Consider the following 282,387-nt stretch of genomic DNA (forward strand, 5'->3'; position numbering starts at 1 on the left):
GTCTGGTGTGGGGGCACCCCCTCCGCCAGCCAGCCCCCATGTGTGCACACATGCTGGTCTTTAGACATTTCCTCACGGGGGTCTCAACACATAGAGCATCTCCCTCCTCCCCCTGCAGCCAAGCCCCCTGGCTCCTTGCAGCCTCCCGGAGGACTGTTCCTTCTGCCTGCTCCCCACTCCGTGCCCGGGTCCCCATGAGCCACTTCTCACCTCAAAGGTGCCTTACATGAGAGGCCTTCCCTGACCAAATGTCGCGTCAGCTTAGTTTCGTTTTCTGCACAAAGACATTTTGGACTTATTCATCCACTTTCCACTTCGCCCATTAGACTGTAAGCCCCATGACACGACCAGTATCAACTCGCCTTGGTCCCCACAGTTCCCAAGAAGCCACCCAATGAAATCGAAATCTTAGAAAATACAGATGAATATGAAAACAGAAGACAAAACTTGCCCTCACTTGCAGCATTTGCAGACCCAATGTAAAGGCCTCGGTACAACTCCTTTTATCCTTTTTAAAGAAATGTATACATGTATTAAAAATGTGGGACTGGGGGCCTCCCTGGTGGCACAAGGGGTTAAGACACAGCCTATGAGGCTATCCGCAGCTGCTGAAGCATGAGTTCGATCCCCAGCCAGGGAGGAGACCCACATGGCGCGCAGACCTCCCCTGCTGCGCCCGCTGCTCCCCTCAGCAGTGCGTTTCAGTCAGTCTGCCTGTTCTGTTCCCCGCTCTGTCTCTGGTGAATCCTCTCACCACCCCCTACCCGCAACACTCCTGGCCTACAGCCCAGTTCTTATATGCATAAACAAATAAATTTTTTTTTAAATTGTGGGACTGTAGTGTTTACAGTGTTGTGTTCTGCTTTTACTTCCCGGGAAGGGAGTTACTGTTAACTGTTTTTAGACTTAGAGAAAAGTTGGAAATAGTACCGAGAATTGCTCTCCTGCCGCCCTTGAAATCGACATACCGTAGCACGTTCATGGACGACAGGAAATGAATATAACACCCGACTGTCGGCTCAACTACGCGCCTGACTTACGTTCCCCATTCATCTGTGCCCTTCATCTGCTTTCTCTGCTCCAGGTCCTGCTCAGGCCCCGCCCTGCCTTGTGATTCCCCTTCACCTCCAGGCTTTGCCCCCCTTGGTGATCCTCGGGCTTTTGAGCAGAATGAATATTTACCAGTTATTCTGGTAAATGTCCCTTGCGGACATGTGGTGTTTTCTTATGAACTTTCAATGTGGTTTTTTGGGTTTTTTCTTTTTCTTTTTTTTTTTTTTTTTGCCTGTTTCGTAGGTGAGAAATGGCTCCTCGGTGTTCTTTCCATTGGCTATGTAGTCTGTCTGGGCTGCTCTCACAAAAGACCACAGACGGGGTGGCTTCTGGACAACAGAAACGTAATGCTCACAGTTCTGGGGCCGCGCGATCCCAGCTGGGTGCCGGGAAGGTCCTCTCCTGTGGAGACAGGGAGTGGGTCCTCCTGGGCTGGTGGGTGGGGCTTGGGAGCTCTGTGGGGTGTCTGATCAGGCACCACCTCCCCTTCATGCAGGCTCCACCGTCATGACCTAATCACCTCCCCAAAACCCACCTCCTAACGCCATCCCCTGGATCCTCAGGTTTCCCACCTAGGAATGAGGGAAGCAGCATTTATGTTTCTGGGATTGAGTGGATCTGAGTATTTATCACGTATAAGGATCACGTATCTACCTTGTTGGTAAATTTGTCTTCCTAATTTTTCCATTGGCTTTTCAGCCCTTTCTCCTTCATTGTTGGAGAATTCTTCATGGATTTTAGGGCTCTCGGCCCTTTGTCTGTGGTGTGCGCTGATATTTCCTCCCTCTCACTGACTGTCTCTTGACTTTGCCGGTGGTTTTCGTCACACACATTTTTTTGGTTTTTATGTAGCCACGTTTATTCATCTTTTACTGCCCCTGGATTTTGAATCATAGTTAGAAAGCCTTCCCCAGCCAGGTTTTAAAGAATTCGTTCATTCTTCTAGTACTTGTGTGGTTTCCACGTTTACATCTGGGTCCCTAACCATTAGGGGTTTACTCTCAGGCATGGCGTGAGCTACGGATCTGTTTTCATCTTTTCCCAGTGGTCACCCAGTCATCTCAACACCATTTATCACCAAGTCTGTCTCCCCCCCAGTGATTGATGTCTGTAATGGGGTCCTCCCCAAGAAAGAGGTGTCTTCACATTTGTTCAGCGTCGTTCAGGGGTGTCTGCACGTCTCTCTTGTGTGGTTTTGTACATTTCCTATTAAATGAAGTCGCGTAAGGAGTCTTCTTGTCATCGTCAGGGAGGGTCTCGCTTACCATTAGACCTGTTTGTTGCTGTGTGAGCTGACTGTCATCCTGGCACTTCCCCAAAATCCTGTTCCCGTGCTGCTTTTCTCATTGATTCTGTGGGGAATATAATTGTCTTGGAGTTAATTCTCACCCTTGTAGAAGGCGGGTTCTCAGGGATATTTCAGGGTAGAGCGGAGGTGAGGTGCTAATCTCGCAGCGGAGGGCACAGCGTCTGGCCTGCTCCCCAGTGCGGGCCTGGCACAGGGATGAAGCATGCAAAGGGAGAGGGCAGAGGCCTGCTTGCTGACCACCTGGGGACTCCAGAGTGAGCCAGTGGCTGGTGAGGTTGCTGAGATAATAATTCCCCTATAGCCCTGATAGAGAAGCATGTTTTAAAGATTAAAATGCAGGATCCACACGGCCTGGGGGAGCCCTCCGACAGCTCCTTCCCCAGGAACTCCTCCAGTGAAGTTGCAGGGACTCTGGTCACCACCCAGCCAAGTACAGGGGTGGGGTGGGGGGGTCTGAAAGAGCAGGAAATAGGCCCTGCTGTACTCTCTCTGCCTGTGATTCATTTAACGCACCCCTTCCCAGCCGTGAGTCACATAACACAGCCCCTCTCCATGTGAGGGGGTGAAGATGGAACCCCGTGGCCCAAGGGAGGAAGGAACAAGACGAGAGAAGTTAGGTGATCTGCATAAGCCTCCCACTCAATAACCCCAAACCTAAGTCCCATCCACAATATCAAGTGGACCCCAAAAGGAAAGATTCATTTGGCACGTGGTCACAGGACACCGCTCTGGAACCTGGGCACTTCCTCCGAGGAGCCGGGGACTGCCACCATCTCCCCACCCCTGGCGACAGAGCAACCTGCTCCATGCACGAGGGACGCTGGGCCCGTGGGGAGGGCGGCCCGCCAAGAAATGAGACCACAGATCAGAAAACCATCCACTGATTGTGTAAGGAAACCCAGGGCCTTGGTACAAGAGCTGTCAGTTCCCACAGCCTGAGAGGCATCTCCCAGCGCTCGCTCGCATGCCGCACACTGTCTGGGCAGACCCAGAGGCCTTGGAAAAGAAAGGAAAAAGAAAGGAAAAGAAGGGAAAGGCCAGGAGGCACTTCCCAGCAGTGCCATTCTGACGACCAGCCTCCACCAGGCCTGTGCCTGCTCCCTACTCAACAGGGCAGTGAGACAGTCCCCTGATTAGCTGGGGAGCGTGTCCGCAGCACTCTGATGGAAAGCGAGGGTTACCATGGTTACCACAGTTCTCAAGCTCTTGACAGCTCACAGCCAGTTTTCTCGGTGCTTCTGCTAAACCAACGTTTATAGGCACTGGCTGATGCCAGGCTCTGGTTTGGTCCTTTCTATACACCACGTCAGTTACCCTCACGGCCCTTCCTGACATGCCAGAGCCATCCCTCACGAAGGGATACACAACACACCAAGTTTCTTTGACCTCCTGCATGTGCAATTCTAGAAAACATACATCTAGAGAGGTGGTTCTCAAAGGTGGTCCCTGGAAAGTTGGCAGAAAACAAATTCTCAGATGCCTCCCAGACCTGCTGAGGTAGAAACGCTGAGAGTGAGCCCAGAAATCGGTGTCTTAACACATCCCTTGGGGTGTTTAGAGGCTCTGAAGTTGGAGAACCCTGAGTTAGAGAATCCCAAAGACCACACGAGCCGCTGCAGGACACCTGAAACATGCTTCCCTATGTTCGTTCCAAGGAACACTCGTACTTCTAGGGACTGCTAATGACAGCCCCACTGTCCCCGTCAGAGTCCCTAGCCGAAACCGTTTTCCCTGCAGGACTTCCCGAGTGTGCACTAAGTTAATGTACCCTGTGCTTCTCAGAGAGAGCACCCAGGTGTGGTCCCCAAACTTCCTGAACTACAGCACCCTCTTTTCTCAGAACACCTGTGTTCCACGGGCTCCCGTCGGGGGAGCACTAGTCTCGGAGCAGAAAAAGCCAAGAAATGCAGATAAGCAGATGCCGACAACCACCTTGGTGTCTACACATCGGGCTTCCTCCTCGAGTTTGTTTAATGACAGCTTTTGCTGTCACAACTCACAGAAGCTAGAGGAACACGGAGTTCAGTGTGGCCTCAGGGGAGCGGCAGGGCTGGGGTTATTAGGGAAAGAAAAGTGTGTGCCAGTGACCCGGGGGCTTTCACGAGTAATCCACAGCCAGAGCCCAGAGGCCCCGAGCATTACTGTTCCCGAAGCTGAGGGCTGACATTTGCAAGAGCTCTCAATTATTTTAATAACTGTAACTCTTCAGGGTGGAGAGGCCAAGAGGATACACTTGCTCTCCCACAGACATGTGAGCATGGAGAGGGGGCGCCCCCCTCTGGCCACGGGCTCCAGGAAAGCAGAATTGGTACAGATCCTACAGCCCCTGGGGGCAGCGCCGCCTGCTGAGTTGTGACTACCTGCATCCTTCCCCAGGCCCAGGTAGGGGGCGCCTGAGGATGCAGCCTTGGGTGGGGATGGGGGTACTTCTCAGCTGGGTGAGGGGCTCAGGTGGAAATGGAAGGGGCAGGAAGAGGAGAGGCAAAGTGAGAACGAGCAGGGTGATGTGTTACACACTCGAGAGTGGTCACTCACGGTTAGCGAGCGCCTCCTGAGAGCCAGCCCTGGGAGTCAGTCGGGTGGGCTCAGCGCTCCCGGGGCTGGCCTGGCGGGTGGCCCCGGGGGGTGGGAGTCAGAGGAAGGGCAGAGCAAGCAGGAGGGCCTGAGGGCACAGCACTGAGCTCAGGAGAGTGGCCAAATCTCTTGCCTCTCCCCCCCAAACCTCCACTTTCACAGCCTCTGGCGAAGCCCTGTCGGAACTTTCCAGACTGTCTTAGTTGTGCCTTGCAAAAGTCATCAGCCACGTCTGAATGAAAGTGTGAGGGCAGGGGCAGTGTGCCTCGTTAGAGCCAGTTGGAGCTCGGGCGCCCTCTTGGACAGTGTGGCCCGGGAGGCAGCCAGGAGGCGGGGTGGGGGGTCCCGCAGGGCAGGAAAGGCAGACGCAGGGCGCCCACCACCGCAATTCATTAACACTTCTGAGAAATGACCCTTCTCTCTTGTTTAAAAACAAACAAAAAAATCACCAGGCACACAGAATATTCTGAATGGCTCTAATCACGTATCTAACATGTAAAATTAATAAGTTCAACTGTAACTTGGAATTAGTGCGCTAAAAATGCTGACTGGAAGGAAATGTATATAGGCTGTTTGAGGTTCTTGTTTTTCTTAATTAGCAAGAGTCGAAGCAGTGGAGGCGGCTCTGGGCCTCTGACAAAGCAGCCTGTGGAGCAGCCTCACGGCAAGACACCCACAGACCTGGCACCGCACAGGCCTGGCCGCCCTGCTGGCTCTTCGGGGATGCCAGCCCCTGCCCACTGCTCCTGGCTCGTCCTGGAGTCCCTGAGGCGTGCCCTCCTGTGCTCTGAGCGCTGGGGCCTGTGCCTGCCACGTGCCATCTGCCCTTGCCCTGCCCTGGCTCGCGGCAGCCCTGCCAGCACTAGCCCCGCCTGCCACATAGAAAAGCAAGCCGGGGCCAGAGGTCATTTCTGGTGACACCTCTGAACAGGGAGATTTTGCCACCAACCCCGGACACGGGGGCCACACCGGCATCCCCAGGGTGCCAGGGTGGGAGGGCACTGACCTCTTTTGGACCCACCCACTCCAGGTTAGGACACATGGTGCCCAACAAATAGGAACACATCCCCCCAGCAAGGGGCACAGGGAGCAACACGTCACTGACATCCACCCCGAATTAAACATCAGGCTTCAGGCGGGGTTAGGCTTTCTTAGGATTTATTGGCTACCGCAGAGCAAACTTGAAAAGAGAAAGCGCATTTCCTGCACAGCAGATACTCAGACTGCGCTACGGAGAGAAGAGGCGTATTCCAGCTTCCTGGAGAATGCCGGCCAGGAGGCCTGGCAGCAGAGGCTCTGGCCTCTCCAGCTTTCTGGTCACCACTGATATTTGGACACCAAATGTCCACTCTGGACGCTGCCCCTTGTCCTGCCCACAAGGCCCAGGAATGGGTCCAGACGGGAAGGATGAGGGGCCAGGGAGTGTGTCCGCTGGGACGGGCCGCAGGGGCCGAGTCGGCTGCTGGGGGGGGAGGGGAGAGTGCTGTGTTCAGAGGTGGGGGCAGAGCGCTCAAATCTCATTTTGCAGCCAGGTGCTGCTGGGGAGAGGCTGAGGCCTAACTGCCCAGAGTTCACCGCGGGCCCTTTCCATGTGTGCCGTCTTCCTGAGGGTCTCTCTGCCCGCTTCCACGATGTCAGAAGCTCTGGTGCTTCAAGAAGAGTCGTTGCAGGCCAGTCCTGGCTTTCTCATGCGGGCTGTCCCTGAGGAGACTGGTCTTCCTTCCTCTGGCTTCCGACCTGATGCGCCAGGCAGCTGTGCCTCCATGCCCTGATGCCACTGAGCAGGAGCGGGTCACTCGGAGCCAATAAAGGTGCTCCGTGGCACAGTGTCGACTTGGACGGGAAGACATTGCGAAAGGACGTAAGGCTACTTGTGCCCGGGCCCCAGGCTACAAATCTCAGTAATTCCAAGGATGAAAGTCCTCATACAAGGCCATTAGGGAACAAGGGAGCCCCAGAAGCTGGGGCTGGAGGCCCCCTGTTCCAGCTCAACATCAGGCCAACTGGCCAGGCGCCAAAAGCCATTTCTCTGATATGGAATTGGCAGAAGCTCAAGCAGGACATTCATCACCAAGGAGACCGAGCGCTACTCGGGAGCCAAGGCCTGGTTCTCCTGAGGACATGGAAGTCCGCATGTGAGATGGTAAACGGCTCAGGGGCCTTGTGCCGGGAAACCACCGAACCTGGGCTCAAGCCAACGCAGCACAATTCTGGGACCGCCTAGAAACGCTGACGGTCCCCCAGGACGGCCCATATAATGAGATGCTATTAGCTCTGTGCTCTGCTGGTTCTCCCCCAAAATGTGAGGGTCTCCAGCAGGGGGAGGCCAGCCTGAGGGGGAGCAGCTCTCAGGTGAGGGAGCCTGGGGCAGGAGGACATTGGGCAGTTGGCCAAAAAGCCAGCAAAAGTCAAAGGCGCTGGATCCACTTCACAGCTCATCCTGAGGAGTCTCCGCCCTCTTTGCGCTCCCTCCCTGGGAGGTAAGACCCTGCCCTGCCCCCCTGGGGGGCCCAGAGGGTTAGCCATCATGAGCCCAGCAGATCTCGGGAGGCTCTTCCCTTAGTCAGAGGAACCCAGCGCGGGAAACCACCAGGAGAGGTGCCAAGGGGCACCGCAAACCGATTGGTCCCGCTTGTCCCATCTGTCATTTACCTACGAGCCAAAGACCCAGGACAGCGAGGACAGTGGCGAAGGCGCAGAGGCCCTTAAGAAAACACATCTGGCCAGATGGAAAGCCCTCCCAAGGGTGGATTTTCCCAAATAGCTAACTTGGCAGCAGTGGGCATTTTCCTGGCACGATCTTTCCTGTCCTATGAGCCATGCTTCTGACGCCCTGCAGTTAATATTCGGTCCCGGTTTTGTTCAAAGAGTTCTAACATTTTCTGCACGTCGTGGTCAGCCTCAATCACCTGGAAATTAAACACACGGGTCACAGGGCTGCCCCTGACCTCGCCGTCACCCTCCCTTCACAGAGGGAGAGCGGGGAGAGGAGGCAGGCAGGACGGAGAGAAGCTCCAGGTCACAGGCAGAGACACAGGCAAGGCAGAGCCAAACAGCCCCCAGCTGTGAGCCAGTCTCCACGCCCAGCTGCATCTCACGTAAGACGCTGTTGTCCCTGCGGTGAGCTCATGGTGACCTTTTTCTCATCATTTGATACCACGGAATTTTCTACAGCGAGGGAAGAAATCGACTTGACTTCTTTTAAAACCCACTGCAGACGTATCTCACTTTCCAGCAACCTCCCTGGCTAAAGAGCCGTGAATAAAAGTTTCAGCAGTGCAAACAGACGTCCCCAAGGCCATGACCAAAGAGGCACCCTCAGGGACATGTGTGTCTGCATAGAGATCTGGCGGCAGCAGAGCAGAAAACAAAGGGATGGGGGAGACAAGAAATGCTGACGGGGCAGACACACGAAAACAAAAGCAACTAGCGTCGGCAGGAAAAGGAGGTTATTGTGACAGGCAAACACGGGAACTCAACTACATTAGTGGTCTGGGGCAAACAGTCCTACACACCTCAGCACCTTCTAAGGGCTGCACTGTGTGAGCAGCAGCAGACGTTCCTTCGATGCCCTGGGTCACCAAGAAAAGGTGCAATGAGGCTCCGGGCCTGCCTCCCACTCAAGAAGGGAGGGCCTCGTCAGAAGACCACATCCCAAACAAAGCCAAAGCCGGCGTCTAGAGGCCTTAGCTGCCAGGGATGCATGTTGGTGACCATGCTGGAGAAGTGTGAGGTGCTGCTGTGGTCACTGGCGTAGGACACAGGGACAGGTCACCTCTCGGGTGTGTCCAACTCACTCTGAGGTTCAGTCCAGAGATGGGGACAGTGAAACCAAGAGCTCCCCCTGACCTCCCCTGCTCCGCTTTCCAAATCCTCAAGCTCCGAGGCACCGGCCGACACCGCCAGGCCGCTCGTCCTTCTACCAGAGTCTCCTGCCCTGTCCGGGGGACTTACCAGAACAGGGGCCACCGGGCGGAAGAGGCCTCCTTTAACAAGCCAGTCCTCATAGAGGTGGTGAATAGCCTCCAGGTATTCCTTCGGGGAAACACACACAGTAGTGGGCTGTGAGGAGGTCAGAGGGGAGCAGACCTCGCCAACCAAGGGCCTTGGGCAGGCGGGGCGAGTGCCGGTGACCACGGGCAGTGCCTTGGACAAAGGCCACGGCCAACGTGGCTCAGGTGGCCAGCAATAAGCTTGGCCAGTGCAGGAACTGCAGCAGCCAGAAGTCAGTCCTCATCCTCCCTGTCCCCTCGCCGCCCCACCACCCTCAGTACACTTTGCTCCACGGGGGCTTCATACACTCGGCCTCCTGGCACCGTCATTTACTGCCACTGCTCCAGCAGCAGGGCCGCCAGTCCTTCATGAGGGGACAGCGGGGGCAGGGGGGTGTCTGTGGGCAGACACCCCAGCCCCGGGCAGCCTCTGAAACATCCCCTCCGCCCCTCCCTCCCGCCAGGAGGACTTCAATCCTCGCTGGTCCAGGGGCCCCATTCCTGCTGCTCCCACACCACCTGCTGACCTATGACCTATGCATCCTCTAGACAGAGACAACTTCAGAGAGCCTGACGCAGTAGAACCCGGGAAATAGGCGTGGACGAGCCCCTCAGCCATCTGTGCCTCCACACCATGCGAGACGGGGCGGCACACGCTCTCCTGTGCCAGCCCAAGCCACAGTTTTTATTGCCTGACCCAGACGGTCTCAGGCAAATCTCACTTCCTTTCCATCCACACTGAGTTCAGCCTTGAAGACGAGAGGTGAGTCCTGCAGGCTGTGTGAACCATGAAGCCAAAGGGTGGGTAATGGCTTGGAGGGACTCTGACTGGGCATTTCTCTGGGACATCTGTGTCACTGCACAGAAATGCCCTGGCCCAGCTCAGCCTGGACCGGCCCGAGCCACTGCCCTCTACTCCTGGACTGCCCACCCCTCTCTCCTGGACTCCGAAGGTGCTGCCCAGAGCGGAGTCTGGGCCTTCGTGGCTGGAATCTACCTCGCTGGCAGTAGAGGGAAATAAGGCTGGGGAGGCCTCAGGAGCGGACGAGAACTTCCAGGACCCCCAGTCCAGCCCAACTTGAGCTCAACCACATGGCATCCCAGGAAAAGCTTGCCCAGCCTCTGTCTGTGTGCTTCCAGTGGCAGCTTCTCATAAGGGACATTCAGCTTAACATTAACTGAGCAGCTCCTAGATGCCAGGATCTGGGACATGTGCTGGAGGCAGGGCCAATGGGAGCCAACCTTTAAAAGCTCAGTTTAATAAAGGATGAGGCACAAACCTATAAGCAGCATCAGGACGCTAGTCCTAAGAGATATAATCATAATAAGCCCTGGGGCTAAGGGACGCCAAGAAGAGAAGGTCAGGGAAGGCTTCCTGGAGGAAGTGACATCTGAGCTGAAGGTGGAAAGCAAAAGAAACCACCATGCAAAAGCACATTTGTGTAACTCCATGGTGTGTGTGTGTGTGTGTGTGTGCCTACAACTAGTTCTTTGTGGCTAGAGCATAAAAGGCAGGCAGTAAAGGCCCATAAAGCCAACCACACAGGGTCTCATAGGACAGTCTACAAAGCAGGGGCTTTGTCCTAGATAGCAGTAAGGCACTGGGATTTGGGCTGGGACACTGCACGAGTGGCGTTCTGCAAAGGAAGCATCAGCCAGGCAGCCTCTGAGGCTGGGTTTCTGAAGGGGCTGTGGGTCGTGAAGGCGAGGGCAAGGAGAGCCATCCAAGCCTGTTGCCACAGTGCTGGCTTGAGTTCACATGGCCCGGAGCCAAGCCCAGAAGGGTGAGGCTTTGGGCAAATACCAGCGAGTACCAGCCATCGCCAGCCAGGCCGCACTGAGCACTGGGGACGCAGCCCAAGCCAGAGGGCACTGGCCAGCGAGCATGCAGAGGACACAGGGGCCGGCAGTCCTCAGTCTGGGCGGGGAGCCGGAGGTCACCAGCGTGCACCCAGCCGCAGAGGAAGTCAGAGTTTGCTCTTGGAAGCGCTCGGTGCCGTGTCCCGCCCCGGGGCAGGTGATGGTGTCACCCTTTCACCGGGTGAAGGAGGCGCTTACCAGTGGGATCACCTTCTCTTCCTCCCTGCATCTCGTCCGCAACCTCTGGTGGCAGGTCTCGGGAGTGGTCCGGAGATACACTAAGGTTAAAAATACATATTCGTGGCTCAATTTTTTCTGTCCGTGGCTCGGAAGAGAAAGCAAGACCTGGGGCGGGGGCCGGGGTGGGGGACGGAAGAAGGTGCTGGCGGGAGGGAGACCCCCGCCAGCAGCTCAGAGCCGGAGACTCGGACCAGGGCTGGAGACCGTGAGGGCACCTGGACCTCCGCCGCCTGCGCCCCGCCCCTGCCCACGCCGCCAGCCCCGCGGGGTCGTCGTGAGTCCGAACGGGCCTACTCAGAGACGAGCTAACCCAGGGCCTGGACACTGCACCGGCCCGTGCCCCTGCCCCCTTACGAACTGGAAAAGCCCGTCCAGCCACAGTGGGCCCAGGGGAAAGCAGCTGGACAAGCCAAAGCCAGGCTCGTCTCGAGAAGGGACCAGAGCCCCCGACTCTGTCCGCCCCTGGGAAGAGGGCCGAGCTCAGATGGGGACACAACCCCCATGGCGAGAAGCCCACTCCTGCCCCCGGCCGTCCCACCTATCAAGTCAACAGACACGTCGATGTTCCTCGTGATCCAGTCGAACCACTCGGACAGGACCACGTAGTCCACTTCGGGCATCTTCCCGCTGCAATGAGAGTTGCAAGGTTCTGTTCACCCCCGAGAAAGCTCCGGGCTGCACTGCAAGAGGAAGGCTTTCACTGAAAGGGCACCGCCCAGGGCACAGCATAGCCACTGCCCCGGGGACAAGGGGCAATGAGTAGGCCCCTGAACACCTCTGACCTCCCGCCGCCTGGGGACAGTTGCTGGCATGATGCCGCAAGTGCCAATGGGGGAATCCACATGGGGCTGGAACTCCAAGCAGAGAAAGGGCTTTGCAGCCTGTCCCCCAAAACAGACACAGCGCTCAGGTCAGGGGTGGAGCAGCAAAGTAATATGCTTGGAATGTATTCAGTGGACATAATCACAGATGCCCACCCTAGTGCTGTTTAGATTCAAGAAAAACAAAACCCTGTCCATCCACGTAACAGAAAACCATGCTGAGTCCGAAAGATGCTGCTACAGAGCAGCACCTACTGTCGTGGGACGTGCTCGCGGCCGAGGGGCCAGCGACACAAGCAGGATGTGAGACTGTGTGTATATATAAGGCCTAACCCAGTTTCGAGAGCGTCTGTCCATACACTTTGAAAAAAGAATGGAAAGCAAAATACCAAAATGTTAACAGTGCTTTGCTCTGGGCTGTAGCAATATGGGGGATGGCGTTTTTTTCCTTTATAGTTTTCTACAGTTTCCAAAACTTAAAACATATATGAGTTTTCAAATCAAGAGTGAAGTGACTGGGGCCTCCCTGGTGGTGCAATGGGTTAAGACACAGCACTGTGAAGCTGTCCGCAGCCACTGCAGCATGAGTTCGATCCCCAGCCAGGGAGCTACCCACATGGCGCAGCAGACCCCTCCTGTCTCACCCGCTGCTCCCCTCAGCAGTGGATTTCAGTGGATCTGCCTGTTCTGCTCCCCACTCTGTCTCTGGTGAATCCTCTCACCCCCCACACCTCTGGCCTGTACCCCAGTTCTTGTATGCATAAATAAATAAATCTTTAAAAAAAATACCCATTTAATAAATGAGCAGTACCTTCTATACAGGTTTTCTACAAAAACGTATCTTGCACTGTGAATCGACCTCTCCATCAACCGCACAGGTAATGTCTAAAGGAAAAGAAAAAGTGATTCACTAACTCGGAAACCTTGAACACGGTCTTACTCCCCTGCCGGTGGTGTCGCTGAGCACAGAGAAGCAGCGGGGAGACTGAGGCAGCCCCCAGAGAACCGTGTGCCTGGCGTTGCCTCTGCTGTGCCCCTTCCTTGTCCTCCCCCGCCCCCCCGCCCTGCCCCGCAGCTCGGGAGCTAGTGCAGCAGCCTCTTTCATAGAGGTTCTTAGCTGCAACGTGGGTTTGGGAAAGTGCTAGAAAAACTGCCAAGTGCTGTCCAGCAAAGCGTGCCCAAGCGCCAATGTGGGGGTCACCATGCAGCTAAACAGGAAGCACCTGCTCACGCATGTCTGAGCTCCCAGAGGGCTGCGCTGTGCCTGATAATCTGGGGATTCTGCCATCAGTGCCCAAGAGTCTGGTCTTCTGAAACCCACGGAATGCCAGGCCTGCAAACCTTGCTGCCTCCTCACAGGGCTGGTTGGAGGCTACGGCAGCCCTTTGGAAATTTCAAAGGACAGTGCCCAGGGAGGGCAGTGACACTGACCTTGGCCCTGTCTGCTGGGGAGCTCGTGCCTTTCCCTTTGTGCGGTGTCCCGCTGGGAAGCCGGGGCCTTTCCCTTGACGCCAAGTGGACAAATGCTGCGGCCACTCAGTCCAGCCCAGCACCCAGAGGACCTGGACCAGCGAATCAGCTGATTCAAAGCCATAACCCAGGCCTTTCCTGACCCTCCCGTCAGCCTTCGTTTCTCTCATCTCCCTTCCCCTTTTCCGGCCTCTCCTTACTCACCACTCCTCTGTCCACCCGCCACTGCTCCCCTCGCGCCCTGCATGTCTCCTCAGCTCTACGGCTTTCTGTCCTCTGTCCTAGTCTGTCCATCTCTGTAGTAGCTTTTCTTAACTAGACCATCCAAGAACCTCCAGGAGACACATGCGCAGACTCACGGCACCAGGCACAAGCCGGGTTTGCAAGGGAGCGGCCGCACCGGAAAGTAGGGTGGCGGGAAGAGGACCAACCAGGCCCTCTGTCTGTGTCATTTACACAGGTATGTGGAGAGGCAGAAGTTCCTAGGGTTCTGCTCATATCTTTCCATGTTTAAAGACACAGCTTGCAGGAAAATGATAGCTGCAGCTGCAAGTGCCCAGCCCAGGACCAAACTGCTGCGTCAAGTGGCGGTGTCAGTGGCCTGGCCATAGGGGCCTCCTGTGCCCTCCCGGAGAGCCTGCAGTGCCCATCCGGGTCGTGCGTGCAACTGTGAGCCACCTGTGCCCAGCGGGAGTCCCCTGCCGGCCTTTCCTCTAACAGGCTCCTCCCTATTCGCTCACCCACGGAGGGAGAGGGACTGGGCAGCCGTGCCCGGCACCAGCACCTGACTGGCCCAAGGCTAGACACGTGACCCTAGCCAAGCCCATCAGATTCTTTCTCTCACAGATAAGCGCTAAACACTAGGACCTTGGTCAGCGGGCCTCAAACTTGTGCACAAAGTTGCATGACAGTCACCTGAAGGGAACGAACTACAAATGGCTGGGCCTCCTCTCCAGATTTACCAACTCAGCTGGTGGAGGAGGCCAGGAAATGGTTTCTAACAAGCTGCCAGGTGCTGCTGTTTCTCCTGGTCCAGGGGCCTGACTTTGAGCAGAAGTAAGTTAAGTGGTGTTGAGCCTGGCCCAGCCAGCCCAGCCAGGCCCCAAGTGTCACGACAGCCACTTCCTGGCTAACGAGAATGGCGGGTGGGCGCGCTGGCGGGGGGCCTCACAGAGGCGCAGGAGTAGAGGGGGCTGAGCAGTGCTGAGGCCCAGAGAGGCCGCCTTGGGAGCTTTCCCTTCCTGGCGATCAGAGCCCCCTAATGTGAGGACACGCTGAAGGCTGAGACAGAACATCGCACCATACCTGAGGGCGGGTGTGCTGCTGCAGCATGGTGAGCTGCACGTACGTCTGCAGCGTGAGTGCCCATCGACAGGCATCCCTGTACATCAGGCCCTGCAAGAGGACAAGGCAGCACGTCACCTCCAAGCGCCCTACCCGCCCCTGGGCTCTTCGGCCACCCAAGGTCATCTCCTAAAACTTACATGGGGCTGAGCTGGGGCCAGAGAGGAAGCTGACACAGTCACAGGGCCCTCAGAATAGGGCAGACAAACACTAGAGCAAGGATAGGACAGCCCCTTAGCAGCCCCAACAGGACTAGAGTCCCCAGGGAACCTTCACTCAGCGGTTCCATAAAGGTTCATTGTTCTCCGTCCAGCAGCCAAGGTGAGCTGTTCAACCTAAACCTGTTCAGGACCCTGCATGCAACCCACAGCACTCGGCGTGAAATCCAGAGCTCTTCACAACTCCCACAGGGCCCAGAGAATCACTTCCATCTTCTCTACAGTTGTCTGCTATTGTCTCACGGCTCAGAGAGCTTCCAACCACATCAGGCTCCTTGTGTTCCCCAGACACTCAAGCACAAACCCACCTCAGGGCCTTTGCATGTGCTGTGCCTTCTCTCTGAACGCCCTTCCTTCTGATATCCACACTGCTCGCCCCCTTGCTCAAAGAGCTCACAGGCGCCGTCACAGCCAGGCTATCTAAAAGAGGAGCCCAGCCCCTCCCCATGCCTGTGAGGTGAAACACTTCATGCTCCATATTCTACTTGTGAATCGTTTTTTCCAGATTTTTGCTCCCTCCCCCCACCGCCCTTGGTGCTGACTAATGAATGCCCAGTGCTCTACACTGGAAACTGCAGACTCTGAAGGGTGGCCAGGCCAGGAGGAACCTCTCGCCGGGGAGCTGCAAAAACAAACACCTTTTGCAACAGAAACCTGACTCAGAAGAAGAGACGAATTCAGACTTTTCACCAAAATATCACCTCTGCTTTTCGTTGCGGAGTGGAAACCTGTGTAAACATCTTGAAGTCTACAATCCCGTACTCCTGAAACTTACGTTATAAAATATTACTGCAATAAAAATGTATTTTTGGAACTAACAAGAAGAGGATAAAAAGTAGGTAGCTCTAATTCTGCTTTAATTTTACTATAAAACTGTTCCTGGAAGTGCACTTGGTGCCGAGGGTACCCAGACTTCTGAGACCGGGAACTGTCCTGGGACACGTCACCTCTGCCTGCTGACGCCGCCAACTCCGGCTGCCGCCTTAACAAGCCTCCTGGGCCCCAGAGAGAAAGAATGTTTCTGAGCTGCTCTGTCATGTCCAAAGAGAATGACTGGTATTGACGCCGTCTCCTCCCACGTGTGAAGGCAAACACCTCGTCACGTCTCCGGGACTCTGTAGTTAAGGACTCCGAGAGTTCCGGCCTTAGTCCAGGAACTTCCTTTCACCTGCTCTGACCCTCCTCACCCCCAGTGTTTCAGACATTTGTCTTCTGCCTTCCCACTTTGGGATGTTGCCCAGGAGAGCGGGGACTTTGAGGTGCTCACTGGGCCAGCGCCCAGGATGGTGCGGGGTGGGTCTGCAAAAAACATGGGGGAGGAAGGAGGAACAAGCGCCTCCTGAGGGCTCGGCAGTGCGCTGCAAATGAGGCGCAGCCCCCGTCCCGGTGGAACTCAGAGTCCAAAGAACTACACGGGACATGCCAACTGTGCCGCGGGAAATGAGGGGCCACACGGCCTCCCAAGTCAGTTGCCAGCTATGTGGTCTTGCTTCAGCTGTGATTTCATCACCCGAACAATGAAACTTGCCATCCCTGCATCACAGGGCAGAAGCCCAGACGAGGGGTCATTTTCTTAAGGCTCCACCCGTCTCTTTCAAGCAGCGGAACAAGACTTCTGAAGAGGGAAGGAAGGGGAAGGGGCCTATGACCTGCTTGCCAGGTCAACCACCACGAGAGGTGGCTTCAGGATGAGCCAGAAGCTGCCCCTGGACATTGCCAAGTGCAAACGCAAACCAGAGGTTTGTCAAGGAACCTGGTCACTCAGATAGGTCCTGGGGGCTGGGCCTGAGGAGACCTACATGACAATGGCTAGGAAAGGCTCAAGGTAGAGTGAGCAGCAAGACACACACAGGGTGGACAAGACTGACTACTTGGGATAGTCTGGGGCAGCTCACAGGAAACCCCTGAGCTCTGCATACAGAGCCAGGCCTCGCAGATCCTTGACCTCAGGATACCAATGAGCTGCCTTTTCCACCGCCCCTCTCTTTCCTCCTCTGGTGGGGCTAAGGGCAAGGAAGGCTAAGGACAATGTGGTGGGGCAGAGGGGCAGGCTCAGGCCTCAGCGAGCACCACCATTCCCAGGCATGTAAGTGGAAGCTGCTGGTTCTCAGAGCCAACGCCCCACTCACCAGAGGATTGTGGCCACGGACATTTCTCCACTTGGACACAGGTTCCGTTAACACCTGGAAAGAGAATACCAGAGAGCTGTGTTCCTCGGTTCTGAGTTCTGTGCGGTGGGGGCATCCACATTTAGGTACCTGGGTGGGCCACACAGGTGAGCCACCCTCTCTCCAGGCTACAACTCCATCCAGACATGGTTCCAGAAACGGCCCCAGGACAGCTCCACCCATCCCCACTTCAGCACAAGCACACCCCACCTCTCCCGCTGCCCTGGGAGCCCCCAGGGAGCAAGGCGGGTTTCTCTCCTTCCTCTGCGTGCTCCATCCTGGTCCTGACAGCCCACACAGTGAACAGGGCAGGGGTTGGGAGAAGCTAAGAGGGCAGCCTGACAGCCAGCTCCCCCTCGGGTCTCCATGACCCCGGCAGCTTGCTCTGCCTCCGTCTCCTCGCCGAGATCTCGGGTCCAGCGCACCAAGAGCTAAGAGTCCCACTTCCTCTGCACACTCCCTACTCCCGCTGGCCCTCAGTTTGCACCCTCTACACGGCGGCCAGCTTCTCTGACATTCTGCATGTCCCGAGACAGATCAGTTCTAGATTCTCCATGGGTGGTACAGACACTCAGTTCTGGACAATCCCACCCTCTAAAAGAACCTTTCTGAGTGGGCAAGCGGATACTAGAAAAGATTTAAACTAGAAAAGATTTAAAAGATGGTCACGCTTTTGCGAGTAGCTGTGACCATCTGGGGCTCTCCCAGTGCATGTGCGCAGGCGCCACAGGTCACGAGACCAAAGGAAAGCAATGCTCGGGACCCCGGAAGACAGACTTCCTCCCACCCTTTACACCCTGTGCATTCGCTCTCGTTGTCTTGCTTCCGGTATGCCCACCTCACTTCATTTTTTATTAACGTTCATTACAGAGAAAACACCTATGCGTCCTTCAAATTCCAGTTCAAATATCTACTTCCATGAATCATTACCTGCTCCCCCCAGGCCCCTTCTGGGTCTTCAGCACTCTGTTCCAATTCCCTGAGTAGATAAGCTGCGTTGCCGAAGCCCACCAGAGGCTGGGCACAGACAGCATCACCTGTGCTCCATCTGTGTCATGTCCCTCAACAATGAGCACCCACTGGGCCAGGCGCCATTCCGGGCACCAAGGATACAGCACGAGCCACCCCAGCCCCTACCTTCACGGCACTTCAGACATACCAGGGGAAGAGCCACTAACCAGATCACCACAGAAACCAACATACATTCTCAAATCCTGAGTAGTACAAAACAGAGGTCCACAGGGGCCAGGAGAACTGCCCCGGAAGGGTAGAGAGCTAGGGGAGGTCAGGGAGCTGAGCTCTGAGCGGCCTTCCTAAGGCCAGGGAGCTCTTCATCCCAGCCTCGCTCAGTAGTCTGGGTCCCTCACACAGAAGCCCTTCCTAGCCAGGGCTCGAGGACCTCTCTACCTGCTCTGCCCAGGACGGCAGCCATGGGCCGCACGTGGGCATTATGAACTTGAAATGTGACTAGTCCAAACTGAGATCTGCTGTCAGCATAAAATACACTCCAGATTTCAGAGATTTTCCTGTGAGACACGGAATGCAGCAGAGGTCACCGATGATTTTTACACTGATTACATGCGGACATGCTAATGTACTATGGGATACACTGAGCCCACATATCACATGCATATATTATGGAATACAGATTGTAATTACTTGGAATATATTATGTGAACCAGAAAGTTCTTTTTGGTGTTTTAGGGAGGCTAGTAAAAATTTTACCTTACCTATGGGACTTGCACTTGTGGTTCACATTACATTTCTATCGGACAGAGCCGGTCTAGACCCTCAATAAACTCCTCCGTCAAGCTTCTGCAGGTGCCTTTGAACCTGGCGTGGAGGCCTTACCTCGATGTCTGCTGAGCTGGAGAAGAACTCCAAGCATGTCGTCTTCCCACTGGCAATATTGCCCTCAACACAGATCTGGCGGAAAACAAATGCATGTTAGAACCAGACACCAAGAACCAGACACCCAGTGCCTGGGGGACAATCAGGGAGCCCCTGCAGGAATTGCTCACACAGGCAGCCTGGCTGGTTCAGTCCAGGATCTCAATGTGTGGACCAAAGTTCCCCTCTCGAAGTCCCCAAGGTCGAGTTGCTGTAATAATAAGCAAACAGAGCCTCCCCTCATGGCCAGGGCACCAACTTCCAGGACAGACCTTCCTTCCCTTCCACGGAGCCCTAGACCACACACAGCTCGCCCTCATCCACCTTAGCTCTGCCCGGCATGAGAAACGGCCAGAACCCCTGAATCAGGCTTTAGGTAGGGTCCTCAGAACTGCTGCCTGGTGATTCTCACATGGCTCTGCCCAGCCAGGCACTGCTGGTGACGCCGGCCAAGGGACTCTGGCTCACAAGAGGAAGGAGGAGCTCTGCACATGTAAGAAGACAAACCAGCCCTGGACAACACAAACTAGATGGCCCCTGGGGCACTCAGAGAGGGGCCTGTCCTGCTGCTCAGTGACCTTCACGTCCAGGCTGGAGGCCCCCCGAGAAAAGAGGGCACCTCAGTGACTGGTCAGGCACCAGCCTAGCAGCGGAAAGAGCTGGAATTCACACCTCAGTCTGGCAGATCCCCTCTGATGGCCCCACTGGAGCCTCAGCCACACCCTACACAGAATGGGGGGTTACAGTGAGCGACGCACCGAGTCCCACCCACTACAGACTCTCTCCAGCAAATAGGCTGTTGGTGGGCTGCGAAGGTTTCCTCCTGCCTGATGCTAAAGGGTATCCAGGAGATCTGGACAATCTCACTTCCAGCGTTTGCCAGGGCACCCTCCAACCCCAACTAGTTTCCTGTCTGCTCACTCCTTTAGATCTCAAAACCCCACAAATGAACCCAAGGGACATCCCAGAAGGGCACAAACAGATTTGATATTTTATGTTGTTTTTGTAAGGAAACAACTTTGCCTCTAGAAGATATTTAAAAGGAGCTCAACCTCCACATTATTCTACACAGAATTTCTTTCTTTCCTGTTCAGATTGAGACCTTCTTCCAAACAGGTTTCCCTATCCCACCACTGGATCCTGAAGAGTTGGTAAATCTAAGACTTTGGATGAGCTCGCGAACCCACTCTTGCCTGGCAAGGCAGGAAGAATCTCACAAAATTCCCCCATCACAGAGGGAAGAAAGAGGAGTAAGCAAAGGAAGTCTTTGTTTTCAAGGTGAAGTCCACAAATATTTAAGAAGGGCGTGTGCCCGTGGAAGAAAACAGAAAATCATAAACTAGAAAAGAATGCCCATCACCTCACTACGGATAAACATCACTACATCTCAGCACACTGCTGGGGTATTTCTCTATCCGTGCCTCACCTTAGAGAGTCTTCTGACCACTCACTGAAGGCCTACTATGTGCAGGGCACTGCATACTGGGGTGCCAGTCCCAGCAGCATGGATGGACCTCACAATGAGGGAGTGGGCGGGGAGGAAAGTAACTGGAAATCAGGAGGAAGGACGGTCAGCGGGCCGCGGCCGCACATGGCCACCAGGCCCCACAACATGGCCACCAGGCCCCACTCTGGATGCGCCCAAGCTTCCCTGCCCTCCTCTGCTCTTAGGCCAAGATTCCAATTTCCCATGACTATGAAGCCACTGGCATGCCCCGCTCAGCCTTATTTTCAAATAACATTTCATCCTTATTGAAAATAGAACTTCAGCATTTTCACAGCAGGAAATACAAAGTACTAAAAGAGGAAATTAAAAATCCCTCAGAATCCCAGCGATAACTACCATTTGGATGTTTAATCAAAAACAAGTTTCCCAGAGGCAAACAGGCTTGGGTTCCAAAGGCCCGACTGGAAGGATCAAAATATACGCTGTTCTGTTAAAGCCCTAAGAACCCAGCACCCACAGGAGACCTGCCCCAATGTCCACCGCTGGGGAGTAAACCTGTACAGTTACTGAATTCACTGACTTGTACACTCAAAAGGGAGCGCATTTTTAGGTGTGCAAAGCTATTTCTTTTTTTTTTTTTTTTACAAAAAAGGAACCCAGTTTCATTTCATTTAACATGCAAAGAACTAAAAGAAGACTTCCCATACTCACCCCCCAAATTCTCTCTCTCATACACACAGTTATTGCTCCCCAACTTTCCCTGTTCAATAAGACAGGGAATTTCCGCATCAGTAACAGTTTGTAATACATACTTCTTCTCCCCCAACCCCATGAACAGTTTATATAATTTATCATTTATCTTCTTTGCTTTTTACTTTTAGCTCTTCTATAGTAAGTACCTTCACGGATCATTAAATATTGTTCAAAAGTGGGATCGTGAATGGCTGAATAATATTCCATCCTGGAAGGCATACCGTAACTCATTGAAAACGCTACTCTTGGATGTTATGTTCCCTTCGGCTGTTGTTTGTTTTTTTTTAATAAAATTGTGCTGTGATGCCCATTTTTGGGATATTATAAATAGTGCTGTTGGGCAACCCTATACATAAATGCTTGTCACTGGCTCTAATTAGTCCCTGCAATCGATTTCTAAGACTATAATCACTGCATCAAAGGAGCGATGAGTTTCTGAGGCCACTGAGGCACACTGCCGAATGCTGTTCCCCTGCCAGCAATGCTGTTCCAGCTCCACCCCCTTCAGCAGGTGAGAGCGAGCCCTTCACCACACCCTGCTAGTACTGGGCATATAGTCCCTTCTAAGTCTTCTTCTGTTTTATTGCCTGTCATTTACTAAGCATCGAGCATTAGCTCCTGCGATTGATCCTCACAACAATCATAGGAGCTGACATCATTCACCCCTCTCTACAGATGGGGAAAATGAGGTTCTAACGGTTAAGGCCTTGCCTACTTATAGCCAACAGCAGAGAGCTGGGCTTGGTGCCCAGGTTCAGTTTCTACCACTTCCCACTTCAAAACATTCTTTCATTGTGACAAAGCTGAATACTTTGTTTGTTACCCATTAATAAGTTCCCTCAAGAAATGCCCGTCCTATAGAAGGTTGGTTACTAGAGAAGTGGGTGGGCAGAGCAAGCTGGCAGAGGGGGGCAAACGGGTCAGTGATAGGGGTAGGGTGACACAGACAGGTGCTAACGTTAGAAACATACACCTGAGGGGGCCTCCCCGGTGGCACAAGGGATTAAGTCTCAGCACTATAAGGCGACTGGCGGCCACTGCAGCACAAGTTCAATCCTCAGCCAAGAAACTAACCCACATGGCGCAGCAGACCTCTCCTGTCTTGCCCGCTGCTCCCCTCAGCAGTGGATTTCAGTAGATCTGCCTATTCTGCTCCCCACTCTGTCTCTGGTGAATCCTCTCACCACCATCCCCCACACCTCTAACCTACACCCCAGCTCTTGTATGCATAAATAAAATAAATCTTTTTTTAAAAAAAAGAAACTGTATGCTTGCAACCCAGACAGTATTATAAACTAAACTTCCTTCAAAATGAAAGTAATGAATTATTCAGACATATCCTTTGAAAATATTTAGATATATGCTCACATGTAATTTCTCCTCATCAGGGTAGAAGCATTAATATCCAGTGTCTAGATTTTGACTTGGATATTTTTTTTTTTTGGCTTGGATATTTTTAAAATGATCTTCATGTAAGTAATACTTACAAGCATGCTGTTGTGTAGAAGATGATCTAGCAGAATAGATAACAAAAAGCTAACAGTGGCTATCCAGGAAGTGGAACTGGGGAGTGCTTTCAAAAATGTTTTTACAGGGCCTCCCTGGTGGTGCAGGCGGTTGAGTGCAGCTCTGTGAAGCTGTCCGCAGCCTCTGCAATGCCGGTTCACAGAGCAACCCACATGGCACAGCAGACCTCTCCTGTCTCGCCCACTGCTCCCCTCAACAGTGTATTTCAGCCAGTGTATTTCAGCCAGTTCTGCTCCCCACTCTGTCTCTGGTGAATCCTCTCACCCTCCAGTGCCTGTGGCCTGTACCCCAGCTATTGTATAAATAAATTTTTTTAAAAAGTGAAAATGTTTTTGCAGCCTGTGCATGTTATGTTTACAGTCAGAATATGTGTTGTGTGTATGTGCATATGAAGATACAAGATAAAATGTAAAAGGGAAAAAAGAAAAATGTCCTTTGTTTATCTGAAAATATTTAGTCACCAGCCCTTCTTTTCAGTCCATCTTTGGCACTTGTTAGTTCTGCAGTGGTGAGCCACTTCCCAGCTGCAGTCAACCCAGATATTCCCCAACAGTCCTGACCCATGGGGCCTTCAGTACACTACCTCCTAACATCCACGAAAGGCTTCGATTCCTATGGATGACCTCCTGTGTATCTGGGGCGTATCAAACCACACCCAGAAAGCATCTAAGACAGGCCTAACTTATCAATACTAGCTCAATTAATAAATAGTATGACAATGCACAAGTTCCCATCCAGATCAACTTAGCATCCCCTTCCCTTTCAGTGGTGCTACTGTCATACCTGACACACCTCCACAGACCAAGTTTCAACAAACTCCCATGAACCGCAAGCATTTCAGTGATTAGTCTGACTTAGTGATTTCACTCCCTCCTGTCACCAGAATACCCATATGGCCTGCCCCAACCTTCTGCCATCTGCAGATCCCAGCCAAGGTACTACTCCTGCCACCACCTGCCAAGCTACTCCCTTTCCAGCTGCAAATGCTTCCTGAAGGAACTGGACCTATGAATAGAGGGGGGCTGAAATATTGCCCCCCCCAATCACATGTCCAATTTGATCCTCCTTGGGCCTTCAACCCCACACCAGGCACAGCCCCACCCAGAGGTGGCATCTTGCAAAACCCATGTCTGAAGACCCTATGGGTTCTCTCTGATCCCCCATCCACCCACCAGACTCAGCACTGGGACTCAGGGGCCCATGATCAGACCTTCCCACACATCCAGGCTGCCACCCCCTATCCCAAGGTGAAGCCAACCTTCTCTACAAAGAACAAGTATTTTTCAAATCTTTTTATAATCAAGCTAAGAGCACAAATCTATCTGAAGGCTACGAATAAGTGTCGGCTCCCACCTGTGTAGACACACAAGGCACTGGTGAGAGGTGCCCCCAGAGAAGGGTAGGGGGCAGACCTCCACCCTGAAGAGGTTCCAGCATGTGTTTTCCTACCACCAGCACATCACTCTCCCCCTGGAGAATTAAAATGTCATCCCAGACAAGACCGTGCACAAAAGGGGGACTTACCACTGATTTTTTCTCTTTTCCATTTTCTCTATCTTCATCTAGAAAAGAAAGAAAATCATGTTAGACTCAGTTTTAAATTAAATGACTCTCTTCTTTGCCCTCACTTGAGCAGCACCACACACACACTCATTTCTCTGCTCCTTCCAGCGACACCTGGGACACCTGGGGCCGCGTCTACCTGCGTGCGACCAGGTGCGAGTGCTGCCACTTGGGATCAGGCTTCTGCACCTTCTAGAACACACGCCCCGTGTCATCCGCACGACCCTCTAGAAGGTGTCCGGCGAGTTAAAAGGCGGGGTGGCCGCCACTCAGGGCGCCAGGGCCCAGGTTACCACCGCTCCCCACCCTCACCGGGGGGCCCCTCAGCCGACCGCCACCCGAGCCCCAAGGGCCGCAGCAGCGCGCAGGGGGGGGGGGGGCGAGTTAACTGCAGCTCGCGGCCCGGCCTTCCCCAGCACCCACAGACTCCGAACAGGAGTGGGGGGGGCTGGAGCAGCCCCCCCCCACAGGGAAGGGGGTTCTTTCTGCTCTCTGGAGGCCCGCTCCCGGCTCCGAGCAAAGGATGAGCCGGGAACCCCGAGCCCCACCCTCTCGCGGCCGACTCGCGCCCGGGGTGCCGGCCAAGGCCGCCCCCTCGGGAGTCCCGGGGAGGAGTCGGGGTTCGCGGGCGGCAGGCCGAGGGCGGGGCGCGCGGCGCGCGGCGGCCGCCGAGACGCTTTACCCCGAGGCCAGGCCCGGCGCTGCGCCCCCCGCGGCCCCTGGTCCGCCGCGGGGCTCCCCGAGCGCCCCCGGCGCAGCGCGCGGGCGGCCGCGCTCCAGAGCGGCCGCAGCAGCATGGCCGGCCCCGGCCCCTTCCTGCCCGGCGCGCGCGCGCGGCCCCGCGGCCCGAGGCCCGCGCCGGAGCGAGGCTCTTAAAGGGCCCGGCCGCCTTTCCGCGCCGCGCGGGCCGCACCCCAGGGGCGCGCGGCCAGCGGGTCTCCCCGCAGCGGGACGCGGGCAGGACGAGCCCAGGACGTGATGCTGGCCAGGGAGAGGCCAGCCGGGCGCCGCAGGACTCACTGGTCTGATTGCCCGAGATCACCGAGGACCGTCCAGGCCCCGCGCGCCCTGGCGGGAGGTTCATCCTTCCCCGCACCTGCCCTGCGAGCCGCCGGCCCTTCTCCAGCCGCGCCTCGAACCATTTGTTTAAAAGGACCAGAAGTGGGTCTCCCCGGTGGCGCAGCGGTTGAGCGCTGGGCTGCGAAGCTGCCCGCAGCCTCTGCAGCGCCGGTTCGATCCCCGGCTGCTCCCCAGCCACCGGAGTAGGGTCCACATGGCGCACAGACCTCTCCTGGCGCACAGACCTCTCCTGCCGCCCGCTGCTCCCCTCAGCAGTGTGCTTCGGTCCTTCTGCCTGCTCTGCTCCCCGCTCTGGCTCTTGGTGAATTCTCCCACCCTTCCGCGCTTCTGACTGTACCCAGTGCTTGTATAAATAAATAAATAAATCTTAAAAATAAAATAAAATGACCAGAATTGTCCACGAAGGGGTGGAGCTGGAATTCAAGCCTATGCCTTTCCTCTTTCCTCTGGACTTTGACCTTTCCAGGGTCTGGACTCTAACTGTGCTGGTTCCCCAGGGGGCACAGGCCACATTCCAACTGCAGAGAAAATCAGATGCTGAGGAGGATGCGCGATACCCAGACACAGCCAGAGAGCAGAGATTCAGCCCTGGCGGGTTGTGAGCTGGAGGGAGGAGGTGAGACCTGGTCCCCCTAGCAGTAGCCTTAAGGAGTAGGAGAGAGAGGGAGCGTGTGTGTGTGTACGCATGTGTGTGCGTGGAGAGCTTTTCCACCTTGCTCAAGAACACATCACTCAACCGCCTTTTGGGCTGGGGTAAGTCTTCTGCAAGAGGGTTCCACCAGCCTCTAGATCTGGTTACTGGAAAGCCCGCCCCGTCTTGTATTCCTGTGTATCTGCACAGACCGCGCACCGGGCAGCGCGCCCCCCATAAACAAACTTCAGGCGTGAATTCAACATTTTGGTGACTGACCTGGGGGGAGGCTGCTGAAGGTCCCTGCTGATCTGATTTGACTGAAGCTGACACGGGCAGGCTCCAAAGAGGTCTGAATGGACTGGGTTGCTGGCCAGGTTATCCACGACGGAATTTAAATCACATAAATGGGGGCGCCAATACTTCACATCCCCAAAAAGAAAGGCTCCAAATGGTGGGGCGATGGCTTCGTGGGAGGACTTGTGAACACCACCAAGTGTATTCGAGGATCTGAAGGGCCGTGGGCTGTTCTAGAGAAGATCAAACACTAGGAGGAGGCAAGAATAAAACTATGTTAGCTGGTGGTGAATGCTATGCGCAGAGGGCGATGGTGGCTCCTGGAGACGGAGTGAGTGCCCCGAGGGAAATCCTAAGGAGGCGGCCTTTGAATGCCCATGGTCTGGGGGAGCGGGGCAGCCTTTCCTGGACCCTCCTCCTGCGCCTCCCCCTCTCCCACTTGGGGGCCGTCTGATGCAGAGCTGGGGAGCCACAGTCACTGGCTGCAGAGGGCACGTGCGCGCCCCACCTAGGTGACAGGCGCGTGCGCGCTGGAGGGCGGGAAGCCGGGCCGGTCCATGCGCCCCGCAGTAGTGGCGGTTGCAGCCCCCGCTCGAGGCTCGAGGCTCGGCCTAGTGGTGCGCTCAGGGCCGAAGGGAAGGAGCTGCTGCTGGCTCTGCCGGGGCGATGCCGGTGACGAAAGTAAAGGGTCGCCCTTTCTGTTTCAGCGTGAAAGGCCAAGTGAAGATAATACGGCTGGTGAGGACCCGGCCGTGGGATGGGGGTCGTGTCCAAATGCGCTGCGGGGCCGGGAGCTGTGGCTGTAAAGCATGAAGCGGAATGCTGGTCTTCTCTTTCGGTTTGGTTTTTCCCATCAGTGCCTCCCTAGAAGACTGGCATTTTGCTGTGCACCTGGTGGGGGATGGGGGGCGAGGGGGGGCAGGGTGGGGTCGGGCGGGTGGAGGTGGAGAAAGAGGTACTGTCCTCCCCTTCGGGGGGTTACCCTCACATTCCTGAAGCAGAACCAGCATCTCTACATGAATGACCTACACTTGAAGGACCCACGAGCCAGGAACTCAGGTTACCAAGGGAGGCCGCTGCAGGTGGCCCACTCAGATGCCAAGAAGATAAAAGACCAAGGTGTCCGTGCATGCTGGTCTCCTCCTGTGAGCCAGAAGTCTGATGTGCTGGAAGGCGGCTGATACCGTTCAGAGCCAGGACGATGGACCTGCGGCTTTCTGGGGCACCAGCATCGACTTCAGTCAGATGCTCAGAGGCTTGGAGAGAATGAATCATCACTTGAGGACAGTGACCGGGCCAGTGAGAGATGTAGAAACTGTCCTAGGAGGAGATATTGGAGAATTCGAGAAGAGAAAAAGGGGCAGGAAATTTTTTTGAAAGAGATGATATGTCAGAGAGCCAGGGTGGAAACAGGACAACAGTTCCACTTCATATGAACTAGTTTATATTGGGAAAGTTCTGAAATTAAGTGGCCACTTGGAAAGGCAGTAGGTACCCAGAGGGCAAAGGTCACAGGCACAGATGAGCACTCAGTGACCTGTTGGAAGAGCTTCGAATGTCAGTGATTGGGTAGAACAAATTGCACAGAAGGTCCTTCCCACACCAGAATCTACGAACCTGAGAAATAACTGTAAGTCAGAATACATAAGAAAATGACTCTTTAGTTCCAAGAATGGAGAGATTGCTTTGGGTTGGGAGTCAGTAATCCAGGAGACGTGATCTGAGGGGCTGTTGTTTTAGGCCAGGAACTGAAAGTTCTGGAATACTGAAGAAGGGACAAAGTTTTGTAAGAAAGGTTTGGCTTTTGACATAGTATTACCCTCAAAAACAACTTGAGTATTTAATGTACCACAAGATCTGAGCTAGGACCTGGAACAAAGACAACCAAGACAAAAATCTCTGGCTCATGGGATGATTCATTTTAGTCATGAAACAGAACCCTGCCTTGTGGCAGGAGCCGTGGCAACAGAGACAGACTCTCAGGCTGAGGCTCCAATGCAGGCAGGCTTTGGCTGCGGCTCTTCAGAGCCCAACAGCCTATGGGCCTGACTTGAGATCAGGGCAGGTTGGGGCTGTACCAAGTTCCCTTTTATACTTGGCGGCTGGATGGTGGAGTGGTCCCATCAGGTACAAACTATGAGCTGATAGGTGCTAAATGGTCCAATCAGTCATAGGATTGAAAATGGTCCAATCAGACCTGTAGGTGGGGTTTCCTGAAAGAAGATAAAAGGCAGCGCTGTTGGGAGCTGAGGAGACTGTTCCTGGCCTCCGAAGAACGAAGCAGCATCCAGCAGCTGACCCTCCAAGTAAGGAAGAGAAGCCAAAGGCCTGGCAGAGATTGGGCTGCCATACCTGCCTCTGGTCCTATCTCTGATATTGCCTGAAAGGCACAGCAAAGGCCCCAGGCTTGGTATCTCAAACAGCTGTTTGTTGTTGTTGTAGCCCAACAACTCACAAAGAGCTGTTAACACCTGGTGTCTCTGGCACCCCCTGGTGGCTGGTGGTGACCATCAGGACATTCCCTACTGAATCAAACGGACCAATTTCAATGAGGAAAAGGTTATTTTCACATTACTAAAGTAACCGGAAGAATTATGACTAAGTGCCCTGTGTAGCTTTAAGAGTATGTAGATGCCATCAGCTGGCAGGCTGATCGTAGAACTCTGGCAACGGAAGACATGACAAAACTAGATTTCAAGAACACAGAGACTTTGGGTGGGGCTCTGTCTCCTCCGAGCATCATGCCATTGACACACTTCCTGGGCCTCACCAGCTCATTTTTGCCTTTAAGTCACTTAGCGTTTCTACAGTCCATATCTTCATTTGAAAATCAGGAAGTTGGGTTAATGATTTTCTGATCTTTTTAGTATTACTATTTAATTAAATTGTCAATTCTGATTGCATTGTATTTAGGTAAGAGGAAGTATGTAAAAAGTGAAGCCTCAGAATTGGTGGTGGTTGTTTTTTTTCCATACAGGAGGGTCTTTCTGAGAATTGTTTTTCTCTGACAGTTTTATTTTTTTTTTTTTTTTTTTTTTTTTTTTTTTTTTTTAGAGGCATGTTTTATTTATTTATTTATTTATTTGTTTGTTTGTTTTGTTTACACATGCACTGGGTACAGCCAGAAGCACGGGAGGGTGAGAGAATTCACCAGAGCCAGAGCGGGGAGCAGAGCAGGCAGAAGGACCGAAGTACACTGCTGAGGGGAGCAGCGGGCGGCAGGAGAGGTCTGCGCGCCATGTGGGACCCTCCTCTGGTGGCCGGGGAGCAGCCGGGGATCAAACCAGCGCCGTAGAGGCCGCGGGCAGGTTCGCAACCCAGCGCTCAACCGCTGTGCCACCAGGGAGGCCCTCTCTGACAGTTTTAAATGTTTGCTACCCAGTATTTTTCATGGCAACACTCTTCAGTTTAAATTGGACAGCAGGCTCCAGATTGTTAAAGAGTTAAGGCGTGGGGGCTTCCCTGGTGGTACAAGGGGTTAAGCACAGAACTGTGAAACTGTCTGCAGCCGCTGCAGCACAAGTTCGATCCCCGGCCAGGGAGCTACCCCGCAGCAGACCTCTCCTGTCTCCCCGCTGTTGCCCTCAGCAGTGTATTTCAGTCAGTCTGCCTGTTCTGCTCCTCACTCTGTCTCTGGTGAATCCTCTCACTCCCCACCCCTCTGCCCTGTACCCCAGCTCTTGTATGCATGAATAAATAAAATAATAAATTAAATCCTAAAAAGAGAGAGTTAAGGAGTGGTGAGTAGACAAAAAGGGTTTATAGCAGAGTATGTACATACTTGTTTGAAGATCGCTGCAGGAAGAAATAGAAAATAGAAATAGAAAACAGTTTCTGCGGGGAACAGAGAGAAAGGAAGGTGTGTGTATGTGTTTCAGTTTTAAGAGAAGACACCTTAGATATGTTTCTAGGAAGGAAGGAGAGAGTGGAGGAGGTGAAATTGATAGTATAAAAGGACAAAGAAAACATTTAATGGAAAAAGAGCAAGGCAACAGATGTGAGAAGTAACAGTATTAGGTGTACAGGTAGAGTAGTGAGATTAAAAGAGGGACACCAGGGCCTCCCCTAGTGGCACAAGCAGTTGAGTGCCGCGCTGTGAAGCTGCCCATAGCCTCTGCAGCACCAGTTCAATCCAGACCGGTGAGGGTCCCAAATGGCGCGGCAGACCTCTCCTGTCTCGCCTGCTGCTCCCCTCAGCAGTGTATTTCGTCAGTCTGCCTGTTCTGTTCCCCACTCTGTCTCTGGTGAATCCTCTCACCCTCCCGCAAATCTGTCCTGTACCCTGGTTCTTGTATAAATAAATAAATAAATCTTTTTTAAAAATTAAAGAAAAGAGGGACACCAAGGCTCCCAGACACAAAGATACTCAGCACCCACACACTTTGGCCATGCCTCTTTTACGTGTGTGTGTGTGTGTGTGTGTTTGTGTGGCCGAAGCCCATATATTTATTTTAGAAACAATCGTTTTTACAGCTTAAACTTACGTTCGGTGATTGAATAATCATTTCTTTTTCTTACAGGCACTAACTGTGACATCTATGACCCTTTTTATTATCGCGCAAGCACCTGAACCATACATTGTTGTCACCGGATTTGAAGTTGTCGTTGTTTTATTTTTCATAATTTTATATATGCTCAGACTTGATCGCTACATGACCTTCTTATTTTGGCCTTTGCTTGTAAGTGTTCCGTTTCCTCATTTAAATTCACAGCTTTTTCCTGACATAGTAAGACATTTTAATAAATCCTCCTAATTTTGTGTTAAGCCTTTAAGGTAATTTTCAACAGGCTTAGGAAGAAGGGACTCTGCTCTCTGCTAATGTGCTAATTGTCCCGGGGGAGATTTTCAGGAAATGTGGCTGCCTCAGAGCATAAATTCTCCGAGTTCCATCTCTCAGTGACGTGACTGTCCCATCTGTTAGGAGGATTCACTTAAGCGTAGTCTAAAAAATGTTTAAGATCATGGTTAATAAAATAATGGAGCATTCTTAATCTTTATTTCCCTTTTGTTTTCTTTTTGCATTTTGTTATTTGTTTTGCTGGACCTTTTTTTTTTTTTTTTAACTCTCCCTTTTATTTTTTTATAGAGGCATGTTTTTTATTTATTTATTCGTTTATTTGTTTTTGTTTGTTTTTTTGTTTACACATGCACTGGGTACAGTCAGAAGTGCGGGAGGGTGAGAGAATTCACCAGAGCCAGAGCAGGGAGCAGAGCAGGCAGAAGGACCGAAGTACACTGCTGAGGGGAGCAGCGGGCGGCAGGAGAGGTCTGCGCGCCATGTGGGACCCTCCTCTGGTGGCCGGGGAGCAGCTGGGGATCGAACCGGCGCCGCAGAGGCCGCGGGCAGCTTCGCAACCCAGCGCTCAACCGCTGCGCCACCGGGGAGGCCCTAACTCTCCCTTTTAAATGCATGTTGAGCTGGCCTAAAAACTGAGGTAGAGATGGGGCGGATACACAAGTATCTACAACTTGCAGGTCCCTGATCACTAAGCAGAAAATCAAAATAATTTGGGACACTGAATAAAGTACAATGTTGTCTTACTTTAAAATGTTAGTGCTAAATAATTTTAACTCATCTTGTAGAAGCTTATTTAATAGCATGTGGAAGCTTATTTAATAGCATCTGTCATACTCACAGTATTAGAAATAATTGCCCAACAGAGTGTCCAGATGGTTCTAGAAATGATCAAAATAGGCCAGTTGAAGCTATTAATTAAAGTGCATATGACCCCCGTTAGCCTGGACAATAAGCTGGTTCTAAGAGAAACTGAGGTGTCTCCCTTCTAAGACATCCTCCACCACTCCCCGCCCCTCTCAGCCCTGCCCCTCTCTGACTGGACTGGTCAGTCTTCCTCGTCTGTATTTCTGATCATCCTCTAGGATTCCAGAGTCCTGATACTCTAAGCTGATAGCCCTTATTCAGGAGCTAGAGCTTCAAAACTATTCTCAGAGTATAAACCTGTCTTAAAGCAGTATCTTCCGGAACGGCTTTTGAGGGCCAACGATGAATATTTCAGGCTAATCACAATCAGTCCAAACATGGGAAAGTTGGGAAATAGATAGTCTCTCTCCAAACTCCTCCTTGACCTACACTTTCGACCTGAACCTTATTGGAGGGAGGTCTAGGAAAAAAGAACAAAGTCTTCCTCAGAGCTGAAATACCAGTAAGTGGCAGAAAGGGCTCAGTGAAATGGTTCCAAGAATTTCTTCAAGGAGATGTTGAGTGTGGCCCACATCTTCTTACTCTTATACTCAAAAAGTTGTATAGTGACTATTCCAGGGTTCATAAAACGTATACATTATAGATTTATTTTTCTCCAAACTATAATAATCCTCTGGAACATCTTACATGTCACAGTAATAAACTTGGAACCCCAAGTTCAACGAAACATACCGAGAGGGAGAGTGGCCTATGTGTCGTCACCATTTCCCTAAGGAGCAGGACTGACAGTCAGATTGTTGACAAACAGCGCTACGCCAACCGAGCCTCCGCTCCATTAGGAAAACTAGATTCTCTCTGCTCTTGATCTGATGAAGTCACTTATTCAAATGTTCAGTATCCACGAATTGCAGGTTCTGGAAAGGGTTCTTTGGTGAGACAAAACACAAATTTGCAGATGAGAAACTTTCAATGTAGCCAAGAAGCAAGACAGACGAGCACGCTAGTGTCACTGCAGCTGCCATGGCTGTTGACCCAGGCCGGTGCGGAGGCAGCAAGAGTAGGGAGCAAATCCCAACGGGCTCGCATGCGGAGCCCAGGCCGGAGGACGAAAGCATTGAGCAGCAGACGGACAGGGGGGCAGGTCTTTCTCAGCAGAAGGAGCAGTGTACGTGTTCGTGAGGGTCTAGGGGCAGGCAGTGTGATCCCCTGGCCCAGGTAGTTAAGACTGTTTGGGCTACTGAGTTGTGAAGATAGGAGCCAGAGGGGAGGCTTGAGGGGCAGTATAAGGTCAGAGCATGCAAGGCTTTGGGTTTTAACCCAAAGGCCATGGGAAGCTATGGAATCTTTCAGTAGGAGAGTGTCACGTGACCGGGGGGTGGGCACTGTCAATAATGATTGAAGGGGAACAAAATTAGAGGGGAGACTCAGACCACTTCAAAGTCTGTTACTATAAATCAGGCATGAAAATGATAAAGGCCTGAGTGAAGGTTCATAGCAGCAGCTGGAGAGAAAGGAGGTGTTATTAAGGTAGAATTGACAGGACTGGGTAACTCAGGAAGTAACGTGATAAGGCTGTTTGATCTACAGTGTAGACAACTCCACATTGTATATTACTAAAACGGGCTGCTCTGACCTGGCAGTGTGCCGTTCTAGTGTAAACCTCCTCCATAACACATCACCCACTTTCCCAACCAGGTAAGTTCCCTCCGACTGCATTTAAATTTAAAAAGGAGCCTGTTCAGTAAACGACAGGTGCATCACAGGCTAAAAGCATCCCTGTCGATGAAATACAACACAGGTGTCATTTTACTATTGTTTGGTTTCCTACAAGATAATCACTAAATAAATGTGTTTAATGAAGTAGAACTGTCAAAATCTTTAAGGGACTTTTATTTGTTTGTTTGTGGTGGTGTCGTTTTTTGGTGATCTTCATGTAAAGCTCATCTCTCTTCTGTGTTTTCAGGATGTCGTCAACTCACTGGTTACAGTGACATTTCTGATCATCATAGCCGTGCTGGCGCTGCTGCCAGAAACCACACTGTCCACAGTCCTGGGAGGGGTAAGTGGGGGGGTCTTTCCAATTTTTCCTTTAGGTTTGATCAGAATTCAGATTTACTTGGAAAATATATACAAGAAACGATATCATTGTCCTCCCGGGGGCTTCTCTGCCAGTTTTTGTGTGTGAAGACTTATCCTGGTTAAGGTGAAGAAATTAAGGTGATTTCACAGTAAAGCTGAAGGTAGCCAAGTGAAGATGATCCTACATGTGTCCCAGAGGTATGTAGGTTACCCTAGAGGGGGAAAGGCATTACTGGTTGCGGCAGTAATTACTGGATGAGTTTCTCAGATGCCAGAACCTGGATGTGGAGGAAACTTGGATGAGGTTCATAGCTCTCCCTTTTAAAGAAAAGGACACACACTACCTGTTAAGGTGAGATGGGCTGCTCTATGCTTTCTCACTTACTGTCCAGATCCTTCTTCAGAGGGAATAGAATAGATGCCACATGAGAAGGGAACAGAATGTACTCAAGGGTTGTCCTGAACACTGCTTGATGAGGAGCCAATTAGTTCCATCCGACTCTATCCTAGAAAGCAAGCCAAAAATGAGAGTCAGGTCAGTTGTAGTTCTAGCCAATACTCTTCTGAGATTTCTTATGGGAGATTCAAAATCATTTGGCTTTTCTAGGTTCTGATCTAGGGAAGTGGATTAGAAAGTTCTCCGTAAGCCCCCTCCTACTTCCCTGTTCTGTTCATGGCATGGGCTACCTCAGAACTGACACACTCAGCCAGCCACGCATGTCAGCACCCACGGACTTTCACCTCCCATATTAGGCCCCGAGCAACTTCATGAGGGATGGGAATTATTCTAGAAATTAGATATTACCAGAACAGCAATTTCCCCAGCTGTCTTTAAAGAGAATCATGTGCCTCTGAGAAAGAGGGACCAGGCAGAGGACTGACTCATGCCTTAAGTGCCCCCGGCGGGTGCTGTCGAGGAACGGAGCTGAGCTGTCCACGTGGCGGCCAAGCCCTGGAAGTGCAGTGGGTCTGGATAGAGGTGGGCTGTATGTGTGAAATCCACACTGAATTTCTAAGACTTGCTGTCAAAAAAAAAAAGCATATAGAATATTTAATAACTTTATTATAGCCGGGATATGTTAAAACAGCAACATTTTGGATCTATCACACTAAATAAAATCTATTATTAAAATTTTACTTTTTTAAGCTTTGGAGTACGGCTAGTGGAAAATCTGGAATGATGTGGCCTACACGGCCGATGCGCAGGGCCCTGGGAGGGCACTGGGCTGGACGCGTGCCCTATCGTCGAGTCACTTAGAGCTTCACAAAGGAGGCCAGAGCTCAGACAGCTGTTGACAGAGTTACTGCAGGACATGGGAAAGAGGAAGCAACCACCTCTCTCGGGCAGCAGAATGGCAGTTCTCCAGGAATAAAGGGAGAGGACGCAGGGTCAGGAAAGGCTAGGCAGGAGGGACTCAGTGTGGTCAGAGCCAGGGAGAAGCCACGATGGCTGGAGCCAGCAGAGGCTTCCTGGCCCCTGGATGTTGGGGACTGGACAGCATGTGAGGAAGGACACCCCCACCTTCTTCTGCCCAGGGCACCAGTTCTCAGACAGCCGTCGGATGCCAGAAGTCCGTGTTCTCTCTAGTTTATTGCCTCCACCTCGATGTTATTATCCAGAGGCCTATTTAGAATCTCACCAGTTTCGTGGATGCAGCCAGAGTACAGAGCCCAGCCTCTCAGCATTCACTTTGGAGCATCATGTCACCCTAGTTCTCCACAGCTTCTATCACAGTTACTAATGCCTTGGTTCCATCTTGAGGCGGTGTTAATGTTAACCCTTTCTCCAAATGAATGTGCAGTGGGAAAGCCAAATTCTCGAACTTTCCTACTGGGGCCTGAAATGCTGGCGGAGAACTGAATACCAACAACAGAGCTTCCCACGGCTTGTCCAGGAGCAAGCCAAGAGAGCCACTTGAATATCATTCCTTCTCACTTAGATGGTCTTTTTCCTTTCTCCAGGGGGTGACTGGGAAACATGGGGATGAGAATAAAATGAGCCCTGGGGTCCCAGCCCCGGAGGGGAGGAAGCGGCGGGCAGGCCTGGTAAGCTGCGGGAACCGCAGCCCCAGACCAGCCGCCCAGTGACGCCGTGTCTTTGTTCCCAGGTGTTTGGATTCCTGGCAGCCGTGTCCTGTCTCGTGGATGCAGCACTTATTTACCGGAAACTTCTATTTAATCCCGGTGGTCCTTATAAGAAGACGTCTGCGCATAACCGAATATAAATTTTGTATTTTTATGTTCCTTTTTAGTTGAGGCTAAGTATTAAACGTATGTCTTTATTCTTACACCTATTTTTCTGTAGAATTTCTCATTTAATTCACTCAGCGTGGGAGCCGGAGGGAGAGATTTAGGAACTCTGCGCCCAGCTAGCACCCTCCCTGTCACGTCCACGGGAGGTGGGGTGCATGGGATCAAACCCACTCTACCCCTCCTGGACCCGGGTGCCAGAAAAGAATGCACTGAAATGGCCTCCAGATGGCCTTGGGGGCCCCCTGGGGTGGGGGTGGGGGCGCTGGCAGCTTGGAGGTAGGGGGAGACACTGAGCTCCAGGCCAGGCAGCAGCGCCTCAGCAGGTGGAGACAGGTGGCGGGAGGGCAGGGTTTGCCCCGGGGGCGCGCGAGGGCTGGAGGCCACGGCCGTTGGGGCGGAGGCGGCCGTTGGGGCGCTGGGTTACCCCGGGAGCGCGGCCGCCACGGTGCAGGCGCAGAGCCCAGGGCCAGCCCGACACCGCTAGGCCCGCGCCACCGACCCCGAAGACCCGGAGGTCCGCTGGGGACACCTGCGCCCCGGCCGCCCCGCGCCTCTGCTGCAGCCTGAGCGGCCACCGCGCTCTTGACGATGTCCACCGTGAAGCCAAGGCCGTCCGTGCCGTCGTCCAAGGCACCCGTGCCCCCAAAGCCGTCCGCGCCGCCGTCCAAGGCGTCCGCGCCGTCAAGGGCATCCGCGCCACGGCCAAGGACATCCGCGCCGCCGCCCAAGGCAGGCCCCGCACCCCCTGCTAAAGCCACCGAGCAGCAGCAGCCGGTGCCCCCCAGCACGGAGAACAAGGATGCCATGCAAAAGCGTGCGCAGGAACGGGCCAGAGTCCCGGGCAAATTCCGGGACAGCATCAAGCATTATTTCTTCACGCCCACCGGATTGTTGAAGCTCCTGAGACTGGTGAGGAGCAGGGTGGACATGGGCGATGTGGGCCTGCCTCGGCCTCTGGGAGTGAGTCTTAGGGCGAGGCACCTCTGCAAAGCTCCCCTAGCGGCCCTCGGCCCGCCTTTCCTCCCCTCCCGGCTGCTCCTCCCACACAAGCAAACCCTCACTGCTAAATTTGACTTTTCCCCCTTTGAAATGTCTGCAGTTTTTCCTTCCCTAAGGGAATTAGGAAGCAGTGATGATAACAGCAGAGATGTGTAAATTAGCAAATAAAAATAAGAGAATTGACCAATAAAACAGATAAACCACTGCTAGCCACTATGCTCAGGATAAAGGGGGTGTGGTGTGGGAAGGAGAGGGTATAAACTGCAGAGCCCAGGCGGGAGACACGCAAACACCCAAAGGAGTGCTTTGCAGAACAAACAAATTTGAATAACTGAATGAAATGGTTGCTTTTTCTCGGAAATTACAGATTACCAAAAAACAGACACCTGTATAAACACCAAGGAAAATGAGAAGTTATCAAATAAGTATCTTTCAAAAATGTAGCAGGCTCAGACTTTTTCACAGGTTAACTCTTTCAAGCCTTCTTGGGATATAATCTGATACTATTTTAACTTTTTCAAAGAACTGAGAGAAAGAAGATATGCTTCCTGACTATTTTTACAAAGTCAGCATAACCCTGATAGCAAAAACTGAGGAATGCAGGAAAACAATAGAGATCTTGCAATCAAAGCAACAAATAGGGATATATTAGTAGGAAATATTCATCAGTTTTTGGGTTTTTTTTTTGCATAGAAGAACTGGGGTGTAGGCCAGAGGTGGGGGAGGGAGGTGAGAGGATTCACCAGAGACAGAGTGGGGAGCAGAACATTCAGATCTACCGAAATCCACTGCTGAGGGGAGCAGTGGGCAAGACAGGAGAGGTCTGCTGTGCCATGTGGGTAGCTCCAGGGATCGAACTCAGGCAGTAGTAGTGCTAGCACTGAGCCTTAACCCCTAGACCACCAGCGAGGCCCCACCGGTATTTTTTTTAAATATACCATGAGGAAGAAACATGATGGTGATTCAATATCAGGATTTTGTTAAGCTAATTCACCATATAATAAGTAAAAGGAGAAAAATTGGAGATCACATTGCTGAGGAACAAGCTAGTATTTACTCTTCTAGGTCAATAAGATTGGAAAATAAACTCACACAAGACAGATAACAAGAGAAAAAGACTAATTGTGTACCCAGAGAGGCCCAACTGTAGAATAATGGAGACTGATCTAGTCATTTCAGTGAGTTGAAATACTTTTTTAGACAGAGGATAATAAATTTAGGAGGGAAAGACAGAACAAAGACCTTTAAAATATTTAAGGGCCTCCCCGGTGGCACAGCAGGTTGAGCACCACGCTGTGAAGCTGTCCGCAGCCTCTGCAGCATGGGTTCGATTCCCGGCCGCCCAGGGAGATTCCCACATGGCGTGGCAGACCTCTCCTGTCTCACCCGCTGCTCCCCTCAGCAGTGTCTTTGGTCCTTCTGCCTGCTCTGCTCCCTGCTCTGTCTCTGGTAAATTCTCTCACCCTCCCACGCCTCTGACTATACCCCAGTTCTTGTATATATAAAAATAAATCTTAAAATATATATATATTTAAAAGAAAGGTTTTTGCAGTTATCTATATACGCATCAAAAACAGACCTTGCAAGGCCTAGCCAGATGTGATAAGCTGCCTCTCACCTCCAGGGCCACCACAAGATTTATTTCCTGATATTAGAAAGATAATTAGGGAAATCAGCATTTCTGAATCTGCTGTTCTTTCAGTTGTCTTCAACTCAAAATAATCAGCATTCCACTTTGACACATCCTGGAGCAGTCAGCCGTAAGTCCCCACAATATCAAGCAGGGTATAGAATACATTTGGCAAAATTAAATATTCATCCCTGACTGCAAAGAGAGGGAGGTGGAGAGAAAGTGAGACATGGGGGGAGGGGAGAGTGGAGAAGAGAGAAGGGACAGGAAGGGGAAGGAGGAACAGGAGGATGAGGAAAATAGGAGTACATATGTATTCCACTGACATCATGAAAATGAACCCAAAAGTCAGCATCATATATAATGAAACAACAGAATTCCCATAAAATGAGGGACAAAGTAGATGCCCACTAGCACTGTCGTTATCCAGGATTTCTCTTGAACTACTCGTCATCACAATTAGGAAAAAGAAATAAGAACATTTGAAAAGAAGAGGGAAATATTTCTTTCCGCTGACTTGATCGCATATCTAAACAACTCAGAGATTACTGGGAAGTAATTTAGAACCAGGTGATTTATTTAGGTGACTCATTATTGAGTTAATAAAGGAAAAGTTTTTCAATAAGGACTTAAACAGAAGAAATTTTTCTTCACAACAGCAATCAAAATGATAAAATAGCTTCAGTTAAACAAAATATATTTGAAAGACCTATACGAAGAAAACTTTAAAACGCTACTGAGATACTTACGAAACCCTGAAATAACTGGAAAGACAGACTTTGCCCCCGAACAGCAAGATCAAGCTTTGTAATCTTTTCAAACTATAAATTAAACACAATTCCAATTAAAATACCAGCAGGCTTAGTTTGGGGGCACTTAACCAAGACAAACCTGGGAGACCTGAGAATGAGCAGCGAAAGGGACAGTAGGCCAGGCAATGATATAATACAAAATTGCCTGTAATTTCAGAAGAAATGAGCAAATCAGTGAAAAGGAAAAAGTCTGAAAGGGCACCTGCAATACACCTGAGAATTTAGTATATGATAAAGGCTGGGTTTCAGATGAGTAGTATTTCCCAATAAAATGATGTTGGGATCATCAGCAGCAGTTTGGAAGGGCTGTCGGGACTCTTAGCTCACTCTATCAGAGTCAATCTATCTCTGCTCTGTGGGTATACCATCCTTTCTGGCATGAAATCTACACTGCTGCAGTGGTGACTTTTAAGGAGAAAGACCAGGGTTAGGTTGGGGGAAGAGAAAAACTGATGTTATACTGTGTGCATTTCTATTATTTTCATGTATTATTTCATTTCTCTAAAAGACATTTTGAATAATAAAAATGTTCAAAACAATACAGAAATTGCAATAGAATCAGATTTATGTTCTAACAATGTATGGATTGAAAAAAATCATCTGTGTCCATTAAAACAAATCCTGTTTCTTTTATCACAGGGTCTTCTCATAGGAGCTTTAGTTTGTTTCATTACTGCCGAAGCCCACGAATCGTATATAGCAATCACCATTCTGGAAATCTGCATAGTCCTTTTTTTTATTCTAGTATATATGCTAACCCTTCACCACTTGCTGATTTGCTTAGACTGGTCCTTACTTGTAAGTATTCATTTTCATAATTCCAATATAAGCTTTGCCCTCAGCCCCCAGAGTCAAGGCTCTCCTCAAGTGAAAACAACAAAGCCCTGTCTCTCTGGACAAGGCCAGAGCTGACTGTAACAGGCTGTTGCCCTGGAGCTAGGGAGGTCACTCGCCTAACGCCCAGAAAGATTCCTTGGAACTCTCTGTCCACAGAACAGCCAACACACATACTGGTCTGTAGCTCATGACACTGAAAAAATGGAGGTTTTCAGCTAAGGAAATTTTTAATGAGTATATTCAGTAGGTAAACACAGTTCTCACCTTACAAAACAGCAGATGCTTCTACTTTTCAAACTATATCCTTCCCAAAAGATTATAAACAACCCCTCCCCCTTCAAAAAAAAAAAAAAGCACAAGAGTTGACATGGCAGAGTTTAAAAAAATTGTCACACGTACTGTAAAAGACAGCAGGAGTCTGCCTTTCTGTGTGTTAACAGCTAAGGGCCCATCTTCCCCGAGGGTGCCATATGGTGGCTGTTCAGGAAACAGCACTGCATCCCTGTTTTTGATGCATTTTCCAGAATTTCATATTCTTTACCAACTGAAAACTTCCCAAAGTTAACCCCTCAGGGTTTAGACAAACCTTGCTTATTTGTGGAGCCTAAGGCATTGCATCCTCACAGGCTGGCAGAGGAACACCAGTTTTGTCCAGATGCAGCCTGGGGCCTAGTCCCTGGCCCTGGCACCTCTCTGAGTGGGTGAACTTGAACCTCAGTTTCCAGAGGTTCAAAGCCTGATAAGAAGTAACTGAATTCTTGTAACACTTCCCTGTGTTTAAAGCAAACAGCACAATGTTGGGCACAGAACAAATATTTACTACAAAGTGGTCAAAGAGAAAAAACAGCCCGTCAGATCCCATGGGGAACTGGGTGCCATTTGCCATTTAAACTGGTGCTGTGGACAATCCTAACTCCTAACTCAGGCCTCTTCCACATTCTGCTCCCTTAGAGTCACTTTTTCTAACCTGGATGTAGGCCTCGTTGCTATTGAGCTAAATCTCAAGATATTTTCTTCGAGTGCGTGAAGGATTTTCTGGGCAAGCATCAGGAAGCAGACAGAGCAAAAGAGGAGCGACTTTGACTGGAGATAGGGACCCTCTTAGTTACGGAGAGCTGCAGCCGGGGGGGAGATTTCTGAAGGGAAACTAAAAGCTCTGTCCACGGAAATTTTCACGAAGGGCAGGCAACGTGAGTGGGTTTTGAGCCTGTACCATGTGTCCCATGCTTTCTCGTAGATTCCTGTTACCTTGTTAAACCTCAACACCCTGGTGAGCTTGGAGTCACCCCCCATTTCCTGGTTAACAGATGAGAAAATGGGACTAAGGAGATGAAGCGTCGGGGGTGGGTATGGGCTGGCTGCCTCGAAAGCCCCCTCTTTTCGTGAGGCCCCAGTGGCCTGAGATGCTTTCTCTCTTGTCACCCTCCCCACATCTTTGTCCTCCTTAGCGTCTCTACATTTGATGTTCTTGTACCTTCTCCTGTTTCCTCCTGATTTCCACGCGAGCCAACAGTGAATGGATACCCCTGGGGGACCCTGACTGAGGGCTCCCCAGCACCAAAGTCAGCAGCTGAGTGAGGTCCAGGCCCTTGCGTCACAGCGCTGGCAAGAGGCTCAGGCCTGCGCCATGCTTTGCTGTAGGGTCCAGGCGGGGTGGCCAGGAAGTGCCCCAACAGGGGAAAGGGCTGGGGCCCCCCAAGTAGGAACATCAGGGCCTGAGAGAGGAGCTGACCCCACAACTTGACAGGCTGCTCAGGCCAGCTCTCGTCAACTCTGGCAGAGCGGGCCGCCCACTCTCTTTGCCCTTGGCCGGAGCACCTTCCCCTGCCTTTGTCTTGGGGCCGTCTCTGGGCTGTGGGATGGCACCACACATGCCTGGCGAGCTCCTGGGAGCTTTGCAGTTTAGGGAGATGGGGGGCTCTGTCTTACCAAGAAGGTTGCCCCATTATTCTGGTGCTCGGTGACCAGCAGCACACGGCGCAGCAGCCACAAGCTAGCCTCAGGAGCTGGTCCGTGGCGAGCCATGCTTGGAAAGTTTTCTAAAAGAGCCACCCAAACAGGATCCGAGACCATATTCTCTTCTCTCCCGTCTGTACCCTTCAGATCCCGTAAGGTGCAGGGTGTGTACAGGGGCCTAGAGGACATTTTGACACATCAGAGCCTCGGAGGACTGGGGGCGTGTGGGCACCCAGCGACAGGAGGCCCGCGGGGCCTCAGGGACGGATCAGCGAGGGAGGTGGGGTACCAAGGGCCTCATTCTGTCCCTGCCTGGGGCTCTGCACCCGGGTCGGGGCCGGCCCATGCTCTCCAGGTGCCCTGCCTGCGCAAGATGGTTGGGGGTGTAGGCTTAGGGTCAGGGGGACTGATTTTAAGTGGCAATTTCCTTAGAGGCTCGCATCAGGCTTAAGTTTCCGATTCCCCTGTTTCCATTCCGGGCTGACAAACAGGTGAAAATCCCCAACTGGGAGACACAAAGTCTGAGGAATGAGGGCTTCGCCCCCTCCACAGGGCAGCGTCAGGAGTGCTGGCCTCGGTACAGATGTCTTGCTGAGGTCTGTGGGCTCAAGGGCCCTCCTTTGGCTTAGCCCCCACCTCTGGAGAGAGGATGGAGTCCAGGCTTGGGGACCCACACCCCAGTCTCTGAGTGGCAGCTTCTTACTTCCGCGCTGGGCACTGTGCCACCCATGGGGAGGGTGCGGGTCCAGCTCCCACCAGCCCAGGCTTGGGGTGTGGCTGAGTGCTCCAAGCCAGCGAGTGGACCCTTTGCTTCATCCCCCCAGGGTGGGGCCCCTGCCTTCTCTTCTTCGTCTTCACTGTCCATTTGACCCGCCCTGGTCTAGTGTCCCCTGTCAACATCCCCAAGAAAAGTAAGCGTTGTAGTGATGCTGAAGAGTCCACATTTTTACCACGATGACACCAGTTTCCCTGGATGACAGAGAAACTAAGTTCCGGTCAAGCCAAGGGCTTTGCCAATGGAAAGCAATTTTTTAAAAAATAGCATCTTAGCCATGTTTTAAACTAAAATGCTATGGAAGGGATGATTCCAAAAGTACCAACAACAGCTTTACCTTTCTGAGTCATCAGCTTGAGAATGTCCCCTTCAAGTGAGGCAGATGTGAGAGCTCAGCCCTGCTGACGTGAGGCCTGGCTCCACAGTATGTTTGGAAACCACCAGACTCAAAGGAAACTGAGGAAGCGCAGGCAGCCTCACACCCTCTGTCCATTCCACAGAGCCTTGCCACAAACACTGCATTTTGTGAAACAAGATTATTTATCTTTTTTTCTAATGGTCAGTGATTAAAAAATAAGCGGTCACCTTTTCTCTCCCACTTGTAGTTCTACAGTTTTGATGATCTCAGAAAACAGTTTGGGAGCTTTATGGAAAAATAATAGGTAACGAAATGTCTCTCGTGTTAGTCAGAGGGGGCTATGTGTGGTCGTGGGGGTGTTCTGTCAAGGGGGGATGAACAAAGGTGATGAATAAGGATGACATGCATGAGGACGCCAGAAATCCCACCACAGGTGGCAAGGCTCAGCTGTGCTCTCTCCCCCTTAGGAAGCAAGATCTCTGTCTCTGTTTCTGGCTGTCTGTCTGTCTCTCTCATGAGGCCAGCAAGAAGGTCTAGAGCTATTTCTTATTATTTTAATTTTTAAAATTTATTTATGCATTCAAGAACTGGGGTATAAGCCAGAAGTGCAGGGGGGTGAGAGGATTCACCAGAGACAGAGCGGGGAGCAGCACAGGAGGAAGCACTGAAATCCACTGCTGAAGGGAGCAGCAGGGAGACAGGAGAGGTCAGCTACACCATGTGGGTCAGCTCTCTGGCCGGGGATCAAACTCGCGCTGCAGTAGCTGGCAATAGCTTGATAGTGCTGAGACCTCAACCCCTGCGCCACCAGGGAAGCCCAAGAAAGTCTACAACCCAAGCACAAGGGAGGGGGCTGGCCAGGAAGAAGCCCCTGGGCACTGAGTCTGACACCAGCAGTCATAGCCACTCACTGACTGAGCAGCCCTGGGCAAGCTGCTTCCTCATCTGTAACTTTCCCATCTGTAAACTGGGAATAATGACAGTTTGTTGTGAGACTCAAATGCATTGACGGATCAGCACAGTACCTGACACATAGCAAGTGCTCAAGAAACATGAGCTGCAACAGAATGTTAGGATGAGGTGAACAGCAGCTCCAGGAGAGCACGTCCTGTGGGGAAGACCAGACAGTGGGCACCAAGGGGCTGGTGAGCCGGGGAGTCAGCAGGGGGGAGGGAGGCCTAGTCATGTGTGCTCCTGTCACTGTTACCATTACCGTGGCTTTCCTCCAAATTCACAATGATCTGTGAGCACAGCTTTTTGGAAAAGTTTTCACTCCTCACTCACACCTTTGAATACATTGGCTCACACAAGCCTCAGGTGTTAGGCTGGCTGCAAAGCTGCACAACGCTACACCTGCCCCATGGCGAGCAGACCTCTCACTTAGCCTGGGCACCTGCCAGAATGTCCCTCGCCCTCCCCGGAGCCCCCTACCCCTGCGGCATATCACCTGCCAGTGTCACCCACCAGGCGCCCAATAGCAAACATTAGCACCCACCCAACAGGTGAGCCACATTCCGCCCTGGGGATGCTTGCTCACGGTCTCACCTGGAGTTGGCAGGACGCTGACTACCTGCACACATTTTGAGGAGACATGCCAGAGGTACCCACATTTTCATGCACTCCCAGGGCTCCCGTTACCAGATGCTTCCAGCTTCATCAGGCCATTTAATCCTCAGGTCAGCCCAGTGAATCCCACTCATGCCCTTATTTATTTATTTATTTATTTATTTTAATAGTAAGTGGCAATTTTTTTTAAAGATTTTTTTTTTATTTAGTTATTTATACAAGCACTGGGTACAGTGAGAAGTACGGGAGGGTGAGAGAATTCACCAGAGCCAGAGCGGGGAGCAGAGCAGGCAGAAGGACCGAAGTACACTGCTGAGGGGAGCAGCGGGCGGCAGGAGAGGTCTGCGGGCCATGTGGGACCCTCCTCCGGTGGCCGGGGAGCAGCTGGGGATCGAACCGGCGCTGCAGAGGCTGCGGGCAGCTTTGCAACCCAGCGCTCAACCACTGAGCCACCGGGGAGGCCCTCATGCCCTTATTTTAAACGAGCATGTTGGCACAGAGGGGTAATAAAACATACCTGGGGCCAGACATCTCGGAGCCGGCAGCCCGAAGAACTCCTCGACCCAAAAAAGCGATATTCTCACCTTATTTATTCCATGCCATTTTGACCCTCCGTGACCTACTCCACAGAAAATGCAGAAGACAGATGCAGCAGCCCCAACCCAGGGAGAGAGTTCACTTCCTCCTCTGGAGGTCCCTGTGGGAGGGAATAACATAAGTCAGCTGAGTTCTGGCTCCGCCCTTGGCAGATAGTCAAGTGTAGGAAGTTTATTTTATTTTTTTTAAGATTTATTTATTTATGCATACAAGAACCGGGGTCCAGGCCAGAGGTACGGGAGAATGAGAGGATTCACCAGAGACAGAGTGGGGAACAGAACAGGCAGACTGACGAAATCCACTGCTGAGGGGAGCAGCGGGCGAGACAGGAGAGGTCTGCTGCCCCATGTGGGTATCATGCCTGCCAGCAGGGATCGAACCCGCACTGCAGAGGCTGCAGACAACTTCACAGCGCTGCGCTCAACCGCCTGCACCACCAGGAGAGACCTAATCGTAGGAAATTTGAGAAACCTCTCTGAGTCTTGGTCACGTCCTCTTAAAATGGGAACCTCAAGCATGTTGATTCTGGAGGCACCTGGAGCGGCGGCGTCCAGCCCCCCAAGGCAAGCTGCCCAGGCTTGAAGACTTCAGATGCTGCATTTAGACATCCAGGCATGCTGGGGTGACAACTCCCTGGGCTTTTGCCTGCTTCCCCCCCCCAACCGCCACACACACACACACACACTGGTGCCACTGACACTGCTCCCACCCACTCAGCCTCATCCTTTATTTCCCAGACAACGGAGCAGGCCAGGCTAGCAGCTAAAGAATCCAGGGCTGAACCCGAGAACAAAGGACACAAGTAGCCCCTAGTTGCCAGGGCAGACTCATGCCAGCCACGTCCTAGGAAAAAGCAGAAGTCAAGAGCACAGACATCCGTTCCAGAATTTCTTGTCTCTCCTCCACAGCCCCCGCACCGTGGGATGTGTGGACCCAGAGAACAAATATGACCCAACTTCTACCTACAGATTTGGGAGCAGAATTAAAACCAGTGTAGTAGTAATCTAGACTTTTATTTAGATTTTGAGCCCAATGTATCATGGACTAGAAGGCCAGACTTCAATGAGTCATCTTCGTGGTGGGCCAGTTTGGGGCCTACGTTTTTTGATCTACACTTTCCTGTGCCCTTTAAGAAAAGACGACGGAAAAGTTGTCAACCTTCCTCAACGCCCAGCCCCCAAGTACATTTCTGCTGACAAAGTCCAATCCAAAGACACAAACGTGGGTCTCTGGAAGATGTCAGGATTATGCTGCTGACAGTCCCGCTAAATATTCATTAAAGGGAAAGCTTTAAGAAGGCGTCCAGCTTAGACAGATAATTAACCAATTTAAATTTTTTTTTTCCAAGAACAAACCCACTTTCATTGGCTTTTCAGTAAATTTAAATCCTGGAGGGGTACAGCACCATGCGGATTCTGGGTCCTGTGGCCTTAGCTGGAAGGTTGCTTCGGAATCTTGCGCGAACCATGTCACTGCTTCCCCGGGCATGTGTTACTTTACCCCAGGTTACTCTCGTTTTTTTCGGTTTGCCACCAGGAGTCAATGGTGCTTTGTACACATAAGCACATCTCTTGCCTGGATAGAATTCTGTCTCATCTCAAGCATAAACACCTTCAATTTTAAGAAGAGCTGTATGCCCCCTCTCGTTCCAGAGACCCCGCTGGTAGCCAGCAAAAATGGCCTGGACCATAGCCTTCCAGCCATATTTTAGAAGTCCTGTTCCCAGCAGGCCCGACAGGGACCAGGATGGTGGAAAGAGCCAATTTAAATATTTGTAAGAAATTCCATTTCATGTAAAGGTGACGGTTTCAATTCTGTGTTACAGGATCTAATAAACAGCTTCATCACAGCTGTGTTCCTTATCCTAGTTGCTATCGTGGCCATGCAGGAGCTCTACAGAAGGCAGATGTACTCGATTGGAGGGGTAAGCAGAGGCCTTCGTGGCCCCACTTAAGATCAGCCTTTCAAGGTTTTGAAAGAGAAATTGGCGCACCATCATTATTTCATTTCTAGAACAACTTCCCCACCATGCCCTTCTCTCTCCCTCTTTTTGTTAAAGATTTATTTATGCATACAAGAGCTGGGGTACAGGTCAGAGGTGCGGGGGGTGAGAGGACTCACCAGAGACAGAGTGGGGAGCAGAACAGGCAGATCTACTGAATTACACTGCTAAGGGAGTAGCGGGGAGACAGGAGAGGTCTGCTGTGCCATGTGGGTAGCTCCCTGGCTGGGGACCGAATTCATGCTGCAGTGACTGCGGACAGCTTCATAGGTTGCATCTTAACCCCTTGCACCACCAGGGAGGCCCCCGTGCCCTTCTCTTTTGCACTGGCTTCCTCAGCAGATGTCACAATGCACAAACTCTAAGCTCACAAAAACTTTGCTTCTAATACTCACTCTCCAAAGGGGTTCAAAGGCAAACCTGTGGAACCCCTTTTGAGAATCTCCACACCTATTCTTTAAAATGTCACAACAAGATGATTTTGGCTGTCCGTAGACTTCTCGGGACTAGAGAATTATATTTAAACTCACATGAAAAGAACGAGAGTGGATTTTTACTTTATTGCAATTAGTTTGGAAAAATAAAAGCCGTGCGTTGTGAGAAGCAGTGACTCAGCCTGTGCAGGCGGGAAGAGGACGGTGCCAGCACGGGGGCCCCCACCAGGCCGGCACCCTGTGACTTCATCCTCACGACTCTCATTTTCACAGCTCTGGGGACTGAGGTGCCCGGGTCACACGGCTGGAGCAAACTAGGACTCAAATCCTCATCATTTGAAGAACATTTTAAAAATGGCAGATACAATGCTTGGAGATTGGGATGCGGGGGGTAAAAAGTGAGGCTTGGTTTTTAAGCAGTTAAATAATAGAAACAGGAATTAATCCAGAAAAAAAAAAGTTGTTTGTTTGAGGTCATTTCATAATCAGTACATATTTGTCCAGCCCATTGGGCTGTGCCAGGCCTAGCTCAGTGTTGGGGGTGGAGTTCCCGCTCCCCAAGGGAGCTCATAGAGTACCTAGAAAAATCTCATTAAAGTAGACAGATTAAGGGCATCCCTGGTGGCCTCGGGGTTAAGTCTCAGCACTATCACTGCTAGGGCCTGAGTTCGATCCCTGGCCAAGGAGCTACCCACATGGCACAGCAGACCTCTCCTGTCCCCCTGCTGCTCCCCTCAGCAGTGGATTTCAGTAGATCCGCCTGTTCTGCTCCCCACTCTGTCTCTGGTGAATCCTCTCACTCTCTGCACCTCTGGCCTGTACCCCAGTTCTTCTACTCAAAAAAAAAAAAAAAGAAAACAGACAGATGCAGTGACCATCAGGAGGAGCATCCAGGGCAGGCAGAACAGAGAGCGCCTATAAGCTCGGCCACTTGAGGCTGCCGGCTACCAGCTGCTAATTCAGCCACCAGGCCTTCTCCCAGCTGCCAGGGACTCCCCCCAGCACACAATGGTCTTCATCAACTCTTACCTGAACAGCGGGGCCTCCACCATCCCCAGGGTCCCTGCCTCCCTCTGGGTCATTTTCCATCACCTCGTGGTTACTGCCAGTGGCCTTGGGCGTCTGCCTCTGGGCCTCTTCTCTTGATAAAGTCCCAGGCCCTGCACCCGCCCTGCTGCAGCTCTGCCAGGGGCCCCAGCCACGCCACATTCCTTGGAGACCCAGTTGGGTACCTGGAGTTCTCACCTCCTGGTTGGTCCCCTTGGGAGCCCCTTCCTGCCCTTCCAAACATGGCCCTGGAGTCCTTTCCACTGACCCCACCCCCACCTGGAGCCCCCTAGGAGGAGCGTCCGCCTCAGGCATCAGGCAAGGTCATTCCTGGCTGCGAAACCCACCGCTTCCAAAATCCCTTTCTCTGGAGGAGGCAGAAGGGGCAGCAGAGTCAGCGGGGCAGCTGGGGACGGCCGCCCCCGGCCACAGCCGTCAGTCAGGAGGTCGCCCCGGCCCGCCCTGGGTGGGCACAGGGAAGACAACTCGTTGAGCTGCCAGATAACCCCACTCCCCTCCCGACACGTCTTTCCCCGCGCAGATCCTGTGTCTCCTAGCCGCAATCCTGTGCATCGTCGACGCCATTCTGGTCACCAGGAATTTGAGGAGAAAAGTGAAAAGAGTCCTGGGATTCAGAATCGAAGGCAAGAGCATGCCCTCCGCGGAACCGGACACGGCCGACAAGCCGGCAGAGCTCACCCCGGCCACGTCCCGGGCCAGCACCCCCGCGGAGTCGGTGCCGTCCAAGGCCAGCTCGGCGCCCGCGTCCCAGGCCAGCAGCGCGGCGAGCCTCCCGGGCGCGTCCAGGGCCACCAGCCTCGAGGCCGCCTCGGCGGCAGCCTCGCGGACATCCTCGCGGGCACCCTCGCGGGCACCCTCGCAGGCACCCTCGCGGGCGGCGTCGCGGGGCTCCCGGGCCCGGCCCGGCCAGGTGTAGGAGCCCGGGCTGGGGTCCCCACGCACCCCTCGCCTGTTGTCGCCAGTCCCGGCCCACGCGTGCTCATAAAATCGGGAACGCGTCTGCTTCGGGTGCCGCGTGTGACTGCGGGGTCCGGGCGCCGGCCGGGGGGCGGTCGGGGCGAGGCCCTCCATCTCTCAGGGGTTCCAGCCAACTGGCACCCCGGGCGGGGGCAGGGGCTGCAGGCCCGGGGCAAATGCGCTGGGCTTTGCTGGGACCTGGAGGGGGTTCTGCGCAAGGGGGGGGGGGGAGCGCTGCTGCGTACCTGGGGCCACGCGGGTCCTCGCGGGGAGACCAGGCGGCCCCAAGACAACCCAGAAACCACCCAGCCGCGGGGGAGCTGGGGCGTGCGCCAGGGGGGCGCGGGGGAGCCTGGGCGGGGAGCCGGGGCGCGCGCCAGGGGGGCGCGGGGGAGCCGGGGCGCGCGCCAGGGGGGCCCCGGGGGGCGCGCGCCAGGGGGGCGCGAGGGAGCGGGGCGCGCGTGCCAGGGGGGCGCGGGGGAGCGGGGCGCGCGCCAGGGGGGCGCGGGGGAGCCGGGGCGCGCGCCAGGGGGGCGAGAGGGAGGGGGGGCGCGCCAGGGGGGCACGGGGGAGCCGGGGCGCGCGCCAGGGGGGCGCGGGCGTTGGTGTTCGCAGGTCCTCGGCCGTTGGCAGAGCTCGGCCCGGAGACGGTCGGTGGACACCAGGCTCCCTCAGAGGCCAGGTCTGTCCAGGGCCAGCGGGAGTGATCGGGCAGCCCGTGGAGAACATCAGCCCCGCGCGTGAAGATGGCGGACAAAGGCAAGAAGGACAAAGCCAAAGAGGCGAAGGACGAGAAGAAGGACGAGAAGAAGGACGAGAAGAAGGAGGAGAAGAAAGACGAGAAGAAGGGCGAGAAGAAGGGCGAGAAGAAAGAGAAGAAGGACGAGAAGAAGGACGAGCAGAAGGACGAGCAGGGCGAGCAGAAGGACGAGCAGAAGGACGAGCAGAAGGACGAGCAGGGCGAGCAGGGCGAGAAGCCGAAGAAGGAGCGGTCGGTGCAGCCCAGGGACGAGGTGGGCACGAGGAAGGGCTGCCGCCGCTACCGGTGGGAGTTCAAAGACAGCAACAAGGAGTTCTGGGTGATGGGACACGCGGAGGTCAAGATCCTGAGCGTAGTGAGTTGGGGGGCTCCCTCGGCCGGGGGGGGGGTTCGGGGTGGGAGGGGGGCGGGCCAGGGGCAGCAGCTCCCGGGCCCCAGCGCCGGGAACACCCTTTGTGCCTCAGACACGCGTGTCCCCGCAGGGCTGCCTGGTGGGCGCGATGACCATGTTCACGGGGACCCCCATACACCCCCTCATCCCGCTCATCCTCACCATGGAGCTGTCCATCTTCTGTTTCTTCTTCATTATCTACACCTTGGCCATCAACAGATACCTGCCTTTCATCCTGTGGCCCATTTCTGTAAGTACAGGGTGGGGGTGCCCAAGCCAGGGGCGCATTCCCAGGGGCGTACTGGCACCCCGAGGGGGACCCAACCGAGACACTGTTTCCCAATTTGTGCCCAAGGCTGGGGCTCAGCGCTTTCAGGGGAAGCCAAGACAGGGGCAGCACAGTCAGGCAGATACAACTCCTCAAGTCCATTTTGGGGGTGCGGACTCTTACCTACCTGACGGTCAAAGAAGGTTCCTGCTCTCCTTGGGGTGAGGGGTGTTGCAGCAAGCAACCAGCTGCTCCTCCCAGCCCCCGTGCCAGCTCCCACCTGACTGGGGAGAGCACCCCAGAAGGTACCCCATCTCCAGAATTCAGAGAAAACAATCATCCTAGAAAGCAGAAAAATAAAAAATGAGAATTTTTAAAAATCGCGTCTTAAGCAGCCTGAGCTGTGCGGTGAACAGCCCTGCGCAGGGTGTGAAGCCCAGAAGGACGGGCAAGCCTGAGGCCAGGGCCCGTTGGAATGGGATGGAGCTGGGCGAGCTACTCCGCCACCCCCACCCGCTGCTTCTTCCTCTTTAACATGAGGACGGTCCATTTCTGGCACATTGTTCCTGAGAATTAAATGTAAAGGGCCTGGCGTGATGCCGCCTGAGAACTTGGGGACTTGAAACCCTGCCCCGTCACCCACACAGTCCAGAGCACACCCACCTCGCTCCCGCCGAACCCCAGCCCCCTAGTCCACTGCACCTTTGCAGCGCACCTTGAATTGCTTACTTTACACGTGAAATGGGCTCAGGATGGCCAAGTAACTTGCCCCCTGTAAATCAGAAAAGGGATTCAAATCTAGCTGGCCCTAGAACCTGAGTCCCCGACTATACTCTGTCCTGCCTCCTTGTTAAGAGTTACTAGGGTTGGGCCTCCCCGGTGGCGCAGCGGATGAGCGCTGGGTTGTGAAGCTGCCCGCGGCCTCTGCGGCGCCGGTTCGATCCCCGGCTGCTCCCCGGCCACCGGAGGAGGGTCCCACATGGCGCGCAGACCTCTCCTGCCGCCCGCTGCTCCCCTCAGCAGTGTACTTCGGTCCTTCTGCCTGCTCTGCTCCCCGCTCTGGCTCTGGTGAATTCTCTCACCCTCCCACGCTTCTGACTGTACCCAGTGCTTGTATAAACAAAACAAACAAACAAACAAACAAATAAATAAATAAAACATGCCTTTATAAAAAAAAAAAGAGTTACTAGGGTTCAGGGACCATAGGTCTGGGGCGGGGGGTAGGTGAGGACCCCTGAATGGGAAGTAAGAAGAAAACCACATAAGACTTCTGGGACAGAGACAGGCAGAGGATAATTTCCCAGCCAAGGAGACAGAAGATTCTTACAGTCCCAGCAAGATGAGAAGCCAGTGAACTCTGAACACCCTCCTGCCGGCAGGGAAAGCTGACCATACTGTGTTCACAAAGTGACCAAGCTGGCAAAAAGACAGGGAAGCACACGGGTGCCAGGCCCAGAAACCAGGAGCAGCAATGAACTAAGTGGCCTAAGTGTGGGCAGGGAAGGTCCTTCATGTGCTACTGCAGGAAGCTGGAGCTCAGGTGTTCACATGCTCTCAACTTAGGAGGTGAGGCCTTGGCCTCAAGCAGATTGGACGGTTAGACCTGAGACCTCTCTTTAAGGCAGCACCCTGCAGGGGCCTCCCTGGTGGCGCAAGGGTTAAGACACAACCTATGAAGCTGTCCGAAGCCTCTGCAGCACGAGTTCGATCCCAGCCAGGGAGCTACCCACATGGCACAGCAGACCTCTCCTGCCTTGCCCGATGCTCCCCTCGGCAGCGTATTTCAGCAGATCCACCTGTTCTGCTCCCCACTCTATCTCTGTGAATCCTCTCCCCCCCACACCTCTGGCCTGTGCCCCAGCTCTTGTGTGAATAAATAAATAAATATTTTTTAAAAAAATACAGCACCCTGCAGAGACTGTTCAAGAGAACAGTCAGAGAAGACACGTTTCCCTTACAAAGAGGAACAAGAGAGTGTGATCATCTCTGCTGAGATGTGAGAGGAAAAAGCAAGAGAAGGAAAAACGTCGAGCCTGCACTTTGCACGGATTTGGGGTGCATCTCCACTGTTTTCACTCCAAGCGAGACAACTCAGAAATAAACCCACAGAGGTGGCATTATTACACAGCTGAGTGACATATTGAATAAATGCTCTTCGAACTTTAAGAAAGTATCATGTTAAAATTTAAACTTTACAACAGAAGACGTCATAAACAAAAATTTTAAAACAAGCCAATAGAAAGATGGGACGAGGCATACAAAGAGACAGGAATCCCAAATGCCTAAAACATGTTGGGTTTTTTTTTTTTTTTTTGGTTTTTTTTAATGCTTCATTAGTAACCGCTGACCTGAAAATTAAAACAACACCAAGGCACCGTCTTGACACATCAGATTGGCAAAAATGTATAAGCCAGGGTGGTGGCAGTGACATGGGGAGCGAGCATGTGGCTACATTTCTGGCGTGAGAGGGTGAATGTGGGGGCACTGTGCCAAGGAGAGGAGTTGGGGGAAGCATGGAGAAGAGCTCATCCATTGCAGCAGAGCTCGTGAGGACAGTCCTCTTCAGGGGAGACACAACCTAATGTGTCCAGTCTGGCTTATTCATAGTAGACACATGGGTTAAAACTAACCAATTCAGGGCCTCCCTGGTGGCGCAAGGGGTTAAGCACCGCACTATGAAGCAATTCACAGCCTCTGCAACACGAGTTCGATCCCTGGCCCTCCAGGGAGCAACCTACATGTAGCTATCTCGCCTGCTGCTCCCCTCAGCAGTGTATTTCATCAGTCTGCCTGTTCTGTTCCCCACTCTGTCTCCGGTGGATCCTCTCACCCTCCCACGCCTCTGGCCTGTACCCCAGCTCTTGTATGCATAAATAAATAAATCTTTAAAAAAAAAACAACAACAAAAACTAACCCATTCAATCTCTGGCCCTCCAAATGGCTAGGTCTCAAAAAGTTTTAAAAAGCAAGTGCGACAAGATCTCTCACTGGTTTAAAAAAATGGGCCTGTAACGTCGGGGGGAAACACTAATGCGCACATGGGGAAACCAGCCGTCACCTCCACACACGGCCGCCCAGGACGGGGCGGGAAGGGACCGGGCAGGGAGGCTGCAGCTCACCCTGCTGCCGCTTCGCTGCTGTCGTTTCAAGAGCCCTAAAGCAGCTATTGGAAGACGCCAACTTCTGTTTGATCTTGGAGTCTCGGGGCCGGTGGAGGTGGGAGCAGGGACAGGACATAGTTTCTGTACGTTTGAAATGTATTACAATTCAAAACATTCGAAAGGGAAAGAAAAGGCCTCAGACAAAGGGGTCCGGGAATGAGGAGCAGAGAGAATGGCACCCCAGAAACCCTGGGGGGGAAGTGGGTAGTCCAAGGTGAGCTGCTGCCCTCAGGATTGAGAGAGGGCGCAAGCTCTGGGCTAGCTTCTCCCCTGGAGAGGCGGCCTTCGGGAAGCAAGCACAGCCAGGTTAGAGAGAAACTGTGGTTTGGCCAACTGGGAAAAGCCTGGCTGTGCCAGGGAGCGACCGTGGGGGGTTCTTGAGGAGACAGCAGAGTGGAAGGCAGTCCTCCGGCCAGCCTGGGAACTTCTGGACCGTGGAGTAAGGGATCAGGTATGGGGCAGGGGCAAGATGGAGGCCACTAGGGGTGAAAACGGGAGGACTGATGCCGGAGCAGGTGGTACAGCCTAACAAAGGAGATAGGGGGTGCTGGGAAGGGATCTGAGAGAAAGTGGAGGGCGGGGGGAGGGTGCAGGGGGGATAAGGAGGTGGGGGGAAGAGAAGAGGCAGCCGCCAGAGTCCCATGGGGGGTGGGAGGGTCGGTGGGTGTTACCCCAGAGTCCACTAGAACCTCTTACCAGCAACACAGGCCTCCCCCAGACCCAGAGGGGGCGCTGGCCCTGAGAACAGAAAGACGATGTAGGTTGGCACACAGAGAGGACGTCGCTCAGCTGGACATCTAGGCACTTAGGTCCAGGCGCACTGGAGGAGGAAAATCACAAGTGCCGCCATCTTGGGAGTTCCCAGACCACAGGGCAGCAGAGGGCGCCCGCAAGGCAGTTAAGTATCCAGGGCTTGGGGTCTCAAAGCACCCAGCTGGGGGACCCCAGATATGTCCACATAACTCAGTTTGTATTATCTTCATGTGTGTGTGTGTGTGTGTGTGTGTGTTTATATATATGCAGATGTTCTAAACTCATGCCTGTTGGATTGGGGTTGGCTCTGGCTCCGGCCTCCACCCTCCTCAAGGCTGACTCATCTCTCCCGGCTCCAGGACATTCTCAACGACCTGTTCTCCTTTGTCTTCCTTGTGGGGACCCTGGTCTTTGCAGTGAGAATGCGACAGACCATGCCACTGCACTACTTCATCGCCTTGGTGAGTCTTTTTCATGCCGAGCTGTTTATTGGCTCAGAAATCACCTCCTCTGGATTACAGGTATCTCAGAAAAGGGCGTCTTTTCTTTTCATGTCATCTTGGGATTCCAGCACAATTGAAAAGTAAAATTGGGGCCTCCCTGGTGGTCTAGGGGTTAAGTCTTAGTGCTGTCACCTCTGTGGCCTGAGTTCCATCCCTGGCCAGGGAGCTACGCACACAGCGCAGGAAATCTCTCCTGTCCTGCCCGCTGCTCCCCTCAGCAGTGTATTTCAGTCAATCCGCCTGTTCTGCTCCCCACTCTGTCTCTGGAGAATCCTTTCACCCTCCCGCGCCTCTGGCCTGCACCCCAGTTCTACAGCAAAATAAATTTAAAATCTTTTAAAAAAAAAAGTAAAATTGGCAAATGTTCCCTATGGCAGGGCCATTTGCACCAAGATGATGTCCAGGGATCCTGTCCAGGTAGCAGCTGCCTTCTGGTAGCTTCAGGGAGCTACAGGTCAGCCGCCCAGGGAGGCTGAGGCATCTGGGGGTCTGCTTGTTTGAGGGGACAGAGGGTGGCGCTGAACAGCATCTTCTGACAATGAGAAAACGTAACACAAGGATCCTTGTGTTTTTCCAGATCCTTATTGGCCTGGCTGGATTTTTTGCTTTAATCGATATTTGTCTCCAGAGAAAACACTTCAGGGGCAAGAGGATGAAAAAGAACGTGATTGTTCCTCCTCCAGGAAAGGAGGCAGAAGAGGCTGAGAAGCCAGACGCAGAGAAGTCAGAGACGGGGAAGCCCGAGGCGGGGAAGCCCAAGGCCGCGAAGCCTGAGGCTGGGAAGCCCGAGGCAGCCAAGCCGGCCGCTGTGGCCGCGGAAGGGGCGCCAAAGAAGGGCAAGAAATGACAGGAGGGGACGCACGCGGCCAGCGGCAGAGCCCCTTACACGCCATCTTCCACTGTCTCCCTTCTTTCTAGAATGGTTTCCTTTTCCATTTTAATCACCACCTTTGACTGGAAAAGAAATTTCTCGTATAAATGGATTTTAAAGTGTAATATGGACCTACACACTGTTTTGCTCATTCAATGAAAGTTGCTGGAGGTTTCTGGCAACGCTGGACGCAGGCCGGGCGAGGCAGGCTGGCAGGCTGTGGGGCACAGAGGGTTTGGGGGGCCAGGGGTGTGGGTGACGCGGGCTGTCAACACTGACCAGCCTGAGGGGCCGAGGAAAACGAGGCTGGAAACGAAAAGTTGCATTTTATTCATCCAGGTATTTTAAGTTTGCCTTTTTAAAAAACGACGTCTGCCTTGTGACTATGAGAAAAATAAGGCTCTGGGCCTTCCCTAGCTTGCTTTGCGGCTGAGCATGGGCCCTCACTTGGGGTTTTCACTCAGGAGGAGGGCGAGGGGGTGTTATCTCCTCAGGGATTGCCCCCCCCCAGAACCAGTCAGGCTGGCATCTGGGCCAAGAGGAGGAACTTGGGGACCTTCGGGGCAGCAGTGGCCAACCAACTCGCCGGACCTGCAAGTGCCGGTGCCACCTCCAACTTCCCAGGGGCGCATGTGCATACGCTCCAAGCTGGGGGTCAGGGGGCGCCAGAGCCCCCTCAAGCAGGGATTCCCGCAAGCAGTCCTGACAGGAAGGTCCTCCTCAGGAGAGCCACACGGCGTTGGGATCAACCCCTCTGGCTGCAAGGGGTTGGTTTCAGTCCCTAGACCAAGACGGTAAACTCCCGAGGTTTGGGGGGGCTGAGGCAAACGAGGTCACTGTGACAGATGATTTAAGCATCCCTCTGGCCGCCGAGGAAGGCCTCTTACAGATGCCCTCCCAACAGCGCAGGGAGGAGTCGGGGTGGTCTGGGATCTGGGGGGCAGAGGTGGTGACGGCAGCAGCGAAAAACAGGAAGAGATTTTAAAACCCCACAAAGTCTGAAGCGATGCAGGGCGCAGCCGGGGCGGGTGCCAGGAAGGGCGGGGAGCAGCACCGGCACCCCGGGGTGGAAGGGTCGAGGGCAGCGCCCTTCGCCGGGGCCCAGGCCTGCGAGAGCGTCACGCGTCTGGGTCGCGACTCCAAAGGCCCCGGGGGCCCGCGGGGGGCGGGGGCTCTTGGGGGGTGCGCTGGACCCTCCTCCCGGCCGGCGGGGGCCGAGCCCGGCTGGGGCGGCCTGCGGAGCGCGCCCGCGGCGGGGCGGGGGGCGGCGGGGGGGTCGCGCGCCGGCGCGGGGGGCGCCCGGGACAGGGGAGCCGCCTCGAGGCCGTGGTTCCCGCGCCCCACAAGCTGCGGGCGGGCGGGGGGGGGCGACCCGTCGGGGCTGGAGACTCTCGCGGGACCCCGGGGAGTTGAGGGGCCGCCACCAGAGGGCCCCCGAGCCGCGGGGCCGAGGGGTCGGGGAGGACGAGGGGTCTGAGGAGGCCCCAGCCCAGCCCTGCGGCGGGTCGTGCCCAGCGGGCGCCCGTAGCCGCGCCGCCGGGGTTCGAGCCGGGCGGGGAAGCAGGACCCGGGAAGGGGGGGGCGGGGCGGGACCGGAGGGGGCGTGGCGGGGGCGTGAGGGGCGGGGGGCGGGGAGTGGGGGCGGGGCGGGCGGTGGGATGGCGGGGGCGGGGGACGGTGGGGGCGGGGCGGGGCTGGGGGCGGGGCTGGGGGAGGTGGGGGGCCGGTGGGGGGGTCGGGGGGGGACAAGGCGGGGGGCGGGGCTGGGGGCGGTGGGGGGCCGGTGGGGGGCCAGGGGGGCGGGGTGGGGGCGGGGCGGGGGGCTGCGCCCCGCGGAGCGGGTCTGGCCTCTCTCCTTCCGCACAGTCCGGGTTTCCGCTTCCCTCCCGGCGCGAGGGCGAGGGAGGGCGGCTGAGCCTCGGCCCCGGCCGCCGCCATGTGGCCCCCCGACCCGGACCCCGAGTCGGGGCCCGAGCCCGCCGAGCGCCCCCGGCCCGGCGCGGGCGTGCCCGGGCTCCGCGCCCTGCTGCCGGCGCGCGCCTTCCTGTGCTCGCGCAAGGGCCGCCTCCTGCTGGCGGAGTCGGTGAGTGCGGGGCGCGCGGGGCCGCGGGGCGCGCGGGGCCGCGGGGCGCGCGGGGCCGCGGGGCGCGCGGGGCCGCGGGGCGCGCGGGGCCGCGGGGCGCGCGGGGCCGCGGGGCGCGCGGGGCCGCGGGGCGCGCGGGGCCGCGGGGCGCGCGGGGCCGGGCGCGGGGACGCGAGGCCGCCTTCTGGTCCCGGCCGGCGCCCCGGCCGCCCCCTCGCGGAGCCCCGCAAAGTTGGGCGAACTCGGGGCGCGGCCCGGACGGGCTCCCGGCACGACGCGGGGCGAGGCGGGACCCGAACCCAGCCCGCCCGCTCTGGAGCCCCCGCCGGGGGAGCCCCGGCCCGCGCCGTGTGACCCCGGGCGCCGCGCGCTCTCCGGGCTCGGGCTCGGGCTGCGCCCCGCACCCCTGGCCCCGTCGCGGGCGCTCCCGCACCCCGGCCGGACCCCGCGGGGACTCCGCCCGCCCGGCCCGGCCCCGCCCGGCTCGAGGAGCTGGGGCGCCCTCGCGGGCTTTCCCGGGCGCGCGGGGAGGGCCGGCCGGGCCGCGAGCTGCGGGGTGGAGGCCACCGTGGCCCCCGGCCAGCCGCGGGGGGCGGAGGGCAGCCGGGGTGGGAAGGGGACCCCCGGGACCGGGTGAGGCCCGGGCCGCCGAGGGGCCGCGCGGAGGGCGGGGGCCGGCGGGGTGACCTCACCGCCCCCCGCCCCCCTCCCCGCCGCGCGCCGGGCCTTTGTCCTCCGGACACTCCTAAAACTCGGCGGGGGTGGGGGGCCGGGGCTGCGCCTCCTGGCGCGCGGAGGAAAGGGAGGCGGGGGCCGGGCGGAGGGGAGGCCGGATGAGGGAGGAGCCCGGCGCTGGACAACCCCCGTCCTGCCCGCGACTCCCACTCTGCAGACGAGAAGGCTGAGGCCCAGGGCCAGGGCATGGGGGGGGGGGTGTCAGCTGAGGGGTCAGGTGGGAGCACAGGGGTGGGGACAGGAGGAAGGGTTCGCCCAAGCACCCCCCCCAGGTCCCCAGGTGGCAGGAAGTGGCCCCGTCACCCCTTCCACTCTGGGAGTCATCCCAGAGCCACCTGCCCAGCACCCCCCCTCTCCGTGAGGCCCCAGGGCCCCCACTCCAGAGACACCTTCTGATTGGCCGCCCAGCCCCACCCTGAGGCTGTCGGAGGTGAACCTCGACTCTGCCCTCCGCTGAGGGGACCCCACCCCCACCGCCCATCCGGCACGAGGGTGCTGGTGAGAGCTCAGGCAGCTGTGGTGAGGCTGGCGCGAGGAATGTAGGTCTGGGAGAGGAGGCGCGGGAGGGGCGCCAGGGCGAGGTGTGGGTACCGAAGACGCCAAGGGGATCCTTCAGGTCACTCCTGCCTCCCCGAGGCCGCCCCAGGCCCGCCCCAGGCCCACACAAATCAGGGGGCTGGCATAGACAGGAAGAGGGGAGGAAGTGGCCACCACAAATCAGGGAATGAGGAAACAACCAAGAGGAGGATCCCCAGAATGGGCTCTGGAGGGGGTGGGGGGCAGGAAGGGGAGGGACACTGTACAGGAAGTGCAGCAGGAGCTGTGGCCGCCCCAGGTCGCGGTCCCCGGGCCCCCACCACCCTGACAGCCCCCCTGCCCCGTCTGCTTGAGTTGGGCTCAGCTCTCCCACGGCCACGTTCAGGGCAGATGTGGGGGCCCTGGGGACTCCCTGGGATCTCTGCAGCTCATTTGTCTGAGGCAGCCACTATGCTTCCTGTGGGGCCCCTGGGAGTCCCTGTGGGGTCCCCTGGGTCTAGCCCCAGACTCCACTCGGAGCTCCCCAGCCATGGACGTGCTCACATCAGCCACAGCGACCCACGCCAGGACAGAGAAAGACCAGCACCACAGGGCCCGGATGCTTAAGAATTCCACCCGCGGGCCAGCCAGCCCTGGGCTCAAGTTCTGATGCCGCATGACACCGAGCCAGGCACTTCACCTGGGACCCACGGCCTCCTCCTGTAAAGGTGCTGTGCACGCACCTGGCACCAGGTGGTCGTGAAGGTCTGAGACGGCCCCACAGCTCAGCAGGGACAGGCCCAGTGAACAGTCCACATCTTGGTCTGCCCTGCAGCCCCCAGTCTGCAGAACAAACGGAGTCCTCAGCGCCCGCCAGCATCCCTCACCCCCTCCCCACCGCCACGTGTGCAGACAGGACTGCAGAGAACACTGGTTCTCCCCGGACAGAGTGCTGGGAGGCTGGGGAAATGCTGCAGCAGGGCCAGCACCCCGGTGTGCTTTCTCACTGTGAAGCTCTGCAAATGTATTTTAAAAAACAAGAATTAAACCATTAACACCTCTTCACCCACCCCCTAGACGGCACAGTTGCAAACACGTTTCCGTGTTTGCTTTATCGCATCCCTTACCCATCCATCTGTCCATCCATTTTTTGGACGCATTCACAGTAAATTGCAGACATTAATACATTTCAGTCTGAACACTTAAGCATGCCTGTCGTGAACTCTCGCTCGAGTGTCACGGGTTGCATTCTTTTTCACATAAACTTTCCATTCCGTGGAAAGCACAAACCTCAGGTGTTGTGTGTAGTTTTTGGAAACTGGTTCCTGCTTGGTGGGCTGTCCGAGGGACTGCCTAGGGTTGATTTGTCCCTACTGGGCACCAGCTGAGCTGAGTGAGCGCATGGAGCTGGTGGAGTGGGAGCAGGATGGGAGCCCCGGGAGGTGGCCTCTTGGGGGGCATCTAACACTTCCAGAAGACTGTGGTGTCCTGACTGGGTCCTGGCAGGAAGCTGGCAGTGGGGAAGCCGCGCCATCTAGACCTGCTCCACAGTGGGTTCTAACTCTGCTCTCTGGGGCTGGCGGGTGCCTTCCCCTCCTGGAGCCGCCTGTCTTCCTGACTGCAGTCCTGGCTTCGCAGGGCACTGGGGGAGGGCCCTGCAGAAGTTCTGATTTCTCTGCCCCCTATCCCCAGGGTCTCTCGTTCATCACCTTTGTCTGCTACGTGGCGTCCTCAGCATCTGCCTTCCTCACGGCCCCCCTCCTGGAGTTCCTGCTGGCCCTCTACTTCCTCTTTGCTGATGCCATGCAGCTCAGCGACAAGTGGCAGGGCTTGTGCTGGCCCATGATGGTGAGTGCCGGGAGCCCCGGAAGGCGTTAGCTGCCCATCAGAGCCAGGCATCTGTCCCGCATCCTTTCTCACTGCGCTCAGGGGCTGGTAGCTTTCGACTGGCTTCAGGTCTCTGGCTCCAGAGACGGGATGACTTCACAGCTGCTGTGACCCACAGCTGTAGTGGCACCTCCAAGCTCCTGCTCCTCCTCGGAGGCTGGGAGCCCCTGCTGGCGTGCCCGGGTCTGGCCACCAGGTGGCGCGGGTGCTCCCCACTGGGCCAGCCAGAAGCCTTCAGCCACAGGAATTCGAGCCATTTCCACACGCAGGGCAGGTTAGCTGAGGACGTGCAAGGCTGACCCAGACCTCGGCCATCTGGCGGTTTGTTTTATCACCTGGGAGGGCCTAGAGCCCCATCTTGAACTCTACTGTGTGGAATGGGTCCGAGAGAAGGCATGGCAAAGGCGGCTCTTCCACCCCAGGCTCTTGACTCATATCCAGCATGCTCCTGAGGGTCTGTCCTCACTTTAGTGACAGGGAGAAACCATGACACATAAATGGCCCTGCTACAGGCGTGTGGCAAACGAGGCTCCGGGCCAGATCTCCCCATTGGAAAGCAGGGAGGGTACAGGAGACAACACTTACAACTTCCATCCCCCGTCAAGTGGGGAGATCTGCTTCCTGGCCAAGCCACAGGCCAGCAGCAACCTGGCCCATCCCCTGCTGTCTGCCAGGCAGCCCAGCCGGATCAGGGTCCAGGCGGTCTCAGCAGCTGGCAACCGGCAGGGGCACCTGGGTAGTGGCAGGTGTGGGGGTGGGAGAGGACCAGGGAGTTCAGGTGAGGCCAGGACAGCGGGGAGCCTTGCGGATGCTGGGCCTGGGGCCGGGCTCATCCTCTGTGAACAGTAGGATTCCAGCCCTGTTCCTGCCCCCCCCATGCCCCCTCTGAGCCTCTCTGCCCAGCCTTGGCTCCCAGCCAGCTCCCTCCCTACGCTCTGCCCCACTCCAGAGGGCTCAGGGCAAGGCAACCACCCCCCTGTCTCCCCAGGACTTCCTGCGCTGCGTCACAGCAGCCCTCATCTACTTCGCCATATCCATCACAGCTGTCGCCAAATACTCGGATGGCGCATCCAAAGCAGCCGGGGTAAGTAGCCGCCCTGCCCCAGGGAGGTGGATGCCCAGCAGTGCCCCTCGGGACACCCCATCAGGCGGGGATATTCTGTCCCTGCCTGGGCCCCTGGGCTGTCACATGAGTCTCGACGACTCCAGTCCTATTAGAAACTTACTGTGCCCCAAGTTTTGAAGGCCGCTTGGCAAACCAGGTTAACAGTTCATTTTCCTATCTGTCATTAACGGGTGGGGCTGGTGCCTGCCAGTCGAGCCACTTATCCAAGCAGATAAGAGGCGGGGAGGCTGGGTGGGCACTCCAGACAGCCCGCCCCATGCCCAGGCGCCGGATGACCCGGGTGATGCACACCATCTGCCCTGTCCCCTGTATCCCACAGGTGTTTGGCTTCTTTGCCACCATCGTGTTTGCAATAGATTTCTACCTGATCTTTAACGACGTGGCCAAATTCCTCAAGCAAGGGGACTCCGCAGACGAGACCACCGCTGACAAGGCAGAAGGTAGGGTGGCTGCCCCGTGGGTTTCCACTTGGAAACCCCGCTGAGCACCTGGGGTTTGCTGCAAGGACCCTGCCCTCCCTCGGGGATGCTTGCTTAAGTGGAGTAGGACCATTTCCTGTGTCCCCACAGGCGGGAAGTGTTTGCGCAGCCCGGTTCTCATAGCCTTTCATGCATCACTGATCATAAAACCGGACCCCCAGAGAAGCCGGGGCCCTGGGGGCCTCCGCCTTGCCTGAAAGGGCAATCTGAGGGCAGAGCATACCAGTCACTCCCCTTCAGCTCCCGAGGCACTGTCTCCACACTGCAGAGTGCCTGCCTGCCCCACAGCTGCCCTGCAGGCTCACCCACCTGTGGGTCCCTTGCGGAGGGACCCCGGCTGTCCTCCGTATCCACAGCACCCACGAGAGCTCAGACCTGTTTTGCTGTTTATTTCCAAGCAAAGTGCGAGACACATCCTGACCCTCAGATCAGCCTTCTCCAACTCAGGATGGCCGTCATGTCTGTTAACCTATTTTAAAGAAAAAAGGCTGAAAGTTGGGTGGCTGACAGCACAGCTATACCCATAAGCCACATTGTGCCCAGCACAGGGCAGGCATGTGGGGAGGTCCTGCAAGGGTGCCTCAGGAGGGGCCACCGATCCTGCCCTGGGAGGCCACCAGAAGGCCCCACCCATGGGCAGGGGGGCACAGCAGGTGGGGAGTGCAGCACAGAAGCGCAGAAAGCCCAGGAAGCGCCCAGGAGCTGACCCGGATGGCTGCTGGCTCAGCGGCTCTGGGGTCTCCTGGCCATTTCTCTGCCCCACCCTCCTTTGTACCCCCAGGGGGTCCTTAAACAGAAGGATCAATGCCACTGTTGGCTGACAGCTCTGCGCCAGAAGCTCTGAGACCTCAGCTGGCGCCTTGCAACCGAGTAAATGGGTGTTCGGCCCAGTCCAGTGCTCCCTGCTCACTCCAGGGCCCTCGAGTCAACCTCTGTTGAGCTAAACACCTGCCAGTTGGCCTCATCAGCTCTCAGATGTGCAGGACAGACTTCCCACCCTCAGGGAGCTCAGTCCAGCAAGAGTTAGACCCAGAGAGAGTGGCGACGTACACAGCCGTCAGCGCATGCACAGGGACAGAGGAGCCAGGAGGAGGTGGTGTCTGTAAGAGCAGAACGGGAGCTGGAAGGCCTCCCCTGGTGCCAGCCAGGAGGCTGTGGGGGTCCCCCTAGAGCTGGGTTTCACTGGATGCATAGAAGTGCGCTGAGCAAGGAGGGCGAGGGGAGAGAGGACAGGATGATCCTCCCATCCTGGTGAGGTGCTTCTCTGGTGAGGTGCGGCTGTGCCCTGTGCGGATGACTAAGACTGGACGGATAGAAGGGGGCTTTAGAGAGGGCCCTCGAGGCCCTGCCTTGGAGTTGGGGTCTCCCCGTTCGGTGCCTGCATATTTGAGGAGGGCCTGAGCTGGGGCTCCAGCCGACTGTCGGCCTTGCCTCTGGGACGGCTCCCAGACATTGTTCCCTGCCAAGCACCCTCTTTGCTTTCCTTTCAGAAGAGAATTCCAGTTCTGACTCCGACTCCGACTGAAGGCCTGCCGGCGCCCTGGAAGCCCAGCCATGTGGGCCTTCGCCCTGCACCTTCCAGCCAGCCAGCCGGAGCACAGCCAGGGGAGCGTGTCGGGAGGGAGGCTGTGACTTCACGAGGGAGTTTCTGATGGAGCAGGCCTCCGCACAGCCCTGACGTGGCACTCCCGAGCCCAGCATGCGAGACTGCACCCCTCGGCTTAGCGCTATCTAACACGGGAGGCATTTTGAATGTTCCAGCCCTTCTTCCCACATCTGTCCCGCAGGCCTTAAGCCCTATAACCTCCGCCAAAAACAACAAGCACACGGGGACAAAGCAGACAGAGCCTTATCGCCCCCAACCCCCTCACCTGCGTTGGTGTGGGCCGGAGGGGCGAGGGCGAGTGTATCAGAACCACTGCGGGGCCTCCCCGCCGGGCCTCGGGGGCGGTCTGCATCGCTGCCCCTGCCGCCGCCCCTGCCCCTGCCCCTGCCGGCACTTTGTCCAGAGTGAGCCTTCCGCGATTCTTTTGCTCAAGGAGCACCAGGTCTCTCCATCCTTGAAGCATGAAGAAAACTGACTGTGGCCCTGACATCTGGGAGGGTGGGTGTCGGGCCCATAAGTGACACCTTGCACCCTTGGGAGCCATGTCTTTTTTGAGTGACATGATTATGGGTCTAAGGTTCTTTCAAAGAAACGCTCACCCCCACCCCAGCTTACCAGGCCCGAAAGACAGAAGTTCCAGGCTACGGCATCCCGGGTGGCTGGGCAGGCCCAGCCAAATCCTCCCCGCTTCTGGGGCCACCGTGCCTCTTTCTAGTCGCCAGAGCAGGACCCTGAGCCCCTCTGAGAGGCGAGACGTGCCTGCTGACGTCACCCAGCGACCCTGGGTTTGTATGTTCAGCAAGATTTTGTAACTTTACATAATTTTTTTTATACCAAAGCAGCTTCTTCAGTGGCATTTCCTGTGACCCAAGAGGCCTGAATGAGCCAGTTACACATTTAGGGATTTGTAAACTCTGTTCTTTTGCATGTGAATCTCCTATTCTGAAAAAAAAAATCCCACAATGGATTAAACCAGACTGACTACCTGCTGGGGGTGTGTGTGTGTGTGTGTGTGTGTGTGTGTGTGTGTGTGTGTGTGTGTGTGTGTGTGTGTGTGTGTGTGTCGAAGCTGTGTGTGTGTGTGTGTGTGTGTGTGTGTGTGACGAAGCTGTGCTCCCCAATGGATTAAACCAGACTGACTACCTGCTGGGTGTGTGTGTGTGTGTGTGTGTGTGTGTGTGTGTGTGTGTGTGACGAAGCTGTGCTCCCCAATGGATTAAACCAGACTGACTACCTGCTGGCTCTGTGTGTGTGTGTGTGTGTGTGTGTGTGACGAAGCTGTGCTCCCCAATGGATTAAACCAGACTGACTACCTGCTGGCTGTGTGTGTGTGTGTGTGTGTGTGTGTGTATGTGACGAAGCTGTGCTCCCCAGAGCAGTGCCACAGGCTGCTCGTGCGCTTCCTCCGTGCGGGGCGGCCCACTAAGCTCTGACTCCCCAACTGCTCACACAGCTGCCAGACACAGCTCCTGTCTGGCAGCTGAGGACACCAACAGAATGTTTGCTAATTTGCCCTGGTCATCACTGCCTCTGGCCTCTCCCTCATCAGGATAACGTCCCAGGCTGGGTGACTCCAGGCAGCCAGAACCTTCGGAGCTCCTGGTTTGGAAACTTGCACCTTAAAGGGCCTCTGCACCTGGGGAAGATCCCAGGACGGGGCTTTGGCTCAGGCAATGGAAGAAGCCAGGCGTTCTGCCCCGACTCCCTCACAGCCATGTTCTAAAGAATACAAAAGCTGAATGTGCCGAAGGGGAGGGGCGCAGACGGTCCCTGCTCTGCCCACCAGCCCCAGTCAGGCCCGCAAGCTGTCAGCACCGGGCCCCAGAGGCCTCGTCCCAGGGACATGGCTGCATTCACGCCCCACCTAACAGGCCTGTTTCAGGAACCCGGTCCACAACTTCTGAGGGGCGGGAGGGTATGTCAGAGCAAAGAATGACGACACCATTTTACATGTCCATTTATTAAACAAGAACTCCTTCATGACAATTTAATACAATATTAGCGATTAGTGTTGAGAAAATTATTTCCCTCTACATACAAAAATACAGATTTGAACACTATGAAAACAATCAGACAAAGTACCATGAAAAATTGGTCCTTCAAAAGAAAGAAAGAGACTCTGCAGCTCGAGGCTTTGCCTGATGTCAGGGGCAAACCAACAGGAGCAAAGGCTTCCGGGCCCCCAAACCACTCCAAGTGGACAGAGCCAAACCCAAGACCAGCTGGAGCTGGGGGGTGCCCGCCCCAGGGCGCCCGTGTGAGCCTGAGCTGCTAGGGCGGGAGCTCTGACCAACAGTATAAAGCAAAGTTTGCCATCACCACAGAGTGCCCCACAGCTGTCTAAACTGCTGAGAAGAAATAGTCTTAGGAAGCAGAGTGTAATAGTTATTAAATTAACGTTGCCCCCCAAAAGTGCTACTGGGTGAAGTACCAATGAGGAAATCATACTGGAGGCATTAGCTATCTGACTTGACTTCCTGGGACAGAAAATAATTACATAGGCGGACCCTTCAATAGGAGAGACGCGAGCTGCCACTTCACGGTTCAGTAAATCCCGTCCTTCATGTTGCAATGGCTCAGCTAGCTCACTAGAGATTTTTCTTGACCAGGCATAACTCGTGTCCCGCAGGGATGGGAAAGCGAAAGGAGCAGTTGGCGCATCATCTGGGCCTTGATTTCCTCAAGCTCCTCGCAGCAAGGAAGCTTTTTTTTTTAAGGGCCACTGAGCCCAACGAGGGCATCTGTGAACTGAGCGGAAATGGAGGTGGAAGGTGAGCCCCAGGGCCCGCAGGGCAGGCCGCAGAGTCACGGGGACGGCCCGAGCGGGTCCTGGAAGACACCGGGCCAGAGGACGGCCTCCGGCTCGCCAGCCCACAGCAGCAGGCCTCCCCCGCGCAGACCCAGGGAAGACGAGGCCAGAGCCTGGGCGAGGTGCTTTACGTGACACGAGGACCACTCTCTTGCCGTCTGAGGCGAACAGCGGCTCTCCAGATGGAGCGAGTGGTTCAGAAATGCCAAATGCCATTATACTGATTAATAATTATTTCACAGAAATATACTCTTACTCTCAGACTATTTAAATAAGCAGAAACAAGGGGTCGGGGAGTAAATAGCAGAGGGGTGGAAAGGAATAGCCGGTGGAGGGGGGGTGGTTTTTTTTTTCTTTATAAATACGTAAGACGTTTCAAGGGAAAACGGCCAGACCTCAACACCAGCATTGCTGAAAGCAATATTAAAAGGATACAATCTAAAATCATGCTACAAAAATAGTGTTATCTGATTTAACTAAATGTACATCTTTTTTCAATTCCATGATGGACAAGAGTGCTCATGTGACACACGGAAGGCACCGGAGGTGAAGTGATTATTTGTCTTGAAATATACAAAGAGAATTATCTACTTTGGGGGGGGGGGGAAATACAGTCGTACCTGTAATAAATAGTTTAGTGTTTTTGCCACGGGTTCCTGAACCCCTACAAGTTTCAACATATACAGATAGTTTCGATCCCTAGCATTCCGTTAGCGGGGCCCACATCAAGCCAAAGCAAACAACGGAAAGCACTGGTTTTGTCCACATCTCATCCTGAGGCAGGATTCGAAAATTCATTTTTTTGAAAGGGTTCCGGAGTGACAGTGGGCGGCTGGGCCACCCAGGCCTCCTCCGCGTCCCCATCACACCCCCCACCCCCCTACCCCGGCCTGTGGCCCAGCCAGTTCTCCCTTCAAGCCCTCAGTGTTTGCCTTCCTCACTTCTGCAGAGAAATGGTCTTGAAACTTCCAGAGCTGATTCTGGAAAAGGCAGGAAAGCCGAAGGGCAGGGAGAGGGAAGCAGCCATCCAAACCTGGTCCTGCCAGGTAAGTGCACCGGGGTCCTCCCCCCGCCATCCCTGTCCAGCCCTTCAGGTGACTGTCCTGATGAAAGGGGGTAGTTGCCTGCTCCTGCTTTCAGCAGAGGCTCTCCAAAGATGACTCATATCTGATGGCTCCAGATTGTCACTGAATCCCAGACAGACCATATTCTCAATCAATTATTTCACCCCTTCTCTGCTCTGAGGCACAATTATGAGATACTCTGGGCCTTGCCTCAAATCCCATCAACAAAGCCGATCAAGGTCATCGGAGGTAAGCTCTGAGTTCTCACTGGGGCCCCAGCTGTTAACCCCCCAGTGGAGGCGCCTGGCTTTGTGTCCCCAGGAAGCAGCCGCTGCAGGGCACTGCACAGCCGGCGGGCAGCACTGGCCCTGTGCAGAGACACTGCCCAAGGACCCAGAATCTAAGATGTGCTCTGGGCAAGCTGCATTGATTCAAACTCAGGAGGCTTATTGGTAACTTTTTTCTTTAAGTTTGTTTTAAGCAAAACTAGAAAGGGAAGGAAAAAAGAAAAAAACCCAAAGTTGAGACACTGTCCAAACGGAATAAAAATCTAGGCCAAAGCAGCTCCAGGTATCAGGACCGACTGTTTCGAGCCGAGAGTGTACCGATGCCGTCGGTACACGTGGGCGTGAAGAAAAGTCACAGAGCAGTGACTTTCAAAGAACATTCCCTAAGAGATGTTGAGGGTATTTCCTTTCAGAGGCAGTTTGTAAATAAGAGAAATGTGAAAGGTCCAATATTTCAAGTGACCTTCTTCCCCAGGTCGGTTCTTACCATCTCTGACACTGGCAGCGAAGAGAAGACACACGTGACTTGAAGAAAAGCCAGGCCTGTCTCCGGAGCCAAGGAGGCGGCGTCAGGTCTGGACCTGTCCAGGTCCTCGAGTCCCCAAACTAGCCCCCAAGAGCCTGCCCACAGAGCCGAGGAGTGGGGGGGCCCAACCTTCAGAAGACCTCACTTTCCCAAAGACGGGAGGCAGCTCGCCAAGGACATTTTCCGGAGACCCTCGGGTTGCGGCCTTGCCTAGTGCTATGGGCAGCCAACAGCAGATGGACATGCGGCCTCAGCTCGCCTCCTGGCCCTCACTGTGCGTCCTGGGAGTGGGTGCCGGTGACACAGGAGTGGCTTGGGGGAGAGAACGCCTGGGCCCTGCAAACCTATTCAAGGCTCATTCCCTGCAAACAAAAGCTCACACACGTGCAGAAACCCCCAGTGGCTTAGCCCAAGTCTGGATCACAAAGAAAGCAGATGAAACCGCAAACTTTTAAAAAGAGTAGGAAGACTTTCACCAGCCACCACGCTCTCGTGGATGATTGCTGCTGCCAAGTAAAACCCATTTTCTTTACCTTAAATCAAACTTCTCTGAGGAGATTTTAACCTGTGACTGACCTCGTCCTTCTTCAGCCTTCGATGTGGATTTTGGCTTTCGTGACTGTCATCTCTATGAACGGGGCAAGGTATCTCCCTCCACGCCTCCAGCAGAGCGCACGGAGGATACAGGAGAGCCAGGGGTGGGAAAAAACAAAAAAACAAAAAGCCCAGCTCGGCCAGACCGGTGCCAAGATAAACTCGCTCCCAAGACGTCAGCGTTTGCATCTGTCTGAAACCACCAGAGGTTCCACCAAACGCTTCAGGGTTGCAATCATACAGCCTCCAGGAACCGAGTCAAACAACCACAGTTCTCTTCAAGTCTGGCACATGCTGTGCAAATCAGTATCGTCCCACCAGAAAACAGAAACACAAAGATCGCCTCAGCCTCGAAAGGCCCCAAGCCAAACTGACACGGGTCCGAGCTGGAGCTGCTAAATGCAAACACATGCTTTCTGCCAATCGCAAAAGAAATTTAAAAAGCCCCTGGAGGGCCCCCAAGTCCAGATTGTCTTATGCGTACGTGGAGGCAACTTAAGAAAAATGCAGGTGTCTCTATGCCCCCCCACACACATCCTTGGGCCCCTCGTGGCCTGTCAGCCCCGCAGCCCCTGCAACAAGCTGTGTGGCCTGCACCGCCCCAGCTGGAGCACGTACCTGTAGTGGCAGTGAATTAAATACAAAGAAATATATTTACAAAATCCATGGGCAAGCCTCATGGCAGAAGGGATATTAAATAGTTACAGGGACATAAATATCTCCAAGGATTCTAACGCTCAGACACAGACCCACTCCCAGACCACTCTGGGGCACGAGGGGTCACTCTCTGCCATCGGTCGGCGTTCGGTGTCCGTGGGCTTCAGGGCTGGTTCCGCAGCTGGCAGCACGTCCTCGGGAGGCCGCCGTCTGCCTTCCACAAGATGATGAACTGGCTTTATTGCAGTGACTGGAAGACCCGGGCAACAATCCTGCCCGAATGACGCTCTTTTTTGTCGATCCCACTTCACGGGCAGCTCTTCATGGAGGCCAAGTAACATGAGTCCCGGCACGAGATTTCTGATAACAGCCAGGGTGGTCCTGCCTTTCCCAGCGGGCCCCACTGAATGCAAGGCTGCGTTTCTGTGACCCTGCTTCTAAGTGGGAGTCTCAGAGGGACATTAGCCCAAGTCTGACCACGCGCACACACCCTCTGAATGCAAAATAAATACATGAAATGGACAGGTAGAATCCAGGTCTCCTCCAGAGTCACCACCTGCAATGGGGTCAAAGCCTGTGGTGCCTGCTTTGTAGGGCCTCACGGAGTACTTGGGGCCAAGGCTCTAACAGACGGGGCACGGCCTGGCTGCCCTCTGTGGAGCAGAAGGAAGCTGAGTGGCCATCAGACCAGCCAGGTTGCACCGGAGCCCCTGACCCAGACCAGAAGCTTAACTCTGTGACCTGGGGTGCTGTCCCCAAAAGGCACTGGGCGGATGGTGCCAAAGCAGTCCAGGGAGTGGACGCCTAACCCTGAGCCCTCAGAGGCAGCCCTCGGGGCCACTTCCTGCAGAGTCCCCGGCCAGCGGTGTCACATGATCAACCCCCCCACCCCGGGTGCCCCGGGAAAATCAGATGCTGCTCTTCTGAGGAAGGCGCTGGTCATGTGTGCAGATGGCGGCGTCCCCACACGTCCCCTCCCCCAGCCCCACCCGTGCACGCACGCATCCGGACGTGCTCTCGTTGCACAGCGCCCTGCTGAAGTGTAAACAGTCGCAAGGACAAGGCCCCGGGGGTGCTCCACACTACTGCAAGACCGCCCCACCAGCTGTGTTTCTCCCTTGGTGAGGGCCAGACACAAAACATCAGAACTAGAGTGAGGTTTGTAAACATTAAAAACAGTTCACAGAGTGAAAACCCGACAAGTTAAAACGATTTTCCCATAAAAGAGACAATCTCTGAGAGAAAAACCAAAGCATCTACGGCATCACAGGGGCTCAATGAACTCATTCACCACAATAATCTTCGCTTTATGAAGAACCAATCCCAAACCGTACATAATTAGAACTGTCCCCCCAACTTCCATGATCGGTGGTCACAGGGACGACCCCAAGGCACCGAGCCGCCGCCGGCGCCATCTGAAACATCAGCGGGAGGGTCCGTCGTGGTGCAAATTCAAGTATTTTCAAATCCTACACAAATCTGCTCACAATCACGTCAGGGCTCTTCTCGGGCGCTTGAGGAACAGCACAGAGTCCTCGGGTGTCCCCACCTGCGGCCCGTGACACCGGCCGGCGGGCAAGCGTCTGGCTGCTGGAAAGCGCTGTCCTCCTTGTGTGGCTTATTTTACCTGAGAAGGTAAAATTACAGACTCTGCGATTCAGCCCCAGTGTTCAGGGCAGGCAGGAAGCTGGACAAGATGGTCCCCGTGTTCCAGGCGGAGAATCTGGGATCCAGGGAGGGGATTCGCAGGAGCAGGAATCAGGTGACTTCTCAGCAGGGAGGCAGGAGGGGCCCCCTCGGCGCTGTCCCCGGAGGACTCTGTTTTTTCCCACCCCCGCTAGGCGCGGGCCCAGCAGAGCACACCCGCACCCCCGCACCCCCGCACCCCCGCACCCCAGCACCCCCGCGAGCCGCAGCTCCGGCCGTGCCGCCGTCTCGAACCGCGGGCGGGAAGACGGGCAGCGGGCAGGACTGCGCAGCAGGACGACACACGGGCCTGGAAGGTGACTCGGGGGCCCAAAAATCGCTGCTGCTGGTTGGTCCCACCTCCATGTGGTGATTTTCCTGCCCGCGGCCCCCTCAGCAGCCCCATTTGATCCAAAGTCCTGACATGTACGAATACACACAGCAGGGTGGGCGGTCTGTGAAGCCTGTGCTCCGGGGCAGTGAAGACCCCGGGGGCGCGGCCGCCACAAGGCCAGCTGCGCCCGCGGCCACGAGTGCTGGGGGACCCGCGGGTCTCTCACGCCCACTCCTGTCTCAACACCCCTGCGTGGGGCTCCCAGCCTCACGTACCCACGAACAGGGCCACTCGGAGAACCTGCTCCCAGAATGAACTTTTACCACAAAAGACAAATTTCAACTGAATCACACGAAGAGCTGACGTGACAAGGGACAGAAAGCCTGACTAAAAGGACGGGCACAGGGCGAGAGCGGGAGGAGGCTCTGGCAGGGCCTCACGTGTCCAGGCGCTGGATCTCGGGGCGGCTGTCCACATCTCTGGACTCGGTGCGGGCCCGGATGTAGTCGTTGGCACTCTGCTGGCGGAGGCTGACTCTCCACTTCTGCACCGCCAGGAATGTGTTCACTGCATACACTGCAGTTGCCAAGAAGCCAAATATCTGCAAGAAACAGGCCCGGTTAGCCCTGGGCATGCCCCTGCCACCAGGGTCTCTGGGCAGGACGCGGCCCTGAGCACTTACAGTGACCCAGCTGTTGCAGCTGCTTCCAGCTGTACGCGTGCCTCAGCTCACTGAACGCTCAGTGGCCAGCCTGTGACCTCGCCTCCACCCAGGTGACCCACGCCAAGTCCTGCCTGGCCTGAAGACAGCTCGAAGCATCTTTTGAAGTACTTCGGGCCTATCAATCACAAAAGTGCCTCTTTCACCTCCCTGGTGGCACAAGGGGTTAAGCACAGCACTGTGAAGCTATCCATAGCCGCTGCAGCACGAATTCAATCTCCGGCCGGCCAGGGAGCTACCCACATGGTGCAGCAGACCTCTCCTGACTCACCTATTGCTCCCCTCAGCAGTGTATTTCAGTCAGTCTGCCTATTCTGTTCCCTATTCTGCCTCTGGTGAGTCCTCTCACCCCCACACCTCCGGCCTGTACCTAGCTTTTGTATGCATAAATACATAAGTCTTTAAAAAAAAAAAAAAGTGCCTCTTTTACAGCATCTTCATGGCCACTGGTCATGGGCTGGAAAATATGATGTCAACAAAATACCACGTAGACAGAAAATCAGGGCCCACATGTGAGCCCCAAATCAAAGGGTAAGCCCTGAGATTCCAAATCAGTCTCTGAACCCCAACCTGCTGCTGTCTGCCTCTTACCTGGGCAGCTCTGCGTGCTCGGCTCCAGGGTGAGAAGTGCAGTTTTAATTATTAGATGAGACTGATAAATCACATTCCACGTGATAGCTGGGAGAGCAGCTAATAATTTTTTTAATAAACTTCTTTTTCTTTTTAAAGATTTATTTATTTATACAAGAGCTGGGATACTGGCTAGAGGTGTGGGAGGGGAAGAAAATTCACCAGAGACAGCGTGGGGAACAGAACAGGCAGACGACCCAAAACACTGCTGAGGGGAGCAGCGGGCGAGACAGGAGAGGTCTGCCGCGCCATGTGGGAATCTCCCTGGCCGGCCGGGAATCAAACCCGCTGCGCCTCCAGCGAGGCACCAATAAACCTTTTAATCCTCTCTCCCATTATGAAAGTGATACATAGTCTTTGTGAATACAGAAATTCAGGGTCCAGAGAGTCCTGTGTTATCTGCTTCCCACCCCACCCCTGTGGTATTCTGTGCCATCTGACTGCTCAGTGTTGTCAAGACTGAGTTGTTCTTCACTGAGACCCCACTCTGGCTCGTGAGGCTCTGAAATCTATGTCACTAACAGTTATCCAGGGCTCCACGGGAAACAGCAGTGGTTCTCAAACTGGAGCGGTCATCAGAATCCCCGGGAGGGCTTACCGAGGCCCACTTCTGACACAGTAGCTCTGGGGAGCAAATTGCTGGGTGAGGGGTGAGACTGTGGTGCCACTGCCTGATAACATCGCCAGCAAAGAAAAAGTCCCAGGAGAATGAGGACACCCACTGGGGACAGAGGCGAGCAAGCACGGGAAGTACACAAGTCGGCTGGTTGCTGGACCCGCTGAGTTCACTTACCACGGCAGCGATCTCTGCTTCGGCTTTGTGGTTTAAAGCAGCCAGGACGATCGATGCAATAAAGAAAAAGAAAGTGCTCAGTCCAGTGTTGACCAAATCCTAAAGAAAAAGGTGAAACGGGATCACTTGAAAAGAACCGTAACAGCCTCTGCCCTGAAAGCTACGGAAGGACTCTCCAAACAAGCAGCACAATACCCTGCCGCAAGGGCTCTCTGTGCTTCCTTCACGATGGCTCAGGGGCACTGGCCACACAAAGGCAGAGAGGAGAAGGTGATGATGCTGCCTGATAAACTGTAACAGCAAATGCCCACGTTTCAACCAAGCATGTCACTGTTCCATAAGAATTTCTTGCAGAAAACCAAATCGCTAACCTAAAGACACACCCACTAATGAGCATCCAGAGTTCCGTTTTCACTTTCAAATCATCATGGCATAGACGAAGCTCCCCAAGAATTCAGGATGGATGGAAACTAGTGAAATGCCCTCCACGGTCCCCTCATTCACTGGGGACATTCCAAGCCCAGAGCTCGGGCCGGAGTGTACATTTAGTCCTCAAGTTCTTTCTTATGCATGGTCTTTCCAGCCTCTGTGTGGCTAAAGCCTACAGGATTTTCTCGTAAGCTTCTTACAAAGCTAATCAGGTCACATAGGCAATGCTCCAAGGATTTAACTCCTGCCTGTGCCTGTTGAGAGGAACACAGCACAGTGATTAGGAGTCACAGCCAGACCCAGGTCCTAATCAATCCTGACTCTGGATGAGCCACTTCACTTCTGCGCCTGACATGGGACTTGTTCTCTCCTCCCCCGGGAGTGGTTCTAAGGAAGTGGAACAGCACCCGGAGAGCCAAGTCTCACGCCCGGCTCAGCGTCAGGGCTCCCTAAGCACTCATTGTTACTTCTGTAATTACTACTTTGCATTTATTGTGACTTCTGTTATTAATACATAGCATTTGTTCTTGCTTCTGTTCTTGCTACCCTGGCATCGGGCCCTTGAGAGCCTGGGTCACACCAGAGGGCCTCCATGATCTCCCTGGGAAAGAAAGTCCCAGATGCCTGAAGTGCCATGTTGAGGTTACCGTCAACACACCTGGTAGGTCCTCCTGGCTGACCCGGAGGCCAAGATCCATCTCATTCCTCTTCTTAAAGATGCAAAAGGTGGGGGGGGGGGGAGGGTGCTGGCAATCTATCACTACTGAGCCTATGCCCAGGAACCACACACACTCCTGTCAGTGATACTGCACAGGCTTGAAGAGAGTAAGAAAGTGCTGAATCTCTGTTCAAAAGCATCTACTAACAAGACAGTTTTCAGCTGTAACCTGCATAAACCAGGGCAAATTTTTCACTATTTAAAACCAGGAAGTGTTCAGTTAGGCTCAGCTCTGAGTAAGAAACTATAGCAGTGAAAAAAGAATATAAAATGTACTTTCCAGGGCCTCCCTGGTGGCACAACGGGTTAAGACGCATCACTGTGAAGCTATCTGCAGCCACTGCAGCACCACTTCGATCCCCGGCTGGCTAGGGAGCTACCCACATGGTGGAGCAGACCTCTCTTGTCTCACCTGCTGCTCCCTTCAGCAGTGTGTTTCAGTCCGTCCACCTGTTTTGTTCCCCACTCTGTTTCTGGTGAATCCTCTCACCCCCCACACCTCTGGCCTATACCCCAGGTCTTGTATGCATAAATAAATCTTTAAAATAAAAAACGTACTTTCCAAACCAAAGAATACACAGAAATGGGGAAATGTGTTAGAATACAATGCTGAGTCAACCATCAAACAAAATAGTATGTATATTAATGATGAATGAGTGAAAATATGAAGGTGGTTAAAGGTGAATAGTACCAAAGGTTTTGAAGACATTCATTTGTGTTATTTGCCTGTGAATTCCACATTTGTAAATTTATCTTAAATACCCTATTAGTGCAAAAAGTTCTAAGTATAATGATGTCCATCACAATATTATTTACAATAGCAAAGTAATGAACGCAAACATGATGCTCAGGAGTAGAGAATTTGTGAAATAAAATGTTATTTCTATAAAGGAATACTATGCAGCCATTAAAAATGATGATGTAATTGTACATGTAACATGGAAGATAGTCATGATAATTTAATTGAAAAAGCATGACTAATGGTTCCATTGCGCTCCACATACATATCACAACATAAATGTGTGTGTGAAAGACAGTCTAGACTGGGCCACCCCAGTGGCGCAGCAGTTGAGCGCTGGGTTGCGAAGCTGCCCGCAGCCTCTGCAGTGCTGGTTCGATCCCCGGCCACCCAGAGGAGGGTCCCACATGGCGCGCAGACCTCTCCTGCCGCCTGCTTCTCCCCTCAGCAGTGTACTTCGGTTCTTCTGCCTGCTCTGCTCCCCGCTCTGACTCTGGTGAATTCTTTCACCCTCCCGCGCTTCTGACTGTACCCAGTGCTTGTATAAATAAATAAATTAGAGTTTTTAAAAAAAGACAGTCTGGAGAAAATAGTCTAAAAGGTTATGCCCAAGCATTACCTGTGCTTATCCCTGAACGACATGTGTCACATATGATTTTTTTAAAATTAATTAATTTATTTATACAAGCACTAGGTATGGTCAGAAGCGTGGGAGGGTGAAAGAACTCACCAGAGCCAGAGCGAGGAACAGAACAGGCAGGCCGATGAAGTACACTGCTGAGGGGTGCAGCGGGCGCTCCAGGAGAAGTCTGTGCGCCATCTGGGACCCTCGCCGGTGGCCGGGTATCGAACCGGAGCTGCAGAGGCCGCGGGCAGCTTCATAGCCCAGCACTCAATCACTGCGCCACCACGGGAGGCCCACATATGATTTTTTAACAGCTTTATTGAGCTATAATTCATGTGCCATATAATAAACCCCATTAAAAGGTACAATTCAATGACCATAATCTAAATTCAGAACACTTTCATTACTCCAAAAAGAAACCTTATACTCCTTAGCGTATAATCCTAATCCCTAATCCTATACGACCACCAATCTGCTTTCTGTCTCTATGGATTTGCCTATTCTGTACATTTCATATAAAAATAATTATAGGGGCCTCCCCGGTGGCGTAGTGGTTGAGCGCTGTACTGCAAAGCTGTCTACAGCCTCTGCAGCGCCGGTTCAATTCCCTGCCGGCCAGAGAGAACCCCACATGGCACAGCAGACCTCTCCTGCCTCGCCCACTGCTCCCCTCAGCAGTGTGCTTTGGTCCTTCTGCCTGCTCTGCTCCCCACTCTGGCTCTGGTGAATTCTCTCCCCCTCCCACGCTTCTGACCTATACCCCAGTTCTTGTAAAAAATAAATAAATAAATCTTTATAAATAAATAAATAATTGTATAATATGTGGTCCTTTATGACTGCCTTCTTTCACTTATAAAAGTTTTAAAGCTCATCAATTCCATACACCAACACTTCATTCCTTTTTACTCCTGCATAACATTCCAGTGTACAGACACACTGTATCTATTTATCCTTTCGTCAGCTGATGGGTCCAAACCTACTTACAACCCAAAACACCTCTAAGGCAAGATGCATTACTTTACTCTATTTTCATGAGGAAACTGAGTCCCAGAAAGGAAAAGTGTGGGAGAATGAAAAATATATACTTGGTCTGTCTCCTGTTCTTTGGAATTTTCCTGAGTGAAAGGCGTATCTTTTGTCATTTATAACAGGCCTCTACCAACACCCCAGAGTTTATGCTAATGAAGTGGCTCTGGAACCCCTAGGTAGTTTCAAGATGGAGACTAGTACCCAAAAAACCAACTAGGTGACTAGAAGGTTGGAATTTTCAGCCCTACCCTCACCCCTCAACCAAGCCTCGAAGGATGGCAGAGGGGCTGGAAATTGAGCTCAATCACCAAATGGCCAATGATGTTAATCAATCATGGCTACATAATGAAATCTCCGTAAAAACCCTGAATGGGGTCTCCCTGATGGTGCAAGGAGTTACGTCTCAGCACTATGAAGCTATCTCCAGCCACTGCAGCACGAGTTCGATCCCTGGCCAGGGAGCTACCCACATGGCGCAGCAGACCTCTCCTGTCTCGCCTGCTGCTCCCCTCAGCAGTGGATTTCAGTGGATCTGCCTGTTCTGCTTCCTAGTCTGTCTCTGGTGAATCCTCTCACCCTCCACACCTCTGGCCTACACCCCAGCTCTTGTATGCATAAATAAATTAAAAATAAAACTTAAAAAAAAAAAAACAGTTGAGACATTAAGACCTGTCACAAAAACTTAGACCAAGTGTCCCCAGTGTCTTGACATTCTGAAGCTTCAATTCAAAAGGCCATCACAGTTTTTCTCAGGGTTTTCAACTGACATCAACTTTACTAAGTCAGCAGCTCCCCTTTTATTTTTCCTCCTAAATGAGTTCCAGCCCATTAGGACCAGAGAAAGGACCTTCTGTCAGGAAGACCCTCCCCTCTCAGCACCCCAAGGACCACCACGGGGTTGGCCTTGCCAGGCAAGGTGACCAGCTCCGGCCTCCTCAGCTTCAAATACAGCCAGCACCGGCCAAGCAGAAAGGAGCAGGCAGGGGGCGGGAGGTCTGGGCACCTTCCCCTCCTCGGGCACTGTGTGCCCCCAGGGCCCCGCCCACAGGCACAGGAGGCCAGGCCCCTGGGCTGCTCTCCCTTGTCTCCCTGACTGACCCCCTGGAGCTCTGGCACGTGTTTATTTGCAAAGAAGTTTTAAAAAGGTGACTAAGTTTCTCGGTCAGCACAGTGAGAGGAGTAGCACACATCCAGGGAGCAGGGCCGGGGGAGTGACCAGCCTGGAGCTTCCCTCGCGGTCACAAGGGCAGAGAAGTCAAGCCAGGGAGAGCGGGGGATGCATTTCCACTCAAGACTCTGGTCAAGCCACCAACCCTGGCACGGTCCTGCCGGTTGCTATGAATTTAATGATGATACCAGACATTCACAGTTTTCCGTTCTTCCTGAATCAATACTTTTGGAAATGGCTTTTGGGTCCAGTGTGGAAAATATGCAAATATATTCATTCCATTTTCTCTTGCCCATATTCTGCAAATACCAGCATCACCAATCAGAGGATCACGAAATTGAAGTAACATCTTGAAAGGGGTCAAAACAATTCGGTTATGATGTTTCATGCCATTAGAGAAGATTCGATGCCTTCTGTAGTTTCACTGAACCCAGTAAAGAAATGTGAAATCTCACAGCCGAATTACATGGGACTATTTAAATGTCAAAATGAACCGAACCAAGCGTGACCTGGAGAGATTCCAGCTTTCCCTGTACTCACTGTCAGGTTCCAGTTGATCTGGGGGATCCTCATGTGAAGGTTGAGACTGAACAGAATCAGCAAGACTCCAGTCACCACGAGCGCACTGCAGCTCACAAACTCAAAGAAGTAGAGGCCTTCACACGGCGAGCACTCCATGATGGTCTCTATGCAGATGAACGCGATCAGGGCCAGAATCTAGAAAGCAAAGCAGAAACACACATGTACGTGTAGTGCAAGGGTGTGGACAGATGTGCCTGCCGCAGTCACACACAACCCCACCAACACCAGCTTCGGCCGCAGCATTTTCCTCTGGGGGGCGACAATAGAACCATCAGGAATATGACCCCATTCGCTTCTCATGCACGCACGGGTGTCACAGGGAAAGGCCACCTTCCTGAGAGCAACGTCTCACCCCACCGAGTGCACAAACCGGCCTGGTGCCGGGCAGCCCTTGTGAAGCAGCAGAAAGATGGCTTTGGCCCTTCCTCCGCCACGAGCGGTGCTAGTTTATGCCTCAATCACGCCAGACTCTGAGAGGGTGGGGTCCTAGAGCTGCCCATCTTCCACCATCTGGAATTACCTGGTGGTTCGTGCTGTGGTCACGCAAGCTGGCCGAGACCCCCGTCAGCTTTAAAGGACTGGTACCACCCCCTTCTCCCCCAAAGAGCAGTCCCTACAAAATGAGACACCAAGCAGAGTCATTTGCACAGGGGCAGCCACATGGGATAAGGAAGCCACTGACCCCCCCACAGCAGCAGTGCGTGACATCCTTGCGTGCTCGCAGGGAAGGACGAGGGCTCTGCTTCTCCCTCTGCCAGTACCCCACGCCGGGGCGGTGACCCACACCTTCCCAACCCCGCGCGGGCCGTTCTCGTGTCCACTGTACGTCGGCACACAAGAGATGCAGGGTCTCCGCACGCACACATCATGCTCCTCCCTGGGGCCTCCCGCGAGTCTTCTGCACAACCATGGACTTCAATTCTCCATCTGAATTACATGCCTGACTTGCCATCAATTCACAAAGAAATACTTCATATACGGGAAACTCCTAAGCTCCCCCCACCCCAACGGCTGTAATTGGATCTAGTAATCTTGGGCAAGAAATAACATACTGTACTGATGAGTTACAAATGTTCCTGGTATGCTAACTTCAACCATATTGATGCGGGGAGGTAACACCTACATTCTTAAATATTAAAATAAAAATGGCTTCCAGAAACATGCGCATCTGACAGGCCATTCAATTCAGACGTGAACAAAAGGGACGGAGATCCCTGCTGCTTAGTTCAGACATGAATGGAGGAGACAACGTTAAGGATTAAGGTGAAAAGGCAGTATGCTAGGCGGGGAGGCGTCCACAAAGGAGAAAATTTAAAGCAGGGCAGGAGAGTGAAACAGACCCAGGGCGGGGGCGGGGGGTGGGGGGTCCTGGAAATTTCAGGCAGCAGGGCCATGGAAGGCCTCGCATGGACGGTGCTATTTGAGAAAGAGCTAAAGTATTAGGGAACCGGGGCCTGGGGGAGGAGCCTCTAGCAGGGGGAAGGGCGAACGTGGGCAGGAGCCTCAGGGCCCTGGGAGGGCCCCCTGGGAGACCAGCATCAGGGGCGCAGGAAGGGCCATGCCCCTCTGCACGCACAGAAGCCCTGGGTGGTGGCGTGATCTGCTCTGGGCCTCAGGGTGGCCACCGGACTGCAGGGTTGAGCAGGGACACCAGCTGGGACACAGGCAGAAGCCCGAGGGGAGCCAGAAGGCCTCTGCCCTGGCCTGGGAAGGGGGCGGTGGCAGCACGGAGGGTGAGAGGTGCTGCATTCTCGGTGGGTGTGGAAAGTGGGGGCAGCAGGACTTGCTGGCAGGTGACTGGGCGAGAGAGGAAGAGGTGGTGAGCACGACGCCAAGGCCTGTGGCCTCGGCGGCTATAAGAAAGACACTGTCAGTGCCCGGGCAGGGGCGCCTGCGGGAGGGCGGGTTTGGAGTGCAGCCCTGGGCACACCGAGTGTTAAGTTCCCGCTGGGCTCGGCTCGGGCTGAGCTGTCGCGGGATGCTGCGCGCCGAGTCCAGCGGAGGGGTCTGGAATGGAGATGCAACTGGGAGTCACTGTGTAACAGGGGAGGTTCCCCGCCCCACCCTAGCAAGGGTGAAGCTGCGCAGGGAGGAGAAGCTGGAGGGGACGGGAGCGGAGGAGAAAAGCCAGGGTGGCGCAGGGAGCGGAGATGTCTCAGCCTTGGACCCGCACCGGGGGTCTGGGGACACCCGAGACAGACGGGGGCGAGAGCCGTGGGGGGCCGACAACCGCAGCCCTTACACCGTGACTTGTGTTTGGTTTTGCTCCTCTCGTCCAGACTTCTTGGCCTCTTGTGCCCCGTTCCGGTGGGTCCCCACCAGAAGGTGCCTTAGACGCGTGGCAGCTTTGGGGCCTCGGGGGCCCTGCTCTGGCCCGACCATGTGTGGCTGGACATTTACCCACCGGGGGACGGGTAACTTTGGGGGCCTCTGGGAACTATTAAATTATGTTCTTTTTTCCTCTCTCTCATGCACTGAGTATATTCCAGATCTCAGGCACTAGAGTATGTTTTGTCTTGATGCAGCGGATGGCAGAATCCATGTAGAATGGGCAGGTTTGGGGGGTCCCAGAGTACCCCTCACTTTAGCCTGTCACAACTGGACTGGATGAGATGACCACTTGGGGGGCGAGCAGACAGACAGGAGCGCAGACAACAGGGCAGAGCCTGGGGCCCTCCAACATGTGGTGACAAAGAGTGAGATAAGCTAGATTTAAATGTAGTTCACCGGTTTCTAACTATGTGGTAACCTGCGCAAGGCCTCCCCGTCACATCCTTGCGACACACAGAATAGGGCTGACCTGCCTCGCAAAAAAGACTTGAGGGGAGTTCATGTGACCTCAGAGGCCAGGTCAGAAAAGCCCCTGTGGCTCCTGCCTCCCCCTTCCTTGCATCACACACCCTGAGGCAGGCCTGCTGCTGCATCCTGAGGACGCTTCAGGGGTCTAGATGCAGGGGCTAAAGCCAACAGCCACTCCAGGGAGCCAACCTGGAGGCGGGTGCTTGGCCCCAGGCAAGTCTTCCCAGGACACAACCACAGTTGATGACTTGAGGAGAACCTCCAGAGAAAACCGGAGCCAGCTAAGTCACTCTGGAATTCCTGACCCTTACAAAGTTAAGTAATAAAGATCTGTTGCCTGAAGTCACTAAGGGTTACGGTAATTAGTCATGCAGCAATAGGGGGAAAAGCACCGCTCTTATTCATGCTGGGATAACATTACTATTATAATTAATACTAGAAACAAGGACACATTACTCATTGATCATCTACAAATCCAGCACCACCCAGGCACTTCTCAGTGCCGCTCAGCTGCACCGCAGCATCTGAGGTGACGCCGACCCCAAGAGGCAGTGCTGGAGCTGGACAGCCCAGATTTGATCCTCGGTCCTTCTAGATGGCTCGCTTCCTCACAATTCACTAGAGTATTTCCCAACCAGTCACTCATCTATGCCTGCCTTCTTTGCACACCCCAAGCAATCGGGTTCAAAATTGAAAAGATCTGTAGAAAAGGACTCTGTGTCTGACAAAAGCTGCATGTGAAATAGGGAAACATACAGCATGTTATAATCTAAACACACATCATTTTTAAACCATGATATATGTTTCACACACCCTGTTTTCTAGCCCACCTTTTCTACTAAACAGTGTATCCGCACCTCTGGCCTGCACCTCAGTCCCCGTATGCATAAATAAATAAATCTTTTAAAAAACAACCACCAGTATATCCACCAGCGTTTCCACATAAATGTAAACACAGCTGTCATTTTTAATGACTCCGTAGTATTTCTCTGTGTGTTTCAACACTACCAAGCAGTTAACTCAATTCTGCCTTTATCTACCTGAACACAACATCAGATCGCACGGGTTTAAAGTTTTATCCCACGAGGCTGCCCCCACTTTGACACCAAGAGCAAGTCCAGGTTGTTCCCTGTGCTTCCAGCTGTCCTGCTATAAGCCAAATCCTCCTGGGGTTTGGTTAATTTACTAGGAAAGTTCACAGAGCTCAAGAAATCCACTTACTTACAAAGATTATCAAAGGAGAACAGGGAACAGCCCCACGAAGAAGCACACGAGACAAGGCCGGGAAGGGTGTCAGGCAGGAGGTGCCTGTCCCCGTGGAGCTGAGAGACCACCACCCTCCCAGGTGACCGCGTTCTGGCTCACCCCTGACAGCCAGCCTCATCCTCGGGGCTCGGTAACACCCAATCAGACGTAGAAGGGGTTTTGCTATAAATATCAAAAGACACCTTTACCTCTCTTATCATTTAGGGAATTCCAAGGGTTTTAGGAGCTCTGTGCCAGAAACAGATGAAGACCAAATATGTCTTTCTTATATTGAATCACAAATTTAAAAAAATCACAAGTCCCAAGTATTCACACAGAGATCGACACCCAGATACACGCGTCCATACATGCACCATAATTTAATCAACCCCATATGGCTAGGGATTGAGGTGGTCCCTAATGCGCTGTCATTATAAGCATACACTTTTTTTGCCTGCCTTTTGAATCAGCAAAAAGTCACATTTTCCTCTAGCACAGCGACATCTAACAGCTGTTGCTAGAGAAAAACCTACCCAAGGACCAAATGGAAGAAAATAAGGATTCAAATAACATTATACTGGACGCCAACAACTTCAAGGGAAACGGAGTCAAAAGCAACTCGAGTTATAATAATTTTGAGTGGACAAATGTCACGAGCAAATAGCCTAGCGCTGTTTCGGAGATGTAAACAAGGAATAGCTGTGTCTTTGCTCATCAGGGGATCGTGGGTGCCCTTGACAAGGGCTGTCCCCACGCAGCAACTACCAGCTGCCCAGGAGCAAATACTGTCATGGTTGGTAAGGAAATAGCTATGGAAAGGTTGTCAGATTTCCACAACGGTGGCTAATTATGATGGCAGCACAAAAAAGAAAAACCAGGAAGGGGACGGGGCAGAAAAGGATGGCTGGTTAGGTTAGGGTAAAACTTTTAAAATTTTCATGAAGCCCCGTGTCAGTAGTGGTGGGAGTGTAAACTGCCAGGGCCTTTCTGGAAGGTGGGGAGGGGGTTCAGCAGCACCCTCACCAACACACCCCTTCCAGGCATGCCAGAGCTGGAGCTTGTGCTGTGGAACGTGTTTTTCAGACCTCCTTACTTGTATCGGCCTCTAGCAAGACCCTGGAAGGGACCGATGTGTTCACACGGCTGTATTTTTGTGAAGTCTACACAAGTAAGCTGTTTTTTAAAATATTTATTTATTTATGCATACAAGAACTGGGGTATCAGCCAGAACTGTGGGGGAGGGTGAGAGGATTCACCCGAGACAGAGTGGGGAACAGAACAGGCAGATCCACTGCAATACACTGCTGAGGGGCAGCGGGAGAGACAGGAGAGGTCTGCTGCGCCATGTGGGTAGCTCCCTGGTCAGAGATCGATCTCGGGCGTTACAGTGATAGTGCTGAGACCTAACCCCTGGGCCACCAGGCAGGCCCCAAGCAAGCTGTTTTAACCGTCATCAGTGGACACCACTACCTCCTTCCACTGCAACTTCTTGCCTGTCACAACTCCTTTTGCCAGCTGGTGGTGGGACGGCAAGGGGCATTTGGAGGATTTGGCTTGTTGGACATCGAGAGCCACGTTAAATTGAACTGAGCGGTCACTTCCACATGCCCCACCGTAGGGACGGCTTCCAGTGAAGCTCTGGTCTGACACCGTGAGGAAGAAAACAGGCCCTAAACTCACAAGATGAATGTGCCCAAGGGGGATACGTTAGCAGCATGTGGTGGTGACAGAGAGAGGGGTGATGGACACGTGGAGCCAGAAGCTCGCAGAGAGCTCCTCAGACCTCCGAGTGCACAGGCCGGCGAGCAGGCAGGTCTGTTGTCATCGGGACCTAAAAGGAAGCCGTGGCCCGCCCCGGAGCGTGCTCAGCAACAGCACATGCAGCTACCAGCACGCCACGGTCCTTTCCTTTCTTGGTGAGAATCACATGAAGTGGAATTTATCAGAATTCCAGGGTTTGTAGGGTCGGAACCCACAGCAGGACTAGAGAGCAAGTACACGTGGGGGAAGGTCGATGCACCAGGCCGCGTTGCGGTGTAGCTGACAGACCTTGAACTGACCAAGTCCAATAGTCCCAAATAAAACGCATGTGAAATGGCCTCTTACACTCCAAAACAGACTGAAGAGGGCCTCCCCGGTGGCGCAGCGGTTGAGCGCTGGGTTGCGAAGCTGCCTGCAGCCTCTGCAGCGCCGGTTCCATCCCCCGCCGCCGGGCAAGGGTCCCACATGGCGCGCAGACCTCTCCTGCCGCCCGCTGCTCCCCTCAGCAGTGTACTTCGTCAGTCTACCTGTTCTATTCCCTGTTCTGGTGAATCCTCTCACCCTCCCGCGCTTCTGACTGTACCCAGTGCTTGTATAAATAAATCTTGGGGTGACGGGGGAACAGACCAAAGAGACAAATGCTCCAGTGAGAAACTCCCACACAGACCCACCATCAGCGGATGTACATCAGTTAGTCAACACACTGAAACAGCATATTCATGGCATAACAATGTTGCTCAGTACAGCTGAGTGACATCTACAATTGGAATTGTTCTGACATACCCAGATTTCTGACTGAGTCCATACACTTTTTCAGAATTAAGGGATCGTACCACAATTGAAATGTGATATACCTCAGTGGAGGTCAAAAACAAAAGTGGGGCCTCCCTGGTGGCGCAAGGGGTTAAGATGCAACCTATGAAGCTGTCTGAAGCCACTGCAGCACAAGTTCGATCCCCAGCAGGCCAGAGAGCTACCCACATGGCGCAGCAGACCTCTCCTGACTCGCCTGCTGCTCCCCTCAGCAGTGTATTTCAGACAGTCTGCCTGTTCTGCTCCCCACTCTGTCTCTGGTGAATCCTTCACTCCCCATACCTCTGGCCTGCACCCCAATTCTTGTATGCATAAATAAAATAAATCTTTAAAAAAAAAAACATCAACAAAGTTAAAAGACAAATCATAGTAAGGGGAAAAATACAAGCAAAATTAATTTTAAATAAAAAGTAATATGATTAATAAAATTATAATTAAAAACTCCAATATAGGGCCTCCCTGGTGGCGTAAGGGGTTAAGCACCACACTATGCAGCAATCCATAGCCTCTGCAGCACGAGTTCGATCCCCAGCCGGCCAGGGAGCAACCACATGGCACAGCAGACCTCTCCTTTCTCGCCCGCTGCTCCCCTCAGCAGTGTATTTCAGTCAATCTGTCTGTTCTGTCCCCCACTCTGTCTCTGGTGAATCCTCTCACCCCACACACCTCTGGCCTGTACCCCAGCTCTTGTATACATAAATAAATAAATTTTTTTAATTAAAAAAAAAAATCCAATATTAAGTAAAACTCCTTTAAGTTAGTGTGGAAAAGACATCCACGAGCCAACTGGGGCCTGAATAAGAAAAGGCAATTTACAAATGACTGTAAATGACCACTAAGCAGGTGAGCAGACACTCACAGCGACTTCCAACAAGAGAAACGCCAGCTGAGATCATCATCTTCTACCAGGTTCACAAAATCTGTCAAGTCATACCCCGTGCTGGTGGGAGCTGGCCACTCTCACAGTGACAGAGAGGGCCCAGACCGCCGTGTAAAGTGGCCTCCCAGTCCTATCACAAGTGTAGTTATTATCAACTTGCAGGCCTTTCGTCTACAAATTCTATGATGTCCCACAGGAACAACTGCACGAGTCGCCTCACTGCTGCGCTGCCTGCGGTGTCAACAGGTGTCCAGCCAGTTCCTTGGCCAGCTAAATTATGGCCACCTACCCACACACAGGAAGGAACAAAGAACGGATAGAATTACATGAAATGTCACGGAAAGATATCCAGAGGATGCTAAGGTATCCAGAGGATACTAAGATATCCAGAGGGTATCCAGAGGATACCTGAAAAAAAATAAAAATGAAGTGTAAAACATTAGTATAAAAAAACCCCATTTCTGGTGAAACACAAAATTTATAAGCACATCCATGTATACGCACACACCTGCATGGAAGGATTTACATGAACTAGTTACAAATCGATTCCTCTGTGGGTCAGGATTAGATGGGGGCAAAGGAATCAGGAAGATTATTTTTTTTAGGTCTACCTGTAGTGTCTGGATATGTGAGAAATACATATTTATGGTCTTTGTGTATACACTAATAATATATGCATATACTACACAACATACATATTATAAATGTAAATATTTGACTATATATAAATATATCAGTTACATATTAAAATTCTGGAAGAATCTACAGTGAAATATTAATAGTGGCTCCATCTTTGAGGTAGGAATGATTTTTTTTTTTAATTTAGACTTCTCTTATTTCCTAAAACATCCGCAATGAATATGAGACTTAATTTTTAAAAATTTACATTGTATAAACACTTTTCTGAGACATGAGCTGAAGTGTCAAAGCCCTCTAAGATTCCATCTGTATTTGTTTTGAAACTATTCGTGAATATTTTAAGCCGACGTTAAAAACATCAAGGAAAAATGAAAGCCGCTGTGCTCGTCCATGCGGCCCCATCCCTTCGCCAGCAGCGCCCACCAGCTCTCAGCCCCCGGGCAGCAGGCGCCCTGGCCGCACTGGACACAGAGGGAGGGGGCACAGGGCCCCTCGAGGCCAGCGCGTGACGGGCAGGCTGGCCTTGCTCTCACCAGCAAGGCCCCTCAGGGAGGAGAGTCCCTCGTGTCTATGACGACATCCTGGAAGAGCAGATCCTAATCTGCTTCGGTCACCAGATCATCAAAGGAGCTAAGAGAGCACGACTTAAAACGCAGACAAGCAAAAGTCACAGCATTCTGGATCAACTTTAAGGAGACTTAAAGCCAGCCTTGGCTAAAATGGCTCCCTCCCTTACCAGAAGGTGACCGAGCAGCGGCTCCTCTAGTGACACCACCCTTCTGCGACCCCACGGCTCTGGCACCGGGAAGGCCTTGCTGTGCTTGGGGTCCCAGCTCCCACCCAGCCAACACCCCGTTATATACACACAGATGCTGAAGCAGGTGCCAGGGATCGGTGCCCGAGAAGGTGCTGGGGTTCAGGACACAGGGGTCACCGAGGGCTTGGGTACCTGCAACAGGCTTTAGAGGAGCAGGGGCCTCAGGAGGCCTCACGGGGAAGAGTCGCGCCCGGCCTTCAAACTCAATTCCTTGGCTGGGGATGGAGGGAGGCCAGGACCTAGACCCTCACGCCAAGCAGACCCTCTATTTTTGTGGCTATATTCCCCTTGGCAGCGGTTCCTCAGCCTTTCTGACCAAAGAACAGGACATCTGTTTCAGCCTCCTGAACTACAGCCTCAGGAAGCATAACTCGCAAATCATCAGTCCAGTGCATATGTTAGAAAAATAATTCCATTGTGCCTTAAATTTTTTTTTCATCCGAGGAGGCGTGAACTTATTCCCCTAAGTCATATACAGTGTGATAAACTAATGTCACCTCGATAAAGAAAGTATATAAATGGGGCCTCCCTGGTGGCGCAAGGGGTTAAGCACCTCACTATGAAGCTATCCGCAGCCTCTGCAGCACAAGTTCAATCCCCGGCCAGGGAGAATCCTACACGGCGCAGCAGACCTCTCCTGACTCGCCAGCTGCTCCCCTCAGCAGTGTATTTCAGTCGATCTGCCTGTTCTGCTCCCCACTCTGTCTCTGGTGAGTCCTCTCACCCTCTGCATCTCTGGCCTGTACCCCAGCTCTAGTATGCATAAATAAATAAATCTAAAAAAAAAAAAAAAAGAAAAGAAATAAATGTTTAAGTATGGAAACTGCTAGCACCATCTGGCCTTTCCAGTTACAAAGCAGCAGCCCTAAGTCCACCCGCGTGGCCGCAGCAACACGCAGCTCTGGGTTATCTCGCGCTAGGCCCCGAGCTGTTTCCGTCACATCCCTGGCCTAGGGGTCCTGGGAGCACACCAGCTTATTCACAGTTCTGCAGAGTCCCACAGTAAAAATCCTGTTTGTTTTTCATTTGATGCGTGGATTATGTTACCCCAACAGAGGATTCTGTTTTTCCTCAGCACACCTATTAACACTTTACACGGCGGTGTTTGCAGGAAACCAGGTTGGGAGAGAAAAGGCTGGTCAGCGCCCAGCTTTGTCAGGCCATGCACAATTTATGGAGTAAAATGCGGCTCGTTGCCTGGCAGGTAGCAAGCTCAAAGGATCCCGCCCACCAAATGTTGACCACACGCGCGCACAGCAGGGTCCAAAGTACCGTCAGAGTCAGGCCAAGATCTGATCAACTCCAGCACGTTCAAAATGAAAACATCTCTATTCCCGCCAACGCTGAAAAAAAAAATCTTTGAAACCCGAGACCTAGCTTTAGTTAGTCACAAACACCCAACGGGCAAGCTGTGAAAACGCTGCTTCTGCTGGCAGACCTCTGGGAGGGCAGCCCAGGGGCGAGCAGTGACCACACCCCAGAAAGCTGCTCCCCTCTCAGCACCTCCCGGAGGAGGCTAGACCGGGTGCTGGAGCTAGGACCCCAGGAGGGGGAGAGGCCTTCCCCCCCACCGCCCGAGCGCTTGGAGCAGCTCTGTACGCACACGCTTGTTCATGACAGATCACCTTACACATGAGCTCGCAGGCCAGAAGCCAGGCTGTGGGGTCGGCAGCGGGGCTGAAATAGCGAGCTGTGCGGTGCCAGGCCCCTCGGAAGAACAAAGGCTTGCATTCAGGGAGCATGAGGCGTACGAGGCCGCGCTCAGTCCCCGCGCTGAGCACAATCCCTTCGTTCTCTCTGAGCTCATGTCCCCTCAGGAAACAGGTGGCACCTCCACCGTGTGGCCCGGAAGTTTGGTCCAAGGCCGATGCCAGTTCCTCCCTGTGTCTGGCTCTTACGGCGCATCCAGGGCCTGACCCCGCCCACACCCCTGACCCCAGGGACAGTGCCAAAGGAACACAGAGAGAGACCCGGGGCCCGGGGCCCGGCGGGCGCCAGACGAAGCACACAACTTAGTCTTTCTCAAAGGGCACTAAATCCAGCCGCACCTTAATTTTTCCAAGAAAAATAACCCACGAGTTGCTGCTCTCAAGGGGAAGCCATCCCAAGAGGATGCGAACTACTCTGCTGCTCGCCCGAGACAACAGAGCAGGGGGCAAACACTTTCTGGTCCCATAACCAAGGCGCCAATGGCAGGTGCACATTATTTAACCTGCAGTCAACAGCTCTGTGCACTCTCTGGCGTCACGGAGCCAAATAAACAGTGTCCAGGCTGTGGCTCTGAGAGAGGCAAAGAATGCAAAGAAAACGACCTGCTGGGGCGGGGCAGGGCGGCTGCAGGAGCCCCACACCCAGGCTGGCAGGGAGCAGTGGTAATTAGGCAGGAGGATTAGTTAAGCCCAGTTGCCAAGAGGCAGAGGCAAATGAGTTCCTTATTGCTGAGAAGAAAGGGGGAGGCTGCCAAGGGCTTGGGGTGGTTGGAAGAAAAGAGGGAAGCAGGGCCAGGCCACTCTGCCAGGGGTGCCCCCGCGGGCAGGCCCCCAAACACACTCCAAGCTTCGGCTGCTTCAAGCCCCCAAAGGCGATGTCCCATGTGTCGCCAGAGTCTACTCAGTCAGTGCCCAGGAAAATCTTTCAAGCTGGGTTCTCCTGTGTAAATAATTTTGCTATTTTGGAATCCTGAGGCCATACATAAGAGTTAAACTTGGAGACCACAATTCAATTTCTTTTCTTCCCTTAAAAATTTTTTGTTCTGGGACCTCCCTGGTGGCACAAAGGGTTAAGCGCCGTGCACTATGAAACAATCTGCAGCCTCTGCAGCACGAGTTTGATCCCCGGCCAGCCAGGGAGAAATCTACATGGCGCAGCAGACCTCTCCTGTCTCGCCCGCTGTTCCCTGCCTGTTCTGTTCCCCGCTCTGTCTCTGGTGAATCCTCTCACCCCCTGCACCACTGGCCTGTACCCGAGTTCTTGTATGCATAAATAAATAAATCTTTAAAAAAAAAAATAAATAGGGCCTCCCTGGTGGCGCAGGGGTTGAGCGCTGGGCTGCGAAGCTGCCTGCAGCCTCTGCAGTGCCGGTTCAATCCTCCGCCGCTGGGTGAGGGTCCCACAAGGCGCGCAGACCTCTCCTGCCGCCCGCTGCTCCCCTCAGCAGTGTACTTTGTCGGTCTGCCTGTTCTGTTCCCCGCTCTGGCTCTGGTGAATTCTCTCGCCCTCCTGCGCTTCTGACTGTACCCAGTGCTTATATAAATAAATCAATCTTTAAAAATAAATAAATAATTAAATTTTTGGGGGGTTTTGTGTTTTAGCAGGGGCTCAACTGTAACACAAACGAGCATCCTTAAAGTCAGGGCCCTAGCGCACACATGTCCCTGTCTATCTGTCAACAGCGGCTGGGCTGCCCAGAGCTCATCAGAGTCTCGGACAAATAAAAACAGGCTTATTTTGGGACATCCAGCCACAGAGAGCACACAGTGTGACCCAATAAAATGCAAAACATTTTTCTGCTCTTAAAAAAAAAGTCTAGAAAGCCTGATTATGTGGTTTGATGATATAATTGCACATGATTCCAGAGAACCACAGACGGTCAGCATCTTTCCTGCCAAAAGAATGCCCACAACATTTTACTGCAAATGCCACGCTGCCCAAAAAGCTGCATTTTCAGACCATTTACATTAGTAATGGAGCAAAAGCATCACGTATGGTGAGGACACAGGAAAGCAGCGGCCTTCAAACCATACACGTGTGAAGATGCTCAACCGGCACCAGGACTTTCTGCCCCCCTCTCTTCTCACGCCCCAGAGCCATGGGCAGCGCCACATCCCCATGCCCTGCCACATCCCCCTGCCCTTCCTTTCCCTGCTTTCATTCTCCCACCCTAATGTCTGTGACAAGCTCCCAACACCCACTGGGGCTCCCTGGTTTTCTCAGTGAGAGACCAGCAGGCCAGAGCAACTTCCTGCAGGAGACTGAGGACAGAACAGGGACCTGCATATCCTAAGGCGGAGGAGGGGTGGTGTGGGTGTGTGTGTGTGTGGGTGTGTGTGCAGGTTGGAAGCCCTAAATTCCGCCCCCCATCCTCCAGCTGAGGGAGGGGCCCTGAGGCGGGTAGGGGTGGGGGCAGCAGCAGAGAGGATCCTCCTCAAGTGGTCAAACTGGGCATGTCCCTCCCACTTCACCCCACAAATCCAGGACTCACCATCCACAAAGAGGGGAGAAGGGAAACCCCCCCTGATAGTTGAAAACCCATTTAATAAATACAGACAAAATGAGGGATTTGTAAAATCACCACTTGGCAACCCTCCTGATAATACTGATTCAAGTAAGAACCATCAATCGATATTAAAACTGGTGGGTGAAAGTTTGACGAGTTCCAGGATATTTACACAATCCAAAAAGTATCTCTTCACAAAAATACCCGTGAATTACACAGGCAAACACCGTCACTGTACAGCAAGGAAGCCCGGCAGACAGCGCTTGAATCGCATTAAGATCACCGATAAGGAGCAAACCTGTGTCCCTTGCCTCTGACGCGACACGCTGACAAGCACACCACCTCGGTCCTGCTCTGTTCCCACCACCCCAAAATACCAGCATCTACACCGCGGAAATCAGCAAACACACCAAATGGAGGGCCAGTCTACAGAATAACGGGCCTGTGCTCTCCCACAATGTCCTGTCGCCAGACACAAGGGCTGCGGAGCCACTGCGGGCTCGGGGAGAGCAGAGGCGTGAGGGGAGGGCCACGCGCCAGCCATGTCTTTCACTGTCAGCGCAGGCGGGAGACAAGCGGGGACGCGTGCGCGAGGCCTGAAGTTCACTGGAGCCTTCCTGAAGCTCAGTTTCCTGACTTTGAACCCAGGGTCCTGGTCAGCGGGAATTTCCACGTGGCTCCTGACGCTGCGGTTATGTGAGAAAGGCTCTGAGGCCGCTGCAGGTCACAGGGATAAAGAGGGAGCATGTCTGCAATTCTCTACTGTGAAGCACACGTGACCACATATTCCTCAAAACTCACAGAAGCAAAAATAATGAAATAATAAATGTTAAAAACACTTAATTTAGCTACTCTACAGTAATAAAGTATTTCCGTAATATAGTGAAACTGATTGTAAATGAAAAATAGGAACAGGGGGCCTCCCTGGTAGCACAAGGGGTTAAGTCTCAGCACTATGAAGCTGTCGGCAGCCACTGTGGCCTGAGTTCGATCCCTGGCCAGGGAGCTACCCACATGGCACAGCAGACCTCTCCTTCCTCGCCCGCTGCTCCCCTCAGCAGTGTTTCAGTAGATCTGCCCGTTCTGTTCCCCACTCTGTCCCTGGTGAATCCTCTCACCCCCACACCTCTGGCCTGTACCCCAGCTTTTGCATGCATAAATAATCTTTTAAAAATAGGAAAAGGGAAATGTGAATGCCATGGCACCCATCAACAGAGGCCGCGTGTGTGAGGCAGTCGTGTCACCAAGCGGCATGTGTGTGTCCCCACATACACAGAGTGAGCATGCACACACGCACGCGCGCGCACACACATGTTGTTACAATGGGAACAGTGCTCACCGCTGATTAATGCCATCCTAGAAAACTGGTTGTCCTTTTTCAATTTACTGGCATTTTCTGATTTTTCCCCTAAAATAACTTGTATACTACTTGTGTGATTTCTTTAAAAAGTCATTTCACCTTCTTCAGATTTACTGCTTGTGTATAGGAAGGCTACTGATTTTTGTGTGTTGACTTTGTGTCCTGATACTTTACTAAACTGATTGGTTTGATTAGTTTTTCTGTCGAGTTTTGGGGTTCTCTAAGTATATTATCATATCATCTGCGAATAGTGATAGTTTTGCTTCTTCCTTCCCTATTTGGATTCCTTGTATGTCTTTCTCTTGTCTTACTGCTCTGGCTAGGACTTCCAGTATTATATTGAAAAGCTGTGGTGAGAGTGGACATCCTTGTCTTGTTCCAGATCTCAGTGGAAATACTTTCAACATTTCACCATTGAGAATGATACTGGCTGTGGGCTTGCCATATATGGCTTTTATGATGTTGAGGTATGTTCCTTGCACCCCGAGATTTTCAAGAGCCTTTATCATAAATGGGTGTTGTACTTTGTCGAAAGTTTTCTCAGCATCTATTGATATTATCATATGGTTTTTATATTTCTTTTTGTTGATGTGTTGGATTACATTGATTGATTTTCGGATGTTGAACCATCCTTGTGTCCCTGGAATAAATCCTACTTGGTGGAGGTACATTATTTTATGGATACATTGTTGGATTCTGTTAGCTAAAACGAAACTTCTCCAAGGAGGAAATGCAAATGGCCAACAGGCATATGAAAAAATGTTCAATATCACTTGTAATCAGGGAAATGCAAATCAAAACTACCATGAGATACCATCTTACACCAGTGAGAATGGTACATATTAAAAAAACTAGCAACAACAAATGTTGGCAAGGTTGTGAAGAAAAAGGAACTCTCCTGCACTGCTGGTGGAGTGCAAACTGGTCCAACCACTATGGAAAGCTGTGTGGAGGTTCCTCAATCTGCTGAAGATGGAGCTTCCATATGACCCAGCAATTCCACTCATAGGTATTTACCCAAAGGACACAGAATCATTAATTCAAAAGGGCACCTGCACCCCTATGTTTATAGCAGCACTATTTACAATAGCTAAGCTATGGAAACAACCCAAATGCCCAAAAGTAGATGACTGGATCAAGAAGATGTGGTACATATACACAGTGGAATATTACTCAGCAATCAAAAAAGATAAACTAATGCAATTTGCAGCAACATGGATGGTGCTGGAAGGGATCATGCTCAGTGACATAAGCCAGAAAGAAAAATACTGGATGGTCTCACTCATAGCAAGAATTTAGGAAACCTAAATAAGGGACCTAGAAAAAGACTAATAAAGTAAAAATCAAAATCAAGAAGCAACTATAAACCAGAGACACACTACGGGGGTTGGGGGGGAGAAGGGAATAGGGTCAAAACAAGGGGGGTGGGAATTGTACGGGGACTATAACCAAGATGAAAAGCATACATTGTGCAAAAATGAAAAATGATGTAAAAAATATATAAAGTAAAAAAAAATTTTTTTGAAAGTCATTTCAAGACCACGAGATAAAAAGATGAATGCCAGCTCCTCTGGGTAGCCCTCCTGACCCCCCCACAACCAGCCCCTCACCTGTCTCCCCAGCACTGACAAGAGCTGCCCCAGCATGGCTCCTGCTCACCAAGCAGAATGAGGAGGCACCTCCGAGTGCCTGTTTCTGCACTGAGCCCCGTTTAGTGCTGGGAGGGTCCCAGCTCGGAATCACATTTCTGAATAGACCTGACATGCACTGCAGCCCCCCAGGCAGACACTCAGTGAACTGCCAGTCAGTGACTGACCAGCCATGCTGGAGGGAAGAGGCAGCTAACAAATGACCACTAAAGCATAGCCATGGGTAACAAGACACCAGCCAGACGGGGGATCATGAATGTTTCATGTCAGTCCAGCACAGGGGTCAGGTGAAGGGCCTTTGGGATGGCCCCTGACCACTTCAGTTTCTAGAAAATTATCTGGGAACAAACATACAAGACTGGTCTATCACTTGCCAGAGCTGGTGTGAGAGACGGGGCCGTCAGCACGTAAGGTGACAAGCTTCGAAATGACCCAACAGGACAGGGGGTCAGGCTGCTGAGGGAAGGCAGCTCAGGATCCGCGCACACTTAAGGTTCAGAGATGCAGCCACAGGAAGATAGAACAGGGGACAGCAGATGTCACCAGAGCAGCGTGTGAAGACTGACGGGGGCTCTGGGTGCCATGGCACACTGGGGCTGCGTGTCCGTTCAGGACCCAGTTCCAGACTTAAGTCTAGGTGCCAGGGGTGCCATTTTCACATCTACAGGATGAGGCTGTTCATTAGTTTGAAAAGGTACTAAGTCCAAACCTTATTAAAATGGTTCTTACTCTTATGATTCCCTGTACAGTTCAGGTACACAGCTCGACCTCGGACGTGGGCACAGTGGCAGGAAGTGTGCGACAGTAGCTGAGGTGCCAGCTTTCTGGACACAGATCTGAACGGGGAGACCCGAGAACTGGAAGCTTCCAGGGAGACAGCAGAAAGGGAAAATGGACACTTAACGTGGCTTATAAATGCAGAGGCTCATACACGCATAGATCTGCAGAGCTAGATTCTGCACACAGAGAGTCACCCTTAATAGCCCAGTAAAAACTCTGAGAACTGAACTACGGGACAGGTCACCACAAGGGCCGCAGCTGGCCACAGAGCAGCGCTCACTAACAGGAGATCCAGACTGCACTGCCCAGACTCTGACAGTTGGCATTGAACCCTCAACCCACAGAAGGCAGGTCAGAACTTACCATCTGAATCCCATCAAGGTGACTGCCTCCCCAAGCAAAAGAAAAGTCAACATTTCACGGGGTTTAAACAAGAGTCTTACAACACAGCAAATGATTTATACGATGTCATCCAAAATTACGTGGTGCAGAGAGAACCACGAGAATCTCAATTCACATGGAAAAGAAGAATCAACAGACGCCAATGCTGAGATGGTGCGGTGACTGGAGTGATCAGATGATAAAGCAGCTATAATAAAAATAATCCAAGAGAAAAGGATGAACATGCTTGAAATGAATTGAAATGGAAAGAAACTGAAACTATACAGGAGAACCCTATGGAAATTTAAGAACTATAAAACAACATCCAAAATAAAAAACTCATCTGCTGCTGCCACTGCACACTACATTGGCTTTATTTAAAAAAAAAAAAAAAACAAACCAAGCCAGGCCTCCCCTGGTGGTGCAGCGGCTGAGCACTGGGTTGTGAAGCTGCCCGCAGCCTCTGCAGTGCCAGTTCGATCCCCAGCAACTGGGTGAGGGTCTCACATGGCACGACAGACCTCTCCTGCCGCCCGCTGCTCCCCTCAGCAATGTACTTCGTCAGTCTGCCTGTTCTGCTCCCTGCTCTGGCTCTGGTGAATCCTCTCACCCTCCCGCGCTTCTGACTGTACCCAGTGCTTGCATAAATAAATAAATAAATCTTAAAAAAAAAAAAAAAAAAACAGCTGTGCTGGCCAGAATGCAGAGCAACTGAAACACATATACTGCTGGGGAGAATGAAAGGTAGTACAGCCTCTCTGGAAACTTCCTAGCAGTTCCTGAATAGTTAAATATATATTGACCATATTATGCAGCAATTCTACTCCTAGGTATTAACTCCAGTGAAATAAAAACCTATGCTCACACAAAAACTGTATGCAGACATTTACACAAAGCCATGCACAACCACCAAAAGTTAATTGTAAACAACCCAAATATCCTTCAGCAGATGGATGAATGAAGCAGATGGCAAACACCTGGAAGACAATGGGACACTTCTCGGCAGTGACAAGGAATGAACTACTGACCAAACATAACATGAATGACTCTCAAATGCAATACACTGGAAAAAAGACAGTCTCAAAAGGCTACATACTTTTGATTACATTTATAGGACAACTTGTTTATATGGGGAACACATGTCAAGGGTTGGGTGTGACTACCAAGGAGGAAAATAAGGAATTGTTGTGGGTTGATGAAACTTTCTGTATTCTGATGGTGACAGTGATTATCTGGAAAGATACAGACGTTAAACTCAAAGAACTGTATGCCCCCCAAAACGGTCATTTGTATTGTATTTTAATTTAAAAAACAGAACACGTGGAGGCCACCATCAGCCTTGGCGTCTGCCCAAGCCTCTACAGCGCTAACTTCTGTCAGTTTTTTACACTCCCAGAAACAAAATGGGGATACTCCCTTATTAGATTTTATTGCTGTTGTTGCTTTAATTCAAAACTATGATATGACAAGTTCTAAATTAGCTTTTAAGTACTGTTTACTCCACTTGCTGCCCGCCACGGCGAGGCCGTGATGCCTGTGCCTACCTGTCACTTCTTACCCCCAAGTTCTCAGGCCCAGGCAGTGGGTGCTCGTAAGCCCCTGTAAATAAGCCCAGTGCAGACTCCCCCATAAGCCAGCCAGGCTGGCAGAGTTCTCCCTCAGATGTGACTGGATCACAGTCCAGTCTGTGAAGGGAGAACATGGGCCCTCTGGGGCCCAAGAGCCACAAACTGACTTTAACCAAACAATCAGAAAGAAAAGCCGAGTCCCCCTGAGCAAAGCGTTGACTCAAGTAAAATCCCAAGGTCCACGAGGCCCAATGGCTTGGGCTTCCCTTCCAAGGCCTGCTTCCCTGGTCCTGCAGTAAACCCACGGGAACCCCTTTGTCTCTTCCTAGCAACTTAGAGGCGACCGGCACTGTGGGGACTGGCTGGGCCTCAGGAGCACTAAGCCCATGACAAAGGGTGCTGAGTGCACCCCCAAGCAGGCCCCCTGGAGTGGAGAGCGTATGGTTTATCTGTGCCACCCGCTACCACCCAGCTATGTCAACTGTTTGACAGATGTTCTACCGGTGATTTAGGTTCTGAGCAGGACTGAGAGTTTTTTATTGCAGCAACATGGGAGTTCCTGTTGACATGACTCAGCAAGCACCTTTTCATCTGTTTTCCTTCAGTCAGTCAAACAGCATCGACTACATCATCATCCAGGACCAAACAAAAGGCTGGAAGGCTCTACACAAGCTCATCAATTCAAAATAAATCTGTTTAACATACCCTATCTGGACTATATTTAAAGCTTATTTTTGCTTTATTTGGTCTTCTAAAATATATCCTCCTATCTAAATGTCACTGCTAAGCCATGTCTCTGAAATGTTTCCTGCTTAAATAATCAAGACATAGCTGTCCCAGACAACACCTCTGTGGCAGAAACACATCCCAGTCTGGCTGGGAGCTGGAGAGCATATTAAAAACGGTGCCCCACAACCCCTTCCTCCCAGTGGATGCTGCCCAGCTGCCAGGGCATGTGCCTTGGCAAGTAGAGTACACAGCCTGGGTCTCAGCCTCTCTCGCCTTATCAGACTCACTGTGCAGTGTACAACCTGACCGACTGTTCTAGTAAGATGTGTGGGGCCTGCTTTGTTCCTCTATGACAACAATATTGGTGACCCAATTTGGTGAAATCCTGTATTTGGCAGGTCTTGATCTGTGCATTAGGGTTGAGAAGTTTACTCTTGTAAGCAGGTGACTTTCGTTAGCTTTGTTTCATTTATATTGATGTGTCCTAGCACAATGGCAGACTTTAGTCCATCAGAAAAAGAAAAGGACCCGCAAGTCTCCTCCAGAACACGGTGGGGCTGGACACAAAGCAGGGGCTCTACAGGCTGCCGGGCTGCCGGCTGATAGTCCTTCTTTGGGGCTTCAGGCTAACCAGCGAGGCAGCCTCCAGGCACCCAAAATCACACCAACAGCTGATGCGTCCCCACAGCGCCTAGTGAAGGCACGGCAAGTAGAACATCTCCTGACCACCTTGCCAAACTATCTCTGAGTATCAAATGCTGGCTGTGATGCTTTAAATTTAAAAAACAGGGCCTCCCTGGTGGCACAGGCGGTTGAGCGCCGCACTGTGAAGCTGTCCGCAGCCTCTGCAGTGTGGGTTCGATTCCGGCCGGCCAGCAAGGGTCCCACATGGCGCACAGACCTCTCCTGCCGCCCGCAGCTCTCCTCAGCAGTGTATTTCGTCAGTCTGCCTGTTCTGTTCCCCGCTCTGTCTCCGGTGAATCCTCTCACCCTCCCGCGCATCTGTCCCGTACCCCAGTTCTTGTATAAAAATAAATAAATCTTTAAAAAAAAAAACAGGATCAAAAAAAAAAAACCCACCTCCCTTTGAGCAAGTAGCATCTTCCTCACCATCTCACCACCCAGCTTTTGCTAAGAGCCACGTGGATGTAGTTCCCAGTGACAAGCAGGAAGCTGCTTCCCATTCTCAGCCCCAAAACCATACTCAAAAAAAAAAAACAGACCCACTTGCTGGTAAACTGATGATTAGTGCAATCAAAGCGAAAGGCAATTTCCTATCTGCAAGACATCAGGGTTTTGTTACACGTCAGACCTGCAGCTCCCCTGTCAGCGGCCTGCCGTCCAGCACATTCCCCCGGACCATTTGCCTGGACTGGTGAGACACCTGCACTCCCAGAGAACTACACAGGCATGGCCACGATTCGTCATAGAAAGTCTTTCCTAAAATACGCCTGTCTCTCCCCATAGCTAGATAAAGGCTAAGGAAGATGAGAATTCACAGAGCTGTTCCACATCTGGCTTCACAGAAAGGAACGAAACCCTCACCCTGACCACAGCGGCTAGTTACAGGGGCAGAAACACAGCCTGGGGCGCAGGCCCCAGCGCCGCCACGCAGCTGGGCACGCCCGCAGGGGTCAGGTCCTCTAGCGGGCAGGGTCCTCACGCGTACAACAAAGGAGGGTCTTCAAGATTCCTTCTTATTTGAAATTCTGGGTTTCAGGTTTGAGCCCTCTTCAAACTCCATAGCTGATTTACACCATGTGCTCACCTGCTAAGACTAACTGCATCCCCTTCAAAATTCATATATGGAGGCCCTGACTTCCAATGTGATGGTATTTAGAGAAGGCCCTAGGGAGGTTCTGAGGGTTGAATGGAGGCAGGAGAATGGGGCTCTCTTCATTTGATTAGTGACCTTAAGAAAGAAAAGGGGGGGGCCTTCCTGGTGGCCCAAGGAGTTAAGACGCAACCTATGAAGCTCACCGCAGCCTCTACAGCACAAGTTCAATCCCCGGCAAGGAGGTGACCCACATGGCGCGGCAGACCTCTCCTGTCTCGCCCACTGCTCCCCTCAGCAGTGTATTTCGCCAGTCTGCCTGTTCTGCTCCCCACTCTGTCTCTGGTGAATCCTCCAACCCCCCACGCCTCTGTCCTGTACCTCAGTTCTTGTACGCATAAATAAATAAATATTTTTTAAAAATGAAATCAAAACTAATGAATAAACAAAAACTAATCTTAGGTACAGAGGACAGGTTGGTGGGGAAGGAAAGTGGATATATCAGGTAGAAGGGGTCCATGAAATGGTGGAGGACAGAAATTAAGACTTTTGGCGCAATCATAATGTGGTACACACAAATGCTGAATTATAATCCTGAACACCTGTGGCCTATATAATGCTATAAACCAATGTTACTTCCATAAAAAATATTTAACAGGTGAAATTACTTCTAATAATATACTGTATCTATCCCAAAATGTTATTTCAACATGTAATCGATAAAAAAATTACTGAGATGTGTTATTCTTTTCCCGTTACCTGAAACCTAGCATGCGCCCCATGCTTACGCACATTTCAGCTCATACCAGTCACCGCGCCAGTGCTCCATAACCACAGCGGTAACTGCTCCCCACCTCCTTCAGAAAATCCAAATTCACCAACCTAACAAATCAAGCCCTCCCCAACCTCCGCCCCCCACCTCCCTCCCTGGGCTCTCTGCACTCTTCGCAGCTTGGCAGGTGAACCCCACCTGGCGGCCTGCTTACCCCTCCTTTCACAGACCTGCTCTTGACTCCCACACCTGGAACCCAGTGCTCCTCCGGGGACACGCCACACCTCAGTCTGGGCTCCAGCCAGACGGCTTAGGGGAATGGGCCTATTTCCCACAAAGCCACAAGAGCTTCCTTGCCAAGCCCGGCGTCCCTGGCCTGGTAGAGCACTTGTCCGCCCACACCCAACCCTCACATCCACGTGGACTTTGAGCCCCTTGGGGCCTGGGATTTGCATCCTATTTTTTTCTGTCCAGCAGCACCTATCCCAACCCAGGCATTCAAACATACATCAAGTATAGATTTTTCTTTTCTTTTTTTTTTTTTAAAGATTTATTTATTTATTTATACAAGCACTGGGCACAGTCCGAAGTGCGGGAGGGTGAGAGAATTCACCAGAGCCAGAGCGGGGAGCAGAACAGGCAGAAGGACCGAAGTACACTGCTGAGGGGAGCAGGGGGCGGCAGGAGAGGTCTGCGCGCCATGTGGGACCCTCCTCCAGTGGCCGGGGAGCAGCCGGGGATCGAACCAGCGCTGCAGAGGCTGCGGGCAGCTTCGCAACCCAGCGCTCAACCGCTGCGCCACCGGGGAGGCCCAAGTATAGATTTTTCTTAAGGGGGGGAGAAAATGTTGGAATTTCTACCAATCTTGAGTTGATCTTGTTTAGATTCTAAAGTTCTTTTGCCAACTCTAATCTCAACCTGTACACAGGTATAAGGGTTTGGGACTAAAAGTGAGAGAAAGCAGACAAGCGAGAGAAGCAGCTCCTGCTGGAAGTCATTGTTTCTGAGGTTTTGTTGTTGTTGTTGGTTTTTTTTTTTTCGTTAGCACAAAAATCTTTTAGCCTTAAACTGCTTTTCATAGCTGTGCTGGAATACATGGGAAACCACAAAAATGAAGGCGTCCACTGTGCCAGTCATCAAATTGTAGTGGCAAGAAAGAAATCATCCAAAACCATCCACATTTGATTAAACTCAGAACATTTTAAGTGTTTATTAACCCATTTGATTCCCAAATTTAGCCAATCATTTGAAATGTTCGGAGGCAAAACTCGGGATGCCTGCATTTCCCATAGCTCCCTCCAGACGATGCCTCCCTCCCCAGGCCACCCGGAATTGTTGTTCTTTAATTTTTTAAAAAACAGCCGCTAGAACCCTCAGCCTTAGTCCCACTTGTGACTTTCTCTTCAGCTATAAAGTGTCTAAGGGTTATCAAAAGACACTGGCTTGGCAGGTCCTGAGCAACCCTCTCTCCTGACGTGTTTGTTCTTCAGAAAGCAGACAACTTCACAGTAGTCACAGAATCCCTGCTTTTCCTTGTACACTTTTCTAAGCAAAAAGCTTGGCAAAGCGGATCTTATGCCCCCTGTCTTTTACAAAAATCTCTCTCCTAAGCAAAAGCTTCGTTTCCTAGTAGCAATAAATACACTTTTTAAACACACAGTTTTAAAAAAGAGTTACGGAAGCATTTTATTTCCAAACATTCTCTCCATTTAGCTCAGAGTCCAGAAGCTAATTTATTTGTGAGTGTATATATATATATATATTTCCCCTTATGCGTTCCATGTTTTCAAATAATTTCACCTTATAAACTACATTAAGTAATAATCCATTCCTTTTTCTTTTATTAACCAGATATGTATAATTCAACTGTTTTTTTTGTTTTTTTTTTTTTTTTCAGCGTCTTACAAAGCGCCGGGGGCTGTTTCAAGCACTGGGGATACAGCAGGGAATTTAAAACAACTTCTCTGCTCTCCTGGAGCTGACACTTCCCTCGGGTGGTAAACAGTGAGCAGGGTGAGGGGAGAAAGGGTGGGGGCCGGGGGCCTTGGTTCCACAGAGTGGTCAGGGAAGGCTCCTCTGAGCTGAGCAGGAGAACAACAGTTGGGAAGAAAACAGCCAAGTGGGCATTTGGGGAAGGGCGGGCAGAGTAAGCCTCAAATGCAAAGACCAGGAGGCAGAGTATGTTCATCAAAATGTTCATCAAAGTTCTTGATCGACATGAAACACTCAGTACCATAAAATTCCCGCCAGAAAATAAATTGGCCAGGCCTCCCTGGTGGCACAAGGGGTTAAGACGCAACCTATGAAGCTGTCCACAGCTTCTGCAGCATGAGTTCAATCCCCTGCCAGGGAGCTACCCACATGGCGCAGCAGACCTCTCCTGTCTCCCCGCTGCTCCCCTCCGCAGTGTATTTCAGCAGATCCGCCTGTTCTGTTCCCCACTCTGTCTCTGGTGAATCCTCTCACCCCCACACATCTGGCCTGTACCCCAGCTCCTGTGTGCATAAATAATCTTTAAAAAATAAAAGAAAGAAAATAAATTGGCCTCATTCTGTTTAATGTACTTTATATCACACTTTTTTGAAACTGAATTAGTACCCAGCCCCTCAGTCTCACTCAATACCCCATTTCTACGTTAGTAAACTCTCGGGCTTCCAGGTCACTCTACTCTGAAATCCAGGAACGAATCTCACCATTTTAAGAGCGGGAACAAGGCTACGCACAAGAGGTGCTGAGACAGGGCTGGGTTCCCTCTGAGAATAGTTCACACAGAGGGGCCTCCCCTGGTGGCACAGGCGGTTGAGCGCAGCACTGTGAAGCTGTCCGCAGCCTCGGCAGCACAGTTCAATCCCCGCTAGCTGGCGAGATACCCACATGGCGCAGCAGACCTCTCCTGACTCACCCGCTGTCCCCTCAGCAGTGTATTTCAGTCAATCTGCCTGTTCTGTTTCCCCCTCTGTCTCTGGTGAATCCTCTCACCCTCCCACACAACTGTCCTGTACCCCAGTTCTTGTATAAATAAATGAATAAATCTTTGAAAAAAAAAATAAGAGTTCACACAGAAATACAAGTAAGATAGTCTCCAGACACTACAAAAGCAAGCGCTCCCAAAGGAGGTGTCATTTTCTGAATTCTGTACCTTCCTTCCGCTCCTCTGGCCCTCTTCAGCCCACTGTGGGGTGCCCCCAGCCCCAGACCACTTTGAACTGAATCTTTTAAGTTTAAACTGACTCTGTCACTGTGCAAAATCCTGAGGACACCCCCTTGGCCCACTTCCTTGTTCTCTTACTGCCCCTTTCTCCCGGTCTGTCCTCCCCTGGGGTGCGCTGGCAAATAAATCCACAGCCCAGCTCATGTCATCCTGCTTTTTACTTCTCTTGAACACACAGCCTGCCCCCCGGGAATAATCTTATTTTCCACATAAAGGTATCAGGACACGTCATCAGCACACGGCTCTTGTTACGTGAACCTTTGCCATCTCAGTGCTTGAAATACTATTCACAATTTAATGTTTTAAAACCTGGGGTACACTCATCCATGGTCTGATGAGGCAGTATGGAAACTGGAGTATTTCTGAGAAAATATTCAAACAGGGAAAGTTTAACATCTGTGATCACAGTCACAGACCTTTGACGACTGCTGTTTTTTAACAAACAGCCATATTTTCCAAAGAAATCTGACATCACCTTACATAGAGATTTGGAGCGCCTTCAGGCTGAGGGTGCAGAGGCAGAGGCAGCAGCTACCGGTGAAGGCCAGTGGAACTCCCAGCTTATTTCAACAGCCAGGAGCTGACAGGACCACCAGAGAACAGTGAGCAGACCTCAGCCCTTACGGCGGTGGCATATGTGCTGCAGCTCAGGGACAGGCAGTTGCACCGCTACGCTGGAAATAGCCTCCCGAGCACCGAGGTAGGTATCTATTCTGGGGCGGGAGTGGGGAGGAAGCACCATAGATTCGGCAGGACATGTACAATATATTCCTGTCTGGGGCCTCCCTGGTGGCACAGGGGTTAAAGACACAGCTCTATCAAGCTATCGCCAGCCACTGCGGCACAAGTTTGATCCCCAGCCACGGAGGTGACCCACATGGCGCAGCAGACCTCTCCTGTCTCGCCCGCTGCTCCCCTCAGCAGTGTATTTCAGTCCGTCTGCCTGTTCTGCGCCCCACTCTGTCTCTGGTGAATCCTCTCATCCCACAAACCCAGTTCTTCAACAAATAAATTAATTAATTTTTAAAAAATCATGCTGAGTACCTGGGATTGTGTTGAACCTACAGATCAATTTGTGAAGAGTTGATGGTCTTCACACCCATGAACACAGCATTTCTGTCCACTTATTTAGCCATCTTTGGTCTCTTTCATCAGTGTTTTGTGTAGTTTCAGTGTTTAGATCCTGTACATTGTTTTGTTAGATTTACACCAAAAGTTTTTGTTTTTTTCCAGAGTTATTATAACTGTTAGGAGGCTTGATGGTTGGTTGTTTTAATTTCAATTTCCAATTTTTATTTATCACTAGGATATCGAAATAGGATTGATTTCTGTGTCTTGCTTTTGTACCCTGCTTCCACACTAACGCACGTATTAAGTCTTCGGCGTTTTTTACTGATTCCTGGGGGACTGTCTCAGTAGACAATCACGCCATCTGCCAATAGGGACAGTTTTTCTTTCTTTCCAATCCGATCCTTTTTTCTTTTCTTGCACTGGCTGGCAACTTCCGGTATGATGCTGAATATGGGGTGGTGGTGTGTAAAGGTCATCATGCTCTTGAATCCCGTCTTAGGAGAAGAGCCTTCATTTTTCCACCATTAAATATATTAGGTGTCGATTTTTGGTAGCTGCCTTTTTTCAGGTTGAGGAAGTTTCCTTCTCTTCCTAGTTTGCCGGCAGCATTTATCATGAAAGAATGTTGAATTCTGTCAAATGTTTCTCCTGCGTCAGTTGATATAATTATGTGGGATTTGTTCTTTGAGCTGTTAACAGGGTGGATGACATCTATTGATTTTCAAAAACTGAACCAGCCTTTTGCTTCTGGGAAAAATCACAATTGATTGTGGTAAGCTTTTCTTCTCCACATAAAATTGTTGGGTTCAATTTCCTTAGTTTTTTGTTGTTGAGGATTTTGTGTCTGTGTTCATGAGGGCAACTGGTCTGTCGTGTTCTTTTCTTGACCTGTCTTTGTCTGATTTTATAAAACGGATGTGTACTAAATACTTTTACTGAAGTCTTAGATGATGATTTTATTATTTTTAATCATCACAAAACTGTAAAAGTAGTTTTAACTTTGTTTTCCTGCTAAAATGTATTTGATTCTACGTCCCTGACCAGCAAAACAACTTCCAAACATAATCACACTCTTCATGAGAGAAAATGAGGCTGTTTTACCAGAAACCACCTTAAGGTAGATCTGAGAATACAAAGCAGTGAAACCCACTTCTTCACCTGCCATCACCTGCATGCCCTGTGCGGCCCCCAGCCCCCATCAAGCGGAGAGCAGGACAGAGAGGGACTATGCTCACCGGCTTGAGATGACAATCCAGCAAGGTTTCCATCAAGTAAAAGATATGTTATTACCCAACCCCTTCATGCAAATATTTGCCTCTGTCTTTGAATGATCTAAGAAAGCACCTAACCCCCTAATTCTTACAATTTCTACAATGTTCAGTCATTACCACCTAACGAGAAAGCTAAGGCTCAGTAGAGTTAGAGATTTTGAGTAGATCAGGAACGCTAAAATGTGATTTAAACATCTTCTATTACCCAAGTTATAAAAAGTGCTAAGCAAAAGCAGTGCAACATTAGAAGGTCAATCACACACCAGCAGGACTCAAGAAAGGTATGTGAAGCAGAAGAGCTTCCTAGGAGGTCTTTCTGGAACTGAAATGCTGATTCTGCTCTTGGCGCTTTTGAGAAGAGGTCTGTGGGTCTGGAGCAGGACACCACTCCTCAGAGCAGCCCACTGATCACTGCAAAATAGAAACCAGACAAGCAGGAGACTACCGTTTCAGCATGCAAGTCACCCCAAGGGCCGCCTGGCTGCCCAAAGCCCCCAGAGCACCCTTGGGCGCAAGGTCTCCTGCTCTGCTACGTGGAACAACTCAGAATAATGTGTGCAGGAAGCAGAAACAGCACACCCTCAAACCAGGCTGCTGGGGTTCAAATCCCAGCTCCCCCACACCCCAGCCATGTGACCTTGAAGGATTGGCAACATCTGTGCCCCAATTTCTTCATCCATAAAATGGGGGCAACAGCGGTAGAGTAAGCTTACACATGGTGTATGGGATGGCATGCCTCCCCCATCCCAAGAGCAAAACTGTTTCCTACCAAACTGCTGGAGAAATAACAATAAGCCTACATTTACTATTTCCTTAGATGTAAAAACCAATCAGCACTTACAGAATCTACACTCACAAGAAAGAAGAAGAATCTAAGTCAAGAGTTCACACTCCTTTTCCACAAAAAGTACATTTTCACAGTGTGCTACGACCACAGGAGACATTCTCCCCAACTAAGAGACAGGTATGAGTTTCATTTTTAAAAGACATAATCTATGAAAATGCACTAATTTTCATAATATTTCAGATTAGTCTTACTACCAAACAACACTTCATTCACAACACCAATTTAACTTTTAAATCAGTAGGAAGTGAGCTATCTTTAATTCAAATATGTGACTGCGATGGGAGGCAAGCATTTTCACCAGGTTTCTTTAGAGACAGGAAATTATAATGAGCAACAATGATAGCTAACATTTATTACACGTTCAGCCCCTAATAAACTGGGTGCTAACTTCTGTACTTACTACCTCATTCTCTCCATCCTTTGAGGGAGGTACAGGTTCATTTTGCAGGAAAACGTCAGCCTGGAGGCAGACTATTACTGATTCTGGCAGAGAACCGACCCTAGCACCTATGTGAGGTTCCTAACCTGAAAGGGTGCAGGCAGGTAAGGAAATTCGTGCCTGGGAACCATCTGGGGAATCTCGTTAAAAGGCCAATTATGATTCAAAAGGCCAGTGAGGCCTCTCATTCTGCATTTCTCCCAAACTCCTGGGTGCGGGTGAAGCTGCTGACCCGGAGCAGCAAAAGATCTATGGGCTATAGTGGGCCACAGACGACAGAAAAAAAGTCTATTAAAAACTGAAATGAAAGGAGCCAATATTTTCTCAAAGCCCAAGAATTTGAATTTCTATTATCTGCATTTCCTGATGGGATTCTGAGCTTTACAACATCTTAGAAAGAACTTAGTAATGGCTTCTTGTCTTCTTTTTCAGTTTAGAGTCCAATTTCTTGGAGTTGAGGGGGGCTCTCCCCTTACAGACCCCAATTTCTATCAAGATGGAGAAGTCAAGTATAGGGAAGGCTGTTTCAAGTCGCCACACATTCAAGCAGCTCTCCTTCCTTCACTCACCCACACATAACCTCTGTTTCAATTCCAGAGATTAGACAAATGGCAGGCAGGCTGGGCCCTAAAGCTCTTCCCATGAAAATCAATGATCTATCAATACAAAACAGCACTTTACAAAAAGCCAGTGACAAACACCACTCACTTCCATTTCTAGCCTTAGGTGACAAAGTTCTAGCAACACGACAATAATTATCATTTTATACAAACCACTAGTAGGTTTCATTCCGAGAACAGGCCCTTTGAGTGACGAATTCTATTTACTTTCCAAGTGTAGAGAAAACAAAGCAAGGTACCCAGCAAGGCCCTAAATCCCACCTGCGTCCAAGTCCCCACCCTGCTCCTGATCCATTTCCGAGGGTACTGGGCTCAACACTGACTAGCTGCCTCTTTTAAAAGGCTGCAACACATCTCCCCCCTGCTCCGTTCGCTTTGCCAACAGCAATGGCTGACTACATCACCAATATATCTCTGAGAACATTCCAGCTTAAGGATAAGATCACTTTAAAATTCTGGAGAGGGATACCTTGCTCCATTTACAGCCCTTCAAAACTACCCTCAGGCCATCAGCAGGCAAGCCTTTCACCCAAGAGGGAGATGAAACAGTCTATGACCCTGCAATTTACGAACACCAAGACCTTCATTTAAAGGGTGCCCATATAGTGTCTTATTCCCAAGGAATGTTCATCTAGATCCTCAAGTCATCACAAGAAGCCCGATGCTTCTTGCAAGAAACAAATGCCCATACACTGCAGCTCGGTGCAAATGGCTTCTCTGGCCGAGAAATCTATAAAGTTTTGCTGCTGGGCCTCACAGGAAGGCCTACCTGTAACCGGGAATATCTGGACGGGAAGATTTTTTTCTGAGCTGGATCGAGTCCTGCCCACAACAGGGCGAAGCGAGTGCCAGGAGAGGCCTGGTTCAAAGCCACAAAAGGGGGGCAAGAAGAGTCTCCCTGGCCCCTGCCCTGAGCACCCTGGAAGCTAAAAATAAGAATTCTGAGAAAGGAGCTCCACTGCAGGCAAGTCCAACAGAAAGTTCTCTGTTTCTGTTACCTCCGAAGCTGGCTGCCCTCCCGGAATGGTTTCACTCCGGGTACCAGCGGGGCAGCCCCGGGGCCGGGCGGAGGATGCCGGGTCTGGCCTCCAGGCTACCTGGGCGCCCTCAGACCCCGCCGCGCACACGGGGGACGCTGCGGGCAGCTCCGGGCTCCCGGCGCCTCCACTCGGCAAATATTTACGGAGCGTCCGCAGCCGGCCGGGCTCCCTGCCGGGCGCCGAGGGGGAAACGGCAGCCCCGGGCGGCGGGAGCCGGCGATAGGGGCGTCCGGAGAGGTGGAGGTCGGCGCGCCCCGAAAACCCGCCCCAAGTGGCCACCGCCGGGCGCCGGCACGACCCCCGGCCCGGCTCCGCGCACCGCCCGCCCGGCAGGAGGCCGCCGGGGACAGGTAGGCCCGCGGGCAGGTGCGCAGGTGGGAGGCGGCGCCCGGGGCGCAGGCCGGGAGGCTCCGGCGCGGGGCCCGGACCCCCGGGGGGGCGCGCGGGGCGGGGGGCGCGCGGGGCGGGGGCGCGGGCGGCGGCCCCTCGCCCGGCCCCGACGCGGGACGGCGCCGGCGCGCACCTGGGCCGCGGTACCTACCACCTGGGCGACCTTGAGGCCGCCGAGCGCGCCGCGCAGGTAGTCGGGGTCGCAGCGCAGGCCGGCCAGCCCGCGGCGCCGGCCCACGGGCTCGGTGGTGGGCTGGTACGGGCTGCTGGCGCCCGAGATCATGGAGCTGCTCGAGGCCTCGCCCTCGAAGCCGTCCAGCTCCTCGCCGCCCCGCATGCTGCCGCCGCCGCGCCCGGAGCTGCGGGCTCCGCGGGGCCCCGCACCGCCCGCCGCCCGCCGCGCGCCCGGCCCGGCCCGGCCCGCCCGGCTCGGCTCGCGCCGCCTCCGCAGCGGAAGGGGGGGCGGGGCGGGGGCGGGGCCGGCGCGGCGGGCGGGGGGCGGGGCGGGCGCGCGGCCCCGCGAGGGGGGGCGGGCGCGCGCGGGCCGGGGCCGGGGCCGGGGCCGGGGGGCGCGGGCCGGGGTGGGGGGGCCGGAGGGGCTGGGGGCGCGGGCCGGGGACAGGGGTGCGCGGGCGAGGGCCGGGGGGGGCCCTTGGGGCCGGGGGCGGGGATGGGGGCGCGCGGGCTGGGGGGCGCGGGGGGCGCGCGCCGTCTCCCAGGCCCCGCCCTCACCTGCGGCGCGCGGGGCCCCGGCCTCCTCTCCGCGCGCGGCGCTGCCGGGGTGCGACCGGGGTGCGGGCTGGGGGCTCTGGGGGCCGCGGGCGGGGCTGGGAGCCGAGGGGGCCGAGGCGGACCCCCACGCGCGGGGCCGCACGCCAGGGCCCGGCCTCGTGTCTCCCCGAACGAAGCGGATCCCCTGCGGGGGCTCCCCGGGGAGACCCGGGCGCTGGGCCCAGGCCCGGCCCGAGCCGCACGGCGTGGCCCGAGGGTACCGAGGGGCCCCCGCCCCCGGCGCTGGCAGCGGGCGGGTCCTCGGGCCGGGGGGCGGGGGGGGGCCGGGAGCCGGCGGGGACGCGGGGGGCCGCTGCCGGGTCAGCGCGGGGGGCGCGGGGCGCCCGCGGGAGACCGTCCTGCGGACCTTAGTTCCCCCCGCCGCCGGGTCTCGCTCTCGGGCTCCCCGTCAGGGCTTTCCACACGGATGTTGCGCGGAAGGGCCCTAATTAGGGCCCAATTTGCAATTCAAGTGCGAAGGCTAATTTCCAGCTTAAGGAAACGCTGACTTTCTAAGAATTGTCACTTTGGACTGAACCCTCCGCGCCTCAGACAGCGGCCTCGCGGCGGGTGTAGACGGGGCGCCCCTCCCTGCAGGGTCTGGGATTCCAGGTGCCAGGCGCGTGCCCAGGTCGCACGGTTGGCTGGTGGGCAGAGTCCAGGTACCACCTTTTCCATTGCATAGTGTTGCCTGATCCATAACCCAGATGGGCTGGTGGACGCCAGGCTGAGAGGCAGCAAATACCGAAACTGAGGATATTTCCACTGAAAGGGCTCCTCGCCGTTGGTTACCAAGCAGCGTGTGCAGGACACTTCCCCGCGAAGCGCCGTGCTAGGAGCTGGGGGTGGACGCCGGTGACAAGGGCCCCGCCGGATGGTTGGCTGCAGGCCCTGATGTCTGCCTCTCCCCAAGCCCCAGTGAAATGAAAGGTACCAGGATTTATTTGTTCAGGGCATAAAACCACAGGGACATAGACGGGGAAAAGAGACAAAGGAAGCAAAATGTTGGAAGCAGAAAAGTGGTCATTGCCTTAGAAGACCCAAGAAAGCGAGGCCTGCATGACAGTGGGAGAGGCTGAAATGCCACCTAGATCCTGTCACCCAAGGCCCAGATGGGCGGTGCCAAGCACATCTGGAAGTAGGGTGATGACAGTGATAGATCAGATGGAGTGAAGATCCCTTTGAGAAGAAGCTGGACCCCGGGATTCCCTCTCAGGCCCACCCCACAAGAGGGGAGTTTTATTCTCATGAACAGATAAAACTGGGTGTCTTGGCCATTCAGCAGTTAGCCATTCAGCACAGCTGAGGGCATGGGCATCATCCTGAAATGTTTAATTTATCTCTGTGTGTGTGTGTGAGTGTGTGTGTTTGCATACTAAATAATAGGAAGCTAAAAACTGGAAAACTCAAGAGTTTAAGAAAATCTCATAGGAAACAGAGCAGAAAGACAGAGATGGAAAATAGATAAGAAATCAGACAAGGGCCTTCCTGGTGGCCCAAGGGGTTAAGCACAGCACTGTGAAGCTGTCCACAGCCTCTGCAGCACCATTCGATCCCCATCTGGCCAGGGAGCTACCTACGTGGTGCAGCAGACCTCTCCTGCCTTGTCCGCTGCTCCCCTCAGCGTGTACTTCGGTCCTTCTGCCTGTTCTGTTCCCCACTCTTGTCTCTGATGAATCCTCTCATCCCCCGCACCTCTGGCCTGTACCCCAGTTCTTGTACGCATAAATAAATCTTTTAAAAAATAATAATAATAAAATGATTTTTAATGGAACTTGAGGGAGGAAGAAAAAAAATTAAAAAATGGAACTTAAGAGTCAGTGGTGGGGCCTCCCCGGTGGCGCAGCGGTTGAGCGCTGGGTTGCAAAGCTGCCCGCAGCCTCTGCGGCGCCGGTTCGATCCCCGGCTGCTCCCCGGCCACCGGAGGAGGGTCCCACATGGCGCGCAGACCTCTCCTGCCGCCCGCTGCTCCCCTCAGCAGTGTACTTCGGTCCTTCTGCCTGCTCTGCTCCCCGCTCTGGCTCTGGTGAATTCTCTCACCCTCCTGCACTTCTGACTGTACCCAGTGCTTGTATAAATAAATAAATCTTTAAAAAAAAAAAAAAAGAGTCAGTGGTGAACAAGACAGATATATTCCTGTGCCAACATGGGCCTGGCACATACAACAGAGCTTGCACCGAGTGTTATAGGGGGAGGAGCCTTTTCATATCGGTATGGGAAGGTCCAGCAAGGATTTAATGGAGTCTGTGGGCCAGAATTTCAGCAGAGAGTGATCTGAAATAGGAACCACAGTTAAATGGACAAAGAGATGGTAAGGGGTGATGGAAGAGTGTTCTGGCAGAGGGAACAACATGTGCTAAGACCAGGAATAAGCTAAAGCAAGGCACGAGGAAGAGATTCAAGCGCAATGTTCAAGGGGAAGAGGATGCCCAGGCAAGATCTGAGGCTGGGAGAGGACAGAACCTGATCTGAAGAATGTCAGGCTGGAGAGTGGCTGGGGAGGCCTGCCTTCTAGGATGTTCTCTCTGGCTTCACTAAGCCTGAGCGGAAGCAAACTTGGAAGCTCCCCCCGCACCCCACCCCCCAGTACTTAACTGTCCTCTGATCCTGGACACTAGCCTACGTTTATTTTTAGTACCAGGGGCAGATTCAAAATGTTTACTTCTGGGTTTTAACCAGAAATTCACAGATTTCCACGGGGTATTGCCGGGAATCCCACGGAGTTATAAGCAACACTTAGTAGACGGTGCCTTCCTCAGGGCTGAACACATCGTGAGTCTATAGGGCTGCAGCTGTGCCTCCAGATGTCCACAAATGCTGAAGACAAAATGACAGTGACAAGTGGTAGAGAAGCGGGCAGCCCTCTGACAGGTTCCTGGGCTCCCGAGGCTGGCGCACATGTCCAGTGCTGACTCAAGGCGATCGGTCTCAGGGGAGACGGATGAATAAGCCAGATGCCCCTTTATTCACTGCTGCTGGGGGACAGCCCTGCCCGTGACCAGAATGCTGATTCTTAGCTCAGTTCCTGATCTCGTCCCTTAAGAGCTACTCAGTGTATAGTGTCCTGAGATGTGGCTTTTCCCAGGATTCTCCAGTTCACCTGGCTCAGGTGCAGCTCTCCCCAAGTCCCCCAGCCTCTCATTTAGAACTTGGCTTAGCTCCCTCCAAAGGCAACCACTGCCAAGCCGAGGGGACTCCTCACAAGAGCTCCCCTCCATCCCGATTCAGTGGCACAATCTAATCTCCAAAGCGTTGGTTCTACAAGGAGTTCAGGTTCTAAATCCCATGAAGGGCTGGAAGCAAAAACACCCCCTGCCCAAACTGTGGTTCCTGCTAATTCTGTCCCTAGAGGCGGAGCCTGATGATGGTGAGGAGAGAGGGGTTCCCCCCACACTTTGTTTCTTCCTGAGACTTCTCCCTGGTGAATCCCTATTAGGGTGGGGGTGGCAGCAGCTTTTCCTGTAACTTCCATTAAGCACTGGATCTAATCTACTACTTTTAATAAGCTTAGTCATTAGCAGGAGCCCTAGAGATTTCTGCCTCAAACGGGAAAATATAAACAGTGGTGGTTAAGTGGAACATTTAAGTCTGAAGTATACAGGGAAGGCTGATCTAGTTTATTGTTAATAATGATCCATATTAAACAGGAACCAAACACGCGAGAAATTGCTAATGTTTCAAGACTCACAACTTGGTTTGAAATGATTCCCCCTTTTATTTTGTTGTTGTTGTTAAAGATTTTTTAAATTTATTTAAAAATGCATACATACAAATGTATGCAAAAATGCATACAAGAACTGGGGTGCAGGCTAGAGGTGTGGGGGGTGAGAGGACTCACCAGAGACAGAGTGGGGAGCAGAACAGGCAAACTTACTGAAACACACTGCTGAGGGGAGCAGCAGGGAGACAGGAGAGGTCTGCTGCACCATGTGGGTCACCTCCCTGGCCGGGGATCGAACTCATGCTGCAGTGGCTGGTGATAGCTTGATAGTGCTGAGACTTTAACCCTGCGCCACCAGGGAGGCCCTGATTCTCCCTACGTTTAAAGGGCATTTTAAAGAAAAGTAGCAGAATAAATTCCTTAGCCCGAAGGATCTGGACTCAGAGATGTGAAAATAAACACACAACCCATTTTGGGTTTGAAAGAAGCCGATGCTCCTACTGTGCAGGGGGAGACTGACCGGGACTCCTCGCCGCCCACAGGGAGGGCCCGGGCCTGGGTGAATTCCAGGCGGGTGCGGCTCAGGGGTTACAGTAAACCACTGCTTCTGAAGGAACTTGTCCCTTCAGTCAAAAAAAAGGCTCTCCAAGACTTCTCTAAAAATAGTGCTCGCTGGGATTTTCCAGTGGGACATTCCTCTGGTTTCTACGACCAAGAACAGCCCAGCCAATCTCTCTGTGCTGCCTGCTGGGGCCCCCAGCGGAATCTCGCCTACCCTGGAACCCCGGTCGGTACTGCCTGCGTTCTCCTGGCTGCCCTCACCTTCCCTTCCCACGGCTGAGAAAGGGAGACGGCTTTCTGGAGGAAGAGGCTGAAAGGTGTGGCTGTAAGCAAATATGGGAACTGCCTGCACCCCCCCCCACCAGTACTGGTCGCCATGCTGGGCCAGGTGCCCACTGCACCAGCTACATAAATCTCAGGCAACAGAGGCAACAGAACTAAGCCAAGCATTTGCTGATCCCCAAACCATGTCATGCTCTCGGTCACATGCTGTGCCCCAAATGAATTGTGTGTGTGTGGGGGAGGTAACTGTGGAACCATAGTGGACACGCTTGCTTCTGTCTACCTAGCCTCCATCCCCCTGCTTGTAAAGACAGAGCCCCCTGCCTCACTCCTGGGCTGTGCCTCTTCTACTCCCTACACCCACCTCCCTGGACAGGCGATGCCCACCCAGGAAGAATGGGCACCTGACCCCGGAGTGACGTCATGGCTCCCTTCTACCCATGACTGGCTCAGGGTGACATGGGACTTGAGCTGAGCCAATGAGAATCCTATCCTGGGGTTTTCCTCTCGAGAACGCAGGGGTTCTCAAACTTTAGTGAACACGGGAATCACCCGGGGACTCTCTGGACCAGCCCCAGAAAGTACCATCTTTAGTCTTAAGTTGGGGGACAGGAATCTGCTCCTATATGTTTCAAAAGGACTACAAGGCCAGGAGTGGGTAGGGAAGGCTTCGTGGAACTAAATGGGTTTTGAAGACTAAGTAGGAGTTTACCCCGCGGCAAGGAATTCTGCCCTCGAGTCTCTGGGGTTGCCATATGGCCCCAGGCTGGCATAGTTTTCCTCCTACTTCTGTTTGCTTTTTTAAGTCATCTTTATGGCTTGGCTCCAAGAGTTCAGTGTTCCTCAGAATATTAGCTTCATCTTTTTTTCTGTCCTCCAGACCTTTCTCCTGGGCATCAGCCACTTTGGTCCATCCGCTCACATGACCCCACACCCTTGGGTGTCCTGAATCCCATGAAGTCAAGACATAATTCATACTCTCACCTGTTGCCCCTACCCCCACCATCCCACATGCCAGACACAGCTCTGCTCGGTCTTCACATATTAACTCACTCAATCCTCAAAAGCACCATGAGGAGGACTAACTCTTACCTCCTGTGCACATCCTGTGGGGCTTATGCTGATGTTAACTTATCCAGGATCCGCTTCCTTAGTCCCCAGACTGGATCAGGTGCTCCTGCCCTGGCTTTCGCGGTCTCTTGCATCAAAGTACTTGTTGCACTGTTATGACTCACTGGGAACCCATCCGTCTGAAGTCCTTCCAGAGAGTGGGCGCCATTTATCTCTGCTGTGTCCTCGGGACCCGGGTTAGGGCCAGACATGAAGTAGACCTGCAAGGAACCATCTGCAGAACACAGGATTGTATTCACCGGCTGTATAACCTTGGACAAGAAGTTGGCCTCTGTGGCCCTCCATTTCCCTGTCTGTAAATCGTGAGGCATTCAGAATTGGGTCTGAGATGAGACACTCAGAAAACTTGCTCATTTTTGCCACCATTCTGAACAGGCCAGGCAGGGCTGAGCATCTGGAAAGAGAAGCCAGTTTAAGCTGCCTAATGGAAAGGTCTGTGGGTTCTGAAAGGGAAGAGCAGTCTGAGTCCCCGTTCAGAAAGGGGTGGGGGGCGATAGTGTGGGGGGGCCGTAAGAGGCCGTAAGAGGTATGTGAAGGGCAGAAGCTGGACAGGCTGGGGGCAGATTCTCAAGGTCTCTGCATCAGGGCTGCTCTTTGTTCTTTATGCTGGGGAGTGACTTGACCCCATTTGGAGCAAAATAAAAAGGAAGGATGAATAAGTCTTATCGCCTCCGTATTGATTTAGTCTTATTTAATAATTTAGTCTTATCTCCTCTGTCGTGGGGCCACTGTGAACTTGAACAATGAAATGCAAGGGACTTTTCATTTTTTAAAAGATTTATTTTATGTATGCATACAATAGCTGGGGTGCAGGCCAGAGGTGAGGGGGTGAGAGGATTCACCAGAGACAGAGTGGGGAGCAGAACAGGCAGATCTACTGAAATACACTGCTGAGAGGAGCAGCGGGCGAGACAGGAGAGGTCTGCTGCGCCATGTGGGTCGCTCCCTGGCTGGGGATCAAACCTGTGCTGCAGTGGCTGCGGACAGCTTGATAGCACTGCACCTTAACTCCTTGCGCCACCAGGGAGGCCCCTCTGTATGTTTTTATATGTATGTTGGAAACCAGACGTTCTCTCTGATCCCTTCAACTCCAACCCAACATTCTAGTTTTTCCATTTATTCTCTTCTCTGGCACTGAGAACCTATTATCTTCCATCCACTAACTTCCTTGACCCAGGCTGCCATATGTAATTACCCTCCACCCCTACCATTACTTTCATCGTGCACAGATGCCCTCCTCATCACATGACCCCATACCAGGCCACCCGTCTCATGTGGACGTTCACTGCTCTCCACTCGGATTTGACACCTCATGTGGATGCCTCCTCACCCCCACTTGGGCAGACATCGAGTCAGGCCATGGATTTGCCCTCCTCACTCCACTGGGTTCTGATGCCCTGTGTCCCGCACAAACCTCTTCACCCTGCTTTGGATAACACTCTGTGCCAGGCCACTCCCTCACCTCCCCCATTAGGCACTCTCGTCCCCATGCTTGGGTTCCACAATTAGGATTCTGGGTCACCACAGCGCCTGCCACAGCCCCAGGAGTCTACATGCTCTGTCCACTTCAAGGCTTTAAGGCCAAATCGTTGGGGGAAAGGAAGCGCACCGCAAAGACTTTGGCCTTTATTTTGAGCAGAGGAGCTGATGCTGGCGTTGGGGACATCTATTAGCTCATCCGCTGCTCCCAGAAGACGCCCAGCTCTATAGGGGCAGGGCCCTGCCATCTCGAGTGTCGCCCACTCAGCTATGGTTCCTTGGAAGATGGCAACGGCTGCTGAGAGGCAGGAAGGAGGCCCCGGGAGGCCACACACCTCGGCCATGTGTTGAGATGCCCACACATGCAGATGGCAGAGAGCCGCCTTGCTCAAGAAATCAGGCAGTTGCCCAGGTGATGGAATTTATGGCTTGCTGAAAGCTGGTCTGCCCTAAAATAGCTCTCTTGCTCACAGTGTAAACCAGCAATTTATTCCTTTGGATTTGAGACCTGGTGCTCAGCAGTGCACGGGCGGGGGCACGTGCAGGTTGGGGAGAGGCAGCAGCAACCATTCCGGATTCTCAGTCCAACTGCTCCTTTCCATAAGACCTTGCCAAGAAATCTCCTCCCCGGTCTTACTCCCCCATCTCGAAAGTGGCGATTCTTAATGCTCTTTCAAGAGCCAAGGGCTGTCTCTCCCGCCGGCCAGGCTGGTTCATTTCAGGACCGCCTGCACTCTAGGCGCGGCCCTCAGAACGCGTCTCCGTGCAACGCCTCCCTCTGTGGCGGACGAGATTCTCCCCATCACTTTCCAGATGACCATGCTGAGGTTCACAGAGGTTACGTGACGGATTTACGATTACGCAACCGTTAAGTTCCAGAACCAAGACTCAAACACAACGTCTACCTGACTCCGGGAACCCCTCTGCGACAGGCCAGGTGTCAGGGCTGGAGCTTTAGGCCACCATTTCCCTTTCATGTTGAAGCAGCTCCGGTTCAGCTCAATGCCAGAAATGCTGGTGGTTCCAAGCGTGGGTGGGAGCCATCTGGTAGAGGGGTTGTATTTGGGGATGCCTCCCTGAGGACTTGGGGCCTGCAGCAGGGAGGTGTTTCTGCACTCCCCTTTGTGACCAGGGCACTGCCACCCATGGCACTCACAAAAGAAACCTGTTTCCAGGGAGAAAAGCCCCCCAGGGCCGTCCCAGCATGGCCAACCCAATTTATAGAGGCAGATTTGCCTAGGGCAGGTGGGGGCAGTGAGGAAGAGGAGAAACGGGGCAAGAGAGGAAACGGAGAGGCCACAAGGTCACCAGAGTGCTCAGGTCAGAGCATAAAAAAGCCTTAGAAACCCTACATGTGAACATTCTCGAAGGGTGTTCTGTGGAACCTGGAGGTTGTCCAGCCACAGCCAGCTCGCAGAGTCCACACTTGAGCCCTTCTGAAGTCACCGTAGACGAGATCAAAACAAAAAATCTGTTTGGGAGCCTCCCTGGTGGCGCAAGGGGTTAAGTCTCAGCACTATGAAGCAGTCCGCAGCCACTGTGGCCTGAGTTCGATCCCTGGCCAGGGAGGGGACCCACATGGCGCTGCTCCCCTCAGCAGTGACTTTCAGTGGATCCACCTGTTCTGCTCCCCACTCTGCCCGACTCTGGGGAATCCTCTCACTGCCCTCCCCCACCACCACCTCTGGCCTACATCCCACTTCCTATATGCATAAAAATAAATCTTTAAATAAAAATCTATTTTGAATTGGCCTACATTTTCCAAGCCCACTTGGCCATCTATGATATGATGACCATCTTTGGGAAACCCAGATTTAGGCTTTTACAAATGGCAAGAGGAATGTCAAGAGCAAGGCTGACAAGGGGGGGAGAGCCTGCGCAAGAACCGGCAGCTGCTGCAGTGCGAAGCAGGTCATCGCTGTTCGCTCGTCTCCCGGGGCCTGCTGGAGAGGACGGAGCCTCCGGGGTGTGTTTCCAGGACACGAAACCACTTAGTGTCAATTGGACCGTCTGAAATACCTTCTTGATACACATTACAAAGTTTGAACAATGAACAGTGTTTAGTTTCCTATCGATGCTGGTTTTATTCCAGGCAAGCATTTGTTAGCTGATTCTGTGTAGGTCAAAAATGGATTCACAGTAAAATGGTGCCAAATATTTTAAATATCAAGGACAGATGTAACATGCCACAGGCTGCTGACAGATGTACCAAGGCGTTCCCCACTCTTTAAAATAAACGACTGCCTTAAAAAGGGACAGTTTTAAATGGAAGCATTCTTCCCAAAACAAAAGAGATGCTTATCATCTCGTCTTCTCGAAAACTTTGTCTAGAAAGTTCTTTAAAAAAGCTGTGTGAGGTGGGTTTGTGGCGGGGGAGGGAGGGGCAAGGAAGATGGAGGCGGCTGATGTGAACCCAGGGCTACAACAAACAGGTTCAACGAAATGTTACACGAAAACACCACATGAGAATATCTGAGTGTTCTCTGACTTATCTTGAGCTGTTTGAGGAAAACAATCAAGATGGGATACAAAGTTAAATGTTAACAGGACTGGGAAATCATTTAACTTGACCCACACAGGAATTTTTTAAGATTAGAAACACTTGAAAGGTCGGTGAGGCGCCTCCTGTCTGAATGAGGCCCAAGGTTGGGGAGAGAACCTGGTGACCTCCAAGTCTCCTGCGGAGAAGCCTGGCCCCTGATCTGGCATCCCCACCCCCACACTCCCGCCTCTCGGACCCCTGCTGTCTTAGCACAGCCTCTCCTCTCCCTCCAGGTCAGGGCTCAGGCAGGAACTTGTGGGCTACCTCTCAACTGCGGCCTGGCTCCTGGCACCAGCAGGGTGCACTGTCCCCCCACAGCGGGAGTTAAGGCTTCTCCTGCTCTCAGCAACACTGCTCTGGGCCTGTCATCTCTGCCTCCTCCCAGCCATCTGTGCCCCATCAAGCAAGTCAAGCAAGTCAGAGCGTATACTATACACCGATACTTCGCCTCCTTGTGGTTATCTGCGGGCCTTTCAGGGTGAGGAACACCATAAAATAGCAGTTACTGCCTCTAGAGTCCAGGGCGTGGCTGTGGCAGCCCACGGGAACTGCTCCAGGGCGACAGGTCAGACACCCACCCCTCCAACCTCTATTTTCTTTAGAGATGATATTTAAAGTACAAATTCTGAAATGTCACAACTGGGAAGGAGAAATTCTATGGAGGGATGAAGGAGGTTGCTGGAACAGTATTAATTAGGAGTTATATATATATTTTTTTTAATTTTTAAATTTTTTTTTATAGAGGCATGTTTTTTTTTTTTTGTTTGTTTGTTTGTTTATACATGCACTGGGTACAGTCAGAAGCGCGGGAGGGTGAGAGAATTCACCAGAGCCAGAGCGGGGAGCAGAGCAGGCAGAAGGACCGAAGTACACTGCTGAGGGGAGCAGCGGGCGGCAGGAGAGGTCTGCGCGCCATGTGGGACCCTCCTCTGGTGGCTGGGGAGCAGCCGGGGATCGAACCGGCGCCGCAGAGGCCGCGGGCAGCTTCGCAATCCAGCGCTCAACCGCTGCGCCACCGGGGAGGCCCTAGGAGTTATATATTTTTTAAAGTCAGCAATCACACAGAAGACCTATCACCTGCCAGGAACACAGGTACCTCCACCAATGGTCACAATGACTGGACAGAAAATTTACCCCCATTTTAAAAAAGGAAACCTGAGAAGAGTTAATTTCCCTAATTTTGGTTGTTTTCTTGTTCTGCTTCTTGACAACTTTCTCATGCCTGATGCCAGAGTAACGGGACTTCTGTGAGACAAAACATCAGGATTAGAATTCACTAGAGTCCACACTATGCCCAAGATCCCAGCTGCCCTCTGTGCTGCTCAAAATCCAGAATAGGTAGGAGAGGGTTTCCAGAGTGACCCAGCAGTCAGGGCCCCTACGCAGACAACACGCGAGTGGGCCTCCTACACACATCAGGACATTTGCACAGGTAAGTCAGGGCCTGCCAGGGGCCCTTGCCACACAGGTGATCCTCAAAGCTTTGGATGCCTAAAGAGGAAAAGGCGCCGCTAAGATGGGAAGTGGCAGACACCTCCACGAGCCTCTCTCAGCAAGGCACTCTGACCCTTCCTGCCCCTGTAGCGTATATGCTCCCATTAGGAACCAACTCTGCTACTTTGGCTCCCCTAACAAGAATGACTCCTCCAGCCTCCCTGGTGGAGCTATGACGCAGCAACCTATGGAGCTGTCTGCAGCCACTGCAGGACGAGTTCGATCCCCAGCCAGGAAGGAGACCCACATGGTGCAGCAGACCTCTCCTGATTCGCCCGCTGCTCCCCTCAGCAGTGTATTTCAGTCAATCCGCCTGTTCTGTCCCCACTCTGTCTCTGGTGAATCATCTCACCCCCCTGCACCTCTGGCCTGTACCCCAGTTCCTGTATGCATAAATAAATCTTTAAAAAAAGACAACAAAACTCCTCCACTCACGATGGAAAGGGAGAAAGGCAGAACAAGCAACACATATCTTATTAGGCCCACAGATAAAAAGACTCACTTGAACAACTTTCCCCAACTGCTTTAAACACACGCAATGAATACCAGCAGAGCACCAGGACTGGGGCAAACCTGCCTGGGTTTAAATTCTGGCTCTGACCAAATTCTAGTCTATCTGTGCCTTAGTTTTCTCATCTGGAAACCAAGGCAGGATCATAGCATACCTGCCTCACAGCATTGTTGGGAAGATTAAATCAGGTTATGTAAAACGTCTAGAGAAGGTAATGTATTTGCTATTACAATGTTATTGCAGGTATCATCAAATAACAAGTATTTGTTCACCAAACCTCCTAAACTCAACTTTAAGGTAAAATATTACTAATTTGTAGAATATTTGTACAAATATTGCCAATAATTTGTACAATTGCTGACAGGTGTGCAGAATACGGTACTCTTATGGTGATTAAACAATTTTAAAAAATCACTTAGCCCAATCCTGACCCTTAAAAATTCATCTAAGAGGCAGGAAATATGTCGGACAACTCACAAGCCCACTGCCCTTTGCCCACAGCTTGGAAATTCATTCCTCAAAATAGGCTTTCTGATTTTTTTTGCCCACTGAATACATGAGCACTGGACAAAGACGGTGAACAAATGCCAGACGCCCCAGGACGAGATGAACCCAGAAGAGTGTGAGGCGATATCCCCATGTCCCGACCATACCAAAGATCTGTTGAAGCCCCAACTCCATACCTGTGAGGAAACGCAGCCTGTGCAGATGTAGTCAAGAGGCCACTGGACTCGTATGGGCCCTAGATACAATGACTAGGGCCCTTACAGAAACGGAAAGATGTGGAGACTCATGGACACACAAGGAAAAAATTGTGTGATGGCAGAGGCAGACCTGAGTGACGAGGGGTGAGCGAGCCCCAGAATGCCAAGGGTTTCTAGTATGCACCAGAAGGAAGACAACGAAGAGCAAGGGAACACTCTGGTTCACAGCCCCCAGAAGTAACCAACTCTGCCGACACCTTGACTCCCAATTAATTTCTAGCCTCCAGAACAATGAGAGAATAAATCTGTTGTTTTAAGTCACACACACACACACACACACACACACATAAATGTTTTTTCTTTATCAGAATTTCTAGTCATTTCAAGTGAGAAAGGTATATACATTTTTAGCTGTACGGTCTGCTACCCCCTGATTAGCAGACAATTCAATGTATCTGTAGTGCGATGATATAAAGAAACTCACCAAAAATTATAAGCAGTCTGGATTCATGTTTATTGAAGCCAGTAATTAGAGACATCTTCTTTTCCAGCACTAGAAAGCAAGGTTCCACATGACTGCATACTGTGTCCAGATCGAGCCACACCCCTGGACTAAGGCTGGTGGGGGAATAACCTGCAGTCCTCATTTTAAGTTAAAAACACCAATAAACTTAGTAGAGAGACAACAGTGAGTTTTCACCTACAGCATCAACATTGCTAAGGTCATGATGCACAGAGCAGTCACTTTCAATTTGTTAAGCTAATAAAACACAGTATCTTCAGTTTAAATACTGATTTTAAAATGCCAATCAAAAACAAAGTGCAAACAAAATTAAATAATTCTAGCAGCATACCCGTTGCATTTTTAGGAAAGACCAATTCAGGGCCTTCTTTGAGGCCCATCTTCAAGGTTGGGCTTCTTTGATTTTCCCATTTTAAAGACAAACAGCGGATGCAACCACCATAATGTATACAGAGTCACAAAATTGTCTTTAACAGTCTGCCATATAAGTGTATTCTGCAAATAAAATGAATTTTACTTTGAAAAGTAAAGGCTGTTCATTGTTTGGCCTTTGGTTCCAATGCTTGAAAACCCCCCAGAAACAAAAAAAGATCTCCCCTCCTCCCACCCCCAAAAGAGAACCCTGCAGCTCCCCCAAAGTTGGTAGACTTTGGCAACCACTGAGCAAATGACACTATACATCAGATTCTTCCGATACTAAGAGCATCCACTTGTCATGAGAAAGTACAAGCGATCTTCTAAGAACTCTTCCTTCATAAGACAAATGTTTTTAGCATTTCATCGATTTTAGAACATTTTATATTAACACAAAAAGTGCTTATCAGTTTAAACGATGAAAAAGAAACCAAAAGTAAAATTTCACAATAAAATTTAACATCACGCTGTATCCCTCTTACGCATGTGCCTTTCCAAGAGTTTTACCTTGTTTGTGCAGTCACTTATTTTGCCCCCTGCATTAGTAAAGAGGGAGCAATTGACCCCACCACTGGCATAGCCACAGCTGTCTGGCATCTCTTGGTCGCTACGCCATCATTCCACAGTCAGTTTACTGTCATTACCTGGACACTGGTTACTGGAAGCCACAATACATTTAACAAAAACAAAAACAAAAAACTTCAAAAGCAGGGGAAGTATATCTTCAATAATAAAACTGGCACAAGAAACACGTTTTTGTATGTGTCAGAAAGGTAAGTATATACTCAGCTTTCTCTTTAACAGTGTTTGACCTTTACAAAAAAAAGCAATTCCAGACTGTCTTACAGTCTGGTAACATAGTATGAAGTCATGCCCAGCATTATGTTAGTGGTCAGTCAGATCTGGTATGTAAAAGTAACGACGCCAGGGAAATTATTCTTAGACACAGTACAACATACATTCGTATAAAAAAGTAAACTCCACATAAGTGAATGGTGGTTTTCCCTTGGTTTGACAACAAATGTTTCATACATTAAATTCATGGTAGTGTTTTTGCATTTAAATGTTCTGTGTCATGTATACAACTAAAAGTGCCATTTCAAATCCACAGAAGTAACTTCTGGAACGGTGGTGTGACATGACAATGTGCATGAATTTGCCGCCTTTAATGGAGACACCTGGAACTCTTATTTCCTTAAGAAAAAAATGCTACATTTTATGAAAAACACAAAACAAGAGAAATGTGTCATTTCCATTTTCAATATAAAACATTCACACTGATTTGTCTATCTGATAGCACTGATCAGACTGGGGAGCTAGGACAAGACCCTTCGCATCAAGGGGACCCTGTGAAGGTTTCCACAGACCGTAAGGCAGGGACTGGTGCAAGCCAATTAATCGGAGTGCAATTAAATTAAACCCCCCCCTCAACCTTTGCGTAGCACATTGCATTATGGTAAAATGAGAGGTTGGTCACCATTCGCTATTAGTAGGCTGGTTTGTGGTAGTAAAAAAAAAGTTGTTTAATTTAAAAAAACAAAGCAGGAGCTATTTAGACACAATTCAAAGTAAACTAATTTTGTAACTGCTGACTTAAAACATCCCCCACAGTGACTGTCTGCCCACGAGGCACATGACGCGAGGCCTGCCCCTCACCTAAGGACATGGCCTGGGCCAAGGTCATGAGTCCTGGGCAGCTGCCATCTTCTCCACCCATGTCATCTCCACCTGACTCAGGCACTCCCCACGTAACAGATCTTTCGAAAGCTAAAGATGCATTCAGAAGAAGTCTTATTTCTGTAATTTTTAGTGTTTAGTTTGAAATGCCTCTAAAAACAACTGACTTCCGCTGAACACACAGGAGTCAGCAACACTTCTCACCTCTTCTTTCCTCCACGTCCGCCAACGCTCAGCTTTCCCACCACCTCTTCTCTCATTCCTCCTTTTAGTCGTTCTCTTTCCTGAACTTTTTGCTACTTAATCTGCTTCCCAAGAACAAGTGAATTTGCTAACACACGACTGGTCAGGCTAACCGCCATGATCTCCTGGTCTCATTCGCTCCACCCTGAAAGAAACGGGCCCTCTTTCTGTCCATCTACCCGGCCCTGCAGAAAAAGCCCAGTGGCACTTGCTTCCCACAAGACAGCCACATGCCCGAGAGTCCAAGGGTGATTCTTAACAAAGGGGTCTGACACATAACCTTCCTAAATGTGCATTTCACACTCGGACAAGCCAATGCAGTAGTTTGTTTTTTTTTTTAAGTTCATCTCCCCTGCCCCAAAAAACTGATAGCATGTGCATGTGCCATATCAGAAAAATCCTGGTCTTAGCAGATCAATATACATAGTTATTTGGTCATTTTACATATGCACTTTTTAAGGAGGATCAGGCTTCATTTTCTGTTGAAGAGTTTGTTACCATGGAGTCTGGTTTTCGAGTCATTCTATCCAATTCTTCCTGAACATTTGTCAACACAGTCTTTTGTCCTTAAAGAAAAAAAAAAGGAAAGAGCAGTAGTGATGAGGGAACAGAGAAGAACTTGGAACATTTAAAATACTGACCTCTGTAATCACTTGTGATGAGAATAACCTCAATAAAATTAAGGAGATAGGTGTCCCCTGGTGGTGCAGGCGGTTGAGCGCTGCGCTGTGAAGCTGTCCGCAGCCTCTGCAGCACCGGTTCGATCCCTGCCAGCCAGTAAGGGTGGCACACCGTGTGGCAGACCTCTCCGGTCGCGCCCACTGCTCCCCCTCAGCAGTGTATTTCATCAGTCTGCCTGTTCTGTTCCCCACTCTGTCTCTGGTGAATCCTCTCACCCTCCTGCGCATCTGGCCTGTACCCGGTTCTTGTGCAAAATGAATAAATATTTAAAAAATTAAAAAAATAAAGGAGACTCTTTCTTATTGTAATGATTAGGAGGAAACAGACCTTAAACCAGCTCTTCTAAACTCCAAACACGAGAGGTCTGTGTCCCTACAGCCATATGACTGCCCTCTGCCTGGGGATGCCCCTGTGCCAAACACAGGGCTGAGTGAAACTTCTCACTACCCAAACCCAACTCTATACCAGCATCACCATCTTTCAGTAGTGGCAGCAATTTCCCCACTAACAGACTGTTCCCATTTGAGATGATCTGGTAGGTTATCTTTTGAGTCTGGGAACGTTATTACCATTCATTTACAGCGAAAAAAATTCTGAGTATTCCCAGACCCCAAAAATAACTTACCAAATCATACCAAATAGAAGCAGTCTACTTTCAGAGAGTTGGGGAGAGGAGGTGAGGTCTGTATTTTAATTTGGGGAATGCAGCAAACTTCTTTCTATGTCTCAGAATAGTGAGTGTTTACAGGTTTTGTTTCTAATTATTCTGGACTGGCTCACATGGATAGCGTGGAGACACTGTTTTGTGAGGAACGTAAGACCAAGGCCACACATCTCAGTCTTGCACAATCGGAGCTCTTTTTTTTTTTATTGTCTGATATTAACTAGGGCCTAGAAATGATCCCTATTCTTGCAGAAAATACCAGTTGACAGCCTGGGTCACTAGACCAGACTCCGAGTCTCTAAAAACTCAAAGTCAAGGCTGCATTGAGGGTAGAAGGGTCTCCTAAGGGTCACCTTTAATTTGCAAACACCAACTAGGGAAAATGGTATATTAACAGACCTTATGACCAATGGAAAATTAAAAGCAAGGATGCTTCTAAAATGGCCTCAAGTTTCCAGGAAAACGCATAATTCCCAAAGAATGTGTACACACTTGCCCTCCTAGCCCATGGGGGAAGACATGTGGGCAGGCCGCCAGAGCGGTGTGTGTGTGACGAGGGAGCCTCATGGAGGAAGAAATGACGACCCTCCAGAGAGACAGTGAGGGTTCAGAGGCTCCAACCCATGATAAGACTAGGGGCAATGGAGTCTGGGCACAAAAACCCATGCAAAGCATCACAGAACATTATAGAATAAATAAAGTGTGATGGCACACCGCAGACCATAAGCACCAACTGGGAGCTTCTACAGCGGGGCCATGTGTTTGGTTCTGGCTCTATTTCAACTCAACCGACAGTCACATCCCACAAGGGGAACGTGCCTGAATCCACTGTAGTGCAGCGTAAAGTGAAGACTGGCTTCCTTGCTTGGCTGCTCAAAATGAAGAGGATCTGCAGGTCAAGTGAAAGGCGACACTACCGTCCGCTGCCCCACCTTCCACCGCTCAACCAGAGGGGTCACAGGTCTTCGAGGGCCCTTCAGTACCTGACTTTTTGGCTGTGCTCTGCACCCCAGCAGCACCAGGACTTCCAGGAGACCCTGTTTTTTTACTCAACAGACTGTTGAAGAAGCTGGCCAACACCCCTTCACTTGCTGCGTTATCTAAGGAAACATAGACCAAAGCATCACATAAACATATGACTTAAACAAAAAGACATCCTATTCAGCTGGGAACTATCCATTTGTGGCTATCACCTTGCTCGCATACTAAGCACATTTATTTGCTATGATTCTTATGCATTCCCACATGACTAAGCGGGCACCTGTTTATATGTGCCACCTGCTGGGAGACAGAGCAGATACCCATGCGCCACATCATTTCCTTGTCCACGAGGCAGTATTTTCCAAAATTTTCTAAGTCCTTAACTCTCCAAAGCTGTTGTGAAAAGCTCTCATTCTTGATACAAGATACCCATCAAGCATGCAAGAATTAAATAACATTTTATCTTGAGGCTTTTATTGCAGGCAACACCTTGGAGTGATGCTAAGTCACTGGAGTAAGGGCTACTAAAAGCAGTAAGTCACTGCACTTGACAGGAGAAGTAAGGGGGAAATGGCATACTTCATAAATGGAAATAAATATGGAATGAGAAATAAAATTAAGGATGCAATGTACACACTTGAAAATGACTTGTTATGTATTCCTCCCTGCAGGCCTCTGCAGCCTGGATACACAAAGCAAGGTGGGAAGGTGGGAAGGTGGGAGATGCAGACTCCAAAGGAAGAGTAAGCCTCTGGCTCTGCCAGGCACGAGGCCCCTCCCCGAGTGTGGGAAGTGGGAAGCAGCTCCCTGGGGACGAGAAAAGACGGGCTCCTTGGGCCTCAACCCTCTAATGCAGCCACCCAGCCCCCACGGGTGAAGTCTAGAACTAGCTCAGTCATCCTCCAAAGAGACACAATACGTACTTTTGATGTTTGGGTCTGGCTTCTTCACGGACGTGCCAGGAGAGGCACTAGGTACGCTGGCTGGTCCTCCCCGGCCCTGGGTTCTTGGAGAGCCAGAGGGTCCTCTTGCAGGGGATTCCTAAATCCAAAACCAACCCAAGTCACACATAGGCATAAGAAGAACAAAAAATACAAATCCCAAAAATGGAGACATGCGTTTGCAAGTCTAGGGAGAAGGCACAGGCCCGGGAGTCTGCTTCCAGCTCAGGCCCTTTCTAGACCTGTTCCTCCTGCAAGAAGGGACATCCAGACAACAAAGCCTGCTCTTGCTCATTCCCAGAGCTGTGTTCCTGCATCAGGCAGTGGCCGAGTTCCTACTATGTTCCTGGCCCTGGCCCTTTAGGGACACCAAAATACAAAGTCCACACAAACATAAGCTCTCACAAATAACTGCATAGAGTTTGAAGACACTGGGCCTTGACCCTGTTTAGTTTTAGGTACTCACGGAGGCTCTCGTGGGCGTGGCTGGCTGCTTGGCAAGGGATGACTGCAAAGAGAGGGACACACTGGCCATTAACCAAGGCCTGCAGAATGCACTGAGCTCTGGAGAAACACTTCCTCCCAAGTATTCCACTAGAGGGCACCATTTACAATCAAGCCATAGATTTTACACTCTAAGTGTGAAATAGTTGTATGTGAAGTTTGGTATATGGTGAAAAAACAATCCTCCAAATAACCAGTTTTGAAGCCAAGGAAGCAAGAAGAGCACAGAAGGGAGGAACAGTTGGCAAAAGCGCCATCAACACCCCCTGCTGGCCTGCCTGCGCCATCAGGCACACCCATGACATGGGCAACAGCTGGAGTGAAACAGAAAGGTGAGGCTGGATTTGCATTCTGAGCTGTCAGCTTGGGAAGTTACTTTCCTCACTCACAAGGTAAGTGTGGCAGCTCACCCGCCATCACTTAATCCCACACAGCCCTGTGTGGGACTAAGTGAAATAATGGAAGGGAGGTCAGGACACTTAGTAAACTGTCAACGCAAGAATAATTATGCTAGAAAACTGACCTTTCCAGAGAAAGGGGTACTGTACTTAAAAAAATACTAATCCCTGCAGGAGGATCTGCAAGTCAGGCGGGACTCTCGGAGGAAGGGAGTGTAATCCCTACCCTACCAATCCTAGAAATGGGAAGGAACGAGAGAGAAAGCTGGCCGCAAACCTTTTGATGCTGTGAGCTCTTTATGATACCCCCAATCTGCCCCAGGGAACTGACACTTCCGCAGGAGTCTGCTGCTCTGGCCTCATAGGTGTTCTTACCTGTTGTTTCATTAGGAACACCTGTTCATCCTCTGCCGCCAACTCCTTGTCGTGGACCAGCTGTGAAGTGAAGCCACACACTTGTTTGTGGTGACAGGTCAAGAAACCCAGAATGCTAACAAAATTGAGATTCAAAGAATCTTGGGCACATAGGTCTCAACATGAATCTGGGGCAGGTGGTAGCTGCTGAGACTGCTGAGCTGTGCTTTCTTCCAAGATCAACCTTGACATGTGGCCCAGCGTCAAGGCAAGTTCTAAACACCTCCCACATCAGGGTCTCCAGGAGATCACAGGAGGAAGGGGATCTACTAACAGTAACCCAGAGGCAGCAGCACCATCAGGACTTACATGGGAAACTCCACCCCAACCTGCTATGGGCGCTCCATTACCACTCCTCACGCCCCAGCGCGCAGAGCCATTCCTGTAGCACCAGAAGCCATCAAAAGACTTTTTATAAAGGCCTCTGAATTATTCACCCCTCCCCCCCAAATAATTTAATGTGTAAATTATATTTACACAAAGTTTTTCCCCCCCACACTTGTTACACACACACACACACACACCCTACAATTCTAGAATGATCTAGGTACCTTTCTCACAGGAGGCTTCACAATAAAGTCTTCATACGTATCTTCTGGCTTCACGGTTGTGAAATTTTCATGTAAAATAGCTATTTTCTTTTCATTGTCCCAGCCTGCAGGTCTGAAGGCAAGGAGACAGAGACTGACTCGCTTGCGTTAAGATTGCTTTACAGCACACTCAGAGCACGCTCCGGGCTTGAGAGGGCTCCTGGGTGAGATCCCTGCCCACAGGCTGGGGTCTGTGGTTGCTGGGGCTGGCGGAGATGCTGCAACCTACTGCACGATGAACCCATCAGACTGACATCGCAGGCCCTGATTCATCCTGCACTCACGGGGCTCAAGGAGTAAGAAGCCAGTATGAGGTCTTACTGGTTACACATGCTGACCCACAGGGAGTGTCCAAAGCTTTCCACAACTCAACCCAGGAGAGCACAGATGCAAGAGGGCTCTATTCTGACAACAGAGAATGCAGAGAGCAGCACAGAGAGAGCTCAAGATGGGACCATTTCTTTTGGGTTTGGCATGGGGGAACCCCTCCTGCGGGCTCTTTCTCTGAAATGACTTCTTCCTGTTAATATTTTGCTTGATGATTGGCTCAGTAATTCTGCTGGTGTGGGAAGAGGAACACTGGAACCAAGTGGCATCAAGGTCCCAAACCCAAGGGACAGGAGTCCCTGAAGCTCCTACAGGGGTGCTCTCCAGCTCGACATCACAGGGCACAATGGCACCTAGGTTCCATTAAGTTAACCTGCAGCCTGTGGCTCCCATGGAATCTTCTAAGGACCAACGGTAAAACGGCCTATGTGACATACTTTTGAACTCCAGAAGCTCTAGTAGATGTCCATTGTTTCTCCTAAGCCTGTCATTCTCCATCCAACTCTTGCACTATCTAAATGGCTCTGCGTACTTCACCAGGTCCCAAATAGGCAACGAACAAAGGAGCAAAGGCAACAGGGATAGGGTAAGAAGGTAACACTGTGACCCCTGCAGGCTTCAGAAGCTGTGAGGTGCTTCTGTTTAGACCAGCACCATCCCAGCTGTCTCCTTGCTGCTATTGCTTCTCAGGATCACATGTGATCTGAGCGCTGGCTGAGCTCCAAAACACACCACTCTGAGTATGTGTGCCCACTGCTCACATCGAGGATCCTCTAAAATCACTCTAAGGTCCAGGTTTCACCCTTTTAGGCTTCTTAGAGACTGTCCCTTCTGCCCCTCCATTCCTTCCTCCTGGTATATACCATTCATCCTTCCCACACCACCACCCTGGCCTTCCCTGCCACACTGCCTCTACCACCCCATTAGTGCCCTCCCACTCAGCTGTACGTGTCCCCTACAGTGCCACGCGCAGTGATCAAATCTCAGTGATCGTGTCCTCAGCATGGAACTTGGGCACCTGGAAGTAGGCTCAGTATTTGGTGAATGAACAACTGCAATTCTCTTGTAAATCAGGAGGCTAAGCCTAAAGAGCAGTCCACTTCCTAAGCCTTCTAAGAGACCACATCACTTCTTTGTGCATCCCCAACACTCATCTTTCTCTAGTGAGAAAGATGGGCAAGCAAGTACCCAAGTCTCTATCCAGGATAGTCAACTCCAGAGAAGCCCAAAATGTGAAATGCTAGACACACAACATTCAGTACAGCCGAAGCCCTGCAGAGAGGGGTGCCAGCGAGGGTGGCTGCAACCGCCACTGCAGTGGGCAGAGAAACCACACGCTTCAGCAGAAGACATTAAAGACCCCCAAAGCACAATTCCCTACATTTCAACTCCCTCCCCCAGCCAGTCCTCTACCAGCTTGACTGTAAGTAGCAAAGATGGCCAGCTGAAGTTCTGGCCACTTCCTCTCAATGAAGAAAGGCGGCACCCCTGACCCCCCACCCACTTCCCTCAACTGAAGATGACAAGTAATCTGGAAAGGAGCAACGAGGGAAAGCTGGGTGCATCCATCACTTACGAGGTCTAGCCTAAGTACTTTGCTACAAGGCAAGAGAAAGCTGGCCAGATGAGAGGCAGGTCCATATTTGGAAAGATAAAATGTAAAAAGCAATGTACTCTAAATATAAAGAAAAGAGTTTGAAAGCATCCACTATAAAAACTTACATAAAAACTGCATCCTTTTCCACAACTAAGGCAGGTGTGGTAAAGTGGAAACCGTATGTTTTATGAACAATGTACTTATACAACAAATCGAGGTTTTTCTCTTCCTTCACTGATGTGTAAATCAAGGCAGCTCCATCTAATCAGCATGCTTAAGGAAAACCAATTCACTGCAGGAGACAAAAACAAACACATACGAGCATAATCCTCGAAATATTACACACAGGTTGATCAGCTTTTGATCAATATATGAACAGAACGTGTTAAGATCTAAATCTGAAAAGGTAATAGCAGATGAGTCAGGTCAAAAGCATAAGGCGTGCTGATACCAGTGGGCCGTGCAGTTCATTCTTAACTGCTGTCTTCTGGCCCATCAGGCTACTTCCCAAGAGGACACGTTAATGGCTCTGAAGCTTGCCAGGAAAACACACTCGGGATCGCCACAGTAGATTTCTACCCAGGCAGGTGCTCACGTGACCCAGTGTATCATTAAACATACCCTGTAGAAGAGGTGGGCAACTGCATGTACCCGTGGCCCTCACTGGGTTAGACAAGCTAAAGAGCTGCAAGAAAGGGGGAGGAACCCATCCCATCACCCCCACTGCAGGGCATGAGACTCTGGCATCAGTTGCTATTGGATTTTTGCAGAAACCACTCAAGACACCTCTGACACAGCATCTCTCTCATGACTAGCACAAAATACAAACATATGGGAAACACTTGTAGCATCTAAAACATACCTGTACTGGGTAATCTTTTCTGTAAAAATGCAAAGTTTAAGATTTCTAACATAGGATAAAATTATCATAAATAAAATGACCGCCTATCAAATTTCTTTTTAATACAAAAGCCAAGCAAAGACACAGCATTAAAAAATTAAAATGATCCAAGACAGGCATGCCAATAAGTCTCAAAGGGCAGTGAAGTAAAACATAAAACTAGAAAAAAGATGCAGACAATTTCTCCCTGGTAGAAGGTTCTCCTGGATTCAGGAAGTGCTTTACCTCACTGAAGATGCCCCACGTGGAAGGAAGCCTGGATTAGCACAAAGAGAGGGGAGCCCATGACCCAGGACCCCACACAGTACCCCAAGGATACACTGCAGGCAGAACCTCCGAAGGTGTGACTGGATGAAGTCGAAGTGCTCATCCCGGTAGTCGTGCTCCTTCTCCAGGATGCTCACCGCGTCGCACTGCAGGGGAGAGAAGAGAAACGAGTCATCTTTGCACCTCTGCCTGCTGAGGATGGAAACAGCATCTTTTTCAAAAATAAAGTATCACAGCTCCAAAGTCGAAAGCTATAGTCAAAGGCTAAACATAACTAAAGAGACAGAGTGAGCGGCAGCAGGAGACTGCCATCCTTCCTCTGGTCTTGGCATCCTGATCTGTCATCTGATGACGGGCCTGATCACCTCAAACACTGCCCCATCAGGAAACAGGCCCACCGGCCGTGGCTGCTTCCGCAAACTCCGTACTCAGAACAGGCAGCAAAGGGGCACCTTGGAGTTGGACAACCCAGGAATAAAGTGCTTCTCAAGCCCAAAGTGTTTTTAAAGGCTTTTTTTTTTCCTTTTATAAGAGACATGAGTTTCAAGTCTTAAAAAAAAAAAGATGAGAGATTTATTTATTTATGCATACAAGAATAGGGGTGTAGGCCAGATGGTGCAGCAGACCTTTCCTATCTCGCCAGCTGCTCCCCTCAGCAGTATATTTCAGTAGATCCATCTATTCTGCTCCCCATTGTCTCTGGTGAATCCTCTCACACCCTGCACCACTGGCCTATACCCCAGTTCTTATATGCATGAATAAATAAATCTTTGAGAAAAAAAAATTAAAATAAATTTTTAAAAGTTCATCAAAGCTCCTGAAACTTTCTTTCAGATGGTGGTTTCCACTAGCCAAACCCAGCCATGCTGCCAAGGCCCCGGCACGCACCTTGGTACACACCACCAACACAGGGATCCCCAGGTTATGAGTCAGCACGTTGTCGCCGAGAGGCAGGGCGACATTTTCTTCATCAGCTCCTGAAGTCAGAGGCCCTCTTCTCTGTGGGGAACCTTGACAACTTTCTTCAGGTTCGATATAGTCTTGAAAATCTTTCATAACTACAGAAGAAGAGGGAAAATTACACATGCACGCAAATAAAAACATACATGCCAGCTTTAGAAAACTGGAAAAGGTAGCAATAAGCACAACCTTCCCAGCCACAGCCTACCATGACACAAGGGCTGCTGCAAAGTACCAAGCCTGACATCTGTCTGAGCAGTGTAACTTCAGAGCAGCAAAGACCTTTTCCTGTGAGGCTTCAACCGCATCCAATTCTTAAAGTTTTTTAAAAACGTCTAAGGTTGAAATACTGAAATAGTTTCTACCATGAAAAAAGCCACTCATATAGCTTCCATTTTCAAAATATCAGAATGGTAGGACTGTTATTTCACAGAAGTTACTAGAAAGCTGTAACTTCTAAAACTCCTCAAGAGTCCTCACTAGGGCCTCCCCTGGTGGCGCAGCGGTTGAGCGCTGGGCTGTGAAGCTGCCCGCAGCCTCTGCAGCGCCGGTTCAATACCTGACTGCCGGCGAGGGTCCCACATGGTGCGCAGACCTCTCCTGCCGCCCGCTGCTCCCCTCAGCAGTGTCTTCAGTCCATCTGCCTGTTCTGCTCCCCGCTCTGGCTCTGGTGAATCCTCTCACCCTCCCGTACTTCTGACTGTACCCAGCGCTTGTATAAATAAATAAACAAAATCTTTAAAAAAAATAAATAAATAAAAAACAAAAGAGTCCTCACTAGAAAACCACCTGAATTCTTACACCATGCTGAGGTGCGTCAGCACTAAGGCATGGCGCTGGACATGCCCTGCGTCATCCGTATTTCCTCATCATCCTCACTCTTGAGGATTTAGTCTTCTCTTTATGGGCTCCTGAGTCACAGACTCAGTGCTCACAGGCCTGTTCCTGCCTAACACAAGAGGTCAGTGGTACAACATCCACTTCCTGGCACACAAAGTCACTACTTCTGTCAAGGATGCACGCCCACAGGAGGGCCTTCAAGGTGAGTGGTGGGTCCATGGCCTTGTTTAAGCCAAGTGCCCACAAAGCCCACAGACCTACACCTTTCCGCGGGCACCTGTCAAGCCAGAGAACAAGACATGATGATGAAAGCCAGAGGAGCACACATCTTCCTCTACGCTTCCACACCCAGCCGGAGTGAAGGGCCAAAAGGCCCGTTACTCTCATTCACACCGAGCTCACTGCACAGTGCAAGCAGCTGAGACAGGTACACACACTCTTCTTCACCTGTTTAACAGGTTTCAAATATTTTAAAACAAGGAATTTTAATTTACAAAGGTTTTAGGTTATCATTACATGAGCTTCTAGAATTGTCTGGGAGCTCACTGGCTTTTTTATAATAATGGCCAAACAGTTAAGCCCATTGACTAAGCTCTAAAGTGTAGCTGTAACTTTCATTCTACAGACAAAACATTCATCTCTACAACTTCTCTTTAATTAAATGCATTCATATAATTTCATTGCCAATGTAAATATACTCGCGATCTTTACTGCATTTTGGACAAAACGAGGGAAGACTTCCCGGTGAACTCGGCACGGTTGTTGAAAGAGCTGAAGAAATCAAAGGTTCTCACATTTTCTCTTTAAAAGCATTTTAACAAGTCTTCAAACCAGTGACAAACACAATGGCTTGAGTGTCGAGGGAAGATCATCTGAGACGCTCAACCAGGGCTTCCAAGACCGTGAGCTCGGCAGAGTCTGGAACAGGTTACAGGTGAACTGCGTGACGGTGGGGAGTCTGCTCTGGGAGCCTCCATTACCCAGTGTGCTATAAACCCTGCCTGATTCTACCTGTTCCACAGTGTGAAGATGGCTGGGAAGTGCCGGGTTAGGTGAAGCACTCTTGAAGGGACTGGCTTAATTACAGCTGTCCAACAACAGCAGGAAAAGTCCCATGTTTTTCTTTAATAACTCAGCATTTTTGGAAAACAGGTTGGAAAGCAAATGTTCCTAACAGGCTAGTGAAAGGGAAAGACAAAACAGTGAGGACCGCGCCCCTCAGAGTCAAGCGTGTCCCCTCGGGAGGCCAGGTCACAGCAGAGGCCCCGGGCCCACGGGCTCCCCTTCTGCATCAGGGGGGAGTGGGTATGGGAAGGAAGTGGAGTACTCTGCCCACACTGCAGTTGCCTCTTCCTCCTCTTTTCCCTCCTGCCTCAGTAATCCTCCCCCAGAAACCGCAGACAGCACCTTATCTTTTTCTTCAAATAGGCAATGGAATTCACAGACAAAAAGCTAAAAAGACACGCCTAACCTAGATACAGCAGCACCTCAGGCGGCACGGGGATTGCTCTGCCCTTCCCTCAGACACTCCGCTGGGGGTCTAGCCCTGAAAGAGGGGCCCCCTTTGGAGCCCCTTTCCAAATTCAGCAGACTGGAGACTGGGCTGGATGGGAAGTAAGGCTGGCTGAGGGCCCCTCACTAACTCGATACTATACCTAGAGCCCAATTAATCTAGAAAGTGGGAGGCCCCTGAGCAGCAGGATGGCCGACAGTTTGATTAAAATGTAACCTAAACTCAGCACTAACAAAAGCGCTCCAGCAAGCAGCGCACAACGTCGGGAGCAGCAGCAGAAACGAGAGCTGGTGAACCAGAGGTGTGAGGCCGGACTCGGCTCCAGCCACCCCCACGGCTCTGCGGCCCGCTGTCTCCCCCAACGCCTCCTCCTCCAAACGGAACAGAGCCCGCTACGCAGAACATATGGCCACACAGACCACACTCCCCAGCCTCCTTAGAAAGACGGGCATCCACCCTCCCGTCCTTGTTGCCTCTCCTGCGTCCTGCTGCCGGACACGGATGTGAAGGCTGGCGCTGAGTCGTCGTGGGGAGAGAAACACCCCCCGGGAGACGACAGAGTGGGAAGCGGAGAAGAGCCGGGGTGCTGGAGCTGCTGTCCTAGAGAAGCTCTCTAGGCCTGACCTGCCGACCTCTGAACCTCACTTACAGGAGAAAATACACCTCGGTCTCGCTTACGCCACTGTTATCCTGGGCTGAGTCACATGCAATCTAATCCGAAGTGACACAGACATTAACGATAAAATAGAGTCAGTGTGTCAGAGGAACACAAGTCCAGGCATCTTGCGTGCCGTGTGTATCCCTAAGGCCTAGAACAGTGCTTGCTGCATGAGAGGTGATTTCCCTGTCTGGAAAAGAACATCCTTGGCTCGAACATTCTTTTCATGTTTTATTTTTTTCCAGATAGTAAATTTACTTATTTTTTTTTAAATTATTTTTTATTGAGGCAAAGCTGGTTTACAACACTATATATGATTAGGGCTGGAGGGTCACACTGTTCCAGTCTTTTATGTTTTAACAAAATTTTATAAGGTTATGACTAAGAAAATAGATTCAGAAGCTAAAATCTCCAGTGCCTTAACCCACTAATCTAGGAATGACACTAAACGTACTGCAGAAAGAAAACTGCTCATCAGTCTGAGAACTATTCTGAGAAGCTGTCTGTAGGGTCTCTATTTCAGAGGAAAAAGAAGCATTATCTAGAAAGGTCAGTGGCTGATCACAGACGAGCTGAGCTGCATAACAATCACTGCAGCACACATGCAGGTGGCCCAGGAAACACACACACACACACACACACACACACACACACACACACACACACACGAACTGGGTGCTAAACTATCTTGTTTAGCCACTGCAAAACAAGTATAAGATGAAGTCAGGGCAGGAAGATAGAAAAAAAACTCTAATTTGAAAAGTACATCAAGATTTCTGATTTTCTTTTGCCAAGAAGTGTGAGATCCAAGTGCCACGCTCCAGAAGGCCTCATCACCTCACTAAAGGGAATGATGTCAGCCCGTGGAAAGGAGCCAGACCAGGCCAAGCCTGCTGCTGCTGCCGCCACCACAGCTCCCATCCCCACAGCTCCCGTCCCGGCCCCTCCCATTTCCCTGGCAAGTGGACAGAAGCTGACGTAACTGCACAGAAGCAAGGGAAAGGAAACAGAAGCTTCTAAACCACTTTAAGGAAAAAAACAAAAACAAACTTCCTTCAATTTGAAAGATCTTTGTTCTCAAAAGGACTTGGACGTATGCAATCTTAAAATAGTCTTTCATCTTAATAACCCCACAAGCCTGCAACAGGACCTCTATTTCTAACTAAAATTGTATCTGCTGGACTCCAAAATGAACTAAGGTAGGAGATGAAAGATTTGTCTTTTTCGGGGCTTCCTTTAAATCTGCCAGCGTGCCTCCATGGAATTCCAGGGCAGTGGAATTATGCCATAGAGACCACAGGAAGTGTCCACACCCACTGATGCTAGCTTTGCACAGAGACAGTAATGAATAGCAAAAAAGACCCACAGAACCGATCACGTGTTGTGGAATGAAGGAGAACCCTTATTTTAAAAAGAACCAATGAAGATAATAAGGAATGCTGATTCATTTATTTCCTTTAACTGTGAGACTGGAGATAAACAGTGCTTTGAATATTTTTTGTCTGCTAAATTTATGAGTGCAACCCTGAGATTAATGGTGAAAACAAAACACAAACAACACTCCATAAGGGAAGCTTCGCAGCCTCTTGACAGCATAAAAAGCAAATTGGATGAAACCATCCAAATAGATGAGTGAACGTTCCAATGGAGAAAATACTATTTTACTTACATTTCCGTTCCAGCTCCCTCATCTCTTCTGGTGGAATTTTCATTTTATCAATATGCTCACGTAAAACACTAGCCCATTTCTGTAGAGATTCCATCACAGTCCAAGGTCTAGACATGTCCGCGACAAAAATGACCAGGGTCTCTGGCAACGATTCAGCAGAAACTGCAAACTTCAACAGGCCTTTGTGGTACAGGTCTCCATCCAGAATCCACACGTTGCAGCGTGTGTGATCTGAGAAAAGACGTAAAGCCGAGTTACTACCTCACAGTGACTTTAGCACAGCTGTAAGAAAAGTCACATTAGGAAGAAGTTGAAGGCAATGGTCATGGAATTCCATGTACAACACAGAAATCACCCAAAAAAGGGCTCAGATACTCAGCAGAAAGCAACCCTTGGTCAAGGTGCCTGGTAAACGATCCAGATTTTTAAACTACCATAATATATATGAAGAGTCCAAATCTAAAAAGAGTCCAGCAATGTCCAAGAAGTGGAAAGTGAAGGTCACTTTGACTTTCAGTAAGAACCAAAAGATACTAATAAAAGCTACAAATGTTCACCAGTCAGTGGTGCCAGTGTCAATCATGCATTTTCCTAAGATAGCAGCAATCTGGGAGGCGCAAGCTGCGCCCAAGAGTCTGTGGCGAAACAAGCTCTTCTTGTGTCAGCCACGTGAAGCGGCACATTCACACGCTACAAAGGGCACCAGAGAGACAGGGCCTTGGTACTGAGATGCCAGGATAAAATCATCGCTTATATTCCTCACAGATGAATCCACGTAATTTGCTTCAAAATAATCCAATGTGCAGTGAGAGTATATGGAAATAAAATTGACCAGAAACTAGGGTAACCTTTCAGAGTGGGTGACAGACGCAATGGGATTCATGATACCAGTCTTCTTTTATATTTTGTTTTCCCTAATAAAAAGTTAAAAACACATATACACAAATGTGCAAATATTGAAATTTAATAAAGTACATCGTTCCAAAACCATACCTGGAAGATCAAACTGTGGGAAACAATACTCCACATTGACAGTACATTCTCTGGCTATTAGAGACATCTTTTCTGACAACTTTTTTATAATAGTGCCTTAAAGAATGCCTGCCACCAAAAATACTTCATTAATTCTTACCCAGTAAATTCCAACATACACTTCAAAAATGTGTTCTTTCATTAGCTACCTTTAATGTTAATCAGTTCATTAACACACCGTAAAAATACATATTCATGATTTTATTTCAACAACATAAGACATCTACTTCTAGTTATACAAGCGCTAATACAAAACTTATTCAAAACTCTAATACATTTTAGATAGTGGTTTTGAGTTCTATGAATGCCTTCAAAACACTACCCTGTAACCAAAGCCCATGCCTTTAATGCCTGCCCCTGGCACAGTTCCTTTTTTGAGCCTCTTTTCCGACCCGTAACTCACTAAAGTGCCTGGAAATCATATCCACCACATGGCACATTAAAAAAATGTCTCCAATCCTGGAAATAGCCATTCTTTTGACATCTCACATCCCACCACCAACCAAGGACAAGCTAGAGATTATTTTCTCTACCTGGGTGACTGACTGTAAAGTTTATTTTTATAACCCAGTCACAGTACACAACAAAAATGACCAGGGTTGAAAGATATATAATTAATCACAGGTAAGATCAACTCTTTCATCAAAGAGGAACTTGCAAGCAAGCGGCCTAAAAATATCCCATAAATGCAGAAGCCAAGAAGTTTTTAAGGCAACCCTAAAGAATATGAAATAGAAGTTAACATGTACTTTAATTGAAAGGCACAGAATATGCTTAATATGATGTTTTGGCATAAAATATGTTTATGCCATCTTGAAGCAGAAGTGACTACAGAGATTCAAAGTATCTACACCATGTTTGTACTTTAACAAAAAAACACTGGAGCTATCACTGTGCCTTAAGCACTCAGATCCACCTGACACACACCATTTCTCATTCAGTCACATAACAGATACAGTTACCCAGTCCTACAAGAGGAAATTCAGGTGCAGGGCGGTTTAGTTAGTTAGAATTAGTGATGACAACAGGATTCTCAATCAGCTCTGCTTGGCTCTGAAGCCCAAGTTCTTTCCACAATAAACATGCTATGTAACAAAGACAGGAAGCAAAGAGTCAGACACAAGAGGTCCTTTAGACCCAGCCTAGTGAGTGGCCCCTGAGTCTCAGGCCTACATGCACCAAGTGGACCTAGATGGATGCCTCTATCCTTACATGAAGAGAAAGGCCTCAGCACCAGTCTACTGTTCTTTCACACCCTTCAGGGACTGATCAGCATGGCAATGAAAGCCAGGGGACGAGAAAGAGGAGGAGGAATAAAGTCTTAGGGTTCTAAGATTACCATTAAAGTTAACAGTGACACAGTGCAGGTCGCCAAGCTTTAACAGGAGAGCCTTACCCATGCCCTCTATTAAACAAATCTTGGAGAGCACAGAATTAGAATGCTGGAAAGGGGCATTCCTGGTGGCGCAGGGGCTAAAGACACAGCACTATCAAGCTATAACCAGCCACTGCAGCACAAGTTCAATCCCCGTCCAGCCAGGGAGCTGACCCATATGGCGCAGCAGACCTCTCTTGCTTTATCCGCTGTTCCTCTCAGCAGTGTATTTCAGTAGATCCACCTGTTCTGCTCCCCACTCTGTCTCTGGTGATGCCTCTCACCCCCCACACCTCTGGCTTACATCCCAGTTCTTGTATGCATAAATAAATCTTAAAAAAAAAAAAAAAACAAACAAGAATGTTGGAAAAGGCATAGGTCCACTTTCTTCATTTCACAATAAAGAAATGGGAGACAGAGGTGGTGGGATTTGTCCCCTTATATAATCACCCTCCCTCATAATCTTCACTATTTAAATGGGTAAAAGAAAATGAATGTAGAGTAATTTAACAAAGATATTTCATCTTTTGCAGAGATAACTTTTCTACCTAGGCACGAATAATTATTTTGTTATTCCAAACATCTAAGAGAAAGCCTAAAAATTTATAAAGGAGGCATTATTGGAGAGTGGTAACCAAAACTATTGCTCCAATCCAACTCATGATGTCATTTATAAAAAAGATTTTAAAAATGACATCTAATCTTTAACAGAGTATAATCTTTTGCTTTTAATCATCCTAACTACCCTGTAGGGAGAAACGAGCTAGATTGTAGAGATGAAGAATTAAAAGAAAACATTATTACCTCTGCGCCTCTATTCTCTCTGCTGAAAGAAACACAGGCAATTGGCCTTTTTCAACCGAAACTCTCCAGTGAGTAACTGTTAGGTTGTTCTACTCTGAACCTCACCAATTTCATATTCGCCACTAGAACCAGGCAGAGTAACAATGCCGCCCAGATTAGTGTGCCAAGTGCTTCACAGTAAAGTGCAAAGTTTCTAAAAACATCTATCTTACTACTTTACATACACCCGAAATGTCGCTTTTAGCATTTCCCCTTAAGTAGGGGCTACCCACCGCAACAGTTAACAGCCTGATTTCCCATTTTTGCTAAGATTCCCTATAAAGGAAATAGGTTAGTGCTGCAAAAGACATATACTTCATCTCTTCCGTGGTAACTAATTCTCTGAGAATGAAACAGAAAATTAAGAATGCCTGGACATGGTACAGAAGGCAACCAAGGCATCAGACCTGCACACACCCCTTACATGGATTAATGCTTCACTTACCATCTCTGTCCTCATCATGGACACTGAGGTAGAGATACTCTAGGCCTCTTCCTTTTTTGCCATGTTCAGCTCCTTGTAGTTTAGTCATGAGGGTTGTTTTACCTGAACCATCATCACCTACAAATATGACATGTAAGAAGACAAAAAGTACAGTTTATTCTGGGCAAAGCTGGGGAGTCTTGACATTCACTTGACAAGGAATAGCTAAGAATTTCAAGCAAAGTTCGCTGCTGTGGTCTTGCCTCAGGCTTTGCTAAAAGAATGGATGGGGGAGGCCAGTATGGGGTAAAAGTGGATGGGGGAAGGCAGGTATGGGAGGCGAGGGGAGAGGTGGCAAATTTCATCAAAAATGACATTCTACTGTACTTAGCCTTACCTCACAAGGAAAAGAACAGGGCAGGTCTATGGTGCTACCTACAATTTATAAGAGATGCATGCAGAGAAGTGAAAGTAAAAGGTGGAACTATTTTCTCACAAAATAAACTTTTACCACAAGAAAAACAAGAAATCTCTAAATCTCTCAAAAACCCAAGAACTTTAAAATAAAAAGTTTAAAGTGAAGAATGGGAGCTCTATTCACTTTTGATCTTCATACGTCTCTTTCCTAAGCATCCTAAAGGCTAAGAAACTGAGGAAAATAATTATTAGAGACCAAAGCAAAACTCTTAAGCACAATCTTAGTAATTATCAAGCACCTCCTCATCCCCCTCCACCCAACTACCAACCTCCTCGCCCCCAGGAAAGACTCACTACCAAGAAACATCACTAGGCACCTCTGGGATTTAATAATATGGAATTATAGAACATGGAAATTGAAAGGCATGCCACAGATCAAAGGCCTCCTCTCCATCTCAATGCCACTACTTTATTCAGGCCTTCCACATGCCATCTGGACAGTGGTGAGTGCCTGGCAGCCTGATTTCAGTTCCTGCTCATTTTGAAAAGTCTTTTTTTTTTTTAATAGAGGCATGTTTTATTTATTTATTTATTTGTTTGTTTTTTTGTTTATACATGCACTGGGTACAGTCAGAAGCGCGGGAGGGTGAGAGAATTCACCAGAGCCAGAGCAGGGAGCAGAGCAGGCAGAAGGACCGAAGCACACTGCTGAGGGGAGCAGCGGGCGGCAGGAGAGGTCTGCGCGCCATGTGGGACCCTCCTCCGGTGGCCGGGAAGCAGCCGGGGATCGAACCGGCGCCGCAGAGGCCGCGGGCAGCTTCGCAACCCAGCGCTCAACCGCTGCGCCACCGGGGAGGCCCAGTTCCTGCTCATTTTGAACCACCTGCCACTCTGCTGCCAGAGTTCTCTTTCTAAAACACGTATCTGGTGACCCTTAAAGATCTTCAGGAAAAGGCATCAGTTCTTCAGCCTTTCACAATCTGCCCCAATTGACCTCACCAGTCACCTTCCACAAGGAGCTTCTGGCCAACTCCTAAACCCCCGCACCGTGTGGTCATCACTGTGTTCCTGCAAACACTGACAATTATCCTTCAAAACACCCGATCCCCAAATTACCCTTTTTCAAAACAGCACCAAGAAGTGTGATGCGCCCACAATAATCTGCCCGTGCCCCACACGGCGAGTGTAATCACCAACGCATCTGTCCTCACTAGACAGAGAACCTTGTGCTGTCCCAGTGCCTAGATCCCAAGACCCCGGGCGACAACTGGGTCTGCCCACTGAATAAACCTACTCCAACTCCCTCATTTGTACGCGGAAACTGGGGCCACAGAACTTAGGGAAGCTGCTCCAGGGCACCCAGCAATGAAAGACGGGGAGATGTGGGAAGTGCCCCTGCGGACTCCCCGAAACCTCTGACGGGGCACCGCTCCTGAAGACGGAGCAAAGGGTCCCTTGGGACATCTCCCGCACACCCTCATTCTCCGGCCCCTCCGCACCCCCACAATCTGCTGCTCGCCGAGGCGCTGAGCGTCGGGCGCGGGCGCTGAAAGGGGCAGGCGGGTGTTGCGGCCAAATGACATGGGGCTGCACCGGCCACCCCTCCCGGGCGGCGGCATCCAACCCAGGCGAGGTGGAGCTGGCCGCGCCCCGGCTGTCCGGCCAGCGTCCCCCAGCGTCTCCCCGGCGCGGCGAGCGGGGTCCCCACGGGGCGGGGGACAGAGAAGTTGGGCGCGAGGGGCGCCCGCTTCGCCCACCCCGGGCCCCGCCCCGCCCCGCCCCGCCCCGGCGCTCACCGAAGACCAGGATGTTCTTGCCCGACGGCAGCTTGGACCTGGCGCGCGTGGACACCTCGCTCAGGATCGAGGACCTGTGGGGCGACGGCAAAGCGGTCAGCGCCGGAGCCGACCCGCCCGCGCCGCCCGGCGGTCTGTCCGACGGTCGGGTCAGCTGCCCGCCCGCCGCGCCCTCCCCTCCCCGGTCCGGCCCGGCCCGGCCCGGCCGCCGCGCAAGCTCACCAAAGGCTCTGGCCCTCCTCCTCCTCGCTGGCGAGGTCGCCGGCCGCCGCCACCGCGGGCCCGTTGGGCCCCAGCAGCAGCTTCTTCTCCACCCCCACCGGCGCCATCTTGCCAACCGCAGCCACAAAGAGGCCCGCCCCCGGCCCGAGGACCCGCGAGGACCCCGCGGGCTGCCCGCCGCCCGCCGCCCCGCGCCGCGCCGCCTCCCTCCCGCGGCGCCCGCGCCCCGCCGCGCCCCGCCGCGCTGCCCGCGGGCCCCACAGGGTCGTCGGCGCCGCGGCGGGCGGGCGGGCGGGCGGGCGGGCGAAGGCGGCGGCGGGCGGCGGGCGGGCGGACAGGCGGTCGCCGGGGCAGCCCCGCGCAGGGAGGGGCGCGGGCGCGGCGCCGCCGGGACGGAGGGCGCGCTGGCGCCCCCTGCTGGCCGAAAGGCGCGCGGGCGCCCAGTCCGGCGGCCCCGCCCGCAGCCGCGCCCGCGGCGCCGTGGGGGCCGGAGGCGGAAGACGCGCCCGCGAAATCCAAGCTTCGGCCTGAGTCCAAGCCGCGGCGCCGGCGTGGAGCGCCCGCCGAGTCAAGCCGCGCAGCAGCACTGCTGCCTACTCAGCCCTTCTGCAGGCGAGGACTGTAAAGCGCAGACTTTAAGAAACCTGCCCTGAATCACAAAACTAGAGGCGAACACTTCGTTCTTCCAGTCTTCGCGACTGATGCTAAACTAAAAAACCGCGCGTTGAAATACAGGCCTTAGACTAGACCCCAGAGCCCCATAAATAGCCCCCTTCTCCTCCTCTTTCACCCGATTAAGACTGGAGGAAGTGATCTTTACTGCAGTGAACACACTTGGCTTTCTTAAGAGGTTTTTAAAGGTATTTTCGGAGAGACATCACTTGACATTAGAAATCGGTGTCCTTTCTTCAGTGGGAAAAAATGGAAAGAAAATGGAAGAGATGTGAAAGGGGAATGATAAGAAACTACACCCCCCCACCCCTATCCACGTACACCCCCCCCCGCCCCTCCCATGAAGCTTAACCTTAACTCTAGGTGTAGCCTCAGCCCGAGAACTCTTGCTGTCCTCCTTGGAAGCAGACTTGCTTTAACAATGTATTTCTCAATATCAGAAGGACGGGAGATATGGCAGAAAGGCAACCACCTACATGGGTTTCAGATGAATAGGATTCCCATGCTTGGCGGTGCCAAAATTTTGGCAGCATAATGTGTTAGGGGGAAAGGATGTCCTGAGCTAATCCCATGCAGGCTTTGTGGACGCCACCCCCACTGCAGACCAAAGCCATCAGGACAGTGGGAAAGACAAATCCCGTCACCACCCAAGGGAAAGTGGCGGGGACCTGAGGGTGGAGTTAAGCAGCCAGGTTTGGTATAAAAACCAAACATGTGGGGACCTCCCTGGTGGCGCAGCGGTTGAGCGCTGGGTTGTGAAGCTGCCCGCGGCCTCTGCTGCGCCGGTTCGATCCCCGGCTGCTCCCCGGCCACCAGAGGAGGGTCCCACATGGCGTGCAGACCTCTCCTGCCGCCCGCTGCTCCCCTCAGCAGTGTATTTCATCGGTCTGCCTGTTCTGCTCCCCGCTCTGGCTCTGGTGAATTCTCTCACCCTCCTGTGCTTCTGACTGTACCCAGTGCTTGCATAAATAAATAAATAAATAAATAAATATTGGGGGGGGGACCAAACACGTGGGCCTTGGGGGGCTCGCCCTGTCCGCTCGCCTCCTGGCTTCACGGCTCCTGGCTCGTGGCCAGCTCTCAGAACACCATTTGGGATTCCTGATCAACAGATCGGGTAGGACACATTTAAAACTTTGTCTTCCACTTTTCTCCCTGAACTGTACATTTCCTCATTTGCCCTTCCCTTGTAAATAAACCTTTTATTAACCTTTCGCGTGCGCCTGCAGTGGAGTATTGATAAGTCCTTTTAAGCGCGCAGGTGAGGACCCACAGTCAGGCAACCTGTTTTGTATCAGGGCTGCCCTATAACAAATGCAGCCAACAAATGGGCTCTTATCTGCCAACCTTAATACAAGACAAAGGATGTGAAAATCCACTAAATCACATACCTGGAAGTCTGGGAAAAGCAAAGTGTTACTAATCTTAAAAGGGACAATCACTGTCTGAATTTTATAGGACATAAGATGGAGCTGAAAACTATAGGTCAGTGAACTTCAGTCAGCCCAGGGTGTAACTGCCTCACGTGACCACTTGGAAAAGGAAGAATACACATTGCTATTCTCTTTTAGAATACCAGGTAGGAGGATGCTGAAAGCACTGCAAATGCAGATTTCAACAGGGCATTTGACAAGTCACATCATAGATAAGATTAAGTGAAATGTACACAGGATGATTAACATTGAGGCTTTATAAAAGACCAGGCCCACAGGAGGCTGCTAGGTGCCTGCCCCAACTTCCCACCCTGGCACAGACAATTCAGGGTGCGTTAGTGACTTAGATAAGAATGAAGCAGCACACTCACACTTGTTTATGACCTAAAGTAGGAAATGCCTCATATACTGGATGACAAATGAGTATAGATTAAATCTAACAAGATGAAACTTAACAGGGACTCCCTAAATTTTTGTAGTTGGGTTAAAAACAAATGCCTACAAACAAGAAAGGAATACAAAGTGTATCATTTAAAAGTCTTATCTAGGCCTCCCTGGTGGGGCAAGGGGTTAAGCACAGCACTATGAATCTATCCGCAGCCTCTGCAGCACCAGTTCCATCTCCAGCCCGCCAGGGAGCTACCCACATGGTGCAGCAGACCTCTCCTGACTCACCCATTGCTCCCCTCAGCAGTGTTTCAGTCAGTCCACCTGTTCTGTTCCCAGCTGTCTCTGGTGAATCCTCTGACCAACCCCCCAACTCTGGCCTGTACCCCAGTTCTTATATGAATAATCTTTAAAAAAAAGTCTTATCTATATTAATTATAATATAGTTGGTTATGTAGAATGCCACGAGGACCTTGGTAGGTCTATTAAACCTCATTGGGAAGAAGCTGAGACTACTCTGCTTGTCACACTTCTTTCTGGACAGTTTCTAAACAGACTGTGTTCAGTGGTCATCAGCCCTCATAAGGAGAATAACAGTCATGTTGAAGCTTGAAGTAACATGGGCTCATCGGCATGGCGCATAAAGGATGGAAAGGGAAGAGGAGAAGGTGATATTTCAAGGGCTGGCATATGGAAAGAGATTCACCTCCCATGGTTCTGGAGAAGGGGTTCCGGAAAGGTCCATTTCATTTTAGCAAAAGGAAGACCCAACAATCAACTATCACCCTGTGAAGTAGTAAGATTCAGGTTTCTGAGGATATAGGCAAAATTACAGGCACCAGCATCAATTGTTGTGAAGTTTAAGAAACTATAATCAGAGGTCACTTCCAGTTCCAAGGGTCTGTCATTATTGAAATCATGTTTTCATTCCCCACTGGTCAGGTCTGAATATCAAAATCTAGTATGTTATCAGCCTTCAACTTTCCTTTTGATGTTTCATTTATTACTAAATATATCCATGGAGGGTGGGGGGAAGGAGGAGTTAATATTAACCAAAGGCTAGCCATGGCTTAGGATAAAATTTCAAAAAGCTTCCAGAAGGCAGTATATTTTAAATATACCAGTGATGGGACAGAGTCTAAGTTACAGTATGTCATACACTTGGGGATGCTTCTGTTTTTGTTATGTACATAATTTCCCATAATACAATAATTCACCTAAGACCCATTTCCAGTGGGATAATGTCTTTAAATCATACCTAAACAATGGCAAGAGAAAAACCTTTATCTAAGCCAGTAAGATCGAGGCAACAGAGAAAATGTTTCCCCCTTTGCCTTAAAACAACTTTCATGAATTTTGGCAGGTAAAAATCAAAAGAGCCCAGCAGACTATTTAAATCCCCCCCATAGTGCTTAATATTCGTAAATACAGAGAGATAATGAATTAGATTCACCCACACTTTAAATGTTGCAAGAAATTTTCCTAATTGTAAATGATTCTTTTGCCTTAAGGGCTAAATTACAACTTATATAGAAAGTGTTCAGCTTACTGACCCTTTGGGACTTTCATTGTGGATTGAAATATGGAAAATTAATAAAAATCTTTAAGTAGAAATAGTCATTTGAGAAGGTCAGAGAACATATACTTGTAGGGTAATACCCTTTGGGAGTGCAGGAAATCTACTACAATGACACGAAGCCATGAGACAATGGGACTGTAAGCACAAGCTGAGCTTTCAGACCCTGACACTTGTCACAGCATTTTTAGTGTAATGGAGGCTGCAGTTGCAACTTTTGGAGATCACGATAGAAAAGAGTAAGAAAAATAGCAAACAGATCTACTATCAATAGTTTGGTTTACCACTAGAAGAAAACTAACTTTGAAACAGACAATAATCTTTTCACTAAAAGTTTGAAAAACTAGGAAAAAAGCACTAAAATTATTTCAAACTTTAAGAAAAAGCAAGGAAATACACACCATAAAGAACTGAACCTGACCATAGAATTCAGGAGTATTCAAAGCAACTGTAAAGCAAAGTCTTTAGAAAAGGAAACATTTTAATTAACAAAATGTCAAACTGATTTAGTGTGTGGGAACCTCACTTGAACAGCTTGGCAAACTTTTCTTTCCAAATTCTGGCAAGGAACTTTCACTGGGTAAAAATTAGACTACAGTCCAAATGTCTTGCATAGTATTCACTGCAATATGTTAAGGGATGTTTAAAGGCTGATAATTTCTTCCTCTGACTTATGTTCTTTGAGCATAAAAGTATTAAAAGCATAATCCTAAAGCAAATGTTTGAATTTATGAAGAAATTTTGCTTATTCATCTACACACTGAAAATGGCTTTGTTCTATGAATTTTAATAATTTGATGATTTACAGCATCACAAAACAGTTTAATTACAGTTTCCCCATTCTACATTCCCTGTCTCATAAGTTTAGGATATTTCCAATTTTTATCTTCAAGGCTAAACTATGTTCAAACTAAAAACTGACAAGTTTTTTTTCCAATCAGGGAGCCACACACTTGGAGTGCTTGATCAGTTTGTGATATTTGTGAGCAAGGTCCACAGCCTTCCGTCCTTGCTGAAAGGGGAAAGACCACAAAATTGAATTCCAGTGATTTCCCATTTTCTTAACTCCACTGAAAAGGTAATTTACTTCTTCTTTAGTAAAGTTTTTACGAATTCTCCTTTTTTCTGTAATTAATGAGAATTGTTGATTAGTACTTGCCAAGAAAAGGGATCTTCTTGAGACCCAAATAAGTGCTGGATTTATTCAAAAGCTAGGAACTAATATAGTAAGAAAACTTCATGCTTAGGCTACTCATCATATAGAAGTCCACTTCAATTTTTTTTTAAAACTGAATGCCTACTATTAACCTAAAAGCTGTCATTGTGACTTCAGTAGTTGTAACGTAATCCTACAGCAACATTACTTGCAACATCTTTCAATCAAGAAACACAAACAGGGCCTCCCCCCCCCCCCCAGGTGGCTCAGCGGTTGAGCGCTGGGTTGCAAAGCTGCCCGCAGCCTCTGCAGCGCCAGTTCGATCCCCGGCTGCTCCCTGGTCCTGCATGGTGCGCAGACCTGTCCTGCTGCCTGCTGCTCCCCTCAGCAGTGTGCTTCGGTCCTTCTGCCTGCTCTGCTCCCTGCTCTGGCTCTGGTGAATTCTCTCACCCTCCCGCGCTTCTGACTGTACCCAAAGCTTGTATAAATAAATAAATAAATAAATCTTTAAAAAAAAAAGAAACAAACATTTATGAACATTTGATAATTCTCTCAGCATTCCTGCAAGGAGAGTTCACAAACAGCTTACCTATCCTACAGATACAGTCTTTCCAAAGGCTCCATAATTTCATAGAACAGAAAAGAGTTTCAACACTTGTTAAACATCAAGTTTGATAGTTTAAAAAATATAAAGATCTTTTGAAAATCACTTTAAAAAACATGTTCACTATCTATAAGGGTATTCAGTTTGATTCGAACTCAAAAAAATACAATGGGAAAGGTAGTTTTTAACTCTGATTTTTATGGATACTTTCTACAACAGAAAGAATATACAGTTGGTATCTGTAAACATAACATTTTCTGGTGATGAACACAGGAGTCATTTTAAGTTTCTATATTTTTAATTTAGCTTATTAGATGGTAGCTGCTGAAAAGGAGTTTCTTGCATTTCCACTTATTTACTTTATTTACTGTAGCAGGATCTAGAAAATCTTGCCTTGTAAACTGTTCATCATTTGCCCCCTCTCCTAGGATAGGAACCACAGTTCAGATCTTTTAAAAGAGAAATCTTAACAGCAAAAAGCTGAGAAATCAATGAAAATAATGTCTGATTATTACCTACTATATCACTTAGAATGCAAGCTCCTCATGAAGACAGGGATTTTGGTTTGTTTTGATCACCACACTGTATCACCAGTGTCTGACACATGGTAGGTGATCAATAAATACTTGTTAAAGGGAAAAAAAAAGTTATTATTGGATATAAAAAAAACCTTTCAAAACTTTTCAACAAAGTTACTGCTTACTTTTGGGTTACTAGAATGCTGGTTTTCCAAGAAACAGTTGTTTTCAACTTCACCTGCTAAATCATTGGAACTCATTATAATGAATAGAGATTTGAATGTGTTCTTATAACATTCAAGATATTGGGATCCTGGAGTTGTTTAAATAAAGCCAACCATCCTCTTCCAATACAGCTGCCATCTTACTGAAGTTTACACTTAACATCTGTGCCCAATTCCTCAAAGGTTACCTCAGCAGAGTCCTGGGCAGCCCAAGGGGAGGAAGCTGTGCTCTACACAAGACTCTCCCTCTATGATTTCTTTAGTGTTCCTCTGGATAGTCACTGGTGTTAGGAAAGAGTGGGCAAAAATAGGCAAGGAGGCTCTGGAGACTCTATTTTTCAAACTTTCTCAAGATACTTATCTGTACTAAAAGAGAGCCTTGTCCTCAATGTTCTTAACTGCTTAGATGTTGCAGTGGTCATTTCTCAAAAGAATGCCCTCAAATATAAGTGTAACTTGTGACCAAATGACAGCTGATAAATGCCTCTAGTACAAAAGGTAAATTTATCAAGGTGGGGGCAATATAACAAATATTCCTAGCCAGCTTCTGAAAGAGAAATAAAACCAATCTAATCACTACCTCAATATGCCTTTCTAAATTCTAAAAGAGCAAGGCAGACTACTATTTTGTTTTCATAAAGCAATTTTAATTTACAAAAATAGGAGCTGACTGTCACTTAACAAGATTTAGGATACCTCTACATAATCAATGTAAAACCATATTATGTTATTTCACGAGGTTCTACAAACATTTTCAGTTGTCACATATTTATCTTTAAGATACATCACTGAAGAAATGTATTAAGTTGATGCCAACTCCTTGCCAAGAACAAGATTTCCAAGATTTTCATTTTCAATGGAAAACCCCATTTCTGACAGTTTCTATAGAAAAGATTACTTCAAAAAGTGGGCTGGCTAACCTATAATGGCATTTTACCAACTTTAATTTTCACACACAACTTCTAACCTAGTGAAAAATCCAAACAAAAATAAATTGAAATTTCCTTCAAAGTTGTGGCAGTGAAAATGGCCAAATAAAAGTATGTGGCAAAATGTTTCCTGGTTGTACCCAGTCTAAATGTCTTTGCAATAAATACAGAATGGCTCTATAGAGGTTACCAACTTCTAGGCTACTTTGACAAGTAATGGACTCAACTGTTCACTGTTACTCTGAAGGTACTCATTTCATATGAATAATAGGAAATGGTGAGTCTGAAAATTTTGGAATGGTAATAAACCTGAAATGTTAACCGTGTAGTTAAGTTTTTTAAATCCTGTAAATTAATTCACTTAAGAAGTATATTGATTTTTAAGCAGGGCTTTAGGTTTAAACTTTCTCTTCAGTTTTGATTGTTTGAGGTGCTATAGTTATAAGCCAAAACCTTCTACAAAATCTCTCTGAAACACTTGTATATAGGAGAATAATTTTGTTAAAATATAAATGTGATCCAGAGGATAGAGCAGGGGCTTCTAGAGAAATACAGGCTTGCAGGTGAATCTAAGCTTTGCCTCTTATTATGCCCTAAAGTGGAAATACAGTGCTATGAAAATTAAAGGAAGTAATATCTATAAACCATTCAACACATTGTAGTAGCTTAACAAATGTTAGTTTCCTCCACTTCTTCCCCAGCTGATGATCAGTGGGTGAGCAAGCAACCTGAGGAAAGGAAGAAGAAAGCCTCTTTTCTTAAGACATATGACCCTTGTCAGTGCCGAGGGATACCACATCAGAGCCATTAATGAAACTGAGAACAACTAGCTATTCTTGTTCTCAGGAATTTATGAAATTTTAGGTTTATTTAAAAGTTAAATATATTCACTTATTCTTCCAGAAGTAGTAGATTCTTTACTGAATTGTCTTCTACGTGGGGTCAGCAGAATTTCTGAAAAATATGGAAAACATTTAGCATGCTTAAAATGTCAATCTGAGTAACAGCACATCGATTCCATTATAGGCTACCTCCTGTTTCTCTCCCTAGGTGGATTAGGAAGAATTTTTAAGCCACCAGAGACTAACTCTACTCCCTGGATACATCTTAAGTGACTAGTTGCTCAGAGACAGATTTTCTTTTCAACACTATTTTATCCTTGTGCTTTTAATATACTTAATGCCCTAGACCACAGTTCAGAAGATATAGCCATAATTACAGTTTTAAAGCTGCTGAATTAATTACTTTTGTTACAAATAAATGATTTCCTTAGTTCACTTTTATATCTGTCTTCAGCTTCCACAATGACTTTGTGACGATCACATTGGTATGGGCAAGAGTGCAAGAGCTTGCTAAAATTTCGGCTATTCAGGGATTTTCCTACTGCTATGCAACCTAAAAGAAAACAAATTAAAGTGATGTATAGATGTCACAAAACAGTAACAAATTTATGAAAGCAAATATATTTCTGATGGTAACAGACGTGTAACCAGGAATTTAGTTACAAATATGTCAAGAAGCTGTAAGTCATGTGAGAGTAAAGACAACAAATACAATACAATGAAATAAATGCTGTAACAGAAGTATCAATAGCACTACCAAAATTTAGAAGAGGAACATTTAGCTTGATCTGGGTCTGAGCAGGAGTCATTAGGGAATAATATTCAAAAGAAGTGAGCTTGATGCCCAATGATGTTATTTTTTTAATGTTTCATTATGGAAAATTTTAAATACACAAGAATAAGGGAAAAGTATAATACAAACTCTAGTTAACTAATAGTATGTAAAGCTTTACTTATGAAACAAATACAATTAAAAAAATATTTACCTGAGCATCTATACTTCAACAGTTTGGAACAACTGTCAGTTGCTAGAAAACTGATAACTTCTTTATTTATTATATCTGAACATAATGTAAATGGATCTGGAAAAAATGCAAAATGCAAGATTTTTTTTAGTATTTTAAAGAATCTAAGAGTTACAAGATTTATTAATTCTCGAGATTTTTTATAAACGTTAGCCCAGTACTCCACATTCAGTCATTCTGGTAGATAAACAGAAAGGTTCTAGCTATCAATAGAAGGTGACTGAGGTCAAAAGAGAGTTAAGGGATGGCTTATACATTAGAGCATTAAAAAATCAAAGAAGAGGGCCTCCCCGATGGTGCAGCTATTGAGCGCTGGATTGAGAAGCTGCCCACAGACTCTGCAGCACCAGTTCGATCCCCAGCCACCGGGCAAGGGTCCCACATGGCACGCAGACCTCTCCTGTCTCGCCTGCTGCTCCCCTCAGCAGTGTATTTCATCAGTCTGCCTGTTCTGATCCCTGCTGTGGCTCTGGTGAATTCTCTCACCCTCCCGCGCTTCTAACTGTACCCAGTGCTTGTATAAATAAATAAATAAATCTTAAAAAAAATTTTAAAAAATCAAAGAAGAAATATTTGTAATCATACCTGTTACTGGTAGCTGCTGCTTTCTATTTTTGACAATGAGAGTTGGATGTTTAAAAACAGGGTCACTAAAGGAAAACAGACACCAGATTACAATAAACATGAGTGTTTGTTCATATAATGTTTGTTGTGCAGACATGTGTTTCTGCAAGCATAGGTGTGATTCTGGGTGTCTGGCAGGCAGAAGGGGCTGGGTCCAGGATCTAGCAAAATCTAACAAATTCTGCCAAGAGTAGGGCCTGTACTGGTTACAGTCTTATCTCTAAAAGTAGAGTTAAATCTTATCTCTAAAAGTAGAGTTAAGTGGGCCTCCCCGGTAGTGCAGCGGTTGAGCGCTGGGTTGCAAAGCTGCCCGCAGCCTCTGCAGCGCCAGTTCGATCCCCGGCTGCTCCCCTGCCACCAGAGGAGGGTCCCACATGGCGCGCAGACCTCTCCTGCCGCCCGCTGCTCCCCTCAGCAGTGTATTTCGTCAGTCTGCCTGCTCTGCTCCCCGCTCTGGCTCTGGTGAATTCTCTCACCCTCCTGTGCTTCTGACTGTACCCAGTACTTGTATAAATAAATAAATAAATAAATCTTTAAAAAAAAAAAAAAAGTAGAGTTAAGTAATAACACTGATGCCTGCAGAAATATGGAAGAAAAAGATTTTAAAAGAAGAAAGTAAGGGATGAGGAAAAAAAACAACAACAGAAGAGAATATAATCAGTGACCAAAGAGAGAGAATATAATCAGTGACCAAAGGGCAAGCAGGGTGGCTGGAGACCACATCTTGCTGCTTTCTAATTCCACACGCCTGAGAAATCAAGTTAAAATATCAAGATTTTGAAAAGGAAAAAAGTGGTGGTGGGCCTCCCTGGTGGCGCAGTGGTTGAGCGCTGGGTTGGAAGCTGCCCGCAGCCTCTGCAGTGCTGGTTCAATCCCCGGCTGCAACCCGGCCACCAGAGGAGGGTCCCACATGGTGCGCAGACCTCTCCTGCCACCCGCTGCTCCCCTCAGCAGTGTACTTTGGTCCTTCTGCCTGCTCTGCTCCCCGCTCTGGTGAATTCTCTCACCCTCCCGCGCTTCTGACTGTACCCAGTGCTTGTATAATAAATAAATCTTAAAAAAAAATAAAAAGTGGTGGTGGTGATGTAATCCACCTTCCTGATACATAGTTTGGCCTGCAACCTGGCTAAAACATAGCATCATCCTCTCCAGTTTCCCTCCAGCACAGTAGCCATCAGAAGAGCACAAGGAAGGGTATAACAAGAAAAGCTACAATCCCAGGCTAAGCCCAAAGGCTGCCTGCGAGGGAGCAAGCATGTGTACTGGAGGTGACGTGCAGGAAATAAATAAAAGGGCAAGCCTAATTCAGTTTTTCATCACATCTCACTCCCTTGATCACCATGAATTACAAACGGATTTTGGCTACAGGGATGATCAATTATCAATGCATGAATTGTTATTTAGGTACAAGATTTCAACTCAGGTTTTCTTTTCTGAGTATCCTATCTAAAATTCAAATCTGATCATATCAGTCAATTTAAAATTATCAAGGGCCTCCCCGGTGGTGCAGCGGTTGAGCGCTGGGTTGCGAAGCTGCCCACAGCCTCTGTAGCGCCTGTTCGATCCCCGGCTGCACCCAGGCCACCGGAGGAGGGTCCCACATGGTGCGCAGACCTCTCCTGCCGCCCGCTGCTCCCCTCAGCGGTGTACTTCGGTCCTTCTGCCTGCTCTGCTCCCTGCTCTGGCTCTGGTGAATTCTCTCACCCTCCTACGCTTCTGACTGTACCCAGTGCTTGTATAAATAAATAAATAAATAAATCCTTTAAAAAAAAATAAATAAAATTATCAAAAGCTCCCTATACTCTATGAGTTAAAACTGAAAATTCTATGACATAAAATGCCCTCCATACCTCTTCATTCAAATTCCTTTCCCTATATTTGCTGTTTTAAAATAAAAAACAAGGGCCTCCCTGATGGTGCAAGGGGTTAAGATGCAATCTATGAAGCTATCCACAGCAACTGCAGCATGAGTTCCATCCCCGGCCAGGGAGCAACCCACATGGCGCAGCAGACCTCTCCTGACTCGCCCGCTGCTCCCCTCAGCAGTGTATTTCAGTCAATCTGCCTGTTCTGTTCCCCACTCTGTCTCTGGTGAATCCTCTCACCCCCTACACTTCTGGCCTGTACCCTAATTCTTACATGTGTAAATAAATAAATCTTTAAAAAAATAAAAAATAAACAAAATGAAAAACAAAACTATGCTTTATCCTCTATATATTCCAGTACTTAACAGTGTGGCACACAGAACTGAATAAAAACATTTATAGAATAAAGTTAGAAATAATCATTAAACTCTACCTTGAATGAGAAAGAAAATCCCTTTTTTCAATGGTTATTTCTTCATGTACGTTTTGATTGCTGTTTGAATTGGTTTCATGTAGAATCTTCTTTTTCCCACTGTCCCTATAACAAGCATTAACTGGGTTTGCTGTCTTTAACAGTGTCTTCATTCGGTCATCATCTTCACAGGCTGGAGGCATGACTCCACGGGACTTACAACTCTGCAGCTTTCCAGACTGGCTTTTATCCTTATCTTCTGTTTTGGGACCTCCACCAATACCATCTGCTTGGAGGTATTTCAAAGTATCAAGAATATTTATATTCACAGATGAAATCTTATCATTATATGTTTCTCCTTGTATTTTTTCCTATAACATGAAAATGACAAGTAAATAACTTAAAATAATCTATTTGTTTTGTAATCTAATTTATATTCCCTTTAAATAAAGGAAGTTTAGGATTGTCAATAGAATATACATGATAAAAGGAGTAGTTAACATTAGGAAGAAAAAGGAAGTCTATTCAATAAGCAATTTGGACAAAAGGGTAGTTATCTGGAGAAAAATAATTTGAATCAATATCTGATAATTTACACATAAAGTCAAAATGAACTAAACATTTAAATATAAAAAATGGAATTTATGTTTTATTTATTTATTTATATATTTTTAAAAAGATTTATTTATTTATTTATTTATTTATTTATTTATTTATTTATTTATTTATTTATTTATTTATACAAGCACTGGGTACAGTCAGAAGCGCAGGAGGCTGAGAGAATTCGCCAGAGCCAGAGCGGGGAGCAGAACAGGCAGAAGGACCGAAGTACACTGCTGAGGGGAGCAGTGGGCGGCAGGAGAGGTCTGCATGCCATGTGGGACCCTCGCCCTGTGGCCGGGGATTGAACCGACCCTCGCCCTGTGGCCGGGGATTGAACCGGCGCTGCATAGGCTGCAGGCAGCTTCGCAACCCAGTGCTCAACCGCTGCGCCACCGGGGAGGCCCAAAAAATGGAATTATATGTTTTAAAAGAAACATCATATTTAATATTCTCAAAAGGAGAAAGACCTTCCCAAACATTACACAAAGCCAATAAAATATAAAATAAAAAACTAATATATTTGACCATACCAATTTTTTTTAAGATTTATTTATTTATGCATACCAGAGCTGGGGTACAGGCCAGAGATGAAGGGGAGTGAGAGGATTCACCAGAGACAGAGTGGGGAACAGAACAGGCAGACTGGCTGAAATACACTGCTGAGGGGAGCAGCGGGAGAGACAGGAAAGGTCTGCTTCGCCATGAGGATTTCTCCCTGGCCCGCCGGGGATCAAACTTGTGCTGCAGAGGCTGTGGACTGCTCCATAGTATGGTGCTTAACCCCTTGCTCCACCAGGGAGGCCCCAACTATTTTTTTTAACTTCCCCTAGAGACCAGGAACAATATGGGTCGTGGAAGGGAAACTCAGAGAAAAAAAGGCCAGAAGCAAAACACAATGAAATCAAAATGCCCAGAAAGTATGTATACAAATCCTATCTTGGTCTGCAGTACAATTTTTCTAATCATGTTTGTTAAGAGCTACTACAATGAAATATGTAAAAGTTAAACAATAGTTAGAAAAACAGACAAAAGAAATGAACAGTTCAAAGCAAGGAAATATAAATATCCCTTAAACTTATGAAAAAAATGTTCCAACCCACCTGTAATAAGAGAAATGAACATTAACGCAAAACTGAATTATTTTTCTATCAAAATCAACCTATGACATTGGCAAAGATCAAGAGAGTATAAAGACACACCCGAGTACATGACAGTGGGAGTGTAATTGGCAGAACTTCTACAAAGAAACTGTTTTGTTTTTAAAAATGAAGACAACAAAGCATAGCAAAATATGGGAATATGTGTATGTCTACATACATGCATAATCCACATCTCACACACACATGCATATATGTAGAGAGAGAAGAGACAGAATTACTTCTCCATGCTTTTTTTTCCTGAACCACTTTTACACAGATATTATATATCTTGGCTCTGTATTTATGTTTTGTAATTTTTCAGTCATCACTGCCTCTTTTTTAAAATTTCTTTTTTCTACGTTCATGGATAATTTCTCAAGCAATACTATTAAATTTCAAATCATTAAAGTTTTAAAAAATTGGCAAGAGAACAGTTTTACCCTCCAAATTCTATTGTTAATATTTGAAAAATGTTCTATATTCTTTGAAACAAAGAAGCCAACCTCATTTCCTTCTCTCTCAAGCTGTTTTATTCTGTGTAGAATTTCCTTTGCTTTCTTCCAGAAGTCTCCAAGATTCTGATTCTTCTCTTTCATATTTATGTCCTTTAATTGTTTTACTTCATTTTCATCAAGAGAATATTCTCCTAGACTTAATTTCTCAGCTTTGTAATATGGGAAAAAAACAATGAGCTCATCAATTACTAGAAAGGTTAATAATATTTTAAATAAGGACATCCTCATACTCCACACCCCCTTGCACCCTCTCCTTTAAATTTTGCCCATTCAGTCTAGCTTAACTGCCTAAGTGGTACTGAAAATAAGTGCTTGGCAGAAGGCTCAGGACCCAGACAGTCGTAACTTAGACTTCACTCTTCAGAGTTACAGTAAAAAGAATAGCAGGAAAATACATTATGCCAGACACATCAAATACTCAGGTGTATGGATACTGGTTTAAAAATTTTAATTTTTAGGGCCTCCCCTGGTGGCGCAGGTGGTTGAGTGCAGCGCTGTGAAGCTGTTTGCAGCCTCTGCAGCGCCGGTTCAATCCTGGCCTGTCAGAGAGGGTCCCACATGGCACGGCAGACCTCTCTTGTTGCGCCCGCTGCTCCCCTCAGCAGTGTATTTCAGTCAATCCGCCTGTTCTGTTCCCCACTCTGTCTCTGGTGAATCCTCTCACCCTCCCACACAGCTGGCCTGTACCCCGGTTTTGTATAAATAAATAAATCTTAAAAAAATAAAAATAAAAAGTTTAATTTTTAATTTTTAAAGTTTTCACAAAGTAGCTCATTTGTATAATCTTTTAACACTCTTTTCACATATTGCAGTGGCAATTTTTCTTCCACAAAGACATAATAATTTCCAAAGACATTGCCCTCCCTCAGTGTTCCAGCAACACTGGCCATCAATTCTGATGCCTGAGACACTTACTCCTAACAAATTCCCTTCTTTTCACCTAAATAAATGCACTTTTAGGTTTCGGGTCAAGAATCACTTTTTCCTGAAGTGTCTCCTGCTCCGAGTCTAGAGGAGCTTCCTTTATCACAGGGTAAGAGCTGAGCTCCACACATTCTTATCCATACATTCTGATGTTAATTTTAATGCATTAATTTTTTTAAAGATTTTTTTAAGATTTATTTATTTATTTATACAAGCACTGGGTTCAGTCAGAAGCGCAGGAGGGTGAGAGAATTCACCAGAGCCAGAGCAGAGAGTAGAACAGGCAGACTGATGAAGTACACTGCTGAGGGGAGCAGCAGGCGGCAGGAGAGGTCTGCATGCCATGTGGGACCCTCACCTGGTGGCTGGGGATCAAACCGGCACTGCAGAGGCTGCTGGCAGCTTCGCAGCCCAGCGCTCAACTGCTGCGCCACCGGGGAGGCCCATACATTAATTTTTTAATACAATAATTTTTGAGAGTATTCAATTACTATTTCCCTAGTTAACACTAAGCTCTATGAGTGCACAGTGTTGTTTCTTAAAAATAAGTTAATGTACTTTATATTATGATTTATTCCTAAATCACCCTCAGACCTCAGGTTTAAGTCCCACAATTAAATTTTTCTGATTGTATAAAATAAGTGAATTATCTACTGCTCTCTTCTTCATGCTGAAATACACTCATCGTCATGTTCAAATTACATATGCTCTGCTTTTCAAATATAAGAATCTAGGAAGTAAAAGGGCTTGATTCATTGAAGTAAATATAAATTCCCCTTCATACACTTTGGTTGGTATTTTCTTAAAGTAACAGTAAACTTACTAATTTTTTTACAGTTGTGAAGCACAAAAGTGGCAGCTTTGTTTAGTTCCTCATTCTGAGAGTCAGTTAAGGCTTGTATCATGAGTGGAAGTCCATTGTTTTTAAAAAGATCATACTGATTTTCCTCTAGAAAATACATCAAGAAATAAAGTAGAAGATAGTTATTTTATCATAGATTATCTACATGAGATCACAATTCCTTCCTGTAGTAATTATAAACAGCTTCAAAAGTATGTTCATTTAGGAAACAATACCCAAGTCTCACAAGTGATCTCCGAAGCGCAGTCACAGGGTAGTTTCAAACCTCCTAAGAGTAAACAAATTGCCCTCACTTGGTTTATAAAAAGATACAGTAAATCCTAAATTATACAGAGACTAGGAGAAAGAATAAAAAAAACTGACAGAATAGAAAATACAAGGAGGAAGAGAGGAGAAAAAGCTAGAAAGAGGAGAGTGGGCAGGTGTGAGGGGAGAGGAGGCTAGAAGAAAGGGGAGAGAGGAACATGGAGAGGGCTGGAAAGGAGAGTAGAGACAGGGAGGAAGAGAAGGAAGGAAGGGAGAAAGGGAGGGAAGGAAGGGAGGAAGGGAGGGAGGGAAGGAGGGAGGGAGGGAAGGAGGGAGGGAGGGAAGGAGGGAGGGAGGGAAGGAGGGAAGGAGAGAGGGAGGGAGGGAGGGAGGGAGGGAGGAAGGTCAGGTAGAGAAGACAGCACTTTTTAAGGTTTCTGGCACAGAAGAACAGGACCAAATCCGTGCAGCAGTGTTAAGAGTGCACTGAGGACAGAAGGAAGGGGCCGCGGAGGAAGCTACTGCGATAATCCTGGAAGAAGCCACAGACTGAAGACCTACTCTGGGAGGGCAGCCCTGGAACTGCGCAGAAAGGGAAGGGAGGGGTAGAAAGGACTACAGTTCTTCAGGACTGACTAAGTTCAATGGCTGAAGAAAGGACAGCAAAATGACTGATTTGGGGCCTGAATGGAAGAGAGGCAGCACTTTAAAGCCCTTCAGATGACTAAGGGGGGAAAGAGTATTTCTACTCCACTGTTTTAGTGCGCACGCTAAATAAATCTAATACTTACCACAGTCCTCTGTGCAGTGACCAAGAGTAAGTATTATGCTAAATTTTTCTCCTGAATCCAGACTTTCATGAAGCAGTAATGCCAGTAGTTTTGAAACAATGCAGTACTTGGACAAAACTACCCCAAAAGCAGCTATTAGTATAAAATAGGAAAAAAATGGCAGTAATCACAAACTTAAAAAAACTATACATATGCTATTTTTCAGCTCATGCACACACCATTTCCCAGATCTTGTTCTAGCAGGTTATATACCTATATAATCTCGAATATCCATATCTGATATGCCTTATAAATGTATGTGAATATAAATAAATGCACTGTAATAGGATGGTGGCTTATATAACCCTCACTAATCATTACTCTTCCATAGTAATGGCAATTTACTAAAGTTTTTCAAGAATGGTTTCTTCTTGATTTTCCTGCATAATGTTGTGAATATGATTATTACTAACTTCCTAAAAGCTAAATATGTTTACTCTTCTTATCTAGACTGAATAGTCAAGACCTTTCTATGTAACCTGCCTTTCATGGAATTACACTATTAACTGGTCATGATGTACTGACGGTAAGGATTCAATGAAGCAAATCTGAAGCTATGCTGAGATGTTAAAAAAGTTTTCATTTTAAACTATAATTTTCTTCATGGAAATTTTTTATTTTTTTTTTTAAGATTTATTTATTCATTTATAAAAGCACTGGGTACAGTCAGAAGCGGAAGGAGGGTGAGAGAATTCACCAGAGCCAGAGCGGGGAGCAGAGCAGGCAGAAGGACCGAAGTACACTGCTGAGGGGAGCAGCGGGCGGCAGGAGAGGTCTGCGCGCCATGTGGGACCCTCCTCCAGTGGCCGGGGAGCAGCCGGGAATCGAACCAGCACTGCAGAGGCTGCGGGCAGCTTCGCAACCCAGCGCTCAACCGCTGCGCCACCAGGGAGGCCAATTCTTCATATAATTTTTAAAAAATCTTCATGTTGGGCCTTCCATTTCTTATGTCTCAAAAATGTCCCTTTATTATGTAATTTTTTTAATTTAATAAAGTTTCTTATGTGAAACAAAGGTTTAGCAATGATGGAAATTTTTCTTGACTATATCACTATACTTGAAGGAAGGAAGGCCTAGATTTGAACTCTCAGAGAAGTCATAACGTCCCTGAAAATGAGTTACTGGACCTCCCCCGTGGCGCAGCGGGTTGAGCACCGTGCTGTGAAGCTGTCCGCAGACTCGGGCAGTGCGGGTTTGATCCCAGCCTGCCAGTGAGAATCCCACGTGGTGCTGCAGACCTCTTCTGTCATGCCCACTGCTCCCCTCAACAATGTATTTCTGTTGTCTGCCTGTTCTGTTCTCCACTCTGTCTCTGGTGAATCCTCTCACCCTCCCGCACCTCTGACCTGTACCCCAGCTCTTGTATAAAAATAAATAAATCGGGCCTCCCCAGGGGCATAGCGGTTGAGCGCTGGGTTGCGAAGCTGCCCGCAGCCTCTGCAGCGCTGGTTCAATCCCCAGTTGGCCCCCGGCCACCGGAGGAGGGTCCCACATGGCGTGCAGACCTCTCCTGCCGCCAGCTGCTCCCCTCAGCAGTGTACTTCGGTCCTTCTGCCTGCTCTGCTCCCCGCTCTGGCTCTGGTGAATTCTCTCACCCTCCTGCGCTTCTGACTGTACCCAGTGCTTGCATAAATAAATAAATAAATAAATAAATAAATAAACAAACAAATCTTTAAAAATAAATAAATAAATAAATCTTTAAAGAAAGAAAATGAGTTACACTACAAAATTTCTAAGATTCCCTCCCATTTGGGAGAAACTGGAAGTATTCAATCTACTACTTCAATACTCACTTGCTGAATTAAAACAAAAACAAAATGCAACTATAAAAACATTACTTAGCATTTTCACTCACGATTATCAGCAATACACGCATCCACTGTCTTGGTCACCACCACAGCAAGCTTAGCACTGGACACAGTGCTGTGTGAGTCAGATTCCAGCTGCACAAGGACTTGAGACAATATATCTAGTCCACCCACAGATACAAAGTATTTCTGAACCTGTGCTTAAGAAATAAAGTAGCAAAGTTACTAACACCTCAAACCAGACGGACATCAATTAATCTGCCCTAATACATTAACTTGACTTTTTCAAAAAAGCCTTAAATTCAAATTCCAATCTTAACCTGTGCATATAATCATAAAATGGATTACTAACTATGTAAGAAACCCACTTTAACTAGTACAACCATATAGTACAACTATTTGTATTTCTTTCTTGTGTTTTAGGTATCTCATTTAGTGATAACATTGTTTTGCAGGGGTCTCCCTGGTGGTGCAGGAGTAGCGCTACCAAGCAATTGGCAGCCACTGCAGCATGAGGTCCATCCCTGGCTGGTCAGGGAGCAATCCACATGGTGCAGCAGACCTCTCCTGTCTCGCCCACTGCTCCCCTCAGCAGTGTATTTCAGTCGATCTGCCTGTTCTATTCCCTACTCTGTCTCTGGTGAATCCTGTCAGGCCCCACACCTCTGGCCAGTATCCCAGTTCTTGTATGCGTAAATAAATAAAATGAATCTTAAAAAAAAAAAAAAGTCTGATCCTGAATTATAGCTGGAACAGGAGCTAGAGGCACACTTGTGAAATCTGGCAACAACAAATGCTGGTGAGGACATGGAGAAAAAGGAACCCTCTTCCACAAACTGATCCAGCCACTATGGAAAGCTCTGTGAAAGATGCTTAAAACACTAAAAATGGTTCTACCATATGATCCAGTGACACTACTCCTGGGAATAAAGGACACAAAAACACTAATTCAAAGGGAAACGTTTACTCCTATGTTTATTGCAGCACTATCTACAATAGCTAAGATATGGAAACAACACAAATGCCCCCAAACAGACAAATGGGTTAAGAAGTGGCATATATACACAATGGAATACCACTCAGTGATCAAAAAAGATAAACTCATGCCATTTGCAGCAACATGGATGGAACTGGAAAAAATTATGCTAAGCAAAACACATCAGAAGGAAAAAGAAAAAAAAAAACTGATGTTCTCACTTATAAGGGAACATAGGGAAACCATGCAAAGAATCAGGAAAAAGACAAAATTAGCAGGCAAACTAAAGATCTGAGGCATACAGCAGGAAAGCGGGAGGGAGAAAGGTCAAAACAGGGGAGCGAAGAGCACAAAGGGACTATGGTGATAGTTCAAGAGTGCCACGGTCATGGGAGAATTATGAGGACTACCCCTGAAGGGTGAAATCAAACATTGTACCAAAATGAACAAAGATGTAAGAAATCAAAAAGAACAACATGGCTTGTTTTCAAGTTTCTGAGGTGGAAACTAATATAACTGATTTGAGACCTTTGTTCTTTTCTATGTTAGCCTCAGTGTTATATTTCCTTCTGAACACTACTTCTGCAGCATTCTAGTTTTTGAAAATTATATTTCTGTTAAAATTATATTTCAGTTAAAAACATTTTTATTTCCTTTATGATTTAATCTTTGACTCATGGGTTTGCGTTTCTTTTGCTTTTTTCTCAGTATGAGTTAATTTCCATATTTGGGGGACTTTTCTGGAAGTTTTATTTTTATTCATTTCTATTTTAATTCTTTATAGTCAGAGAACACAATCTGGGTTTTTCATTTTACTGTCTAGTTGCTGTGTTTTATGAGGTTATCTGGGGAGATACAAAACTGTGCTGCCACTACCATCTTCCCAACATCCTGGAAAAATCTATATTTAATATTTTCCAATCTACAAGTATCTAAATGCATCTAACATGACTCAGCTTACTGGAATAAAATCACTCCATTAATCCAACTAATACAATAATTAATTAAATGGGGTTTTGTTATGCTTTGAAATGTGTTTCCATAAGTGCAACCTAGAAAATAAATACTTACTGTTATTTGCAAGAGTGAGTCCAATAAATGAGCATATAGGGCGAATTATCTCAGGTATCATGCAACTTTCTAACCAGTTATTAGCATGTTGAAAAAGTGAACTGCAAAATATTTGATTCTCATCTAAAAGGAGAAAGAGTCAATAAAGCTTTATTATGAGATTTCAAATATATCAGTTTTCAGTTTATATTTTAATATAAATGAAATTATTACCATTTTGAGGATTGTTAACACAGACACACAGAGTACTACACACCGAAGACCACAACTGATAATTCTGGAAAGCATTTTTATCTGACAAATTCACTTCATGTTCTGAAAGAACTGTCCTATTAGGTTAAAGACAAAATAAAATAAATTAATACAAATGTGTTAAAGTCTTAATTAATAGTAAGAAATTTACCCTTGCTTACCTGAACAGCTGTGACAGGACTGTAATGCAACCTGTTTCTCTCACAAGAGTCTGTCCAGTCCCTTAAAAAAATAGCCATATATTACATGAATATGAATTTTATTCAGAAATAGTTTTTGCAGAAATGGAAAATATTTAAGGAGTATTTTAATAGAGAATTAACTTATAAATCGCTTTAAAGTATTACAAAATATAACATGAAATTGCAGTAGATAAAAATCTGAAATTAAGGTTATAATGGAAAACACATGTGCTTAGAGAAAGACAGCATTTAAATTTCATCTAAAAATTTCAAAACACTTATTTTGCATGGTTCTGGGTTACAATGCCAAAATATACTCAGAAACAGAAAAAAAAACAAACCAAAAAATACTATTTAAAATATGTGTAGGTTGGGCCTCCCCGGTGGCGCAGCGGTTGAGCGCTGGGTTGCGAAGCTGCCCGCAGCCTCTGCAGCGCCGGTTCCATCCCCGGCTGCTCCCAGGCCACCGGAGGAGGGTCCCACATGGCGCGCAGACCTCTCCTGCCGCCCGCTGCTCCCCTCAGCAGTGTACTTCGGTCCTTCTGCCTGCTCTGCTCCCAGCTCTGGCTCTGGTGAATTCTCTCACCCTCTGGCGCTTCTGACTGTACTCAGTGCTTGCATAAATAAATAAATAAATAAATCTTTAAAAAAAAATAAAAATAAAAAAAAAAAAATAAAATATGTGTAGGGCCTCCCCAGTGGCACAGCGGTTGAGCGCTGGGTTGCGAAGCTCCCCGCGGCCTCTGTGGCGCCGGTTCGATCCCTGGCTGCTCCCCGGCCACCGGAGGAGGGTCCCACATGGTGCGCAGACCTCTCCTGCCGCCCGCTGCTCCCCTCAGCAGTGTACTTTGGTCCTTCTGCCTGCTCTGCTCCCCGCTCTGGCTCTGGTGAATTCTCTCACCCTCCCGCGTTTCTGACTATATCCAGTGCATGTATAAACAAACAAACAAACAAATAAACAAACAACTAAATAAATAAAAATACATGCCTCTTTAAAAAAATAAAATATGTGTAAATTTTCTAACAATCTTAAGAATTAAAGTTATATTTCAAAAAATAACCTTAGCATGGGAAGTAGATGTAATGGAATTCTCTACACTATCTTTGTAACTTTTCTGTAAGTCTGAAATCATTCCAAAATAAGAACTCAAAACCAAAAGAAAATTTGAGCCAAGAGCTATATGAAATTTAAGGCCATCACTGATCAATAGAGAAAACATTGTAAGTAAATGGCTAATTCAGTGGAAAAGCAACCAAACTAAATGATTTAATGCTTCTCCTTTGCTTTTATTTTTTAAAAAGAATTATTTATTTATTTATTTATTTATTTATTTATTTATTTATACATACATACAAGAACCGGGGTACAGACCAGATGCGCGGGAGAGTGAGAGGATCCATCAGAGACTGAGCGGGGAGCAGAACAGGCATACTAATGAAATACACTGCTGAGGGGAGCAGCAGGCGAGAGAGGAGAGGTCTGCCACGCCATGTGGGACCCTCGCCGCCGGCCAGGATCCAACTTATGCTGCAGAGGCTGTGTACAGCTTCACAGCGCTGCGCTCAACCACCTGCGCCACCAGGAGAGGTCCTGCTTTTATCTTTCTTAAAGATTTATTTTTATTTATGCATATATAAGAACTGGGGTGCAGACCAGAGGTGTGGGGCATGAGAGGATTCGCCAAAGATAGAGTGGGGAGCAGAACAGGCGGATCTACTGAAATACACTGCTGAGGGGAGCAGTGGGGAGACATGTGAGGTCTGCTGCACCCTGTTGGTCAGTCCCAGGCCAGGGCTTGAACTCAGGCCACAGTGGCTGGCAATAGTTTAATAACACTGAGAATTTAACCCCTGCACCACTGGGGTAAATATTGCTTTTAAATTTTACTTTTCAATGTTAAATAGTGCAAAACATTTAACTATTTCTTAAATGAACAAATATCAAAGAGTTAAAAGTATGTTATTATTCTCTTCTTTTAAAAAAAAAGATTTATGCATACAAAAGCTGGGGTACAGGCCAGAGATGCAGGGTAGTGAGAGGATTCACCAGAGACAGAGTGGGGAACAGAACAGGCAGATTGATGGAAATACACGGCTGAGGGGAGCAGTGGGAAAGTCAGAAGAGGTCTGCTGTGCCATGTGGGTTGCTCCCTGGCCTGTCGGGGATCAAACTCGTGCTGCAGAGGCTGTGGACTGCTTCATAGTGTGGTGCTTAACCCCCTGCGCCACCGGGGAGGCCCTATTATTCTCTTCTTTAAAGCTAGTAGTTCTTTTTTTTTTTGTATATGTGCTTATTGCTTATTTTTTTTAATTTTAATTTTATTTTTATAGTCCCCAAACAATTGCAACCCCCTTATTTTGACCCCAATCCCTTCTTTACCCACTCCCCAACACCCATAGAATGTCTCTGGTTCATAGTTGTTTGTTGATTTTGATTTTTACTTTCTTATAGTTATTCTTTTTCCTGGTCTCTTATTTAAGTTTTCTAGATTTCATTTTTTATTTATTTATTTTATTTAAATATTTATTTTATTATTTTATTTATTTAGTATTTATTTATTTATTCATACAGCACTGGGCACAGTCAGAAGCGCGGGAGGGTGAGAGAATTCACCAGAGCCAGAGCGGGGAGCAGAGCAGGCAGAAGGACCGAAGTACACTGCTGAGGGGAGCAGCGGGCGGCAGGAGAGGTCCGCGAGCCATGTGGGACCCTCCCTCGGTGGCCGGGGAGCAGCCGGGGATCGAACCGGCGCCGCAGAGGCTGCGGGCAGCTTCGCAACCCAGCGCTCAACCGCTGCACCACCGGGGAGGCTCAGTTTTCTAGATTTTAATAGTAAGATAAAAGGATACTGGGCCTCCCCAGTGGCGCAGCAGTTGAGCGCGGGGTTGTGAAGCTGCCTGCAGCCTCTGCAGCGCCGGTTCGATCCCCAGCTACCGGGCAAGGGTCCCACATGGCCCGCAGACCTCTCCTGCCACCCACTGCTCCCCTCAGCAGTGCACTTCATCACTCTGCCTGTTCTACTCTCTGCTCTGACTCTGGTGAATTCTCTCACCCTCCCCCGCCTCTGACTGTACCCAGTGCTTGTATAAATAAACAAATAAATCTTAAAAAAAAAAAAAAAAGGATACTGAGATAGGGACTAGAATAAAAGGATTTTTTCACTTTGTTTCAATTTATTATTTTTTTAAATGATTCTACAACATAAGAGGAGGTACTTACGGTTATTTGAAACCAGAACCAAAATAACATACACAGTCATTCTTTTCAAATTTGTGCTTGAATCACTGTTAGATAAGAATCCAATTAAGTCTTCAAATAATTCTGAAGTACACAAAGTCTGCTGACAGTACACTGAAACATAAAAATATTTTATTTTCTACATTTATTAGTCATACAACAAAATCTGTGACAAACTGATACATGCTTACTCAATTAGTCAACTAAAAAAGAAATATGTTAACCTGAAATACTTGATCTAGGCTCCAAAACATGTATAGCAGTCTCTTAGAAATTCAAAAAAAAACCTAAGTAAGCAAAAATTTAAATATGACACAAAATTTTAAGAGGATGAATATATAACAATAGCAAGAAAAAAATTAAGAAAAATTTAGAAACCTGTTTTAGAAAACAAGGGTATAGATGACATTTGAGCTATTTTTTTAAGACTTTTCTAGAAATGAAAATATTTTTCTTTTTTTAAAAGATATTTTTATTTACGCTAGAAGAACTGGGGTGTAGGTCAGAGGTGCGGGCGGTGAAAGGATTCAGCAGAGACAGAGTGGGGAGCAGAACAGGCAGATCTACTGAAATACACTGCTGAAGGGAGCAGCAAGGAGACAGGAGAGGTCTGCTTCGCCATGTGGGTCAGCTCCCTGGCCAGACTGAACTCAGCCCACAGTGGCTGGTGATAGCTTGATAGAGCTGAGACTGTAACCCCTGCACCACCAGGGAGGTGCAAAAATATTTTTCTAGGGCCTCCCCGGTGGCACAGCGGTTGAGCGCTGGGTTGCGAAGCTGCCCGCGGCCTCTGCGGCCCCGGTTCAATCCCCGGCTGCTCCCCGGCCACCGGAGGAGGGTCCCACATGGCGCGCAGACCTCTCCTGCTGCCTGCTGCTCCCCTCAGCAGTGTACTTCAGTCCTTCTGCCTGCTCTGCCCCTCACTCTGGCTCTGGTGAATTTTCTCACCCTCCCGCGCTTCTGACTGTACCCAGTGCATGTATAAACAAAACAAACAAACAAGCAAACAAACAAATAAATAAATAAAAAATATATTTTTCTAACAAGCAAAATGATACCTATCTGATAGTGGGTTGTTTTTTTTTTTTTAATGTATGTGTGATAATCATCAAAAAGCAAAATTTTTAAAAGATAATTGGGGGCCTCCCCGGTGGCGCAGCGGTTGAGCGCTGGGTTGCGAAGCTACCCATGGCCTCTGCGGCGCCGGTTCGATCCCCGGCTGCTCCCCGGCCACCGGCGGAGGGTCCCACATGGCGCGCAGACCTCTCCTGCCGCCCGCTGCTCCCCTCAGCAGTGTACTTCGGTCCTTCTGCCTGCTCTGCTCCCCGCTCTGGCTCTGGTGAATTCTCTCACCCTCCCGCGCTTCTGACTGTACCCAGTGCATGTATAAACCCAAACAAACAAACAAATAATAAATAAATAAATAAGACATGCCTCTAGAAAATTAAAAAAAAACAAACAACAAAAAAAAAAAAAAAGATAATTGGTACACAGGAAATATAATCAGCATTTTACCCAGTGTCTAGAACCAGTTATTATAGAAAAGGGGGGATTTATTTTTTAACCTCTGTTATCCCCAAAGCTTTGGTTCTTAACAAGTGAAGAAATAGCTAATGAAGAAAAATATAAGAATATTAAGTTGTCTGACAAATCAATGGCTTAGATTCAACCTCATTTCAAGTATGGTGCAGAAAATATTTTGCCAACATGTATCTTTATACCCAGACCATATTTAGAGAAAATGGTTATATGTGGGTTATCTTCAACTTTTGATATAGTACCTGGATAAAGTTATGCAGTAGTGTAAAAAATAAATTTAAATCTAAATTAGTTTTTAGTAGATGAGTATAGTAAAACACAATGCTTAAATGATAATGAAATAAAGTTTTTATATTTTACCGTTTTGTTCTACAATAGCTCCTAATGTATATAAAGCTGCTTCTTTAACCATGCTGTGTTCACTTGACTTTGCAAGATTTCTTATAAACATCAGACCACCAATTTCCCGGAAATAAATACCTGCATTACCTGTGCAGACAAAACAAAGAAGAAACTATATTTTTATTTTGCTTTTTTATTTTTACATTTTAAAAGGATAGGTTTACTAGAAAAAGGTAAAAAAGACAGAGATCTTTATAGTCACAGGCAGGCTGCCTATGCTGATTTTTCTAAGGATAAAAGAAAGAACATGAACATAATTCCATAACATATAGCGTAAATGAGTAGAAAATAATGTCTCACATATCACAGCACTAAAGAACTGGAATCACAGATTAAAATTCACCATCACTTACTGTTTTGTTGGCAAATTGAATGAATAGTGACCAAAGCTTCCTTTTGTGGAAAAGGGTTGTCCATTTGGTACTTCAGACATTCCAACAATAAGTTCAGGTCCGTCTTCATTTCTAAAGGGCAAAAATTTAATTACTTGAAACCATGTTTCCTTTCAAAAACCAAACACTTATTTTCATTTTCTAATATACATCTTTGTAATGTTTGGCATCTTAAATAATAAGCATATACTACTTTTATTTTCATTTTTTTAATAGAGGCATGTTTTATTTATTTATTTGTTTGTTTGTTTTGTTTATACATGCACTGGGTACAGTCAGAAGTGCGGGAGGGTGAGAGAATTCACCAGAGCCAGAGCAGGGAGCAGAGCAGGCAGAAGGACCGAAGTACACTGCGGAGGGGAGCAGCGGGCGGCAGGAGAGGTCTGCGCGCCATGTAGGACCCTCCTCTGGTGGCAGGGGAGCAGCCGGGGATCGAACCGGCGCTGCAGAGGCTGCGGGCAGCTTCGCAACCCAGCGCTCAACCGCTGCGCCACCGGGGAGGCCCTATTTTCATTTTTTTTAAGATTTATTTATTTATTTATACAAGCACTGGGTACAGTCAGAAGCGCGGGAGGGTGAGAGGATTCACCAGAGCCAGAGCGGGGGACAGAACAGGCAGACTGATGAAATACACTGCTGAAGGGAGCAGAGGGTGGCAGGAGAGGTCTGCGCGCCATGTGGGACCCTCGCCTGGTGGCCAGTGATTGAACTGGCGCTGCAGAGACTGCAGGCAGCTTTGCAGCCCAGAGCTCAACTGCTGTGCCACCAGGGGAGGCCCAGCATATACTACTTTTACAATCTAACAAACAGTAGTTATATAAGAAGATGCTCTTTAAATAAAGGAACTTGAAGTAAACTTATTAGTCTTCCCTTTGCATGCAATATAGGAATAGAAAATCCAAATATTATCTTTAAATAAAGCCAACATGGGCTTATCCACAAAGACTTATGTATACATATGTTCATAGCAGCACTGTCTACAATTGACAAAGCATAAAACTAACCTAAGTCCATCAACAGACAAGTGGATAAAGAAATTGTGGAATATATACTCAATGTAATAGTACACAGCTACTGAGCCTCCCTGGTGGCGCAGGGGCTAAAGTAAGCACTAGCAAGCTATGGCCAGCCACTGCAGCACAAGTTCGATCCCCAGCCAGGGAGCTGACCCACATGGCGCAGCAGACCTCTCCTGACTCGCCCACTGCTCCCCTCAGCAGTGTATTTTTAGCCTGTTCTGTTCCCCACTGGTGAGTCCTCTCACCCTCCACCACACACCCCTCTGGCCTCCCCCCCAGTTCCTGTATGCATAAATAAATAAAAATAAATCTTTAAAAAATACTACACAGCTATTAAAAAAGATAAAATAGTGTCTTTTGGGGCAAATGGATGGACATCAAGGTGATTATGTTAAGTGAAACAAGTCAGCAATTGACAGACAGGTATCAGGTATCAGATGATTTCACTCATCTGTGTAATATAGATAACAAAAAAACAGAAACAGAAAAAAATAAAACAGAAATAAATTCTGGACTGAGTGAAAGCATTTAATTGTTGCCAGAGGGAACAATGGGGAGTAAAGAGAAGGTGGGGGAGGGAGATGGGATAGAGGCATGGGTGATTTGCTGAAGGGCGAGTTAGAACATGTACACACATGAAGGAGTAAAAACTGTAATCCCAAAATAAAAATAAAATGCCTAGCACATAAAAGGCACTAAATACAAAAAAAAAATCTATGTACTAATTAAAAATTAAAAAATCACTTTTATACAAAATTCTTTAGACTTTAAACAATTTGTTCTTTTGATTTTAAGGATTTAAATAAACTTATATATAGACTGACATAATGCTTGAATTAACATTTAAATTTCTCAATGATCTAATTAATGGGAAGATATATTTTAAAAAAGGAACATACATAAAGAAATTAACATCCATCATTAATATTTAGCCTTCCTCTTGAAAGAAATACAACTGGCAATTTAGCTAAAAAAAAAATGTATGGCTCAATTTATTAGTAAAAACCTTGACTATAAAAGTTATCACTAAGGGCCTCCCCGGTGGCGCAGCGGTTGAGCGCTGGGTTGCGAAGCTGCCCGCAGCCTCTGCGGCGCCGGTTCAATCCCCGGCTGCTCCCCGGCCACTGGAGGAGGGTCCCACATGGCGCGCAGACCTCTCCTGCCGCCCGCTGCTCCCCTCAGCAGTGTACTGCGGTCCTTCTGCCTGCTCTGCTCCCCGCTCTGGCTCTGGTGAATTCTCTCACCCTCCCGCGCTTCTGACTGTACCCAGTGCTTGTATAAATAAATAAATAAATGTTTAAAAAAAAAAAAGTTATCACTAAGTTGTCTTTGAACAATGTTTAGGAATTATGTCCTACATTAACAGAAACAATAAGGTTAGTTTGACAGTAAGGCTAATAAACCGCTCTTCATCAGCATGTCAGAGAGGCATTTTTTTTAATGGGGTATGGTGATTTTCAATTCTAGGCACAGCAGCAGAGAGCAAGAAATTTCTTTTTGTATTCCTCTCTATTCCCCTGTGTCCCTTTTCTCATACTTTGATATTTCCAATCTTCATCCCTCCCTTCCCCATCAAACCACCTATTAATGTCTACAACTTGGTTTTAACTTCTCCAGGCTATGTAACCTAATCCCTTCAGTAATTACTGAAGAAAATAAATTAGCAAACAAAAACTGAAGTTTATACAATTTCAAAACTACACACAATAAGAAATTTGGATATACGGGTCTTGCAGTTTTTTTAACTTCAAAAGATATCAAGAATGTGAAAAGATCAACTCACAAACTGGAAGACAATGTCTACAGATATGAAATCCAGTAACAGGTTTGTGTTCAGAATATAAATAGAACTCTTGAAATGCAATAATAAAAAGACATTCAACAGTAAAAATAAGGCTATTCACTTCCACAGTCAATCTCTGTACTCTTGTTATTAGTTAGGAAAGTTCTACCACTGATATTTTCAACTCTGTCATTTTATTTTCTGAATATTCTGTCAACTGTCTTTCTTCTAATATTTATTCCTTGACCCCTAAGATCTCTAAATTCTTTACTCCTATTCTCCAAGACATTACTTCCTTCCCTATTCATCCCAGATTCTTGGTTCATTACCTCAACCATTATCTTGCTAGGATTTCTCTGACCTCTCTTCTTCTACTGAAAAAGTCCTATAATCCTAACTGTGCCTTTCTTTGCCCGTTAGCCCAATGTGGGCATTGCTAAAGGTAAAAAGCAAGCAATTATAAAATTACAAATAATTGGTATACATTCTCAAGTTCTAACTTCCAACTTGACTCAAGAATCCTATCCGTGGTCAGCTCTATCTCCCATTCCCTTCTGCTTCCTCACTTGTTTTCCTCAATGGCTATTTATAAGCTTTTTTTTTTTTCATCTCATTTATTTTTAATATATTTTTTACATTATTTTTCATTTTTGCACAATGTATGCATTTTCATCTTGGTTATATTCCCCATACAATTCCCACCCCCCCTTATTTTGACTCTAATCCCTCCCCCCCCATAGTGTGTTTCTGGTTTATAGTTGCTTGTTGATTTTGATTTTTACTTTATTATATAATTAAGTTTTTTTCCTGATCTCTTATTAGGTTTTCTAAATTCCTGCTATGAGTGAGACCATCTGGTATTTTTCTTTTTCTTTCTGGCTTATTTCACTGAGCATGATCCCTTCTAGCTCCATCCATGTTGCTGCAAATGGCATGATTTTATCTTTTTTGATTGCTGAGTAATATTCCATTGTGAATATGTACCACATCTTCTTGATCCCGTCATCTATTTTTGGGCATTTGGGTTGTTTCCATAGCTTAGCTATTGTAAATAGTGCTGCTATAAACATACGGGTGCAGGTGCAAACTGGTCCAACCACTATGGAAAGCTGTGTGGAGATTCCTCAACCTACTAAAGATGGAACTTCCATATGATCCAGCAATTCCACTCCTAGGTATTTACCCAGAGGACACAAACATTATTTATAAGCATTCTTCAAACCTCCAACCCCAGTCCCACATCTTGCTCTCTTCCATTCTATATTTTAGTATGAAGTTCTCCAAAAGTAGACAAGTCAATGATCTGAGTGCAAGTACTTTTTTTTGAGGAGACAGTAAATAGAAGGCAGGTAGAAATTGTTATTATGGGTAACTGGAGCTTGTCACTGGTTCTGTTATGTAATCTCTCTCACAAAGCATCCTACTAAGGTTGACTTCCAGACACCACATTCCTGAATTTCTTTTTACCTTTCTGATACATTTTCTGAATCTTTCTTTAAGGGTCCTCTTCCTCAGTCAAGCCCTCATGAATGGGTACATTAAGGAACACCAATCCTCTTTTAACATTTCCTTGTAGGTTAACCTCTTCAATGCCCATGGATTCAATTTCTATCTTTCTCAGGGCAACTCTGATATTTGGACCTCCAGGCATACTTTAATGATGGTCCTCCCAGGTACGCAATGTTCTTGTATACACTTACATTAAATCAGTTATCATGTGATACTCTAATTATTAGCATGCCTTTTCTACTAGGACATCAGTTTCCTGAAGTCAGTATGATAGACACAGAGAAGGTGCTCAATAAATATGTATGTAAACTGCTACACAAGTCTCTACTGTGTCCTGTCAGATAATCCTGTCAGATAATACCACAACTATACTATAAAGCTAATTTCAGATATAAAATGTGTGTATTTCTTACCTTGTATTTTCTTAGTGTCTTCACTTTCCATGCTTGTTTATATTCTTTTTATCTTTCATCTATAAGATAAAGGTTTTTTTTGCAATTGAAATCAGTGTTTGAGAATTCCAGAATTATAAATGCAAAGAGGTAGGAAAATATAGTTTTTCTGCAACTTATTAGATATGTATATTATTAAAATTTCTGAGATTCAGTTTTCTTGTCTGTAAAACAGAAAATTCCTTCATTAAGAGTTGTTATTTGGGATTAAATTTGAAAACATACCTAAAAATGTATTTGACATTCCTAAGTACTACAGGCATTCATCACATTTTATTAAACAAACACATGAAGGATGGTTTGACTTAATCTAATTGTCCCTACCTCCTTATTTTCTTTCCTATAAACATTCACTCAAAAATTTCAAACTGGGAACCCCTCCATGAATCACAGGTTTCACACACACACATACACACACACTTTAGATCTGCAGAAATTTCTCTTCACAAGTTAAGAGTTTTACTAAAAATTTTTCTAACGAACCATGGTTATTTTCAACATAATATTATTTCACCATGATTCAGAGGTTTCAAACACACACACACACACACACACACACACACACACACACTTTAGGTATCTGCATCTCTTCACAATCTAAGATTTAAAAAAATTCTAACAACCTATGATGATTTTTGACATACTATTCCACTACTGAACTTAAATTTTTGTTCATATATATTAGAGAATTTTTTTAAATAAGTGCAATCATGATATGATCCTTTACTTCAAAATGTTAAACTGGGGCCTCCCCTGGTGGTGCAGCGGTTGAGCACCAGTTCCATCCCCGGCCACCGGCGAGGGTCCCACCAAAAAAAAAAAAAAAAAAAGGTTAAACTGTGGGCCTCCCTGGTGGCACAGCAGGTTGAGTGCAGTACTATGAGGCTGTCAGCAGCCTCTGCAGCACCGGTTCAATTCCCTATGGGCCAGGGAGATTCCCACATGGCACGGAAGACCTCTCCTGTCTTGCCTGCAGCTCCCCTCAGCAGTATACTTCTGTTCTGCTCCCTGCTCTGTCTCTGGTGAATTCTCTCACCCTCCCACGCCTCTGGACTGTACCCCAGTGCTTGTATAAATAAATAAATCTTAAAAATAAATAAAATGTTAAACCGGTTTAGAAAAATGTATGAATCCAGTTAACTTATACCAATAAATCAGGGTTCAAAGAACTCTAAAATATTATTCCTTCTCACACTAGGCTATACTTTCTATTTTTCTTTCTCACTCTCAAAGTGAAAATAAAATTCCCAAACAAAAAGGTTTTAATATTAATGTGAGAATCTTTTATAAAGTAATATGCAAATATTTACTAATTTTGCCATTTTAAAATCTAAATATTCCATTTAAAGAAGAATGTGCATCAGAGTATATCCATAGTGCTTGAAATGTTTAATAAGAAAAAAATGTTTTTGTTACAATTTTAATCAAAAAGAGCAAGGCAAAATTTTATATACAGTATGATCCCTATTATGTAGAGGCAAACAAAATAAAATGAAGTAAAAAAAAACAGCAACATTATCAACACCTGCTGTCTCTAGCTCGTGGTGTCTTACTCCTGTTTTCTGCTTTTCAAATTTTTTTAGATAAAAGCTTCTAATATTTGGTAAGGCCTATCACACATAGGACTGACTCTGTTCTATAAACTTTATAAACATATTTTTAGTTTTTACAACAATCCTCTGAGGAAACTATAAAGATGTATTTAGATGGGAAGAGAGTTAACAATTTGCCCAAATTGAAACAGCTAGTAAGTACCAGAGCTGGAATGGGAACCAAAGATATTCTGAAGCCAGCTTCTATACTCCTTTTTTTTTCTTTTTGGCTCCCCTTTGGGGAACCCCAGTCTCCCAAGTGATCTGTACTCTTATCCCCTAATATACTGTCTTCCATATATAAATAGGCATCACTTTTGAGCAAATGGACCAAGATATAGAAAACTCGATTTAAAAAGTAAGATTGGGGCCTCCCTGGTGGCGCAAGGGGTTAAGACACAATCTATGAAGCTGTCTGCAGCCACTGCAACATAAGTTCGATCCCCAGACCCAAAGCTACCCACATGGCGCAGCAGATCTCTCCTGACTCGCCCGCTGCTTTCCTCCGTTCCCCATTCTGTCTCTGGTGAATCCTCTCACCCCACCCCACACCTCTGGCCTGTACCCCAGCTCTAGTATGAATAAATAAATCTTTAAAAAAAATTAAAAAGATAAATAAAAAGTAAGATTTTTTAAAAAAATGGAACCATTTTATCATGTGAGGTTTTTGCTTTGTGAGGGAGCTTGAGGACTAATTCCTTAGTTTTAATTAGTCAATCTAATCTTTTTTGTTATAATTGTGAAAAGGGATATAGCTTTGAAACCTAAATGACTTGAAATTGAAACTAACAACATAAACTATCTCCCATTCCCTTCTGTCTTTCTTACATTGTTTTCTAATGGTTATTTTGCACAGAAAAATAAGATACTTTGTGTAAGTACCTAGCAGCATTAACTGAAGTCATCTATTTACTAGTTAAGTGCTTAAAAAATCCACTACAAAAGACAAGTTATAACTTTCAAAGTACTGAGTATTATAAAATTACATTTAGGGCCTCCCCGGTGGCGCAGCGGTTGAGCGCTGGGTTGCGAAGCTCCTCGCAGCCTCTGCAGCACCGGTTCGATCCCCGGTTGCTCCCCGGCCACCGGAGGAGGGTCCCACACGGTGCGCAGACCTCTCCTGCCGCCCGCTGCTCCCCTCAGCAGTGTGCTTCGGTCCTTCTGCCTGCTCTGCTCCCCGCTCTGGCTCTGGTGAATTTTCTCACCCTCCCGCGCTTCTGACTGTACCCAGTGCTTGTATAAATAAATAATTAAAAAATTACATTTAAAACTTTAAAAGTCTATTTCCAAGAACAAAAACATATGCGCAATTAAGCAGGTGAAGTGTTTGGTGATTTGGTGAGTAGGTGCAAACTGTAAAGTACAAAAAGATTTCAAAAACCTTTTCTGTACTCTCACAGACAGAAAAAAGAATTTTTCCAGGAAACAAGAAGAAATGATCCTATTTACAAGTTTCACTCAATCTAAACCCCCAAACAGTAGTTAACTCAAATTCAATTTGAAGCAAGAAACCTGGCTGAACATTATTACCATGTTACCTGATCTAAAACATGCTAAGATGAAAAGCTTTTGAAATCTAAATAGCACCCCATGTGTCGGAAAGATAAGGAACATCCTTCTGGGAAAGGCAGGCGGGGCTGGAAACCCCACCACTAATTCCTACTCAGTTGCGGACAGTGACTATCCAGCCTGGACCCAGACCCAGTGGGCGATTTCCTCGCATGCAGGAGGGGCACGGGAGGAGCAAGGACGCCAGCGTGTGTCCTACGGATCTTGTTTCCGAAGGTTCTAGCTTGAGCAGCAACAGCCAGGCCCAGAGAACTATCGGGGTGCGGGGAGTCAGCTGACGAGACCTGGACCTGCACCCCGGCCCGCAGGGCCCGCGCGGGCTTCTCGAGGGCAGGCCAAGCCCACCCTGCCTCCTCGGCCTCGCTCGCCGCCGCGGCCTGGCTCACCTGGCGTGCAGGACGAGCTTTCAGAAGCACAGGTGGTCCCGGGGGCTCTTCTCGGGCCAGGAGCCTCACTCCTGCAGGGGGCGGGAGCCGGTGAGTCGGGGTCTGGCCCACGCAGGGCTTCTCCAGCCGCGGGGGGGGGGGGGGGGGCGCCTCTGAGATCAGAGGTCGGAACAGCCCCCTCCCCCCACACCCCCCGGACACGCCGCTCAGCAACGGTCCCCGCCCTCCCAATAAACACCCCCAAAGCCGCTGTAGGCGCCCGGAGGGCCGCGGCCCTGACCAGAGCAGGCGGTGGTTCCCCCCAGAAGGGCCCTCGGGACCGCGCCCCCGCCTGCGCAGCCTCCCCTCACCCGGGCCGGCGGGAGGGGCGCAGCAGGGCCCCGCGCCTTCCAGGGGCGCGCAGAGGCCGCGCGGCCGGAGCCGGGTGGAGGCGGCCCCGACGTCACCCTCAGGCGACAGACAGGCCGCTGCCTCGGCCCCGCGACGCCGACCCGCTTTCCCGCGCGAAACCTCCGAGGCCAGCGGGGCAAAGCGTGCGGCGCTTCGTCTTTGGCTGGTAGAAAGTCAAACTGGCAGGGAAAAGCCCCTGCTCCCGCCGCCCCGGCTGGGGGGCGTCCTTCCGCGGAGAGCCGTTGAGGGGGTGTTAGGGGAGAAGCGTCCCTGTCAGCAAGGGCTGCTCGCAAGCACTGCGCGTGCGCAGGCGTTAGAAGGGGGCGTGGCCACCAAGCCCCGCCCTCATCCTCTTTCCCAAGCTTCCCTGCGCGTGTTGTCCTCTCTGTCCTCGGGTTTTGCATCTCGTTGATAGGTCCCCCTACCGACGCCAGTGCGCCCACGTGTGTGGCCTCTGTAGCCTCTGCTACCTCAGGAGTTCAGCCCAGGGACCCTCCCCTACCAGAAGGGCCAGGGATCCCTAGCCTTAAGGAGCCCAAAGCTTAGCATTTTCTATGTTGTCTCATGTCTCCTCCGTAAAAAAATACCCCCCTGGGAATGTTGGCAGATGAACAAGAGATACTCTCAGGGCGCAGTGCCTGCCGTGGGAAATGTCCGCTGATACACTGAGATCAGGAAGGGTCCAGGAAAAAAAAGAACCCGTGTGAAGCACTATTTTGGCACATCTAATAAAGGTTGTTGCCTGGGAGACAATGGTCTTGGAGACTGAGGTGCAGTCGGTTTAGCAGCCATAAGGTGTTGACAGTCATGTGACATATTCCTCAGCCATAAATAAATCAGAAACTGGGCAGTGGGCCCCGTTCATGATTTCCTCTCAGTCAGCTTCTAATTTCATCTTAGTGTTTGGTTGGCTTTTGTTTCTGGTATGCTGGTGAATGCTATTAGTTCAATGTGATTATTCTTTAACTGAAATTTAACATTTTATGTAGTACAGATGGAATGAACCCTTAGAATTTTCAAGTGGCAGAACCTAAATCAGTTTAAAAAACACCACATACTAGAGGATGGTCTTGTTTTCTGATAAAACTGATACACCTTAAATATTTGACTTTCAAAATTTCATCAGATTTAATACTTATGATTCTAAGATGTCTACAGCTAAAATAGCTCAAATTTGTTAGCCAGAAAAAAATATTTTCAACTATTTCTAATGAAACACAAGAGATTTCTATGAATAGCAACTTTGAAATAGCAAGCCAGTAGTAATAACTCAATGAGAAATGGATAGTTTTTATTCTGAGAAAAATCCAAAAAGAACATACCCCATTACAAATGAAAAAAATGTTTATTAAGGAAACAATTTAACAGTTCCCTTAGCAGAATTTAACAGATAAAGGAGAACCTGAAGACAATTACACTTTCAACCATTATTAACACAATCATAGGGTATTTATTCTACAGTTGGAAAGTTGCTGAAGTTTGTGACATGCCACTATAGATATAAGTATTGTTAAAAATTACGAATTGTTTGGTGATTATTTTGATAACCTCTTGAGCAGCAGCTCCTACAAGGAAAAGGGAGATAAGCAAATTGTTGAAAAAGGTAAATTTCAAAAGTTACATAAAAATATTCAATTCTCTGAAGAAACCTTTCCTTTTGAAAAAGCAAAGATAAGTTTAAAACAGACATAGCTGGGCCTCCCCGGTGGCGCAGCAATTGAGCGCTGGGTTGTGAAGCTGCCCGCAGCCTCTGCGGCACCAGTTTGATTCCGGGCTGCTCCCCGGCCACCGGAGGAGGGTCCCGCATGGCGCGCAGACCTCTCCTGCCGCCCGCTGCTCCCCTCAGCAGTGCACTTCATCAGTCTGCCTGTTCTGCTCCCCTCTCTGGCTCTGGTGAATTCTCTTACCCTCCCGCACTTCTGACTGTACCCAGTGCTTGTATAAATAAATAAATAAATCTTTTAAAAAAATAAATAAAAAAATAAAACAGACAGAGTTTACTGAGTCATATCAAAATAAAGGACTACAATTTTTTAAACTGTATTAAAGGAAATTTTTATTATTCTTTATTCCATGAGCTGTTATGCTACAGTTAAAAAGAATAAGTATTTTTAATTATAGTGGTTCAGAAAGGTTGGTAAGATATATTAAGTAAACAAAGTCAAAAGAATAGTATGGCTGAGTGTACTTTTTTAAAAGCTAATAGGCCAAAAAGATTCTCGGAGAACACCTTTATATTGCATTTGAATTTTACCTTGAGCCTATTTTACATTTGTAATAAAAAGAGGAACAAAGGAATATTTGTTCAAAATACACTTGCAGTGTGGAAAAGGATTTATTATTAAATACTGCTAGACTGCTGTAGATACTCAAAACAAAAAAGGAAAGAAAAAAACAAAACAAGAAAAAGCTTCATCTTTCACAAACATTCATAATTTGGTAAAATCTAAGACTCTATTATACACCAGATACTGTTCTATGCACTAGGGATACCATAGGGAATAAAGGACAAATATCTTTGCCTTTGTGGATCTTACTTTTTAGTAGCCAGAGAGAAATAATTTACAAATAGGTAAAATGTGCATCAAATGACCCCAAATGCTAAAGAGAAAAAAGCAAAGAAGGGGGTTATCTGAGTGGAAGAAGAGGGACTCAGTTATAAATCAGGGAGTCAGAGACGGTCGTACAGGGAAGATATCAGTTAAAGACATGAAAGAAGTGAGGGAATATAGTGGCATCGTGCATAACATCTCGTGGAATAACAGAATAATAAATGTATGTGTCCTCCACAATTCCTATGGTGAAGATTTGACCCCCAACGTGATAGAATTTGGAGATGGAATCAGGGTCTCTAGGAGGTAACCGAGGTTAGAAGTTATGGTAATAGAGGCCTCATGATGGGATTAGATTATCTCTTATAAGGATAAGAGACTCAGAAAGTTTGTGTTCCATTAGTTCTCTCCCTGTGCAAAGAGGTTATGTAAGCACACAGAAAGATGACAGTCACCCACAAGTCAGAAAGAGAGGCCTCATCAGAAAGTAACAATACTGGCCCACTGATCTTGAAGTTTCAGTCTCCAGAACTTGAGGAAACAACTATCTATTGGTTAAGTCACTGATTCTATGGTATCTCATTATGGTAACCTAAGCTAATACAGCATGGTAATTAAAAACTTCAATTTTTACCTTTTAAAATATTTGTTTTCCTGCTATAGGCAAATCTCCAGTCATCTAACCTCTCTGGTTGTATCTATTTGTAGAGTCTGTATAAGTAATTTTTGCCCTTTTCTGGAAATGACAGGTTAACTTTGCTAGTCTGGTACAAGAGACTTGCTTTTAGTTTCGATTACCCAGAATCAGGCTTCAATTTGAGTTTGCTACAAATAAAGATTTCTTACATATGTACATTTACTTATTTACATTTTGAACACTCTTATTAATCAGACTTGGATCAGCCTTCAAATGTTAATTATCTAGAAGGAATACATTACAAGCAAATAGCTCAGTCTAGAGAGTAATTTTTTTTAGAGGGATGTACAGTAATGGAGAGAGATGTAGGGAGTTATTATGAACAGGATGGTACTTCTGAATTGGGTGTTAGACAAGTGGATTTTAGACCTGTGGGTAACATGGACATTAAAGGCAATTGGGCCCAGAGAAGTGAAAATTTATGGAGCAGGAAATCAACGTGTATGTCTGGGGGGGGGAAGTAATTAATTTGATAAAATTAAGAGTTTTTAGTATCATGTGAACCTGGACTTGTTTTTGAGGTGCATTGTAATGTGGGGCGGGGGTGTGTGTGTCACTGGTGGGGTGGTAGGTTAGTTAAGAAAGAGATGCAATCAGAGATCTGCTATTTGAAGATTAATGACTCTTTAGAAGTTTAGAGGGACCGTAGTAGGAGAGATGCAAGTAGGGAGACCAGCGCAGCAGCTAAAGAAATAATTTGAACTCAACATCCTGCTTCACTGACCTTCCTAATTAAAGCAGCTAAAAATCCAAAAACTTCTTATTGAAATAATAACTGAACTACCTAACAGCAAATGACAGTCTTCTCATCTTTGCAACTCACCCCCTAAGAATGCAGCAATGGTGTGTGGCTCAGCAGCTCCATATCGGCAACTACAGGAAAGGGCAGAGACAGGAACTTAGATTATTTTAGAACGGAACAGGTATTATCTGTTATATGCCCTTAAAAAATACTCACAATTCATGGACATAATCATCTTTCACCATTACAGATAATCCATATTCCTGAAGGAAGCCAGTGAGACAAGACTTCAACTTTCCTATATCTTCTTCAACTTGATAGTTAGCTATCCCTAAAATATAAATTAATTTTCATTGAAATACTTAAGTGATTTAAATCTAATGAATACACCACCTCCTTTATTTAATCCAGTTTTAGGTATTCTAGTCAAAACTAAGTTGTAAATCTGAAGAATAAAAAGAACAAAGTGTGAGACCAACATTTACAAATATCACAAATCTCTAACAATCAAGGAAACTATCTAAAATCTATTAAAAATTCAAGTTGGGACTCCCTGGTAGCCTAGGGGTTAAGTCTCAGCACTATCACCACTATGGCCTGAGTTTGATGCCCAGTCAGAGAGCTAACCCACATATGGTGCAGCAACCTCTCCTGTCTTGCCCGCTGCTCCCCTCAGCAATGTATTTCAGTAAATCCGCTTGTTCTGCTTCCCACTCTGTCTCTGGTGAATCCTCTTACCCCTCCCCACAAACCCACACCTCTGGCCTATACCCCAGTTCTTCAACACAAAAAAAGTAAATAAAATTCAAGTTTAACTAAGTCTGCTTTGTTCATTGCTCTATACCCAGTATCTGGAAATATCTGGTATATACTGGTGCTCAATTAACTATTTGATAAAATGACTGAATGACAAAGTAATGTCTTATTTGTACCCTTTATAAAAATTTATTATCCCTTTCCAGGAGATTAAATGACACTGAAGACACAGTTATTGTAACAGGCAACATTTACTAAATATTCATAGATAATAGACACTGTTTTAAGCATTATATGTAAAAACTGAGTCAAGCTTCACAACAACCCCAGATAGTGGGTACTATTATTATCTCCATTTTACAGAGAGGACTAAGGCAGAAAATTATTTGCCTGAGTTACTCAGCTCATAAGTAGCAAAACTGGGAAAGAAGTAGTTCTTAATGGGGCCTCCCCGGTGGTGCAGTGGTTGAGTGCTGGGTTGCGAAGCTGCCCGCGGCCTCTGCGGCACTGGTTCGATCCCCAGCTGCTCCCCGGCCACTGGGTGAGGGTCCCACATGGCGAGCAGGTCCCCGGCTGCTCCCCGGCTACTGGGTGAGGGTCCCACATGGCGCGCAGACCTCTCCTGCCACCCGCTGCTCCCCTCACCAGTGTACTTCGGTCCTTCTGCCTGCTCTGCTCCCCGCTCTGGCTCTGGTGAATTCTCTCACCCTCCCACGCTTCTGACTGTACCCAGTGCTTGTATAAATAAATAAAAATAAATCTTAAAAAAAAAAAAGTAGTTCTTAATGATTAAACTATGTCTCCAAAGGAAAGCTATTATGATTTCTATGGAAGGAAAAATATAATTACTCTAATATTCAGGTGATATAATTTTTTAAAATGTTTTTTAACCTCTGGCTTAAAAACTTTACCATCACTCTTCCTCATAATAGTAATACCTACACTCTTTCTCTCTCTTTTTGTTTTTTGGTGGGACCCTCGCCGGTGGCCGGGGAACAAACCGGCGCTGCAGAGGCTGCGGGCAGCCTCCCAGCCCAGCGCTCAACCACTGCGCCACCAGGGGAAGCCCAGTAATACCTACACTCTTTATTGAGTACAAGGTACTAGGCAGTGTGCTAAGTGATTTTCATACATCACTTACTCAACCCTTATAATCCAAGAGAGTAGATGTATTATCACCAGTCCATGAATGAGAGAACTGAGATTTGGAGGGAAATAATGACTGACCCAAGGTCACAGAGGTTGTAAGTGAGAATTTGGATTGGAACCTAGGTTTAACTCCCAAGGCTGTGCTCCTGCAGTACCAAGTCTCCCAAGATGCTCCCCAGTGAACACCCCTTTAGGCCTAATGTAGGTCCCTCTCACTCTAATCTAAGTTGGTCCGGTGAAGCCAACACAACACGATGTAAGTGATGATGTGTGACTCCAAAGGCTAAGTCATAGAAAGTCTTGTACCTTCCACCCTGGGTCTCTCAATGTTAACTCCAGGGAGGCCAGTCACCACCTCCGAGGTCTGTTCCAGGACTCCCAGGCAAAGAGGAAGTCCAAGCTAACCACATGGAGAGAGATGCTTGATGAAGTCCCAGCTACTGTAGCTATGACTAAAGGGCCAGACACGTGAGTGAAAATGTCTGCAGAATGACTCAGGCATCACGCAGCTTCCAGAGAGACCCTCTCTCTGACACAACTGCCTAACCGAGCCCAGCCAATCACAAAATCATGAGATGATAATTTATTGTTTTAGACTACTACGTTTAAGGATGGCTTGTTATACAATAACCCATAATACATTTCATTCTAAGCAAATAATACAAATATAGTAACACATATTTGATGTTTAATTGCTTTCATTAGGACTATATAGCCCTGGGAGCACACTGCATCAGTTAAGGCAGCAGGTTTTATGCTATATCTAAAATGTTTTGCTATGCAGTAAGTATCCTGCACAATTATCATCTTAATGTTCTGGACAAATGTAGATCTTTGAGATTATGCCAATTCCCCAACTGCTACATTTACAGAGAAGAAAAAATAGGTGCTGAACAAAGAAATCCCTACATTTTCTGCATTCTGGATTCAGAAGTCACTGGCATACTTCTGGTGGCTTTTCTATTTCACTCAGTTAAACTTAATTGAGTCTTAGAAGTAAACTATAAAAACTGACGGAAAGTTTTCCTGTACGTGCAGTCAGGCTATAAGTTAGAATCAAATTCTATTTTAAATAGTTGGATTTAAAAACAAAGTTCCTACTGAGATGAACAAGTAATGGTATAAATCATTTAAAAAAAAATTTTTTTTAAGATTTATTTATTCATGTATGCAAGAACAAGGGTACAGGCCAGATGTGCAGGAGGGTGAGAGGATTCACCAGAGACAGAGCAGGGAGCAGAACAGGTAGACTGATAGACTGACTGATATACACTGCTGAGGGGATCAGCAGGTGAGACAGGAGAGGTCGGCCTTGTCATGTGGGTATCTCACCGGCGGGCTGGGATTGAAGCTGTGCTGCAGAGGCTGCGGACAGCTTCACGGCACTGTGCTCAAACGCCTGCACCACCAGGGGAGGCCTGGTATAAACCATTTACAATGTAAAATTCAAGCACTAATACTATAAACATCCTGAGATTCAATTACTTATTCAAAATTTTATTATATTTGTTAATTTGATTGCTATTCTTACCTGGATATCTACCATGTTGCTTATGAAATCTATCAACAGCCCGTAACATTAAGTATAATACTATCTCATTATCTGGATTGTCCATGCTGGAAACTGAAAGAAAAAAATGTCAGTATAATTTAGGCAATTCATGACAAAAAACAATGAAGGACTGAATTAACATATACTAAAGTTTCACGATAGAAGACAATTTTATGACAAAATTTAAATATTTTGTGGCAATAAAATGCAAAATGGTCAATAGTAGTTAAAAAAAAGGGGAGATACATTAAAATGAAACCCAGGGGTCTTACAGACTATTAGCTATCGGCACACAATCTCTACGAAGTAATAGCATGCTGATTTAACTCTTCTGCATATCATACGTAAGAGCTAAATGTAATTTTATATATATATGAAGTTTTATAGATTGAAATTACAACTACTTGAGTATGTTTACAAAATAAAATTTAGATTGTTAATATTTACATTATCCTTTATATTATCGCACACAAAAATGACACCTTTAAAATTAATAACCTAGCATCACAAGGTTATTACACTTACTAATTTCATCCTTGTTAGTTGTATTCAAACCATATTCTTCAGCTAAGGATCGACATCTTACCACTCGAAGAAATGCAGAATTACTGCCTAAACACAGAAAAGACATTGTGGAAGTAGATGGTTAAGAAGTGAATATTCTGGGGCCTCCCTGGTGGTGCAAGGGGTTAATACGCAATCTATGAAGCTGTCCGCAGCCTCTGCAGCACGAGTTCGATCCCTGGCCAGTCAGGGAGCAACCTACACAGCGCAACAGACCCCTCCTGACTCACCCGCTGCTCCCCTCAGCAGTGTGCTTCAGTCAGTCTGCCTGTTCTGTTCCCCACTCTGTCTCTGGTGAATCCTCTCACCCCTCCATGCCTCTGGCCTGTACCCCAGTTCTTGTATGCATAAATAAATAAATCTTTTAAAAAAAAGTGAATATTCTGAATCGCAGGTCACTTTAAGAACTGGATATTTTGTGTATACTCTTCACAGCTATGGGATTGTGAAAATATGTATTCTCTGTGGCAGAGAAGGCACTAGAACACAAGTCATCTTAAACTGATGTCCCTGGTACTACAACCAGTTCAGAACTGAGTAGGTACATGACGGCACCTCTCTGAGTCTTTGCCCATACCCATTTGTAAAATGAGGATATCATCATCATTTACCTGTGAGAGTTGCTCTATGGATCAAATGTGCAACCGTGTAAACTGAAAACCCAGCACAAAGCCTGCAAGGGCTCAACAAATGGTGCTTTTCATCATTATTAAGGACAAGTAGTCCCAAAGGAGTGTTACAGATACACAAATTCTTAGATATATAAAGCTTGGAAAAAAAAAACTTTGTATTATGGAAATTTTCAAAAATACCCCATAATATACAGGACAAAATAATAAACCCTCTAGTACCCATCATCTATTTCCAATTCTGGTATCATATAATCTAGTAGGACAAACACTAATGCAGAAACAAGGTACAAGATTAGTAGTGGAATAAAACAATAAAACAAAGCCTAAACAAGCATTGTGGGAAGGGTCATGATAGGGAGAAGTTGGATAAACCTATTTAAGGTTGGGAAGCTGAAACTTTTGCTGAAATGAGCAGTAGCTACAAGAAAAAAATCTTCACATGGCATGTAAAACATTTGATTATTATTTGTAAACTGGCTCTTAAATTTAAAAAATGCTTTGGCCTGATTGAGGGGTCCTTGAGAAGACCCTGTGTTAAATCTGTCATTTAACACAGATCAAAATGAGTACTTAAACCAGTAACATCAATATACATGTTACTCTGACCTCATACACAATCTTCAGATAAAACTTCCCCAAATTATTTAAAATAAGCTAAAAATATTTCTGTATTGATGACGATTTTTAAATGACTTTCGTATCTTTTTAGTACCACCATTCATAACATGCTATTTCTGACCCAGTCTTCAAATTCTTCATTTATTATAGTACAAGAAAAAAAGAAAACTTTACTCAATAATTGGATATATTTACATCATAACGTCCATCAAAAATTTTAAATGTTAATCGCTTAAAACCCCTGTGAACATTTTCTGTAGCACATTTTCATCAAACAAAATAAGGAAATTAATTTAAGGGGACTTACAGAGTAACTTTAATTCTTTCTCTGAAATGGACTCTGGTGCCTGTAAAGAGATAAACATAGGTTTGCTCCAGAATAAAAGAAAGTTAAAGGAGGGTGCAGGGCAAAGCCAATCACAATCATTATAAAATGGGGGGTTTTCTTCAAATGCTGAGAAATCACTATAAAAACACCTTGTTTCCTTGTAAGGGTATTCCCACTGGGCACACAAGTAAGATCCCTTGACAAGCCCCAAACCAGGGCCACATCCTGGCTAAACTTTTTCTGGTTACAGTTACGCGACCAGGCCTATCTGGAGCACTACAGTCAGGCCTAGCTGGAGCGCTACAGGCCACTGAAAGCCATGTGCCCAGCAACGTACCTGGCCGATAGACTGCAGCAATTTGGCAACATGGTTCCCCACAGCAGCAGCATCTTTCTTTGCTTTTTCACGGTAACTGGAAAAGAGGAACAACTCCTTTTCATGACAAAACACTAGTGTGGCAATAAACAAAATGTGAAGATGCCATGGAAACACCAGCAGCACTGTTAGCAGTTGCGGATCTTGTCAGAGTTGCTAAGGGACTCGGAGTCCACTAATACCTGGGGTCCCTCCCTAATTAACTGCCCCCAACTTAAAAACTACCCTCCCAGAAAAATCCATTATCCACGCTTCTCTGACAGAAGTTCTGACATAATGTTACTAAAGAACATGCTTTATCTCCTTGAAATCAAGTTCAAGTAAAACTTTGCATGTGCAAATTCATGTCAAATTTTCCTTTACATATATTGACATTTTCACCTTCTAAAGTTGATCAGTATTGAGGTGACTATCTCCAACATGAGGTCTTACTTTTCTCTGTCCACAATTGACTCTTCCCAAGTTTTAAGTAGCTAAACATTTAGGCCAGGAAACAAAGATTTGTTAGACAGTGACTGAGATGGGCAAGGCAACCAGTCTGGGGAACAGAAATCTTTTCTTTATGACATTACTTGGCCCTCAAAGAAACCAAACCAGCAGCACTGGATTTATCAGCTCCATGCCCAAACTACACAGGATAGTATCTGTCAAGAGCCACCCTATACGAGTCTATCATGATTCAGGTCAGTGATACCTGGATTGCAGGTGTCTGTCTAGTGTCATAAACTCTTTAAATTATGGAACACTAGTGATAAAACATTTATCAAAACTAAAAATGTCAAAGTTTTAAGTTACAGAAAAAAGCGAATAGAACTATGGTTAAGAGTATGTAGCGGGGGGCTCCCCGGTGGTGCAGCGGGTTGAGTGCAGCGCTGTGAAGCTGTCCACAGCCTCCGCAGCACGGGTTCAATTCCCGGCCAGCCAGGGAGATTCCCACATGGCGCAGCAGGAGAGGTCTGCTGCTCCCCTCAGCAGTGCTTTCGGTCCATCTGCCTGTTCTGTTCCCCACTGTCTCTGGTGAATCCTCTCGCCCTTCTGTACCTCTGGCCTGCACCCCAGGTATTGTATAAATAAAAAATAAATCTTAAAAAAAAAACTGGGCCTCCCTGGTGGTGCAGGTGGTTGAGCACAGCGCTGTGAAGCTGTCCTCAGCCTCTGTAGGGCAGGTTTGATCCCCGCCAGAGTTGAGTGCTCAAATGTTGCGTTTTATCATGAAATATGAAGAAAAATATTTGCCCTTTATGGGGTATTTGAGAACTCTGTACTTTGTGCTCAATTTTGCTGTTAACCGTTCTAAAAAATAATAAAATAAAATCTATTTTAAAAAATTGCCCCTTAAGTTCTTTAGCTTATTTTTGGGCCTCCCTTGGTGGCGCAGTGGGTTGAGCGCAGCACTGTGAAGCTGTCCACAGCCTCTGCAGTGCAGGTTCAATTCCTGGCCGGCAGAGGAGATTTCCACATGGTGTGGCAGACCTCTCCAGTCGTGCCCGCTGCTCCCATCAGCAGTGCTTTCTGTTACATAATTTGAAAACAGTGACTTACACATTTTGCAGCTTTATATATTTGCATGAATCTGCAATCATATCAGGAATTGTGCCTCGAACAGGTAAATTTCCTTGACCCTCTTTGGCCACAAATTCCTTTAAGGCACGAGCTAAAATCCAAAATGATGGAGTCTAAGAGAATAGGGGGAAAAAATAACATTAAGTGGTATCTGAATCTGACCCAAAGGTTCAAAGAGCGCTACTTTTATGTTTAGTTGTTTTGTTACCTGTTTGGTGATATTTATGCAGCGATCATCATTAAATATGTCTTCAATACTGCGTGGGATCTAACAAAGGAACATGAAACAGTTTCTTAGACTATTTCAAAAATAATCAAATACAAACTTCAGATTGGTTTGTTAGACTTTAACTTAGACTCTGTACCAGATGGAAATTTGATGGGGAAAGAATGAACAAAAAAAACAATCTCTACCTGCCCACTATTGTTGGCACTAAAGACTGACCTGTTCTCCTACATTACAAATGGAACAAAGGAGGAGACAAAAAGTAAATCCTTTTATATGGTTACATTTGAAGATATAACAAAGATGCAGAAATTACTACCAAGCTCAATTTTTGTCCTTCATGTTTTTCCATTTTGTCCTACGACTAGAACCTTCTAATTGGGATAAATTTTACATTCAGTGCAATACACAAACCTTAAATGTACAATTCCAATGAGCTTTGGTAACTACACACATACTTTTACCCATCACCTCAATTAAGACAAAATTTTCATCACCACAGAAAATTAATTCACAAAGACACACTTTTAATCACTCCAACACTACCTCATTGTCTCCAAAGAGTCTGCAGTGACAGCCTAAGTGCTTTCCTACCCTGAAAGACAGCATTTTTTGCTGTTCTAAATTACAAGAAACTACTGAACTAAATCTCACAAACTACTAGTTGTGCTATTCCAAAGTTCTCCAAGAACTTCACTGACCAGACTTCAACAACAAAACATGACAAAGGGCATCTAAACTGATTCATTTTCCAAATAAATTTTTTTTAAGATTGATTGATTGATTGATTGATTATACAAGCACTGGGTACAGGCAGAAGCGCGGGAGGGTGAGAGAATTCACCAGAGCCAGAGCGGGGAGCAGAGCAGGCAGAAGGACCGAAGCACACTGCTGAGGGGAGCAGCGGGCGGCAGGAGAGGTCTGCACGCCATGCGGGACCCTCCTCCAGTGGCCGGGGAGCAGCCGGGAATAGAACCGGCGCTGCAGAGGCCGCGGGCAGCTCCGCAACCCAGCGCTCAACCTTTGCGCCACCGGGAAGGTCCCCTTTCCAAATAATTTTTAAGGGGTACAATGTCATTATGAACATTTTCACTCTATCTAAATAATTAGCATTAAAAACAAATGTAGGATGAGATTAAGTAAATCAGGCAACACTATTTTGGACCAGCAAATTATCACCTTCATTATAAAATCCTTACACCAAAACTATTATATTCACTAATCATGTACTTCAAATAACTGTGTAAATCATTGTTTCACTGTTACATGCCAAAGTAATGATATCATTTTAACAAGGACAATAGAGAATCTTATCAAAACAATCTTATCAAACAGATTCAATCTGTATGAAATAATAATTTCTAACAACTGTACAATTTAGGAAATATTAACTTAAATCTAAAATGAATGACTTCGCATAATGTGGACTTCAGAAAACACTTTTCTTATATGAATCCCTTGGCAATTCATTTTTTACCTGAGTTGTATTTAGTGCTGTGTTCACATTCTTTATAGCTTCTTCAAAGTTCTCTTCATCTTCAGGAGCCCCATTTTCATTCTTTAGAATTCCTATTAAAATATATATTGGTTAGCAAACAACACCCCTTTTCTTCTCATTCCCCCCCCCCAATATTGTGGAACTAACTTTGTCAGATTCTGAAGGAAGCATCATATATTACCATTAGTCATTCTTAAAACTATACAAGGAGTAGTTCCTTAATCTCCCTGAGGAAAAATAAAAGCTCATAATGACATCATCTGGCAGAAAGCCAATAAACATTAGGGGCAAATAATTTGCTTTTCAAACTTCATACAACATTTAATCATATCTATAATATTACCTTGTCTAATCAAATCTCTGAAGTCTTCTTTTTCTTTATATGTTTTAGGTATTCGTCCATTGGTCTAAATTAATTAAAAATGTTTTAAATCAAGTTATAAAAACTCAAAGTATGGAAACTGAGAAACCGAAGTTTCCCCCATTCTCCCATCCACACGAGATTTCAGTAGGACATATATACCTTGGGGAAATCAGACAATGACTTCACCGAAAACAAACTGCGGGTCATTTCTCTATATATTCATTCCCCACTGCCAATTTTTCATATTTCATTTTGTTAGTTAAAATATCACTATTAGAAGAACTGCTAAATTTAACTTGAAAAGGGCTCACCTGCCCTATAACCAAAAGGAAAAAAGGTGAAATCTCCCACTTCCCTTCAAAAGAAATCCTTTGTAATAACTTGGAAACAATCACATATGGAATTTATTCTTTTTAAACATGGACATACTTCATTATACCACTGTGCCAAATATTTAGCTATGATCACAATCCATGGAGTGTGGCTATGGTCCTAAAAATGAGAGAAAAAGCAAAGAAAAACCTATTAGTTAACTTTTATTCTTCATTACATCATTTAATTTTCAACAAGTTCAGTAATATTTATGTCAATTCCCAGTCTATATGGAATAATAAATGGAGGAAACTGAACTGGGTTAATGAAAATTATTTTACAAATTTTTTTAGAGGTGGTGTCTAATACCAGCAGGTATACAATATAATTCCCCATTTTACCATCAGGAAAACAAATAAGCTCAAATCTCTTGATTTCAGATACCAATCCAAGAGTAAGAAAAAGGACCATCTCTGTGTTCTAATAAACCAAATACCTGCATTGTAATTTAAAACAGCAGAAAAAACACACATACTCCTTAAATTACATGGTCTGTTAAAAGTATCATTTCTATATGCAGTTGCCCTGGTAATTCTCAAACACTAAAAATAAGTTCCAAGAGGAATCAGTTTTAACAAACACCCACCCCAAATTCAAACTACGTTTAAAAGTACATCTATTTGCTTAAGAAAGGGCCATGAAAAGGACTTCAGGGATATGTCAGAGTTCAATTTCTTGACGTGGATGTTGACTATACAGATATATTCAATTAATGTACTTTCCTTTAATTTTTTTTTTAATTTTGGGGAAAACAGATTTTTGAAAACAAATTAGGCACAGTGTCATTATTGAGTAGTCTGGATGGCAGGTATATGAAGTTATTTTTTTTCTTACTCGGTGTAATTCAAAAATCTTAGGTCAAAAAGAATGTCATGTCTATTTGTGAATCAACTGTCACAGATACCACCAACCTTGGGCCTCCCTGGTGGCGCAAAGGGTTAAGCACTGCACTATGAAGCGGTCCGCAGCCTCTGCAGCATGAGTTCAATCCCCGGCCAGCCAGGGAGCAACCCACATGGCACAGCAGACCTCTCCTGTCTCACCCGCTGCTCCCCTCAGCAGTATGTTTCAGTCAGCCTACCTGCTCTGTTCCCCACTCTGTCTCTGGTGAATCCTCTCACCCCCGCATCTCTGGCCTGCACCCCAGTTCATGTATGCACAAATGAATAAATCTTTAAAAAAAAAAAAAAATACTACCAACCTTTTTTTCCATATGATCCAAGTCATAAGATTGAAAATGTTCTCTCAGTTCAGGAAACGGCTTATCCAGTCGTAGATCCTCTAACGCACTATCTGGGTGAGATTCTATTACTGTTAAAGAATTCCAAAAGATAAACATGCTTCTTTGTGATACTGCTGGCAACACACTATATTATAGAAACTTAGGGAATGTATAATTTTTATTTGCTTTTTTTCAAATCTATAATTTTCAAATGGGCATATGGCGTAAAGGTTTTCCCATTGTTTTGTTCACTATTGAGGTACAATTTACACATACATTTATGTTATGAGCACACAAATCTTAAGTGGACTTTACTTTTAATAAAAGTAAAACCAAGATTTCTTTTTGTTATTACAACTGGAAATGCTCAAAATAGACAAAATACTTGTTCAGATCAAATTTAACACTCTTTCTCCTGTGGTCTTCAATAAACAGTATCACCATCTACAGAGGCCTCTTCCCTAGAAACCAGACAGTCATTCTTGGCTTCTTGCTTCTTTGGCTCAAAGTTTCACTTCCCACATCTTGAAGTTACTTGGTACACAGCTCCCCACGTGGGAGAGTAGAGAAGAATGTGTAATTTCTATAAGTGTTTAGCGCCAGGCCCACTTTTATTACTTGTTAGTTGTATTATGACCTTAGCCTAATCTATGTCTCAGCAGCCTCATCTGTGAAAAGTACACATAATAATATCGACCTTATTTTGGAAGTTATTTTGGAAAATGTGATATTGTGATTTATAGGAAATATATATATTTGGTCACTCAGATGACCAAAATATATTTCTCACACGCATTTGTATTTGGTCTTCACCCACAGTTCTTTTCTCACAACTCCCCCTTAAAGCCTTGAAATTCTTAAGTGCTGAGAGCATTAAAAGTGTCTCTTGTAATGTTAATAAGGTAACTTTGGGAAAATAATTGAGGATGAGTACTCATTGCTGGGGGAACCAAGTGTGTGAGTTGGTGGTTGGAACTGCAGTCCTATGCCCCTGACCTCTGCTGGGGAGAGGGGCAGAAGAGGTTGATTTCATTTACCAATGGTCAATGAGTTAATAATCATTCCTATGTAATGAAACCCTTCTAAAAACACACACACACACACACAAAACCAAAGGAAAGGCTTCAGAGAGCTTTCAGGTTGGTGAACACATGGAGAAGTAGAGAGAGAGAATGCCTGGAGAGGACATGAACGACCCCCAGGCCTTTTCTCCATAGCTTGGCCTGTATTTCTCTTTATCTAGCTGTTGCTTGCATACCTGGAAATAAACTGATGATCTAGTGAGTAAATGGGTTTTTTGAGTTCTCTGTGCTATTGCAGCAAATTAATCAAACCTGAGGTGGGTGTCCTAAGAAACTCTAATGTATAGCCAGTAGGTCGGAAGCAGAGGTAATAATCTGAGCTTACAACAGGTGTCTGAAGTCTGAGGAAGAGTCACGGTGACCACTGATCTATAGCCAGCTGGTCAGAAGTATGGGCTGTGCGACACTTGTGACCAGTGTCTGAAGTGAAGGGTAGTTTTGGCAGACTGAGTCCTTAACCTGTGGAATCTAGCAGTATATCTGGGTAGATAATGTCAAAATTGAGTTGAATTCTGGGCACAAAGTCCGTCTGTCTGTCTCTCTCTCTGTCTCACTCTCTTAGATTACTAGTTCCTAGCTGTAACCCTTACCTCCACTTTTTGTCCCTTCAAATTTATTCACTTTCTACCCAGCTTCAGAATGACCCATTTAAAATAAACTTTTCACCCTGTCACTATCCCACTTACAACTCTTAAATGGTTCGGCACCTGCCAGAAGCCTGTCTTTACAAGCAATTCCCTCTCTGCCCAAGCAGACACTGTTCAGTGAAGCTACCCATTCTATCATTGAGGCAGTAGAGTACCTGGCTCAGAGAATGTAAGCGCACCGAATGAAAATTTTATGATGACTTAAATTTAAAATTTTGTAAGTAAAGAGCTAATACCAGTCTTGGGCTGACACAAGCCTGCCCATGAGTGACTAATCTCCACTGCTTTCCTGGAACAGTAGTTAGAGAAATGCCTTGTTCTGTGGAACTGTACCTGAGCTAAGGGAGATTAGGGCCTGTAACAGAAAGAAATGAAAGATTGGTGGGGGAAAGGTGGTGTGACCCACATACCTTGCAGCTGCACAGGCCCTATGTGGGCTAGGTAGGGGGGAAAAAACAACCTAGGTACTTGTATATTATGGGCCTCCTAACAAGAAGCTGTATCTGTATCTCCTGCTTTACATCTTTCTATAATGCTAGGTAAAGGAAATATCATTGTAAAGCCTACTGATTTTGATTGCTACTTTGAACCTGTAATGGGAATTGTGCTGCTACAAATTTATTTTGTAATTTAAAATTGACTTTCTAAATTGTCAGGTTCCTAAATTGTAGCTACAGCAACCAACATCAAGCCCCACATGCACAACAATCTTACCTGGATGTTCTTTTATAACGATCCTCATATAGCCAACTAGTCCATATGTCCTACAGATCAAAAGAGGGATTTGGGAATTCCAAAGGATATCTGCTAAACGTAGTAATGTACTGTAAAGGAAAGCACAATAAATAGGAGCATAAACAAAAATGCCAAATGTGAAAATGCCTTAAAATAAAGCAATTTTCTTACTAAATTAATAAATGCAAAGATAATCTACAGCATTTACATAATAGGTCAAGGATACACTGAAAAGGAAGAAATTCCACAAGGACACAATTTCAAAGAAAGTACCTTTTTTTTTTCTTTTTTTTTTTTTTAAAGATTTTATTTATTTTTGGGTAGAAGAACTGGGGCATAGGCCAGTGGTGCAGGGGCAGAGATAAGAGTGCAGAGCAGAACAGGTAGATGTACTGAAATACGCTGTTGAGGGGAGCAATGGGTGAGACAGGTCTGGTGCACCCTATGTGGGTTAGCTCCCTGGCTGGGGATTGAACTCAGGCCGTCATGGTGATAGTGCTGAGACTTGAAACCTAGGCCATAAGGGAGGCCCTAAAAGTACATCTTTTGGACTGGTGGTATATGAAAGCTTAGTCTTTTGTATTAGGGAAAATGTTATTGAAAAGATACTTCCTCAGGGCCTCCCTGGTGGCGCAAGTGGTTAAGCATTGCCCTATGAAGCAATCCGTCACCTCTGTAGCAAAAGTTTGATCCCCGGCCGGCCAAGGAGCAACCCACATGGCACAGCAGACCTCTCCTGACTCGCCCGTTGCTCCCCTCAGCAGTTTACTTCAGTCAATCTGCCTGTTCTGTTCACCACTGTCTCTGACGAATCCTCTCACCCCCCACATCTCTGGCCTGTACCCCAGTTCTTGTACACATAAATAAATAAATCTTTAAAAAAAAAAAGGAAAAGATACTTCCTCAACATTTCCATAAAAAAGAGGAAAATATTTATAAATCCTCCTTCATACCCACAAGTGCTCCAATTCTAACTTTTTCACTAAAAAACAACCAATGTTGAATTTAACAGCTCCAAATATGTAACAAAAGTTTCATATCTTAATATTTTTTTCTCCCTATATTTTTGCTGCTAGAGATTTACAAGTGCTTCCAATTAAAGGTGTCTAAAGAGGGGCCTCCCCAGTGGCGCAGTGGTTGAGCGCTGAGTTGGGAAGCTGCTCGCAGCCTCTGCAGCGCCGGCTCAATCCCCGGCCACCGGGCCAGGGTCCCATATGGTGCACAGACCTCTCCTGCTGCCCGCTGCTCCCCTCAGCAGTGTACTTCGTCACTCTGCCTGTTCTGCTCTCCACTCTGGCTCTGGTGAATTCTCTCACCCTCCTGCGCTTCTGACTGTACCCAGTGCTTGTATAAATAAATAAATAAATAAATCTTTAAAAATAAATAAAGGTGTCTATAGAGTTTTAGAAATTTAAAAAGCCAGACTCTGCAGAGAAAACAAAACTATGCAAATCTAATGAGAGATTAAAATAATACATTAATATAAAAATTTACCTTTCAGGAAGCTGAGTTGCAACTACAACATTAAATCTACAGAAAAATGAAGGATCATTGTCTAGAAGGTTTTCTGGACTCTAAATAAGACAAGGGGGAAAAAATTTAACAATTTAACAACATTAAGCAATCCAACATATTAGACATGGCATAAACAGTTAAGCTATTTAGAACAAATAAGGCAACATGATATACTCCAGTATAAAATAATTTAATTCTCGGCTAACCATTAATGATAATCTAAATTCTGAGGGCTTTGAGTTATTAAAAAATTTCATTTCTGCACAGAAATAATCATGTATATACACATGTACCTCTTCCACAAAACTTCCAGAGACATCGTTATTTAATTCTTGTAAGAATTCCATGGCAGCTTGAGCTCGGTTCTTTTTAAAAACAAAACATTTGACTTGAATTAGAAAACATTTGGTTAAAAAGTCATCCCTCAAATTACAGGTCAGGCAAACACACTGTAAAACTACCTAAATTTCATGCACAGGTGTTACAACTCTGCTTTTCATAGAGTTTAAATGAAGAGCCATATTACTTGTACTCTACTGCTTTGATTAGTAAAATGACTGAAAATTCCCAGGGAGGATTCCAGGATCAAGCTTAATTTTATACTAATCCCCTGCATTTACAACCTATTTGAGAGGTCAGTCATAAAGAAAGAGTCATTTCTATTCAGAATACTGTACTAAGTTGACTCTAAGGCTTTGTAAGATTTTTTGAAATACAAAAATAAAGGACATTCTGGTTATCTTAGCTAAAATTTTGGTTAGCCAGACTATCACAATAACACTTAATTTAGCTTTAAATAGGGTATAGTGTAAAAACAGACAGTACTTTTAAGTTCTTAAATTAGCTCGTAAACTAGACTTACAAGATCAGAAAAAATGAGCTAATTTAACTTTTTCCTCAGAGAAATAATAAGCTCTTTTAAAGTCAAAGCTCTCCAAGCAATCAAAACACTGAGGCATCATTAGATGCTCAAAATACATTCTATAGCAAATTATTTACCTTGCCAATACTGCTTCTTTGGAGGAAAAAACTAAAATAGAATAAGAAAAAAAAAATTATGGGCTTCTTTGACTATAAAGGAAATAGCACATGTATTTCACTCACAGTATAAAATAAACTTTATTTTGTTTACAAACTGTAATAGCCTTCCTGAAGAAAGAAAACTGGGTGAAACTCAGAATCAAAGAGGCTAATAAATTAGTGTTTCCAAAGTGTGTACCAGAGAATATGAATTCCACAAGATACTCTGAAATAAAAGGGTTACCACGCTTTAAGAAGTTTGTGAAACACCATATAGTATTATTTCCAGTGTGGAAATTTTAAATACACAGTGAAGTGTTGCTTAACAAGGAGGTATGGGGGCCTCCCTGGTAGTGCATGAGATTAAGTCTTAGTACTATGAAGCTATCAGCAGCTTCCATCCCCGGCCAGGGAGCTGACCCACATAGGGTGCAGCAGATCTCTCCTGTCTCATCCGCTGCTCCCCTCAGCAGTGTATTTCAGTTAATCTGCCTATTCTGCTCCCCACTGTCTCTGGTGAGTCCTCTCAGCCCCCCGCACCTCTGGCCTACACTCCAGCTCTTATATGCATAAATAAATACTAAAAAAGGGGGGCAGAGTTATAGATACTAAAAACTTACACTACACCCAAAGAAAAAAATACTAAAACTCAGTAAGTATTAACTCAATGTTTTGTACTAACAAATATGGGTGATCCTAGACGCCAATTACCTGAAAAGGCATACTTGAAATCCAAATTTGGGAAAGCTCTGAAATGATCATCTTTAAAGAATATATACAGGCCATCTTGAAAACAGTATGCCAACTAAGTTCAAGAGATACCACAAGTAAAAGATGTTTTTATTATTCTTATAATCTAAAAATAAAATTATGGTAAATTACAAACTAACATCTAGAAATTAATGCAAGAACACAGCAAGTATCAAATATCACTACTTGTCTACATTAATAACAACAATAAATACAGTAATGATGGATATCTTTAATTAATGGCCTACTTGCCAGACATTTTGCTAGACTTTATATATTAACTCACTTTATCTTCACCATAATTCTAAACATAGGGATTACTTCCAGTTGAGAATCAGGTCACCTTGAATGAAAAGGTGAAGTCAGGATTTAGGCCTCACTCTCTTATGACAGTGTTCTGCCTACCCTAATATGCATATATTTGAAAAGAACAGAACGTACTTATTTCCCACATCTTCTCCGCTGACCTGATTTCCATCAATAATTGTAAAGGAACCAATACCTGGGAGGCAAAATAAAGTCAGTCAGGAATATGTATTTCTAGCTCAAAACCTTAAAGAAATAAATTTAGAACACAACCACAAAAGTACATTACCTGGTAGTACTAAGTTTTTAAGAATTTCAGTTCCTGTGGCTGTTGCATTTATTAGGCAAACATGAGCAGATTCTAAAGCCTCTTGTCCATGATCACCCCACAACCTACAAAACAAGACACAAATTTAAAATTTTGAAAACTCTATTATTTGAATAATGATCTCTGATCTTTAAAGTGTTTTTGCGATATAATAACTGACGTGGTAACTATGGCAAACATGTGAGACAGAACAGCAGGAGGTGTTACGGGGACTTTATAGCTAAGTATATAATAAGGGAGGGGTCAAATCAGAAGTAGAAACTTGGTCTTACACAGTCCTTGACCTTTATTACTCTTCAAACCAGTTAACTGACAGAATAGAAAGTCTTTAAGGACATACGTTTTATTTATTTATTTATTTATTTAATTTTCTAGAGGCATGTCTTATTTATTTATTTATTTATTATTTGTTTGTTTGTTTGTTTGTTTGGTTTATACATGCACTGGGTACAGTCAGAAGTGCGGGAGGGTGAGAGAATTCACCAGAGCCAGAGCGGGGAGCAGAGCAGGCAGAAGGACCGAAGTACACTGCTGAGGGGAGCAGCGGGCGGCAGGAGAGGTCTGCGCGCCATGTGGGACACTCCTCCGGTGGCCAGGGAGTAGCCGGGGATCGAACCAGCGCTGCAGAGGCCGCGGGCAGCTTCGCAACCCAGCGCTCAACCACTGCGCCACCGGGGAGGCCCTAAGCACATACGTTTTAAAGACTTATTTTGATGTATGCATACAAGAACTGGGGTATAGGCCGGTGGAGGGGGGTGTGGGGAAGGGGTGAGTGGATTCACCAGAGGCAGTGGGGAGCAGAACAGGCGGAATGACTGAAATACACTGCTGAGGGGAGAAGTGGGTGAGACAGAAGAGGTCCGCTGCGCCATGTGGGTAGCCCCCTGGCTAGGGATGGAACTCATGCTGCAGTGGCTGTGATAGCTTGATAGTGCTGAGACTTAACCCCTTGTGTCACCAGGGTGGCCCTCTTTATAGTCTTATATTTAAAAAGTGTCTTGGATTTAAACCTATTCAGTTCTCTATTTCATTTCGCTTGAAGTTATGCTGATCCAGTATACTTAAGATTATGACACAGGACCTGTCACTCTAACATCTGCAGGCATGAGCAAGAGCTTTACCAAAAACACTGAATTACTATTAGCTGAAAAGCCTTAGATCAACTTCTACAAGAGTGCTTTAAAATATAACACCCACAATGGGATATATTACTCAGCAATCAAAAAACATAAACTCATTCCAGTAGCAGCAACATGGATGGAGCTGGAAGGGATCATGCTCAGTGAAATAAGCCAGAAGAAAAAGAAAAATATCGGATGGTCTCACTCATAGGAGAAATGTAGGAGAACCAAATAAGGGATCAGAAAAAAAATTAATTAAAAAACAAAATTAACAGGCAACTATAAATCAGAGACATTCTGCAGGGGAGGGGTTGGGGAGAGATCAAAATAGGGGAGGAAAGAGCACAAGGGACTATGGGAATGAATTGGTGGTGGGAATGTTACAGGGACTACACATGAGAGGAGAAAGCATACGCTGTACAAAAAGGAAGAATGATACAAAATAGATATAAAAGGAAAACAGAAAACCACAATAAATAAATAAAATATAATTCCCAATGACCATTCTAATAGCATAATTAATAACTGCATACAGGGCCTCCCTGGTGGTGCAAGGGTTAAAGTCTCAGTGCTATCAAGCTATCACCAGCCACTGTAGCACAAGTTCCATCCCCGGCCAGGGAGCTACCCACAGGGCGCAGCAGACCTCTCCTGTCTCCCCACTGCTCCCCTCAGCAGTGTATTTCAGTGGATCTGCCTGTTCTGTTCCCCACCGTCTAGTGAATCCTCTCATCCCCCGCACCTCTGGCCTACAGCCCAGTTCTTTATGTATGCATAAATAAAAATAAATCTTTTTTTTTTTTAAGTTCATACATTAACAGAGAGTGAGGATAAGAAATATGTTATAACCTGATTCATACCAGCTTATCATTAACTAGGTAAAGTAGATGATGACATGTGTATCACAGCACCTGGACCACCTGGTTTTACTTTCACCCAGAAAGCCTATACATTAATTTATCTTTTCTTGTCAATATAGGACATATAGGGGGACTATAAATTGTTAGAAAAAGACCATAGCCTGAAGGACTGATAGACTTTAATGTACATCCCTTGTCTCCTGATCTAAAGCAGATTCCCTCTTATGTAGCCAGCACGTCCTCTGGCGCACAGCACAACTATAACTGTCTCATTTGGTGTTTCATTTGCTGAACATCTCTCTACTCCACTCTAAGCGCCATAAGGGCCCACAGCACTCCAGACCGCTGGAGGCACAAGGCCTTGCCCAGGATAAGTGATCACTCAACAGCTGTGAAAAGCATGGAAGAACCGATGGACTGGAAATATCTGGGTTTTTCCCTATGAAAGCAGGGCACACAGAAGATGCCTAGCATATTTGACTGAGGGATGCTTGGTTTGTCAGAGTGTGCCTAAGAGAACAGTGGTATATCTCTAGGCAACACGTTTCAAGAAAGGAGTCAAACAAAGAAATCTTTCTACTCTCACTTGGTGACTGCTGCCTAGTTGCAAACCTTGCACCTAACTGCTTCCCTCTGAAACTAAAAACCAACAACCAATTGTCACTAGGAAAGTTAAGATTTGGTATTTAAATGGATTAGATTCAGCAAAAACTTTCTAACAATTAGTTACTTAATAACCTAAACCTAAAATATCTTCTCAGCTCTGTCAGGTAAGAATGCACATTATGAATGCATTCAAAACACAACAACTCCAAGAATTTATGAAAGAACCTTAGTTGATTACAAGGACTTTGCTATCTTGCTTCTTTCTCCCCCCCAGAGGCCTGTGAACAGAATGATATAAAAGTGGATCAGCTCTGAAAGAGCCCAAAGGGCCTGGGTTTTACATTCTGGCTCAAAATGGGAGTCTCTGGGCAAGTCATCTAACTTCTCCGAGACTCGATTTCCCTACCTGTAGAGAGGAGAGAACGTCTATCTTGTAGGTTGCGCTCAGAAATGAGTGCCTACTCTGCCTGTTCTGTGAATTCTCTCACCCTTGCGTGTTTGACTGCACCCAGTGCTTGTATAAATAAATAAATATTAAAAAAAAAATAATTGAGTGCCTAAAGCCCCTAACACAGCACTCAGCTGCAGGTGCAAAAAGAGTCCTAGTCCTTTGGGACTGATGGTAACTTCTGACTTGGAGGGTCCAGAAAGGGGGTGGTGGAGGGAGGCGAGCATTTCTGTTGGTTTTACCCCCTTAACACAGAGAAGAGGCTCAACAGATAAGGCATGAGGGGTGTAAGAAGGGAGAGAAAGTAGCCAAGGACTTGCCTGGCGGCTGGGAGCTGCAGTGTCCACTAAGGTAGCCACTGGCCACAGGAGACAGGGAGCCCTGGGGATGGGGTTAGTCCAAATCGCGACGTGTACAGTGCAAAATGCCACGTATCCGAGAGAGCAGGAAGAGCATAATGCATCGCTAACAACTTTTTATATTGATTTCGTGTTAAAATGCTACCGTTGGGGAGCTATCGGATTAAATTAGTATTAAATTAAAATTAATTTCACCTGTTTCCTTTTGCCTCTTGAAATGCGGCCATGAGCAAAAGCACAATGACTCCGGCCCCGCCTGAGACCAGCATTACACTCCCACTGGACAGCGCCGGCTAGAACAATACCCGGCGCCCGGCGCGGCTCTGGGGGGCGGGGGGGGACACCCCGAAACCCCCAGTTGTAAAACCAGACGCACCGGGGGAGGCCGGCAGCGCCGCGGGAGCCGCACACGCGCGGGGAGGGGGTGAGCGGGCGTGTCCTGGGGGGCGGGGAGCCCCGGACCCCAGCAGCCCCGGGGTCGCAGGCCGGAGCCCCGAGCGCCGCCCCCCGCGCCCCGAAACCCGCTGGCCGGGCCCGGCAGGAGGCCTGAGCCAGGCCCGCCCGCGCGCCCGCTCGCGTAGGCCCGGCCCGGGCGCCCCGCATGACGTCGGCCCGCCCGCCCGCCCGGCTCGGCGAGATCCGGCTCACCTCAGCTGCCTATCGTACTTCTGCTCTTTGAGGGGTTTCACCGGCTGCGCCATGGCCGCGCCCGCCTCGCGGAGAAGGAGCGAGCGGCCGCCGACCCTTGGGCGCGCGCAGGCGCACTGGCCGCCCCGCCCCGCCGCCCTCCCGCGCGCCGCCAGCAGAGGGCGCCGCCGCGCAGTGCGCACGCGCCGCGGGCCCGACCCGCCGCGCTCGATTGCAGCGCGGATGCGGGCGGGAGCTGCTGGCTCTGCCTTCCGCGGCGCGGAGCCGCGCTGGTCTCGGGGAGGTGGCGTTTGACGCGCGGTAATCGTGGGGGTCTCTGGCAGATTTGCTTTTTAAACACTTCGTGGGCCTCCCTGGTGGCACAAGGGGTTCAGAAGCAACCAATGAAGCAATGTGGAGCCTCTGAAGCAGGAGTTCGATCCCCCAGCCGGCCAGGGAGCTACCCACATGGCGCGGCAGACCTCTCCTGACTCGCCTGCCGCTCCCCTCAGCAGTGTATTTTGTCAGTCTGCCTGTTCTGTTCCCCACTCTGTCTCTGGTGAATCCTCTTCCCCACCCCCACCTCTGGCCTGTACCCCAGCTCCTGTATGCATAAATAAATAAATCTTAAAAAAAAAAAAAGCAACACTCCGTGCTTGTGAACTCTGCTCTTCACCTCTCAAATCCGCAGTTGGTTCCTCTGTGCTTTGAGGATAACTGGGTCTTGGGCACAGTTTCTATGAACCTTAAATGGCATTTTGAATACACAGAGCCAGATTCACACACACACACACAAAAATCTGTAAGCATAATAGCTTTTATAATGATGATCTTTATTGTTCACCCCTTTCGCCCATCCTCTCATGCAGCAAACCTACACGGAGGACGCTTTTCAAACCACAAAGCAAACTGCTCTTGGCTGCAAATGCAAAGATGATTAAGTCCCCAGCTCTGTCCTTGGGAAGTTCACACTTGCTTGAGGGGACAAGGACAATAAAGGAGTGCTTATTAGACTATGTGATCCTCCTTGAACGAGAGAACCGAGGGTGCAGAGAGGTGCAGAGAGGAACCCCACCCACACCCCCTCTCCAGAAATGGTTCATATGGTGTAGGCAAGGAAAAATGTAGATTTAAGTAGAAATAACTGAAGGTGTCATCTCTGGAAGGCAGAGAAGGCAGGGCAGACTGGAGACATTTAACATAAGCTTGGTGTGCTGGGGAGTTAAGGAATGCTAAGGAGTACTCAGGGGAGATTTAAGGGACTGCTGGTTGGCAGGACTTTGAACACAAAGCAAGGAGGCATTTAAAGCTCTCTGCCTTCCGAAAAGAGCCACTTCCAAGAATAAAATGACTGTTCTGTGGAGCAGGGTGGCAAGGAATGGGGGTTCACCCGTGTGGAAGGGAGGGGGCAGAGAAAAAACTGTAGACCAGGAACCCGGGGGGGGGGGAGATAAGGATTCCCTTCTAACTCCCAGACCCTACAGGCACCTTCAGGTTAATAATTGTCTGAAATAAGGTGAAAATGAGCATACCAACATGTGTCCCCACCCTGGGATCAGGACAGGGGAGGGGGCACAATTTGAGTTATGATACAGTGATGATGGATGCAATTTTCCCTGGGTGCTGTCTCCAGGGTCAGAGTGGGGGCACACCCTCTGATGACTTCCTTGGCTACTACCCAGCACCAGTGGAACACTCTAATGGGAAACAGAGGCCTGAGGCTCTCCCAGCTCATCTTGTGCTTATGCTGTCATATTTCCTTCTCCAATTGGACAGGTGAAATATAAGGGATAATAAAATACACCCAGGGAATGTGGGAAGGTAAAAAGGTGACAGGTGAGAGTTCACTGGCTTCTCATGCTCAGTGCCACTGCTGATTACATGAAAGGAAACATCCCTAAATTTGCTGGGTGTGGGGGGTGGATGGAGTCTACATACAGCCTATAAAGAAATGCATGATTTTGAAAAAGGTTTGCACTGGGGGCATCTGTAAGAAGATACTTGAGTGTATTCATTTTCTAGGACTGCTGTAATAAAGTACCATAAACTGGATGGCTTAAAACTACAGAAATGTATTGTCTCAAAGTTCTGAAAGCTAAGTCTGAAGTCAAGGTGTGGAGAATATGCTTCTTTGAAGCCTGTGGGGAAGAATCCTTCCTTTCCTCCCAAGCTTCTGGTGATTTGTTGGCAATGTGATCTCTGACTCGGCCCAGCACTGTCCCCTTGTGTTTCTGTGTCTCTCCTTAAAACAACCCCAGTCATACTGGATCAGGGCTAATGATCTCACCTTAACTTGGCTACATCTGCAAAAACTCAATTTTACATAAGGTCACATTCATGATGCTGGGGTTAGGATTTCAGTTGCTTTTGGGGGAATGCAATTCAACCCATAATAGCATGTAAAGGTGCCTGAGCTGGGGCCATGGGGGTTGATGAGATGCTAACCCTGCCAGCTGGGAAGTCAGGCTTCACTGAAGAGTTCTTCCTATGGTAGAAGTCAGAGAATCAGAGCTCAGATCAGGAAACCATGGGCTAATAATTTTCTTTTGTTTTGTTTCAAAGCAAGCTCTGGGCAGTTTGACTAAAGAAAAATTCTGCATGATGTTCACCAGTCTGTTCTGGCATGCTTCTAAATGGTATCAGAATCAGCTGGATCGATAATAGCCAGCATGCCTGCTCTATAGTATTTTCCACACACTGTGCCCAATTCAATAGCATTGCCTCTATGATGATGGCCACCAGTTTGGGCCAACTTGGCATAATACTATAGTTCAGATTTCCTCAAAGCTGGGCAGTTGTTGGCGAGGATGATCAGTTTCACTTTGCTTCATTTGATCGATTCCAGATCCTACTTGTACCGCAACATATATTTCTCACGTTTCCTAATGAGTTGTAGCCTACAGTTGATTGACAGTAGTGACATTTTTGGGTCCTCTCTGTACCCACCATCTTCCTGCCTTAGGTGTGGAATGGCCCCTAACCAGAAGCAGCCACCAAGATGGCCTGGGAGAGAGAATGTCTAATTCATTTTCACAGAGTGGACCTGGCCTGGCAGCATCAACATCACCTGGGAACATGTTAGAAATGCCCCATCCCAGATTGTTGTATCAGAAACTCTGGGGGGAGATCCAGGAAGTTGTTTTAACATGTTCCAGGTCACAGAGCCAGAGATGCTAAGAGTCCAGCCCAGGTTTGGGTCCACAACCTAGATGCATTCTATCCCTGCAGGAACACATACACAGCATACTTGGAGTAGAAATTTATTGTTGTTAAAGATTTTTTAATTTATTTTTGCATAGAAGAACTGGGCCAGAGGTGCAGGGATGAAAGGATTCACCAAAGACAGAGTGGGAAGCAGAGGAGGTAGATTGACTGAAATACACTGCTAAGGGGAGCAGCAGGCAAGACAGGAGAGATCTGCTGCTCCATATGTGGATTAGCTCCCTGGCCGGGGATTGAACCCAGGTCTTATTGATGACAGCATCTAGACTTAACCCCTAGGCCACTAGGGAGGCCCATGCATGGAAATGTTTTTTTTTTTTTTATAGAGGCATGCTTTTTACTTATTTATTTATTTCTTTGTTTGTTTTTTTGTTTATACATGCACTGGGTACAGTCAGAAGCGCGGGAGGGTGAGAGAATTCACCAGAGCCAGAGCAGGGAGCAGAACAGGCAGAAGGACCGAAGTACACTGCTGAGGGGAGCAGCGGGCGGCAGGAGAGGTCTGCGCGCCATGTGGGACCCTCCTCTGGTGGCCGGGGAGCAGCCGGGGGATCAAACCGGCGCCTCAGACGCTGCGGGCAGCTTCGCAACCCAGCGCTCAACCGCTGCGCCACCGGGGAGGCCCTGGAAATGTTTTTTAAAAATACATGGAACTGTAATTTTGACCTTAGCGTCTCCAGGCTACAGGGTTCCTGGCCTATCCCGTTGGCCCTGTGGATTCCATGCAGTGAAGGGCAGGCATGATTCTGCCTGTTGGTGCAGCATTGGACATCTGCCTCAACTGATGCTCACAGGGATCCTCATGAGGAAAGCAAGGCTGTGACAAACCCCTCATCACATGGGTCAGTCATAGCGCAAGGACACTGTACCTTAGAAAAGGGAAATGCGATCTGGCCAAGGTCGCTTGATGAGTGAGGTGTGGCTGTGCGAGCTGCTGCTGCCCTCCCCCACCCCACCAACCCTTCATCATCGCTTACATGTGCCAATGCTCCCCCCTCCTCCATAAACAGTGAAATCCAGGAACCACTGACGCCAGGGAGACCAAAGAGTAAATTCCTGAGCAGGAAATCAATTCCTCTTCCAAGACAGCCTGTAATTGAGACAGGAGGCGCCTGAATCGGGGCCCTGGCTTTCCCAGGTTGACCTGAGTGGGCTGCTGGGGCTCAAGGGCTTCACCTGAGTCAGGCAGACTCCAAGAGCTCCTCGCACCTGTCTGAGTTCCCAGCACTCTGGCTCTCTCAGAAAATAGCTGAAAAGAGGCTGCGGGAAGGGAAGAATTAGATCAACTTTTATTTGATTGTTAAAGAGGCAATACTCACTTGAATTCTTGCAAAGGTACAAGGAGTAGGCAGTAAAGAGAGTCCCTCCCAACCCATTCAGCACCCTCCCCCACCCTTCTGGTTTCCCAGTCTCCTCCCAGGAGGCAAACACTCTCCCTAGCTTCTCTTCAGTCCGACCAGAGGAAGTGGCACATATACACGCAAATGACAATCAAATTTAAAATTTACTTCCTCCATAGCCCAGGGATGTGTTGAATAAGGGACTGAGAACCCCTGGATTTTCATTCTTGCCCTGTCATTTTCTGTGTACCCTAACTCAACTCTGCTGAGTCTTGCCTTCCTTGTCTATAAAACGGGGTAACCCCCCACCCCAGGTTGCTGTGCAGACGAAACTAGATGCAAAACTATATGAATGATTCCAATTTTTATTTTACTTGATGTGATTTAATTCCTCTGCCCTGCCTAGAGTCAGATTTATCTATGAGCCCCTTCCAACTCCTGAGTCAAAGAGGGATATCTAGATGGGGCTGGGAAGTCATTGACTGACCTTGGCCCAGCCAGCTTGGTTCTAGCAGGAATCCAACATGTGTCCGTGGGTCTGCGCATCCTCATCGCCGCTATTTGATCCTGCAACTCTACCTGGAGAGCCGAGGTTAAGTGCTTGAGAGAGAGAGAAACCGAGGCAGGCACACAGAGAAAGAAGCGCCAGGAAGAGAGCAGAGCAGATTTCTTCACAAGGCCAACCAAAAGCCGGGCCGAAACAGCCTCCTCTGGTCAAGGTCATACCAGCAAACATTCAACTTCTGTGGGGTGCAGGCCCCTGGGTGGGATCACTTGTCTGTCCTTTCATCCATACATCTCTTGTCTTCCCCAAACTGCTGAAGCCTAGCCAGAGACCAGCCCTGGCACTGGCACACGGCCATGTGCTGGGGTGAATCAGAATGGGCCGGCTGGAGCCAGTGGGTGGAAGACAGGGGCGCACCAGGTGGAGGGCACGGCAAGGACCAGGACTTGCCGCGCTGGGCACTGAGGTTGAGTGAAGGATGGCCGGCCGGAGCTGCCAGCAGGTATGCCGGAAGTCAGGGGAAGCAAGGAGAGGAAGATAAAATAGCAGGCTGCAGAGGGTCAGGCCGAGTCCCAAATGGGAGAGAGAGCGAGTGGGAGCCTGCGCGCAGCCTTGATTCCACGCAGAAGCCAGCTTGTGGCCGTGGGCCTGCGCCGCCGCGTTACCACTGCTGATGCTGCGTCTCCTCACTCCCGCTTTGAGGAGCTTCTCGGTTTCTGCCTGGGCAGGAAGGAGCTGGGCTTGCCTGTCTAGCCACCACCCCAGGGCGCCTGGATCCCACAGCCAGAGAGCGCCTAGCCCCCAGCACCCAGCACCAAGGGGCAGCGGTGGGGAGCTGCGTCTGGAGGGAGACACGGAGCGAATCCTCACTCGCCGAGGGTAAGGCACTGCCCCTCTGTCTGTGAAGTGGGGCTGTAATAGGAGTGCCCCCCAATTTGGCAGGGAAGCTTAGATGACCAAAGGACACAAAGCTTGGCCCAGCGCCAGCCACACTCTGGCAAACGGCAGAAGCTCCATGTCTGGAACTTGATGGTCAGAGCGATCTGCAGCTTCAGGGGGACTCTCCAATCCCAAAGGACTCGGGACCCAGAGACCTGGTACCCCCCCCCCCCGTGAGATTTATAACTCCGGGGAGAGCCTGAGGAGGGGGGACCTGTTGGAAACGGGGGCAGCCCGCAGCGGGGGTGGCGTCTCCAGCCCAGGAGCCTGGACACGTGCAGGACAAGAAGACGAGGGCGGGGGTGGGGTGCGGGCCGAGCTTTCCGCCCGCCCCCCGGACCCCTCGCTGGAGGGCCGGCCCCGCGGGTCGGCAGGCCGGCAGGGGGTGGGGCAGGGCTGGCCTCAGGTCCTGCCGGGGGCTGGGGGGGCGGGTCCCCCGGGGACTGCTCCTCCCGCCCGCCGCCGCTTTAAGAGGCTCCTCCGCTGCAACGAGCGGGCCGGAGCCGCAGCCCGAGCGAGCCTTGCAGAACCCAGCGGGCAGGTGCGCCGCGGCGGGGACGGCAGCGGCATGACCGGCCACCACGGCTGGGGCTATGGCCAGGACGACGGTAGGCACGGACCCCGGCCGGCCCCCTTCGCTCCGACTCCCCCCTCCCGACCCTCCCGCACCCCCAGTTTCCCAGACCCGGGAGCCCCTACCCTCCAGGCCCAACTGGGACCCCACTCCCGTCCAGTCCCCCAAACCCGACTCACCTGCGGGCGAGGTCCCCGGCGCCCCCACGCCCCGCGCAAAGTCCGTGCTGCGCCCCGGCCGCCCCGCCGCCCGCAGGAGCCCAGCCGAGCGCGTCCCGCCGCCTCCGCGAAGCCCGGGTTTCGCTCTGCCCGGGTCTGGAGCACGCGGGCTGGGGGGGCCCGGGGCGGCCGGGGGCGGGGGCGGGCGCGGTGGAGCGCCGCGCGGGGGCGTGTGTGCGGGGAGCGCGCTCCGTGTGCGCCGGGAGGTCCCCAGAGCCGGGCTCCGCGCGCGCAAGGGCGCAGTGTCTCTGGGGGCGCTTCCCCGCACAAGTGGCCAGTTGTCGTATTGGCAGGTATGTGAGAGCAGCGAGTATTTGGGGGCGCGCTCCTGTGGCTGGATGTCTGCCCAGAGCAGGTGTCTGAGCAGGTCACGATGCAGTGTGGGAGCTAGTGGCCCGCTCCAGCCTCCTGATCGGAATCAGAAAATAGCTCCTTGATCTTCCTCAGTCTCTTTAGGATGCCCAGGAATGGAGCAAAAAAGAGAGCCAGAGGGCTTGAGTGTGGGTCTTAGGCTGGTCAGTTCCCTTGGGGGAGAAAGGGACATGCTGGTGGTAGGAACACACCCCTTCGCCACTTTTCTGGCAGAGGTGGTTGTGCTGAAGGTGAGTGGCTAGTGGGGGTCTGGGGGCCAGGAGGTTGCAGTGGGCCAGAGGGAATTAAGGAGGTGCTGTGGTGTCTCTGGCCCCCTGTGAGACCCCAAGGACACCACAGCATAGTTTGAAGGTGGAGAACCCCAGATCTGGGCATGCAAAAGCCAGAGACAGTCAGAAACAGGCAACAGAGACCAGCAGAAGGTAGAGGGGCAGATTGACAAAACCCATAGAAAATCATCTCCCCCAGCACCTGCTCTGAGCCAGCTTCTCGGTGCTTCCCCCAGAGTCAGAGTTCCCTACACCAGCCTTCTTGCTGGTCCTGCCCACCATCTCCGAGCATCCACTATCCTCAGGCTGCCACCTTAGATCGCTGCCCCTCACCCAGCCAGTCCAGGGGTAAGGAGGGAAAGACAGAGGCAAGAGGTGCCGGCATGCCGCATGCTCACAGGACTTCAAAAATAACCCAGTGGGTCTGGGCCACGATTCTGAGTCATCCATTGGGGACACAGCTCTGTCGGCACCTGCTGCTGTTTTCTCGGGAAAACTTAAGAAGCCAAAAACGGGGAGAAGCACCAGCCGGCAATAGCACTAAAAATAGGCCGCATCTCAGGATGTTCCCTAGGGAGATGCCGAGCCTCCCGGCTGCAGATGGAGTCTCTGGGAGGCAGGTGGTGGGCGCCCGTGGGTGTGCACACAGGTGTGTGTGTATGTGTGTGCACGAGCGTGTTTGCCGGAGCCCCTTAGTGCAGACCGGGGCTTGCAATGGGGCATCTGCGTGTGAGGGTACATATGCAAGTCTCAGATGTGGGCAGGGCTGTCTGCAAACAGTCGTGTTGCCGAGTCTGGCCGCTGTGGGCCTGGTGAACCCAGATCACTGTGGACGTGTGTGCACACCTAGGAAACTGTGGCTCTGTAGGCACATGCCTGGGCAGGGTAGGTGGGGGCAGTGCCTGCACATCCTGTGCATTTCGGTGCCCAAGATGTGTGTCTGCAGGCATGAGCAAGCATCAGTTCTCTCATCTGTGAGGTGGGGATCCTGCTGGTTTCTCCTCCACAAGGTGGTTTGAGGAGCGATGCATGTCACGTAGCCAGCTAGGTTGCTGTGAGGTTTTGCTGTTGTTAGGACCAACAGGAACATGCCCAAGGAGCAGGAGGAGGCCAGATGCCTAGAGGTCAGTCAGAGACTTTAGACCCTGGAGGCCTCTCTGAGCATTTATTGGGTGAAGGGAGGGCCTCACTGCCTACAAGAGCCCCTGAGCTTGTAGCCGTATTATGCTTCCTTCCACACATTACTTCCCTCGGCTTCCTTTGAGAGGTGAGTTTTTTTTAAAAGAGTTAGTTATTTGTGCATACAAGAGCTGGGGTGTAGGCCAGAGGTGCGAGGGGTGAGAGGATTCACCAGAGACAGAGTGGGCAGCAGAATACACAGATGTACCGAAATACACTGCTGATGGGAACAGCGGGCGAGTCAGGAGAGGTCTGCTGCGGCATGGGGGTCAGCTCCCTGGCCGGGGATCGAACTCATGCTGCAGTGGCTGCAGATTGCTTCATAGTGCTGACACTTAATCCCTTGTGCCACCAGGGAGGCCCCTGAGAGGTGAGTTTTAATGAGGCCATTTCCCAGACAAGGAAACGGAGTTGAGAAAAGTGGCAGAGCTGGGATTAGAACCCCAGACTGTGCAGCTCCAAATCAGGGGCTGACCTCTGGAGGAGTGACAGGGAGACAGGTGCCGCTGTCCCGTAGCCCAGAGCTCCCGGCTAGCCCGAGTCCTTGTCCTCTCCCTGCTTGCAGGCCCCTCACAGTGGCACAAGCTGTACCCCATCGCCCAGGGAGACCGCCAGTCACCCATCAATATTGTATCCAGCCAGGCTGTATACTCGCCCAGCCTGAAGCCACTGGAACTTTCCTACGAGGCCTGCACATCCCTCAGCATCGCCAACAATGGCCACTCTGTCCAAGTGGACTTCAATGACAGTGATGATCGAACTGGTAAGTGACCCCCTCCAGAACCTGGCCTCCTGGCCCCTGGGGTCCCGAGCCTGAGTTGGGCAGGCTTAGGTGGGGCAGCGTGTTGTTGTAGGGAAGGAAAGCTCCACCACCCACCAGCTACGAAGCCTCAGGCTGAGCCTCAGTCTCCTTATGCATAAAATGGAAGCAATAAGGTCCTGTTGTCCTTTGCAGGGTGATAGAGAAGAAAAATGAAAAGTTGAAGTGATGTAGTGCTGGCACATAGTAGATGCTCAACAAAGGCTAATTCTTCCTTCTCTTTCTTTTAGTGCTTTAGGTTGGGTAGGTTTATATTTCCTGATCTGTCACTGACCTGAGTGTGGCCTAAGGCAAAGCCCTCCCATCTCTGTGATCTGCCCAAGTCCAGCAGAGCGAGAAGGGAGCAAAAATGTTCTGTGTGCCGGCCCCCTTACTACGCTCTCAGACAGCTCTTCTGTTCATCTCAAGAATTTACCTCTAAAATGGGCAAACAGAGACTCAGTGAATAGGGGAGTGCCAGAATCAGCTTGGTCCAACTCCAAAGGTCCTCTCTCCAACCTACCCATAAGCTCAAGATCCTAAGCAGAGACAGGGCAGCAGGAACTTGTGGCAGGCCCTTCCAAAGTATCTCTGCCCTGGGATTAGAATCTATGTTCTTTGATGACAAACTCCTAGGCAGAGGCCTCAGAAGTCCTCATCAGTGAAGGGGTTTTGTCCTTCTGATAAGGCCTGTGGAGGTAGAGTGGGATGAGAAGGGAACTTGCTAGAGTTTCTCGGATAAGGACATGGTTGGTACTGTGCCCTTTCCTCCCCATCCTGGACAATGAAAGCATTCAAGGGAAGTTAAGTTTCAAATAGAATACCAAGAGCCAGAGAAGGGGAAGGAAGTCAGCCCTTCATTCAGAGAGGTGTTAGCTCCTTAGTGCTGAGTTTCCTGGTAGGCTAGGAAAAAAGAGAAAGTGGATCAGATAAGTTCTCGCTGCAGAATAGGGGCGATCTGTCAGCTCCTCAGAAGAAAGACAGCATTTCCTGGTACTGACGACTAAAAAAAAGTCTCTGACCCAGAGCTTTGGAAAGGGACATGGGCTTTTGATGATCCTAGGTGACAGGATATACCCCTCACAGCCTTCAGAGGTCATTGAGGCCTCAACTCAGTCATCAAAGCTCAGTGACGGTCACTGCTATGGGAGAAGGTCCAAAAAGGACCTGCCTAGGGAACACTAAACCAGGGACTCAGGCCCATCTGGGACTCCCTCCCCCGCCCAAATACCCAGGGCTCAGAGGTTAGTGAGGCAGTAGAAAGAGGGTAGGATTGGGAGTGAGGCAGTTGAGGCCCTGCCTCTCACCAGCATTGTGACCTTGGGCAGGATGCCTGCCTGTCTGAGCCTCAGGCCCACATCTGTCCAATGGCAGCAATAGTGTGTCCCACTCGAGGTCACTGTGGTGTTTGATGCCAGCAGAATGCTGAGCTCATCCTGAGTGCCAGTGCATGGCAGTGGGTTCTACGGTCAGGAAGGAGGGAGAAGACTAAGGGAGCAAATTCAAAGGGTTAGCGAGGGAGTTCACTCTGAGGGACCACACGATGCAGTCCCAGGTGGGGTGTGCTCACAGCTCCTATGGGGGAGCTCAGCCTGCAGGCCCATCTGCTCCACCCTCCTCAGGGTGAAGCAGTCTGATTGGGCCCCTGCCCAGCACCACCACCCCCAGATTCCCCTTGTCAACTGTCCAGCCTGGCCATGAACAGACCCTGCTTTGCAGTTAAGGAAGGACAGGAGGGACCTCTGGACTATCCCTCCTCCACATCCTCAAGGGGCCCACTGGGGACAAGGCCCTGCCCTAGTCAGCCATTCTGGAGGAGCTAGTGGAACTCTGAGTCTGGGCCGTCACCTGATCCAGGGGCTCACATTCAGGCCTGGCTGGGGCTCCCTCCACTGCAGATCCCTTTCAGCTAGAAACTTAATCAGTCCCAGGAGGCCTCACGCATGGCCCCAGCTCCACAGGTATCAAGGTTGGAAAGTCACAAAACTAGCACAAGCAGGACCATCCAAAAAGACCTCAGAGGGACACCAGGGGTACCTGGATCTGGCCATCAGAACGAGGGGCCTCAGGAGCGGGCCTCTAGACAACACCTGGTCGTGGGGAGAATCAAGTTTCCGGGGAGGCTACACAGTGTGGTAGCTCTGTCTCAGGACTTATGAAGGAAATATGGACTTAAACCCTAGCTCAGTGCCTTGCTGTGTGACCTCGGGCAAATGCCTTACCCTCTCTGTGCTAGTTTCTTTACAAAACAGAGATAATTTTAAGTTCTATCCCTCACGGGCTACTATGAAGAAGACGCAAAATACTCCCCTGAACCAGCTCTAGGTCAGGGATCCAGACATGGAGTCTATTGTTAGTGGTAATGAAAGCGGGGGTGGTGCGGGATGCAAGGTCCCAGTTTCCATGCAAAACTGGGCAGGCATGGAGACACTGGCCACTTGGGGAGATGCACTGTCAGCACCAGCTCCTCTGCCCCCTACAGCCTGCCAGGATTTCTGTCCAGGCCCAGCTAAGAATCAATGGGACTGGGTGGTGCCTGACCCGAGCTCTGGGAGCCCAACGAGTTTTCAAAATGAAAACTGTATCCCCCTCCTGACTCCTACTGTAAGCCTGGCTCGGCTGCCTGGAGGTGGTGTGGGCCCTCAGACCCCCACTGCTGCATGCCCCACTTCTTCCTGCAGTGGTGACTGGGGGCCCCCTGGACGGGCCCTACCGGCTCAAGCAGTTCCATTTCCACTGGGGCAAGAAGCACAGTGTGGGCTCGGAGCACACGGTGGATGGCAAGTCGTTTCCCAGCGAGGTAGGACCCTCCTTTACCTGAATTCCTTGCCACCGGGACCCTGGATAGTCAGGGACGTGCGGGGTGCCAGCGTGGGGCTCTGGGGAGGGTGAGGAGCACCCACAGGACTTTGGGAGAGACACCCTCCACCCACCCTAGAATGGGGTCTTCCACCTGAGCTCTGCCCTGGTCTGTGTGTCTAGAAGTTTCCTGAAGAGTAAATCCAGGGCCGCCCCACCCTGGCTAATAACCTTTCAAGGGTTGAGCTTGGCATTCAAGGCCTTGCAGGAAGTGGCCTTGGCTGGTCTCATCTTCCCCTTCTCGCTCCCCATTCTGACCTGCAGGTGATAATTCCTCTGCCCACACCTGGCTTTTTCTTCCCTTCCAGGCTTTTGCCTATGCTGTTCTCTCTGCCCAGAATACTTTCCCCAAGGGTTTCATCTGATAAAGCGGGCGCCACGTCCCGGGGACGGTGTCACATTGGAAAGCCGTTATCTATTTTACAGTTAGTTTGTGAAAGGCAGGGCCCACGCTGATCCTCTTTGGATCTCTTGGGACTCAGAAAAGGGTTGGGCCCAAAGCAGGGTAGATGCTATCTGTGGCCCTTGGGGGAGCCCCTTGGGTCCCTCAGGAACCCCACCCTGGGAGATGTGATAGCCCACCCCTTCTGCAGAGGGTCAGGAGTCTGGTGGGAGAGATGGCCTGGCCCCAGCTCCCACTGTCCCTTGGAGGCGCTGAGCAATGGCCATCACCTCCCTTAGCTGCACCTGGTTCACTGGAACGCCAAGAAGTACAGCACCTTCGGGGAGGCAGCCTTAGCACCCGACGGCCTGGCTGTGGTTGGTGTCTTCTTGGAGGTGAGAGGTGGTTATCGGGGCGAGAAGGGAGGCCTGGCACTGCCCCTGGTTCCAGAACACAGTGGGCTCTGGGCTCATACAACCCTCTCCCTGACAGACGGGGGACGAGCACCCCAGCATGAACCGTCTGACGGATGCACTCTACATGGTTCGATTTAAGGTGAGACCTGGGGTCCAGGCCCCTGACACAGAGCAGCCTGGTGGGGAGGGAGGAAGAGGCCAGTCCATGGAGGAAGAGGCCAGACCATCCATATCTCCGTTCTGGCAGCAAAGCCTCTCCGAGACAGAGGATGCAGGTCAGCCCCTGCTGCTGACTCCCCTTTATCAGGGAGAGTGGCCCCACTGAGTGCCTAGTGGGGTGTAGGATTGATAAGATGCTCATCGTGTTAATGTTCATCTCATAGGCAATGTCACTAAGGGGACAGCAGGCAGGGGACAGAAACTCGTGGCCAAAGAGCTGGAGGGGCTTCAGCTTGTATACACCAGCACAGTGGAGGGGCCCAGCCCAGCTGGGAGGCAGCATCTGGGAGCACAGACATTTGCCCATGGTTTGCATCCATGGGCTGAGGAGACATGCAAATCTTGTTGACCAAATAGGGTGGGGAGGCTGCTGGTCTGGTCATGGGGGGAGTCCACGCTGATGCCTGGGTTCCCCTACCTTGCACCCAGGACACCAAGGCCCAGTTCAGCTGCTTCAACCCCAAGTGCCTCCTGCCTGCCAGCTGGCACTACTGGACCTACCCAGGCTCCCTGACGACACCCCCACTGAGCGAGAGCGTCACCTGGATCGTGCTCCGGGAGCCCATCAGGATCTCTGAGAGGCAGGTGAGTCCCGCAGGGCACAGGTAGAGGCCCACCTGGGGCATGAGGCTGTCCCTGCAGAACCCGCTGCCCGCGGCCCCACAGTCAAGGCTCCTGTCTTTTTCCAATAAACATGTGGATTGTTGGTTGGGCGCTGGCTTGACTGATACTCCTCTCGGCAAGCGGAGAGGGGAGACCCCTGGATCCTGGGACTGCCCCTACTGTGTGGGAACCCGAGCTGGAACTGGGAAGAGCAGGGTCCTGGTTCAGAGGCCCAGAGCATGTAACTGAGGCTGGGGCCCCAAAGAGGGAAGGTGCGTGGAGGAAGATCTAGGGGTAACAAGAGGAAGGAAAGGACCCTATTCTGCCCTAAGTGTCTCTTCTGCCTTCTCGAGATGGAGAAGTTCCGGAGCCTGCTCTTCACCTCCGAGGATGACGAGAGGATCCGCATGGTGAACAACTTCCGGCCGCCTCAGCCACTGAAGGGTCGTGTGGTCCAGGCCTCCTTCCGGGCCTGAGCTGCCCGCCCGCCCCGCGGCCACGAGGACACCATCTTCCCAAGGGCTTCCACGTTCAGCAGACACCAAACCATCGAGGCTTCCTGCCCGGGGGGCGCTGCAGACCCCCTTCAGCTGGCTTGCTCATTGGCTACCCTGGGGGTTCTTCATGGGGCCCTCAAGTTGGGGACTCTCTTTAGCTGCCCCGGGGACCGGAAGGACAGGAGCCAAGCGCGGGCCCAGCCTGGAGCTGCCTCTGCTCTCCACGATCCAGGGGCCCCTGGGAACCTCCTCTTGCCCTCCCCACTGGCGGTGGCAGTGGTCCCGCCCCGAGCTCACACTGTGATGGATGAGACCTGAGCTCTCTGGGGCAGGCAGCTGGCACTGCCAGAAAGACTCAAGCAATAATCAGAGGTGGGCAGAGCTGCCCTCTCGGCGTTACCTCTTCTGCAGGCCTCCGCCACACACACACCTCACTGCCAGGCCATTAAAGTCAGCCCGAGTCTGCCGGAGGCCACACGGCCTCCTCGCCTGCGCCTGCTGCCGTGGCAGGCGCTGGCTGCAGCTTACACAGTTTCGCCTCTCGTCCTCACCCAGCCACCAAAGCCACCTCCGCGACAGTCCACCCCCGCATTGATTAATAAAGCCTTTCACCCACGCAGGGAGCACCCACTGAGAGCCTGTGCCGGGTCAACCCCGCTCCCCTGGCGGCCGCTCCAGCACAGGGTGTCGGGAGGGGCCTGGGAGGGACCTGGGCACTGAGCAGGTGAGGGGTCGACGAGGGCAGCGCAGGGGCTGAGCAGGCAGACCAGAGGGGGGCCATGCCTCATCTGAAATTAAACTCCACTTGGTACTCTAAGGCAGAGGCCAGAACAGCATGTCGGGGGCGGAGGGGAGAGCAGGTAGAGATGTTCACCTGGGAGAGGGTGTCTGAGGAGCTGAGAAGGAGGTGCGCCTGCGGCCCTCTCCCAGGGCCAATGGGGAGTCCCAAAGGGTCTGGAGTAGAGGGGGCAGGGCCAGAGGTGCAGGGGGAAGGACCCTGTGGAGTGTGCCAGGGGGTGAGGAGGGCACAGGAGTGGCAACTGGGAGGAGGTGGCGAAGGTGGGGAGCTGGAGGAGAGAGATGTAGGAAGGGACCCCAGACAGTGTGGGCTCTGTGAAAGAGAAGGGGGTGAGGTGTGTCCTGGGCTGAGAGGGGCACCTTGTGGACTGGGATCAGAGAAAGGAATGGCCAACATTTAGGGTGCCAGACACACAGCCCCTTGCCCCCCAAAATTTGTAAAAAAAGTTTTGTTACTTTAGCATAATTTCGGACACACAGAAAAGTTGAAAGAATAATACAGTGAACCCCACAGGTTCCTCATTTTCGCTCACACGCTCACTCCCTCTCCACATACATACAAGTTTAACTGTTTTCCTAAAAACAAGGCCGTTGACAAGAAACCAAAGCTGGGAAATGAACATTGTCCTGTCACTGTTGTCTAATGAACACACCTTACTCAGATTTTGCCAATAGGCCCTAGAATGTCTTTTGTAACCAAAAAATTACCAGATCATGCTCCACATTCTCTTTTCCAATCCATCCAGTCTCCCAGGACATTGGGCTGGGCGGGGTTGGGGGGTGTGGGGTGTGGGCACAGGCTGGTTAGGGAGCACCCTGGCTCTCAGTTGGGTGTGTCAGGTGTTTCCTTGTGAAGAGATTCAGATTATTCACTTTTCAGAGTATCACCACCAGATGATTCTGTGTGATTTTCAGCCTCACAATGTTAGTTCGTCCTATAATTGGTTAGCGTTGGGTTTCCATTTAATGGAAGCATGATGTCCACACAGCAAAGCGCACATATACTCGATGTCTGAACACACTGGTAGAACCAGACCCCAGATCAATAAAACTACATGTCCACCACCCGAAAAGCCCCATGACCTCACCAACTTCCTACCTCCCCAAAGTCACTACCATCCTGAGTCCTAATAACATCAATTACATTTGCCTGGTTTTGACCTTTGAGTAAGTGAAATCACTCATTTCAGAAACCTTATTGGTTTCTGGCTTTTTGTTTCACTTTAGGGTATTGAGATTCTCAGAACCTACCTTTTTGTAATCATAAATGCAGAGCCTCCCATGAAAATCAAAGAAAGTCTATACATAATTTTTAAAAATCAACTTAATTCTTTAGTGGTCCTATGAAGGATAGTCATTTCTAATATATAATAAACTATATTTATATATACAAGTAAGGTAATTTTTAATAAAGTGATATGTGCGTCGGTATGTAAATGTGCTTGCAAACACACACACACACACACACACACACACACACACACATCCTTGCGCTATCCAGGAGTTTCCAGCAATCTGCTTCCGCCCCCTGGGGGCCACGTGTGAAGCTGTCACTTGCTTCCTGGTCCCTCCTAAACACTGATGCAGCAGCAGGCAATAAAGCCTGGCTGTGCTGGGAAAGAATCCTGCTCCGCAGGTTAATGCTTGTTAAAACATCTAAAATATTTTGGGCCTCCTCTGTAGCGCCGGTTCGATCCCCGGCCGCCGGTGAGGGTCCCACCAAAAAAAAAAAAAACCAATTAAAATATTTTTGCTGTATGTGCTCCAGCTTTCCTGGCACCCTAAGTTCTTGCTTTCTTTACTAGCCAAGGGTTTCAGCACTGTGCAGACCAGGCCAATAAGCACTGCTGAGCTGCTGGGAAGGGCATGCCTGGAGGGTTGAGGTACTGGCCCCCCTGCTCCCCAAAGGCAGAGAGGTCAGAGGAGGGGCCTTCCAGGTAGGGGAACCGCAGGGGAAAAAGCCTGGAGGTAGTTACAAGGAACTAAAGATTAGTGTGGAAAAAAGCTGCATTAAATTTGACCCAGTCTCCAGCACAGCCTGGGGATGGGGGTGTCCTGATTACAGTGACAGGTCCTGGCTCTTTAGACAGAAATAGCTCTGGAGGCGAGAAAAGGAGGACAGCTCTGCCTCAATACCCCTACATACTCCCCTTCCCAAGACCTCATTCTGTGGCCACCATAGCTGGGGGAGGGGCCCAACACCATAACACACTTGGGGATACTGGCCTTCCTTTAGCAGATGGAGAAATGGGCCCCAAATTTGGCTGAGGTCTTGCCCAAATCATGTATCCCGTTGATGGCAGGGCTGGGACTCTGATCCTAGGTCCAGCCTCTTAAACCACCACAATACATGGGGTCGGTGTTCTGTGCCAGAGGAGGGTCTTATCCTTTGGAAAAACAGGTATAAAAAATGTTGGGGGTGGGTTAAAAATGAGCCCTGAGGCCACGGTACTAGTAGGAAGACAAAATAACTAGTTCACGGATTCTCAGCCTTCTCAGAAGTGGGTTTTTCTAATGGAGGATTTGATGGTCACTACTGGTTAATGTAAGTGTATTTGGTTGCCCTTTGGGTGGGTTTGAGATGCACTAGCCCTGCATTGCTCATCTGGGGGTCAGGTTCAGTAGAAATGCACCGTTGTTAGCACCCACAGAGATGAAGGCACCTAATTATCACCTTTACCTAAAGAAGGCTAACCCAACACACCTATGTTGAAAATGTGTCTCCCAGGAGGAGTGTACAGGAGTTTTTTATGTGTCTTGGGAGAAGCCCAAACTGGCCTCTCAGGTTATTAATGTGGATCAGAAGCGTCTAAAAGAGTGACTTGGCAGGGCCTAGACTATCTCAGCCACAAACATGAGCCCTGGGAAAACTGGAGAAGTCAGTTTAGATCTTTGGATTCTATTTTGCTCTTCCAAGAATGGATGATGGAGGCGTCACCAGATACAAAGTGTAGGTTCTGCCAGAGGTAAATAGATTTTATAGGCGAAAGAAAGGTCATAGTGATATGTTTGAATTGCTGCAATAAAGTTGGATGAATTCCTTTTACTGCAGGATTTTTCCATGCCTTGACAGAGAATGCCTTCCATGGGTGGACAGACCCTTCTGGCACAGAACATTTTCTGGGATCAGCCAGAAAAGGGCCAGGGGCTGGCCCAAGCTCTCTCCAGCCCTGACCCAAGGGCTGGAGATTGGGCAGGCAGCCCTGGCCATAAAATCCTAGCCCTTCCCTCTCCCTCACCCACAAGGCCAGGACCTTTGTCCCCGATGTTTCTTTCCTGGATTGCTCTCTCCCAGATATTGCCTGGCTCACTCCCTACCTTTCTTCAGATCTCCCTCCAAAGCCTGTCTTATCGGAGGCATCTCACCTGACGTAAGACCTCAAATAGCTCTTCCCTTCACTCCCCACCCCAGGGCTAGAGCGAGGGCCCACGTGCCTTCTTCCTTCCCCTTCCTGTGTGCACATGCACAGGACAGACATCTTCCTGCTTATTAAATACAGGCTGCACATTTAAAAAAGAATCAAAGAAAGAAAGAAATGGAAAAAACGTGAAAGTGCCTCCAGTTTAGAAGAAGGAAGCATTGTTAACTGCTGGCTTGTGTCAGACTCAACTTTCCTCTGCACACAAAGATGCAGGCCCAAGAGAGAGGGAGGAGGAGAAGAAGTGTATGATTAAGTGTTGCTATTGTCAAGAAGACTTCTCTGCTATAATCTGTTTTTTCCCTCAGTTCCAGCCAATAGCTCCCTCCTGGCCTCTCCAATCCCATGCTGTGGCCCGTTAGGGGCAGGTCACCACCCAGGTCCAGCGAGGGTCACTGTGGCCCAGGGCGCTGACACTCCACCCCCACCTGCCCTAGGTCCCCAGCTTCTGGAGGAGTTGCCGCTGCCACCCCCAGCCAGGGAGGGGCCCCTCTGGGGGGATGCAGAGAGGCTCCCCTCTCACACACGGAGCTTCTTGGAGAGCTGCTTCAGGGTAACACAAGCCTCACCAAGACGCTTGCTTGCTCAGCCAGCTCAGCCAGCTGACTTCTGCGTGAGAAAGACCGAGAATTCTGGGGGGCTCCTAGGCTCTCTCAATGTCCTGTTGCCTTCCCTTTCCCGTCATAAGATATGAGTTCTGGCAACTTGGCATGCAAGTGCTAACTACAAGGCCTGCTCGACATCCCTTTCCATGTAGGTCTACAGAGACCGAGAGAGAGAGAGAGAGAGAGAGAGAGAGAGAGAGAGAGAGAGAGAGAGCCTGGCCCAGGATCACACAGCAAGCAGGAGACTTGTGCCCCCAGGCTGAATGGCCCAGGATCACACAGCAAGCAGGAGACTTGTGCCCCCAGGCTGAATGGAAATTCTGGTCCTCCAGTGAATAAGGCCTGAGTGGCGGTGGGGGTGGGATGATGGTGGCAAGGGGTGATCACATTGTGTTTCCAGGAGAGGGGGCCCCTCTGGCCCAGGTCATCACAGCCTGGGGTGCAGCTACCTCATCCAGCAGGGGAAAGGGCTCTGTTGTGTTTGGAGAAGGCTTAAAGAGACTGAGAAACACAAGTCATATTTCCCTCCCTCCTCTCCAAAGAGTCTGCCCAGCCTCCTCTAGAGAAGGGCCATCTTCAGCTTCAGTTCTATGGGCTAGGAGCTCAACGCGCCCATTTTCAGGGCTCCTGATAACGTGGCGAGTCCATGGGTGCAGACGCTTTGGAGCAGGTTTGAGAAAAGGACTGAGGCAAACTTAAATTTTATAAAAAAGACTCAAGCCTTGGTCATTAGCATCCTCAAGGCTGGCCAAGTGTGTCCCTGAGTTGGCTGCTCTGCACAGACTGGTGACCGTTCCCCTGGAAGAAGAGAGCGTCCCATGTGCCCACATGTGTGGTCGATGCCAGGAAAAGCCATGGTGAAAAAGGAGGGGTGAAAAGGAGGGGAAGATACATCATTTGATTTGGGGGGGTACTGGTTTCTGAGACTGTCACCTCAGGGCACAGATGTGCTCAGCTCAGCAGGAAAACGTTTCTGGGTTTTTCCACATGCCTTGGGGAGAGGCGAGGCCTCAGCAAGGGCAAGCTCATGTGCTCAGTGGTCAGCAAGAAAACATCTGGGCTTCTATAGACCATATATCCGCTGGATGTTACAATGTTGACATTTAGCTAGAAGCTGGCTGCACCATCTCTTGTGACACAAGGTCAGCCTCCAATCCAGCTTTCCTAACACTCCGTGGAAGGATTTATCTACATAGCTCTGCAATCAAGGGACTTTGCCAGAATAATCCAAGAACTCTATCTTCCTACCTATCACTGCTCAGACTGTTTGATTTTCAATTTTAAAAGGGTAAGTTTTTTAGGAAAAGGAGAAAACCAGACTGTCTTTTTAAAATACAGTTTTGCTGGGCCTCCCCAGTGGCGCAGCGGTTGAGCGCTGGGTTGCGAAGCTGCCCGTGGCCTCTGCGGCGCCGGTTCGATCCCCGGCTGCTCCTCGGCCACCGGAGGAGGGTCCCACATGGCGCGCAGACCTCTCCTGCCGCCCGCTGCTCCCCTCAGCAGTGTACTTCGGTCCTTCTGCCTGTTCTGCTCCCCACTCTGGCTCTGGTGAATTCTCTCACCCTCCCACGCTTCTGACTGTACCCAGTGCATGTATAAACAAAACAAACAAACAAACCAGCAAAACAAATAAATAAAGCATGCCTCTTTAAAAAAATAAAATAAAATAAAATACGGTTTTGCTTTTGAAAGTATGAGCCGCTAGATGAAGTAATGTAAATGTATTGTCGAAAAATAAACTTCACCTGAATAGATTTAGGGATCAGACTGGCTTCAGTGGTGGGTGCAAGGGGTTAAGCACAGCACTATGAAGCTGTTCGCAGCCTCTGCAGCACAAGTTTGATCCCCAGGGAGATACCTACATGGTGCAGCAGACCTCTCCTGTCTCGCCCGCTTCTCCCCTCAGCGGTGTATTTCAGTCAGTCTGTCTGTTCTGTCCCCCACTCTGTCTCTGGTGAATCCTCTTACCCCACACACCTCTGGCCTGTGCCCCAGTTCTTGTATGCATAAATAAATTTTTAAACATCTAAAAAAAATAAAATAAAGGAGTCAGTGGTGGGGCAGCACTCCCTTTAGCAAGCAGAAAGGCCCTGCAAGGAGTTGTACAAAGTGGAAGGTTTTTTATACTCAGAGGTTTGGACAAGGATAGTAGCAAACAGAGATTATTTGAAACAAAGATGCCTTAGTGTGCAGGTGACCTCACTAGTGCTGATGAAGATATCTGAGATTGACTGATTTAAAGTCCATTTTGGGGAGAGGCTGAAACGGCAACCAGGGGCTTGGCGTGAGTGACTCCACATGGGGCCTATTTCTTTTTTTACAGTATGTTTCATGTAGAGAATTTGCAATGTTCAGCTTTAGGATAAATTAAAAGAAGTAGAATTAGTGGAGCAAAGATGTATCCATTGAGTAGCCCCAATTTACATTCTGCCCAGCCAGATGGCAGTGCCCACTCACCCGCATGAGATATGAGTCATGTGTTAACTTTGATTGACGATCATCAGTACGTCATTTTCACTCACATTTCCCTGGTTTTGACTAAGGTTGAATATTTTTTACACATTTTCTTGGAAAACTGAGCTGCTGCCTTCCCTTCTCAAGGGAGAGATAAGCCCTTTCCTTCATTTTTTCTTAGACAGGAAGCCTTGGGACACCGGATGGAGTTCTTGGACGAGACATCATATATGGGGTTACTGAGCTGCCTATAACCTTTAAAAAAAAGTTCCATGGGGCCTGCCTGGTGGCACAAGGGGTTAAGATGCAACCTATGAAGCTGTCCACAGCCACTGCAGCATGAATTCGATCCCCAGGCAGGGAGCTACCCACACGGCACAGCAGATCTCTCCTGTCTCCCCGCTGCTCCCCTCAGCAGTGTGTTTCAGTCAGTCTGCCTGTTCTGCTCCCCACTCTGTCTCAGGTGAATCCTCTCACTGCCCCCCTCCCGCACCCCCACCTCTGGCCTGTGCCCCAGTTCTTGTATGCATAAATAAATAAATCTTTTTTTAAAAAGTTCCATGCACACGAATTCCTCTAGGGCACATCTTTCCTCCGGAGGTGGTGCATGTGTGCCAGCCAAGAACTGTGGTTTCAGACTACTGATGTCATTTGTCTCAAGTATGTGTGGTGGGGGCAGCCCTCCATGTGTATGCAGTGGCGGGTTCAGGACTCACACATTTTAGGCACCCATAAAAGCCTGCAGATTGAGTAGGTAACTGTGCTGCCTCTGTCTTAAAGGATGACCTTCTGAAACCCGAAATGAACTAGCTATACCAAAAAAAATTGTGCTATTTATTTAGAATCCCTTAGAATTATTTTTAGTTTGACACTGAAACAGCTCTCTCAGTATTCAGGAAGAGAGAGATTCTAAATTCTGATTCACTGGTAGAACTTCTGGAAAGGGTCAAGGGTGAGTGGCAGTATAAAAATACCAGTGGCAAGTCTGACAGGAGAGGTTTTATGGCAGGTATGTCCTTGGGTCCAGGTAGTCTTCTGGGGAAGCCAGTGTGTCTTCCAGAAGACCACATCCTCAGAGCTATCAGTGGCCTGTTCTGGTGATCTATTTTTTTTTTTTTTTCCTGTCTCCAGGGGCAGACTTGCCACTGTTAGTACTAGATTCTAGTAAAACAATGTATAAGGAAGCAAACAATAACTGGAATCCCACAATGGATGGAACAAGAGAATACCTGGTGTCCCGGTCATCAGCTGTTCTCACCCTTCCACCACTAACGTCAGGGCAGTGGCCAAGCCAGTGTAAACTGTCGGTTCAAGGTCCAAAGGCCCCATGGGGAATCGATGAAGATTTCAAAGCTGGAGTCTGGGTTGCAGCAGTCACTCTGGCTGCCCTGCAGAGCAAGGGCTGCTGGACTGGGCGGAAGCTGGAGGTGGGGAGGCCAGATGAGAAGATTAGAACAGGGTGCTGGAGGAAGTGGGGGCAAATGTTTACATTGGAGAGATTTTAGGAGACTATACTAACAGGACTAGATAACCGACACAGGCGGGGAGCGGAGGAGGGACCGGCCTAGATGACTCGCAGACTTCTAGCTTGGGGTTCTGGGCAGAGTATGGGGCTATTACTTGATTAGGAGAGAAGAGAAAAGAGCAGGTTTGCCCGGGATAATTTGTGTTTAAAGGGTACTTGGGGCCTCCAGGGGTGAGGGTGGTGGGGGCGGGATGTCCAGCTGGTTGATAATTAGGGGGTAGCCCTCGGGAAAGCCCCCGCATAGTCCCCCCTCCACACACACACACAGGAGGGGAACCCCTGGAGTACTGTTAACAACAGCAAGGAGTGGGAGAAGTTGCTGGGTTGGGGTACCCAGAGGGGGGTGGTCACGTGGTGGGCCCGCCCCGCCCTAGGACTGCCGGCCCCGCAGCAGGAGCACCACCTACCTGTCCGCAGGGCCGAGGGGACGGCGGGGGGTGGGGGTGGGTGGGGGTGCGGTGGGGGTGGGGAGGACCCGGATTTGGTCCCTCCGGGTCGGCCCTCTCGCCCATTGGGCAGCTTCCCCGTCCGTCAGGGCCCCGCCTTCGCAGAGGAGCCAATGAGGGCCGGCGAGAGCGCTTCCTCCTCGCGGCGGCTCTGCCCGGGCTCCTCGCGGAGCGGAGCGCGAGTGGGGCCGGGCACTTGCGCACGCGCGGCGAGGGACGGCCCACGGCGGCGGGGCTGCAGGGCGCGGGCGCCGAGGTAGGGCGGGGGGTCGAGCGCGGGACCTGCGAGCCGCCCCCCCGACCCCCGGCCCCGGCCACGCCGGCGCCGGCCCCTGGCCGCGGCACGGGCGGGTGACCGGGTGGGGAGCCGGGCGGGGGGCGGCGAGGCGAGGGCGCGGACCCGCGGCGGGCAGGGGCGCGCGGGGCGCAGGGCCGCGGTCACCCCGCAGCGCGCACACGCCACGTGGGCCGGGCCCCCCGGAGCCCTCGCTGCGCCCCTGCAGTCCCCGGAGCGCCCCTGTGCGCGCGGCGTCCGGGACGAGCACCCGGTCTACCCGCTGGAAATGGGGTGTCGGGGAGCACCGGGCCGCCGGGGCGCGCTCGGGGGGCCGGGGGGGGGCGCGGGGGCTGGAAGGAGCGCGAACTCGGGAGCCCCGGACGCCCCGCTCCTGTCTGGAAGCTGTGGGGCAGACTTGAACTTGGAACCCACTAGTTTTATTTAGGGACGGGCAGTGGTTTGGGGTCCAGGCCGTGGCAGACGGCTCTGCGGCGGACACCGCTGCCCGGCTCCCCTGCGGGGCCGCGGGGTGCGGGGGTGGGGTGGGGTGAGGTGGGGTGAGGTGGGGTGGGGGTGGGGGTGGGGTGGGTGGGGGTGGGGCGAGCAGGCGCCCTCTTGTGCCAGGACTGACCTCTCCGGCCCCGAGGTCTGCCCGGGTGGGTTTGGAGGGGGCACTGGGTGGGGGAGGAACAGTCTTCAGCTACACCCCAGATTTGGGGAGGCCGGGATTCGTAAATGAAACCCGAAAACACGTGGGAAACACCCCTCCTCCCTGGTCACCCGAGAAAATAGAAATAGAAAGTAGAGCAGCTTTTTTTTTGTCTAAGGAAAAATGCCACCAGAGGCTGTCGAGGGCGCTAGGAGACTGTTTCCTTCATGCCCTTGCGGCGGCAGATGGGAACCTTTTGGAAATAATCAGTTTGGCAAGGAGTCTGCACCCTTTGACCCACTGATTCCTCCTTTGGGAAATAAGTAGGGGAAAGGTTGGCACAGAAGGGCGTGCGGTTGGGTATTTCATAAATATCCAGGGGGCAAGAAGGCCCCTTCCCCAGCACAGAGAATGGGTAAGTGCCTCGTGAATGGTTTTGGCCCAAATGGGATATGACCCGTCCATGAAATCTACTGTCAGTAAAATGCTCTTAACAGAGAAAACAAAACGAAGTGTGGTTACAACGATATAAAAAGGAGGGTTGGCCTGGTGGGGGGTGAGACTATATTAGACTGGCGTGTGCCTAATGATTCATGTAAAGCTACCCTGGTCAGAGGGGAAGGGATGTATTTCATTAATCCTCACAAAACCTTACGAGATTTGTGTTCCCATCCCACTGATGAGCAGCTGGGGCTCTGGCAAGTGAAGCAGGGTGTCTGATAGTTCTTGTTTGTTCTATCTTGTGTGTTCAATTGGGTTTTCCATCACTTACCTCCAATCACTTTGTTCACGATTGTAGCAAAGTAAATCTTTTCCCAGTCAATATTTTTACGAAATTAAAATCGAAATGTTCATGAAATCTTTATTTTTCAGGTTCAAAAACCTTATTGCTGCAGGAATTCTTACTGGTACAGTTGCAGGATGTCAAGTACTGTGTCATACTGGATCTTAAATTCTGCAAGGAGCAGCATCGCCACATTGCAAGGGGGTGGGCGTTTGTACTCGAGGTGTGCCTCAAATAGGAATAAGTCAAAATGGAGCCTCTTTTCCCCTGCACCAGCCAGCCTAAAGAGTCTTCCATGCAGTGGCTTTGCGCCACAGAAAGCTTACAGACACACTTCCACCGAGGAAGATGACTTCCACTTGCAGCTGAGCCCTGAGCAGGTAAACGAAGTGTTGCGTGCTGGTGAGTCATCCCACAAGATTCTTGACCAAGTCAGCCACGTCCCAAATTCTGTCTTGCGATTTGAGAGCAACCAGCTGGCTGCTAATTCCCCAGTGGAGGACCGGCTAGGGGTCGCCTCCTGCCTGCAGACCAATGGACTGATGTTTGGCGTCTTCGATGGACATGGTGGCCACGCGTGTGCTCAAGCAGTGAGCGAGAGGCTCTTCTACTACATGGCAGTGTCGCTGATGTCGCAGCAGACCCTGGAGCAGATGGAGGGCGCGATGGAGAACATGAAGCCCTTGCTGCCCATCCTGCAGTGGCTCAAGCACCCCGGGTACAGTATCTATAAGGATGTCACCTCTGTGCACCTTGATCACCTCCGTGTCTACTGGCAGGAGCTGCTTGACTTGCACATGGAAATGGGGCTGAACATTGAAGAAGCATTAAAGTACTCCTTCCAGAGACTGGATTCTGACATCTCACTGGAAATCCAGGCGCCCCTGGAAGATGAGATAGCAAGAAACCTTTCGCTCCAGGTGGCTTTCTCCGGCGCAACAGCTTGCATGGCCCATGTCAATGGAGTTCACTTGCATGTGGCCAATGCTGGCGACTGCCGGGCCATCCTGGGTGTCCAAGAGGACAATGGCATGTGGTCCTGTCTGCCTCTCACCCGAGACCACAATGCATGGAATGAAGCCGAGCTGTCTCGGCTGAAGAGGGAGCATCCTGAGTCAGAGAACAGGACGATCATCATGGACAACAGGCTGCTGGGCGTCCTCATGCCCTGCAGGGCTTTCGGGGATGTCCAGCTAAAGTGGAGTAAAGAGCTACAGCGCAGTGTCCTGGACAGGGGCTTTGACACTGAGGCCCTCAACATCTATCAGTTCACCCCCACACACTACCATACCCCCCCCTACCTGACTGCTGAGCCTGAGGTCACCTACCACAGGCTGAGGCCCCAGGACAAGTTCCTCGTGCTAGGCTCCGATGGCCTGTGGGACGTGCTGGACAATGAAGACGTGGTGAGGCTGGTGGTGGAGCACTTGACCGAAGAGGGTCAGCACAAGCCAGACCTGGCCCAGAGGCCCACCAACCTGGGACTCATGCAGAGCCTGCTGCTGCAGAGGAAAGCCAAGGTCCACGCTGCCGACCAGAACGCGGCCACGCGTCTCATCAGACACGCCATCGGGAGCAACGAGTATGGGGAGATGGATCCCGAGCGGCTGACAGCAATGCTGACGTTGCCGGAGGACTTGGCGAGGATGTACAGGGATGATATCACTATCACTGTGGTGTATTTCAACTCAGACTCCATTGAGACATATTACAAGGGGAGTTAAGAGAGTCTCATCCTCTTAGGTTAACTTAAACACTTTTCTAAAACATTTTCTCTTACTCTTAAACTGGCTTTTCAAACCTAACTTAAAAGGGCAGGCAGATGTAGCTTGCTTAATAATAGACTAACAGGCAAAAAAAAAAAAAAAAAAAGCGCCAAAAAAATAAAAAAGATGACAAAAAACATCAGCCTAGGTTTAAAAACAGCAGCAGTGATTTGATGTCCCTGCCTGTTTGAGTTACCTCTCCTCTGCAGAGAATTAGAGTGTGGAGACCATAGATTGGCTTGGTAGTCCTTGGTAGTCCTTTCATAAAGACTCTATTGTTAGACTGTCAGCCTGAGCCTTCAAAGGGTAAATCTAATTGTGATGCCTGGAACTTCGAAAAACTCGAGGATCTTCTAAGGTCTTGCTGCAAAGTCTGCAAAATTAATCATTCTCAGTTCACAGTCATGGCCTTCTAGACTATGAAGGATAGGTTTTGTTTTATAATTTTTAAATTATTAAGACCTAGGTTTATAAGGCATATTACATGACAGTTTTCTATGCAATATTCTAACTCCTTTTTGGTAGTTATATTTGTGAAGACATTTTATAAGACTACATTCTAGTTCTGTTTTAGTTTATTTTAAAACCAAGTCCTCCAGTTTGCAAAAAGGCCTGCCATAAGCAGGCTTAGAATAACTTTTGGTTTTCAGCCGAGGATGAGGGGGCCGAGGCCCCTGGACTAGCTGGAATTTGGGCAACTTCAGTCTTTCACTGTGTTCCACCCCCCTTAACCTTTGAGCCATGCTGACCTTCATTCCTGACCTTTCCTGAATCAGTAAAATCGCCTCCTGGGCTTAATCTCTGAAGGTTTATTTAAAGCACTTGACCTTTTTGGTTATACCTCTCAAAAATTCTTCTGTTAATTCCACCTACTACTCCTTCTACCTCTGCTATACTGAATTCCTTCAACCTGCTGCTGCTGACTAGCAAGCAGCACAATCTAGAAAGAATGCTCCTTCTTCAGATGGTTGCAGGGAATAAGATGTGATTGCGTCTGGTAGTTGTGACGGACATGGTGTACGCAGTGCGCTGTGGACTTCAGATTCGGCAGAAAGGTGAAAACGTGAAGGACCTGAGAACACTCAGTGGGCAAGTCTCTGTCTGGATCCTGAGAGGCAGTGGGAGCAGAGGGGGGGTGACATGTCAGATGGGACATTGACCCGAGACAGGGATAAAACCATGAGGACCCTCTTTGGGGAAATGTGTTTTATGTTTTTACAAAGAAACAATGGGAAATATGATATGTCCCTAAATGGAAGCCCAAATATAATCCCACAAAACAGGCAGTTTTATCTTCCTACACCCCATTGCTTGAGCCCCCTCCTCATTTCAGCCCCTTGGGCCTTGCAAGGAGAGAAAAACAAATAGCTAGCTGTGGCTTCCTCATTCCTGTCTGTTGCAGTGCCCTTCACGTGTTGGGACGCTTCCAGCATGGGGACATGTCCCTGCACATTTTTCAATGCAGCTGTTCAGGAATATGACTTCCACTAAGAAATTCTCTTCTAGGTGCTTAAGTATTGTTCCTTGTACCCTGAAACCATCATTACTTCTGAACTTCTAGATCTTATCTTGGAAATGTGCATTACTACCCTTCTGCTAGCGTGAAGGCTTGTTTCTCAAACTGAGGACACTGCTTGTCCAACATCCTTTGTTCTTAATGCCAGCTAAATCCTAACATGTCCTCGGAACACTTACTGTGATTACAGTGTCGGAATCCTATTTTGGAGACTAGCCCAGGTCATAAATGGATCTGGTTCAGTAACTTGTGGGACAGATGATTGAATACAGACTTCCCACCTGTTTCTCTAAGTGGATCTGTGTTTCTCCTCTGCCTAATAGATTTTCTGCTTTCTATCTGGTAAATTAAGAGAGAAGAAAAGTCAGCCTGTCATCTACCTTTCCCTCTGTGAATTGTCAGTTCCACGAATGTTCCAAGGAACACCTCCTGGTGAAACCCCAGCGTGTCTTGCCTCCCTGACCACTATTCTGCTGCCTTGTCCTCAAGGCCCACGGGCTGCTGCTTTTAAGAACACTGGGATTGAGAGGGCCCGTCGGGTCTTCCAAGGCACTTATCATTCCTCTTTTGTAGAGATTTCATTATTGAGATTTAAACTGAACAATAACAATGAGATTGATTGTTAATGTTTTGGATGTAACTTTTGAATGAAGTATACTTTGGTGCTTAAAATTACGTATTTATCATTTTAGGTAAGAAATGGTAATAGTGCCATAATTTAGATATTTTATATATATATATATATATATAAATTTAAAGCTCTGCTGATTCTTGGGGTTGGTCAAGATGGACAGAGAGGATGGAATTACTTCTAAGTTAGTTTGTTAGGTCAAGTTTCTTAGATGCAATGGTCTTGGATGTTTGTAACAGTAAAACTAATTTATTATAGTGAAAATGTAAACTTTGATGTTGGTGAATATATAAACCTGTTTGGCCTAGAAGTCTAATGGGTCTAAAAAGATCTCTAGTTTAGGGTACACCGGGCAAAGTTCAGATTCGACAATTGAACTGGCACCTCCTACACATAAGTGAAATATAAACAGTTTGAATTGAAGCTCGTTAAAGAAAAGAATAATTGCATGGAACAAAAAGATGTTCAGATAAGTCTAGCTTGACTCTTGTCCATCTGGCCCTGGTGACCAATCTTCATTGACAGCTTTTGGGAAGCTTTACCTTCCTAGGTTTAGTCAGAGCATCCTGGAACTGAGCCATCCTAGTTTCCTAAAGTGGTTCATTCTTCTCTTTCCCGTGGCAGAAAAGACTCTGGGGTAGTCTTGGAGCTGGGGTATAAAAGATTGGTGCTACCCCTGGTGAGGGTTGCTGCTGTGTGTTTGCCCAAGTGGAAAGCACTGCTGTGTGACCATCTCCTGAGCCAGCTGACGTTCCATCCCTTCCGCCCTGGGCACCTGATGTTTAACTTGCCTCCTAGAAAATATTATCAAGCATTTACTTGGAAAATTTATTAACCATGTTCTTTAATAATTACTGACATTTGTCTTTCAAGCTGTCTACCAAATGTTCATATTGGACATTGATTTTCTAACCATGAAGAGATATTTAGATGAATGTTATAAATAAAAGAGGCAAAATGAAACTTGTTTTCTTTTGGCTTGGATTCTATTCTTTTTTTTTTTTTTTTTAGGTCCTTAGGTTAGGAGGTTTTGTTCTACCACCATTATCTGGCCATGGAAAATTCTAGGCTGTTCAAGAGTCCACTCAAAAGAGAAGTTATCTCTGCAAGTTTTTGGTGACTGCTGACCACACAAAGTCCTTGTTTGGTGTTAACCCTGTGTAGGGGGACTTGAAAAGAAAGAAAAGGTAGTGAAGGCCTTTGTTGTAAGCATGCAAGTTCTGCTGGGATTTCTTATTTTTTAGCTGAACTTGTAAAACCAGTTTCTGTGCTTTTTTTTTTTTTAAAGATTTATTTATTTATTTATACAAGAACTGGGGTACAGGCCAGATGTGCAGGAGGGTGAGAGGATTCACCAGAGCCAAAGCGGGGAACAGAACAGGCAGGCTGACGAAATACACTGCTGAGGGGAGCAGTGTGCAAGACAGGACAGGTCTGCTGCGCCATGTGGGACCCTCGCCGGAATCGAACCGGCGCTGCAGAGGCTGCAGACAGCTTCACAGCACTGCACTCAACCCCCTGCACCACCAGGGGAGGCCCTTCTGTGCTCATCTTAAATGCAATATGGGAGGCAGCTACCTAGAGAAGACCCTCCTACATCCCACCAACTGAACTATATAGCTCATTGCCTTGGGTGTTACAGGGGCCTGGACTGGGTGCTCCCTAAAAGGCAAATACAACTATTACATCATTAGTACTTTACTGTGGGCTGGTTAGTTGAGCTGGATCTTAAGGAGGAGCAAATTTGGGGGAGGGAAGCGTAAAAATGGTGTGTGTGGGGTCTGGGAAGTTTCAAGAGGAGCTATTACCCTCTCTTTTTGACATGATACAAAAGGCCCCTGAGTTGAAAAAAACCTGTGACACCACAGTAGAGTTAGATTTGAACCTAGTCCGCAGCCTACACACTTGTCTCAACACTGGGCTTTCAGAAATGGATAATAATGCATGAAAAATCTTTCATTGCACAATTTTGGCCCAGGGTGGGTGGGGATGAGGCGGAGAAGTAGGTGGTGCTGAAAAGAAACTAGAAGGCATTTTTGGTTTTTGGTCATTGCTGAGAATAAACTAGAAAGTTGTGCTAACTCTTTTGAAATGCCTTTGGCTATTATAAGTCAAGCTAGATACACTTAACATAGACTTTCCAATATCCCATCATTTGGAACATCATAAAAACAGGAATAACAAGAGTTACATTTAAAAAGTTGAGCTCTGTTTTTTCATTTCTTGTTTGTTTATTTTTTTTAATTTTATTTATTTTATCTTTTTCATCTTTTTAAAAAAATTTTTTTTAAAGGATCCAATCTTTTTTTTTTTTTTAAGATTTATTTTTTTATTTCTACAATAGCTGGGGTATAGGCCAGAGGCACAGGAGGGTGAGAGGATTCACCAGAGACAGTGGGGAGCAAAACAGGGAGAGGGACCGAAATACACTGCTGAGGGGAGCAGTGGCGAGACAGGAGAGATCTGTGGCGCCGTGAGAGGAATCTCCCTGGCCTGCCGGGAATCGAACCCACGCTGCAGAGGCTGCGGACAGCTTCACAGTGCTGTGTTCAACATACTGCGCCACTGGGGAGGCCCCATTTTTTCATCTTTATCGCTTTCTTCTTAAAAATTATTTTGAGCTCTTTCGTTAGAAGAGGAAAAATTAAACTTATACTGTTCCTTTCACCCCTAGACCTTTTCCCATTTTACTTAAGATTGGTAAATGCTCTTAAGCGGCTCCCAGCCTGGTGACGGCTCCCTCTGGGATGGGTGAACTTTCACTCAACTGCTGTGGACCCATGCGTCTGCTCCTTTGGCCCCAGACCTTTTCTGTCCCACAGGGGAAGTCTCCTGGCTGGGAGGAGCAAGGGAAGATGTAGGACCAGAGTTTCTGTTCTGACCTCAGCTGGCAAAGGACTACATAGGCCAAGACAGTTAGCTGCACCTTCTGGAAAAGTGACTTGTGAGTGACTTTCCAAGTCTGTCCCATCTCAGATCTTAATCCTCCCTGTCCTTCCGGGATTCTGGAAGGCCCTCTCTTGCCCAACCCCATTCCCCCTGAAGCAGATGAACAGAGGAGTGTCTGTCACAAGCCGCTGCTTTGTCCATGCCACAACCCTGCAAGCTCGGGCCAGGCATGCAAAGCTGTTCAGAGGGCCCCATACAGCCAGGGGCTGAGGAGCTCCTGACACTGGGCATGATGGGGACTGGAAAGGGCCAGTCTGAGGCAAGGAGCCGGGGTGGGGGTCGGGGGAGAGGGGAGGCAGAGGGGTGAAGCACATGAGTTAATTCAGCCCAGTGGATCTGAGCACAGGCATTGTGAGCACAGGGGTGAGAGTTGCAGCGAAGGTTGGGAGTGGGGAGTAGCCAGATATGGCTGGGAGGGCCTGGAGGAGTCCCTCTGGAGATCTCCGGGGCTGGGGAATGAGTGGGGCCAGCAGTGACCTAAGAAAGGATGGGGGGCCTGGCTTGCTCTTCATCAGCCTGCAGGTGGGGTGGAGGTAGCGCGGACAGTCGAACCTCAACCCCCCGCTTTCCCTGCGGAGTTTGGACCTTGTGCTGCTGCGCATTTGTCCCTGTTTCCCTCCTTCCCACCCCATCCCTGACTGTGACTGTAGAATGGATGTGGATGGACGGATGACTAAGGGGGGAGCAGGTGGAGAGGAAGCAGCAAGAGAGAGGCTAGAGAAGTAGAAGGAAACTGAGTGGTGGCATGGAAGGAGGGGGCTGGAGGGTGTCCAGTGCCAGAAAAGACCCTGGGTGAGGAGGGATGACAATGAGCAATTAGCTGGGAAAGGACCACGACGGAAAGGTGGGGGCATTCGGTATTCTCACCTGGGACTCAGGACACAGGGCAGGCCTGGGAGGTGAGGACTTGCCTCTGTGAGCAGAGGTTTTGACTGAGTGGCTGGAACGACGCTCTGCGGCAAAGCAGCGCAGGGGGTGAGAGAACTGGGAAATGTCATCAACAGCCCATGTGTTCGTCGGCTTGTGGGGGGAGAGGCGCCATGTGTCCACTTGGGGTGTCAGGGCTGACCCTGCACTGCCTTTGGCATGGAAGAAGGGAGGAGCTGGGTCTCTTCCCTAGTCCTAAGGATGGCATGATGGAAACACCGGTGGGGAGCCCTGGACCTGCCGTGCCCTTGGCGGGGGATTCTGTAGTGAGACGCCGTGGGGCCTCTAGGTGTCGCCCTCGGGCCATGTTACTGCAGATGCAGCAAAGGGTTCCGGAGGGAGGTTTGAGGCCCTGAGGCTCACCCCCAGCTGGAGCAGGGTCTCCCCCTCAATAAGCCTTTCAATAAGCCTCAGCAGAGCCTGGATGTGCCTGGGGTGGGAGCAAGTGTGTAGGGCGGGGGAAGTACCCTGTCCTGTGGTCACTCAACCCTGCCCTGAGGAGAGGGGGCTACTGGGTTCCAAGAGAGCCTTGGCAGAGCCAGGTAGGGGGCTGCAGGTGGTGGGGGAGGGAGGGTAGCTGCCACCTTTTCCAGTCTCCCCCGGTGTGGGTATTCCGCTCCGCAGACAGCCCCACACCTCTGAACCTGTCTCCCAAACACCTCAGCTCCCTGCAACCAGTCCCTACAACCACTCTCCTAGCAGCTCCTGCTCTCCCCACCCCCATTTCAGCCCAAAGAATGATCCAAGCCACCTTTATCCTCCCCACCCCCCATAAGAGCTGCCCCATCTGGTGGCCAACTCCACCCAGCACACACCCGCCAGTGACCTTGGTCAGACTCAAATCTGGCCATGTCACTCCTTTGCTCTAAACTTTTTGTGGCTCCCAATTACCCTTGACTTGCCCCCTCAAGCTCCTCCCCAAGGTGTGGGCACTACAGTCACACGGGGATGGAAGAGTGAGACAAGAGAACGAGCTCTCTGCTTTTCTCCCCAAGCTGAAGTCACCCCTTCCAAGAGTCCACTAGGGGAGGCCACACTGACCGCCTTGCTGCCCTGCCTCTTCCTCTCCTGTCATCTAGAGGAAGTCAGTGTCCACCATGTGCATCCAGTTGGTTTTTTTTATCAAACACAAGCCACAATTGCTTCAACTAGCCCCCCCCCTGCCTTTTTTTTTTTTTCCCTCGGGGAAGGGGCAAGGGAAGTTGTGACTGAACTATTTAAAGCAAATCCCAGACCTCACATCATGTCCATCATGATCCTTCCAGAAGCACCCCTGAAAGAATTGCTATTTTCCTATGTCACCACAATGCTGTTGTCATGGAGGGATTTGAAATGGGGTCAGCAAAGCGACAGCAGATGCGAGTAAGTCTTAATGACTGATGAGTCTAATTGGTGGCCTCGTTATGCTATTTGCTCTACTTTTGTGTATATTTAACATTTTTTATTTTTAAAATACTTTAATGACACACCCACTCTTGCCCATCACCCTCCCCTGCTTTTCTTTTTTAAATGGTGAAAAAAAATATATTTAGAATTAGCCAGTGGGCCTCCCTGGTGGTGCAGCGGGTTGAGCACAGCGCTGTGAAGCTGTCCACAGCCTCTGCAGTGCGGGTTCAATCCCGGCCGGCCAGCGAGGGTCCCATAGGCACAGCAGACCTCTCCTGTCTCGCCCACTGCTCCCCTCAGCAGTGTATTTCGTCAGTCTGCCTGTTCTGCTCCCCGCTCTGTCTCTGAATCCTCTCACCCTCCCGCGCCTCTGGCCTGTACCCCAGCTCTTGTTTAAAAATAAATAAATTTTTTAAAAATATATATATAGAATTAGCCAGCTGGACTCAGTTTAGATGATCCCAGTTTTGTAGACAACATCTAAAACATCACAGTCAGGAGCCAGTGAAACATTTGCCTTCTCTCCACCAGGTGTGATCGGGTTTTGGACCTTGGCCATGTCAACGTCATAGAGTTTCTTCACAGCCTGTTTGAGCTGGTGCTTGTTGGCCTTGAGGTCCACAGTGAACACAAGTGTGCTGTTGCCTTCTGTCTTCTTCATGGCTGACCAGTGGTCAGAGGGAACTTGATGACGGCACAGTGGTCAAGCTTGTTTCTCCCGGGAGCGCTCTTCCGTGGATATTTGAATATTTGCCTCCAGAGTTGCAGTGTCTTGGGCCTCCAGAAAATGGGCGAAGTGGCTGTGGATGCTGTTAGGCCCTGTTTTCTTGGCTCTCAAAGCTTTTGCCTTGGCCTTGGCTTGGGAGGGACAGGGGCTTCCTCCTTTACTTTTGGCGCCATCTTCATGAAAAGGCCTCCCCTGCTTTTTAAGAATCCAGGGAAATGCCCCGTATTCTTTATGATGCGCAAGGCTAAGGGTGAACTGAGCCTGGCCCACAGCTCTTCAGCCTCATCTCCTGCCGCCCCCACCCCACCATCTGCTTCCTGTGGGGCGTTCATGCGGCTCACTGGGCATGGCAGCTCATTACCATTTGTGACAATAAACCAGGTCACCTTTGTGAAGATAAACTGTGCCCAGGTGTGTGATGAGCTATTATAAGTGTTCTCTTATTTAGTCCTCAATCAACCCTAACAGACGAGTGTTAGCAGTACACTTTACAGATGATGAAACTGAGCCCAGAGAGGCAAAATGCTGTGCCCAAGGTCACAAAACTAGTAATGGCAGAACAGAGTTTCAAACTCTGATGCCTGACTCTAAAGCTTCTCCCTAGCTTTCTCACTAGTGCTAAATGATGGTGCAATTCTCCTGAATATCTCTTCGCTTGATTTGAAAAAAAGCTCCATCTGCTCCCCAAGAGCCTGGCAGGAAAGGGTGCTCTCTTGGCCCATAGAAACTTTCTAGTAGAAGCTGGGGGAGCACTTGCAAGGTGTAAATCAGATGGACTGTGGCTGGTCTCTGCTCATAGCTGGATTGAAACACAGAACAGACCCCGTGTGTGGCTTTTCCCTGTGTCCCCAGTCAGCCTGGACTGCCTATGGGGTTGGGAGAGCAAGAGCAGGTGGCAGATAGGGGGTACCTGCCTTCAGCCTGCAAGAAGAACCAAAGAGCACAGCCTGCCCCACCCCCCTGACCCTATGGCCCTGGACGGGTCTCTGAGCCCCCTCGATAGCCTCAGCCTGATGCCTCTGGCTTGGAGGAGGGCACAGAACTCCTCTGTGACACAGCGAAACCTGCTGTCTGACCCAGAATTCATCAGAGAGAGAGAGAGAGAGAGGATCAGCCGGGCGACTGTACAAGGGGGTTTGAACAAACATGGTCATGGACTGGTGTTGGTAAGAAAGAGAAACTGGACACCACTGGCATGTCCTTCCTCTAGGCATTGGGCAGAGATTCCGGTGCATCCATCCTGGTGGACTTTTAAAAGCGAAAGTGAAAAAAAGTGATGGTGGAAGATATTATATGACAGAAAATTGCTAGAAGTAAATACTGTTGGGGGTGGGGTGGGAAAACAGATCACAAACTTAAATGTATAGGGTGACCCTGATTTGAAATCCTGCTCCCAGCCCTGGCACAGCCCTCTACCCGCTCCCTCGTGACCTAGCCCATTGGCCAGGGGCCTGCCATGGGGGAGGGGCCGCTACTATATTGGGAAGGGGATGAGATCATCCAGAGGCTGGCTGATTTAGAGCTGGGTAACTTTTTCCACCCGTGTGCCTCTCAGAGGCTTCTGCGCGGCTCATAAACTTTGGTGCCAGCCTGCAGGGTGGAGGAGGGCCAAGATCCCCCTCCTGAGAGGTGGAGATGGTCACTGAAGCTGGGTAGCAAGGCTGAAGCTGTTATAAAATGGCAGCGCGGGTCTGGGGTGCCCAGGGCCTAGCTCGGGACCCTGTGATGATGAACTTTGCTCCCAGCAGATCTGTATGTCCTGACACTCCCCAGGGACCGGTGTGGGCACAACATGCATTTTGTGGGTACCAGACTATCCCAGAGGGAAGCTACTGTGTGGTGAGGGGAGCTGGGGTCCCGTGGGCCCAGTTCTAAGATTGCTGTTTTTCAGCCTGGCCTTCCCCGGAGAGGGAAATCCCATTTGTGGCCAAATCCAGAGAAATCCCTGAATGACAGGAAGGCCAACAATGGAGGGGAGACGCCTGGCTAGGTGAGGGACGGGGTCCAGTTATAGCTCAACCAATATCTGAGTTGAGTTCAAACTCTGGCCCCAATGTGCATGAGGCTCCCTCACACCCGTGCCCCAGCCTCGAAGAGTTGTCCCTGGCGAAAATGCTAGAGCATGTTGGATGGAAGAAAGAGAGGGTGCCCAGAAGGGAGGGGGTTCAGGAGAGGAGCAGCTATGTGCCCCAGCACTGTCCTGTGTCAGGGCCTTGAGGGTCCTCAGATCCCACAGTAAACAAGAGAACATGGGGTGGGGCACCCTAACCTGGGCTTTGTAGGCAAGGAACAGGAACTGGGCAGAACCAGAAGGAGCTGGAGCGTTCCCTCCTTAGCCGGGCCCTGAGCAGCAGGGCCTGAAGTGGAATTCTCCAGCTGGATGGAGTTGTTCCTGGAAAATCCCCACCAGTCCTTCCAGAAACGTGCTTTGGTGCCTGATTCTGGCTCCTTCTGATGGGAACGGAAGCGGCCTCACAACGAATGAGCTACTCAGGGACCATCCTTGCCCTCTGGACTCCTGGGCCTGGATTCACACACGTGTTGAGCACTGTGCGTCGGTGTCACCGAGTTCTCTCAGCCATCCTGAGAGGCAGGGATCAGGGTCCTCATTCGAAAAGGAGGCTGATGTTCAGAGAAATCAAGTGACTTACCCAAGGTCACAGCTGAGTCAGGATCTCAGGCCCACCTGTCTGGGGCAGGCCAGCACATGGCTGCGGTCCCCCACTCTACTCAGGATCCTCCAAAGGGCAGGTCGAGCCCATTGCCTAAGGATGTCATTTCCGGCTCAGTCCTACTTGACCAAGCCTGGGCCGGCCCGTGCCTGCTATTTTCAGAATAACCCTGGTGGTTCTGGGCACAGCTCGCTGGCCATCACCTGGGGCCTATTTTTGTCCTTCGGGTAAAAAGGAAGTCTCACCTTGTGCAGTAATCACTTAGGGGGAGGGTGGAACACGTGACCCCTGACCCCAGCTGACCTCTCTGCCCTGCTGGGAAATGACCCCAGTGGGGAAGGTGGGGCGGCCTGGTTCAGTTACGCTCCATTTCTCTCCCAGGCCAAATGCTTCCCAGCATCTGGCTTTTCTACCACATCTTTTCTCGGCAGGCCGCAGACTTCCCAATACCTGCTGTGACCAGGGAGCTGAGACATCTTCATTTGTCTTTATGATCCATTGCCAAATTTTCTACACCTAAATAGCCAGAAAATTCTTTCCCAGATCTAGCTGTGAAAACAAGCCCATTTCCTTAGGTTCTAGCTAGGGGTTATAGAAGGCAGGTGCAGGACCCATGTAGGAATCCAGCATCTAGAGCTCGACTTTCAGAATCTGGGGTCCTGGGATCCTATGGGGCCATGGTTGATGGCATGTGGGGAGATGACAGAAGCTGTGGACATACCGGACACTCTGAAAGTTCAAGTGCAATCTCAGTAGTCGTGGACCCCAAAGGTATTTTTTACAGGGGTGCCCCTGGGTTTGAAGACCAGAGATGCAAAGAGGGGCGTCCCAGCAAAGTCAAGGGGCATCTTTCTGCCGAAACCAGGTGAATATGTGTGTGTTTGGCTGTGGGGCTTGTTGTGACCTGAATTTAGCAACAGAAGATAAAAGCATAGAAAAAAGACTGGAAGGAAACCTGATTAAAATGTATTTTTAGTACCATAACAACAAAACCAAAAGTGACCGTAGCAGTAACGAAGGTAATAATAGAAGCTATTTCCATGTGTTTTGTGGGCCAATTACGTGGCAGTCGTGTGCTAAGTAAGGGCTTTGCTTGTGCTCTCAGTTAATCCTCCCAATGCTCTCCGCTCTGGGAGGCGGGGGCCGCGGCCTGCGTGCTGAGCGCTATCTGTGAGGTTGGTTTCTGCCAGGTCTGCAGTTTCCCTGGAGGTAGACGGAGGAGCCCTCAGGCCCAGGACTCAGGGGATGCTGTGTTCTCCCTGCCAGCAGCCCTGAGTGTGAGAGGTCACGGCTGGCCCCCTCAGGGATGCCTTTGGGGAGCCAGCCAGACCCACTGAGCTGACTCCAGCCTACTCCTTTAGGCGCTGGGACTCGAAATAGCGACTGCTCGAGAGCTGACAATCAAAGGGCAGCTAAAAAAAGTCCCCACAGTCTGGGCTCTGTCGCACACGGCTCGGAGGACCTATTTCGGGGGAGAGGGTGCCGACGTGCCAGTGGAAAATCCATGGGGTGGGAGTCTCCAAGGTGGGGGAACCATGTGCCTGCCTCCCTGCATCCTAGGCCCCCTACCCCTGAGTGTGCACATAGACACACACACACACACACTTGCAGCCCTTAGCCTGCCTTCCTGACTGTGGGAACTTGTCATCCCGACAACAGCCCAGGAAAGGAATGAGCCAACCGAAGTTCAGAGAGGGCAAGCAACGTGCCCAAGATCACACAGCTAGGCGGTGGGCAGGGCAGTGGCCAGCATGGGCTCCTGTGGTTACAGCACAATGCTCTCTCCATGGAGGCAGCCCTGGTCTATGGCCTCACTGGAGAAACCAACACATTACCCTCTGGAGTGTGGCATACTCAGAGGTGCATTCTGGGTTGGAATGGATAGGACGCTAAGCAGGACTTGAGGACCATGTGGGAAGAAATAACCATTGGAAACCCCCAGAGCAGTTCTGATGGGACCTTGCCTGGCTGGAGGAAAGGCAGCTGGCATGGGGCCTTATACTGAATCAGCCCAATCCTCCATCTTGTCCCTGTGACCACCTCAATACCCCCTGCCGCAGGGCCCCCACAGCCTGGCAGCCTCCACCAAGTTTCCAGAGAATGTGTCAGATAAGGGGCTGGTGCTCATGACTCCCTCCCACCCAGCCACTATCTCTGACCTTACCACCACCGCCCAGTGGTAAGAATAGCAACAGCCCCAGTGAGTGGGCACACACACGGGACAACACCAGGCAGGCAGCTCTGGCCCTCAGACTGAGGACAGGTCTCCAGGCCCCTCTCCCCATCAGTTCCAGCCCCATCCCGCCCTGCCCCACCCCCATCTGGCTAGAAGTCCCACACCTTATGGTACAGTGCCAAGGCTAGCCTCTGCCCCTGCGGCCTCAGCAGAGGGGGTCTGGAGGGAGCACACCGCCTGTTGGTCCTAGCCTGGGGTCTCAGAAGCTGTGCGACGGGGAGCTCAGTGCCATCCATGTCTGGGTTAATAAACAGGGAGAGGACACAGCACCCCCAAAGCATGGGAGACAGGCAGCCAGGCCACTCCTGGAGCAAGAACCCCTCGCTGCTTTGCCCACTGCAGCCCAACGCAGCTCCTGAATGCCACTGTGAACTCTGACCTTTGACATCCTTGTCAGTGGGGTGTGGAGACGGCGAGGGGAGGGTGTGGGCGTCCGCGAGCTGACAACGGGGCGTGTTGTGGCTGAGTCCCGCCTGTGAGTCTCTCTGGGACACTCCCGTGGCTTTGCTTCGCCGGTGTTGCTCGAGTGTGCGAGGGCGGCTGCATCCCCCTGAGGGAAGAGGCGTTGTCATGGAAGCCACAGCGAGCGTCACTGTCACTGTGACACTGGAAGGGGGTAGATCTAAGGAGCCTTGTGTCTGAGTTCTGAGTCACCATGACACCTGAGGGGGCTAGGGAGCCAGTCGGTGCCCTCTGCGGGTCTCGGGCCTGACTCACAGTGTGCTCAGACCAGGCCCCAGGCCCGTCCCCCCGCTCTCCTCATCTCCCTCCTGTTCTGGGCAACTCTTCTCCTGGACTCTCGAGCCTCCTTCTTGTTTCCCCTGTGACGCCCCCAGTGGTGTGTGTGCGTAGCGGCGGGGGGGGGGGGGGGCATGGGGTGCTGGGGGAGAGAGGAAGGGACGGGCTCCAGTGAGCTCCCTGCACACCACACGTGACAAAGGTGCCACACAGACCAGGCTTTGACGTTCAGTTTCACGCCCACAACCACACACATGCACACACGCACGCCCCTGGTGGAGTGACCGGGCTGACAAGGGCCCCCAAGGGTCCCCAAGCTCCATCTCCTTACGCTAGTCCTGCCAGGCAGGCCCCCCAACTCCTGTAAGCCTTTGGGGGTTCCCCCCATCTGAGACCCTCTAGTTGGGGACAGGCCGTCCCGCAGCAGCAGGACCTCTGGAGAGACAGGGGAAGGCCCCGAGGCCTGAGCTAGAGTCCTGGGCTGGGTTCAGCTGGGTGTGGGTGGGGGTCTCTGAGGTCCCAAGACTGTTTTAGTCTTTGTGAGGGAGGGCCAGGCTGACCTCGGGGCCTCTCGCGAAAGCCTTCATCGCTGGGGCTGGAAAAAGTTTAAAAATACCCTCATGTTTACATTCTTTCCGAGCCCGCCTCCTGATCCTCAGTGCTGGGTCCCTTTGATCTGGCCCCATGCCTCTGGAAGGGTCCTGGGAGGGGGGGAGCGAAAGCCCCCTACTGAGGCAGACCCTGAGATTTCCCCCCAGCTCCAGAGCAGCAGGAATCCCAGGAGACCCCTGGGTGTCGCAGAACTGAAGAGCACCTGGAGCTGGCTAGGAGCCAGGACGAGAGGTGGGTGTCTCCCCCAGGGTCACCCAGCAAGGCCAGTTGGGCCCAAGGCTGGGGTCCCTCTCCCTACTCCTTCCCCAAGCCTAGGCCTCACGGGCCCTGGGGAGGAGCTGAGCGTGTGGCCATGGGCATCTGTGCTGAGTCTTCCCCGTACCTCATGGACCAGGTTAAAGTCACACGTCTTGGGCCTCTGCCGTGTGCCTGGCGCTGCGCTGACCGTGTTTTGCAAGGATTATCCCATGTGGTTCAGCGACTCCACTTTATTGTATCTTATTTTCTCCACTTTTCCCGAGAGCAGCTCCACCGTGGTGACATGCGTTTTATCAGTGAGAGAGGCTCAGAGAGGTGAAGTGACTTGCCTGGTGACACACAGCAAGGATGAGTCGGCGCACGGACCGCATGTTCTTCTACCCACGTTGAGCCAGCTATCCCCACCCTGCCCTGTGGGGCCTAGCCCTGCTGCAGCGTGAGGGCATCTCACTGGCAGGAATCTTCACAAACACCCATTGACCGCACTGCCAAGCCCAGGGACCAGTGTCAGCTTCCTGTTTCTCTCCCGCGGTGACCCAGCAGAAGCCGCACCCCTGCACAACCTCACTCTCCTCTGTGGAAGGGGCTGAGGAGCACAGAACAGGTTCCCATCCACAGATGCTCAAGGAAACAGCCTGTGCTCCTGGGGCTTGTGGACGTCGTTGTCAGTCCCAGCAGCGACACAGTCAGAGTGGTCTGGGGCTTGAAGAGCAAGGAAGAGGCCTCAGACAGGGGCAGATGCTTGAGTTACCCTGGTGCCCTGTACCCACCCTTTGTTGGTGGCCCCCCTCCCTGCTCACCAACCCATGTACACTACCCCCCTCGCCCACCAGCTTGCCCATACCTTCCGCTCAGCCACTGTGGCGCCAGGAAGGCACAGAGCAGGATCTCTGTGATCCGCACAGACGGGTGGAGAGTCCTGGAGCCCTCGGTGGCTTTTCAGGCTTTTATTGAGCCTTTTACCAGGAACCGGGGGGCCGGGGGCCTGGGAGGGTGGCAGGCCGCTCAGCCCCCGGATAATCTTCACTCTTTCTGGGCTCTCTGGCGTTCTCTCGTGGTCTCTGCTCCTCCTTGGCTGCTCTGCTGGTTCTGCTCTCCTTCTCCCGGTTCCGTTCCCGTGACGCCACCCTTAAAAGCCCAGTCTCAGCCCAGGTGCACCCACCTACGCCTGCCCGCGCCTTGCCCCAGGTGTCCGCCATCAGGCTTGCAGGAAGGGCGGCAGGGATCCATCATTAATGCTAAGGCGGGAGGGCGGAAACGTCTCAAACTTTCTCACCCGCCCATCTACCCACCCTTCCACTCAGCCACCACCTCCCTGTCTCTCTTGCTCTCCAGAGCAAGGGCCCGGGGAGCAGGGTGAGGCCCGGGCTCCAGCTGGATGGACTTGGGAAACTCCCTCCACCTCTTTGCAAGTCACTGTCCCCACTTTACCAGGAGTAGCTGGCCTGGGTGGTGACTAAGGCCCTTCTGGGGGATCTCTTGGGAGCAGAGACCAGCTAAAGGCCATGGACACTTGTGCAGAGGTAACACGACAGTTCCATCTGATTCCAAGACTCTCGGCTGCAGCCCTTGGCCTCCCTGACCTTTAAGACCCTCCACTGCAGAATCCTGCTCTTGCGAGTTGATGGGAAGGTTAGATGAGGAACTGCCTTCCCTCCGGGAACTTTCTAGCTCTTTGACCCTGAAGAAGTCGGAGTGGGTGCAGGATCCTGGGAGAGGGGCAGGATCCCAGCTTGGACTAGGGTAGTTGGCAGAGCCTTGGGGGCTGGGGCTGAAGGTAGGGGTCGGGTGGGAGGGAAGTAGAAGAGGGAGGAGGGAGAGGGTCTGGGCCCAGGATGTCTTGGACCAACCTCAGAGTCCATCCCTCAGCTGAGAATCGTGGCTGAGTTTCCCAGACTCCCCCAGGTCAGCCAGGATGCCCGCCCTGTCTCTCTTGGTGAGGTTTGGCCCCCATCCCGCAGAATCTGCCAGGAGTGGAGAGATTATCTCCTAAAAATAGGGTCTGGGCCCCACTGAGGTTATTTTTTTCCCTTCCCCGTGATTTACCTTCATCGGTTCAGGGCGCTTGGGACAGCAAGTCCCACCCTGGCTCCCCAGAGACCACTGGGCGGAGGCTGTGGGGGAATCAGCATGCACCTGGGATCAGTCGGGGTCAGGAACTGGAGGTCAGTCAGGAGGTATAGTTGGGGCTCAGCAGGGCCCCAAGGCCATGGCTTAATCTTAGGCCAGGGAAGGGGTTCATGTGGGCAGGGTTAACTCCAGGGTGAGCCTCAGGGATTCCTGTCCCACCCAAAGGTGCTCATCGGAGTGATCCCCTCTTCTCTGACTTTCTGCAGGCCCCCCTGCTCTCACCAGTCTCTCCATGGCACCCGAAGATGTCATGGGGCTACCCTGGGGCAAAGATGTATCCCCAGCCTCAGCTTTCCCAGTCCGGCCCCATGACACCCTCACGCTTCCAGGGCAGACCCTCCTGGGCAGGGGCCTCCGCCAGGCCCAGTGCTGGAGACTCACACACAGGGACGTGAGGGTGCGCCCACACAAGCACAGGACAGGAGAAGCTGTCAGGTGTTCTCCCAAGTCAGGATGTCCAGGAAGACACAGAATGACATGTCCAAGGACACCCTCCTCGACACCACCCAGACGCTTAATCCAGCAGGGCCTCTGAACGTCCATGGAGACCACCCGCCCTGCTCTAGCCTCACGCTCTCACCTAGAGCCCGTATGATGCTCCCTCTCTTTCCCACGGGGACCCCAGGCTTCTCCCTCAACCTCCCCAGACCCTTTCCATTGCAGCAAGAAATGGGGGCGGGAGGAAGGGCAGGTGGGCACAGAGAGCGCACACGCACGCACACGCACGCACACGCTCGGACATCGGCACAGCAGCCCGCCGGGCCCTCCTGGCTCTCCGAGCCTTTATTGTTGGACAGACATGCCGCCATTTGAGGAACTCCCTCAGGCAACCCATAAAAAAGTTAGCGTCCAGGCCCTGCAGACCTGTCTGGCAATGGTGTGTCCATGCCCGCACAGGAGGGCGCTTCTGCTCTGGCCTGCCCCCCGTGGGTCTGCAGTGCTGGGCTTTCTCCCAACAGCTTCAGGTGGAGGCTGAGGTCCCTGCGCTGGCGCCTGGACCATTCAAACCCCTGCCTTTAGGGGCAGGCTGTCCATTGGCTGGTCTAGGTCCTTCTTCCTCACCAGACTCAAGTGGGTGAAGATTAGGATGAGCAAGAAGCCTGAGGGACCCGAGAGAGATGGATCAGCCAGCAGGAGGGGCCCTGGGACTTCTCCAGCCTCAGGAAATTTCCTAGACAGCATCCCCGAGGCTGGCTGGGTGCGACTCTGGTCCTCGGGCCTGAAGAAGCCTGACTGACTTGCCCAGCCCTCCCCAGGTCCCCGCCCCCCTGGAGGCTGCCCCAGAGCATCCCAAACCCCAAAACCCCCTACTCTGGAGAACAGTTTGATTGTGGGGTGAGGGGCGGCGAGTGGGGGGTTGTCATCTGAGATCAGAGAGTTGTTCCTACACACCCTGGAGAAAGCTGGTACATTGTAGCTCTGCGTTCACCAGCAAAGAAAACCAGGGGAAATATTAGGGGGCTCACAAATTATAAAGGGATGCAAAGAAATAAATAATGAAGGATTTAGGCTGTCATGATCCTGCACGAGTCACTTAGCTTCTCTGAGGCTCAGTGACATCATCTGGAAAATGGGGAGATGTCAGGATTTGCTGCTCAGGCTTACGGGGAAGATGCAACACTACTATCCTCTGCTGGGCACAGGGTGTACTCAGTCGGGGGGTGACAATGTGACAGTGAGTGCTGTTATCAGCGGCCAGGATGATGATGATTATGACAGCAGGAGGCAAGAGCATAATGACTAAGGCAGTTGGGGAGGGGGACCCCTTCTTTAGTCCTCAGGACAGGGTCGCTGTTTATCCAGAGGCTGCGGTGCCAACACCCCTCCTCCTCCCCCATGCGGGAGCCCAGCCTCCATTACCTATCACTATCAGGGTGCCCACGAGGGTGCCCACCGCCGCCAGCTTCGTGGGCATGCCCTTCATGCGGCCCACCTTGCGCATGCACTGCCCATCCATGTTGCAGCGACACACAATCACTGGGGGGAGGGGACAGGGGAGGAAGGTCAGGGCCTCGGGGAGCCCAGTCCAGTCCAGCCGGCTGGTACGGGTGCTTCTCTGCACGTGCGTGTATTCATGTTTGGGGGAGGCAGGGTGCGTGTCCCTCCGCGCTTGGGCCTGCAGGCACTCCGGTCTGTGTTTTCGGCCGTGATGTGCAGGTGTGCACAGGCGTGTGCTGCCCGTGTGAGCCCGTTGACACCCGTGCCCGGTCCCTCCCTCTGCGTCCCTCAGGAATTGCAGGCCACCGAGCTCGGCTGCACCTGAGCCCTGCTCTCACCTCGGACCTGGAGCTGCCACATCCGGGCATCGTGGCTGACAACCACGGGGATTATATGCTCACGCGGCTCCACCCAGTGCAGGGCCAGGGTGAGGTAGGCATGGGAACCTGTTGGGACCGTCAGCGACAACCAGTCACTAGGCTAGAGAGTCCTCTGGGGCCTGCTTCCCGCAGGTCCAGCGCCACCCCACCATCCAAGGGCCACCCCGCTTGGCCACAGCCTTCTCCACTGCTGACAGACCGTTGAGAGCCCAGAGGCGCCAGTCCCGCTGCACCGTGGGGTTGGGACCAAGGGCGAAGCTGTAGGGCCCGTGCCTGCCAGCCGGGTCGGGGTCTTTGCTGGGCCCGCTGACAACCACGCCGTGGTCCTGGCGGGGTGTGCAGAGGTGTTGCGTGGGCACAAGCGTGGGCGTCAGGGCTGAGGCAGAAGGGGCCTTCACAAAGTGGATCACAAGGGTCACGGAGGTGCTCGGCATCAGCTCATCTGCAGAGAAGGCATCAGCCATCAGCCTCACCCCCTGACCCCTGCGCTTCCTGCTTCTCTCCATGCCGCCATCACCCCGCAGTGGTCTCCCTCACAAGGCACTGTGCCCCTTCACCGTCTAAAGAGTGGCCCTGGGCCTGTCTGGGTGCCAAGCTGTCCTCACCCCCCCCCCCCGCCATCACCCCGCCGTGCCTGCCGCAGACAGCCGGGGCAGCCGGGACCTCGTTGGAAATAGCCTGACTGTATGCCCTGAAATGCCCGCACCACGGGACTGCCCGGTCCCTGGGACCAGCCCCCTGGCAGCCCCACGCCGGCCAGCGCCCAGTGCCGTCAGCGAGGCAGCAGAGCCCGCTGCACCTGCCTCCCTGCCCACTCAGGTTACCTCCTGGCACGCCTGCCTGGCATAGCCCCAGCCCTCCCTCCGCCTGCCAGCCCCATCCCCTCTACTCCTGCCCGTGCCTAAGGCCAACACCCTGAGAGCACCCGGGGGTGCAGGGGCAGGGGCTGCAAGTGTTACACTAGGTGGGTGGTCTGAGAGGGCAGGCAGGGTCCAGCCTTTCTTACAGGGAGACCCCAAATCCAGCCGCCATCCCTCCCTTCTGCCGGGGGCTTAGTGGACGCCAGAAAGGGCCTCGGGGAGGAAGCCTGCCCTGCCCTCTGTCTGTCTGGGGCTTGCTGGCCCTCTGGGGGCCCACGCTGCCTGGCCATACCTTCTTTCCGGGCCTCCACGAGCACCGTGTACCTGTCCCCGGGCCGGGCGCCCTGCAGGGGCCGGGCCGTGTGCACCTTCCCCGAGACGTCCTCAATGGAGAGCCAGCCCTTTGAGTCATTGACCAGGGAGAACCTGAGGCCCAAAGAAAATGCAGGCTGGGAGGCACCGGGCTCGTATGTAGGCTGCTGCCCAGAGACCCCCCTGGGCCCCCCGGGCCATGTGAATTGCTCAAATGCCACATCCTCTAGTGACAGGGCGGCAGCGTGCCTGGGGGGTCCAGTCTCTCCAGCCTCGGGGGCTTGTTGGGGCAGAGCTTGCACCAGGGACACTAGAACAGGGGACAGATCGTGAGAGGCGGGGGGCCTGATTCAACTCCTTGTTCTCTATCATCCCCACAAAGGGGCGGGAACAGGGCCAGGGCCTGGAAACAGCCCGTGGGTGCTGCAGTCTGGGTGAGGGCAGGGGAGAGTCCAGGCCAGCCAGGACAGCGCGGGAGACATCACCTGAACTCTCATGGGGAGCAAATCCCCCTCTCTGTGCCCTGCTGGCTCCCCAGCCCTGAGCCCATCCCCACCAGGAGTCACAACCTTGGCATTAGCCTCAGTTTGAGGACTATTCCAGGCCCCTCTGAGGCTCTGGGGTCATCAATGGGAGCAGGGGAGACCCAGCCCAGGTAAGGTGGGTTTCTGGCTCACCTGAGAGAACCGCTCATCGGGCCAGCAGGCTGGATGGTCAGCAGCAGGGAGCCGGCTGGGGTGCTGACAGGGACGCTGGCTTTATAGCTCTGCTGGTCCAGCTCGGGGCCAGGGACCACCCTCTCCACCAGAACAGTCACCGTGGCCGTGGCTCCGGGGCCTGGGCCTGGCCCCGCTGGCTCCGCTGCGCTCAGCACCACCACCACCAGCGTGTGACTCGGAGCCGCCTCGTAGCTGAGTTTCTGGAACCAGTGGGGCCTGGGTCACTGTGGGGGCCGGGGCGTGGTACACATGTGCAAGTGTGAGTGTGTGTGTGTGAGAAGGTCCGCCCCTCCCACCCCCAGCCCCTCACCTTGAGGAGTCGGAGTTGGACCTGGTTGGAATCTGGCTTCCAGTCCAAGCCAAAGGTCCCGTCTGCATTCCCCGCCTCAATGGCAAAGCGCATGAGGCGAAAGGCAGGGTCAAGGTCAGCATCAGTGGCCATGAGTGTGGCCACCAGCGTCCCAGGCTCTGCATCCTCAGGGAGGCTTATGGGCTCAACCTGGCAAGATGGAAAGGGCCCGTGAGCCCCAAATCAATGTCCTTCCAAGGTCTCCTCCCTTTCCAAGGTCTCTGTTCCTGCTTACCGGGGAAGTGGTAAACTCGGGGGCATGGTCATTGATGTCCAAGATGGTGACAGTGACCGCACAGGTACTGCTGAGGCCTGAGGCAGGAGAGGGCATATTGGGGAGTCCAGGACAGGCACAGGGGGCGCAGAGGGCCCCTATCCCCATGAGGGCACTTACCGCCCTCCGCTCCTCCTAGGTCAGTGGCCAGCACCTGGAGCAGGAAATCCTGGCCGGCTCGGAGTGGGGCAGCCCCCAGGGTCACACTGCCAGAGGCAGAGTCTAGCTCGAAAGCCCCCTCCTCAGGCTCAGGGCTCAGCAGCCGATACACAACCTGAGAATGGGGGGAACCAGGGGCATCTGCGTCTTCTGCCAACAGGCTGGTTACCTTGGTGCCTGCAAGACAGCACCCACCTGCTGGGACCTGAGGTCTTGGCTCACCCTTTCCTCCCTCAGGCTGTGCTGGACCAACGCTGAGCTCGTGTGTGTGTGTGTGTGTGTGCGCGCGCGCGTGTGTGTGTGTGTGTGTGTGTGTTTTGTTGGGGGGGTGTGGACATTAATAGGAGGGCCTGAGACTGAGCCCATCTCAGAGAAGAGCAAGACTGGATGGCTCACAGGGATGTCACCCCACCCCCTGACAAAGCCCACCTGGGGGACTGAGCTCAGGAATGCCGACTGGGGGGTTCACAGGGGGGCAGACAGGTGCGTTGTCGTTCTCATCCATCACCACCACATGCAGCTCCAGAGGTTCCGTGTAGTCCTCGCCTCGGGTGTTCTGCGCCCGTACCTGGAGCAGGTACTGTGGTGGGCAGTGGGGGGGGGGGCCTCAGATGAAGGTTGGGTCCACTCCAGCCTGGGCTGGGTCTGGCTGCCCTCCTGGTAGCCAACTCCAGTTCTTTGGGGAGCTCTTCCACTGCCTCAGCGTCTATGGGGGATATAACATCCCCCAAAGCCAACAAGACAGTGCCCAAGCACCCCAAGTTTGCCCCCACAGCTCCCCCCTCACCTCACCTCAGCCTGGGCTTCTCGGTCCAGCTCCCCGGTCACATAGAGCGTCCCCTCTGCATCCACATGGAAGGGTCCAGGGGGCTGGGTCTCCAGGTGGTAATGTACATTCCCCCCACTCCAGCGTACCTGGGGGGAAGACACGACACAAGGACACCCCAGAATGGAGTTCACGTCGGCTCTTATGTCTCAACTACTCTTGGGTGGGGAGCTTGGGCCCTGACTAGGGAGCGACCCCAGGCAAGTTGCTGTCTCCCCTGAAATCCAGGAAGGGTCCTTCGGTTTGGGACACTTGTTTCGGCCACTCCACGGTGGCCTTGCTGACCCAGGCCGCAGTGCCCGAATGGTGAGATTGTTTCATTCTCTGCCCTCCCGGGCTGGGCCTGACCCAGGGCGTTCCTCGAGGAGGCCTGAGACATTCCCGGCCTGGGCGACAATCCCCATGGCAGCAAGGAGGTGGCAGCTGTTCTCCCCAGGAAGACTTGGGCAAGCTGAGAAGGTCAGGGGAGAGCAGGTAAGGAGTCAGGGCCTGGGCCCGGGGCTGGAATGCCCACTCCATCGGGGGAACTTCTGGGGACAGTGGTAGGAGGCGCACAGCTAGGGGAGGAGCAGGGTTCAAGCTGGGCCCCAGGGCCACCCTCGCAAATCTCTATACACTCAGGGCCAGCCCCACCAGTCGTGGGGCGACAGCGGTCACTGATGGCCACGCTCACCTGGGAAATGTTGTGCGGGTACAGGACTTTGAGATTCTCTGCCAAGTGCACAGGATCCAGGGCCCCCCAGGTGCTCTCTACCACTGAGACGTCGATGACGGTTGTGGTCTGGTAGCCCGAGACTTGGTCACCCATGTCCTTGACCTGTGCCAACAGCTGGTAGGGCCCCTCTGGGGCTTGGTGCAGGCTGGCGCTCCCTAGAAGGTTGAGAGGTGGCGGGCAGCAAGGGACCAGGGCATTCTTCGCAGGGAGGCACCAAACAAAATCAAGCCTGTGGCAGGTGTGTGGGATACTCTCTTGGTCAGGAAATGAGGGGGGCTTTCAGCATCATTGTGAGCATCCCCTCAAGAGGCAATAGTTTGCAAAGCCACTTGTTATTGTCCTGATTTATCCACATGAGGAGTGACTGATGGACTGGATGGGTGGGTGACTGGCACGGGGGAAGGGCACGTGGGTAGATGAGGGCATGATGGATTGAATAAAGGGGTGCTTGGGAGGGGCCTGCAGACGGGTGGGGATTTGAGCGTGTGCATGGATTTGGACCACCTGTGTCGCCGGGTGGAGGTTGTGAGGGGCCGCTGATGGTGAGTGGGTGTGGGACTGACTTCTCTTTCCATCCCCAGGCCCTGCCTCTGCTCTGAACTCCCAGCTCCAGGTCTCTGTCATCGCCAGGTGCAAGATCTCCCAGCACGTGTCAGGGCTACAACCCCTCAGGGCTCTCCTACCCTGGCCCTGGGGTTCTGCCTCCCCCCACGGCTCTCGCCCGGCCTTCTGCCTAGCAAGCCTCCCCCCTAGAATGCTCTTTCTTCTTCCTCTGTCTCTCAAGCTTCCACCCACCCTTCTCTGGCAGCTCGGAGGCCGCCGTCTCCCGCAGATCTCCCTCCCCGCCTCCCCGCACACCCCGCCAGGCTCACCCTCGGGGCTCAGGGCCAGAGCCCCCAGCCGCGGCTCCAGCTGGAACATGTGAGGGGAAGGCTGGGCTGGGGCCTGGTGCAGGATGTGGAATCGAAGATCCGAGTTGGCCGAGCCGGGTTCATCCCCATCCGAGGCCTCCAGGAAGAGGAAAGGGACGCCTGGAGGGTGCGGCGAGGACACACAAGGGGCGGCAGGGTTGAGAGAGGCTCCCGGGCCCCTTATCTCTCCCAGCCCTTCCGACCCCCAGCACCGTGTCTGCGCCCCGGCGGGGAGCCGTGGAGTTTCATCTCACTTCGCTGACGGGCAGACCGAGGCGGTCAGGAGTGGACGGGACGCGCCTAAAGGCGCTTGGGTGGCCGGGGGCAGGGGGCGCAGAAACGCGAGGCTGCGGGATGGACTCTGGCCGCCCTGGCCCTCGGCCACCTCTCGGGCCCTCTCTGGGTTCTCTGGCTCCCCGGAAGCGCCCACCCGACCTGGCTGTGAGCCGGCTGCCCCGGGCACTCACCAGGCCTCGTGCCCCGGCTCAGCCGGACTCTGTAGAGCGCCTGCGCGAAGCGCGGCACCTGGTCATTCTCGTCCTTCACGCGCACGCGCACGGGCTGCGGGCCCCACAGGACGCCCCCGTCCTCGGTCTCCAGGGCGACCTGCAGGGAGGAGAGTCAGCGCCCGGCCCTGCCTTGGCTGCTCACACCTGCCCCCCGCCCTGGCGTACCTGGAGCTGGTAGTCCGCCTGCTCTTCTCGGTCCAGGGCCCGGGTCGCCAGCAGGAAGCCAGACTCTGCATCCACGGCAAAGGGGCCCTCAGATGCCCCCTCTGAACTTCCTGAGAGCACAACGTGCCCCTCGGCCTTCTCAGGGGGCAGTGGCAGCTGGTGGGCGAGAACAGAGATGAGGGAGCGGAGTCCGGGCCTGGGGGGTGCTCCCTCTACCCAGTGGCTCCCGAGACTCAGAGAGGGCAAGCACTTGCCCGAGGTCGCCCAGCCAGCAGCAGGACTAAGGTTCAAAGTCAGAGCTCTCTCCCCCGGACTGGGTGCCCCCCAATACTCCCCCCTTTCTTTCTGGAGCTTGAAATTCATAATTCACCCAAATTTCACGCTTTACTTAAAAGTCTGCTTGCTTGAGATTGAAATCTCATTCATCATGCACACTACGATGTCCTCTCTGGGGAGCAGCTTGCAAGGAAGCCGGGGCAAGAGAGAGAAAGGAGAGCCGGGGAGGAGCCGCAGCAGTTCAGGGAGAGGGAGAGGCGAGGGTTCACCTTGGCCAGGTACAAAGGGAAGTTGCCGCCGTAGTTCTCCGGGACTTCCACGAGCAGCGCTGCAGGCTGGGCCTGGAGGAGAGCCTGTGGGAGAGTCTGGCTCTGTCATTGGGCACTGGGGGCCTGACAGAGAAGGGGTGTTGCTGCCCTTCCCTGGGCCCGGATGTGCCTTCACCCCGCCATCCTCTGACATCTGAGCCCATCACAGGCCTGCGCTCAGCTCTCACCTGGTGCCCCTTCAGCTACTCCCGGCATGGCCCAGGTAGAGGGGGGACAGGAGTGCTAACCCCTAAGGCCGGGATCTGAGGAAAAGGAGCAGGGCCCGGCTCACCTGGGGGAGGGAGAGGCAGAGCAGCCACCACCAGGCTGGGACCATGGTCAGGACAGGCCTACGGGACAGGGTGGTAAGGATCTGGCTTAGATCCGTGGGCTGGAGGCTCCTCCCAGCCCCCTCTCCCTGGAAACCATTCCCCCCCTTGTCCAGGAAGAGGAGGGGGGGTTCCCCAAGTCCCATGGGGGTACAACGTCCCGCCTTCTTTAGCAGAACCCCTGCCCCCCGGCCACTGTGGGGCAGGCAGCCAGGCGTCCCTCTTGCCTTCTGTGCTGCCCTTGCAACTCTCAGACCTGCCCTCCCCGCCGCCTGGACATTGCCCCCGCCCACTCCCACCCTGCGTCCTGCCCGAGCCGCTCCGCACACAGCCAGACTGGCCTCCTCCTCCCCGCGGGCAGGCTCCCCATCACCTGCGGAGCCGTGTCCAGCTTCTCAGCCAGGCCCCCAGGCCCCCCGAGGCCCCCAGGCCAGCCGCCCTGCTTCTCGCCTCTCCGAAGCTCCCCATGAGCGTTTCATTTCCACCCTTTTATTTGCCTCCCCAGCCTCCCCAGCTCGCAGATCCCAAAGTGGCTATTTCCCAGAAGCCCTCCAAATCCTTGAAGCCATAAAGACCCTGGCAACTCTGAGGGTCCCCGCCTGCCATTGCAGCAAGGCCAGGAGGGCAGGGCGTGTCCAAGGTCACGGGAGTCTCCACTGCAGAATCCTCCAGGAACAGAGGCTGCTGGTTCAAAGACTCCAGGACGGTGCCACCTCCCGCTGCCACCCTCAGAGTCCCTGAGGGAGGAACCCTGCCCTCCCCTTGGTGGCATTTGCCACCACTTGGCAGCAGCTGATGACAGAGAAACGGACAACCCCTCCAAGAACGACTCCGCCAGTTCTTCCCTGGACGATGGGTGGACAGGGCTGCAGTTCTCACTCCCCTGCTCCCACCACCCCCACTCTGCCCACCCTCTGTTCCGCTCACCCTCTGGTGCCTAAGGCTGGCTCCCTGGTCCAGCCGCCGGGGAAGAGCTCCTTCTCCAGGGAGCGCTGTCCGGGCCAGGCCAGGCCAGGAAGGAGGGCAGGACGGATACTTGCTCAGGAGTGGAAAACACCCCGGGGCCCACAGCAGCAGGCCTGGCCCCGCCCAGCCCCCCAAGTTACTCATTGACTTTGGGAAGCTGGGCACTGCTCAGCATCCGTGACTGCCAGCCCCAGGAGGTGGGGGAGTCGCCGAGCTGGCATGTCTCCCCACCCTCCACAGCCCAGTGCATTTCCTGGGCCCCTCTAGGCTTGAGGACTTTTCCTGTGACTCCAGACTCCATCCCACCGGTACCCCACCAGCCAGGTCGGCGGCTTCGCCTTGGCCCCCTCCGTTCCTTCTGTCTGGAATGCCGCCCCCTTCCCTTCCCGCCCTGGGAGCACCTGCTCAGACTGTCGACCTCGGCTCACAGCCCCTCTCCAGGAAGCTTTCCCTGGGGTCCCGGCCCGGCTCTGCTCAGGGTTCTCTGGGAATTATTTCCACCCTGCGCCCACGCCCCGCGCCAGGTGCTCCCTCTGCCAAGACAGAGAAGACACCAGAGTGTCAGTGTCTGCCTTTTCCATCAGGCCGCGAGGCCGGGGCAGGACTCAGACTCAGCTGTGGCCTGGCCCTCGCCTGGCAGCTCCCTACCGGCCGGGGGGAACTGAAACAAGCGGACGGAGCTGCGCCTCCTGGGCACTGCGGGGCTCCAGACCCCCCAGCAGTGGGAGCAGCGGGAACCCCAGTGAGAACCCCGCGGCTCCTGAAGTGCTTCCACGGGGCCCTGTCCGGCCACAGGACAGTCTCGGCCCGAGAAGGAAAGCTCAGGTGACCTTGAGGGCTGACCCGGGGCCCCTCCCCCAGTGAGGCAGCCAAGTGGAGCAGAGAGAAGCTTCCAGGGCTGAGCAATCTGGGATGAGGGGGAGGGTGGGAAGGACCAGGGGCCCTGGCCTCTAGTGCCTCCTTGTTCTCGGAGCTTCCCGTGGTGTCCCCTGAGTCCTGCCCATCGCACGTCTGGCTGGTTTCTCTCAGGCTGGAAGCTGGGCTGGGATCCCTCAGCTGCCCCCAAACTTGTGTCACACACTGAGGACCTGCCTGGAGGTCAGATACCCCAACCTAGAGCCCCGCAGTGTGGTGGTTTGAAGGGGCCTCTCACGTGTTAAGCTCCCACTACGTGCCTGGTACTGCACTAAGCACACACTTCATTCTTCCACCCACTCCCTTCTGAAGGGGACATCGTCCCACGTCACACGTCGGGGTGCAGAAACGCTGAGTGGCTTCCCCGGGTCATACAGGCAGGCAGTGTGCAGAGCCTGGTAGGCCTGGCTGCTTTTTCAGGCTTTGGGGCCTTCACCTGCTCTGAGAAAACATGACCTCTGCATGCCTTGAAGTGTGTTGGGGCATGGGAATGGGGAGCAGCAATGGGCGGGGGCCACTGACATTGCCCTGGGGGCGTGTGGGTTAGCCAGAGGGGCCCCCACCCTGAGGAGCAGCTCCCAAGCCTCCTTCTGTCATCGAACCACCATCGAACCACAGCGATCAGTGTTCCTCTACCCAAGTGTGAGCGACCCCAGGGTTCTGTGAAACAAATAAACTGACCCAGTGAAGGAATATATGCACCCTGACCTGGAACTTTCTCCGAAACTGTTCCCAGTCTTGCCCCGGGCTGTCCACAGCCTCTGGAGACACGCAGACCCACACGCCAGGTCCCCTTCCACCCCTTCCACCCGGTCACCTCGCCGAGTACTTGTTTCCCACTTGCCCAGCGCAGGTGTTTGTTCCTGAAATGATGTAGGTGCAGGCCCTGCAGACACATGTGCCCAGAAGGGTGCCCCTCCCCAGGTGCGGGCGGCGGGCCATGGGACACCTCTGGCTGTCAGTGCACAGCACACTTGCCCACATCAAGGCAAGGCCTCTCATTTTGGCCAGGGCGGGCTCCAGGGACTGTTTCCACCGAGGTCACATTAGCCAAGCTGAGCATGGGAAGCCCTGGCCTGGACCTTCTCAGAGGAGAAAACACAAGCCTCCTTCCCCAGCGGGGGCACCTCAGAAGTTTCCCACAGACAACCCACCTCAGTGGACCTCCAGTTCCCCAGGAGGCAGCAGGGCAGAGACACCAGCCAGGGAGCCAGGCCCACGGTTCTAATCTGACCATGAGCTCTGGGGCAGGGCATGATCCCTTGGGCAGCCTCAGTTTCCCTTATGTACTCTGGGGTGAACCCCCTCTCAGCAGGATAATACCAGGTCCCAGTGAGGAGAGGAATCTAGGTAACTGGGGGAGGGGAGCCGTCTTCTCTCTCTTACTTGGCCCAGCCCACACCTGCTCCCCCCACCCCAAGCTGGCTGCATCCAAAATCAAAGCCAACACTAAAACGGGGCAGTGAGTAGGATCCCTCAACTTTGGGAACTCTTCCTAGAACCCCTCCCAGCTCCCCCACCTGCCCCCCAACCCCCACACACACACACCATGGGAGGAAACACAGAGTCGGCAGCCCTGACCTATCAGGAAATAGTCTTTATTACAAAAATCTGCATGTAAACAAATAGCCGCAGCACTGAGCGGCCTCCCCGCGGGGCACGCACACCCACGTGTAAAGAGACCGAGCCCTCTCCCCACACGCAGGCCTCCCACTCGGGCTGGGATTGGGCTGTGGCTTGGGTCTCACGTGGGCCTGCACACGCATCTGTGGGCCCAGCCTCAGTGGCCACTGGCAGCCACCTCCCTGGGCAGCACTGCCCGTCTGCCCCGATGGAGTGGGGGACACCCAGAGTCTGAGGCAGCCCGAGGCGCCGGGGCGGTTGGCTGGGCCAGCCCACCAATCTGCCCATCTGTCTGTACAACAACGTATGTGCCGGGGCCCTAGAGCACCGACAGGTCGTGGCAGGACTTGGATTTGGCACGGAAGGCCATCTTGCGGCTGTTGCGCGCTACAATGCGGCCCAGGAAGCGCTTTGCCTTCTTGCCCAGGCTCTCCCTTCGCCGGGTACCCGCCTGCCTGCGTGCATTGGCTTCCTTGGTGTCCCTGCGCAGGCGTATCTGGCGCACGACGCCCTCGAACAGCGCCTGGACGTTGTGGTGCAGAGCAGCCGAAGTCTCGATAAACTTGCAGTCAAAGACCACAGCGCAGGCCCGGCCCTCTGAAGTGGGTGGGGGACAGGCACAGGTCAGTACACAGCGGGTGGGCGGGTGGAGCCCGTGAAACCCCAGCCACCCCCTGGCACCTGCCACTTAGGCATCTGTAGGGAAGCAAAGGGGCAGCCCAGGGTTCTCCCCAGAAAACACACCCCAGAGGGTGCCAGGCATTGCTGGATGCCCCACAGTCAGTCTGCCTGCGTTGAAGGTGCTCATGAAGACCCAGAAGGGAAACACACTTGGAATAATCTGAAGTCTCGTCATTAAATGGAAAGGCCGCAGTGGTCAGCTCAGGGCGACGAGAACTTTGTTGGACAACTTAGAATTTCACGGTTTACTGTTCGATCCTGATGAATGGCCCGGGGGACTGGGGTAGGGGGTGGCAGGGGTGGAGACTGACCAGGTCCTGCTAAGGTCCTTTGAGGGGGGACTTAGGTTTGGAGGCTCAGAGGAGGATGCTGAGCCCAAGGGTGGGGGCTACAGGGGAGGGCCCTCCCCCGGGGCAAGCCTGCGCTGAGACTAGCCTGGCCTTGGCCCCCAGGCGCTGACTGCCTGCCCTGCTTCCCTGCACGCTCCTCGCGCCTCTTGTCAGGCCAGGGCCAAAGGGGACGGTCCAGGCGAGCTCTGAGGAGTCCCTGGTCAGCGCCCCGTGGCTTCCATCTCCCCTAGTGCATTTGGTCCCCGCCCCATCTCGAGTCTTTCAGGCCGCTGGGTGTCCTGCGGGAGGGCAGCAGCTCTGTCCCTCACCCCCCACTCCACTTTTCTTCCTGGACATTTTAAGTCGCTGACGATCCCCAGGGACTTGAGCTCAGCCAGGCCTGAGCGAACCCTAGCCCGGCCAGGACCTCCCTCCCCTCTCTGCCCCGTTCCCTGCTCACCATCCACGGAGACCTCACGAGAGCGCACCAGGTCACTCTTGTTGCCCACCAGGATGATGGGCACGTCATCCATCTGCCTCGCCCGCCGCAACTGGATCCGAAGCTCTGAGGCCTTCTCGAAGCTGCCCTTGTCGGTCACTGAGTACACGATGACGTAGGCATCTCCCATGGCCATGCAGTGGCCGGGCAGCCAGTGGCCCCCGTCCTAGGGGACACAACAAACATACATCCACCCAGTTGTTCTCACACCTGGCTATAAAGCAGACCCCCACCCCCTGCTCACCCCTCCCACACCCGCCCAGGGTCTCCGGGGCATCCTACCTGCTCCCAAATGTCATAGACCATGAGCGAGGTCTCCTCTCCGTCCACCACGATGGAGCGATCGTACGTGTGCCCTGGGCAGGAGACCAGCAGCCAGGTTACCTCCTGGGCGCAGAAGGCCCTCCCTGACCAGTTGGTGGGCCACACCCACCAACTCCCCCCACCCCATCTTTCCGCCACTGAGGGCTGTGTGGCAACAGAAATAACAGGGGAAGTGGGGGACAGAGAGCATGGTGTGCCCCCACCTCAACACTCTTCCCAAGCTAGCACTACACTGGGTGGTCACACCGAAGGTCCCAACCGCCTGTTGCCTGCGCCCCAGGGTGGTTCTGATCACAGACCCCGGGGCACCTCGGGCACCTTTCCTACAAACCCCCTGGGCTCTGTTCCCACCCCCCTGTGCTGCAGAGCAATCCTATGCACCCCGCGGCCTGCTACTCCGGGCGCGTCCTCCATCAGAGGCGGGGACTCTCCGCGGAGTGGGGAGCTGGCGTCTAACTCTGAAAGCGACTTCAGAATCCCATGGCATTTGCTGCTTTGGATCCGAGCCCCCAGCCCTGGCGCCCCGGGTCCGCACCCGCAGCCCCTCACCTGCAGCCTCCGCCTCGGGCCCGTCCTCCACGCCGCCGAAGATGCGCGCCAGGGCGCTCTTGCCCACGCCGGGCGCCCCCAGCAGCAGCACCTTGAAAACGCTGTCGTCGGAGTCGCTGCCCCCGGAGCTGAGCGATTCTGAGGACCCCTCGGGCCAGTCCAGCCGGGGGCCCGCGGGCCGGTCCCCGGATCCCGCCACGGCCGGGGCGCCGGGCGCCAGCGCCGCCTGCAGGTCGCGCGCGTCCACGGGCATGCTGCGGCGGTGCAGCGCGGGCGCCGCGCCCCAGGGCGAGCTGCCCCGACGGCGCTCCCGGCCCGCGCCGCGGCCCGCGCCCGCCACGCCGCCGCCGTCCAGGGTCATCGCGTCCACGCGGGCTGGGGGCTGCGGCGGGAGCGGGTCAGGCGCGGCGGGGACGCCCCGCACGCCGCCCGACGGGTGGGCCGGCCGCGGCGCCCTCCGCCCCCCACCCCCGCCCCGCGGGGCCCCGAGCCTGCGCGGACTCGGCCCTCCCCGCGGCCCGTCCGCCCGCACCCCAGAACGGGCTACAACCCCGCCCCCCGCCCCGCTGGACGCTCACCCGCTCGCCCACCGACAGCGCCACAGCAGGTCGGGGCTCGCGCAAGCCGCTCGCGCACTCGGGCTCAGCCACGACGCCGCAGCCGCTGCCTCCCGGCCACGCCGGCCCGCGCCGGAGCCGCCTATTTAAGCCCCGGCCCGCCCCCGCCCCCCGCCCCCGCGCCCGCCCCCGCCCCCGCCCGCCGCTGGGGGGCTGACGTGTCCGTCTGCTCCCCCCACCCAGGGGAATCCCCCACCCTCCTCCGCGGGCCTCACACCACCCAGACCCCGCCCCGCCCGCCAGGACACGTGTGCGTGTGTGTGTGTGTGTGTATGTGTGTGCGCGCGTGTGTGTGTGTGTGTTCAGGGGAAGGGTTTGATGTGGGGGAGGGGGAGCAGGAGGTGGAGGGCGCCCCATGGGTGGGGGAAGCCAGAGGAGCCAAGGGCGCCAGAGTTAGACTCGACCCTTTAACAGTGACGCTCCCTCCCCTCTCCCGGCGCCGGCTGCTGCCCTGAAGCTACAGGCGGGCCAGACCTCACCCTTCTCTCCCACGACACCCACTGCCCACTGGCTCGCGTCTGAGCTAGAATTTAAGGGTCCGGAATCCCCACTTCTGACCGCAACACCAAGTCCTTTCTACTCCCCTCAACCTGCCCCAGGGAGGTGAAGATTCTCCCTGCCCTTCAGAAAGGCTAGTGTCGCCCCCACCCCTGGGCCCCACCCCTGGGCCCTACCCCTGGGCCCCAGGGGCCTTGCAGAGCTATTTGGAGGAGGGCACAAGGAAAGGTTGCCCCTGGCAGTGGGCTGAAGGGCTTGATTCTGGGGGGGAATAGAGGTCCAGAGAAGGGGAATGAGGCGCGCAGTCTCCACCTCACCCCTGCTCTCCCATCACCCTCCAGGCAGCTGCCAGCAGCTCTGCTAAAAATAGCTGGCCCTGGCCGTTCTGCTGCTGGTCACTCGGCTACCGGGCTGGAGGCTGCCCAGGCTTGGGGAAATCCAGGCAGACAGGTGTCAGAGGCCAACAGGAGCTGATAGGAAGGGGCTGGACCGGGATCAGCCTGGGTCCAGATGCTTTGAGTCTTCCGTGTCCGGACTGCCTGCGGCTCAGGGCCATCCAGAATTGAGCGGTTCAGTCTTCTACCAGGAGGGGTATAGTGGGTGTGGGTTTGTGTAGGGGGGTATTTTAGCCACCACTGCCCAGAGCTCACCCACCCCCAGGCCTAGGGTGGGTGTCTGGGCACACCAGGGAGGAGATGTAATGGGGGGGCTGCCCACAGGCTCATGGGTCTTGCCCCGTCCCAGCCTCAGGCTACCCAGCTGCAAACTTGGCATTATCTGTTGGCCTTGCTCTTGTCTGGGGTGTTGAGTATTGGGGGCAGGCAGCTGTGAGGTGCTTTGTGACAGCACCCTGCTGTCAGACTCTGACGTTTGATGACAAATGTGGCGGGGGTGGGGAGCACGCATTCAGGGCTCGGGTGACATCATGGATGAGTGGATCTTGGTGGGCTGTTGTAGGTTGTCATGGAGACCTGGGTCGGGCTCTCTGGCTGCTGCATCAGTTTCCTTGGTAACATCCTAGAGGGCCCTGGAGTCAGGAGGGCCTGGTTAGGTAAATGTTAGGGGTCCCTAAAGTAGGTGAAGGCTGAAATGAGGGGTATCTTGTCCCTTCGTGCCCTTTCCTGGATGAGGTTCAGCGGGAAGAGGGAGGTGTGGGTCAAGCCAGAGGACACTAGTCTCAGTAGCCAGCAAACCACTTCCCGTCAGGAATCCTGGCTGGGCTGCTGATGGCCCCTCCTAGCCATCTCTCACGTGACCATGCCCTGCAGAGCCCATGGGTGTCCAGTGAGGGTAAGTGTGGGGGCTGCAGTGGTTCTTCCTAGCAGGGAGCCGTGTGATAGGAATTAGGGCTGGGTTTCCCCTCTGGTAATCTGAGCTCTTGACTTCGGCAGTGTTTCCTCATTGCCAAGGGAACTGCATCCACACTGGGCCACTCAGGCCCCAGACATTCCCCACCAGGTCAGAGCCACTTACCACACGTTTAGGTATGATCAGAGGCCATGGGGACCAAGAGTACATGACCTTGGGATGCCCCCCGCTCCCACCTCCTGGCCCTCCCAGCTGTCTGGGCTGAGCTTAAAGGTGCAGGAGCAAACAGAGGCTGAAACACCCCGTGGCAGCCTAGCCTTCAGCTCCCAGGCCTGCTCCTTGCTCTCTCCTCTCTGCCCATCAACTGACTAAGACTGCTTCCTCCTGGTTAGAACAGGAATAAAGTCTTCCTGGGGGTGTCATTAGAAAATACAAATAAAGGGCCTCCCTGGTGGCGCAGCGGTTGAGCGCTGGGTTGCGAAGCTGCCCGCAGCCTCTGCAGCGTCGGTTCAATCCCCGGCTGCTGCCCGGCCACCGGAGGAGGGTCCCACATGGCGCGCAGACCTCTCCTGCCGCCCGCTGCTCCCCTCAGCAGTGTGCTTCGGTCCTTCTGCCTGCTCTGCTCCCCACTCTGGCTCTGGTGAATTCTCTCACCCTCCCGCGCTTCTGACTGTACCCAGTGCTTGTATAAATAAATAAATCTTTAAAAAAAAGAAAAATATAAATAAAAAACGTGAATCATACCAGTAACCCTGTTGACACACCTGTGCCCACAGTCATATCTCTGTAAGAATATTTTATTATCTTCCTTGGTTGGAGAGGACAGTGTGAGTCAATCAGTGGCCCTCTCTTGCTCCTGCTGTATTCTCTCAGGAGCAGTGGTCTGCCCAGAAGAGGGGCAGATGCAGATACGTGTCCCCCATATCTACCATCTCTGTGTGGGGCCCCCACATACTCTTCCTCCACTTAGCAAAATCTTACACAGGGAACCGGGCTAGGTGTCCCTGTTCTCAGCCCCTCACACAACAGCCCCATAACCCAGGGCCTCCGTTGTGTTCTAAGGTTCATCGTTCATCTCACTGGGCTCTACTAAGTACCTGTGGACCAGGTGTCTGTGCCACGGGCATAATAGTGAGCAAAAATGACAGCTGGGTACATGCATGCATGTCATCTCAACCCTAGGTCAATTTCACTTGTGATTTATTGCTCCCCTTTTGGAGACATGCTGAGGCCTGAGAAATCATAGGCCTGAAACAGCAGAGCCAGACATAACCTCAGGGAGGGCTTCAAGTACCTAAACTTCACCACCTCTCTTTACTTCTGTGTCCTTAGACAGCAGCTGCTGTTCTAGAAAATTCCCGAAATTTCCCTCAGCACTAGCCCAGGATTCAGACAGTGTCCGTGCAGGCAGCCAGGAGCCAGGCATAGATGAGTCAAGCCTGACAAGGACCATCTGATATGCCAGCTGTGACATGAGCTTCATGTCCTTTGCCCACCGTGGCCCGGCTGCCAGGAGGGCCAGCTGAATGACTCAGTGACAGCTGTCTCCCCCATGACCCCCATCTCCCATTTGGACACAGACACCTTAGATAAACCAGGCTTTCAGTGAGGAGCTATACATGTGCTAAGTCCCCAGCTGGATGTGGTGGTTGGGAGGCTCCCTGGGGCTTACAGGGACCTGGCTCTTCAGCTTCTCTCTCTGGAGCACTCACCTTCATCTGTAGAAATGGGGAGCTGAGGGGGTGGAGGGGCTATGGTAACATTACCTAGGAGAATGTCTTAAATGAGCCTATTTTGTTGCTTTGTGTTTTTTGTTAATTTTTGGCCCAGATCCATTTTATTTGTTTTTTAGTTTTTGTTTATTTTTTTCTTCTAAGTCTTCATTTTTTACTTACCTTTCTGATTTTGTGCCTGTGCCTTCAACAATTTTCTGTTCCTTAAGAAGAACATTCCTGGGGCCTCCCTGGTGGCGCAGGGGTTAAAGACACAGCTCTATTAAGCTATAGCCAGCCACTGCAGCATGTGTTTGATCCCCGGCCAGGGAGGTGACCCACATGGCACGGCAGACCTCTCCTGCCTCACCCACAGCTCCCCTCAGTAGTGTGTTTCAGTCCATCTGCCTGTTCTGCTCCCCACTCTGTCCCTGGTGAATCCTCTCACCCCCCACACTCTGGCCTGTGCCCTAGTTCTTGTATGCATAAGTAAATTAATTAAAAAAAAAAAAAAAAGAGCACGCTTGATCCTGGCAGACATATTGAGCACACCAGGAGCTAGCAGAGGCCTTGTAAATGTGTTTTCCTTTTAGATGTCTCATAAAAACTTTAGGCCTCACAGCATTAACTCCTCAAAGTTAGCCTGGGCACATGTCATGTAGGGGTTTTGGTGCTTTGAGTGTAAACGTTAGCAATCTCTTAGGAGAGGTTCAGGACAGCCTGGTTCTGTTAGAGGCTGTGTTGTAGGATAGCCTGTGACAATATGTCAAACACAGGGCCATTTGGAGTGCCTCTGGACACTGTCCTCAAAAGAGCCCAGATTCACTTCCATCTCCGCGGAACAGTTGCCAAGTGACTGTCATTACTATCCTCACATGACACAAGGAGCAGAGACATGGGCTGAAACATCACCTCTGAGCTGGGGCAGTGGGACCTAGAATTCTGCTCTTGGTCTCTAGGTGGCAAAGCTACTCTCTTCAGGACTCGGGTTGGAGGTTGGAAGTAGGCCCTTCTAGGCAGGCAACAGCGCCCCCTGTCAGCTGAACAGTACCTGACAAGCTGCTCAAGGTCCCCTTTAGTCCCTAGCTGAATGTCTTGGGGAGTATATTATTCTAGAAGTTCATTTCCTTACCTGCAAAATAGGAATAATAAAGAATAGCGATTACCACTGGATGGAGGATGAGCAATTAGGTAATATGTATATTGGCCCTTGGTCCAAGGCCCACTCCAGGACAGGCTCAGTGTTGTCAACAGTGTTGTCAAGAATAGATGTGCTGGGCCTCCCCGGTGGCGCAGCGGTTGAGCGCTGGGTTGCGAAGCTGCCTGCGGCCTCTGCGGCGCCGGTTCGATCCCCGGCTGCTCCCCGGCCACTGGAGGAGGATCCCACATGGTGCACAGACCTCTCCTGCCACCCGCTGCTCCCCTCAGCAGTGTACTTCGGTCCTTCTGCCTGCTCTGCTCCCCACTCTGGCTCTGGTGAATTCTCTCACCCTCCCGCGCTTCTGACTGTACCCAGCGCATGTATAAACAAAACAAACAAACAAATATAATAAATAAATAAAAACATGCCTCTATAAAAAAAAAAAAAGTTAAAAAAAAAAAAAAAAAGAATAGATGTGCTAAGTGCCCAGGCTCCCTGCTGACACCCCTGGCGTTCCCTGCACACCGTCGCATCTGAGCCTCAGCAGGGATGAAGTGGCAAGGCCAGGCTTTTTAATTATTCCATTTACCGCCTGTGACAGAAACGAGGCAGGGAAACCACAGCCATATACCCCACCCTCGCGGGAGGGTGAGGATTCACCAGAGACAGAACGGGGAACAGAACAGGCAGACTGACTGAAATACACTGCTGAGGGGGGCAGCAGGCGAGACAGGAGAGGTCTGCTGCGCCATGAGGGACCCTTGCCGGCCAGCTGGGATCAAACCAGCACTGCAGAGGCTGGGGAAAGCTTCACAGCGCTGCGCTCAACCACCTGCGCCACCAGGGGAGGCCCTACTAGTGTATTTTTTTAAGGTTTTGGTATACTGCAACTTTTCAAAATCAGACTAACTGGAAAAAACTTAAAAAGTGAACTACACTCGGGCCTCCCCTGGTGGCGCAGTGGTTGAGCACTGGGCTGTGAAGCTGCCAGCAGCCTCTGCAGTGCCGGTTCTATCCCCGGCCACGGTTGAGGGTCCCACATGGCGCGACAGACCTCTCCTGCTGTGCCCACTGCTCCCCTCAGCAGTGTATGTCGTCAGTCTGCCTGTTCTGTTCCCCGCTCTGGCTCTGGTGAATTCTCTTACCCTCCCGCATTTCTGACTATAGCCAGTGCTTGTATAAATAAATAAATAAATCTTTAAAAAAAAAAAAAAAAAAAGTGAACTACACTCATCAACCCAGCCTGTAGAGGTACTAACTGCCATCACTGCCCCGAAATTCCAAGTGACCCCGCCAAGAGGAAATACTCTAAGGAACACTAGGAAATTACATAAATTAAGGGTTTATTACAAAATGCAAAAATGTTAGTTTCTTATTGTCAGTGGTGCAAGAAAACAAGGCCCAGAGCCCTCTGCTCACTCCTCCCTGGGTGGGGCTGGGGGCTAACAGCCTCGCTCAGGAACGGGATGACAGGCACTGGTTCACCACCTCCAGCAGGTGGGTGTTCTCCAGGGCAGCAGCGACCCGCTCCTTATCCGCAAGCTGCTTGTTCACTGGTTGGGAAGGAAGGAAGGAATGGGGAAGGAGAATCAAAGCCAGGCTTCAGCCAATCTGCTGAGCCCCACCACTGAGCCTTTGCATATACACACCTGCGTACACACACACACACATCCCTCCACCAATAAGGCCCTCTTGGCACCTCCTTCTCAAGCCTCAATCAGGCTACCCCAACCACCTGAGCCCACAACTATCCCACTTTCTTGGGTTCCCATTCCCTCCCCAACCCCCCACCCCCACCCCCTGGCTGCTCATGTCTGCCTTCTGTACTATTGATACACCGGCAGACACACCCTGGTCTTGTGTATTTAGCAGAGGGAGAGAGCAGGAGTGGGGAACACAGTAAGCAAAGCAAACTTGAGTCAGGCCAAGGCTGTCACCTCAATGAGGAGTCGTCACCCACCCAGCACCTTCCACCTTGCCTTACTGACCACCATGCTGAGGGGGAAGCTCCAGGATCAATGCCTCAACACCAGCCCACGCTTACCTGCGTGTTCCGAAGCATGGGTCCCTGGCGTAATGTGAACATCCATCTGGGAGGGAGACAGGCGGGATCTGAGGACTCACCCAACTGTCTATCTCCTTTCTCCCCTCTCCCCTACCCACCACCTCCTTCTTCCTAATTATGCCTCTGGACTCTGGCCCTTCTGTGACACCTCAAACCCACCCGGAGGCAGTCAGTCTCTACCTAAAGGCCTGCCTGTGGCCTATCTCTGCTCCCAACCCATCTACAGACCCTACATGCATCACACTCCTCATAACTTTTCTGCACTTTCCAACTCAGGTCTTTATTCTTGTTCTGTCCAGCTGGAAAGCTTCCTTCCAGATTCATCTCTGCTTGCTTGGATCCTTCCAGGCTCTAATTTCTGTGTTCATGCTCTCCATGTCCTCCTCGCCATGTTCCCACCTGCCCCACCCCTGGGGCTCAGTTCTAACTTATCCTGAAAAAACAGAAACAACAAATAAAAAACGAACGCACCTTGAAACGTTGGGGAAGGGATCGCAGAAGCTTCACTTTGATGGACAGGCCAATAAGGGTGGCCATGCTGCAGTGCGGGATGGTGGGTGTGAAGGCCACGGCCACCGTGCTCTCCGGGTCACTCACCTGATGGAGGGAGTGGGGGAGTCATGGCCTTTCCATCCCAGAGACTCTTTTCTTAGTTACTTCAGGCAAGTCATCTAACCCCTACACCCCTCCCTGTGCGCATCCATAAAAAGGGCACAATAATCCCCCCCTTTCAAAGACTCCCGAGGAGCTCACGAGCTGAGAGAACATCCGTCCCTAGGGGCACAGCTGGGCCTTCCTGACTCTTTCAACCAAGTCTCCCCTATCAGGTGCTGGGACCGACTCACCTGAACGCGGACTTGCTCGACGACGTTCAATTCTTCGAGTGTCAGCGGGTGCTCCGGGTCATTGATGGAGCGAATCAAATGTGGCAAGTGAAGGAACAGACTCTGCGCCTCAGCCCGCTCGGAACCCTGCGGCCGGGCCGCCCAGCCTCCCGCGGCTCCCCGCCGGCCGGCCCGCACCCCCTCCCAGCGGCCGCGCCCCTCGCCCGCGCCCGGCAGCGGCGGATATCGAAGATCTCGCGCGCGTCGATGCTGTCGGGGACCTGCTCGTCCTCCTCGCCCGCGGTCACCGGCCGCTCCCCAGAGCGCGCGTAGATGAGGGGGTTGGCGTTCTCCAAGGGGCCGCCCCCCACCCCGCCGCCGCCCACCATGGCGCAGCCCCGGCGCCCGCGGTCAGCGCGCACTTCCGCCCCCACCGGGCACTTCCGCGGGGGGCGGGGCGGGGCGACGGCGGCGCGCGAGGGACACGCCGCCTCGCTTCGCCGTCTTCCCGCGGGGCTGGGGCGCCGGGCGGGCTGCGCGTGTCCGCCCCGCGCCTGGGAAACGCCGGCCGCTGCCGCGAAGGCGCGACGGCGGATCCCGGCCGAGCTGGGTCGGGTGCAGGCGGCGGGGGCCAGCGATGAAGTGGCCTGAGGCCGAGCGGTCCGCGGCGTCTGGGGCTCCGGGACGCGCCCGCCTTCCCCTCCGCGCCCTGCCCGGCCCCAGCGCGCCGACGTGCGGGCTCTTTTTTTTTTTTTTTTAAGATTGATTGATTGATTGATTGATTTTACACTGAAATACACTGCTGAGGGGAGCAGTGGGCGGGAGAGACAGGAGAGGTCTGCCGCGCCATGTGGGACCCTCGCCGGCCGGGGGATCGAACCCGCGCTGCAGAGGCCGCGGACAGCTTCGCAGCGCGGCGCTCAACCGCTGCGCCCCCGGGGAGGCCCTGCAGGCTCTTTTTAATTGCCTGTACGTGGGTAAAAGATCTTGAACTCGATCTTGACGGGGAGCGAGAGAGGCAAAGTCGCGGACGGGGCGCCGAGTGGCCTTAAACAAGTGCCCGCGCCGCGTCTGCGCCTCAGGAGGGCCGGGCCGGGGCGGGGGGTCGTGGAGACGCTCGGCGAGGGCCTGTCAGGGGATGGAGGGTCTGAAAGGCGGCCCGGGAGACGGCCCTGGACGCAAGGCGGAGATTTTAGGATAAAGGACGGTCATCCTGCCGTTCCCCGCAGCTTTTTTTTTTTTTTAGCTTTTTAAAAAAAAAAATTGTAAAGATTTATTTATTTATGCATACAAGAGCTAGGGTGCAGGCCACAGATGCGGGGGGAGGGGGAGAGGATTCACCAGAGACAGAGCGGGGAACAGAACAGGCAGACTGACTGAAACACACTGCTGAGGGGAGCAGCGGGGAGACAGGAGAGGTCTGCCGCGCCGTGTGGGTAGCTCCCTGCCTGGGGATCGAACTCGTGCTGCAGAGACTGCGGACAGCTTCACAGTGCGGCGCTTAACCCCCTGTGCCACCAGGGAGGACCCCGTTTCCTGCAGCTTTAACGCAGTTTGTTCCCATTTCACTCTCAGTGGGAACCTCACGGTGCTGGCCAAGGAAGTTCTCCAGGGCGCCCCAACCACAGTTCATGTCTCCCCCTTTGGACCCCCTGACACGCTCTTCGGGGCCCGCGGCTGTGCAGTGGCCGCAGTGGGTCCAGATCTGGGGAGGGGGTTCTCACTGCCCGGAGGGCTGCCAGGCCCCGCGGCGCCTTCGGAGGGGCCAGGACAGCGGCGCCTCCCCGCCAGGGCCCGCCCGGCGGTGCCCTGTGTGTGGTTCTGCTGTCCTGACAGAACTCACCTTCCCCGGGCCAACCCCGCCCTCCCCGCTTACTCCCTGCCCAGTTCAAACTCCGGCCCCGAGCGCGGCGCTCCCTGAGAAGCTGCGCAGTCCCGGGGGCCTCTCGGGGACGAGCCTCAGCCCGGCGGGGGTGCAGGGACGGCCGTGCAGCCCACCATGCGGCCGGACAGACTCCACGCGCGCCTGTGTGTCGCGGCCTGTGGGCTGCTGCTTCTCCTCGCCCAGGGCCAGGGTGAGGCTGCGGTGGGAGTGGGGGCACCCTGGGGTGAAGGGGGCGGCCGAGAGGAGGGTGGGACTTGCCAAAGTCTGCACAAGGGGAACCTGAGGCTGTGGGAGCGCAGGCGGCAGGGAGGTGGGAGCCGGGGGAGCAAGGGCCACAGAGCCGGGCGCGGGCCTTGGCCACCGCTGGGGGCGGGAGCGCCAGGGCTGGGGCTGTGCTGAAGCCGCCGAACACTGAGGGGTGCGCGCCAGGAGGGACCCCGAGGAGCGTTCAGGTGGAGGGACTTGGCGACATTTATCCTGCTTAGAAAAATTCATCGGATTAAGTGGAAAGATCGAAGCAGGTTTATCCAGTGATTAGTGATGAAGCAGCACTCCCTCAGCAGGCAGAGAGGCGCCGCAGAGCTGTACAGAATGGAAGGAGTTTATAGACTGGAAGGGACGAGGGGAAAGAGGATGGGCTGGTTGAGGCCAGGTCACCTTCCCCGGAGGGAGGTGCGGTGGAGGGCAGAGGACTCGATGGGGAAATCTGGACAGACTGGTTAATATGTATCTGGGAGAGGCTGAAACTGCATTTCCATTCACTGTTAGGTATTAACACACATGGGCTTAGCACAAGCGACTCCACTTGGGGCCAGTGTAGCTTTTTCTTAGCGCCCTTCCTCGGCAGTGTGCAGAAGGCCCCAGGGCCCTGGCTGGTTCCTATGGAGGAGCCAGGAACCAGCCATGTGTGTGGTGTAGGTGACATTGCTGGTGGGTAAGAATATCTTTGCCCTTTGGCTCTGATTATTGTGCCCTGGGCGAGGGGGGAGGGCACCCTGGCACCCTTGGAGTCTCTCTTCAAAGGAGCCCTAGGCAAGGTTACTAGACGTGACTTCCCCCAACTACCACATCCTAAAGCCTATGGAGACGCTGCGTGTCCTTCTCACCTGTGCACCCGCCCCAGGCAAGGGCAGGTCTTGGCTTCCAGGGCAAAGGTGAACCTGATTTGTGCCAACTCTGGGTTGGTCTTCCTGGCCCTTTCAGTAACAGAAGCTGTATAGGCACGGTGCCTGCCCAGGGTGCCCACAGCACCTATGATCCCTCTCCCAGGGTATAATCTCCCTCACAGAGGCCTTCCTTGTGTGACCTGCTGTCCTCTCCTTTCTCAGTCAAACTGGCCAGGAGACGTCCATGCTTGTTCCTCCCCCATGGCCCATCCCACAGTGTTTCCACCTAACCCACCACCGACCAGACTTTGGTTCTCAGGACCCTCCAGCATGACCATCTGCTAGATCTCAATGATCCTTCCCTTTCAAAATGTTAGAATTTGGGGGCCTCCCTGGTGGTGCAGGGGCTAAAGATAGGGCTATCAAACTATTGCCAGACACTGCAGCACGAGTTTGATCCCCTGCCAGGGAGCTACCCACATGGCGCAGCAGACCTCTCCTGTCTCCCTGCTGCTCCCCTCAGCAGTGTACTTCATCAGTCTGCCTGCTCTGCTCTCCCCTGTCTCTGGTGAATCCTCTCACCCCTGGCACCTCTGGCCTGTACCCCAGTTCTTGTATGCATAAATAAATAAATCTTTAAAAAAAAAAGTTAGGATTTTGGATTGGACCCAGTGTTCATCTGTGTACAAGAGGGCGCAGGTGATAGGCCTGACCCTTTCCTGCCCCACCCAGTCCTGGCTTCTCCACAGGAACCAGCAATGGCCCGGGGCCTTCTGCACATTGCCCAGGAATTTACCCAAGAATGACATTTGCCCACATCCTTCACTTTCATCTCAATGGTCACAAACTCCACCCAGCCCCCCACTTCTAATACTCAGCTTTTCCGCTGCCTGACACGGGGGTGACTCCCCACACCTTACATGGTAGAGCTTCTTCATGCCGTTTGATGGAAGGGATCCTCTTCAAGGAGAAAGCTTCCTTAACGCAAATGCTTCTGCTCCAGGACATTTCAGAGGCTTTTCTCTTTTGCTATTGCAAACATGAGGCATCGGAGACCAGTGACCCTGGCAAATTACATGGACAGCCGTCACGTCCTGCAAGGAACTGCATGTGGACAGCACGGTGCTGGAGAGAAGGCTGGGCCCTTGGGAAAGCCTTGCTTGATTGCTCTCTACCCATGGAGAAGCCCGTGAATAGAGGCTGACTCTGGCCTCCCCACACCGGGTGGCCTCCAGCATGTTGGTCCTTGTCGGTCAGATAGGTGTACAGACTTTCCCTGAGGCTGTGTGGGTAATTTTGTTTTGTGGGTTTTTGTTTTGTTTTACTTTTTGTTATGGAACCAGGCTCAGACCTGCCAAATTCTGCAAGCGCAGAACCTGAGTCTGCAGGAGGGAAGCTGTCAGGGAGTCGGAGCCAGTGGCGATAGCCTGACTGAATACCTCCCTGTAGCCCAAGGCACAGAGGTCAGAGCTGCCTGAGGCCACACAGTGCCCAAAGGCTCCCAGTTTGATGGAGGATAATTTAATAAACCCAATATGTCCATCATCAGCTGTCAACAATTATCCAATCTAATAGGGCAACCTACTTTTATCTAGACTTTTCTCCCTTGCACCATTATTTGAAACAAATCCCAAACATCATATCATCTGTATATTTTTCAGCATGTTCTACTGAAGAAAAGGAAGACAACAGCAGCACACTTTTGTATTATAATCAACTATTCGGTCAAATGTTCTTATCTCCTATTATCTCATAAATGACATTTATAGGGTTTTTCTTTGAAATCAGGATTCAAATAAGGTCCATACTTTGAAATTTGGTCTATATGGTTCTTATTTATTTATGGATATTTATATATATTTTACATTATTGCTCCTTTTTTTTTTTAAAGATTTATTTATTTATTTATACAAGCACTGGGTACAGTCAGAAGCGCGGAAGGGTGAGAGAATTCACCAGAGCCAGAGGGGAGAACAGAACAGGCAGAGTGATGAAGTACACTGCTGAGGGGAGCAGAGGGCGGCAGGAGAGGTCTGCGCGCCATGTGGGACCCTCCTCTGGTGGCCGGGGAGCAGCCGGGGATCGAACCAGCATTGCAGAGGCTGCGGGCAGCTTCGCAACCCAGCGCTCAACCGCTGCGCCACCACGGAGGCCCTCATTGCTCATTTTTAAACAATATTTGCTCCCCCCCACCCCCAGGTGTAGTCCTCATAGAATTTCCTTCCCCTATGCACCCAGGCACCATCACTACAGTCCCCTGTGCTCCTCCCTCTCTCCCCCCAATCCCTCTCCCTCCTCCTCCCCTGCAGGATGTCTCTGGTTTATAATGGTCTGTTTTTGTTTTGTTGTGTTGTGTTTTACATTCTCATCATTCCCCCCCCCCCATGTCTTATTTGGTTGCCTATATTCCTCCTATAAGTGAAACTGTTAGGGGGAAAGGATGTCCTGAGCTAATCCCATGCAGGCTTTGTGGACGCCACCCCCACTGCAGACCAAAGCCATCAGGACATTGGGAAAGACAAATCCTGTCACCACCCAAGGGAAGGTGGTGGGGACCTGAGGGTGGAGTTAAGCAGCCAGGTTGGGTATAAAAACCAAACACGTGGGCCTTGGGGGGCTCGCTCTGTCGCTCGCCTCCTGGTTTCACGGCTCCTGGCTCGCGGCCAGCTCTCAGAGCGCCATTTGGGATTCCAGATCTGTGGATCGGGTAGGACGCATTTAAAACTTGGTCTCCCACTTTTCTCCCTGAGCTGTACATTTCCTCATTTCCCCTTCCCTTGTGAATAAACCTTTCATTAACCTCTCGCATGCGCGTGCAGTAGAGCATTGATAAGTCCTTTTAAGCGCGCGGGTGAGGACCCACAGCCAGGCACCCCTGTTTTGTATCGGGGCTGCCCTATAACAAACCATCTGATATTTTTCTTTTTCCTTCTGACTTATTTCACTGAGCATAATTCCTTCTAGCTCCATCCATGTTGCTGCAAATGGCATGAGTTTATCTTTTTTGATTGCTGAGTAGTATTCCAT

The 282,387-nt window shown here is 50.5% G+C and overlaps 14 protein-coding genes and 2 pseudogenes across 22 annotated transcripts in view; 6 read left to right on the forward strand and 10 right to left on the reverse strand.

The window, feature by feature from the left end:
• Positions 1-7,746: 7,746 nt before the first annotated feature.
• TK2 (thymidine kinase 2) lies at positions 7,747-25,030 on the reverse strand (the record flags this gene model as incomplete). 2 transcript variants are annotated; one of them, XM_084257318.1, is made up of 10 exons in its annotated part: positions 7,747-7,845; positions 8,891-8,971; positions 10,987-11,066; positions 11,567-11,655; positions 12,661-12,734; positions 14,625-14,714; positions 17,011-17,064; positions 18,901-18,975; positions 24,191-24,228; positions 24,912-25,030. In XM_084257318.1, the coding sequence occupies 10 exons, from the start codon at positions 25,024-25,026 to the stop codon at positions 7,747-7,749; spliced, it is 795 nt and encodes a 264-aa protein (XP_084113444.1). The 2 variants fall into 2 exon arrangements, with proteins under 2 accessions (XP_084113444.1, XP_084113445.1); XM_084257319.1 differs by having other exon boundaries at positions 24,191-24,222; positions 24,912-25,026.
• Positions 25,031-26,903: 1,873 nt separating this feature from the next.
• LOC311185734 (chemokine-like factor) lies at positions 26,904-36,204 on the forward strand (the record flags this gene model as incomplete). Its single annotated transcript, XM_084256541.1, has 4 exons — positions 26,904-26,975; positions 30,758-30,916; positions 33,864-33,959; positions 36,088-36,204. 4 exons carry the CDS (start codon positions 26,904-26,906, stop codon positions 36,202-36,204), a joined length of 444 nt encoding a protein of 147 aa, XP_084112667.1.
• A 10,939-nt stretch (positions 36,205-47,143) lies between these two features.
• LOC311185912 (large ribosomal subunit protein eL33-like) lies at positions 47,144-47,466 on the reverse strand (annotated as a pseudogene). The gene has a single exon. The product of its transcript is annotated as a large ribosomal subunit protein eL33-like (transcript).
• Positions 47,467-50,969: 3,503 nt separating this feature from the next.
• Positions 50,970-57,041, forward strand: CMTM2 (CKLF like MARVEL transmembrane domain containing 2; the record flags this gene model as incomplete). Its single annotated transcript, XM_084256542.1, has 4 exons — positions 50,970-51,338; positions 51,463-51,624; positions 55,916-56,017; positions 56,637-57,041. 4 exons carry the CDS (start codon positions 50,970-50,972, stop codon positions 56,904-56,906), a joined length of 903 nt encoding a protein of 300 aa, XP_084112668.1. The 3' UTR covers positions 56,907-57,041.
• Positions 57,042-58,866: 1,825 nt separating this feature from the next.
• Positions 58,867-65,281, forward strand: CMTM3 (CKLF like MARVEL transmembrane domain containing 3; the record flags this gene model as incomplete). Its single annotated transcript, XM_084257579.1, has 5 exons — positions 58,867-59,013; positions 61,957-62,112; positions 63,140-63,235; positions 63,597-63,717; positions 65,247-65,281. The coding sequence occupies 5 exons, from the start codon at positions 58,867-58,869 to the stop codon at positions 65,279-65,281; spliced, it is 555 nt and encodes a 184-aa protein (XP_084113705.1).
• An 8,474-nt stretch (positions 65,282-73,755) lies between these two features.
• Positions 73,756-112,162, reverse strand: CMTM4 (CKLF like MARVEL transmembrane domain containing 4; the record flags this gene model as incomplete). The annotated part of the gene is made up of 4 exons (XM_084256703.1): positions 73,756-73,920; positions 75,464-75,562; positions 80,712-80,888; positions 111,977-112,162. The coding sequence occupies 4 exons, from the start codon at positions 112,160-112,162 to the stop codon at positions 73,756-73,758; spliced, it is 627 nt and encodes a 208-aa protein (XP_084112829.1).
• A 16,121-nt stretch (positions 112,163-128,283) lies between these two features.
• DYNC1LI2 (dynein cytoplasmic 1 light intermediate chain 2) lies at positions 128,284-147,939 on the reverse strand (the record flags this gene model as incomplete). Of its 3 annotated transcripts, XM_084257771.1 has the most annotated exons (13): positions 128,284-128,384; positions 130,147-130,263; positions 131,068-131,185; positions 131,552-131,593; positions 132,363-132,422; positions 132,953-133,064; positions 135,041-135,176; positions 136,136-136,229; positions 136,972-137,141; positions 141,724-141,954; positions 145,419-145,535; positions 147,611-147,684; positions 147,833-147,939. In XM_084257771.1, 13 exons carry the CDS (start codon positions 147,937-147,939, stop codon positions 128,284-128,286), a joined length of 1,479 nt encoding a protein of 492 aa, XP_084113897.1. The 3 variants fall into 3 exon arrangements, with proteins under 3 accessions (XP_084113897.1, XP_084113898.1, XP_084113899.1); XM_084257772.1 differs by lacking the exon at positions 145,419-145,535; XM_084257773.1 differs by lacking the exon at positions 141,724-141,954.
• Positions 147,940-152,837: 4,898 nt separating this feature from the next.
• TERB1 (telomere repeat binding bouquet formation protein 1) lies at positions 152,838-179,833 on the reverse strand (the record flags this gene model as incomplete). Its single annotated transcript, XM_084257444.1, has 17 exons — positions 152,838-153,025; positions 156,223-156,285; positions 156,577-156,726; positions 157,160-157,255; positions 157,784-157,848; positions 160,121-160,470; positions 162,345-162,505; positions 164,104-164,229; positions 165,180-165,311; positions 167,074-167,226; positions 169,074-169,196; positions 169,287-169,402; positions 169,487-169,547; positions 172,728-172,859; positions 174,645-174,773; positions 175,040-175,150; positions 179,803-179,833. The coding sequence occupies 17 exons, from the start codon at positions 179,831-179,833 to the stop codon at positions 152,838-152,840; spliced, it is 2,187 nt and encodes a 728-aa protein (XP_084113570.1).
• A 5,400-nt stretch (positions 179,834-185,233) lies between these two features.
• On the reverse strand, positions 185,234-209,467 carry NAE1 (NEDD8 activating enzyme E1 subunit 1; the record flags this gene model as incomplete). Of its 3 annotated transcripts, none has more annotated exons than XM_084257237.1 (20): positions 185,234-185,343; positions 187,851-187,900; positions 187,986-188,100; positions 191,206-191,298; positions 191,752-191,838; positions 193,348-193,387; positions 193,706-193,781; positions 195,287-195,420; positions 195,516-195,575; positions 197,011-197,102; positions 197,375-197,438; positions 197,825-197,887; positions 198,969-199,078; positions 201,433-201,542; positions 202,948-203,027; positions 203,262-203,333; positions 203,968-203,998; positions 205,180-205,240; positions 205,334-205,437; positions 209,415-209,467. In XM_084257237.1, 20 exons carry the CDS (start codon positions 209,465-209,467, stop codon positions 185,234-185,236), a joined length of 1,605 nt encoding a protein of 534 aa, XP_084113363.1. The 3 variants fall into 3 exon arrangements, with proteins under 3 accessions (XP_084113363.1, XP_084113362.1, XP_084113364.1); XM_084257236.1 differs by having other exon boundaries at positions 205,313-205,437; XM_084257238.1 differs by lacking the exon at positions 203,262-203,333.
• A 6,500-nt stretch (positions 209,468-215,967) lies between these two features.
• CA7 (carbonic anhydrase 7) lies at positions 215,968-223,765 on the forward strand (the record flags this gene model as incomplete). Its single annotated transcript, XM_084257774.1, has 7 exons — positions 215,968-216,007; positions 218,577-218,774; positions 221,492-221,610; positions 222,351-222,446; positions 222,544-222,606; positions 223,116-223,271; positions 223,643-223,765. The coding sequence occupies 7 exons, from the start codon at positions 215,968-215,970 to the stop codon at positions 223,763-223,765; spliced, it is 795 nt and encodes a 264-aa protein (XP_084113900.1).
• Positions 223,766-234,877: 11,112 nt separating this feature from the next.
• PDP2 (pyruvate dehydrogenase phosphatase catalytic subunit 2) lies at positions 234,878-236,578 on the forward strand (the record flags this gene model as incomplete). Its single annotated transcript, XM_084257093.1, has 1 exon — positions 234,878-236,578. The coding sequence occupies one exon, from the start codon at positions 234,878-234,880 to the stop codon at positions 236,462-236,464; it is 1,587 nt and encodes a 528-aa protein (XP_084113219.1). The 3' UTR covers positions 236,465-236,578.
• Positions 236,579-244,366: 7,788 nt separating this feature from the next.
• Positions 244,367-244,926, reverse strand: LOC311186429 (large ribosomal subunit protein uL23-like; annotated as a pseudogene). Its single transcript has one exon. The product of its transcript is annotated as a large ribosomal subunit protein uL23-like (transcript).
• Positions 244,927-254,290: 9,364 nt separating this feature from the next.
• On the reverse strand, positions 254,291-262,326 carry CDH16 (cadherin 16; the record flags this gene model as incomplete). Of its 2 annotated transcripts, none has more annotated exons than XM_084257892.1 (17): positions 254,291-254,388; positions 255,149-255,265; positions 255,565-255,672; positions 255,806-255,982; positions 256,759-256,892; positions 257,456-257,697; positions 257,808-257,996; positions 258,082-258,158; positions 258,241-258,456; positions 258,709-258,859; positions 259,072-259,194; positions 259,779-259,975; positions 260,693-260,851; positions 261,199-261,337; positions 261,406-261,561; positions 261,951-262,034; positions 262,282-262,326. In XM_084257892.1, the coding sequence occupies 17 exons, from the start codon at positions 262,324-262,326 to the stop codon at positions 254,291-254,293; spliced, it is 2,412 nt and encodes an 803-aa protein (XP_084114018.1). The 2 variants fall into 2 exon arrangements, with proteins under 2 accessions (XP_084114018.1, XP_084114017.1); XM_084257891.1 differs by having other exon boundaries at positions 255,806-256,048.
• A 3,815-nt stretch (positions 262,327-266,141) lies between these two features.
• Positions 266,142-268,565, reverse strand: RRAD (RRAD, Ras related glycolysis inhibitor and calcium channel regulator; the record flags this gene model as incomplete). Its single annotated transcript, XM_084257095.1, has 4 exons — positions 266,142-266,419; positions 267,293-267,497; positions 267,614-267,687; positions 268,205-268,565. The coding sequence occupies 4 exons, from the start codon at positions 268,563-268,565 to the stop codon at positions 266,142-266,144; spliced, it is 918 nt and encodes a 305-aa protein (XP_084113221.1).
• A 5,939-nt stretch (positions 268,566-274,504) lies between these two features.
• On the reverse strand, positions 274,505-277,603 carry CIAO2B (cytosolic iron-sulfur assembly component 2B). Its single transcript, XM_084257502.1, has 5 exons — positions 276,615-277,603; positions 276,391-276,468; positions 276,017-276,142; positions 275,525-275,570; positions 274,505-275,033 (listed from the first exon to the last, which is right to left on the reverse strand). Exons 1-5 carry the CDS (start codon positions 276,756-276,758, stop codon positions 274,936-274,938), a joined length of 492 nt encoding a protein of 163 aa, XP_084113628.1. The 5' UTR covers positions 276,759-277,603; the 3' UTR covers positions 274,505-274,935.
• Positions 277,604-278,368: 765 nt separating this feature from the next.
• LOC311186474 (cocaine esterase-like) overlaps positions 278,369-282,387 on the forward strand; it is a gene marked incomplete at both ends in the record, with an annotated part of 11,713 nt that continues 7,694 nt past the window's right edge. The window contains one exon of the mRNA XM_084257503.1: positions 278,369-278,444. Coding sequence (XP_084113629.1) covers positions 278,369-278,444 — 76 coding nt within the window. The remainder of the gene's footprint in view (positions 278,445-282,387) is intronic.

Source organism: Talpa europaea, assembly GCF_964194135.1.
Source record: "Talpa europaea genome assembly, chromosome: 16".
Lineage (NCBI taxonomy): Eukaryota > Metazoa > Chordata > Mammalia > Eulipotyphla > Talpidae > Talpa > Talpa europaea.

Bases quoted from the DNA above. Each gene is read 5' to 3' on its own strand.
- CIAO2B (XM_084257502.1), bottom strand. From the start codon at position 276,758: ATGGTGGGCGGCGGCGGGGTGGGGGGCGGCCCCTTGGAGAACGCCAAC. The intron at 275,571-276,016 runs GTGCGTTCGTTT...TCTCCCTCCCAG, and splicing joins CCCTTCCCCAACGTTTCAAG to ATGGATGTTCACATTACGCC. The intron at 275,034-275,524 runs GTAAGCGTGGGC...CTTCCCAACCAG, and splicing joins CCATGCTTCGGAACACGCAG to TGAACAAGCAGCTTGCGGAT.